General features: G+C 37.6%; 1 pseudogene; it reads right to left on the bottom strand.

Annotated features, from left to right (window-relative positions):
- Window positions 1-176,927: 176,927 nt before the first annotated feature.
- Window positions 176,928-178,827, bottom strand: LOC149157720 (aldehyde oxidase GLOX pseudogene; annotated as a pseudogene).
- Window positions 178,828-288,358: the final 109,531 nt, after the last annotated feature.

Raw genomic sequence — 288,358 nt, forward strand, 5'->3', positions numbered from 1 at the left:
GACTTATTTAGTCGTAAAATGTTGTTATGTTCTTCTGGTTGTGCTAGAAGGAAATATAATATGTGTTAAATTTCTTTCAAATTTAAATTTTGCTTGTGTTTGTGTTGGAAGAAAATGTAACACAAGCCAGATTTCTTATACTCTATAATGTTGTTGTTGGCAACGTGCTTGTATTTTTGGTAGACATAAATCTAGCACTTGCTAGATTTCTCAATCTACAATGTTTCTATGTTCTTGACTTTGCGCTAAAAGGAAATCTAACACATGTTGGATTTTATTTTACATTGCAATGTTGTTAAACTAGCACACATTAGACTTATTTAGTCCTAAAATGTTGTTATGTTCTTGTGTTTGTGCTAGAACAAAATATAGCATGTGTTAGATTTATTTCAAATTTAAATGTGCTTGTGTTTGTGTTTGAATAAAATTTAACACAACTTAGATTTCTTATACTCTACAATGTTGTTGGCAAAGTGCTTCTATTTGTAGTAGACATAAATCTAACACTTGCTAGAATTTTCAATCTACAATGTTCCTATGTGCTTGACTTTGCGCTAAAAGGAAATCTAACACATGTTAGATTTTCTTTTACATTGCAATGTTGTTAATCTAGCACACATTAGACTTATTTAGTCCTACAATGTTGTTATTTTCTTGTGTTTGTGCTAGAAGGAAATATAGCATGTATTAGATTTCTTTCAAATTAAAATGTGCTTTTGTTTGTGCTGGAAGAAAATTTAACACCTTCTAGAATTCTTATACTCTACAATGTTGTTGTTGGCAACATGCTTGTGTTTGTGGTAGACATAAATCTAGTAGTTGCTAAATTTCTCACTCTAGAATGTTTCTATGTGCTTGAGTTTGCGCTAAAAGGAAATCTAACACATATTATATTTTCTTTTACATTGCAATGTTGTTAATCTAGCACACATCAGACTTATTTAGCCCTAAAATGTTGTTATGTTCTTGTGTTTTTGGTAGAAGGAAATATAACATGTGTTATATTTCTTTCAAATTTAAATTTGCTTGTGTTTGTGTTGGAAGAAAATTTAACACAAGCCAGATTTCTTATACTCTACAATGTAGTTGTTGGCAACGTGCTTGTATTTGTGGTAGACATAAATGTAGCACTTGCTAGATTTCTCACTCTACAATGTTTCTATGTGCTTGAGTTTGTGCTAAAAAGGAATCTAACACATTTTAGATTTTCTTTTACATTGCAATGTTGTTAATCTAGCACACATTAGACTTATTTAGTCCTAAAATGTTGTTATGTTCTTGTGTTTGTGCTAGAAGGAAATATAGCATCTGTTAGATTTCTTTCAAATTTAAATGTTCTTGTGTTTGTGTTGGAAGAAAATTTAACACAAGCTAGATTTCTTATACTCTACAATGTTGTTGTCGGGAATGTGCTTGTATTTGTGGTAGACATAAATCTTGCACTTGCTATATTTCTCACTCTACAATGTTTCTATGTGCTCAAGTTTGCACTAAAAGGAAATCTAACACATGTTAGATTTTATTTTAAATTTAAATGTTGTTAATCTAGCACACTTTAAACTTATTTAGTCCTACAATGTTGTTATGTTCTTGTGTTTGTGCTCAAAGGAAATATAACATGTGTTAGATTTCTTTCAAATTAAAATGTTCTTGTGTTTGTGTTGGAAGAAAATTTAACGTAATCTAGAATTCTTATACTCTACAATGTTGTTGTTGGAAATGTGCTTGTATTTGTGGTAGACATAAATCTAGCACTTGATATACTTGTCACTCTACAATGTTTCTATGTGCTCAAATTTGCGCTAAAAGGAAATCTAACACATGTTAGATTTTATTTTACAGTGCAATGTTGTTAATACTAACTTGATTCTGTTTAGGCTAAAAGGAAATCTAGCTTGTGCTAGATTCTTTTTGTCGTGTAATGTTGTCTTTGGAAATATTTATATGTTTGTGTTAGAAGTAAATGTAACGCAGACAAAATTTTTCTCACCCTACAATGTTTTTATGTGATTATGTTCGGATTAGAAGGAAATATAGTATGCATTATATTTCTTTCACATTGTAATGTTGTTATTTTCAACGTTCTTGTGTTTTTTATAGGAGGAAATCTTTGTACACTATCCCATTCTTAGACCACATATTCCATATGAAGGGCCTTCTAATCATTTCAGGGTTTAACATTTTTTATATTGTAACAATAGTCTATGTAGGCATGGACTAAAACCTCATAGTCTCTAAAAGGCAAGGTCAAATGTCATAAGCATGGAGATGTCCCAGGAAATATTATTATTGCAATGTTTTTATTAACATTGTGTTTATGTTTTTGCTAGAAGGAAATTTAGCATCCACTAGATTTTCTTTAAAATACGATGTTGTTGTTGGCAATCTTCTTGTATGCAATAGAATATAGTCTACCATGGGTTACAATTCCTTTTCCTTGCAATATTTTTAATGACAATGTGTTTGTGTTTGTGGTAGAAGGAAATCTAGCTTGTGCTAGATTTATTTTGTTTTGCAATTTTTTTCTTGGAAATACGAATATGTTCGTGCTGAAAATAATTCTAGCACGTGCTAGATTTCTTTCACCTTACAATGTTTTTTTTGACAATATCTATGCATTTGTAATAGAAATAAATCTAGGATGCGAATATTTCTTTCGCTTTGCAAGATTCTTGTTGGCAATATGCTTTTGTTTGTGTTACAAGTAATTCTATCACATTCTATATTTCTTTCACCTTGCAAAGTTTTTATGTGTTTGTCTTTGTGCTAGACGAAGATCTAGAAGAAAATCTAATGATCGCCATAGTTAATGTTCTTTCATTGTGTTTTGATTTTATTTTTTCTAAATCAAACTAAGAATATACATGACTATAAGAGATAAATTTTGTGTATATATGATGTTGTTGTAGTCTCTACAATTGTTTTTATTTATTCACAATGTAATGTATTTTGGAAATGTTCTAATGCTCGTGTTAGAAGGAAACCTAGTAGATGTTTGCTTTCCTATATTCACGATTAAAAGAACATAATAAATTATTTGGTAGTGCCATTTTTCTAACCTTGATTAGCTATTATTGTGAGATCTACACTTGTTATTGTTCTTGTTCATTTTGTTACACATATAATGATGTGAGTAGTTATAGTATTTATAAATTCATATTTTCTTCAATAATTCGAAACTGTGATAACAATTTTTTACTTTATTTTCAGATACCATGGACTATGAAGCTAGTGAGAATTCAAAGGAAGCATGCAAGGAAAAAGGAATTTCAAGAAACACGACACCAAATTCTTTAAATGGTATGACAATCTTATTTTGTACTTTGTTACAATTGTTAGACATTGTGTTAATAACTAGTTGTTGATTAATAAAACCCATGGAAATAGCCTTAGGAGTGGGGTTTTGATGAGGACAACCCATACTAACATGGGTATTTTTTTCTAAGCAATTTTAACTAGGTGATAACTTTTGGTGTCATATACTAAACTTGCATAACATATGTACTCATTTATTATTGTGCATGTAAATGGAAATCATGTATTATAAGGTTGTTTAATACTATTTGTTATTTCATGTCTTCCATATTTTTCTTTCTAGAAACTGTGGAAACTGGTGTGCGTGAAATTCGAAGTAAAGTAGTGAAGAGAAAAAGAAAAACAACTGATATACAAATGATGCCCCCTTCAACTGGTATGGTGGTTTTATATTTTATGTACTCTTTTAGAAATGGTTCAATTAGGTGGTTTCTTTTCATAGCAATTTTACCCAGGTGATAACTTTTGGTGTCATATAGTAAACTTGCATAGCATATGTACTCATTTATTATTGTGCATGTAAATGGAAATCGTGTCTTATAAGGTTGTTAATAATATTTGGGATTTCATGTATTCCATAATTTTTTTTTCTATAAATTGCGGAATCTAGTGTGCCTGAAATTTGAAGTAAAGTAGTGAAGAAGAAACAAAAAAAAAGTGATATACAAATAATGCCTCCTTCAACTGGTATGGTGGTTTTATATTTTATGTACACTCTCTTAGAAATGGTTAGATTAGGTGGTTTTTCAATATTTATAAGAACATTATGTGACAATATTTGAAATTATATTTTCATTTTGATTAATGAAAATATTTTTTTGTTGTTATTTGCAGAATTGGTTGGCCCAAAAGCAAATGAAATGTTACAACCATCACTTAATAAAAAGAAAATTTATTCAACTCAACAGGCATTATCAATAACACCTTCTACTTCTACTTTTGAAATGATTAAAAAATACAATACATATAATAAATATGAGTTTGTGCAAGATTGGCACATCCAAATAGAAGCTCCCATGAACGTGTTTCCTGATATGTATTTATTTGGATCAATAGATGGAAACGAACCAGAGATATTAGGAATAATAATTATTTCTATGCTTACAATGAAAATGACATTGACTTTCAAGTGGAAATGATTAAAGAAAATGAGGTAAAATTAATTTCATGTCAAGTGGAGTATACAAATTTTAGACTAGATTTGATTGAAGCTTCAAGTACTGATTCAAAAAATACAATAAAGAATTCAATGTTCAAGTTGGATAATTATGAGAGCTTCTCTAAATCTGGACTAAATAGTTGTGTAGATCTTTTAAAACACATCGCCACCGTTCTGAGATATAGCTATGTAAGAAGTAAAAAAACATCATTTGTTCTTCTTCATTTACAACAAAAAGGTAAATTTCTTGATAAAATACCAGATGATAAAATTGATTCTCAATTACTTGCTTTAAGAAGAGTATATTTATCTGATTTGGAGGAGAACATAATAGAAAGTGATTTCAAGCCCACTACAGAATTTCAAAAAACATGGAAAGTTGAATTTGAGACAACAAACCTTGCAAATCAATGTGATGAGATTCATGAAGCCTTCAAGCATTGCTATCTATTTTCAAACTCCTTTAATAGAAAAGCGGTTGTTGATAGATGTAAATAAGCCCCCAAAGTGTTCAAATTAAGATCACGAGATGATTTAAATGTTCAAGTATTAGTTAAACCATTCCTAGAAAAATTTCAACCCTCATTACCTGATGCTCTTTTGATTCCATTTGACATCAATGAGCTTGATCCATTAGTCAACTCTATCAAAATTATAAATGAGACAGATCTAAATTCTACGAATATCAATTTTTGGATAGTTGATGGTCAACATACCATTCAAGCAGCGAAAGAAATTTTAACAAATCCTAAAAATAATGTATTGACAGAAGCGAAAAAAATATAAAAAACGTAATGCTCGATTCTTGCATCCATCAGTTGAACCCACTGAGGTGATCCACATTTTTTGTCAATTAAATTCTGCAGATAAAGTATTCTTCAAAACTCCATTTATTGATTGTGTGCGCTCGGCAAGACATTTCTTAATTGTCAATTCCAAATTAAAGAAAAAAAGGATTGGATGTTCTAAGACGGCTAAAGATAAGGTATGTAATTCTAATTATTTTTACATTTAACATTTTATTATTATATCTATTTTTATTATAGATAAATGACTAAAGATGATAATATAAGTCATATTTTCTGATATTTATAATGATTTCTCATTAGATTATAACACCTTATTTAGTTTCATTTTTACATTGAATTCTTATTAGTTTATATTTATTATTTTATCAGGTTGATGATGAAATGTTGTGCTCATTCTTCGACTGTCCAATTACAAATTTTTTCTGATAAAAAAATTCTCTTATATCTTGATGAACCTATTTGGGATAAATGGGACACTATTTTTAACTGTTACCAACTAGGAACATTAAAGTGTTCTCCAAGTCAACCTGATTTTGAGAACTACAAGAGAAATAGTCTACACAGTTTGATAGCAGCTACTCTTCGGCCCCTTCAGGGATTAACCATGGAAGAAATTGCTTCAGTAGTAGATAAGCTAATGGATGGAACCATTTGGTTTTCTATTCCACTTAATCATCCAACAAATGCCATAAATTTAAATGATTATTGTTCTAAATTGAAAACCAATAGAACAATATTGGACGCAATGGTTACATATTGTCAAAGTCACGATCAAAACTTGAATGAGATGACTCTTACCACATTCAACATTCTTGAGCATTATGAAATTAATGATATCATATTTACCAATTTTTGCAACACAATGGAGGGGTCTACTTATGTCAAAGGAACACGTAATGCAAGGATAGAGTCCCTTTCTCAGCAAGCATGTGGAGTCCTTGACAGAATGATAAATGGATCAACAAGTGTTCAACAGGTTGATAACAATTTTGAATTTGGTTGTCATTTTGGGAGCCCTGATCTTTTGTCAACACTTTTTCACTCTTTCCCATGTCAGTTACAACCAGTTTTACATACTGGCCTTGTTGTTTTAGATACGCTCGCTTTGAGAAAAGAACAATTACACAAGGGATATTATATTGAATTTTTTTGATTTCTTATTAAAAAAATGAGTTGAATGACTTTACTACAGTTCTCTTAGTATAACTTTGGTTTTTTAATGATTTATGCCAGTCTTTAGAAATTTCCATAAAGAACTACAAGTTCAACTATAAAATGACTAGTGGCATTTATGAATATATGTCCCAAAACAATTATAGTTATGATATAGTTCTTACTATACATTTCTATACTTCAGAATTAAAAAATTTGGAGGCTATAAAATACTCTCACACATTTGAAGACACATTTGATGAAAATCAGAGAGATTATGATTTCTGGATGGATTTAGTGGAAAAACACCAACAATGTAGTGATGCAAAAGTGGTTATTTCTCTTTATGTAGGGAAAAATTTAATCAAGGCCTGTTGTACATATGGAAGAAGAATTTCATGTGTTGTGCAAACAGAGTTGCAAAGGATGATCATGTTAAATAATTACAGATCTTTTCAACTATCAAATCTGGGATCCATTGACTTCTTGGAAAATGGAGGTACTACAATTCATTTTTTTATTATTATAATACTTTGGATACTATTTTTTTCATATTTATTAATTGTAAAAGTGTTTACTGAAATGACTAATGATGTAGATTCTAAAATAGAGAATGATGAAAGTGGGAAGAATAAAAATAATCAACATAGTGCTTATGTTGTTGAAAAAAGTATGGAGATGGAAACAGGAGGAGAAGGAGGAGAGGAAGAAGTTATCATACCAGGTACATAATTTGTTTGGTTTTTTCTCTTGATGATTTTTCAATTTATTTAATTTCCATATTCATAACATTTTTGGATGACTATTATAGGGAATTATGAGATGAATGAAATTAATCAAGACAATGACCATGGAACGATGGAGATAGAAATGGGTATTAACAATTGTAACTCTATCTTTTATTATTATTATTATTATTATTATTATTATTCTAAATTATTATTTTTATTATTGTGATTCATATGATTTCATATGTTGATTATAGTTGGAAATAAAGAGAATGAATATAATGACCAGGGGACTGTCCCACAAAACTACAATCAAGACCAAAATATTATTATGGACAATTATAGATGATTCTTTTTTTGTATAGTTGTTTAATGAATTTTGTTCATTGTCACAATTTATAACATTTTTTTTATGTTTATTATAGTGACAAGCAAGGAGAACCAAGACATTGATCAAATGAAAGTTAAACAAAACTTTAATCAAGAACAAAATATAACATCAGGTACTTATAATTTGTCCACTTATTTTCCTTGTTATTTAATGATTCTATTCATTTTCACAATTCAAAATATTTTATATGTTTAATTTGGAGACAAATAAAGGTAACCAAGATGATGATGAGGTGCAACATTACAAATATGAAGATAATTTCATATCGGATACTTATAACTTTTCTTCTTGTTTATCTTATTATTCTTCAAACTCTAATGCTTGTATCTACCATAACGTTGTATATTTTTATTATAGAAACAAATAAAAAGGATAAAATTAACAATCAAAATAATGTTAAAGGTGTGTGTGTGTGTGTGTAAGTTTCTTTTTAAAGATTGCATTACTAATGTTTTTCTTGGTATTGGTATTTGATTGAAGGTTTAATAAGAAGTACAATTGGTATTTGATTGAAGGTTTAATATGTTTACTCTAGGTCCTATCAAGATGATAAAAGAAATTAGTGTTTCATCTATAAATAGTGCAAAAGCCACTCAAGGTAAGTGTATCGTTTCAACATTTTTTTTAGTAATTTTTTTAACATGAATAAAATGGTTTGACTATATTATTTTTCGTTGTGTTGCAGCGAAAATAACTGAAAATAATATAGTTATTTTTGAACTAAATGACATTTTTTATCATAGCATCGATGATGAAGCAACAAACAAAGGGCATATTGAGAAAATGGGAGCTAATGTTGATTACACAATAGAGAAAAAATTATTTTGGACTCATCCTCATGAAAAATCATTTTTTGAAATGTGTTTCAAAAATGAATCTGTTGACATTGCAATTTGGACGACAAATTTGAAACAAAGCACAACAAGATTTCTAAAAAAGTTGGTTTCAGAAACATTACAAGATAAACTTGTGTTTAAGTGGACTGCTTCATACTTTAAACCCAAAAGTGACATAAGGTCATTGACAATCCAACGAAAGTTATACACACTAAATCATTGAAAAAAGTGTGGGAAATGCATACCCAATATGATGCAACCAATACTATTATAGTTGATTGTTTAATTGAGAGAGTGAAAGAGAATCCAAAAGAAAATGTGATTCTTGCCCCTCCATTCATTGGAGCAAATCAAGGGGATAGTTGGTTGATCAATGAGCTATGGGGAATATTGCATAAACTCTACAAGGCTACATATGTGCGAGCCATTTTGAAGGATGTTCAATTACATTTAGAAGTACCTTAAGATTACAAATGTCTATATCATGCAGTTATATGTATGGCATCATGAATTATTACTTTTATTTCACAACACTAATAAAAGAATTGTTGATTTGGTTTGTCATTACTAAGAATAAAATATTTTTATTTTCTTTATTTTTGGTGAGATGAATGGTCATTTAATGTTTTCATATCAAATTTCCCATCCTATATTATTTTTACAATGGATCACATTGTATGTAAAATTAATAGATAACTGGTCTATTTTTTTTAATTAGATCATTACAACTGTTGGCTTTAAATGTGGTTTAATTTATCATTATATCTCTTAAGAATTAATAATGTAAAGGATGACCCATTTCATTCTTATAACCCTTTTTATTCCATATAAGTTGAAAAACTGTATTAAGTTGTATGTAGCACCAACAATAAACATACAATTTGTACTAAAAGAAGCACCAAAAAAAACTACAGTAGAAACTCTATAAATTAACATATAATTAATTAGGTTTGAAATTTAAAAATTGTATTATATTGTATGTGAAAATTAATATATAATTAGTTTGTTTACTTGCACTAGACCATTGTAATTATATTTTTCAATTGAAATTAAATAAATCATTATAAGTCTTAAAATCAATGATTTAAATGGTGGGTCAATGCATTCTTATAAGACTTTTATTCCATACAAATTAAATAAATGTATTAGGTTGTATATATAAAGTAAACATATTATTTGTTTATTCATTTTAATGGGGCAATTGTATTTGTATTTGTGATACTTTGAACTCATTGTAAAATTACCTTTGCATACAAATGGAAATAATTCATAATAAATATTAACATCATTTATGAAATGATAGGTTTTTATGTCCTTAAGAAATGAAGTGTTGAAGTGGAGATATGTTAATATCATACATGTGGTTGCAGTGCAGATGTAGATGGGAATTACTACAAGTCAAAAGATGTTGTTGATATTTGAAATGGAAGGAGTATTATTCCAATCATACACCAAAGGTGAACAAAATTTTCATATTCAAAGAGAACCAGATTGGCAGTTTGGTGATAGGTCCTATTTTTTAAGGCCTTTTTTGTCAAAAGTATTAAAATATTGCTTAAGAAATTATGATATCGCAATATGAACATTAAATGTCATTGACAAGTACATCCAAAAAGTACTTGAAAAAACAAATATTGATATAGAGGACTTTAAATTTTCATGGGACAGGTCTCATTCTCATTTGAAAACGAAATTGGAAGTAGGGAGAACGAGACAATCTTATGAGAAAAACTTGATTGATGTGTGGTCCCAATATGGAGATAATTATGAAGAATCAAATGTATTACTAATAGATACAGAAAAGCATACTTCTCAATTCATCGGATATCAATCAAACCACATCTTGATAAAATCATATACAGGAAAAGAGCAAGATACGTGTCTTATGCAAGTTTTATTCCCCTTTCTTAAGACACTTCATCGTATAAAAAAAAACATGAGTACATTTGAATGTTCAATAGAACATGTACTTCATTGTAGTTCATGGAGATAATTTCTTTTATAAATTCCAATTTTTCAATACATTTTGGACATAGTTTTTGTTGAATCAATTTGTATGATTATATATTTTTTGAAATATATAGGAATTGCCAATTATATTAATATGTATATTTCTTATTATTTATAAATGTTTTTTCAATGACTTTGTTGTATCGATTTTTTTCTAAGATGTGTATGTGTGCGTGCGTGTGTTCTTATATGAATTGTTTGCCATTCAAATTATCTTACATGAACCATCGAGGCATGTTATTTTTAATGACTTATGTTTACTTATATGTATCAATAATCATATATAAATGTGAAATATAAGTTTTGAAATAGAACTCCTTGCAAACAAAGGTGTTATTCTTACGAAAGAAATTATAATAATTTACTTGATAAATGTTATGTGCATTATTCACTATTAAGGCTAATGAGAAATGTGTCATAGGTAAATGATTTGATCTTTTTGAATCATAAGATATGTGATTTCTCAATCAATAGTTTTCATAAATTTATATGCTTAAATCAATTAATGGTTTTAACTGCAATCATATCTTATTGAAAATCAACAAGGCACAAAATCAGTTATTCATTGTTTACATATAAAATGCGCTAATATGAGTGCATAAATGTGATATGTAATTTTTGAGATAAAAATATATTGTAAATAATTTTTCATTTCTTAAAAAAACATATATATGATGATAATGATTGATAAGTGGATTATCAAGGTTTGATTAGATACTATCATGGATGAATTATGTCATTGAACTTTTTGAACTGTAAGACATCTAATTTCATTATTTAAAGACTTTTTTTTTGTCAATTTGTATTTTAAATAAACTGAAATCATATCACTTGAGCTATAATTATATTATTGACTTGTACTTAGTTATGTCCATTAATATGAGTGTATAAATGTGATTTATAATAGCCATATACTATGATGCATTTTTTCGAAAAATAAGTCTTTTAATTTCTTGATAATAAGTATTAAGTGGACTATTTAGGCTAACAGGTGATGGCTCATAAGTGAATACTACTCGTTAAATTGTAGGGCATTCAATTTTTAACCCATATTTTTTTTCTTCATATATTCTTGAATCAACTATTTGTATATGCAATCATCTCATCTCATTTAATTTAATAAGGAATCCATTTATTGACTTTTATTTGTCTATCATGTAATCTATTAAGACTGTATTAATCTCATATTGTATTGTTTTGAAACAAAACTCTATGAAAAACAAAATTCTCTTCTTAATAAACATGGAATAATTAATTAACAATGTGTTAAGTGGACCATCTAGACTCATTAAAGAGATGGGTAAAAAATGGTTGTATTTAAACTTTTTGCACCATAAGACATTGATTTTCCAATCCATATTAGCATTTTGTCATTTTCAATTCTTAAATAGTTTATTTGTGGTTTAAATAATTTCATAGAATCCAATATGACTTGAAGAATTCTATTTGGCTATATGCATTGATAGAAGTTCATAAATGTGATGCATTTTTTAAATGTAACTCTTAATGTAAGTAAATATATATATTTTACAAAACAAATTATAATTAATTGATAATGAGTTTTAAGTGGTCTATATAAAGCCATTTATCGACTTTTATTTTCATATCATGACGTTTAATCTAAGTGTGTAAATGTGGCACTTATTTTTTTTTAAATAAAATTCCATGTAATATGAAATGTTTTTCCTAACAACACATGGAATAATTAATTGGTAATGAATGTTAAGTAGATTGTTAAAGTTATTTCAAGGTACGGGTCATAAATAAATGTATTTAAACTTTATGCAACATATGGCATTTGATTTTCCCACCTTTATTAACATTTGGTAAATTTCAATTCTTAAATAAATTATTTGTAATTGAAATAATCTCATAGAAACCAACAAGACAAGTATGTATTAAATTATATTTAGAATGTATGTATGTATAAATGGAATTTATTTTTGAAATAAAGATCTCAATGTAAGTAAAAATATATTTTTTAAAACATTAATAATTTAAAATTCAATTATTGATGAGTTCTAACTGGTTTATTCTGTTTTGAATTGACAACTCTTTCTAACTATGCATTATTAATTCAATTATTCCTATATGTAATCATGTCATATAAGTCAATAAGTCAAGAAAGCATTAATTGATTTTTATTTAACTATCATGTGGTTTAATATGAATGTATAAATGTGAAATTGCTATTTCTAGAATAAAAAACCATGTAAGGAAAATGAATTTTCTAATAAAACATGGATTAATGAAATCACCATGAGTATTAAGAAAACTATTTAAGCTCATTCAAGAGATGGGCCATAAATGGATGCCTTTAAACTTTTTACACCATATGACATGCTTTTCTCATCAATATTAACATTTTGTAAATTTCAATTCTTAAATAAACTATTTGCAGTTAAAATAATCTCATAGAATCCAACAAGACTCAGAAGTTATTTATTGAATTTCATTTAGTTATATGTATTCAGATAAGTTTATAAATGTAATTTATTTTTGAAATAAAGCTATTAATGTAAGTAAAGATATATCTTATACAAAACTATTTAAAATTAATTGATAATCAGCTTTAAGTGGTTTATTCAAACTACTTGAAAAATCAAGTGTCATACATGAATGCCATTTAATACATATTTAATCTTCAAAATAAATATCTTAATGATAATTTATTTGTATTTGCATTAAGTATTTAATAATTAAAGAACACGGGGACTTATATAAATTTCAACTAAAATACATGAGTTATGTTTCACATTTATTTCTTCCCCATTAAAAATGCTTATCATTCTCTCTTCTTAGTGAAAGTAATGGTCAATCATGGTTTTCCATACAATTGGTTGACACTAAATTTACATCGAGAATATTATTAGTTTTGACAATGTTGACAAGGAGAGATCAATATCCACACTACCATCAACTGTGCTAATATTTGAAAACCCTTGCCTCCACTACTTACAAGAAGTCACCACTAAAGTTTCTTGTTTACTTCAATCTGTGACACTGTCCATCATAATGGAACGACTTGAATACCCATTTAAGAACTCTCATTTGATGTACTTGGATTTGAGTGGAGATAGATAAATGGTGCCTAACCTTCTTGAAATACCTAGATCAACAATGTATAACTTTTATAGTGGATGCTTGCATGCTATGAAGATGAATTATGACCCCCTCATTAGTGCTTCATAAAGGCACAAAGGGACCATAGGAAATTGAGCACAAGAACATTTTACTAAGGTTTTAGTAGACTAGTTTCAATGCAACGCAAGGGACACCTATCCTTTTCATTTACAATAAGATCCTAACATCACCATCATTCAATCGACAAATCCTCCGTAGGTTGGGGGAAAGGGGGTTAGAGTTGCCAAACATAAAATTTAAACATCGAGGAATCTAGCATGTTATCCATCACTATAATATCTTTATTGGATGTTTTACATACTAATATGATTTATCTTAAATCAATTTCTTCTAAGATTTTGATTTCACACTCGTATTGTGCATTAATACTCTTGTACATAACAACCCCATGTTTGACCTACTCAGGATCTCTAATTGGTTTGAAATTACTTGCAAATTATTTCAATGTTGAATCAAGTTAATATGGCAATTTACAAAAGAATGAATGTTGTTGAAGGCCTTGTAACAAAATACTTCCAAATTTAATGAAAAATGTGTTACTTGAGTTATTTGAGGATTGGCACCCCATATGATTCCCCCTTAAATCAAGGGATTTGGTCCCCCGGACCATTTTAGCATGTTTTAAAGTTTCCTTCCTTGCGAAATGTGCCCCTCATCATGCTTTCCTCGTGGATGATAGTTGGCATAGGTTGTCTTGAGTCATTGTTGCTATTTTAGGCCTCCCTTTAGTTTTTCTTACCTTTTCTAGTTTTTTACTAGTTTTTTCCTAGTTTTCTAGACTCGGCAATTTCTATATAACCACCTCCCTTCGGGATTAGAGGTTTGGTTGCCCATGTATTACTATTGTTCATTAATTTAATACATTGATATTATGGAGCAAATTCTTTCTCTCCTCTATTGAATATCAACAAATTACTAGTGTTTAATTTAACTAGAATTCTAGATCTATCGGAGTTTCTGCAGGAATTCTACATGGTATTAGGGCTAGTTTGAATCTAGTGGATTGTACATGGTTTTATTTGCAGGTATAGATCATCAGGAGGCACAACAAGCAACAATGGATCATATCTCTTAGCCCACAAAACTCGTTCTAAATCCTTTCGATTACTTCGAATGGAGGACAGAGATTATTCTACTCCTCTGAAGCAAAGGGCTTTACAGGGTAACAATGGCAACGGAGACTGAACTGATTTCTGCAATGGAGAAGATCAAGTATTTCAATAAATTAGTTGAAGCAATTGGGCTGATATGCCTATCAATTTCCAAAGAACTTCTCTTTCATATCAGCAGAGCCACTACTCCTAATGTGGTCTGGACCACATAGGAAGGACTATTTGGCAAGTAGGATGAAATGAGAGTGCATCAACTGGAGAATGAACTCATATCCCTCATTACAACTAATTTCAAAAACTTGAAAGAATACTTCACCAATTTTAAATCCCTCCTCTTTGAACTTGATGCATGTGGAGTCAAGAAAGAGGAAGATCAACTCACCCTTTCGATTCTCTCGAAATTAGGCCCTGAATATTCCATATTTGTATTGTCTTTTCAAGCATTTAAATTGACTCAGGAAAAATGGAAAATGCCTCCATTGAATGACTTCATTGCAGCATTGACTCAAGAGTAAGCTAAGTTAGTCCAAATGGGTGCCATCAAGATTTCAAAGAACCAAGCGCTTCCGCCTACTAATGCTCCAAAGAGCAATGGAAGAGACAAGCAAAAAGGGAAGGGTAAATTTAATGAATCAAAGAAGGAGAGACTTGTACAATCTTCAAAGAGCTCTTCTTTGCCTAAGGGTAAGAAGAAGAAGGAAAGAAAACTTTGCAGCTACTGTTCCAAATGTTTTCATCCCGAAGAAAATTGCATGAGGAAAACAATCGATGACATGGCTAAGCAATTGCAGCAGCACAATTCCACCATGCCCAAGAATGCAATGAAGAAGGATGATAACAGAATGGGAGATGGGAGAGGGAGAGCACGAGATGGTCATGCTTTAATTTCTATCACATCCACTCCATTGGCTTGGATACTTGATTCAGGTGCATCGAACCATATGGCTGCATCAAAAGATGAATTTTCCTCCGTCAAAGAAAGCACCAGATCCCCAATTTACTTGGGAGATGCCACACCCGCAAAGGTCTATGGTGAAGGAATTCTAGAACTTGAAGGGGGTTGCTTCAAAAATGTGCTTCATGTTCCCTCGCTTTCCGCAAATCTTCTCTCAATATATCAGATCACTCATTTCGGCTCTGGAAGGAAGGTGGAGTTCACTCTGGACTCCGCAGTGATTATCGACATTTCCACGGGCTCACAACTTGCACATGGAATTGCAGATCACAATTCTCATTTGTATTTCTTCTCCCACTTTGTTTCTAAATCTATTAGCACTATATTTCTGTCATAATCTAATGATATCAGTAGGTTATGGCATGAAATATTTGGCCATCTAAACTATAAGTACTTGCGTCAGCTCAGCAAGGAAAACATGGTAGAAGGATTGCCTTCTATTAAATTCACAAGTGGTGTATGTCAACGATGCATTCTTGGCAACCATTAGAAGCAAAAGTTTGACAAAAGGAAGGTACAAAAAGCTTCTTCACCTCTTGGTCTGATTCACAGTGACATCACAGGTCCATTCCCACAGCCTTCAATCAATAAGGCTCGATATGTACTCACCTTCATAGACAATTTCTCTCGCTTTACTTGGGTATTTTTTCTGAAATTAAAATTGGAAGTATTTGAATGACTTATAGAATTTAAAGCACTTGCTGGGAATGAGTTTGGGTGTAAGATTCAGATACTCCGTACTGATAATAGGGGGGAGTATGTCAACAAGATGTGTAGCAACTTTGTATTGATGCAGGTATATAGCTACAACACACAGTGCCATATACACCACAGCATAATGGTGTCACGGAGAGGAAAAATAGGTCATTAAAAGAGATGGCCAATTGTATGCTACAGTCCAAATCATTAGCTCCTAAGTTATGGGCTAAAGCTATTAATTTTGCAGCATACATTTAGAACCACATTCCTCACAAAGCACTCAAAGGCACCACTCCATTTGAATGTTGGACTGGTAAGAAACCGAAAGTGTCGCACTTTCGCATTTTTGGTTCACGAGCATGGGCTTACATTCCAATAGATAAGAGGAAGGCTTTGGAGCCTCTAAGTGTTGAATGTATCTTTGTTGGATATCCTGATAGTGTCGAAGGATATAGATTGTTGGACTCTCACACTGAAAATTTCCTTGTAGCTCGAAGTGTGAAGTTTCAAGAAGAATCACTGCATGATTTTTCAGCAGACCCTGCCGAGGAACCGCTTGTTGCCACTAATGAGGAGGAGTCCGAAACTTATTCAACCACTTCATAATAGCCGTAAGAGAAGCCTCTTGGGTCTCATTCATAGCATGAGGAGTAGGTCATGGCTGCTCCAAATCAACTGCCAACTTGGGTAGAGAAAACCTGTAACAACACTAAAACCCTTAACAATGAAAATCTGACTCTTCTGGCGGTAGAATTCAACCTTTCACAATAAAATTCCCGGTAAATCTTAAACATTTCAGGGAACTGTTGGCAAATCAAGTGAAAACACCCGATCTTGAGGCATTTCGGATAAATCCAACGCCAATTTAGCTATTTTTATGCAACTTAACGATTATTGTGCCCTTTTAACAGATTTTCTCTATTCGTGTGCCTTTTATCAGCTAAATTCTAACAAATTCCTACAACTTCCAGTTTTAAATGCAAAAATTTTGAAGCTTCATTTGGCACACAATTTTTTTCCGACAAATTCTGCGGTCCATTGAAATTTAAATAACTCATCATCACACGCCTCCATTGCATCGTAGTGGCATTGAAAACTCGTGGAAAACCAGCGGTTTGAAAGGCCGAGCACACGGAATATCCGTATCTAGGTGAAATCGAGATTTATGAAAATCCTATCCCCGGTTTCAAAAACAACTGGAGAATGAAGAATTTGGATCCGGTTTTTTTTATCATAAATAGTTCTATTTTGGGAGAGGAGATTGAAGAATTTGGATTTATAGTTCATTTAAATATAAACCTTAGACATCTGACTGATACATTTACAAAAGTTGTTGGGCCACTTACGGCTAAAGGTTTATTGTGAAGGTCCACATAAGTTGTTAGTCACGTCAAGCAGCATTACGATGGAAATTATAGAGTGGAAATTGCCGGCTTTTGAAGTCCTCGAGAATTGAGCGAGCGGTTAGTTTTAGGATAACAATTTTAATCGCTATAATTACAAAACAGGTTTAAAACAACAGGAAATGTATAAGTTATTCAAAAACCATTATGGTCATTGTAACGTTTCATTGAATAACAAAAAAGCAACGCAACTATACTATCCATTTCTTCATTAATTTTTATCCTAAATGTTTTTTTTTTTTTTACAGGTTCTGAAAACGCATAAGAGTCGAAGTTGCGGAGAAAGGTAAAAGGAGTTGAGCAACCCAAAATAATCCCAAAAAAATAATTTTTTTTTTTTTTTTTCTGAAGATGCCCATAGGCCCTAAGGGTTGAGCCAAAGCTCTGATACCATATGTAACAACCCAAAATAAACATGTAATTAATCAGGTAATATATATTCAACATGCGATTCAACTAATTAACTTCAAGTTCAAAACTATGATTAGAACACTCACCTGTTATTCCAGTTGAAGTCTGCTATCTAAATAATAAATAGTAAATATAATAAATAATAATAAATAATACAAAAATAATAATTAATAATAAAAATAATGAATAATAATAAATAATAAAAATAATAAATCATAACTGTTAAATAATAAATGATATTAAAAATTCTATAAAAAGAAATCAATAGAAAAAAAAAAAAAAAAAAATATATAGTAATAACCATATTAAAGCTCTAAATAAGAATAAATAGAAATAAAACAAGAAAACTAGAAAAAAGAAGGAAGTAAAACAAGAAAGCTAAAAATAAAAAATAAAAGTAAAGAAATAAAACAAGAAAAAAGTTGCATGCAGACACATGGAGTGTGTGCATGTGGTTCCCCTTCCAATGTTTTGTTCTATTTAATAGATGGTGAGGAGGATGGGAGGTATTCTATCATTCCGAGATTCTATCTTCATTCTCTTGGGAGAATGGTATACTAAGACTTAGGAGCACTAGCAGTAGTACGTTGATTGAGGGCTCGGGGGTGGCCAGTTGTAGCAGAATCCTTGCACAATTGAGCCTACGGTTGGGTGGAGAGTCGTCCCCAAAACCTTGTTGCAGATAGCAGACTTCAACCAGAATAACAGGTAAGTGTTCTAATCATAGTTTTGAACTTGAAGTTAATTAGTTGAATTTCATGTTGAATATATATTACCTGATTAATTACATGTTTACTTTGGGCTGTTACAAAACCCTGCAAGATGCAGGTTAACTAGTCAGTGATCTTGTGGATGCGAGAAGGACTAGATCACAGTTTTTTGGGGCTCCTCAAGCCCTGGCTACCACCGAACCATTACTTCCCACACATTGCTATATGAAACTTGGTTCATATCGACAATCACACTCTGAGGTTGCTGGAAGCCCGCTTTGGGAGGTTGCCATGGATGAAAAGTACTCTGCTCTCATGGAAAACAACACATGGGACTTGGTTCCACTTTCGAAAGGAAGAAAGCTTGTTCGATGCCGATGGATATATCGAACAAATATTTCTGCATATGGTGATATCAGCAAGTACAAAGCTTGACTTGTTGCAAAAGGATACTCACAAGTACATGGCATAGACTACACAGTGACATTTTCACCTGTTGCAAAAATGTACTCCATTCGACTAGTTTTAGTCATTGCTACTTCTCGTAGATGGGAAGTTCATCACATGGATGTGAAGAGTGCATTTATTCATGGAGATCTCAAGGAGGAGATATATATGGAGCAACCACAGGGATATATTCAGAACTCTTCCCTCATTTGCAGATTAAAGAAATATTTTTATGGCCTAAAACAAGCTCCTAGAGCCTAGTATGCAAAGATGGATTCTTTCTTACTTTCCATTGGATTCATTCGACGCAAATCTGATCCAAATGTTCATTTGCTGCAACATGATGATTACCTTTTGCTGATAGTACTTTATATAGAAGATTTACTGATGACAGGGAACCTTACCTCAGCTATTGATTTGGCAAAATCAACATTGCATGATCGATTTTCCATGACAGATTTGGGACTCTTTCACTACTTTCTTTGTCTTGAAGTTTCTCAATCTACTTCAGGGATCAGGATGGCACAATCTAAGTATGCATCAGATCTAGTTGTCCGATTTTAGATGACAGAATGCAAGCCAACATCATCTCCCTTTCTTTCAGGGATCAGATTTGAGGATGCGGGTACTACTCCTTTGGTGGACAGTACACTGTATCGACAGTTGGTTGGGAGTTTGTTGTATCTTACTTACACCCGACCTGATATATCTTTTACAGTACGAGTTTGTTCCAAATATATGCAGGAGCCCCATGAGCTTCACTGGAAAGCTGCAAAGAGAATCCTTAGATATGTGAAAGGTACTTCCAATTTTGGTATCTTTTATGCTACAGATTGCCCACTTTCACCGATTGGGCACACAAATTCTGATTGGGATGGTGATGGTACAAAACGCATTTCCACCTATGGTTATGTTTTTAGCTTTGGTTTAGGGCCTTTTTATTGGTCTATCAAGAATCAATCCACGATTGTTTTATCTACAGCTGAGGCAGAGTATAGAGGTGCAATGAATGTAGCGACACAGGTTGTTTGGTTGTAGCGGCTTCTCTCTGAGTTTGGTATTCAGTATCCACTTCCAACTGTCATGTTTTGTGACAATCAGGGATCCACTCAGATATCGATTGATCCATTTTAGAGGCAGAGGACCAAGCACATCGAGATTCACATGCATTACATCTGTGAGTTGATCTGTGACCGAGTCATATCACTGCAGTATTTCCCCACTGAGTAACAGGTTGTAAACATCTTCACCAAGTCTTTCACTGAAAAGAAATTTTCAGAACTGAGAGCTATGCTTGGAGTGGTGGAGACAGCTGAATAGGCCCTTCAGGCCACATAGCCCTTTTCCCCTCTTTTTTTTTTCGGGGGGGGGGGTTGGGTTTCCCACAAGGTTTTCCCTCTTTCTTCATTTTATGAGGATTTTTTATTTATTGTACCTAAGTACCTAACATGGCATCTTGGCTTGGACTCAGTTTAGATAAGTGATTTACGATGAAGGGGGTGGGGGGTTTTGGAATATAATAACATCTACATTTATTTTTTAGCCTAAGCATCCTTGACTTAGCCACATGCACTAAAAATCATGTTCACACTTGGTTTTTGGTAAACTAGATTAGTGGACCAACTTTCCCTTGTTTTTTTGCCTTTAAAGGCTTAATATTATGGAAATATTGGTCCAACCACTTTCCTAAACCATTTATACATTTAAGTGCATGTTCACACCTAACCACACCTCATCCACTTGAGTTATTTGAGGATTGGCGCCCCACATGAAGATCCCCCCTTAAATCAAGGGATTTGGTCCCCTTGACCATTTTAGCATGTTTTAAAGTTGCCTTCCTTGGGAAATGCGTGCCTCCTCATGCTTTCCTCATGGCTAATAGTTTGCACAGGTTTTCTTGAATCATTTTTTCTATTTTAAGCCTCCCTTTAGCTTTTCTTAGCCTTTTCTAGTTTTTTACTAGTTTTTTCCTAGTTTTCTAGATTCGACAATTTCTATATAACCACCTCCCTTTGGGATTAGAGGTTTGGTTGATCATGTATTACTATTTTTCATTAATTTAATACATTTATTTCATGGAGAAAATTCTTTCTCTCCTCTCTTGAATATCAGAAAATTACTTGTGTTTAATTTAACTAGAATTCTAGATCTATCGGAGTTTCTGCAAGAATTCTACATAATGTTACCAAATGAAATTGTAATCTGAATATGAAATATGATGAAATATGCAAAAATTTTATGATATGAAATAATAGTAGTGAGTGATTCAATTTATTCGATTCATGGCACATTACATAGTTTGAGATGAAAAGGAACCCATCGAACGAGATTGATTATGTTTTCATGTGAACACCTGAAGACATTGAGACACATATGTCACTTACAAACATATTTATTTAGCTTGTAACTTATTATTGAACAACTTCTAATTCCCCATTTTTGGATTGGACTATCCTCATAGCCAGGAGGTCACTAATAGACAATCTCACATTGCTGAGAAACAATTGTCATTGTTAAAAGGTACATTTCTTGCTAGAAGGTATAATTCTTGCTAGAAGGTATGGTTAGTATTATCACTTTGTAATTCGCTTTAGGTTGAGGAAAGGGCCATAGGGGTAACCACAAACTTCCTTGAGCTAGAAACTAGTCATTTCTAGCCAGAGGGGGCTCCCTCACTCTTAAATGTAATGACTGGATAGCACAAATTTAAAACAGAGACCAGTTCTGAATAAGGAATTTTGAAAATCTTTGGTCGAAGTGTGAATGGAATGATAGGTGGTAATACATGATCAATTTAGCCTTTAACTCTTTTACTTATGCAAGTAAATTGATAACTTTTTAAAGGGCTTGTAAGCATGACTCTGAAACACAAATGTTGGTTATAGTATAGATAAGGTAAACTAAAACAAACAAATTCTTCCTCAAAGAAAGAAAAACTGAACAAAGAAGATAACATGTATGAGCATATATCATTTCATTTATGTTTGAAATGTGAAAAAAAAATGAAAAAGAGAAGTTACACTGAATTCTGAATCAACTGACATCAAATACTCATAACACAGAGAAGAAATAAAACAACCGACAATAAACAAAGTGAATCCCATGCATCATACTGTAAGAATCCTTGGAAAGTAAGACCGATGACACTCAATACATAAGCAACATGTATCATTGATTGATCACACAAGCATGAATCTCTGAAAATTTAGTACTAACACATCTCTCGACCAGAAACAACCATTTATGTATTCATTCATCAGAATATATAATAGATACATATGATCAAAACATGTTTAGGTTCACTGTACCTTCGATCCTTCAAAGGATCGATTCAAAACTGGGGAAAAAAATAAATTGTTGTTTTTTCCATGATTTTCATCCAAACATAAAGTATAAAGCATACTTTTGTCTTCTTGAAAGAAAAAAAACTTAATTAAATACAAATTATCTTTAAAAAAGTCTTCGAACTAAAAAAACTGACTGAAATAGGAAAATTCTAAAAGTTGCTTTTGTGTCTACTGAAAAGCCCGTGGATCAAGTGCGCAACGCCCAAATATTCATGATTCTAGAAATCACATGTGGCAAGAAAATTGAGGGGTGATCTAGACACCCTACATTCTCCACGCCAGCACCTTAAAAACCAGATAGCTGGCCATCATATTGTGTACATGAAATGGTTAGACCATGGGTTGTGTAGCGAGTGCACAACATGTGTGCAAGACCTGCATAGCAAAATTGTTGCAACTATTTCCTGAATGTTCTTCATTGCTTTTGAACACTGTCATGACACTATTAAGCTGATCATATCAACCTTAACATATTTATATATCACAAAATTAAACAAAAATTGAGAATTAAAAGGGAAACTTGATCATTTTTTTTTCCTCTTTCTTGATAATTTGCTGCTAGAAACCTCACTGCTAGGAGTCTTAGATTTAGAATATGGAGTGATGAGGTATTATTGCTTCACAGGTGGTGATAGAGCAAGTGGTTTTTTAGATTTAGGATCAAACTTAGGCATTTTCATGGGTGGAGGTATGACAACAGCCCCCTCATACCTCTTCATCAATTTATGTGCCTCCTCTAAATCCTATCTCATAGTTTGCAGATGTGCATTCAAGACTAAATTCCTTACATACAAATTTCTAAACTATTTCTTGACTGGTTGTGACCACTTGACAAAATTATTACTCCTGTCAAGAGCTTTGGATGCCTCTTTGACCTCATGGTCATAGTTTTCTAAAATGCGTTGAAGAGAAATATTATACTCCTGGTTTTGTTTCTTGAATTGATTGACCCAGCCTTTACTCTCTTCTAACTCCTCTAGGCACCTTTGATATTCTTTCCATTGATTGAATGGGGGTGTACTAGGGGCTTTATCTATTTGTTACATTATTTTCACATATTTGAACTTTGACTTAGACACCTTTATTGTTGGCTCATCAGACCTCACTATCAAATTTCTAGCTTGTTTAGTAAAGGTAACATGTTTCTTCTTCCCTTTGGCACTTGTTGAGGGTGACTCTATCTTATTCTCTGTTAGTTTAATGGCCTATTTTATGTCTCTATTCTGCTTCTCCAGAAATATTATCCTCGTCTGATTTTTAAACAGTGCCTCTCTCATCTTTATTATTTTAGGAGCCTCTTCCTTGTATTGTACATCATTTGTTTCTAATGGTGTTATTTCTTCCTCAAAATCTAATTGTACCATTTCTGGTCCCATGACCTCATCCACGTTTTCATCTACCTGTACATATATCTTCTTATCTTTAGATATTTCTACAACTACTTGAGGGGTTTCCTATTCCTGGGTTTTCTTAACTCTATACCTTGTTTTAGGTCTTATCAAAAATTCATCTTGGACTATTTCTTCAATTTTGACCTTAAGTCTGGCTTGTGTAGTTGATGTTTTTTGTTCCTCTATTCCTTTGTCTGCCCTATCATCCTCTACCCCTTGCAACTTAGTTTTCTTGCTCAGCTTTCCTGCCAATTTCTTACTTGGCTTGGCACCTTCCTTATTTATAGTTTTCATTTTCATAACTGGATGAGTGCTCTCCTTCATTAGATGTTCCTTCTTAGATTCTTCTTTATCTGCCTTGATTGAAGTTGACCTAGTTTGTGGCAAGAGGTCAATACTAGCAAGAAAATCAGACCAAGTTATTTTATTTATTTCAACAGCATACTTAACCAATATTTTGATCAAAGATAAATGAAACAGAATTGAAGCATGGTTAACATTTTGACTCTGTACCTTAGTGGCCATTCTTTCTAGACTCTTAAGCAAGATGTAAGGTAGGTTCATGGGTTTTCTTTCAGTTAAATTCCATAGAAACCTGAGATGATGCTGGTATATTCTACTGAAACTACCTTCACAAGTGAAATACCTTTGGATGACCTTTAGAAGGTCAACATAATAATCTTGGAGATAAGTGCGAGTGAAGGTGGAGGCAAACTCATCAAGATACTCTAGTTTTACAAACTGCTTATAGGAAAATATGTGTAACTCATCGCCCTTGAACCATTTCTCCCCTATTGTTGGGAGATTGGCTACATTAGCTATGAACTCTTAAAACAATATGATCTCCAGGTCACCTAGCTTCACTCTGCCATCTTGAAAATTTAGAGCAAATAAACTGGCTAGTTTGACATCATGACTTGCTTTCTTAATCTTTTGGCAGAAAGGAATGCATCTTGTGTTCCCAAAAGCCACTCTAATGGCAGGGGATGAATTGAGCACATACAAAGTACTGAGTTCAGTGAGAACCAGGTAACCTCCTTTTCTGCTACCAACAGGGGCCATCCTATCTCTAAACTTGGATGATGGATTTGAACTTTGGAGTTATGACTACATGTGCAGACCCTAAGGAATGAGAGAAGGGCCATATGACAGCAAAAAAAATCCACTCAAGCAGTTGTGACACTAAGGTGGTGAAAGAATTGATTATGCGATGAAATACAAGAATGAGGCTTCAAACATAAAAAGGTATTTCATATCAAATCTTCAAGAAGCATTCATCATTTAGAATTTAGGCTTTAAGCAGTGAAATAACGCTTTTGGAAGTAATATTGTGTTTTCTAACAAGATAGGGTGTGTGCAGCACACGTTTTCTAACAGTGATAGAAACATTCTTAAACAATGCGACTAGGATAATTATGAATAATAATTCACACGAAGGATGACTATCTTCCTACCTCTACAATTTTTTCATTTCAGTCTGTATGTTGAGAACTAGATTGAGATGAGTTATTTTTCTATATAAGAAGAATGTCATGCTATGCCCAAATGGTATGCAACTTGTAAGCCTGCCTTCAGCTCCTGATCCTCTTTCTGCCTTTTGAACTTTGTTAAGACCCTTGCTATGGAAATAAATAACTCGTCTCATCCTTTGCATACCACCTGTGAGCAGTCACATAGAAAATTGGTGGCCTACATAATGATTTTAAATATTGGTCCTGATGTAAGAAAGATGGACGTGCAACCCTCGTTTCTTATCAAAATTTGCATGCATGAAAGTTGTTGTTCAAATGTTATAAGGTGGCAGAGTATTTGGTTATGATAGCTTAGATAATCAAAGTGTGTTGGAGCAAACAGGATGATAACGAATCAAAGTGGGTAGTGATGTTTGGGGAAGGGAATAGTTTAGGCCTAGGGAAATGTGGTTTAGATGATAATGATGATAAAAGCTTTAGGCCTAAAGTAAATCAATAGGATTAAGGTAGCATTAGGGAATGAGGGGAAGGAGTGAAATGTGAGAAAAGGAGATATGTGGAAGGATTTATAAAATGCTTAAGAAAGTTGTAGGTTAAGGCATTAATGACTGGGGTCTTTTTGAGATCCTTTCCTTAGTAACTGACACTCAGACCATGTTACCCCGCATATCATCACCTAATACCTTGACTTAATAAGAAAACATTGACAAATATTAGACGCTCTTTCCCAATGACTATCCAATTTAAGCAATAATCTGACTAAAGATGACTCCTTTGAGCAATGACAGGTCAAAACATAACAGTGAGAATTTTTTATGATTTTAACCTTCTTCTAAACAAAAACTAATTAAATCGAGGTACTTTTCAACTGACCATTTAACCCACCCTAACATGGGCTCCATTGGGGATGGAATCCTCCCTGTGAGGTGCCAAGAATGACACCATAGACTAGTAGCCTTCCCATTGGGAAACACAGTCATAAAAAATAAAGTAAAAGACTGATATACGGACTTTCAATTATAAAAACTTTACTGACTAGACTGACTGAAAATGTTATAAAAACTAATTGAAAGACTCTAATATTTATTGAAGTGACCATTTAAGATCTCATGGCCTTCACTTCGAGCTTCAAATCTTAACTATGACTACTCACACTTTCATTATTCGAAACAAAAGTGTTATAAAAATGAGACGATCTTTCAACATCCAACGTAAGAGAGGAAATGTTTGAGCACTCTTCCATTCACAGGCCCTGCTCCAACTGGCTGATCTGACAAATCTTCAAGTAAATATGCATTTTGTCCTCTAAAAGAAGCAACTTTAAAAGGCCCCTTCCACAAATTCTCAAATTTCCCATGCTTGCCCTTATCCTCATTCTGGGCGTACCATTTCAGCACCAAATCTCCATTCTAAAAATCTACTTCCTTCGTTCTTCTATCATAGATATTCTTTATCCAGTTTTGTAACAACTGTGTGTTCCTAAATACTTCTTCTCTTCACTGCTGGAGTTGGATCATTTGACCAATTCTTCACTACATGTCATTTTTCTCTGCTTATGCTTCTTGTAACAATCTCATGACTGACACTCTGAGGGATGAAGGAAACGGTGCCTCTGTTCCATACACCAATTCAAATGGAGACATACCTATAGATCTTTTAGTATTAACCTGATCTGCCCATAATGCATGGATTAGCTTTTTGTGCTAGTTCTTTTTATTCTCCTGCAACAATTTTCTAATAATCTTGACCTGAATCTTGTTGGATGACTCTACCAAGCCATTTCTTTAAGAGTAATAGGTTATGGAATCTACCAAACTAATATTATACTTGCATAAGAATTCAATCATCCTTTTTTACTTGAATGCAACAACGCTGTCCGTGATAATATTTTGCGGACAACAAAAATAGGACAGAATGTTGTTTTCCAGAAATTGGAGGATAGTTTCATATGTGCCCTACCTAGTAGGGATGCTTCATTCCATTTTGTAAATTAATTTGTTCCTGTTAAAATCCACTTATGTTGTCCAGAACATGAAGGATGAACTTCTCCAATAAAATCAAGTCCCTGTTGTTGAAATGGTGACCCAAATACTATAGGTTTTAGAGGCAGGGGAAGTAACTTTTTTCTACCTTCGAACATCTCACATTCCTTACACCTGGCCACCTTCTTATAAACATCTTCAAATAGACTAGGCCAATAAAGGCCGGCTCTGAGAATCTTATTTGTTGTAGTTTTCCAATATAAGTGACCACCACAATCACCCTTACGAAAATATTCTATTGTTATCTGAGCTTCATCCTCCAATAGAAAATTAAGCAACGTCTGACCAGGATCTTTCCAATATAAAAATTGGCTAATAACAAAAAAATTTACTGCTTTTAATTTTAAAAACTAGACTTTAGTTTTGGACTAGTCTGGAAATGCTTCCAAATGTTGCAAAACATATAAGATATCTGCATACCATGGTGAAGCGGTGAATTTTTCTGGCATTTGTTGAACAATATTTGAGATTTATTCCTCTATTAGGACAACAAGAAAATTAATCTAAAGGGACCGTAAATTTGACAACGCTAACATCCGAGCCAAACCCTGACCTTTAATCAAATTTGTTCGTTTGATTTCTATATCATATTCAATAATTGTTGCGATCCACTTACCTCTCCTTCCATCTAGGTCACTTTGAGTCAAAATATTTTTAACTATAGCACTTGGCACATAAGCCACAACATGAGAATGTAAATTGTGCATTCGAAAATATTTTATGGTTTTAACAAGCGGAAATGCTTGTTTTTCCATTATGTCATACTTAAGTGCAGCATCTCTAAGCACCCTACTGAAAAATGCAATGGGCTTCTCAACTCCCTGCTGATTTTTCTGCAAAAGAACCACAGCGATACTGTGTTTAGATGCGAAATAAAACACTATGAATTCCTTTTTATAATTTGGGCTAGCCAAAGTAGGAGCACGAGACAGAGCTACTTTAACTTCACTAAATGATTTTTTACTGTATTCATTCCACTTTACCTTGTTGCCCTGCTTCAACATGTTTGTAACTTTCCTAGAAATCTTAGCCACATTGGGAATGAACCTTCTCAAAAAATTAATTCTGCCAAAAAATGACTGAATTCCCTTCTTTCTCCTAGGAGTATCCATTTTCTGAATAGATGCAATTATGTTAGGATATATTTTTATGCCATATTTTGAAATAATATGGCCCAACAGTTTGCATTCCTCCAAGCCAAACAAGGACTTTTTGGGATTTAATGAGATGCCATGCAACCACCACTTCTCCAAACTACTCTTAAGTGTTGCAAATATTCCTCATAAAATTATGAGTAAACAGTAATGTCATCCAAATATATGACAAGAAACTTATTCCTTTCTTCTGCAAAAGCTATGTCCATCGCTCGCTAAAATGTTTCCCCCGCATTCATCAAACCAAATGGCACCTTAGCATACTTAAAAGTACCACAAGGAATTGTAAGTTTAGTTTTGTCTTGGTCCTCTGGGTGAACCAAAATCTGGTTATACCCAGAGAATCCATCCAACAGTGACATTCTTCTTGTACCCACTACTTTCTGGAGAACATGGTCCATTTTTGGCAATGGATATTTTTCCTTGAGGGACACCCTTTTTACGTTCCTGAAATCCACACACAATCTAGTCTCACCCATTTTCTTTCTGACAGGTGGAAAATTGGACAGCCAATCTGAAAAACAGAGAGGAACTATAATACCAACATGAAAAAATTTCTTTACTTCTTTTTCGATTAACGACAGCAATACTGGTTTGGTCCTCCACAACTTTTGCTTGAATGGTTTTTGATCCTTTTTTATCAGTATTATGTGCTCAATGAACTCTTTTTCATACACCTTCAGATCTTCATACCCCCAAGCAAAAACATCAGAGTATTTAGTAAACAGTCCTAAATATCTTCTTTTCATATCAGGGCTCAAGGTTTTGTACAAATTTATCATCTTGGGGTGTTCTCCTGTATCTATATTGCATTCTTCAATTCCTTCTCCAACTAGTGCTAGTTTCAGTCTTTTGGCCAGATCAATTTGGTCAAAAGACTCTTCTAAAGGTACCAGACCCCTTGGAAGAATGTTGTCTTTAAGTTGCAATACCTTCAGTTCATAACATTGTTGATCCAATTTCTCCTTCATCTTATTTATGAATCTTTCCTTATGTGCATCACCCCACTCACTGTCTCTTCCCCATCTCATTCTAGCAAACTCTTCTTTCATCAGCAAAAAAATATCTACCAGATTGTCATTTTCAAACACTTTCTAATGACCATTTTTATCAGGAACATTGGGTCTATGTGTTACCTCTACCCTATAATTTCCTTTAACATTACTAGGGATGTCAAAATCAGAGGCTGAAGTAGCCAATGCATCCGCAACAACATTGTCTTTCCTTAGGACCACCGAAAAATTGTAGTAAGCAAAATTCTGCAAATAATAAAGAAAGGCATTCCAATAAGCTCACATGCAAGAATTATTGGTCTGGTATTCACCTTTAACTTGTCTAACCAACAACTCAGAATCACCAAAAAAAAGACCTCTTAGCCCCTAATTTCTTCAAATTCCTCAAACCCAAAATCAGAGCTTTGTATTCCTCAATATTGTTGGTACAATCAAACTCTAGTTTATATGAACACAACTTGGACTTACCAATTTACGGACTAAAAATCCACACCCCTACTCCATCTCCTTCTCTACTTACTACCCCATCAAAATGCATGGTCCAAACTTGATGTTTCTTCACTACTTTTCCATCTATTTCAACCTTGGAATTTGCCTATTTTTTGAGGGAAGAATGGCTGATCTGTCTCTCTTTTTCGTTGTTGTCCTGCCCTTCTTTTTTAAGGTTGTCTTCTTCAAAAATATGTTTTACATCTATCTCTTTATCTTCCCTCAAAACATCAAATTTTATTTCTATGGCTTTCTTCTTTTGGACATCTAATTTACTCTGGTTCTCCTACCGTGAATTCTCATGTGACATTTCTTTGTCTGGAGTGTTGTTACGTTCTTTTTCAAACTCTAAAAAAAGATTTTCATCAACGGGATAGCTTGAATTAAACAAAACAAATGAATCTACGTCAGAATGCGTTGGAAATAATACTGAGAGGGGGGGTGAATCAGTGTTATCAAGCAATTTACCAAATCTTCCTTATTTGATCTTTTGAATTATTCTTGCATATCAGTACCATAAAATAATGAGCATGAATAAAGAAAATAGACAGTCACACCAAAGAACACAAGATGTAAGGTGGAAACCCAATGCGGGAGAAAACCACCTGCTGCAATATGTCTCTATCTTCTTTCAAGAAATTCTTTTTACAATGATTTTGTACTGGTGCAGTCCTTTACCAGCACGCAGGCTGCAACCTGCAGAGAGCTACAACTCTCTCTCGTTTTCCAGTCTCTCCTGGAAGGGAGCTACAACCCCCTACTTATTTTTATGAAGAATCAAATGATCAACAAGAATACAACAGATACAGTCCACTACAGATATCAGATCAGTAATTACAGAAATAACCCAGAACACCTTATGAACAGAAATATACAGTCAACAGATCATCTTAAGACAGGGACGCATATTTTCTTTCTGTGACCTGCGACTGGACGCAGTCTACCTTCCACTGTTCTGCGTGCCGATGCACTATTCCTCTATGCTTTGCTGCGACCGGCGCACCCAGAAACACTATCGCGCCGCGTCTTTTGCTTCAGAGACGCACCCAATAACACAGTCGCGTCGCGTCCTTTGCCTCAGAGACGCACCGGAGCCTTTACTGTACTGCGTCCCGGCGCACTTTCCCTTCACTGAACCTGCGTCCCTTCAGATATAAAAGATATGAGGACTTCAGAACCAACCCAAACACTCAGATCCACAGATCTGATCATGCGCCATAGAGATCACAGTCCATTAGAAGATTCGCCTTCATAGATCTGGACTAGATCTCACCAAAAGATATTCAACCAAGATGATGCATAATCCAAATGAACTCCTTTGCTTTATATAGGCAAGCTTCTCCCCAAAACATGGAACAAAACCACGAGCCGACACCATAGAAACACAAAACCGTCGGCTAGATACCACACAAGAAACCCCCACGTGCTTTTCTCTGCCTTGAAATGTGTGCACTGGGCGGACGCACCTCCTGAACGGCTGGCCTGCGTCCCTGGACGCGGGTTCTGTATGGTATACCTGCGGGGACGCACTTGCTGAACATATTTCCTGCGTCCTTCTTGATTTATCACCTGAATGGGTTTGCCATCAAGGACAACACCTGAATCATAATGCCAACAATCTCCCCCTTTGGACTTGATGGCAACCACATAATCTTCAGCTTCATTCTCCCCCTTTGACATCAAGGGCAAAGGGTATGCTCCCCCTATGCTCATGCATCTCCAGATCTGTAACCAGAAATCCATCATGAAGGAGATAGAGACATATTGCAGCTATTTCCAAGATCTCCTTCTCCATAATGCCAACAATGCATTATGTGCTTCCCCTGAGCCTATACCACCAATAGGAAGATGATCAACAGTAAGATGATGCATCAACAACCCCCAGCTTTTGCCTGAGGTATTCAAAAGTGTCCCTGGGCAACGGTTTGGTGAAAATATCAGCAACTTGTTCCTTAGAAGGAACATACTCCAACTTGACCTTCTGTTCAAGTACTTGTTCCCGGAGAAAATGGTACTTGATTGGTATGTGCTTGGTTTTTGAATGCATAACCGGATTCTTTGAGATGCTGATTGCACTTGTGTTGTCACATAAGATAGGGATTGGAGGAGTACAAGTGATTTGATAATCCTGCAAATTCTGCATCATCCAAAGGAGTTGGGTGCAACAAGATGCAGCAGCAACATATTCTGCTTCAGCTGTAGACAGGGCAATTGAACTCTGTTTCTTGCTGAACCAAGAGACCAGTCTGGGACCCATAAAGAATGCACCACCACTTGTGCTTTTCCTGTCATCCACGCTTCCGGCCCAATCTGCATCTGTATAGGCATGAAGAGTAAGATTTGTATCTCTAGGATACCATAAGCCATAATTTTGAGTCCCTTGAAGATATTTGAAAATTCTCTTCACTGCTTGAAGATGAGTCTCCTTTGGATTTGCCTGAAATCTTCCAACTATTCCAACTGCATGCATGATGTCTGGTCGGGTACCTGTCAAATATAGTAAACTTCCAATCATAGATCTGTAGGTTGGTTGATGTACTGCTGTAGATTCATCATTTGCACTGAGACTACATCCTGTGACCATGGGTGTACATACTGGTTTTGCATCTTCCATGCCATATTTCTTCAAAATCTGCTTGAGATACTTGGTTTGAGATAAAAAGATTCCTCCTTCCTTCTGTTGGATTTGCAAACCAAGGAAATATGTCAGTTCTCCTAGCAAGGACATTTCAAATTCTTTCTGCATGACTGAGGCAAAGCTTTGACTCATAGCTTCTTCATTGCTGCCAAAAATAATGTCATCTACATACACAACAAGTATTAGCAATTTGTCATTTTCAACTTTTATATACAGATTGCTATCTGCTGAACCTTTTAAGAAACCTTGTTGATGAAGATATTTGTCCAACCGGTAGTACCAAGCCCTTGGAGCTTGTTTGAGACCATAGAGAGCCTTTTTCAATCGGCATACAAGATTTGGATCATTTCCAAGAATGAACCCATCTAGCTGTTCAATGTACACTTCTTCTTCCAAGTCTCCATTCAAAAAGGCTGATTTCACATCCATTTGAAATACTTTGAAGTTCTGAAAACTTGAGAGAGCAAGGAACATTCGGATGGCCTCAAGTCTTGCAACAGGAGCAAAAGTTTCTTCAAAGTCTATTCCTTCTTGCTGTGCATACCCTTTACAGACGAGTCTGGCTTTGTTTCTAATTACTTCTCCATTTTCATTCAATTTATTTTTGAAGACCCATTTTGTTCCAATAACATTCTTATCTTTTGGTCTAGGAACCAACTCCCAAGTGTTGTTCTTTTCGATTTGCTCAAGTTCTTCATCCATTGCTTTCACCCAACATTCATCTTTGCATGCCTCTTTCACATTTTGTGGTTCGGTGGAGGAAAGTAATGCCAAATAGCTTGAAGCTTCTGCAACTGTTCTTCTAGTTTGTATACCTGCTTCTTTTTGTCCCATGATCTGAGATTCTGGATGGTTCTTCTGAACATATCTGGATGGAGTCTTTTCTTCTATTCTTGTCCGTTCTTCTGCTTCTTCGTGAGGTTCTTCTTGAGATTCTTCTTGAGGTTCTTCTTCTTCATCATTCTGTCTTTGAGGGTAGCTCTCATCTTCTTCGATGTCTTCACGATGTATTTGCCTAGGAATATATCCCTTTTCATCAACCACTACATCAATGCTGTCAACAATTCTGCCAAGTCTTTTATTGTAGCATTTGTATGCTTTGCTATGTGGAGAATAGCCAAGAAGAATGCCTTCATCTGCTCTAGGATCAAGTTTGCCAAGCTGCTCCTCAGTATTCTTGATATAGCATTTGCTCCCAAATATTTTGAAGTGCTTTACCGAAGGAGTTTTACCACTCCAGAGCTCATGAGGGGTTTGAGTGCTGTTCACCCGGACATTTGTCTTGTTGAGAATAATAACCGCAGTATGTGCAGCCTCACCCCAGAAGGTTGCGGGGGTTCCTGATTCATCAAGCATAGCACGAGCCATTTGTTGGATTGTTCTGTTCATTCTTTCAACAACTCCATTTTGTTGAGGCGTTCTAGCTGTAGAGAATTCTCTCCTTATCCCATGTTCATCACAGAAATCGAAAAATTCATTTGAAGTAAATTCCCCACCTCTGTCAGATCTGAGGCACTTAATTTTGTGACCTGATTCATTTTCAGCCAAGGCTTTGAAGGTTTTGAATTTTTCGAATGCTTCATCTTTGTGCTTCATAAGACCTAACCAAACAAACCTGGAGAAATCGTCAATAAATAATATCAAGTATTCCTCTCCTCTAGGTGTTCTTTTTCTGAAAGGTCCACATACATCTGTATGTACTAGCTCAAGAGGCATGCTGGCTGATCCTTCTTTCTCTGGAAAGTTAGTTCTGGTTTGTTTTCCAAACTGACATGATCTGCATATGGTGTTGTCAGGAATTTTGATATCTGGAAGATCGCGAACTGCCTGATATTTGCAAGCTTTCCTTATTTGTGAGAAGCTTAGATGTCCCAACCTTCGATGCCATAACCAGTGTTCTTCATTCTTGCTTAGATAGCATTGTTGTTGTCCTTCATCAAATATGTATAGATTATTTGGAGTTCTCTTTCCTTTGAGAACTGTTTTACCTGTATCAAGATCACGAACAAGGCATCCATTTGATCTGAATATAACCTCGGTTCTTTGATCACACATCTGGCTGACACTTAGTAGATTATGCTTCAATCCATCAACAAACAAAACATTTCCAGCCTTAACATCTTCTTTTAAAGGAGCAATACCTTTTCCTTTTATAGTTGCAGGAGTATCGTTTCCAAAAGAGACTTTCTTTCCCTTTTCTAAATTAGAATAAGACTCAAGTTTTTCTTTATCACCTGTCATATGCTTCGAACATCCACTGTCAATGTACCATAGATTTTCTTGTCCTTCTGCATAAAATGCTATCCCACATCTTTCTGTTTGAGGTTCCTTTATTCTCCATGTTTTGGCGCCTGAGGCTTGTTCCTTTTTCTGCTCTTGTACCTTTCTTTCCGGAAACCTGCTTCTGCATTCAAAGTCTTTATGTCCAAAATTATTGCAAATAGAACATTCAACTTCATTTTCAAGAGCTGAAAAGTTGTTATAGGTCCTTTTTGTAATCCCTGTCATACTTCTTTGTTTTTGAGCTTCCCTAGTCATGATTGTTTTATACGCAACACATTGAGCTGCTTTGTGACCAAAGTTATGGCAAGAAAAGCATTGTCCATTGAAGAAGCTTCTGCGATTATTGGATCTACCAGCCAACTGATTGTAATTTCTATTTTCATCTATTCTTGAACCAAATTGAGAAGATTTTACCTATGGCTGGTTGTGGCTTTTGTTCACCCTTAAGCTGGATTGCCCCTGATAGTTTCTGCTTGACATTTGTCCCTGCTTTACCTGATGTTCTTCCTTGTGCTCTTGCTCATTTCTTCTTGCTGCATCAAGATAACTTTTTGAAGTGGATGCTTGAGAAGTTTCTCCATTATAGCCCAAACCTGTCTTATTTAGTGGAGACCGCTGCACACTGATAATCTCATCCAAAGTTTCAGATCCTTTGACAAACTTGAGATTAATAGTTTTTGTTTTCTCAATTTCTTTTCTAAGACCAACAATTTCACCTTCTAATTTTTCAAGATGTTTTTCCTTTTCATCAATTTGGAATTGTAGAGTATCAATAATCATGTTCTTTTCTTCTATGCATCTCTTGAGTCTAGTAATTTCATCATAAAGGTTATCCACATCTACAGCATCCTCATAATCATCATCTTCAAATGCCATTAACAACCTATATTTATTACCTTGTTCATCTTCATCACTGTTTGATAAGCCATCACTATCTTCATGGGTGTAGTAGCTTTTCTTATTTGCGCTTTGTTTCTTGTTCCATCTAACTGGTTCCTTTCCTTTATCCTTATAAGAGCATTTTGCAGCATAATGACCTACTCTTCCACAAGCAAAGCATTTGAAAGGTAGCTTACCTCTGAACCTTCCAGAACCTCTTTGAAGATTTCTGACAAAATTTGATTCTTCTTCCTCTTCTTCTGGATCATGGCTTGCTTCATAGTAATCTTATTTGCCTGATGCTTTAAAAGCAGCCTCCCTTCTGTCTGATGGTCCTCCCTTTCTCATTTCATAAGCAGTTAGAATTCCATGTAGCTGAGACATAGTAAGAACACGGAGATTTTCCTTTTCTTCTATAGCAGATACTTTGGATTCAAACTTGGGGGATAATGATCTTAGAATCTTTTGAACTACTAGAGACTCCTTTACTTCTTCACCCAAATTTTTCATACAATTTACAATCTCATCTACCCGAAGAAAATAATTAGCCACACTTTCATCATTATACATCTTGAGAGTCTCATATTGAATTCTGAGAGTTTGAAGTTTGGCTTGTTTTACCTGTTCATCTCCTTCATAGCTTGTGATCATTTTGTCCCATATTTCTTTTGCTGATTTGAAGTGCATTACCTTCATGAATTCTGTTTGGGATATACTTCCTAATAGAGTACTGACTGCTTTTGCATTTGTTTCATACTTCTTTTTCTCAGCTGGATCTGTAGGAGTAGCTGAAGGAAAAGCATAGCCTGTTTCTACAATGTCCCAAACTTCAGTACCAAGAGATTGAAGATATGCAGTAACTCTTACCTTCCAATAATTGAAGTTTGTCCCATCAAAAACTGGTGGCCTGATTGATGCTTCTCTCTCGTAGTTGCTCATGATGAACGATCTACCTTCAAGCGATCAAGCTTTTCTGAAGGACCTGCTCTGATACCAATTGTTGGAAATAATACTGAGAGGGGGGGTGAATCAGTATTATCAAGCAATTTACCAAATCTTCCTTATTTGATCTTTTGAATTATTCTTGCATATCAGTACCATAAAATAATGAGCATGAATAAAGAAAATAGACAGTCACACCAAAGAACACAAGATGTAAGGTGGAAACCCAATGCGGGAGAAAACCACCTGCTGCAATATGTCTCTATCTTCTTTCAAGAAATTCTTTTTACAATGATTTTGTACTGGTGCAGTCCTTTACCAGCACGCAGGCTGCAACCTGCAGAGAGCTACAACTCTCTCTCGTTTTCCAGTCTCTCCTGGAAGGGAGCTACAACCCCCTACTTATTTTTATGAAGAATCAAATGATCAACAAGAATACAACAGATACAGTCCACTACAGATATCAGATCAGTAATTACAGAAATAAACCAGAACACCTTATGAACAGAAATATACAGTCAACAGATCATCTTAAGACAGGGACGCATATTTTCTTTCTGTGACCTGCGACTGGACGCAGTCTACCTTCCACTGTTCTGCGTGCCGACGCACTATTCCTCTATGCTTTGCTGCGACCGGCGCACCCAGAAACACTATCGCGCCGCGTCTTTTGCTTCAGAGACGCACCCAATAACACAGCCGCGTCGCGTCCTTTGCCTCAGAGACGCACCGGAGCCTTTACTATACTGCGTCCCGGCGCACTTTCCCTTCACTGAACCTGCGTCCCTTCAGATATAAAAGATATGAGGACTTCAGAACCAACCCAAACACTCAGATCCACAGATCTGATCATGCGCCATAGAGATCACAGTCCATTAGAAGATTCGCCTTCATAGATCTGGACTAGATCTCACCAAAAGATATTCAACCAAGATGATGCATAATCCAAATGAACTCCTTTGCTTTATATAGGCAAGCTTCTCCCCAAAACATGGAACAAAACCACGAGCCAACACCATAGAAACACAAAACCGTCGGCTAGATACCACACAAGAAACCCCCACGTGCTTTTCTCTGCCTTGAAATGTGTGCACTGGGCGGACGCACCTCCTGAACGGCTGGCCTGCGTCCCTGGACGCGGGTTCTGTATGGTATACCTGCGGGGACGCACTTGCTGAACATATTTCCTGCGTCCTTCTTGATTTATCACCTGAATGGGTTTGCCATCAAGGACAACACCTGAATCATAATGCCAACAATAACATAGATCGGATGATTAACATGCTTATCCTTACTGTTGATCATATTCTGCATGAGAGGCTCTCTGTATAACCTTCTCATATGTCCTCCACAAACTGGAATTGTAATGAATGACATGCCAATCTATAATGCTCCATTTAGTTTTTCCATCCAAGATCTAGACAATAGAATACCATGCCTGGGAGGTATGTTTGCCACCATGATGTCCATCACCATGCATTTAGAAGGAATCTGAGTCAAGGATATTTCTAAGTCTTTAATTAAGCCTAGACATTTCACCTTACTGGAATCAAATGAATATAGGTCCTTGTATGGTCATTTAATGTCTAATCCCAACCTCTCCATGATCACCTTAGGCATCAAATTATGTGATGCCCCAGAGTCCAACATAGCATTGTGTAAGATTTTTTCACGTACATTCAAACTAACATAAAAGGGAGGAACATCACCATCTTGTGTTTTATCCTCAATTTTTAGCCCAAAGATGATAGTTATATGATCATCCACTATATTTGCTGTATGAAAGGTTTTATCTACTTTAAGTGCCTTTAAAATCTGAAATCTATATTGATCATTTCTCACTAATTCACAAAGAGGGATAGAAATCTTCAACTTAGCAACTTCAGCTTCAAGATTGAATAGATTTGTTTCCTTTTCTATCCCCTTGTGAGCAATATCTTTCTTTTTTGCAACTTCTTTGTCTTTGGACATGTTGTCTTTCCACTGCAAAATGGTGACAAAAGGCTCATTCATTTGAGCACTTGTGCTAGGAATATCTTTCTTATGAGCACTTGTACTGGGGAGGATATTTTTAACACTGCTGGCAGACACTTCTTTTCTTGCTGCATTGCTAATTGATGTATCCTTCTTTGTTGCATTACCTCCCATAATCCTATTTTTCAAATTATATTGTCGCTGAACTTCCATTATATCATTTTGAAAACCCTTTCTATACTCCTCTGATTCAATCATGAATGCATCATTTTGGGATTGGGAAAACAATAATTCTTCCTCTTCCACTTCAAAATTTTCAATATGTTCATATTCTTGATCCTCTTTGGTCAAATACACCTCCTACTACCCATCACCAAAAAATAAAATCCGATATTCAGGAGTTTTCTCATCTTCCTCATCTTGATATTGAGAAAAATTTTGTTGGAATGGTTGTCTTATTTGTTGTTGCGATTGTTCTGGACCTTTCTGCTCCTGAGGTTTATTAGGAAACTGTGGCTTCCTTTGGAAACCAAAATTTTTTATTTGTGGACCAATTTGGGTCTCTCAAATTGTTGTTCAGTCAGCGAGGGAGATCTTCTCCATCATCTTCTCCATTGTCCTAACCAATGTTTAGAATTTAACATTTTAGGAAGTGGCATTATCCTCTTTAATGATTATTTTGCATGTCCTCCAATGTTGCTAGATTTCTTTCTCTGAGTTGATAAGCCACTTCAGGGTCAAAAGAATCTGGATAATGCAGTAAGGCCAACTGAGGAGGAGGCTTGATCTCTAAAGTAATTGAATTGTATAGCTTTTTGAACCTTGTAGAAAAGTCTTGAACAAATTCTCGGGGCTGTGTTTTCAAATTATTATACTTAGTCAAGATCAGCAAAGGTTTCTTCTTTTCACCCCACCTAGAAAGGAAAGCATCTTCTAACTCTTAATAATTTTCAAAGGCTCCTGAGTGAGAACTCTTGAACCATTTCTTGACATCACCGAAAAAAATTTGGGCAAATAATATAATTTTAACATCATCATAATATACTTCCTCCAAATCCACAAAATCATTGACCTTGTCTACATGCTCCCTAGCAGTAATATCTCCTCTACCATCATACTGCGAGAGCCTCTGCCTATAATTGGGAGGAAAATCGCAAAGTTGAGAAGGAAACACCAAAGGAGCATACCTTGCTTTCATAACTACTATTTGAGTAGTTTGGTGACTAGCAGGTGGTGTAACAACAACAGTAGAAGATGGAAGAACTGGATGAATGAAAGTTGAAATTGAGGATGAAGGCCTTTGAACTAGAGCCAAAACAAAGCCAATGGTGGCAATAGATGGAACAAGGATATTACTCCAAGATAGGACTATGTTTTCAACAGTTTTCTGAATTTTGTCAACTAAGCCTCTGAGTTTACTAAATTGTTGGATGATATTTTGACAGAACTCATTTCTTGAGGATGATACACAAGGACTCAAATTATTTGAAACTTCTATAATTTCAGGGATACGAGAACAAGACCTCATCCTAAACAATGAGATTTCATAAGAAACTTTGCGTGAAGAAGAAGATTTCCTAATAGGACGGTAGCTAGCTTGACTTTCCAGCACCACTCTCCCCTTCCTGAGAAGCTTTTTGGGATCAGAAACCACTACAGGATGGTTTGGGTCAGGGTTCTGCCTAATGAACCTCCTAGAAGCCAGATCTTCTTGAACAAGGATGCATGCAACAAAATTTTTCTAACAATCAAAATAAATTTACAATTCAGCCTATGATGTACATTTTAGATGTGAAACTTCCTGGGATAATTTTAAATTTCAAGTCCTCAGCTAAGGCACCACTATGTTATCACTCTGTAATTCCCTTTAGGCTGAGGAAAGGGCCACAGAGTTAACCACAAACTTCTTTGAGATAGAAACTGGTCCTTTCTAGCCAAAGGGGGCTCCGTCACTCTTAAATGTAAACACTTGAAAGCAAAATTTTAAAATAGAGACCAGTTCTGACTAAGGAATTTTTAAAATCATTGGTCGAAGTGTGAATGGCCTGATAGGTTGTAATACATGATCAATTTAGCCTTTAACTCTTTTACTTATGCAAGTAAATCGATAACTATTTCAAGGGCTTGTATAGATGACTCTGGGGCACAAAGGTTGGTTGTAGTATAGATAAGGTAAACTGAAACAAACAATTTTTTCCTCAGAGAAAGAAAAATTGAACATAGAAGATAACATGTATGAGCATATATCATTTCATTTGAGTTTGAAATGTGAAAGCAGATGAAAAAGATAAGATACATTTAATTCTAAATCAATTGACATCAAATACTCATAACACAAAGAAGAAATAAAACAAATCACAGCAAAAAAAAAATTCCATGCACCATACTGTAAGAATCCTTAGATAGTAATACCGATGACCCTCAATACATAAGCAACATGTATCATTGATTTATCACACAAGCATGAAACCTCTGAAAATTTAGTACTAACACATCTCTCGACCAACAACAACCATTTCTGTATTCATTCATCATAATATATATATGATACATATGATCAAAACATGTTCAGGTTCATTGTACCTTCGATCCTTCATAGGATCGATTCAGAACTAGGAAAAATAGTAAATTGTTGATTTTTCCATGATTTTCATCCAAACATAAAGTATAAAGAATACTTTTTTTCTTCTTGAAAGAAAAACCAACTTAATTAAATACAAATTATCTCTAAAAAAGTCTTCAAACTGAGAAAAATAAAAATAAAAAAATTGAATGAAATAGGAAAAGTCTAAAAGTTTCTTTTGTGTCTACTGAAAAGCCTGCGTGGCAAGTGCACAAGACCCAAATCTTCATGCTTCTCGAACTCACATGTGGCAAGTAGTTGGAGGGGTGATCTAGACACCATATGTACTCCATGTTAGCACCTTCAAAACCTAAGAGCGGCTCATCATATTGTGTACATGAAATGGTCAAACCATGGGTTGCGTAGCGAGTGCACAGTGTGTGTACAGTGACTGTGTAGCACCTGCATAGCAATATTGTTGCAACTATTTCATGAATGTTCTTAATTTATTTTGAACAATGTCATGACACTATTAGGTTGATCATATCAACCTTAACATATTTATATACTAGAAAATTAAACAAAATTTGAGAATTAAAAGGAAAACTTGATCATTTTCATTTCCTCTTGCTTGATAATTTGCTACTAGAAACCTCACTACTAGGAGTCTTATATTTAGGATCTAGAGTGATGAGGTCTTGTTTCTTCACAGGTGGTGATAGAGAAGGTGTTGTTTTGGATTTAGGATCAAACTTATGCATTTTCATGAGTGGAGGTATGACACAAGCCCCCTCATACCTCTTCAGCAATTTATGTACCTCCTCTAAATCATGTCTCATAGTTCTCAGTTGTGCATTTAGGACTAAATTCCTTACATAAAATAATTTTCACTTTATCCTGACTCGCTGTGACCACTTGAAAAAATTCTTACTCCTATCAAGAGCTTTGGATACTTCTTTGACCTCATGGTCACAGTTTTCTAAAATGTGCTGAATAGAATTCTTATGCTCATGGTTTTGTTGCCTGAATTGATTAACCTAGTCTTTGCTCTCTTCTAACTCCTCTAGGCACCTCTAATATTATTTCCATTGATTGAATGGGGATGTACCATGGGCTTTAGATATTTTTTTCATTTGTTTCACATATTTGAACTTTGAACACCTTGACTGTTGGCTCATCGGACCTCACTACCACATTTTTAGCTTGTTCAGCAAAGGTAACATGTTTCTTCTTCCTTTTGGCACTTGTTGAGGGTGAATCTATCTTATCCTCTGTGGGTTTATTGGCCTATATTATGTCTCTATTCCACTTCTTCAGAAATGTTATCCTCATCTGAGTTTTAAACAGTGCCTCTCTCATCTTTATTATTTTAGGATCCTCTTCCTTGTACTGTACAACATATGTTTCTAATGGTGATATTTTTTCCTCAAAATCTGATTGTACCATTTATGGTCCCTTGACCTCATCCACTTTTTCATATACCTGTTCATCTTTCTTCTTATCTTCAGATATTTCTACAACTACTTGAGGGGCTGCCTCTTCTTGGGTTTTCTTAACTCTAGACCTTGTTTTAGGTCTTATGACAAATTCATCTTGGATTTTTCCTTCAATTTTGACCTTATGTATGGATTCTTTAGCTGATGTTTCTTGTTCCTCTGTTCCTCTCTCATCAATGTCATCTTCTATGCCTTGCAACTTAATTTTCTTGCTCAACTTGCCTGCAAATTCTGTGCTTGGCTTGGCACCTTCCTTCTTTATAGATTTCATTTTCATAACTGGATGAGTGCTCTCCTTCATTAGATGTTCCTGCTTGGATTCTTCTTTATCTGCATTGATTGAAGGTGACCAAATTTGTGGCAAGAGGTCAATACTAGCAAGAAAATCAAACCAACGTATTTTCTTTCTTTCAATAGCATACTTAACCAAGATTTTAATTAAAGAGAAATGAAACAGACATGAACCATGGTTATCCTTTTAATTCTGTAGTTTAGTGGCCATTCTTTCTATACTCTTAAGTAAGAAGTAAGGTATGTTCATGGGTTTGCTTTCGGTGAAATTCCATAGAAACTTGAGATAATACCAGTATATTATATTGAACCTACCTTTGCAAGTGAAATACCTTTGGATGACCTTCAGAAGTTTTACATACTTCTCTTGGAGATAAGTGCTAGGGAAGGTGGAGGGAAGCTTGTCAAGATACTCTAGTTTTACAAACCGCTTGTAGGCTGAAATGTGTAACTCATCGCCCTTGAACCATTTATCCCCTGCTATTGGGAGATTGGTTGCATCAACTATGAACTTTTCAGACAATATGATCTCTAGGTCACCTAGCTTCACTCTGTTGTCTTGACAATTTAGAGTAAATAAACTAGATAGTTTGACATCATGACCTACTTTATGAATCTTTTGGTAGAAAGGAATGCATCATGTGTTCTCAAAAGCCACTCTAATGGTAAGGGATGAATTGAACAGACCCAAAATATCGAGTTCAGTGTGAACAAGATCACCTCCTTTTCTGCTAGTAGTAGGGGCATCCTATCGACTCTACACCTGGATGATGGATTTGAACTTTGGAGTTATGAATATGTGTGTAGATCCTAAGGAATGGGAGTAGGGTCGTATCACAGCAAAAAAATATCCACTCTGGCAATTGTGACACTAAGGTCGTGACAACACATATTACATGATGCTTCAAACATTAAAAGGTATTTCAAATCAAATCTTCATGAACAATTCATCATTTATAATTTAGGCTTTGAGAAGTCAAAAAACACTTTTTGAAGTAATAATTTGTTTTCTAACAAGATAGGGTGTGTGTAGCACATGCTTTCTAATAGTGATAGACAAATTCTTAAACATTGCGACTAGGATAATTATGAATAATAATTCACAGGAAGGAGTAATAGTGAAGCATGCCTTCAACTTCTGAGCCTCTCTCCACCTTTTCAACTCTGTTGTGACGCTTGCTCTTGAAAGAAAGCACTCATCTCATCCTTTGCATACCACCTACGAGCAATCACATGAAAAATTGTTGGCCTGTGTAATGATTTGAAATATTGGTGTTGATGTAAGAAAGATGGATGTGAAACCCACATTTGTTATCAAACTTCACATGCCTGAAAGTTGTTGTTGACATTTTATAAGGTGGTGGAGTATTTGGTTATGATAACATTGATAATCAAAGTGTGTCGGAGCAGATAGAATGATAAGGAGTCAAAGCGGGTAATGATGTTTAGGGAAGGGAATATTTTTGGTCCTAGGGAAATGTGGTTTAGATGATAACAATGATAAAAAATTTAGGCCTAAAGTAAATCAATAGGATTAAGGCAGCATTAGGGAATGAGGGGAAGGATTGAAATGAGGGGAAAAGGAGATAGGTGGAAGGATTTATAAAATTATTAGGAAAGGTGTAGTTTAAATCTATTAATCATTTGGGTTGTTTTGAGATCCTTTCCTCAGTAACTGACACTCAGACCATGTTACCCCACCTATCATCACCTAATACCCAGAATTAACAATAAAACATTGACAAACATTAGACACTCTTTCCCAATGACCGTCTAAAACAATAATCTGACTAAAGATGACTCCTATGAGAAATGATAGGTCAAAACATAATATTGAGAAAATTTTATGATTTTGACCTTCTTCTAAACAGAAAATAATTGACTCGAGGTAGTTTTTGACTGACCAACTAACCCACCCTAACAGTTAGAGGGGCAGTAACATTAGTTGTAGCAGTCGATATTCAATCACATTTACTAATGATAGCCTTTTCTCATTTCTCATTACCGATAGATGCTATTTAATCCAGAAGTCGATCTACTCCATGCTAGGTCTCGATCCAAGAAATATTCAATGGTCTTAGTCGACGTTGATACTCGATCCAAGTGCCATATGACGGAAGCTCGTCTGATAGGCTTTCTTTGTAAGCTTGAACTCCACAGAACTAAGTGCATAGACTAATTGGAACAAAATCACTCGCATATCTAAATTAGAATCGCATCCCAACATTTCACTTTTCCATTGTAAGTAATTTGAACAGGTTCCAATGCACTACCAGGGCTCTTTTCCATGTGTTGATTATTTGAACTACGAGTTGCACTAATTAGAACTATAGCAGCACAACATGCTAGTTTCCATATGGCTAGTACTTACGGGACTAAGCAAGAAAGTTGTCTTTAGAGCTAGTAGTTACTACTAGTAGTAAGGAGCCTTACTCTACAACTATATAATGAATTTTATTATTAATAATAGTTGATCATTGCCTATTTAAAATAAGTCCCATGGAAACCTTGTTTTTTGTTGACAAGTTGACACAACTTCTAATTTGATGTTGTTGCACAATGAAACTTCCTTTTTAGGGGATTGGATGACATCCAAATTGGGTAAATAAAATTATTTTCTTTTTTATTTTGTAAAAATTCCCCATTTCCAAAAGTTTCTCTATACTTGGAAGGGTTGAATTGATTTCCTTTTAGATTTACCAGAAACCTCACTGCTTCTTTATTGATTGTGGGCAAAAGTAAAAAAGGGCACTGCAGAAGGAAATCTCTCTTAATCAGATACCTGGCAGAGGAGAGTAAAAGGATACCCTAAACACTTGACCTGAGAAAGGAAATATAAGAAACCCATGTTCTCTACACTCAACCCTCCACCTAGATCCTCGAACACCATGAACTTTCTTTATGATTGGAAAGATGGTTTCAATTGATTAAGGAAACCACATATGCCAAGAACTTCCAAGTGAGGCACAACTCACATCTTTGGGGTTGGATACAATGGACAAGAATATCCGTTTCTCTTTCCCACGTGCCCAGGAAGTTAGTGAGTGAGGTTTGTTAGTTAGTAAGGGTCATTCCAAATAGCCCCACCAAGCCCAGTTCATTCAACATGAATTGTTCTCTCTTAATACACTATCCCCGAGAAGATTATTTATTCCCCACCAATGAATGGATACTTAGCTCTCTTCTAGCTTCTTTTCTTATGCTTAGGGGGCTTATTATTCGCTTTAGCTCTTAGAAGTACTTTTTTCTCTCTCTTTATTTTGACAATAATGGAGAAGATGGTAAAGATATTATACTTAAAGCTAGTTGCCTTTATTCCCAAGACCAATGTTTGCTAAAATATCTTAGTGAGTATACATATCTTCCCTTGATAACAACCTTTGGGAAAAGCCAAGCAATTTGTCTTATATTGTTGCATGTCTCAATTTATATGTTTTCTTGTCAATTTTGCAATACTTTAGGTCTCATTTATTTAGACTCTTGCAATTTTCATCTAGACATTATCACTTTATATATTTGTTCATTTTTATTAAATTATTATTTGTTGCATTGTACTTAAACTCATTGTATTTTTACAAAACTAAGTTATTTATCTCGGTGGCCTAGTGTTCATGTGTGACTTTTGTCTACTTGGAAAGATCCTTCAAGGAAAAATTTATGCAAAGGATTCTCATTAATATGAAATAAAATGTAGGAATATTGTTTACGGATTCTATGTTTATTTAATTTCATTCAGTTCTACATTACATGTTTCTGAACTAATGTTTGACCTTTTCCAGGATACCATGATGAAGGTTTTTAATGGATAAGTTGAGATGATCAGGTGTATAAAATATTTTCAATTTATAAAATCCCTACCAATGTTTGTGTTTAGGATGCTTTGGAGGACTGAGGATCAAATGTTGTTCTCAAATCATCCATAACAACTAAAATGGTTAAGAGTGTGCAATTATTACTTAAGTGCATGAAGGTGATGGAAAATGCTACTTTCTTAAGTGAGCATAATCAAGTAAAACTTTTATGATGAGTGTGGTGTATTGAGATTTTCTTGTTAAAATGGAACCAATGTCTTTCATAGAAGTTAATAGCTTAAGTAAAGAACTAGTGCAATTCGAGCCAATTTACTTATTCTATAAGATAGCTTCTATTCCTTCTTATTAACATAAACAGTTGTTGGATAAAGTTAAAATGTGAAGGACTAGAACTCTCCTGTATTACCCTTGTGATTAAGTTTATCAAGACTCTTAACTCTCTCTAGTAAGTGGGTATTTTCTCTACATTTCTTTTGTGAATAGTGTCAATAAAATGTCCTAAAAAGTTCGTCTATATGAGTAGTTATTTCATTTTGAAGACTTCAACCTTGTATTGAAATAGTTTCTTATTTTCAAATTTTTGTTATGAAAGCTTCTTAAGACCTTGAGAGTGATTTATTTTTTAGGATTTCTTTTGAGGCATCACTCAAATGGTTTAGATTCTGGGAGATGTCAAAAAGGTTGCATGAAGTTGGAGCCCTTGATTAACATCCACAACCAGTTACTAGATAATTGTTAGAAGAGGAAGAAATAATAAACTAAGAAGGGAAACAGAGCACCAATGCAAGTATAGTTTTATTCAAGCATCAAATTAAGTAGTTTTCTAGTTTACTTGCAATGCATCAGACACATGAAAATTCCATTACCATATCATTGTAGATTAAAATTAGTGTGAAATGAGATTCTTCTTTACAACTAGTATGGTAAGGTAATGACATTGCAATAAAATTGTGATGCCTCGTACAAAGTTTAACAAGAATTGAATGACACTATATATATTCACCCAAAGTATCCAAACTAGAAAAATCCAAAACAAGAGAGTAACCAATGTTTTCATCATCTGCATTTTCTTCCTCTGAGTCACTTGGAACTATTACTTTAGATTCCTTTTGAAGTTCAAAACAAACATGCTTGGAAGTATTTGTTGAAAGGGAGAGTAAAAATGTGACATATTTATTTGTTAAAAACTTGAGGTTGATACTTGGATCTTCCACATCTCTATTTGTATCAGTCACACTATGATTTCCAGATGACACAAATTTTAATAAGCTCATGTGCCTTTTCTACATTGCAATGATTCCTCCTTATGGTATCTAGTACTTTCTAATTAGATGCCCTAATGAATCCATAGTGTATATATTCTCCATGGACCTTATCATTGACATGCTTAGAAACATTATTTTCATATTTCTATGGCCATTGACTTCCTATTGGTTTTCCTAGCCAACTAGAACTTTATTCTCCAAAAGTGTATGCTTTTGTGTGTAAACACCAATAAAGTTATTTTTCATTGTTTAATTCAAACTACCAGCATTTGAGGAGGTATAAGAATCAACACCATCTTTTATTTGAACCTAATTTGTCTTATTATCTCCGAGTATTTGCATAATCACAATGACCAGTAGATGCTCCTCGTGGATTATTTTCGTCATTCTATCTATTAGTAAAATCCACAAAATGTATCCCTACATTTGAATCTTGAGAGAGAAATATGCTTGTTATCATTTAAATAATCCACATCTATTGGAACCCAAAAATCCATTTTATTTGGATAACATTTATCTATAACCTAAAAGGAAACCCTACTATAAGTTCAAGGACCATTATGTCTTCTTGAGTCTTGACAAAGTTGACGGGATGAAACTGGGTGAGGACAAAATCCAAGTTTACCATGTCAAAACCTAGGTTCATTAAGATGATGAACTTGGTTTGAAGATATCCACCATACAAACTAGGACCACCCATACTTATCATTTCCATCTCTCTTTAATCATCAAGGCTAACATACTAAGAACCTGTAACATGTGGAGACCCACATTTCAATGCAATTTTTTAGAATACATGCCATGTCTACAAGTTTTTATATTTAATATCTACATCCAATGTGGCCATTTATTATTATGATATTTAAAACATCCAAAATGGCATCATTAAAAGAATTTTGAAGAAGTCTACAAAGGTCAACATAATTATTTTCACATTTACAAATTCCCTCACATTTGTTGGTTCTTGAAGCTCGAGCACTTTCATAACAAAAACAACAAAGTCAAGCAGCAAAAATGGTCCACTGTCTTTTCATCTGTTGATATTAGAATGCAGTTTTATTAGAGGAATTGTTTATTTATTTTGGTTAGAAAAGGGTTTTCTCTTGGTTTTATGTGACTTTCGATTTATCATATGTAGCATGTTCAAAAATGGAAAAGAATAATGTGTGACATTTACCTTGTAGAATTTGATTCTAAATTAAAGGAGACAAAGTTTAACCAAGCTACAGTTCGCTTTGGTAAAGGTGGAGGAACATCTTAAAAATATGCCTAAGAATACACCATATACAAAGTTTGAACATAAGTAATATATGGATTTTTCTTTTGCATATATGTTCTTTTTTCTACACAAGAGATCACAACAAGAAAATTATTGATTTGTAAAAATTGTTTGAGGACCTCATTGAGGTTGATTTTTCTAATCTCCTACTTGATTGATACCTTCTCATATGTCAGTAAGGCTTTAAATATGAATTAATATGTTCCTGAAACAGATCATATTCAAATGTTATAGATATAAAAGATAAAAACAAATGCCAATGCCTTCATTTGATTGTTACTTGACTCTGATGTGGGTAGGTTACATGAAATGTGAATGGAAAAGGATGGGGAGACAATACTGCAGAGCATGTCTTGGATATGATTCATTTGCTATTAGAGATCCTTCAAAAACTTGAGCCATTAAATTTGGAAATTTTTCTAGTAGGGATTCCTATGTTTTTAATGTTGTGATTTTTTCACCTCATGGTTATTTTTGGCAAGTAAATGTTTTAGGAATGCTAGACAAGACATTGGTGGACAGGTAAACAAATTTTTATAATTGCAATTTCAATTCCATGATATCCTCTCTTTATTGTTTGATTGCATTTTGAACATTTATTTTGATTTTGTTTTGTCTTTTAACTATGAAATTGAAAATACCTTGTATCATGTCCATTTAAACAACAAAAAAAGCTTGAAGGTGAAATTAGTATTACATGATATTGATTAGAATCCTTTTAGCTATTTTTTGTTAAAAGGTTTTCATGACTGTCATAAAAGTTTACTTTCATGTTGTTATTTAAGCACATGTTGTTTATATACTTGATCAATTTCATGTGTTATAAAATGAAATGTTGTTGCGAATAAAATGACAAGGATTAAACATCACACCTCATATTATTTGTTTTCACAAGTTATCTATAGCTTGAGCTTTTTAGCATATAACTTAGTTGGCATGATTGTGCCTAATATTTCCCTGAAGGTTGAATACTAAGTTACTAAGGTGTTCTTTTCTATGGTGACATTTTATTTGCTTTGTTTATACAGGTCATCTGGTCACTATCACCCAACTGAAGAAAACTTGTTCGAGCTTCTTGTTTGTATGGGGAAAAATGGCTTTGACATTGCCGATGTTGAGGTACATGTCATATAAATTCTTTAGAGTCTACTGTAGTTTATATTCTAGTGTTCACTTTATTTCATGTCTTACACTCTGCATTATATCTTCTTTTGTTTTCAGAAAAGGAACTCAGTGTTGATGGTAAGAAGCAAGAAATGAAGAGAAGAGCAATAACACTGGAGTGACAAATGCAAAAAGAGAGAGAGAAGATAATCGGTCTAGTGATACCCTTAGAGCCAATATCCCACATAAGAAACACACATACAGATTGATGTTCAAGTCTTTGGTGGGCTCCAGTATTGTAGCAATAATGCTACAACTCCTGGAGCTTCCTATCTCTAATTTTATCAACCCGGTAGTTCGTAACAAACTTGGAAGCGACGGTGCTGTATGCACAAGTACTAGCTCTTGTCGCAGCTGTCACTTGGTCAGCTGGCACAAGTCCGCTAGGGCTCAAGCCAACTTCTATATGCTCTCAGAAGAAGCTTTCTAAATGATGGATGAAGACTATCTCAAAGGAAATTGACCTACTTTGCAATAATGAACTGAAAGCCAACAAAACAGGGAAACCCTAGTAAACCCTAATCTGACTAGTCTATCCTCTATGACGCAATGGTGGGTGTACAAACTTCTAGAAATGATGCCATTACTTCTAGTGATATGAGATGCGTGAAACTAAGCTACTTCTACTGAAAAGAACATTGTTTTTGTATTTTTGCTTAAGTGGTTTGGAGTTATTATGATTTTGTTTCTTATTAGGGTTTGACTGCACAGGAGTAGTTCGAAGGGAAAGAAAGCTTGGGAAAGGTCAGGAAGGCTAGGAGAGGTTCCAGAGGATCCAAAACATCATTCCATAGAAGTCCACAACGTTCAGGTTCTCGGCAACCGAGGTTACAGGTTTCTACAGGATGTCTGCAGGGGATCCTACAGGAAGCTTGGGATTTCTACAGGAAGTCTGCTAACTTCTACAGGATGTTCTGTGGTTGGAGTTTTGGGTGATGGAGGAGTGGAGGAGTTGTACGGGTGGATAGGTAGGATGGAAAGGGGGGCTTATGATGGCTCAGGGACAGAGATATGAGCTGAGGAAAGAGTGCTTGCAGCTAGTTGGTGAATGGAAGGGTGAAAGCAATGAAAAGTCCAAAAAGATGGAGCTACGTGAACAATGGAAGTGTTGGAAGGCAAACGATCTGAACAGAGGTTGGGTAGGTGGCTTAAGACGCGGTTGAGAAGAAGAAGAAGATAACAGAGTGATGCAACGCAATGTAAAGGAAACAAATCTGCACAAAACCGAGAATTCATCAACTTATCCTAACTGTGTGATTAAATCAACGAACAACAATGTATACTTCAGAGAAAAATCATGCATGGAGTTGGAATGAGGAAATACTACTCAAGATTAGAATGCATGGATGGATCTATAATGGAAATGACTGTGCTGCAGCTTGAATGAAAGTGTATGACTGCGTTTTTGGTGGCTGGTACGGTCTACATCCCCCAATCTCTAAACAGAGATGGCAGTGAGTGCACTATCAGCCTTTTCTTGGAGCTCTAATGAATACTGATCCTTCTACCCTAATCTAAGCAACTAAAAGCACTTGAACCATAAACTAATCCTACTCAATCACATAAAAGAAATCAAATCAGCAAACTATAATTTCTAAATGCATGTCAAAACAGAGGAATAAAGTGCTGGAAAGAAAGACAAGTAACTATACAAGGAAGAGGAGGTATATTGCTCTCAGGTTGGGCCCTAACCTGAGAGCTATAGCTCCCTTAGAAACTCAGAATTGAATCAAAAGCTGCCTGTCTTTATTGAAAAATCATGAGTCTAATGACATGCCAAAACTGGATTACAAAGAGCAAAAAACCCGAGCTGTAGCTCGTGCTTAGAAATTGCAACAGTAGTTCAAAAGTTCAAAAAGCCCCTATCAAAGGCCACGGCCTTAATATTTATACATGATGAGGATCAAGATGGCTTCCTCAATTAATGGAGCTCGGCTGTCCAACTAAAAGTTAAACTGCTGTAAACTACTGTTCCTGTAGAACCTGTTGGCTGCCTTTAAGCTCGGTGGGGAGAGCTGTTGGAGCTCGGAGTTAGGGTGGAGATCACGAGGGAGGTCATTAAGGCTGTAGAAAACCTCCCTATAAACCTGTAATGCCACCTTTGTTGTCTCCTTGTCTCCTTCTGCGTGGTCTTTTCTCCCTTTAATGCCAAAAAACCTGAAATCATCATGTATTAGCCACATAGATATAATGCCTGCCCTTCTTCCTACAAATAACACGAATATACCAAGAAATGAATGCATAAGTGATAAAAGATGAAGGGTTGAGCAAGGTAAGTAGGCCAAATGAGCCCAATTTGTTACCAAAAATTGGGGCTCATCATCACCCCCCAACTAAAATATTTGCTCATCCTTGAGCAACTTAGTCCAAATCTTCATCCTTCATTGCTTTTACTGCTTCCCTTACATCCCAAGCCTCTGTGGTAGTGTCCTCCTTGCTGATATGAAACCCAGCTTTCCTGTTCACCTCTTCCCATTGTTCACTGTTATCCTCCTCCGTGCTGCCTTCAGTCAATCCTAACAGCAGTGGTGGACTGAGTTTAAGGCCAATCCAGCTGGCCTAGAGGCTTTGCATGGATTTCTTGTAAAGGTCTACCCTTTCCAAAGCTTCCCTCATCCGAGTTGGGGTATGGTACTCTCGGATTTTCAGACTGTGTGCCAAGGTATTCCATCTGCGTGTGCATGCTTGTGCAGCATTTTCTCCTAATAGTCTTTCCATGTCTTCAAAATGAGCTATGGCTTGGGCCTGTTGGTCCATAAATCTCAAGGAAGCTGTGGGATCAGTAGACAAGTGTTGGTGTGCTGAGATGAGTGCAACTGGATCCTCTGGTTCTGCTCGAATGAACAATGGCTCGTTCAATTCTCGGTTCATGACCGATTTTGCTTCAGCTGCTCTTTGATCCTCATGGTTCAACCATGAAGCGAACGCCATCAATTGCATATCACCCAAGGCAGTATTGGGATCCCAGGAAACTTCATTAGGCAAGGCCAAATTGTGGAGGTAGAACTCTGCTAATTTGGCTTTATCTTCTGACGAACTAGTACTGCACAACTCAGAAAATTGTTGTGGGCTTTGGATCTGAGAAATACCTCTTTGTGCCAAGGTATTTATTTGGAACTGCAGCCATTGGTCTTTCAAGTACAAACCATAGGATTTTTCAGGTTGTCTGCACTGTATTGCCTCCATGGCCCAACTGGCCATGCAGGCCAATTGTGCTTCCTTTTGCTGCAGCTGTTCTTTTAGAGCTTGCACTTCAAGTTGTGCTTGCTGTTCTGCTTCCTGTAGAAGTGTCATTGGCTCCTCAAGACCGGTGGTCAGCTCCTTTTTGCCTTGTTGTTCTTCTGTGGTGTCTTTGGAGGATGTACCTGCCCCTACCCTCAGCTCCTGTAGCTGCAATCTTAACTTCTGGTTTTCTTCCTGTAGGTACACTCTTAGGCAATTAGCCACATGTTTAGCCATGGCGAATTCACTCCTGACCTCCTTGAGCTGCTCTTGTAAGGGACCTATGTCCGCCACACCCTTTGATTTGGCGATCTTCATCCATGTGTGGGTACGGACTCTTTCTTCCTCTAATGCAAAAAACAGGGGTATAGTAAATTTCTACGATATGATTTTGCCCGCCTCTAAAAAGGTGTAGTATGAACTCAGACTAGGCTGAGGGCTGGGCTCTGGTATGTGTTCTTTTTCTGCCTCTTTAGGTGGCTCGATCTCACCCTCCCTTGGTGGTGATGAGGGTCCTTCTCCTTCCCTCTTTTCTGTTTCCTGTAGCTGGGCCAAAGTGTCCTGTAGAACATTTTCAGCCTCCTGTAGCCGAGCTTTTTCAGTGAACAGGTCTAACCTTTCTTGCCACGTATTTTTCTTTGGGCTCCCCTTCTCATATGTGACGGTTATCCTTGAGGGGGACTTTTCCTTGGGAGAAGCAGGGGTATCTTCAATGACAATCGGGCTGCTGGACGAAGGTTGTGGCTTGCCCGTCTTTATCCTAACACTTCTTCGAGCTTTAAAGTATAGAGGGGTCTCCCTCTTTCTCTTTTCTTTTGGCTTAGGTGGCGTGCTGAGGCCAGCTAGTACAGCTGCTGCCTCCCTTGCTAGAATGCCCGCCTTCTTCTCCTTGGGTTTCACTTTTCCGGGGCTTCCTATAGAAGACCCTCGTTTAGCCAATTTCGGGCTTCCTGTAGAAGCCCCTGTTTTGGTAATTTTCGGGCTTCCTGTAGAAGACCCTTTTTCTGTTTTCGAGCTTCCTGTAGAAGCCTGTTTCTGCTTTCCTATAGACACAGGTGTCGCCACCTTGGCTTGCTTTGCTGCATGGGTTTTTCTTTTTGATTTGGTTGTGGGTGCTGATGAGGTACTTGTGCTGATGTGGACCTTCTCAGCTTTGTCCGTTCTGCTCTGCAACCTTTTCTCTCTTGCTGACAAAATGGGTGTGTCACCTTTTTCCTCAGCATCCTTTTTCTCGTGCTTCCTCCTTTGTTCTTTCTTCTGCACTGTGGTCGGGGTCTTCTGGCCTGTTTCTTTCTTTTCCGCGGCCACTGCTTCTTTTTCCTCACTGCTGGAGGAGCCACTTTCCTCGGTCAACATCCTTATGTCTCCATCTCTTGTCAAATTCCTGAATGATTCCCATGAGAGGGGAACCTTATATGAATGAAGCGCATCCTCCACAAGAAGTTTGATTAATCCATGGTGGGCTACCTGATCTGGTATGCCTTCTTTTAACTTTGTGGCACACTCAATTAGAGACTGTAGCAGGAAATAAGGAATGCTCAGTTTATTTTCTACAGGAAGATCAATCTGGTGTCTCAATTCAGTGAGCAACCTGAAGTGATACGCGTACACGATGCTAAAACGGCCTTCACAGGTTATATACTTCATGATTTGCAAGCTAACTTCATTCCATGGTGGCAACAAGCTGGTTCTTCGCACCCCATTTTTGTCCTCCGTGAATTCCTCCTCAGGTGGAAAGAATTCTTTCTTTGCCTGCTGGCTCAACTTCCTTTCTTCCTTATCCCATGGCAAACCCATGGAAAGTTCAGTAATTCGACTGATATACTGCGGGGTGAGCTTGAGGCTTAGGCCCCTGAAGTTCACGGTGGCCAGTGTTTTGGATTTCGGCCTCAAGGCTTGTAAAAATTCTTCTGCCACTTCGTCGTCATGACCCTGCAACTTATCACAAAAGGATATCCATTGTGCCCATGTGAAGAGCTCCACCACCTCCTGGTTTTCTCTTAATTTTGATGAACCAGTGGGTTCCCGTCTAATAAACCCACCCGGCATGATAAAAATTGTTGCTAGAGGTGGCGAATGCGAAAGAAGTTTAGCTTATTGGGACAGAGCGTAGAATTACGCCTCCGTCGTGCAAATAATCCACAAAACTTATCCCTAAGGACCTTAACACAGTTTAATTCACTGACATCCTGCAAAACGACAGTCTATGCACAGCAGACAATACTTTCAACCATTTCCTACAACCAGATTGTAGATGAGGATTCTACCACCTTTAAAAAACAATTGCATGGAAGGTTCAGGGTTACCTTTTTATCTGCCACCTTTTTACGTAAGGAACCCGCCTTCCTGTAGAAGCAGCTTTCCTGTAGGAGCAGTTTTCCTGTAGAAGCAGCGCGTGATTCCTGGGGAAGACTGCAGTTGGTCTACGCTCTCGGTGGTGCTTCTCAGCCATTTTGATAGCCAAAGGCTCGGAGTTTCGAACTGCAGAGAGATCTGAATGTTCACTCAAGGTTCCAACGGCGAATGATAAATGCATGCGGCCAATCTAGCCGATTAGATTTGAATCGGCGAAATCCGTGGCGCGGAGGTGAGCTGTCCCCGCTGGACCGTTGGATGACGTCGTTCCATCATTTGACTGCGCGTTCACTTACTACCGCATCATCTCTCCAGCAGATCCGCCGCTGTTTCTTCTGCAAAATCCATTTTTTCCGACGGGGATTGTTCTCACGTGTGTGCTGATCATGCCTTTTCTCACGGCCGCCACCCAAACATCTGACTGGACCATTAACCGGTCGACGTGGCCAGTCAACTGGCCATACAACCGCTCAACCTATTCACCTTACACTTTGCAAACAATTCAAAGTAAAATTCATGATATCTGACGGAAGAGAGGGTCGAGACACTTACCTGCGCGGCTGCAACATGATTTTTTGGGTTTTGGACGATGATGAATGGATCTATCTGCTACTGTTGAATTTGCACAGGCCCGGAGGTTCACGTTTACAGGCTGCCGACGATGGAGTTGATGCTTGGCTGCATGCGTCCGCGTTCATTGCATATGGCCAGCGCTGTGAATAGTATACACTCTAGCGGGCTTAACTGTTACAGGACTCCCGCGGGATGTCTTGTAATAGTTCTTCCTCCTTGGGTGCATGCTGCACGACGAAGGATTTGGCCTCCCGATCATGCTCCCAGGGCTTCTGGATGACTAGGACGGATATGGTATGAGATCTCAGAGTTTTTTTTCCATTTAAAAATTGCTTTTTCTTGAGAACTCATCGATCTTCTTTGCTGGTGCAGGTAACTTCGTTGCATGTCGACAAGGATGGCAGGACGAGTTGACAATAATGTGCAAGGGAGATAACAATAGCTTGCATGCGTCCAAACCGATCCTTAGTCGTTAGATCTCCTCATAAAATGGATTCTAGGCCGTCCTGAACTTCTACAGGAAGCTTCCTGTAGAAATACAGAGCTTCCTGTAGAAAGGTTGCGTTTCCTGTAGAGAGTCTACACCTTCCTGTAGAAAATCCGCATCTTCCTATAGAAGATCTGCGTCTTCCTATAGAAGATCTGCACCTTCCTGTAGAAAATCTGTGTCTTCCTGTAGAAGACTCAAGCTGTAATAAAATTGCACATACCTTAGAGAAAATGAGTATTCTTGGAGGAGGTGCTGGTGAGGTCTCCTGACAGCATGATAGGGACCCTTAGCTTTGAGAAGCTTCCTCTCCTCCATAGAACACCTACAACCTGCATGCAATTTTACATTATGAATCTGCTGACCTTGTTTTTTTCTTTTTTCTTTTTTTTCTCTCTCTTTTTTTTTTTTTTTTTTTTTTTTTTTTTAAGATAACAGGACGCCTCAATGAGGTTTTCACCCTTGCCATCTGCCCTGAGCGCCTCAGAGAGGTTTTCACTCAAGGATCTTTTTTCAAATCTCTTTTTTTTTTTTTTTTTTGAAAGACAATAGGGGCGCCTCAATGAGATTTTCACCCCTACCGCCTGCCTTGGGCGCCTCAAAAAGGTTTTCACCCAAGGATCTTTATTATTTTTTTCTTTTTTTTTTTTTAGATCTTTCAGGGTATGCCCAAAGGAGAGGCAGAACCCTTCTCTATGACCAACACTGATTTCTCCATAGTTTTGATGAACTCTTGTCTTGAGAGAGGCTTCCTGTAGATCTTCAATCGATGCCCATTGACAAGCATGGGGATGGCTTCCTCATCAATGGTCCGAATAAGAACAGATCCATTGTCATGACATTTTTCCACTGCATATGGTCCTAGCCATCTGGTTCTCAGCTTCCCCTTGAAGTCTTTTTATCTGGAGTCATACAACAAAGCCCAATCTCCCGGTTGGAATTGCTTGTCATGGAGATGTTGGTCATGCCACACCTTTCTCTAAAGTTGAACCACTTCTGAGTGAAGGAGGGCCTGCATTCGGTGCTCATCCAGTCCATTCAGCTGCAATAACCTTTCTTTTTGTGCATGGCTGAGATCTAGATCTAGTTGAGCTGCCATCCTCAAAGTGTTGTATTCGAACTCAATGGACAGCAAAGCTTTCTTCCCATAGACCAGCTCATAAGGTGTGAAGCCAGTGGTGGTCTTCCAGGTTGTGTTGTAAGCCCATGTGGCCTCAACCAGGTGATCTGCCCAGTCCTTTCTGCTGCTGCTCACCACCTTAGTCAAGATCCCTTCTAATGCTCTATTGGTGACTTCCACCTGCCCATTTGCTTGAGGGTGATAGGGGGTGGAAGTCCTATGCTTGATCTTGTGGTGAGCTAGTAAGTCTTCAACCAGGTTGGATGTGAACTGGCTCCCTTGATCGGTGACCAGCTCTATTGGGTAGCCAAACTTGTAGAAGATGTTTTCTCTTAAGAACTCGGCCACCTTTTCTTCTGTTGCTGCTTTGATTGCTTTAGTCTCTGCCCACTTTGTCAGGTAGTCAGTACACACAATGATGTAAGACCTTTGCCTCGAAGGAGGGTTGATTGGACCCACAAAGTCCATGCCCCACTTCTCAAATGGCTCAAGAGTCACTTGAGGTTGGAGAGGCATCTCATCCCTTTGAGTCGGTTTCCCCATTCTTTGGCATTGGTCACATTGGCTGATATATCTTCTGACATCTTGATGAAGTGTGGGCCAATAGTAGCCTGCCTGCAGGATCTTGAAGGCAGTCCTCTTTGATGCAAAATGTCCTCCACAAGGCCCATCATGACAGGTGAGGAGGATATCAAGGACTTCCTCCTCCCTTACACAACGCCTTAAGATCTGATCGGGGCCAAGCTTGAATAGATTGCCCCCGATCCAAGTAAATGAGGCACTTTTTCTGATGATTCTGCTCTTCTCTCTTGAAGATAGGTGCAGAGGGCACTGTGCTGAAACAAGGTAGTTTGCTATATCAGCAAACCATGGAGAGAGTGCTGAGATAACAAACAGATGTTCATCAGGCATTTGGTCATCCACTGTTCCATCCTCATCTGCAGACAAATCCAATCTAGATAAAAAGTCAACAACAACATTTTCTTTACCTGGTTTGTCAACAATGGTCAAATCAAACTGCTGCAACAAAAGTAACCATCTAATAATACGAGCATTCACATCTGGTTTATTCATTAAATATCTAATTGCAGCATGGTCTGTATGTACAAATGTTTGATAGCCAGTGATATAGTGTCGGAACTTGTTCAGTGCATGGACCACAGCCAAAAACTCTTTCTCAGTTACAGTGTAATTCAGCTCAGCTTTGGACAAGTTTTTACTAACAAAGTAAATGGCATATGGAAGTTTTTGTTCGACTTATCCTAAAGCTGCACCTATGGCTTTGTTCGAGGCATCAGTGTGGATGTGGAAAGGTAGGGCCCAGTTTGGACTTCTCAGGATTGGGGCGGACACCAACTTGTCCTTTAATTCATTCAAAGCCCTCTGACAATCATTAGTCCACTTAAACTCCACATCTTTTGCCAACAGGCCAAACAATGGCGAGGCTAGCTTGCTGAAGTCCTTAATGAATCTCCTGTAATACCCTGCTAATCCTAAGAAACTCTGAACATCCCTTACCTTTTGAGGAGGTGGAACCTTCTTGATGAGAGCAATTTTGTTAGGATCCACCTGTAACCCTTGGCAAGAAATGGTATGACCTAGCACGGTTCCTTCAGTCATCAGGAATTCACATTTTTCAGGACTAAGGGACAGGTTCATCTCAATGCATTTGGTTAGGACTTTTCCCAGATTGGACAATGCTTCCTGGAAGTTGGCCCCATAAGGAGTGAAGTCATCCATATAGATTTCCACTGCATCATGGACCAGCTCCGAGAAGATGCTCAAGACAACTCTCTGGAAGGTAGCAGGAGCATTGCATAGCCCAAAGGGAAGAACTCGGTAGGCAAAGGTACCCCAAGGGCAAGTGAAGGTGGTCTTATCTTGGTCTTCCGGGCTGATTTGGATCTGGTTGTACCCACTAAACCCATCCAGGAAAGAGAAGAACTTCTTTCCTGCCAGTCCATCCAACACTTGATCTATGAAAGGTAGAGGGAAATGGTCTTTCTTGGTAGCTTTGTTCAGTTCTCGGTAGTCCACACAGATTCTCCACTTCCCATTCTTCTTGGGAACCAACACCAGAGGGGACACCTAGTCACTATCTGAGATGGGGTAAATGAATTCGGCATCCAACAGTTTTTGCAATTCTTCCTTGACAATGTCCTTAAGGGCTAGATTCATTCTCCTCTGAGGTTGCCTAACCAGTTTACAACCCTCTTTGATGTATATGTGATGGGTACAGACCGAGGGATGGACTCCTTTCATCTCCTTATAGATCCAAGCAAAAGCATCTAGGTGACTGGCCAACAGGCTACACAGCTCCTTTTCCTGGGAATGAGATAGGGAGGAGCTGATCTTTAACGTTCTCTCAGGGCCAAACTCCACATTTTTGACTCTGGGAGTGACAGGGTTGGTCGTACAAAGATCCACTAAGGTGCTGGCTTGGGCATCCTCCACCAATTTCTCTAAGGATAGTGCACTGGAAGGTGGATTCTGGATCAAGGTCTCAATCAAGTCATCCTCGGTTGGGGGGTCTCTTCTGGTGGTATCTAGGGTACACAAAGGTGCTGAGTACACTTCATCCTCTTCTCCTTCCTCCAACCAAAGTGGTAAGTCATGCTCTAAGGAAGGTTGGGCAGGAGGATATAGGACTAGCTGCTTGGACATAGGACCATTTTTGATAGTCATATTTCCTGCACGACAACTTATGTAAGCATCTGCAGTGGCTAACCAAGGCCTTCCCAAAATAAGAGGATATCCAGTAAGCTTTGTCGTGGGTTGCAAAACCAAGAAATCTGCAGGGTATTCCCAAGAGTCGACAGAGACCAAGACATCCTCCACAATCCCTTCGGGAGTCACAGTGGAGCGATCTGCAAGTTGCAGAATTGTCGAGGTCTTCCTCAAGGAACCCTGAATATTGAGTTTGAGCATGGTATCCCTGGTCATCACATTAATGGCGGCCCCCAAATCAATCAAAGTGTGAGGTATGATGATGCCATTGATGTGGACATCTACTACAGGACTCCCAGGATCTAGATACTTTGGGCAAATGACTTGTCCTAACATAAGGTCAGACAGTTGTCCCAAGCCATTGATGGTTGAAGCATCTCTCTTTCGCCTACCTGGGTGTTTGAAACACTTTTCCTTAACCAGTTTGTTGTATATTGGCACATCCTTGATGGCTTGGAGAAGTGGTATTTTTACACACAACTGCTTGAGCTCACCCAGAAGCTCATCCTCCTCTGGGTTGGGTTGTGTGGTGGCTGTTAGTCTCTCAGGAAAGGGTGGAATAGCCTTTGGTTCACTTTCCTGTTTATCTTCCTCATCCTCTGGGGGAGGAGGTTGTCGATCTGGAAGAGTCTTGCCAGATCGAAGATTGATCTCCTGGATCTCCACAGCATAAGTAGGGCATGATGTTTCCCCAGTGTACACCTGCTGGGCCTATCTATGGTTGGGGTTCGGGTTCGGTTGGGCAGGTATTTGAGGTTGCCTTGGAGGAGCAGGAGGTAATGGTTGAGGTTGAACGGGTGGTGGAGGAAAAATGACAGGAGGAGTGTTGTGTTGGGGCCTCCACCCCGACTGCGACGCACTCCACTGAGGTTGTGGCTGGGCCTGTGAGTGATAAGAATGAGTAGTGGGTTGAGTAGGGTACTGAGGTGGATAAGACCATGGAGGAGGCATAGACCAGGAAGGATGAGCAGGGGGACCCCAGGAAGGCATAGGAGTCGATTGGTTGGGGCTATAATAAGCTTGAGGTGCCCCTTTCATCCCCTGCTAGTAAGGTCTGGCTCCTTGTGGCCTCCTTTGGTTGAGGTAATAGAGAGGTTCAGTGGGAGCTTCTATCCCTTGGTACATGGCTTTAAATCTAGGTAAGGTTGGACATTGGTTTGTGGGATGGTCCTCCTCACAAACGAAACACACTTCAACCGAATGCAATGGACATTTGTTCTTAGGGTGTCTCCTAGTACATCTAGGACAGAAGATAGCCAAGGCTCTCTCAGCTTCTTCCTTCTTCTGTTGGATCCTGAATGTGTCTAGCTGCATGGCAATGGTCTATCTCACCTCACTCTTAAGATCTTCCAATTGATTTGCAAACTCATGTTTGGAGAAAGGGAAACCAGTTGAGAGGAGGTTTCCTCTACCTCGTTTCCGAGCTGCCCTGGAGTGGTTTCTAAACACAGTCTTGATGTCCTCATAAGGCAGTTGGTAAATGTCCCCCCCAGCTAACATGTGAAGGGTATCTAAGAGGTCTTCAGGGACTCCTCGGAGCAGGACCAACTTGAGGGATTCAGGGTCAAGTGTGCACCTGGCCCGCTTATAGCTAAGTTGGAACCTCTCCTCATAATCCTCTAAGGACTCATCATTTCCCATGGTCATCCGAAAGATTTCTCCCTTGGTTTCCTTGGACCTACAGTAATCCCTGTACTTGGTATTGAAAGCTTGCTGCATCTGAGCCCAGGTGGTGATACTATTCCCAGGTAAGCCCATGAACCAGCGTAATGCTGCATCCTTAAGAGTGGAAGGAAAGAGTTTCAGCTTCTGCTCATCTTCAGTATAGTCATAAGTTCTACAAAGGATAGCAAACTCAAACAGGAAGGTATTAGGATCTTCAGTAGTCAGTCCATGGAAGTGAGGTAAAGCGGAGGGGCTAATGTTCTTCATTTTCATCTCTCCATTGGTCTCTCGGATGGGGAAGGCACCTTATATTCTCTCATCTTCTCTTCTATTGTCAGCCATAGCTTCAGATGGGATGGTCTCTAATTCTTCTTCTGCTATAGGATCTTCGTATATCTCAGGAGGTTCACCTATAGGTTCTTCTGGATCACTAGCACCGAAGAAGAGAGAAGGGTGACTCAGTGATGTGGTGGGGGTGTTGGGTAAGAATTTGCCTGTTTTATCTCGATTCCTATGAGGCATGAAATGGAAAGACTTTTTTGATTGCTTTTGTTTTTTTTTTGTGGTACCTGTAAAACTGAAACAGATTGATCTACAACTAACTATAAAGATGCAGAATTAAACTGAAAGCAGGAAAGAACTAATCTACTTTTCTCAAATAAAATTGCAGAAATGAAATGCTAGCCTACGCTTGCAGAATTGAAACACTAATCTACGCTTGCAGAAATGAAATTGCAGAATTGAAATGCTAATATATGAAAGCAGGAAATGCTAATCTATGAAAGCAGGAAATGCTAATCTATGAAAGTAGGAAAGGCTAACCTATGAAAGTAGGAAATGCTAATCTATGAAAGCAGGAAATGCTAATCTATGAAAGCAGGAAATGTCTATGCTACTTTTGCAGAATGGAAATGAAATAAACTACTTAGAAGAAGGCAAGAGTAAGAAAATAGAAGAAAAGCAACAATTACTAATACTCTGACGCTTCCCCGGCAACGACGCCAAAAAGATGGTGGGCTCCAGTATTGTCGCAATAATGCTACAACTCCTGGAGCTTCCTATCTCTAATTTTATCAACCCGGTAGTTCGTAACAAACTTGGAAGCGACGGTGTTGTATGCACAAGTACTAGCTCTTGTCGCAGCTGTCACTTGGTCAGCTGGCACAAGTCCGCTAGGGCTCAAGCCAACTTCTATATGCTCTCAGAAGAAGCTTTCTAAATGATGGATGAAGACTATCTCAAAGGAAATTGACCTACTTTGCAATAATGAACTGAAAGCCAACAAAACAGGGAAACCCTAGTAAACCCTAATTTGACTAGTCTATCCTCTATGATGCAATGGTGGGTGTGCAAACTTCTAGAAATGATGCCATTACTTCTAGTGATATGAGATGCGTGAAACTAAGCTACTTCTACTGAAAAGAACATTGTTTTTGTATTTTTGCTTAAGTAGTTTGGAGTTATTATGATTTTGTTTCTTATTAGGGTTTGACTGCGCAGGAGTAGTTCGAAGGGAAAGAAAGCTTGGGAAAGGTCAGGAGGGCTAGGAGAGGTTCCAGAGGATCCAAAACATCATTCCATAGAAGTCCACAACGTTCAGGTGCTTTGCAACCGAGGTTACAGGTTTCTACAGGATGTCTGCAGGGGATCCTACAGGAAGCTTGGGATTTCTACAGGAAGTCTGCTAACTTCTACAGGATGTTCTGTGGTTGGAGTTTTGGGTGATGGAGGAGTGGAGGAGTTGTATGGGTGGATAGGTAGGATGGAAAGGGGGGCTTATGATGGCTCAGGGACATAGATATGAGCTGAGGAAAGAGTGCTTGCAGCTAGTTGGTGAATGGAAGGGTGAAAGCAATGAAAAGTCCAAAAAGATGGAGCTACGTAAACAGTGGAAGTGTTGGAAGGCAAACGATCTGAACAGAGGTTGGGTAGGTGGCTTTAGACGCGGTTGAGAAGAAGAAGAAGATAACAGAGTGATGCAACGCAGTGTAAAGGAAACAAATCTGCACAAAACCGAGAATTCATCAACTTATCCTAACTGTGTGATTAAATCAACGAACAGCAATGTATACTTCAGAGAAAAATCGTGCATGGAGTTGGAATGAGGAAATACTGCTCAAGATTAGAATGCATGGATGGATCTATAATGGAAATGACTGTGTTGCAGCTTGAATGAAAGTGTATGACTGCGTTTTTGGTGGCTGGTACGGTCTACACCCCCAATCTCTAAACAGAGATGGCAGTGAGTGCACTATCAGCCTTTTCTTGGAGCTCTAACGAATACTGATCCTTCTACCCTAATCTAAGCAACTAAAAGCACTTGAACCATAAACTAATCCTACTCAATTACATAAAAGAAATCAAATCAGCAAACTGTAATTTCTAAATGCATGTCAAAACAGAGGAATAAAGTGCTGGAAAGAAAGACAAGCAACAATACAAGGAAGAGGAGGTCTATTGCTCTCAGGTTGGGCCCTAACCTGAGAGCTATAGCTCCCTTAGAAACTCAGAATTGAATCAAAAGCTGCCTGTCTTTATTGAATAATCATGAGTCTAATGACATGCCAAAACTGGCTTACAAAGAGCAAAAAACCCGAGCTGTAGCTCGTGCTTAGAAATTGCAACAGTAGTTCAAAAGTTCAAAAAGCCCCTATCAAAGGCCACAGCCTTAATATTTATACATGATGAGGATCAAGCTGGCTTCCTCAATTAATGGAGCTCGGCTGTCCAACTAAAAGTTAAACTGTTGTAAACTATTGTTCCTGTAGAACCTGTTGGCTACCTTTAAGCTCGGTGGGGAGAGCTGTTGGAGCTCGGAGTTAGGGTGGAGATCACGAGGGAGGTCATTAGGGCTGTAGACAACCTCCCTATAAACCTGCAATGCCACCTTTGTTGTCTCCTTGTCTCCTTCTGCGTGGTCTTTGCTCCCTTTAATGCCAAAAAACCTGAAATCATCATGTATTAGCCACATAGATATAATGTCTGCCCTTCTTCCTACAAATAACACGAATATACCAAGAAATGAATGCATAAGTGATAAAAGATGAAGGGTTGAGCAAGGTAAGTAGGCCAAATGAGCCCAATTTGTTACCAAAAATTGGGGCTCATCAGTCTTCAAAGATGGCGAATTCACCTGCAATGCCTTGAAAAACAAATGATAATGCTTTGAAGTGATGAAACATCATTTCATGTGTAAATTGTAGTCCAACCAATATTAAGTTGGAAACTCATATTGTAATACTTTAACATTTCATATAATATAATTTATGTGGTTGAAATTATTTATACTTTCACTTGATATTGTTTAGTATTGTAATTAACATATGCAAGTGTTTTCATATTAGATGAACATGCACACTGTATAACCATATTTAAATTTAGTCGCAAAATTATACTAATTAATTTATGTTGATTAATAATGAACATAAATAAAATCAATATATGACTAAATTATTCATAGTGATTATTAATGAAAGTAAATAAAATGAATATAAACTACTAAATTAATAATTTATATAATGAATATGAAACTACCAAAAAAAGATAAATTACTACTGCAAATGATACAAAATTTATTACAAATTACGACTAAATTTTGTACATATACGATTATTAATAGCCAATTTAAAGTATCTTATAACACGACCAAAATTTAGTCATATTTCTTTGGTCATTAATTGGTTTCAAACAATGCCAAAAATTTGCATATATATGACTATTAGTAGCTAATTTACAGTATCGTATAACACAACCAACATTTTGGTCATATTTCTTTGGTCATTAATTGGTTTTCTCGGGAGATCATATACTAATATATTTTGTTGTATATTTGGTCATTAATTGTGGAAATTAATGACATAATTAATGACTAAATATACTACTAGATGATAAAATTGAGACAACCAATTAATGACTAAACGTTAGTCACATTATAAGATACTATAAATTAACTAATATTGGTCACCGACTAAAAAATGGTAGTTTATATGCAAATTTTAGTCATTGTTTAGTAACTAATTAGCCATTTTATACTAGTGCATCTACTCTAGGTGACTCTAGGTAAGCTCTTGTTGTTACCTTCCAAAAAATTAGATTGGTTATGTTGAACAATGGTGGCCTGATAGATTCTCTTCCCTCTTGATTGCTCATCTTTATGAATCTCCTTCAAGCGATCAAGCTTCTTCCAAAAGGACCTTCTCTGATACCAATTGTTGGGAAAAATACTAAGCGGCGGGGGGGGGGGGGTGATCGGTATTTTAAAACTCACTTAAACTTTTCTTTTCTTACTCATGCATATGTGCATGACTTTACTGAAAGAAACATGCATATGTATGCGACTTTAATGTACAGAACTAGAGTATATCTAGTGAACTTAGTTTTTCAATCGACAGTTTATCTCAAACCAGTATGTTAGTACTTCATCAACATTATATATACAATAATAATTTGCAGTAAGAATAAAATAAATCATCACACATAAGAAACACATATGAACATCATAATTTTTAGGTGGAAACCCAATGTGGGAGAAAACCACCACTATTGTTGTTTCTATTTTATTTTATTATTAAGAAAAAATTCTTACAATCTTGTACTGGTGCAGACTTATACTAGCATGTAGGCACTTCCCTACAGAAGGCTACAACCTTATGTCATTCTCCATCACCCACTAGAAGGAAGATCCAACCCCCTAACCTCGTTTACCAACACCCACTAGAAGGGAGCTCCAACCCCCTGATCTCGTTTACTAGCACAAACCAAAAGGGAGCTCCAACCCCCTGATCTCATTTACCAACTACCACTAGAAGGAAGCTTTGACTTCCTCACCGAAGTCTTAAACCCTCAACAGTTTTTTAGACCACGTTTCATAAATTTTCACGCTAGATCTACCTAATACAAAACATCACAACTTGTAGGCCACTTTTCATCAAATTTTCATACTAGACCCACTACCATCATCTAAGCCCAATACCAAATATCAAAACTAAAACTAATGACTTCAACAAATCAACCAATCGATGAATCAACTAATACCCAAATCAATCAACTTATTCTCAAACAACCAAATCAGTCAGATCATTATAACCAGAATTCCAATACTGAACCAAAACATTGCATCAACTCATTGAACCAATCTAAAAACCTTGACCAATAAAATATCATAATATATACGCTACTTTAATTTATAAAAATCACGTGTATACGCGACTTTATTGAAACATACCCGCGTATAGATCTCAAAGCACTGAACCTTGAAATTGAATCACTGCCATTCTCAAATAGACACTAAGTTACACCTTGAACCACTGAATTATTCTGAAATAATCTCAGAACCATCATAGATCTTCAATTACATATAGCTAGCAGCATCATCATTCTTAAATCAATCAATTCAACTTCAAACATCACAATTAAACCCAGATCATCAAGTAAGACTTCATTGACAAACAACGAAAACTCAACAAGGCTAATTAAATAGATCAAACATTATTTTAAGAAAAAGCCTAGCATATATATGTGCTTTCCACAAAGCATTTCCATGTGTATACATGATTTGTAGGAATGAAAATCGTGTACATATCTGTCCAGATATGCGACTTACTAGCGTTAAGCCTACATATCTACGCACCTTTCAGGTTATCAAACCCACATATAGATCTACAATTATTGACTTAAGACTTCCCTACACATCAGATCTTCAAAGAAAACCCATCTCTCGGCATACATAACAATACACACGTCAGACATAAATATTATAGATCAAATCAATCCATTATTAATGTAGTCATTTCAGATCTATAGGATCTAATCCATTGCCAACTTCTCAAGTGCATACTTAGTTTCAGATTAAACAATTCATTAATAGCCCAATACATGCACACTTTCTTCAAATATAACTATTCACCAAATATTCATTACTTACACACCACAAACACTTTGATCTTCATCTCCTTATATAGTTTAGCCCTTATCTAATACCACAGGTCAAAACCACACTAATGTCGATGGTATTCTTTGGTGGGATAAGATATTTGTTGTTGGGCTCAATACCATGGGTCAATACTACAGTAAAGACCCTTGGTATTTAGAATACCATGGTGCAGAAATTGTATGTGCATTTTCTTCTCCATACCTACCTATATACGTGGCTTTGCTTCACAGAATGCGTGTATACTTCTCAAAACATTCCCTTTATCATTCCTTTGTCATTGAACTTCTATGCCTTTGACCAAACTCTCTGTCACACGTAGACACATCCTGTTGACATCTTCATCAATTATATTGTCATCAAAAGACAACTTATCAAGTAGGATTCCATCGAGGACAACACATTAGTCATAATGCCAACACCCTAATGTGTTGATTTCAACTATTTTCTAGTAGATAAATTGGGTATTGGATAATTGAGAGTGATGTGAGAGAGGGGAGGGCTCATAAGAGCTTCCACCTTCATGTACTTGATTGTACTTAGTAGAGAATAAAATAGTATTCGAATAATCTTGGAGAAAACCTCCCTCAATTCGATAGAGAAACAACAAAGTAAATGTTGACCTTGTTGTTACTCCATCAAATCGAGGGACATTTTCTCCAATATTAGACTACTATGATCAATTATTCTCGAAACCAAGAGGATATCACTCACGTATTCATGAACTCAGTTATGCCTTATTAATATTTAGTCACAAAAATGTTTGTTAATTTATTTTAATATTTTGATGGTTCTTTATCTACCTTTAGCTCAATTTATGTGAATTGTTAGTATTTTTATTCTCAAATTATCTATTGTCATCCCATGTTTGACATCAAATTAGTTGATATGGAGCTTTATTGGTGCATTTCATGTATGTTATAGAAATCAAGTCATAAGTTTTTGTGTTTTTTCATCTAACTTGTCTAGAATGACTCTCCATATATCAATTATGATATTCAAATCAACTTAATTGGTAAAACAAATTGAATCATTGCTTACTTTTTTTTTCCATTGAAAACCTTGTGGGTAAATCCAACAAATGTTTTCGCATATTTTTGGACAACACTTAGCTCCAAATAATTGTACTCCTTCCTTGTCATCCCAATTTTGACATCAAATCAGCTGAGAAAGATGTAATCCTTTGAGTAATAGATGTAATAGTTGTATAATTGCATTATTTACATAGATATACATATGTAAAAGGTTTCCTATCATATTTATATCTCAAAGGATTCTTAGGGTAAAGAAATATGTTTTGACTTCCAACTCTACACATATCATATCTATAGGGAGATATTTCCTTATAGATAGCCATCATGAAAAATGCCAACAATAAATTATTTGTCCATACATGTTAACATGTTCATGTGAGAAATTGTGCATAAATGTTACTTTCAATTATGGTTGATGATGTTCATCTTGAAATATAAAAAGTTCATATTTGTCCTAATTATTATCTATATTATTTATCCTCCATGTATTAATAAATTAAATTTTATTAATGAAGAGACCATATACAACAATGAGCATATCATAGATACATAAAATAAAATTATGTACAACAATATTGATATATTTTAGTGTGATGTTAAGAGTATTGTAAATTTTTCTAAATATGAATTAAATATGAAATCCACCACATTTCTATTACCAGAAACATATCTACTTATAATGGAAACAAATTTGATCCAAAAGGAACGAAAAAGGGGAAGAATTCAGTATGGAACTGAGATTCCCTGATTTCAAAATATTTTGGTGCAAGTGCATGGTGCCATAAGGTGTATCTGATACCAATGATAATTGTTAAATGAGGCACACATAAGATAAATATTAACTCAATAATATCACTTGAAGCTATTTGGAAATGATAGAAACATTTAATCCCTGAGAACCTTTCCAATAATGTTGGAGTTGAGGTGCTCTTAATAGAATTTGAGTGTCTCATCATTCTGGCATCATGGAGACCAACTATTTGATTGGGATTCAAATCCCTTCATCAGATATGCAATATCATCACCTAAATCCACATGTGTTTTTCTCTCTTACTCTTTAAGCATATTGAAAATCTTTCTATTGTAAGACATATCTCTTGAAGCTACATTATTTACTTACATATTGGCACTAGAAACTATTTATGGTAAGACAAGACACCATGAAAAGGTAATATCTATATTGTTAGTTAACTCATCCATGCTTGAAGATTTTATATTACTTACAAAATCTTGCTACTATGGACTATAGGATTTCTTCCTCTAAGGACAACTAAGATGCATAGTTGTCCATCTGGTCACATTTGAATCTCTTAATACAATTCAAGCCTTTCACTAGCTTATACATTTCTCTCTCCTTTATTTTTGACCCCTTATTAGTCTTCTTTTATTTCCTCTTTCTCTCATATTCGTGATAAGAGTTAGGTCCAATACATCATTCTCAAATTGTTTGATACTTGTTGTAGTGTCAACTCCTCTCTGTTGAAGTCATCCAATAGTGAACTTAGGTAACTTCTTCAAGCCATAGATAACTTGAATGAAGTTGTGCAAATACGAATTGAAGCTATTTAGAGAAGCTTGACCTAACTTATCATCTTTGACTTTGTCACTAACTACAAAAACTTAGTTTCATAGCTCTAATATCTTCTCCAGATATCCTACTACTATATATATCTTCCTTGTGTGGTTAGTGGTGAACTTGGTCCTTGAGAGCATCCTCCTAGATACATTCACATCCTATTTCATAATGCCCAAGGAACCATACATCTCCTTGGGAGTGTTCTTCTTGGCGATATGAGGGATTAGACGATCCTTCATCTTTTCATTTGTTCTCTTTTAGTTACATTTATTCATAAATAAAAGGGATTTTTTTCTCTCTTTCAATTACTTATTGCATTTTTAGAAGTGCATTTCATATGCATTTCTCATTAAATTTGTTTGAGTGGTAAGATCTTACTATTTTTATTTTGAAAAGGATATAAAATATAAGTGGTGTATTTGTTGCATAATATGCTTAGTCCTTGAAAAGAGTTTTCTCATGCATGTTGTTTGGATGAGGCCTAATCTATTGAGGGATAAATGTGCAATTATTGATTTTCAAATGCTATTAAATTTCCCATTTTAAGCATCTAAAAACATCATCAACTACACTCTTCCATAAATATTTTATACAAACCACTCTTATCTATTCCCCTAAAAATTGTACCTTCAAAATGGCAGAAGATGCACATGGAATCTCCATATTTCCTTTGTTTTCCTCTTCTTGACAATTAGAAAATTCAATCATTATAGGATCTCCACAATCCATTAGTGGTTTAAACAAAATGATAGACGTTAATAAAAATTTGAACTAATCTTCAAAACATTAAAAAGGAAACATTTACCACAATATTAAAACAAAAAGGCACAATTATACAAATACTTCTCACACAAAGAATTGGTATTGGTTAAGACATCCAATATTTCCTCCCATCTTCACCAATAACATCTAGGGAATCTATGCATGAATGTTGTTTGGAATCCCTAGATTCCCTAGGCACTATTGGTAAAGATGAGAGGCAATATTGAATTTTTTTACCAATATCGATGTGTTGTTTGAGAAGTATTTGTAGAATTTCACTTTTCTATCTTGATATTGTGGTAATTCTTCCCTTTTTTTAAGTTTTGAAGATAAGTTCTAGGTTTTATTAACATCTGTAATTTTTTTAAATGAGAATCACTAATGGATTGTGGAGATGCTACAATGGTTGAATGTAGTACCTTTCAAGAAGAATACAATAAAGAAAATATGGATATACCCTGTGCATTTTCTAGAATTTTCGAGGTACATGATTTAGGGGAAGAGATAATTGGGTTTGTATCAAATATTTAGGGTTGTTTAATTTATTGTGTTGATTTCAACTATTTTCTACTAGATAGATTGGGTACTAGGGAATTGAGAGATGTGGGGTGGGGGGGGGGGGGGGGGAAGGGTCATAAAAGCATACACCTTCACATGGTTGGGCCTATTAAGTCGAGAATAAATTAGGATTTGGATAATATTGGAGCAAACCTCCCTCAATCCAAGATAGCAACAATAAAGTCAATGTTGACTTCATTGTTTCTTCATCAAATCAAGGGATGTTTTCTCCAATCTTAGGCTACTTAGATAAATTATTCTCAAAACCAATAGGAGCTCACTTGGGTATTCATGCACTTGAGTTTTTTTAATTAATATTTAGTCATAAAAATGTTTTTTAATTTATTTTATTATTTTGATGATTCTTTATCTACCTTTAACTCAATTTATGTGAATTGTAGGTATTTTTATTCTCAATTTATCTATTTTCATCCCAAGTTTGACATCAAATTAGTTGATGTGGAGCATTACTAGTGCATCACGGTTATGTTATGGAAAGAAAGTCAAACTTTTACTATTTTTTCATCTAACTTGTCAGAATCACTCTACCTATATTATATATGATCTTCAAATCAACTTAATTAGTATATTGTTTTTGAATTGTCGCCTAGTATTTTTTTCCATTGAAAACCTTGTGGGTAAATTAAATAAATGTTTCCCCATATTTATGGATGTAATCCCTAATAAACATGTCAAGATAAGCTATTGCATTGAACCCAAGGACATTCTAACTAGGCACCGGTTGGCATGGAACTAACCAAATGCCCAACAGAATTGGTAAAAAATGGTTAAGCTAACCCCTCGTGCTCAAATCACTACTTATTGTTGTCAACTTGGTTTAGGTACATTGATATAGCTTGATATGGACCTTATATCCTTTCCAAACTCTATAAATCATCCAATTCCTAATACGTGGAAATGTTGAGACAAAGGATTTCAAATCCATCTATAGATACTACCATTCTCTCAGAGATTTATATTGTTTCCTTTGTAGTTAATGCTAGATCCAATATAACTTCTTATGTGTTTGATCATGTGGATCCACATGGACTAATGTACAATTTCATGTAGATCCATCTTGACTAGTTTCTAGTTTCCATGTATTATGGATCCTCGACCTATATGGCTTGTCCAATATGGCTTGCTCAGGTTGTGGGGTTCAATTATTTATTATTATTTTCATATCGGTTTATGAGAGTATATTTCTTGGGAGGGCTATAAGTGAGGAAAAATTGATATATCAAGGAGGGGGCTCCAAAATAGGTATACAATTTTAACATACGACTTGGGACCCCTCCACCTTTCGTTAACCATTGTGTACATTAGAAAGGAAGAAATAATTTTTAACCACTGATCTACCTCCATTGATGGTGCGCCCAACAAATAAGCTTGCATTTTAATCTATCACAAAAAGTTCCAAAACCCACCAATTCTAGTTTTATTTAATATAAAAATAATTGTTGTGTTGTTCATGGCCAAAAATTACTTCATCAACATTTGGGAAGACCATTTAGTCAAATTCCTAAATCATACTCTTATGCATTTAAATGATGATTCTAGCCAGTTCTATTGGGTCCAATTACCCCCTCTCTCTCCTCGTTGATTTTTGATATTTCTATTACTTACCAAACAAGAAGAGAGATATCGAAATTACTCCCTTGCTATGCACAACCAAGAAAACAACCCTTAAGCTAAATTAATGGTTCATCCAAGCCACACTGTAGTTTCCCCCTCATGTAAAGGGACTTTTAAAAGGCAATGATTAAAACTAAATGCAAACTTACCCTGCGATCTATATGTTATAACCCTATTTTCCACTCCATTATAGTGATAAAAAACCAATATCAACTTACCTCACTTATTGGCTAAAATGCATCCCCTTTCACCTTTTATTTTACTTATGTGAGAATCATCCCATGATAAAAGGGTTGAATTACAAGATTGATTAATTTATCATAATTATTTTTCGGAAATATTATAACTATTAGATTTATTTCATAATTGAGATAATTGAGAAAAAAATCATAATTGTGAAAAGGGTTTCTAAAGTTTTCCATTCCCAAGGAGATCAACTTGACCCACTTGTGTATGAGTTGACTAGGGGTCCATTATTGTATAATTTTCCTAACTTCTCAAGCCCCTAAGTGTGTATAAACATTTTCCCAAAGGAAAAAATGAGCCTATATAATCTCACCAAGAGGAAGGGGGGTTAGATCTAGGATCCACACTATAGCGTGAGAGCTCTGCTATATCAGGAGAGGAGAGAATGATACAAGCTTGAGGAGAGGATATTATGTGTTCAAGGTATAAATGTACCATTTTTTATGATTAATGAAATTACATGTTCCATTTCCTATAAATCTATGCATCAAGTTGATTGTAAATGTTAATTTTTATTTGAGCTAACAATCTTCTGCGGAAGGCTACCTATGGTCTATGTTTGGTGATGCATTTGCGTAGATAGTAGATCTATTGCATCAAGGAATATCTCTTGGTTGGAGTGAAGACTTTCTGCAGCGAACCCAATACCCTTCACTGATCTGCGAGAGCTGTAGGTGTGAGCTCAAACCCTTAGTGTAGGGGCTACATGCATGATTGTCTGCTTAGGCATGTCGATTAGGACTTATATATGTAATTGAATTGGTCATCTATTTTATTTTCTAGTAACCTTGCTAAGTCCATAGGGTTATGGAGCAATATCTCCTTGTGTGTGAAATTTTCCACAACAGTAAGTGACATAAAAATAAGTTTGGCTTGATTAGGAAGATGTAGATATACCCCCAACAAAGATAAAGATGATTAAAATGAATAGGGATTTAAAATTCCCCTTTTATGATGAATATCGGAATGTAGGAAATGTTCCAATACATGATATAGTGAGCCCATGATATGCTTTATGTGGAGATTTTAAAATAATTTTGACGTGCCATAAAGACTAGGAAATAGTTCACTTAACTCTTACAATTAAATCGATTTAAATGACATATTTATGAGTAAATAGTTACTCATAAATATGATTTAATCACATGAGAAAAGTCAAAATTAACGACATATTGATGATACTCATGAATTAGATATCTAATCCAGAAGACAACCATCTTCATATCAAACAAAAGTGCACAGTATGAGATAACTGGCATAGATCTACAATTAAAATAATGTGATTTGCATTAACAAATAAAAATACTTGAAAATACAATCAATAAAAATTGATTCCTTTGCTCTATTTCTACATAGATCTCCAAAAATCCTTTCAAAATGATCAACTTAGCTAGCATGAAGAATAATTACAAAAGTGCATACTCTCTCCCTCCAAGACGAAGACCGATTTTAAAAGGAAAATCCCCAAATAACTCATATCCGATTTTCCCCCTTCATCTACAGCTAAAACCCTTAACAAAAGTGCTTAGAGCATTTAAACTGCATAGAAGTGGAACCCCTCCCTCCTTCAGATTGCTATTTATAATTTATGAACAAAATTTACAAATAGAGAGCTATTGAAGGTGGTTTTTTAGATCCTTGATTGAATCTACAAAGCCTCCATTTTCTTCTTTGTTGGTCTCATTCTATTGCTCCAAATCCTTTGGGATTGATTTCTTTGCAACAACTCTCCTGCTAATACCAATAAAAAATGAAATAAAATTAATTAATTTTCACATCAAAATCAAAATTCCAAAATTTGGGAAAGCAAACTCTAAAATTAAAATCAAATTAAAGAAATAAATTAAGATAAAATAATGCTTCCCTTTGATCACTAGCAATATTTATATGGCTTAAGAGGGTTGTCGTCAAACAAATTTGTGACAACATAAGTTTTGGAAGATGAAAATGTTTCAAAACAAATTTCCCAAATTAATTTTTGTTACAATTTTGCAACTCTACCTTGTGTTAATTTTTAGGCATAGTTAAATACCATATATGGTTGGCTTATACTTCGATATTGGTCTTCGTGACTCTAGTTGTAGAAATTCCTTGTAGATTCAAACTGCAGATTGTAATATGCTAAAACAATTGACTTTAATCTACTCTACTCATCAACGGAAACAATAAATTATCGATGAATTCATGAGGCATAAAAGAGAAAGAATTCAATCACACATAACACTAATTTTTTATGGAAATACATAGCTAAAAACCCATGCTATCTGTATATTGCATTAATCATAAAATATGAGAATATTACAATGCATTTCTCAAGCATGAGAAATCTCTCCACTATATCCATCTATCTCACTGCTTCTCAAACAAGCTGAAGCCAATACTTAGCCAATTTTACTGCATGCCAAGATCCTATTTCCTTGTGAAGTTTCCTAGGGAATTATTCCATATTTAATTGGGAAATTCCACAAATATGAATTGCACAATCCTCATAGGCCTTCCTCTTATTGCATGCACCACCTGTACAATTCACATGATTATACAACTGAGCATACACTATCCCTAAACTCCAATCTCAACTGGGTCTTTCTCTGATCTGACATGCATGAGTTAGTTATGAGTGAATCTTCAGTTTATTGGTTGAGAAGTGTTGGTTACACCCCACTACTACAAGTTACACCCCACTACTATATCTCCCACTAATTCCTCCATCCATTGGAACTAGTTTAACTAAATTTAACTTAGTTAAACTGAATTAAATAATTACAACTCAAAATAAAATCAACCTATCCCCCTAAAACTTATGAACCACTCTACATGACTCTAGATAGACTCCCAACTCGAATCAATGGAGTCACTAAGTAAAATTAACTTATTTGAATATTACAAGTTGCTATGAGAATTAGAATTACAATTTAATTTTTAATTTAAGTCAAGGACAAAATTAAATTAGGGTTTTCTTGTTGCATTTTCAACACTCTCTCTCAATAAGAAAGGGATTATCTACTACCCCAACCTTGCCTCTATGAAACTTGAATTTGCATCTTGATAATGCCTTTGTCAAAATATCTGCATCCTACTCCTCTGTAGGAATTTACTCCAGAAACATGATTCTCCTTTGCACACAATCTTGTAGATGGTGATACTAGATGTCAATGTGCTTGGAACGATCATGAAAAACTAGATTCTCAGAGACATTGATACAACTCTGATTGTCAAAGTAAATCACTCTAGGATCTATCTACTAACAAAATAACCCAACAAGGATCTTCCTCATCAAGATAGTCTCACAAGCTACTTGACTAGCAGCCATGTACTCTGATTCTGTTGAACTGAGTGTAACTGGTCTTTGCTTCCTATTGTATCAAGAAACTATTGTTGACCCAATACTAAAGATTCCCCTTGATGTGCCCTTCCTATTGGATGGTCTCCCTGCCTAATCTGCATCTATGAATCCTTTAAGCTTCACTTTCTCTTCCCATTTGTACCAAAGACCAAACTAAGTGGTGCCTCTGAGGTATCTCAACACATGTTTAGCTACATTCCAATAAAGTTTGGTTGGCTTAACCATGGCTTGACTAAGTTGTTTAACTAGAAAACACATGTCCGAGCATGTGTTCACCAAATACATAAGTGAACCCACAAGCTATCTATAAATAGTAGCATCCACTAGTTCACCTGAAGTAGCATCCTCCTTCCTCTAGTTACATGCTAGAGGAGTCTCCATGGGTTTGTTGCTCTCCATGTTGAAATTATTTAATATATCGTTGTCATACTTTCCCTGAGAGATAAACAGTTCCTCATCTCCTTGCCATACTTCCATTCTAAGAAAGTAATGCATGGGCCCCAACTCCTTCATCTCGCATTCTCTTGGAAGATCCTCTTTACAAGATTTTTTCAGTTTCTCATCACCTGTTAGAATCAAATCATCAACATATAATACTATAATAAAAAATGTACCTTCAACCACAATATGGTAAAGGTTCACCTTTTCTTCACTTTTGGTGAAGCCCAACCTAGTGAAATAGCTGTCAATCCTGGTGTACCAAGCACGGGGTGCTTGTTTTAGTCCATACAATGCTTGCTTGAGTCTGCACACATGTGACTCTCTATTGAAGATCTAAAATCCTTCCATATGCTCAATATAAACCTCTTCCTCAATCATACCTTTGAGGAATGCTATCTTCACATCCATATGATGTATCTTCCATCACATATGTGCTTATAGTGCTAGAATAGATTTGATTGATGAGTACCTTGCTACTGGAGAAAAAGTCTCATCATAATCAATTCCCTCCACCCGAGAGAACCCTCTAGCCACAAATTTGGCCTTGTGTTTCTCCACACTCCCATCTACTACTTGATTTACCTTGTAAAGCCATCTAGAACTCACCACTAACTTTTCTACTGGTCTTGGGACCAATTCCCAAACACTGTTTCTAATAACAGAGTCATAATCCTCAACCATGGCATCAACCCATACTGGTTGTTGCACTTCTTCCTCGAATAAGGATGGCTCAATATCTACACTATATCTCATCAAAGCCATGTAGTTAGTGTACCAATATTGTGACCTTCTCTATCTTCGTTGTTATGTGGGTGTTCCCATATTCTCTCTATCATCATGCATCAATTTGTTAGCCTCTTTGATTAACTTCCTTGCATATTTGGAAGTCTCTACATGAGTGGGTGCTTCCACTCTCTGCTCCTCTACATGTGGCTGCTCCACATCATCTTGAGGTTCCTCCTTTAGAGCTAAAATATCCTCATCTACATGTAACTGAAGCTCCCTCTCAAGGGAACATCTCATGGCCTTCTCTTCATTGAACTTCACATCTCTACGAACCGTTGTCATCCTGTTAGATGGAAGGTACACCTGATAGTTGTGAGGTGTATCAGTGTACCCCACAAATATGTTGAGCTCAGCTACTAGCTCTAGATTTTTTCATGCATCCTTGGTAACATGATAGTATATTGATGAACCAAATATTCTGAAGTGTACCACATATGGCTTCTTATATGAAAAATCTTCTTCTGGTGTACTCATCCCAAGGATTCGATGAGGGATTTTGTTCTTCAAATAAACAATTGTGTTACATGCTTCATCCCACAAGTGCAATGGTAGGCCCTAACCATATAACATCACTCGTGTCGGTCCCAAAATACCTATGTTCCTCCTTTCAGTGACACCATTCTGTTGTGGGTTATAAGGTGTTATTAATTTATGTAAAATTCCTTCTGATGCATAGAAGTTATTGAATTCATTTGATACATATTATCCACAGTTATCGCTTCTGATAGCTTTAACTTTCTTACCAATATCTTTCTCGATAAGTGTTTTAAATTCACAAAATTTAGCGAATGTTTGATATTTCTTATGCATGAAGAAAATCAAGAACTTACAGTAAAAAATCATCAAAAAATATTATGTAAGAACTCTGCTTGGCCATGGATGTTGTCAAGAATGGTCCACTCACATCTAACTGAACTCTATCAAGGATCTCTTGTGCTCAACTTTCTTTATCATGAAAGGAAGCTTTGGTGAACTTCCCTAATGTACACCCTTTGCATGTGTCTCTATGCTCTATTGTACCCTTGGGAATTCCTATAGAAATTTGTTGCATGATTGTCAAAGCTTCGTGGTGCAAGTGACCCAATATTCTATTCCACAACTCACTGATGTCTCAGCTTTGTACCTTATCTTCTTTAGTGCTCAAAGCAGTGAAATATTCTACATCCAATTTGTAGAGGTTCTTCACCCAAACACCGATCAACTTCACCTGTCTTGAGGCTATGTGATGAAGGAAAGACTTTCCCTTCCTAAAGATCACATCGTAGCCACAGTGCTCCAACATGGAAACTCAAACCAAATTCTTCTTCAAACCTACAACATACTTGACATCTTTTAATGTGAGAGGAGAACCATACTCCCTCTGAAAGGTAACAATATTGATGTTGGTTGTGCTATATCTCCGATCATCTCCCATCTCAATGTGCATCTAAAGGTCCTTCTCCTCCAAGTCACTCAAGAACTCTTTATTATCGGTCATGTTAGCACCCCAAGAAACTCTCCTACGTTGTATATCAGAGATGCTTGGGAACATTACAAACTCTACAAAATGTTGTAAAATGGTGGATGAATGAAAGAAATGCTGCATATTCAAGCCGGATAACCACTTCTACTATGCTTAATCCCAGACATGGGTGAACACCCCAAAATACAAGGATTTAGACCACCAATTACTCATAGTTTTAATAAAATGTGATGATGGAGAATACTGATCACACCAGCAAATGCACAGGACCCTGTTATGGCCAGCTGCAACCAGCTAAAAGGTCTTTAAATCTATTTCCTAATAAACAAAAAGGATGACAGCTCTCTGGCATTAAAACAACAAAAACCTGCATAACAGGCACAATGATACTAACTAGATTCTAACAGAGAGGTGGGATGACAGCCCCTCTACTGCTAAACATCAAGAGAAAGTGAAAAATGCATACAGACACAGCCTGGAACAAAGAAGAAGAAGTGGAAAGTGAGAAATTGACAGCAAAAGAAGCTTGTATTAGTTGAAAATGAAGACCAGAAACTACAGGTTACACAGTAGTTACAGTCTCCAGAAGTTGAACCTTACATCAGAATAACACTCATAAACTTGATTACATCTTTCTTTTTGGTATATATAGAGTTTTTTCAGAAAAAAATCTCTGCTAACCTATGTGTGGAGGGGTCATAACTGACCACCAACCGCATTTACAATTAGATATGGGTTTCTGCTGCAAGCTGAGTGTTTAAATGAACAAAATTGGCCTTTTTGGTACTTTGATGTCCTTCCTGAATAGGTGAAGTATTATTTGAATGAATTTTAATAACTGCTCATTGAGCTACTCGAGGATCGTCCTTCTCGTCCTTGGCCATGTTGTTCTTTGAATGTATTTTCTGAGGATTCAACGCACTGAGTACCGGACCATCTCTTCCTTCTTCATGCACACAAAACAGGCCGAAAACATTGAAAAATACATTGAAAATGGATGATGGACTAGGCATGAATATCAATTGCCGGATAGCTTGGACGGACGGCAGATATTGGATCTGAGAGGGCTATCAGGAGTAAATGGGAATGGATGAACGACGGCCGTTGGATCGCAGTGGGAATGATCCAATGGCTGATAGGAGCGGAAGGTGTGCACAGGTTAACGAGCAAGGAGCCGTACAGGAAGGGCGGTAAACGGTTTCCCCGCACCGCTTCAGGAGTTGCGGTGGTTTTCATATGAGGTAGCGCGATGCAATTAGGATGGGACACGTGGTTGATGGGATGGCGGGGAAGCTGCTTTCCCCGCTGACTAACGGACGTGTGGTTTGTAGGGTGAGGGCTAGCGAAAAGCGTCGGATCCCGCGGGAGAAAGATCGGACGGCGGAGGGTGAACACGCACGTTTTTGGGGTTGATGTGATAGGTAAGGTCCCACCAACAGTATTTTCATATGCATGCGGTTATAAGTGTTAATACTTAAGCACCCGGGGACTAAACGCATAATGGTTTATACAGGGTTTTAAACGGGTTATGAGGGTTTTTAGTGTTTAATCAAAAAATGCCCGGGAGATGGTAAAAAATGGTTTAGGCAGGGTTTTGCAGTGTTTAAACAAAAAATTTGTGGGTGCCAGGGAAAAGGGTTTAAAGGAGAGTAAAGAGGATATAAGGGGATGGAGGAAATGGAGGTGTGGGATTTATAAGGAGAAAAGGGAAAATGAAGGAGAAAGCATGAAAAACAGCTGCCAGCCTTGTACAACCAAACCAGCACTGCTCAACACCTATTTTGATCCATCAAGTATCAAAGAACATAGCAGAGCTAACACTGGCTCCTTCTGGGGATGAGATCCTCCCTGTGAGGTCTCAAGAACCTGTAGATCAATGCCTTTCTAGCTGAAAACAAATTAGCCAAAACTCCTAGTGTTCCATTGGGCATGGAGTCTTCTGCATCTATACTAAAACTGATAAAAACACAATATTTACAACTTTTAAGGCCAAAGACCTTAAACAACATAAACTTTCAAAAACTGCCCATTGACTGTGCCATAAAAAATTGTCTCTCCCCCCATACTTTTCAGTATGAAGGTGTTGTTCCCTTGAATCTGTGAAATGATGAAAGGCCATGTCCAGAAAGCATCAAATTTTCCATGATTGCCTTTCTTTTCTTTTAATGCATCCCACTTCAAAACCAAGTCACCAACCTAAAAATTATATGTTTTTGCCTTCTTGTCAAAGGCTTCCTTAATCCTTTTCTGATGTGCTGTAGCCTTTTCAACCAGTTGTTCTCTAATGTGATGTACCTCTGATAAATCAATTATCCATTTTGCCATATCTTCTTCCTCGTCCTGCTCTTTTTGAAGGAATTTTGCCACAGTGAGAGTTAGTTGAATTGGAAATACAGCTCCAGTGCCATATACCAGCTTGAAGGGAGAATTCCCTGTGGATTTCTTAATAGTCACTCTGTCAGCCCATAGTGCATACTCGAGCTTTGAATCCAAATTCCTTTTATTTTCCTCTAACAACTTCTTAATTATCCTTATCAAGCTTTTATTAGAGGATTCTGCTAGACCATTTCCTTGAGGATAATATGATGTGGAATGAACAAGTTTGATACCCATTGAATCACACATTTCCACCAGCTCTTTTTCTCTAAAGGCTGCTGCATTATCTGTTATTAATCTATGTGGACAACCAAATATGTTGAAGATATTCTCTGTCCAAAACTTCATGACCACATTATGATCAGCCTTTCTGGTAGGGGCTGCTTCAATCCACTTAGTGAAATAATCAGTAGCTACTAATATCTATCTATGCTGGCCACCGGAATGTGGATTGTTTTCTCCAATGAAATCCAAGCCCCACTTCTGAAAAGGTCCTTTTGCCTAAATTGGTTTTAGGGGCAGGGATTTCAACTGTTGTTTTTCTTCAAATCTTTGGCACCTATCACAAGATTTAACAAAAACAAATACATCAGAAAATAAAGTGGGCCAATAGTACCCAGCTCTGAGAATTTTATGGGTTGTGGTTTTCCAATAATTGTGTCCTCCACACATGTTGGAATGAAACTGTTGCATAACTTCTTTTGACTGTTCCTTGTCCAGACACCTTAAAAATATTCCAGATGGATCCCTCCAGTAGAGCAGATTTTCAATGATACAATATTTTGCTGCGCTAAGTTTTAAAATTATAGCTTGACTTTGAGTAAATCATGAAGGGATTTCTAGCTTCAACAAGAAATTAATTATTTCAACATACGAGTTACAAGAAGCTAGATTCTCGGCCATTAACTGCCTTCTCTGTGGTTTAGCTATTTTTTCTTCTTCTGCCTGACCATGTTCTGCAATTGTGCACAAAAAATCAATATCTAAAGACCTGTAATTTTCTTCAGCCAATAACTTGGCAAGCCCCTAACCTCTGACTAGCTTGGTGGGCTTCAACTCTATATTAAATCCTATCATTTTTGCAATCCATTTTGCCCTTCTTCCATTAGCATCAGGTTGTGTTAGGACATCTTTTATTGCAGCAAAGGGTACATATGCAATTATCTTTGAATGCAAGATATAAACTCTGAAATCTTTCAAGGATTTAATAAGAGCATATGCCTGTTTTTCAATAATATCATACCTCAGTTCAACATCCCTCAAATTCTTGCTGAAAAATGCTACTGGATGTTCTGAACCTTCCTCGCCTGCCTTCAATAAAACTGCTGCAATAGTATTTTCAGAGGCAAATGAAAATATTTGAAACTCCTTGCTGTAATCAAGACTTATTAAAGTGGGAGCCTCCATAATAGCTTTTTTGATGGAATCAAATGATTTTCTTGCTGCATCAATCCATTTAACCTCTGCTTTTCTCTTCAACATGGAGGTAATATGTTTCACTAATTCTGCAAAATTTGGAATAAACCTCCTTACAAAATTTATTTTGCCCAAAAAGGATTGGATATCCTTCTTTGATCTAGGGACAGACAAAGTTTGTATTGCTGACTCTTTCTAGATCAATCTGAACACCTGCAGCAGACACAATATGTCCTAACAACTTGCCTTCATTTAAAGCAAATTGAGATTTTCTGTGATTGACTGAAATTGCAAACCTCCTGCACTTCAGAAACACTTTTTTCAAATGTTGCAAATGATTTTGATGGCTGCTGGAGTAAACTGTAATATTATCAAGGTAGATAAGCACAATTTGTCCTTCTCTCCCACATATGCTATATCCATAGCTCTCTGAAAGGTGGGTCTAGCATTCATCAATCCAAAAGGCATTTTGGCATACATAAAAGTGCCCCAAGGAGTGGTGAATGCAGTCTTTTCTTGATCATCTGGATGCATAGCAATTTGATTAAAGCCTGAAAAACCATCCAAGAAAGACATTACTTTGGCTCCTGAGACCTTCTGCAACAAATGCTCCATCTTGGGCATAGGATAGTTGTCCTTCTTGGAGCATTTGTTTAAATTTCTAAAATCAACACACAGTTTGATTTCTCCACTTTTCTTCCTTACAACCACCAAATTGGCTACCCATTTGGAATATCTAAGAGGAACTATAATCTTGGCAGCTAGCAATTTTTAATTTCTTTTTCAATCAAAGGAAGAAGCATAGGATTTATCGGTCTCAACTTCTATTTGAAAGAAATGGTGTCTTTCTCCAGAGGGATTTTATGCTGAATTATGTTCTTATCATATGTTTTCACATCACTATAATCCCAGGCAAACACACCAGCAAATTACCTCATTAAATTGCAATATTCAAAACTTTGATCAGCTAACAAATGAGTGGACAAATTTACATATCTAAGCTGACCTAGAATTCCTATATCATGCTTATAGACTGCAGATTGGTCTTCTTTTTGGGCAGCTTTGTAAGGCACATCATTCTGGTCAAACAGTCTTTCTAGAGTAATTAGACCCTTAGGAATATGGTTAGTAGGACGTTGGACAATGCTGTCTTTACCAATTTTATTTCTAAGTTGGGACTGGGGTTTTTCTTCGAAGACATCATTTCTTGGTCAATTTGCATTTCAGAAAACTCATCAATGACTTGAAGAAACCTATTTATCTCATCATCATCTTCAAAAACTCTCCAATGGTGGACATTATCAGGCAAGGATGGTCTATACTTCATTTGGACTTCATAAACTAGTCTGGGAGGCATGGGAGGTATAAATAGACTAGCAGAGACAACAAGGGAATCAGCAAGCTGATTTTGGGCTCTAGGAATATATGAAATACAGAAATAATAAAAAGAATCTCTGATTCTCCATACCTCATCTCTATATGCTTTCAGCCTTGGGTGCTTTGCTTGAAATGTTTTATTTACTTGCTGGATAATCAGATCAGCATCTCCAAATACCTTTATACTCTTGATTCCTCTGTCTTTTGCTGCATTAAGGCCCAACAACAGAGCCTCATATTCTGCTATGTTATTAGTAACTTGGAAAACAAGGTTAAAAGACAGTTGAATACTTTCTTGTTGTGGAGATACTAGCACCACTCCTGCCCCTGCAGTCTCTCTGGAACATGCTCCATCAAAGAACATTTCCCAAACCTGACTTCCTTGCTCTTCTTCAGCCTGAACTGTTGGTTTCCTGATCTGCATTGAGGCCTTCTGAGACTCTTCTATTTGGAGAATACAAGCTCCAAAATCAGTGTTCGCTGCATATATGGGATGATTTGTAGGATTCTTCTCATCACTGATTATGTATGCCAGCTGTGCTTCTCTATACAATCTCTTGCTTTCTCCTCCAAACACTGGGACAGTGGCATAAGATAAATCATTCTGTAATGTCCCACCTAGTCTCTTAATCCACCTTCTAGACAGGAGCATGCCAAACTTAGGAGGGACATCTGCTACCATAGTATCCATCATCATACTCTTCATGGGCGGCTGAGTTAGGGTAATTGCAAAATCTTTGATCAATCCCAGGCATTTCACTTTCCTTGAATCAAAAGAGAATAAATCATGATAAGGTCTGGTGATGTCAAGGCCTAACTCTTCCATGATAGCTTTAGGCATTAAATTGTGGCTGGCCCCTGTGTCTAGGAGGCATTTGTGGAGGATTTTGTCAAGAATGGTCAATGAGACATAAAAGATGGAGAATTATTATCAATAGGTTCAATCTTAGGGTTGAGCACAATGGCAGGCTTGTCATCTTGCAAATTAACAGAGCCAGTGGAGGTTTGTGTGGTTTCTAGCTCAAGGGCTTTAAGGATAGGCTTTCTAAATACTTCACTCTTCACCAACTCTACCAGAGGCACAAATATTTTCAATTTCTGGACTTCTGACTCAAAGCTGAAAGAAGAAGATAACTTATCAGAACCTTTTACCTCATGAACTAGAGCTTTGAGGATAACTGGATTAGTTGTTGGTCTTCTCTGCCTGCTATTCTGTGACTCTGTTTGGACAGTAGCTCTTTGGGCAGAATTTTCTTTGACATTCTTTACATTCGACCTGAGGTTATATCTTTGCTCTTGTTCAGCTTATAGGAAAGCTTCTCTATCCCATTCTTGACTGTCTTGTTTCTGCAACAAAGACTCTTCATAAGCAGCCAAAGTAAAAAATGCAGCGCTGCCTTTATCTTCCATACAGTGAATTTCATCCTCATCTTCTTCAAATTGTTCCTCATCCATGACTACATTTTAGAAAGGAGCTTTAACTTTTTGTTCTTCTTTTGATTCTTCACCCCTCTACATTATTTGCAACTGCTCATTTGCTCTTTTGAATGGATTGGGGTTTCTTGGAGCAAATGTGTTCTATTGCCTTGTTTTTCCTAAATTCTGCTCAACCTTTAGCTTAGAAATTTCAGCAGCCAATGACTCTATCATCTTAGTCATTTTGTCTAATTTATGCTCTGAAGATGATGCAGAAGAAGTAGAAGCTTGATCTCTCTGCCTCCTTCTATCAGCTTGACTTTTGAGATTTTCTACAGCCATGATGTTAGACTCTACTTCGAGGGCTACATCCTGCATGTCTGCCAGAGTGGCACATCTTCTTTCTCTCAATAACAAGAAAAAATCAAAGTCAAAAGCATTGGCATAAGTGAGTTTGGAAGAGGTGGGGGTAGGTTTTACCTCAGTTGGTTTCTTATTATACATTTGATTAAATCTTTTATTAAAATTAGGCAAAGATTCACCATTTTTCCTCTTCAAGTTACCAAACTCAGTATGATAATACAGCAAGTCCTTTTTATCTCCCCAATGCTTCAAAAATGCATCATCTAATGCTTCAATATCAGTTAAATATCTATGGGGTAATTCTCTGAACCACTTCCTAACCTCTCCATCAAGGCTCTGGACAAAAACTCTCATCCACACACCATTTTCACTTATATATAAATTATCAGCATAACTGTAAAAAGCTTCTAGGTGCTCTTCTATTGTTACTCCCTCTATTCCAGTGAATTTAGGCATATATTTTTGATATTCTCCCACAGGCATAGGATTTAAAGGAACAGGCAAGACTAAAGGTCCATATCTAGCAGCAATAATTCTTTCTATCTTCGTAGGTGCTTGCTATCCTACCATGATTGGGATATGTGGAGGAACACTAGCAGATTGAATGGTAGGAAGTAATGTGATGGATGGCAGAGATAAAGGGATGTTTTGGACTAAATGGGAACCTTTCTTTGGACTGAGATTCAAAGGGGAACTAACTGAATAAGGGGCTGAATTAATCTCTGAAAGAATTTCCTGATTAACAATGCTGGGCTCTAAATCTTCAAACTATATGTCTTCAGCAATAAATTTATCTTTCAGAGATGAATGAGATTTCTTAGGCTTACCTGATCCTGATGCCCCTTTCTGTGATGCTTTCTTCGATTTGATAGTCTTCTCAGGTTCAGGCACTGATTCAGCAGGTGATTTCTGAGGATTTCTTCGAGTATTTCTCACAAACTGAGCCAGAACTTCAATGTGGAGTCACCAAAGGATGGTCTTCCTCCAATGGAGTCGCCAGATAGATGATTACAACCAGAAACTGTGTTCAAACCTTGTCTATCATCAAAGCTTGAAGCTATGTCATTCTCCAGGGAAGCTGAGCTTCAATTCTCCTCTCCCCGGCAACACCGCCAATTAATGTTATCACCCCAAGAAACTCTCCTAGGTTGTATATTAGAGATGCTCGGGAACATTACAAACTCAAAAAAATGTTGGAAAATGGTGGATGAATGAAAGAAATGCTGCATATTCAAGGCAGATAACCACTTCTACTATGCTTAACCCCAGACATGGGTGAACACCACCAGACTACAAGGCTTTAGACCACCAATTACTCACAGTTTTAAGAAAATGTGATGATGGAGAATACTGATCACACCAGCAGATGCACAGGATGTTGTGATGGCCAGCTACAACCAGCTAAAAGGTCTGTAAATCTGTTTCCTAATACACAAACAGGATGATAGCTCTCTGGCATTAAAACAATAGAAACCTGCATAACAAGCACAATGATACTAACTAGATTCTAACAGAGAGGTGGGATGACAACCCCTCTACTGCTAAACATCAAGAGCAAGTGAAAAATGCGTACAGACATAGCCTGGAACAAAGAAGAAGAAGTGGAAAGTGATCAATTGACAGCAAAAGAAGCTTGTATTAGCTGAAAATGAAGACCAAAAGCTACAGGTTACACTGTAGTTACACTCTCCAGAAGTTGAACCTTACATTAGAATAACATTCATCAACCTGATTACATCTTGCTTTTTGGTATATATAGAGTTTGTTCACAAAAAAATCTGCTAACCTATGCGTGGAGGGGTCATAACTGACCACCACCCTGATTTACAATTAGATATGGGTTTCTACTGCAAGCTAAGTGTTTAAATGAACAAAATCGGCCTTTTTGGTACTTTGATGTCCTTTCTGAACAGGTGAAGTATTATTTGAATGAATTTCAATAACTGTTGTAGTCATTGAGTTGCTCAAGGATCGTCCCTCTCGTCCTTAGCCGTGCTGTTCTTTGAATGTAGTTGCTGAGGATTCAATGCACTGAGTACCGAATCATCTCTTCCTTCTTCGCACGCACAAAACAGGCCGAAAACACTGAAAAATACATTGAAATTGGACAATGGACTGGGCATGAATATCAGCCGTCAAATAGCTTGGACGGACAGCAGAGATTGGATTTGGGAGGGCTATCAGGGGTAAATGGGAATGGATGAATGATGGTCATTGGATCGTAGAGGGAACGATCCAACGACTAAAGGGAGCAGAAGGTGCACACAGGTTAACGAGCAGGGAGCCGTACAAGAAGGGCGGTGAACGGTTTCCCCGCACCGCTTCGGGAGCTGCGGTGGTTTTCGTATGAGGTAGCGCAATGCAACCAGGATGGGACACGTGGCTAACATGACAGTGGGGAAACCGCTTTCCCCTCTGACTAACGGACGTGCGGTTTGTGGGGCGAGGGCTAGCGAAAAGCATCGGATCCCGCGGGTAAAAGCACAGACGGCGGAGGGTGAACGTGCATGTTTTCGGGGTTGATGTGACAGGTAAGGTCCCGCCAACAGTGTTTTCATATGCTCGTGGTTATAAGTGTTAAGACTTAAGCGCCCAGGAACTAAACGTAGAATGGTTTATACAGGGTTTTGAACAGGTTTTGAGGGATTTTAATGTTTAATCAAAAAAAGCCCGGGAGACGGTAAAAAAGGGTTTAGGCGGGGTTTTGCTGTGTTTAAACAAAAATCGCATGGGTGCCAAGGAAAAGGGTTTAAACGAGAGTAAAGAGGATATAAGGGGATGGAGGAAACGGAGGTGTGGGAGTTATAAGGAGAAAAGGGAAAATGAATGAGAAAGCATGAAAAACTGCTGCCAGCCTTGTACAACCAAACCAACACTGCTCAACACCTATTTTGATCCATCAAGTATCAAAGAACATAGCAGAGCTAACAGGTCATATGGAATGAGGCTCCACTATCTAGGTACCACACATTACCCATCACCGATATCACCATGAAAGCAATGACAATGAAATCTAGTTTGAATTATGAAGCAAGAGCTTCACCTGCCACTCATACTAGGGCCTTCTTACGAGCCTTCTTGCGTGGACACTTTGTAGCATAATGTCCGAGCTTGTAACATTGAAAAAACTTAATCTTCGATATTTTCTTCTTCTTACTGCCATATCTGGAATATGATTTGGAATGGGATGACTTCCCCTTCCCTTTCTTCACCTTCCCAGATAAGGTACAATTTTCCTCATCATCATGCTTGGATGAGGTTCCATCTCTGGTGTTTTATCGAATCTCTTCTTGTACCAGGTCAAACCACAATCACGCTCACTCTGGTCGCATCTCCCTCCCATTAACTAAGTCCTAGTAGTTGTGCCAACTCTTGGGAACTCCTAGAAGTTCTAGGCTCACTAGATAATCTTCAACAACTATAACACCAACACTTCCAAGACCATCTCGACATTAGGTGAACTTGGTCAAGTACTTGGTATTGTGTCACCCTTCTCGATCTCGCCTTTTCTAAGATTTTCCTTCAGTGTAAACTTCATGTGGTCACTGTTGTTTTGAAATAGGTTTGTCAAAGCCTTCCACATTGCAAATGGAGTTTCCTTACCATGGAGATTCAAGACAATATGATCTCAAACTCCTTCTAGAATAATCGTTCTTGCCTTTGCCACGCACTTTCTCCACTCTACTAAATCCTAAGCATAAACTGGATTAGGAATATCTTTGTCTATGAATTTCTTAAGCTCATTGTCTTCCAACATTGCCTCCATCCTTTCCTTCCAAGCAGTATAGTTCGAACTAACCTCAAGGGCATATTTGAGACTCAATCCATAGAATGACATCATGTTGGATCTAAAGTATGATACTGCAAATTCGATTTCTCCTACAAAAGGAAAACTTGTATTCTCCTCTTCTATAGTGATTTCAATTTCGATACCATGTAGAAATTCCTTGTAGATTCAAACTTTAGATTGTAATATGCTAAAACAATTAACTTGAATCTACCCTACTCATCGGCAGAAACAATAAACAATCGATGAATTCACAAACCATAAAAGAGAAAGAATTCAATCACACATAACATAATAATTTTCTGGTAAAATCCACAGCTAAAAACCCCTGTTATCTGTATATTGCATTAATCATAAAATATGAGAAGATTACAATGCTTTTCTCAAGCCCGACTAATCTGTGCACTATCTCAATCTATCTCACTATTTCCCAAACAATCTCAAGCCAATACTTAGCCAATTATGCTGCTTGCCAAGCTCTTATTTCCTTGTGCAGTTTCCTAGGGAATTAGCCCATATTTAATTGGGAAATTCAAAAATGTGAATTACACAATCCTCATAGGCCTTCCTCTGATTGCATGCACCACCTATACAATTCAGATGATTATACAACTGATAGTACACTATACCTAAACTCCAATCTCAACTGGGCCTTTCTCTAATATGACATGAATGAGTTAATTATGAGTGAATCTTTAATTTACTAGTTGATAAGTGTTGGTCACACCCCACAGCTACAGGTTACACCTCACTACGATATCTCCCACTAATTCCTTCATCAGTTGGAACTAGTTTAACTGAATTTAACTCAATTAAACTGAATTAAATAATTACAACTCAAAATAAACTCAACCTGGGCCCCTAAAATTTAGGAACCACTCTATATAGACTCCCAACTCGAATTAACTGAGCCAACTAAGTCAAATTAACTTAGTTAACTAATAACAAGTTGCTATGACAATTAGAATTACAATTTAATTCCTAATTTAATTCAAGGACAAAATTAAATTAGAATTTTCTAGTTGCATTGTCAATACTAGTTTTCCAATGAGTCATTTTGTGCCTTATTTGGCCAAATAGAACTCAAGATAGAGCTCTTCAAAGTTAACGTGTCAAAATCGTTAATTTGTTGGAAAATATATTCCTTAAAAAATATCTGATATTTTTATTATTATTTACAAATTAAAATTAACATACAAATTATTAATAAAAAATTAGTTAAATTTTCAATTTTAACCCATAATTTAAATTAAATAATAATTAAACAAAGTAGTTAATATATACAAATTATAAATAAATTTTAAAATTAATTAAATAAAATATATTAGAAATTAAATCGTTTAATTAAAATAATAATAAATAAAAAATTAATAAAAAATTTAAAAACAAAATGCCTTTTAGACAACTCATTAAGCGTTTCGTAAGTGTTACGAGGGAGGCATAAGTGAAGCGAAGAGTGGGATTTATAAGGGAAGAAGGGAGAGGAGAGAGCCCACAGGAATAAGGATGGAGGGATGAGAGAATGATAAGGGGAAAGAGGCCCGAAAGCGCAGATGGTTGGAATATGGTAGTAGGAGAAGAGGGAAGAAGAGGGCCATGTGGGACTGGGACCCTCCATCTTCATATTATATTATTTAAAAACACTACAACCACTCGATGTTAAGGGGAGGTAGAGACCTCGAGACCCGGATGCCCATAAGCTTTGAAAAAATGAACTTAAATGAGGGTTCAGGCTCCAGGGAAATGAAATTTCATTATCTTATAAAAATAAAATAATTGCTTATATATTATACACATATGTTCTTGCACTCGGTGGTTTTTTAGAGTATGTAAGAATAATAATTAAAAATTAATTAAAATGGTTAAAAATCAATTATTTACAAATTATATTAAACTAATTACAATTAACTAGTTAATAAAGGTTAATTAAATAATATTATTTATAAATTGTAAAATTTATTAAGTATATAAAAATAAAATACATAAAACACATTTCGTACATTTTTAAGCTTAGGTGGGGAAAATCATTGAAACTTTGAATAAGCACCATTTACAAACCATAAGTCCAAACCCAACAAAATTAGAATCCTTGGGAATATGGTAAGAAATTGCACTCGATAAAGCAAGCAAAATAGAAAACTAAGAAAAAAATCCCACAAAAATTCAAAAATCAAAGAATAAAAATGTTGATATGACTAAAATTTATATAGAGGATCCCCATTATTATTATAAAGATAATAAAGTAAAAATGGGGGGTTATTTTTGTCACAACAATGGTGACACACGACGTAGAAGTAATTATCTCTGGTTAAAAATAATGGGACAAAATTTACCAACAGATCGAAAAGGTAGTTTTCAAAATTTTCCCGTACATAACACCATTCTTCAAGGATCCCAAATAAGACAAAATCAAGGTAAATAAACTCTAAAAGATGAAAATACTTGAATTCTCCAATCCCAAGACATTGAATCCAAATATAGTGAAAATTATTATGCTTTAATCCACTCTATTATTGGATAGAAAAGAGTTTAACCATGTCGTTTTAGATTACCATACATCTATCGAGTATAAATTACCTCTCTTTCTATATATTGCTTCGCTGTGAGCGAGCATCCATTGTCCCAACAAAGTTGTCTCGGTACCATACAATCATGGCCCCGCTACTAGGGAGCATCCATAGCCCCGACGGGTTTACTTGTACTACCCACACGTATGTGCTTTCAACTCTCTTATGCACCACCCTTTTAGCTAGCTTTGAAATAGAGAATTTATCTTTTCAATTGGATGAAGAGAGAAGGGTGATACAAGAGGTGTTGTATTTAAAGATAATAGATGCAATACTAGCTAAGGTTGGCCCCATTAGTTTTCTCTTGGTCTACCCAAGTAGAGGATTTTAAAGTGTGGAGGGGTGCGGGGGGATTCAAAGGAAAAAGATGGAGACAACTCATTTATTTATAAAGATGAGTTTATTCCACTTGAATCATAACTCAACGTTACCCATGATAATGGTTAATACACAAGAAAATAAAAAACTGAGTATGCATGAATTTTGGGTAAATAAAAATCCCATTGTATAGAGAAATGGAATATTTCCCCATGTATTATGACCAATGTTGGCTGAGAAAAATTATCCATATAAACCTTTGCAATATCATTATAATCAATCTGAATAAAAGGTGAAATCAATGCAGAAGAAAAACATTGCAAATAAGAAATAAAAATTCAAATCATAAAGGAAAGATAAAAGCAAAAGCCATAATGAAGAAAACCTCAACAAGACTATTTAAAATATCTCAACAAAAGAAGTATGAAGAGGAGAATACATACTTTTTTAAGTTGATATTTTGATTCATTAAGTCTCATAGAGTTATAGATAATTACGCCTATATTCAAACAAAAGCTAAATAACTCTATATAGTAGTTATGACAGAAACTGAAGCCAAATAAGAAGTTTTGCCTCTTTATTTTTTTTTTGTTCAAACAATAAGCCTGAACGAAAACATCGTAACAATTTTATAATAAAAATAAGGCTTGTGAAACAAATTAGAGTTTCACAAACTCCCCTATTTAGCTATTTGCAATTTGATCAACTTTATAACTACTTTTCAAAGCTTGAAAGAAAGCAAAGAGAGAAGAGATAATTTCAAATATGAGTAAGAAGGGGTGCAAAGTTTGCAAGACAATCCTTGAAAACCTATAGAAAAAGAGCTTGAGATCAAGAAATACTAAAAACAAAGTTGAAACAAAAAGTGTAAAGAAAATGGAGACAAATGAAAATTGGCATATGAGACTTACCTTGAAGAATTTCCCTAAGTTTTACCTAAAAGATGTTGAATTTCTCCAAAAGGGTAACTTCTTATTTTGATTAAGATGAGAAGTATGAAGAAGTTGCATTCTATGAAGTTTTTATTTTCCCAAAAATCATCACTTATTGAATCTAACTAGACCGAGCCCTAAGCTATAAGGATAATCACTCATGTTCAAAGAACTAAAAACAAACAAACCATCATAAATAAAAATGAAATTGTCCTTAGGTATGAATTAAAGGAACAATTATTCGTCTTATTACTTTTAATTTAATATCATCCCCAAGATATTCATAAAAACCATTGGAATCAAATCCATAGTCCCGACCAATGTAAAGATTCATATAAATATAGAGAGAGGACTTTATTCTTATGTGATCATTAAAATTAAGTGATATCATAATATGAATGAAAAATAAATATAAATTGACCATGACCCAAATTACTTTTATATATTCTCGATGTGTTTACCAATCTGTCACATTCACACAGTAGTTTCTCAAGAGTGTTCCAAAAGATGAAGGATGCACATTAGAAAGATGGTCACAATGATGAGATCTGGGATGGAGAGAAAAGGAGGAAAAGGATGGGCATCCAATAGTAAAGTGAGGACAAAAACAAAAATAATCCATTAAGTTATCATGGCCCAGAAGGTTGGGGACTAGGAGGTAAAGCAATCTTATTAGAAGGATCCAAATAGAAAATACCAAAGGAAGTTATGCTTGACTTACTCACAAAGGTGAATTAGAAATATTTATGGGCTTGAGGTGGCTAGGCTAAATGATAAGATAAGGAAGGGCCTATTTTATTGTTATAACATAGTAGCGTCTGAAGCTTAGATTTTGATAAAATACATTTTTGAAATCTTCTAGGCTAACAGGAATCCGAGTAAGAGGGCATGAGCGGAGTCAAAATCCCATAGGTATGTGCAATGTGATATCACATCATCATATAGGTCGGGTGCCTAGGAGTTTAAATTAATTCTAATTGAGAAGGTTTGAGCTCTCGAGGTTTGTGTAGTAAAAGAGTGAGCTTACATGAAGTATCCTGGATAAGAAAGCCCAAATGTAATTAAAATAAGGTTCAGGGTATTAGCGTAGCGGGCTTAGTAGAGAGGAGAGAGGAGAACCTGGAGCCTGGATGCCTAAAAGATACTAATAATTTGAATTTGGAAAGGGTTACGTGCTTCTGGGTTCGCAAACTATTAAAGCGAAACGGGATCACTACTCGTGAGATAGTGAAGAATTATGCAAGAGTGAGGGCCAAAAATTTTGTGCGCTTAAATTGAAACTTGTGATGTCATGGAGCCCAGAGCCTGTGGGCCCAAAATATTTTAGAATTATATTTTAAGAGGTTATGAGCTTCCGAGGTTCTGGGTTAGAAGTGTGTGAAAGAATGGAGTAAAGGTGAAGGGATCATCTATTCATATCATCCTGGAAGAAATGCTCCAAAGATAGCCAGTTTGAGGTGGTTCTGGGCTCAAATGGAAAACAAATAATGAATGCCCAGTAAAGGCACATCAATAAAGACCCATGTACACACACCATGTAGAACAGATAATCTTAAAGGCACTTAATCATCCAGGGATTTGTTAAAAAGAGCTCAACTAAAAGTGAATACAAGAGATGAATAGAAGGTTTAGCACAACCTTAATGAATGAGGACTTTATAAAACACAATAGCATGCTAATGAACAAGAGTAATTTTGCAACTACGATGGAATTTTTGGTGACCTTTTTTTTAGGACATTTTTTAATTTGTCACTGAAATGTGAGAAGCTACAAGATCGCGGAACATTTAAACAAGAAGGAGACAAGTGTTTTGTTTTAGGTGCATCAATCAGCAACAAAAAATGATCATGACTTATCTCAGACATCTAGAAAAAATAGAAAAGCACCTATACAAAGCACAAAAATATAAATTCTAATGAGAAAATAAATACTTCCATGAACATTTTTGTGAATTTGGAAAGGAAAATTGCTCTCTTTATTCCTCTACCTGCATTATTAAAAGGTAAACAGGCTGAAAAAAAAACAAACTAAACTAGTTCTATTCCTATCCTAACTACATGAACAGACTAAAACTAGGTAAAATCGTACTTCCAATCTAACCGTTCTCTCAGTTTATTTCTTCACATACAAAAATATCAAAAAATGGAAACAAAAATAAAATTGTAGCTAGATTATTAAAAGAAAAATTCAGCCTAATATGTACATCTAATAAGTTCAGTCAAATAAATTTATTCATAAATTTATTACCTTGGAATTCTTCCAAACATATGCCTATGGGATCATGACAATCAAGAAGTATTTCTATTAATGATTGGAAGAAGTTCAAAGAAAGAGAGAATATAAGGCCAAACTTAGATGGTATATCTTTAAATGTTGTAGCGTGTTGAAAATTGTTAGTATTATGTTCAAAAGTGAAAACCTCAAAAATATTTTGTGCAACTAATATTTCCAAATACTCCTGAAATGGATCAATTAATTTAAATAAATAACTCGGAAGACTTTTTAATGAATCAAATTACTGGCTAAATTCTAATGTACTCCCAAATGTCATAAGTTGTGAAGAATTATTTTGAAAACAATACATGAATTGGCTAGACACAAACAAAAAATAAGATTGTAGAATAAGGAGTTTTTGATGATCATGCTTAAAGTCATGGAATTGGTTTCCATGTATGCCCATTAATTCATTTGATGAGTATTGAGTGCCCAAATGCTCAAAGTGCCAACATAATGTATTCAAAAATTCAACAATAAAATTAGAAAAAACAATAAACTCAAACCGAGGAAAATGAAAAACAAAATTATAATTTATATTAATGTCCCAAATAATAGTACAACATAGATGGGGATTGTTTACAAATATTTTCTTTCCACAAGTGTCAACCAAGAGATAATGAGATTAAAATTATTATTAGCATCCACTCATGTAAATGGAAATTGTTCATGCTCATAATCAAAACAATGAACTTCATCATCGTAAGAATCATAAATAGGATTTGATTTTTGAATAATGAAATCATCACAATGTTGTGAGATTTGAAAATGAGAAACAAGTGGAACAATTTCTGTAATGGTGTTTTTCTCATTTTCAAAGATAGATGGACTTGGAGAATTGAAAATATGAGAATCTGACAAAATCATTACCAAAGGATGAAGAGACTCAACATTCTCAACCTTCAAATCATCATTATAAATAATTTCATTAGTGTTTTCTTCCTCTTCATAAAATAAATTGCTATCAGGCAGAAAATTAAATGCATGGTTAAGAGAATTTCTAGGACTGCTAAAAGTATTGATAACTAAATTTTCTCTATCTCGTTTAGGATTAACCAATAATTCATTACTAATTAAATTTGTGATAAGTCCTCTATTTTCTAAAATTAAATTGGTGTCCAAAGAGACTCGTAACTGATTAACAATTGAATTATTGCTACTGAAAAGAGCATGATAGAGGAAGAAATAAGAAGTTAAAGATATATACCTGAAATTTTCCCTATTTGAAGATTCTTGCTCATTTTTTACAATGTGCATTTCAAATTCCTCCATATTTGCATTATTGCAAATCTAGAAATTGTTGTTAGGTTGCACTATAACTAGTGATTGATCATTCATTTCAACAAAAGTAGATTCGACATTACTTGCAACAGTTTAGACATCACTGTAATTTTGTAATTGCATTTTTTATTCTTTATTTGTTTGTTGTTGACTACTTGTTGAGATTATTTCTTACTTTTTGTTGCTAATTGAGTCTGCGGATTCTTTATTTCCATATTCGGTAGAATTATTAAGATTGGGGCAGCAAACCATTTTGATTTATAGTAGCTTTGAAATCAGCATTTATAATTGCAGCAACATTTTCAAGATCAATGTTATTTGTTTTAGCAACATCAATTTCTAGCTGAAATTATTCATTAGATGCATCGGCATTTTCAATTTTTCACAAAACTTCATTGTTATTTTGAGCTATTGGCTCTTAAGAAAAACTCATATCTTTTGTTTCCATATAATTGTTAGAATTACATGAAAGAGACATTAAATGTTTAAACCATCCAACTAATTGAAACTCAGGAGGCAAATCTTGGGATCGAAATTGAAAACAAACTAATTTAAAGCTAATGATAAAATCATCTAAAGACTCATCTTCCCATCTATGTAATGATTCTAATTGATCACAAACCTTTTTGCAATTATATTCCTGAAAAGAGTGAAGGAAATTGTTTTAAAACTGATCAAAATTATGTACAGAGGAAACTGGTAATGATCAACACGATTATTCAACTTTACATGTCAAAGTAAGAGTGAATATTCTGCAATTGACACCTTTATCAATATCAAAATTATTACAATCTAAAATAAATTGAAGAAGATGATCAAAAGAAGAAGTCTTAACATCATATTTTATTTTTGACAAGAGCCTTACTACTTTTATTGGAGTGGTGGCTGGTATAGGTATGGTAAAACAACTCCAAATAGGTAATTTTGAAGGAGCCATCGAAAATAAATAAACCTTAAAACCATAATGTTTAAAAAGTCAACTTAATGTTGGCCCTCCTTCTAGTGTAAAAAATGTTGATGGCTAAAAATAATCTCATCAACATTTGGGAAGGTCATTCAGTCAGAGTCCCAAATCAGACTCTTATATATTTAGATGATGGCTCTAACTATGTCTATTGGGTCGAGTCGCCCCCTTCTCTCTCCTCATTAACTTGTGATATTTTTATTACTTACCAAACAAGGAGAGGTATATCAGAATTACTCCCTTGTTGTACATGAGCAGGAAGCCAACCCTTAAGCTGAATTAATGCCTCATCAAAGCCACACCATAGTTTTCCCCTTGTGTAAGGGGAATTCTAAATTGCAAATATTAAATCTAAATGCAAATCTAATCTACGATGCAAGTGACAAAAAAATAAATCTATCCCGATTAGGAAGATGTATATCTAGTCCCAATCGAGAGCAAGGTAATTAAAATTAATGGGGATTTAATATGTCCCTTTTTTAATGAATACCAGATTGTAGAAAAAGTTCCAACAACTGAGGTAGTGAGTTCATGACATGCTTTGTGTTGATATTTTAAAATAAAATTGATGTGCCACCAAAACTAAGAAATAGTTCACTTAATTCCGATTACAATTAAATCAATTTAAATGACAAATTTCTAAGTAAATAGCTACTCATAAATATGATTTAAGCACATGAGAAAAGTAAAAATTAAAATAGATCCATGATACTAATAAATTATATAGCTAATCCAAAATACAACCAATTTAATATCTAACAAAAGTGCATACTATGAGATAATTGGCACAAATCTAGAGTTAAAAGAATGTGATTTGCATTAACAAATAAAAATACTTGAAAATACAATTAATAAAACTTGATTCCTTTCTTTTATTTGTCCATAGATCTCCAACAATCATTTCAAAATGATTAGCTATGTTAGCAGGAAGAAGAATTACAAAAGTGCATACTCTCTGCCTTTAAGAAAAAGATCAGATTTCGAAAGGAAAATCCCCAAACAACCCAGATTTGAGTTTTCCCCCTTCATCTATAGCTAAAAACCCTTAACAAAAGTGCTCAAATCATTAAAATTACAAATAAGAGGAACCCCTCCCTCCTTCAAATTTCTATTTATAATTTATGAACAAAATTTACAAATAGAGAGTTGTTAAAGGCGGTTTTTTAGATCCTTGATTGAAGTTACAAATCCTCAATTTTCTTCTTTGTTGGTCTCATTCTATTGATCCAAAACCTTTGGGTTTGATCTCTTTGCAACAACTCTCCTTCCAATTACAATAAAAAATGAAATAAAATAAATTAATTTGCACATCAAAATCAAAATTCCAAAATTTGGGAAGCAAACTCTCAAATTAAAAACAAAATAAATAGATTAATTAATAAATTAAGATAAAATCATGCTTCCCCTTCATCACTGTCAAAATTTATATGGCTCAAGTGGGTTTTCATGAAACCAATTTGTAATAAAAAATTTGGTAGATGAAATTGTTTCAAAACAAATTTCCTAAATTAATTTTTTTTACAATTTCGTAGCTTCATCTTCTACTAACTTTTATACACAATTATTTACCAAATTTGTTTAGTTTGATGCTGCCAAATTGTTCTTCACAATTCTAGATTTTCAATGAGCCATCTTGGGCCTCATTTGGCCAAGTAGGTGCAAGATAGAGCTCTTCAAAGTTGAGGTGTCAAAATTGTTAATGTGTTGGAAAATACATGCTTGGGAAATATCTGGTATTTTTATACATATTTACAAATTAAATTTAATATAAAAACTATCAGTATAAAATTAAATAAATTTATAATTTTAAGCAATAATTTAATTTAAATATTTATTAAACAAATTAATTAATATATACAAATTCTAAATAAAATTTACAAATTAAATAAAATATAAACCAATTAGGGTTTCAGGTTTTTAAAAAATATTTTTTGATATTTTTATCATTATCTATTTTAGTATCTAGATAATTATATGATTTTAAAATTATTAAAATTAAAATTAATTTATTAAAATTATTAAAATTAAAATTAATTTATTAAAATTAAAATCAATAAATAAAAGTAAAATCTATTTTAGTATCTAGATAATTATATGATTTTAAAAATTATTAAAATTAAAATTAATTTATTAAAATTATTAAAATTAAAATTAATTTATTAAAAGTAAAATCTATTTTAGTATCTAGATAATTATATGATTTTAAATTTATTAAAATTAAAATTAATTTATTAAAATTATTAAAATTAAAATTAATTTATTAAAAGTAAAATCTATTTTAGTATCTAGATAATTATATGATTTTAAAATTATTAAAATTATTAAAATTAAAATTAATTTATTAAAATTAAAATCTATTTTAGTATCTAGATAATTATATGATTTTAAAATTATTAAAATTATTAAAATTAAAATTAATTTATTAAAAATTATTAAAATTAAAATTAATTTATTAAAAGTAAAATCTATTTTAGTATCTAGATAATTATATGATTTTAAAATTATTAAAATTATTAAAATTAAAATTAATTTATTAAAATTATTAAAATTAAAATTAATTTATTAAAATTAAAATCAATAAATAAAAGTAAAATTAAAAATTAAAATTAAAATTAGGTTTCATTATTTTTCCAGCCGACCTGTGCTTTACCTCTATCATTCTGCCCTCATAAGTATATATTCCCTCCATCTGGCTCTTCGTTTTATCATCTTTCTCTTCATCTTTCTCTTTTCCCTGATGATGGATCCCATTTGGGATTCGAAACGTTGGTGTAAAAACTCCATTACTGTGGGTTAAAACTCCATTACTGTGGGTTCTCCGATCAGAAATTCAAATAAACCAATTAAATAAAATATATTAAAAAAGAAATTATTTAATTAAAATAATTAAAAAACTAAATTAATAAAAATTTAAAAACAAAGTGCCTTTTGGGAAACTCATTAAGAGTCTGGTGAAGTGTTAAGAGGGGGGCATAAGTGAAGTGAAGAGTAAGATTTACAGGGGAAGAAGGGAGTGGAGAGGGCCCAAGTGGATGCCCCGAGGAATAAGGAGGAGCCAGAGATGGAAGGATGAGGGAGTGATAAGGGGAAAGAGGCTCAGAAGCTCGGATGGCTGGAGAAACGCACAAGGAATTCAAAATAGGAGTAGGGTATGGTAGTAGGAGAGGAGGGACATGTGGGAGTGGGATCTTCCCTCTTGTTGTTGTTAGAAAAACTACAACTCCTCCATGTTAATGAGAGTGAGAGACCCGGAGACATGGATGACCATAAGATTTTAAGAAATAAATTTAAACGAGGGTCCATGCTCTAAGTAAACGAAATTTTGCTATTATATAAAAATAAAATTCTTGGTTATATATTATATACACATATGTTTTTGCACTCATTGGTTTTATAGAGTAGGTAAGAATAATAATTATTTAATAAATAATTATAATAGTTAAAAACAAATTATTTACAAATTAAATTAAATCGATTACAATTAACTAAATAATTAAGGTTAATTAAATAAATTGTATTATTTATAAACTGTAAAAATAATTAAATATTCAAAAATAAAATACATTTTGTACATTTTTAAGTCCAGGAACGGAAAATCACTAAAATTTTGAATAAGCACCATTTACAAATCTTAAGTCCAAACTCGAAAAAATTAGAGTTGTTGGGAAGTTGGTAAGAAACCATAATTGATGAAGCAATCAAAACAGAGAAAACTGAGAAAAATGAAAATCACTCAATAATTCAAAATCAAAACATAAAAAGGTGATATGACTAAAAGGTATATAGAGGGTCCCCATTATTATTATGAAGATAATAAAGTAAAAATGGGGTTTTTTTTTTCCACAACATGTGCATAATAAATTTCCCAAATAGAAATAGTGCACACTAAAAAGCTAAAATATTCTGAGCTACAACATGATCCATGTTATAACTCTGCCAACAAGGTGTACCACTGTCTTTCATTGTACATTTCTATAATTGTCCACATGACTCAATTTATCAAATCCACATATGGGTAAGTGACTAAGGTACTTTTTTCTCATACATGAAGCTATTTTCACTACTTGACATGATTTTTATTACACTTTAATTAACCACTGATTTCGTTTATCATTCATAACCATGAGTTACCTTAAGTTTAGTTGGTGGGGAAGGTTATTATTCCGTAAAACCTATCTTCCTTTGAAATATATCTTGTACCTTAATCATGATTTCATGTTAGTCCATAGAATTAATTCCATTCTTGGTATTAACCACCTTCGTTATCTTGTTTCCCTTTCATTTTGAATTTGGTGTAGAAAATCTTGTAGATTCACAAGCTCATGCAACGTACTAAGCACTAGACAAGAATCTACTTCTACTTTCAACTAGTGGAAGCCAATAGATCGATAAAAACAATATGAACAAGAAGAAGATAAATCAATGGCACATAACACAAGATGTATCTGGGGAAACCCACTACTCAAAACCCTACTATCTGTATTGCATATATCAAAAATATGAGTGAATATACAAAGCGTGTTCTCACTAGAAAAATTCCGCACAAGTATGCTCAACTTTCTCAGCTCACAAGCAAGCTCTTGGCCAACACTTAGTCAAATTTGTAGCTCTCCAAGCCCCTAATCTCTTGCATAATTCCTAGGATGAATAGCCTGTATTTAAACAGAATTCATGCTTCCAAAATTGCAATCCAAACATAAAATCAATCGTTGATGCAGGCATGATATTTACAACTCAGTAAATCACACAACTGATAGTACATTGTCCCTACACTCTAGTCTCAACTGGATATTTCTCATAATCGACATGCACGAGTTTTTGATGAGGTAATATTCAATTAACTAGAGTGACACTTGTGGATGCACTAGTGCACCAACTGACTGTTAACTCTCTATTAGTTCCAAAAATAGCTTGGAACTAATTTAACTGAACTTAACTCAGTAAACTAAGCGATCTAATTTCCAACTCATTTTAAACTCATACTGGACCCCTAAAACTTAGAGAGAATATATACATGACTACAAAAAGACTTCCAACTTGAAATTCCTAAGCTAATTAAGTTAATTAAACCTAAATAACTATTTACACGTTGTTATGAGAATAGAATTCGATTTTAATTCTTAGTTTAAATCAAGGAAAAATTAAACTGGAATTTCTTGTTGTCATTTCTCAACACTCCCTCTCAACAAAAAATGGATTATCAGCTACCCCAATCTTGTCTCTATAAAACTCAAATTTACATATTAATAATTCCTCTGTCGAAATGTCAACATCTTTCTCCTCTGTGAGAATGTACTCTAACAACATAATCCACCTCAATACATAATCTTTGAGATGATGATATCGAATATCAATATGCTTGGACTGATCATGAAAAACTGGATTTTTAGAGAGTTTGATACAACTCTGATTATCATAGTAAATCACAGTTGGATCCATCTGTTGACCAAACAAGCTAACCAGGATCTTCCTCATCTTGATGGCCTCACATGTTGCCCGACTTGCAGCCATGTACTCTGCCTCTATTGAACTGAGTGCAATTGATCTCTGCTTGTTGTTGTATCAAGAAAATGTCATTCATCCAATACTGAAGATCCCTCTTGATTTGCTCTTCCAGCCAAATGGACTCCCTGCCCAGTCTACATCGGTGAAGCCTTGAAGCTTCACCCCCTATATCCGTATGTACCATAATCCATACTAAGAAGTGCCCTTGAGGTATCTCAACACAATCTTTGTTTCATTCCAATACAGTGTAGTAGGCCTAACCATTGCTTGACTAAGATGGTTAACTGCATAGCACATATCCGATCATGTGTTCACCAAGTACATGAGTGAACCCACAAGCTTCCTATAAACAATATCTTCCACTACATCCCCTAAAGTAGCATCCTCCTTCCTCTAGTTACCTGTTAAAGAAGTTTCCATGGGTTTGTTGTTGTCCATGTGGAATCTCCTGAGTATCTCGTTGGCATACTTTCCCTTAGACAGAAACAAGTCCCCATCTCCATGCCATACCTCCATGCTAAGAAAGTTAGCATGAGTTGCATGTCTTTCATCTCAAACTCTCTTGCAAGGTCCTCCTTACAAGACTTGATCAGCTAATCATCACCTGTCAATATGAGATCATCAACATAAAGTACAATGATCAACAGTTTACCTTCCACCACTATGTGGTACAAGTTTGCATCTACTTCACTCTTCATGAAGACCAACCTAGTGAAGTAGCTATCTATCCTGGTGTACCAAGCATGGGGTGTTTTCTTCAGGCCATACAATTCTCTCTTGAGCCGGCACACATGCAACTCACGGTCAAAGGTCCCAAAACCTTCAGGTTGCTCTATGTACACCTCTTACTCAATCATTCCATTAAGGAAGGTTGTATTTACATCCTTATGATGTATCTTCCAACCCATCTGTGCTGATAGTGCCAATATAGATATGATTAATGAGTACCTTGCAACAGGAGCAAAGGTCTCATAATATATGTAGAAAATATGATGGTAGGTTAACCGATAATGCAATATAAATCAAAGCAGAATACTGTAACCTACTTCTACTATAAATTTGCGGAAGCTTAAATATCGAGCTGAACAATATAACCAGAAGAAGAAGAATCAATGGCACAATACACATGAAAATATTTTTGGGAAAGCCTAAGCTAAAAACCCCATGCTATTGTATTATCATACATGGTGGAAATACATAGAAATTATACAAATCCTTAGCTCTCACAGCTAGCCATACCTTAGTACAATCCTCACAGATGTTCACAGGAAATCTTGGTTTGTCTCTAGCCTTCCTCTCTGCCCTCTAGGCTCCTATTTCCTTGCATTGTTCCTTGTGGATGATTCTCTTGTTACCAAGTGGATGATCTCCTCTCAAAACTACGCAATCCTCAATGATTTATCCTTGATTGCATGCATGAGTTTTCTCTTTGAGAAAACACATGCAACTAATAGTACATTGTCCTTGACTTTAATCTCAACTGGGTCTTTCGCATAATAGACATGCATGAGTTTCTGATGAGGGAATCTTCAGTTAACTGGAGTAGCATTAGTTGAGTGCATGCATGCATCAACTAACTATTAACTCTCTATTAGTTCCTCAAACAGTTTGGAACTAATTTAACTGGACTCAACTTAGTAAACTTAGTTAACTAATTACAACTCAAATATAACTCAATCTTATCTCCTTAATTTAAGGGATAACTCTTACATGACTTCAGAAAGACTTCTAACTTGAATTTCTCTAACTAATTAATTTAAAATAAATTAATTAATTATTTCCAACTAGCTATTAAGACTAAATTCGATATTAATTCACAATTTAATTCAAGGACAAATTAAATGGGAATATTATTGTTTCCATATTTCAACACTCCCTCTCAACAAGAAAGGGATTATTTCCACCCCGATCCTATCTCTATGGAACTCGAATTTACACTTTGAAAATGCCTTTGTCAAAATGTTAGCATCTTGCTCCTTTGTCAAAATATATTGCAAGAACATGATCCTCTCAACCTATGAAAAGCCACGAGCAACAAATCTTTCCTTATGCTTCTCCACACTACCATGAGTAGCTTTCTTTACCTTGTAAAGCCAACAAGAAGTCACAACTGACTTGTCCCATGGTCTCGGAACCACGTCCCAAACACTGTTACGAACTATGGAGCCATACTCCTCCACCATACCATCAACCCAAATTGGCTGTTGAATTGCTTCCTTAAAGAAGTATGGCTCGGTCTCAACACATTCCCCAGCAAGGGCCATGTATCCAGTGTATCTCTCAGGTGACCTCCTCTGTCTGCGCTGAGAAGATGGTGCTCCCACATTCTCTCTTCCATCCTCCAACAATCTGTCATCTTCTCTTGTGCTCTTCCGTCCATCTCTGGAAGACTCTGCTTGAGTGGATGTCTCCACTCTTGGAACCTCTGCATGTGACTGTGCCACATCAATCTGAGGCTCCTCCTCCTTAGGAACCAACAGTTCCTCCACAGCTTGTAGCTAGAGATCCCTCTCAAGGGAAACTCGCATGGCCTTCTACTCATCAAACTTGAGATCTCTGTGAACCACTATCCTCCGACTGGTAGGAAAGTACACCTGATAGTTATGAGCTGTATCAGTCTACCCCACAAATATCCCCAACTCTATTGTCGTCTCAAGCTTCTTCCATGCATCCTTTGTCACATGGCAATATACTGATGATCCAAATATCCTCAAGTGACCCACATCTGGTCTCGTACGGGAGAAAGCTTGCTATGGTGTCTTCATCCCAAGTATGTGATGTGGGCTTCTATTCTACAAATAGGTCACTGTGTTGCATGTCTCATCCCACAAGTGAAGTGGTAGGCCTTGGTCATGCAACATTGCCCATGCTGCCCCTACAATAGTTATGTTCTTCTTCTCGACCAACCCATTCTAATGTGGGTTATGAGGTGTCGTCAACTCTTGTTTAATTCCTTCCGCTGCACAGAAGTCCTTAAACTCTTGAGAGACATATTCTCCACCGTTGTCACTTCTCAAGGCCTTGATCTTCTTCCCTAACTCTTTCTCGACCAAAGCTTTAAACTCACAAAACTTTGTGAAGGTTTGGTCCTTCTTCTGCATGAAATAAATCCAGCATTTAAGAGAATAGTCATTAATGAAAATCACATAATACCTTTGCTTCACTGTGGATTTCATCAAGAATGGTCCACACAAATCAATAGGAACTTGCTCTAAGATAGCCTCTGCTCGGCTGACTTGATCATGAAAGGAAGGCTTGGTGTACTTTCCCAAGGTACAACCTTTGCATGTGTCAACTTGCTCAAGTTTACCATTGGGAAGTCGTGTAGATATCTACTGCATTATATTCAAAGCCCCATGATGCAAATGGCCTAACCGCCTGTGCCACAACTCGCCAATGTCTTACCTTTGCACCAATTTGTCTTTCGTACTCAATGCTAAACAATCATCTACCTCTAGTTTATAGAGATTCTTCACCCGAATCCCTATCCTCTTGGTCTGACCAATGGCTATGTGTCTTAGGAATTACTTTCTTTTATTGAAGACAACATCGTAGCCTTTGTCCTCCAACATCACAGCTGATACCAAGTTATTCCTCAATCCAGGAACATACATCACATCTATCAAGGTGAGAGGAGCTCCATGCTCCCTTTGAAAAGCAATCGTGCCAACTCTTGAAATACTATACCTTCTGTCGTCACCCATCTCTATGCGCATCTTGAGGTCTTTCTCCTCCAAGGAACTGAATAAATTTTTATCACTGGTCATGTGGAATGAGGCTCCACTTTCAAGATACCAGACACAACCCATCATCGATGACACCATGCATGTGATGAGGGTAAAGTCCATTTCGAACTAAGAGGCTAATGCCTCACCTTCCGATCCTTCTGAGGATCCCTTCTTGGACTTCTTCGATGGCAAATTAGTCGCATATTGTCCCATATTGTGACAATTAAAGCATCTTACTTTATACATGTCACCCTTCTTCCATCCATGAGAATAATTCGATTTGAAATGGGAAGCCTTCCCCTTCCCTTTCCTTGCCTTACTTGCTAAGGCCAGATCTTCTTCATCACCATTCTTGGATGAAGAACCATCTCGTGTGCTCCTCCTAATCTCCTCCTGCATAAGATCTGACCACAGTCATTCCCAATCCGGCAGTTTCTCCCTTCCATTCACAGAGTCCTGGTAGCTATTCCAACTCTTTGGAAGGCCAAGGAGAGCGAGGCTCACCATATCATCATCGGCAGTAGTTATTCCCACACTGCCAAGCTCATCTCTTCAGGTGGTGAGCTTGTTCAGATATGTGGAAATAATATCACCCTTCTCCATCTTGATTCTTTGAAGCTTATCCTTGAGCGCCAATTTCCTCTGGTTGCTACTCTTTTGGTAGAGGTCCTTCAATGTCTTCCACATTGAAAATGGAGTATCCTTCCCATGTATACTCGAGACAATATTCTCTCGAACTCCCTCAAGGATGATCCATCTCACCTTTTCCACGCACTTCTTCCACTCAGCCAACTCTTGTGCATTAGTTGAAGCTAGCTTTGGGATTTCTTGATCAATGAATTCCTTCAAGCCATTGTCTTCTAATACAACCTCCATTCTATCGTTCCATGCTATGTAATTCGAGCTACCTTCCAAGGCATACTCGAGTCTCAAGCCATAGAATGCCATTGGCTAACCTTGAAGTATGATATGAATTCGATTTGCACGTGCAACCCCAAACTTCAAACTTCGAATTCTATTCTCAGTATACTGTTCACAGCTCTGATACCATGTAGAAAATCTGATGGTTGGTTAACCCGATAATGCAATATAAGTCAAAGTAGAATATTGTAACCTACTACTACTATCAATTTGCAGAAGCTTAAAGATCGAGCTGAAAATTATAACTAGAAGAAGAAGAATAAATCGCACAATACACATGAAAATACTTTGGGGAAAGCCTTAGCTAAAAACCCCACAATATTGTATTATCATACATGGTGGAAATACATAGGAGTTATACAAAGCCTTAGCTCTCGCAGCTAGCCAGCTCCCAGTACAATCCTCACAGATGCTCATAGGCAATTTTGGCTTCTCTCCAACCTTCCTCTCTACCCTCCAAGCTCCTATTTCCTTGCGTTGTTCCTTGTGGATGATTCTCCTGTTACCAAGTGGATGATCTCCTCTCAAAACTACGCAATCCTCAAGGATTTATCCTTGACTGCATGCATGAGTTTTCTCTTTGAGAAAACACATGCAAATGATAGTACACTTTCCTTGACTTTAATCTCAACTGGGTCTTTCTCAGAATAGACATGCATTAGTTTATGATGAGAGAATCTTCAGTTAACTAGAGTAGCACTAATTGAGTGCATGCATGCATCAACTAACTGTTAATTCTCTATTAGTTCCTCTAACAGTTTGGAACTAATTTAAACTGAGTTAACTAATTACAACTCAAATATAACTCAATCTTATCTCCTTAATTTAAGGGATAACTCTTGCATGACTTCAGAAAGACTTCTAACTTCAATTTCTCCAACTAATTAATTTAAAATAAATTAATTAATTATTTCCAAGTAGCTGTAAAGACTAAATTCGACTTTAATTCAAAATTTAATTCAAGGACAAATTAAATTGGAATATTCTTGTTGCCGTATTTCAACAACCTACTTCTACTATCAATTTGTGGAAGCTTAAAGATTGAGCTGAACAATATCACTAGAAGAAGAAGAATCAATGTACAATACACATGAAAATACTTTGGGGAAAGCCTCAACTAAAAACCTCGCTATCTGTATTATCATACAAGGTGGAAATACATTGGAATTATACAAAGCCTTATCTCTCACAGCTAGCCAGCTCTCAGTACAATCCTCACAGATGCTCATAGGCAGTCTTGGTTGCTCTCCAACCTTCCTCTCTGCCCTCAAAACTCCTATTTCCTTGTGTTGTTCCTTGTGGATGATCTTCTCTTACCAAGTGGAAAACCTATCTCACACAAAACTGCACAATCTTCAAGGATGACGCCTTGAATGCATTCATGATTTTTCTTTATAAGAAAACACATGCAACTGATAGTACATTGTCCTTGAACATTTACCTCAACTGAGTCTTTCTAAAAATAGACATGCATGAGTTTCTGATGAGGGAATCTTCAGTTAACTAGAGTAGTACTAGTTAAGTGCATGCATGCATCAACTGACTGTTAACTCACCATTAGTTCCTCAAATAGATTTGAACTAATTTAACTGGAATTAACTCAGTAAATTGAGTTAACTAATTACAACTCAAAGATAACGCAATCTTATCTCCTTAATTTAAGGGATAACTCTTGCATGGCTTCAGAAATACTTCTAACTTGAATTTCTCCATCTAATTAATTTAAAATAAATTAATTAATTATTTCCAAGTAGCTGTTAAGACTAAATTCGATTTTAATTCACAATTTAATTCAAGGAAAAATTAAATTTGAATATTCATGTTGCCATATTTCAACAATAGACAATTCCCTCTACTTGTGAAAAGCCACAACCCACAATGTAGCCTTATTCTTCTCCACACTACCATCTGCAACTTGATTTACCTTGTAAAGCCAATGGGAGCTCACCACTGACTTGTCCTATGGTCTTGGGACCACATACCAAACATTTTTATGAACTATGGAGTGATACTCCCCCACCATGGCATCAACCCAAACCGGCTATTGCACTGCTTCCTTAAAGGAAGATGGATCTGTCACAACACATTCACCAATAAGATCCATGTATCCAGTGTACCTCTCAGGTGACCTACTCTGCCTACAATGAGAAGTGGGTGCTCCCACATTCTCCCATGCATCATACAAGAATTTTTCAGCCTCTCTGGTGTGCTTTCTTTCCTCTCTGGAAGACTCTATCTGAGTCGATGTCTCCATTCCTAGATTCTTTGCATGTGGCTACTCCACATCAATCCGAGGCTCCTCAACCTTAGGAGCTAAAATCTCCTCATCTGAATGCAGCTCAAGCTCCCTCTCAAGGGAAATAGGCATGGCCTTCTCCTCATCGAATCAGACATCCCTGCAAACCATTGTCATCTTGTTGGTCGAAAATTACACCCAATAGTTGTGAGGTGTATCAGTCTACCCGAAAAAATCCCCAACTTTGTTATCAGCTCAATCTTCTTTTATGGATCTTTTCTCACATGGAAATATACCGATGATCCAAAAATCCTGAAGTAACCAACATCTGGCCTCTTACCATAATAAGCCTCCTCTGGTGTCTTCATCTCAAGTATTCGATGTGGGTTATGGTTCTGAACATAAACCATTGTGTTGCATGCCTCAACCCACAAGTGTAGTGGTAGGCCCTGATCATGCAACATCGCCCTCGCTGCCCCTACTATGTTTTTGTTCTTCCTCTCGGCCACCCCATTTTCCTGAGGGTTATGGGGTGTCGTCAACTCCCATTTGATCCCTTCTGATACAGAGAAGTTCTTAAACTCATTTGAGACATACTCACCAGAATTATCACTCTTTAGAGCTTTAATCTTCTTTCTCGACTCTTTCTCCACCAATGCTTTAAACTCACAAAAATTTGTGAAAGTTTGATCCTTTTTTTGCATGAAAAGTTTCCATCATTTACGAGAATAGTCATAAACAAATATAACCTCATACATGTGTTTGGTCATGGATGTTGTCGATAATGGTCCACACACATCAAAATGGACTTGCTCTAGAATAGCATCTGCTCGATTATCTCTATCGTGAAAGGAAGACTTGGTGTATTTTCCCAAAGTACACCTCTTGCATGTATCAACTTGATCAAGTGCACCTTTGGGAAGGTCAGTAGAGATCTATTGCAAGATCTTCAAAGCCTCATGATGTGAGTGGCCCAGTCACCTATGCCACAACTCACCAACATCTTATCTCTACACCCTCTCTTCTTTTGTGCTCAAAGAAGCACACTCTTCTACCTCCAGCTTATAGATATTCTTCACTTGAATCCCTATCTTCCTTACTTGACCTGTGGCTATGTGTCAATTAAGGAATGCCTTTCCTTTTGAGAAGATCACATCATAGCCTCTATCCTCAAGCATGGCAACAGATACCAAGTTCTTCTTTACCCTGGGTACATATGTAACATTGTTCAAGGTGAGTGAGCCCCATTCTCCCTATGAAAATTAATCATGCCCAATACAGTAACACTATACTTCCCGTCGTCACCCATCTCCATATGAATCTAGAGATCTTTCTCCTCTAGGTCACTGAATAACCTTTTGTCACCAGTCATGTGGAATGAAGCTCCACTATCTAAGTACCATAGACTTCCCATCATTTATGAAACCATGCATGCAATGAGGTAAAATTCCATTTAAAATTGAGAGGCCAAAGCCTAACCCACTGCTCCTCCTCAAGACTTCTTCTTGGAATTCTTGAGTGGAAAATTTGTAGCAAAATGGCCCAACTCATGACAATGAGAGGAAATAACTTTTTTCATGTCTTTCTTCTTACCTCCATGATAAGAATTTGATTTGGAATGTGAAGCTTTCTCTTTCCCCTTCTTCGCCCTAATTGCTAAGGCATAGTTCCCTTCAAGATCAGTCTTTGATGAAGAGCCATCCCTGGTGTTCCTCCTTATCTCCTCCTGCATCAAATACGACCACAGTCATTCCCAATTCGGTAGCGTCTCCTGACCATTGACAGAGTCCTGATAACTATTCCAACTCTTTGGGAGTCATAGAAGAGCAAGACTCACCATATCATCCTCAGCAACTGTGATTCCAACACTTCCAAGTTAATCACAACATTGAGTGAACTTGGTCAAGTATTTTGGAATCGTCTCGCCTTTCTCCACTTTTATTTTTCAAAGTTTGTGCTTCAGTTCCAATTTCCTTTGGTCACTGTTGTTCTGATACAAGTGTGTCAATTTTTTCCACATAGCATATAGAGTTTCCTTTCCATGGAGACTTGAAACAATTTGGTCTCGAACTTCCTAAAGGATTATCTGCCTCACCTTCGCCACACACTTCTTCCATTTGGCTAAACTTTGTGCATCTAATGCTGTTGGATTAGGAATTTCTTGATCAATGAATTCCTTCAAGCCATTATCCTCTAGCACATCCTCCAGCCTATCCCTTAGAGCTATAAAATTTGATCTGCCTTCCAAGGCATACTCAAGCTGCAAACCATAGAATGCCATCTACTAATCCTGAAGTATGTATTGCAAATTCGAATTTCACCTGTAACCCAAAACTCAAAACTTCGAAATCTACTCTAGTATATTGTTCTTAGCTGCGATACCGTGTAGAAAATCTTGTAGATTCATAAGATCATTCAATGTACTAAATCACAGGACAAGAATATACTTCTACTTTTAACCAACAGAAGCCAATAGATCAATGAAAATAATATGAACAAGAAGAAGATAAATCAATGGCACATAACATAAGATGTATCTAGGGAAGGCCACTGCTCAAAACCTTGCTATCTGTATTTCATATATCATAAATATGAGTGAAGATACAAAGCTTCTTTTCACTAGAACAATTCTACACAAGTATGCTCAACTCTCTCAGCTCACAAGTGAGCTCTTGGCCAACACTTAGCCAATTCTACATCTATCCAATCCCCTTATCTCTTGTGTAATTCCTAGGATGAATAACTTGTATTTAAAGGGAATTCATGTTTTGAAAACTACACAATCCAAACATACGATCAATCTCTAATGCATGCATGATATTTACAACTCAGTAAATCACACAACTTATAGTACATTGTCCCTGCAATCTAGTCTCAACCAGGTCTTTCTCATAATCGACCTGCATGAGTTTCTGATGAGGGAATCTTCAGTTAACTAGAGTGACACTTGTGGATGCACTAGTGCACCAACTGACTATTAACTCTCTATTAGTTCCACAAATAGTTTGGAACTAATTTAACTGAACTTAACTTAGTAAACTAAGTGATATAATTTCCAACTCATTTTAAACTCATACTAGACCCCTAAAACTTAGGGAGAACATATACATGATTACAGAAAGACTTCCAACTCTAAATTCCTAAGATAATTAATTTAATTAAACTTAATAAACTATTTACAAGTTGCTATGATAATAAAATTTGATTTTAATTCTCAATTTAATTCAAGGACAAATTAAACTGGAATTTCTTGTTGTCATTTCTCAACATTTGGTAAGTCAGGTTACTTCTACTTCCCTACAACTCAAATTTTAGTGTATCTTCCATTGCAACCAAAATGATCACAATGCTTTCCCTCGCATAACGCAACCATGGGAGCCTCTCTCACCCACCATGAACTTACACAATTAATGTTGTTAGAGGCACATGATGAGGTGTGGCGTATTTTCCAAGCTACAAGATGGTTGACATATTTTCAAAATATATAGGGATTTGATGAAGAAATTGAATTATAATCTACATAGATTCTATAGGATACCTCTAGACAAAGGAAAGGGGGTTGCAAATTACAATGAATGAATTTTTGATGGCCAAATTCACATGGTTGCTACAAGTTGGGGAACCGATGGTTTAGTTCCTCCAATGTCTTGTGATCTCATGGCCTCCTTTGTTTCTAGGAAGGTTTATTTTTCCATGTCCCTTAAATCATACCATCGGATCGTGTGTTCTAGTGTGGAAAACTATCAAGTGGATAAGTCCATTATGGGTTAGTGATTTTTATGTTCCTTCCTTCACCTTACCGCTCATTCATTCAATAGTTGTAGCAAAAAGTATGTTATTTGAGAGATTCTATAGGTTGTGGGTGAGATTGATGTCTTAGATGGTAGAGAAGCCTAAATTGATACTAATAAAACACACTTGGTCTACCTTCACAAGAAATATACTTTAGATATGGTATGCCACTTCATTTTAGGATGAAGGCCAACTCTCGATTCTTACTCCATTTTTATCCTCCAAACATTACTCATGTTTAAGGAAGAAACTATTCTTGTCAATAGTGACCTCATTCCTCTCCTCTTTATCCGAAGAAATCCCTAATGTGAATCCATACACCCTGCTAATGATATATTAATTTAAAAATATTTCTAAGCCTCTTACAATAGTGACGTATGCCTTTTTTCTAATATTCTAGAAATTCATAACAAATTATTTAGAAACTTCATCATCATTACGCTTAGCTTATTAAAGTAGTTTATCAAGTAGCTCCTTTCATAAGTCTCAACCTCCTCTCGGTTTTGGAAAACCATAGTGTTATGTAGGTTCCTTTTGATTAAACTTTGTTACTATTTTTTAGAAACTTTTATAATGCTTTATACTATAGGAAATATGATATTATGTTGGATTCATGTAGATAGGGTAATATGGAGAGTTTTCAAAGGTTTTTTCTTTTTATTACAGCCAAGAATAGATTTAACATCAAAAGTGGATGGAGGGGAAACAAAAAATTTCTATAGAAGCTCAATGATGGTTAACTAGTTTACCACAAAGGCACAAGAAACCTAAATTTTGAGACTAAATTGGGAGACCAACCTATTTCCCCATTTTTTCATCACATGCTATGTTCATTGTTGTTCGCTCTATTTTTGATCCTATAATGCATGATTCTTGTAGGAGAGGGAATAAAATTGTTGAGTGTTCTTTTGTGAGCAAAGAGCCAGTTGAGCGATTCTTTTTGCATGGAATATTGTTGTTTTAGCAATGGATCCCTCCAAAGGTGGTGATTTTGAATTTTTACTTGGCACACCATATATCATGATTGTTGTTTTAGTCTAATAGCCTACTATCATCAAGTTTTCTACAATGACCTATCCTTTCCTAATTTATTTGTTACCCTACATCGATCATTAAGCGAAATGACACTTATTCACTAATTATGAGGCCATTACATTCATTCTTACCATCTCTCTACTGACATGTGTGTTGATCGAGCTGCTCTTTGGTACTATCAAGTGGGAGAGTTGTGATTTTTATTTCTTTTTGTTATTACCTTTGTTATTGATCTTGGAGACATGCATAGTGATTTTTACATACAAATTAGAGAAGAGTAATCAAACCAAGTATGCCATACTTGTGGGTGATTAATTGTAATTGAGCCACTTGAGTGAATATCAAAACCAATGATAATGAACAATGTTGTTGTTATGAAATTTCTTGTTTACAAGGGACCTTATAAAATTAGAGAGGATCCTATAGAAGATTAGTATCTTGATTTATTTTGTTATTAAGGTTCCCTCTAACCATGCTAACACTTTTTATTGATGAAGAAATTGCTTTTAGTGAAAAATTTTCCCTTTTGTATCATTTGTGTACACTTGTTAGTTTATCATATTTTCTTATAGGAAAACTATCTAAGTGTAGTTTCCCTTTTTTTTATTTCTTGATTTTGAGCCTTGAATTGTTCATAGTGACTAAGTAAAGGACAAAATAGTTATAGAAGCAGTACATGATATGGTATTGGTGATGTAGGGTGAGGGTATGGATAGAAATAGAAAGTGATGGATTGCAACATAGTAAGAATCAAGCATAGCTACAAACCAATAACCACCTTATTGCTTTACCAAGATATTACCGAATTAGAGTATCCAAAACATGTAAGTTCTTTAATTCCAAAGAAGCAATAAATAAGAAGGCTTAAATTGCTATAAATTCTACCTTCTTATTATAACCTTACCTAGGAGCACATCTCACTTGCAAAAAATGAGTTTTGGAAAGAAAACAAAAGCACACCCATTTCACATATATGTAGATGGCCCTATTGCACCATCGAAAAATCCCAGGGAATGTCCTAAAGAAGAAAAGGCATAATAAAGACTCTTATAATTTTGAACTTCAGTGCAACTTTGAATTCAATACAAATTTTAACAATTAGATCAACAATGATTTCTACTGGGATGTTTTGTAAGAAGAAAATACATGTATGTCATGCCCGTCATATAATATTGAACATATGCTCGTGGATATAAAATTTAAATTCTTTTTTTAATATTCCAAAGGACATTAGATTTCCAATGCCCTATCTGTAGGATATTATGCATAGTGACATTGTTAGATATGGGTTTCCTCCATCATATTTTCGATGCATACTAGTTGGATGTCTCTCGTTGGATGTAAATAGGCTTCGTCGGGTATGGTTTCCCCTCGTCATATTTCTAATGCATATTGGTTGGACATCTCTCAATGGATTTTTTACATGTTTGTTAAAACTTCGATGCAACATGTCAAATAGCCCTTGTTAAATTCTATAACTGTATATCATAGTTTCAACTCCAAATTTTCGAACAAATCTCATTTTTCACTTTCCCGTTGGGTCTCAAATGTTGTTTCATCAGAGAACTCTCATCAAATTTTGTAATTATGTAACAAATATCTAATGTTGTATCATCGAGTGACATGTTGGATATTTGGAATTGTAAATATTGATGATATGGCATTGGAAATTTGACTACACTGTATGGCAATTATTCAATGATGGAGGTGTCGAAATTTTTACTAATTATTTGTCTCCAATCTATTAGTTATCCAATGATGAATTGTGTTGGATATCTAGAAGTCATTTTTTATCGTCAGATTGTTTGATTGAGTTTGACCGACAAGCCTGGGAAGCAAGTTAGATCAGGGTGATGACACAAGGCCATATAATAATTGATGAATGGTCATTTCATTTTAGTGCACTATGAAGTAGTGAACCTCATACGTACTCTTGTTTCCACTACCACATCACGCATTGGAAGATTACACTCTAATTCTTTCCCAACTTTCCAATGAGGTTATAGATGGATAGCTCATAGGGCTAGGCTCATTTATTCTATGACCAATCATTTTAACTAATGGCTTAACATATCATACATCTAGAGTACTAAGTTGCAATTACTTTATGAATCACTAGTTTGTTAAGGCCCAAAGCCCTTATGGACTACACCTTTACCTCCATAAGACCTGGAATTATGAACGTTGGTTATTCCTGATCAAATATTAATAGATCAGGTTTTTTCCTCACTTGTTACATGTCAATATGGTAATGTATTTAGACTGAAGTTTAGAGGCGTAAATTACTTAGGAACTATCTCCTAGCACCTTAAAATCTAGGGAAATGACCTAGAGTTAGACCTTATCAAATGTTGAAGGAACCTAAAATCTTTTCAAGAACTATAATATCTTGCGGCCCAACAAGGCCCGCCTTCATCTAATTTTTCCAATTAGGAATTTCCATGTAACACTTTCCGTTAGTCAAATTAGGCATTCAAATATGTAAAAAACACCTGCCATGTTTCATCCTCCATTGTTTCCACATTACGATCTTCTCCACGTGTCCTTTAATTAGATCCATTTCAAACCACTTCCACATCGTACTTGACCAAGTGCATTCCTTGGGTTATTTACAATGCATGTGTGAGCTTGATGTGGATATGGGATGTTGGATCTTAACAATCTCAACTATTAGATCCATTGCACACAAGACCATCCATATATTGTGTGCATGTTGTGAAACTAATGTAATATAGATTGTTAATCTCATGTTTTATCCGATGTTTGATATGCCACATTCACAAGCATGTTTTATCTTCCATGTGAATTGTGCACTTGATATCAACCAGATCCATAAATGTTTTGTTTAGTTCCTATGCCATTTTACCTACACTCCTATTACTCAAATGCATTTTTCTTATATTTAAGCTTCTCAAACTCACTATGTTAGGTCATATGATACTTTTTTATACTTTTTCGACATTTATCACACTCTACCATTTTCACACTTTGTTACTTGATTTGTTGTTTGGCCTTGGAAATTAATAATATAGTTGACATCAATGACAACTTGGGTTCAACATATTCATCATATTTTCTCAACTTGCATCCTATGACCATAGATGTCCAGACAGGTGCACAATTTATGATGCTAATTTTCTTTACATTCCCTTTAGATAAAAAATTGGAAATGAATATACCTTTGGCTAATTGAGTCACCTATAATCCTAGGAAGAATGACAGTTTTCCCAGCATGGACATCTCAAACTACTTCTACATTCATGCTACAAAATTTTGACTCATTAAATCAATATCTCTTCCAAAAATGATATCATCTATATATACCACAATACTTATCAATTTATCATTATCTATTTTGATAAAGATTATTGTTTTTTTCCTCTTTTGATAAGTTGTTGTTGTAGATACTTGTCAAGGTTTAAATACCAAGCTTCGGGATCTTTCATTAGACCATACATTTCTTTCGACTATTTTCACACTTTCATAACAATTGAAATCATTTTAGTTGTTCAACATACACTTCTTACTTTAAACCACCATTCAAGAAAGATTATTTGACATCTATTCAGTAGATTTTGAACTTTCTCAAATAGGAAATGCCAAAAACATTCTAATGACTTGAATTTTGGCTACATGAGAAAAGGTTCCTTCAAAATCAACACCTTAAACTCATTCATACACTTTGCAGCATAATATAGTCTTATTCCTCACTACTTGTTCATCCTCATTTACCATGTTCATAAATACCCATTTCGTCCCAACTACAATCTTATCTTTTCGTCTACGAACAATTTCCAATGCATGTTTTTTTCAATCTAATGAAGCTCTTCATCCATAACATTAACCCACTTCTTATACTCATAGGCTTTAGAAAAGTTCATTGGTTTTTATTTTGGACAATAAAGAAAGGTTGGCATGCCTTGGTGTGTTTATCAATTTCGTTCTATTTTAAACCCCTGACTCATTATCCCCAACGATTTGATTTTCTAGATGAACCTTTTAAGAATACCTTGAGAGAGTCTTCTTTCTCATCCTCTTCATGTTATTTACTAATTATCTATACTAACTCTTGATTTCCTTTTTGATTTCCTCATAAGGTAATGCTTCATTTATTCTCACATAAATGCTTTCAACTATCCTACGTAATCTTTTGTTGTAGCATTTGTAGCCCTTTCTCCTACATGAGTAACCACGAAATATTCGTTTAGTTGCTTTAGAATCAAATTTCCCCATATTGTCTTCATTTATCTTATTATACCATTGTCTTCCAAATAAGTTAAAATGTTTCAATGAAGCATTCCTACTTTTCCATAATTCGTAAGGGAGTCTTAATGGTATTTACTCTAATGTGAGTCTTTTTTAGTATATTAACTATTGTATGAATAACTTCTTGCCATTTCTTGCACAGTCTTATTTTGTCTTTCAACAACTCCATTATATTGAGGGGTTCTTTCTATTGAGAAATTTCATATGATCCCATGTTTTTCACAAAACTTAATGGATTCATTAGAAATAGATTATCCTCCTCTATCAAACCTTAAGCACTTGATCTTTAAAGAACTTCATTCTCAACTTGGCCATTAGATATTTTTGAACTTGTCAAAGGATATAGATTTTTATCTGGGTAAACCAACCCATGTCATTTTAGTAAAATCATCTATTATTAATATGGAATATCTTTCACCCCTTAGGGTTTTTGTTCTTGTGTACCCACAAACATCTTTATGAACAATTTCCAATGGAATTTTTGATGAGTTCTCTTTTTTCATGAAGTTGACTTGGGTTTGCTTCCCACACTAACAAGACTTGCAAATAATATTACTTTCCTTTTAAATCTTAGACATGTCTCTTAATACCACATATTTGCTAAGTTTAGAAAGATGACCAAAGCTGATATGACCCAACCTTTTATGCCATAACCAAATTTCATCCAATATCGCCATGTAACAATTTTTTTTTTCTCCATCTAATATGCATATATTACTTGAGGTTCTAGTTGCATTTTCCACCACTTTTCTAGAATCCTCTTTCTTGATTTCACATCCTTTAGAATGAAATGCAACATCATATTCTTCAGCACGAATTTGGTTAAAACATAAGATATTTTTTATACCATCAATATAAAAAAACATTTTGAGCTTTAGTTTTTCCATTATTAAGGATAATTGTCCCTTTACCCATTATTCTAGTTGGTGCATTTTTTCCAACATTTATACTTCCTCCTTTATCTTCCTTTAGAGATATAAATTTTCTCTTATCTCTAGTCATATGATTTGAGAATCCACTAAGAATGTACCATTGCTTTCCTTTGCTTTGATCATATAGTACAAATCCACACTATTTTTGTCTTTCTTGTTTCCTTGTCCAAATCTATATGAATTATTCTTAATTTTTTTGCATGCGAGACCTTATTGAGATGCTTATATACTCACTTGCTTTGTGTTGATATTTATTGTATTTGTAGCATTCAACATAATCCAATACAGGAGAAAATGAGTTGTAACCACCTTCATAAGTATTTCTAGATTTCTTTCTTTCATAGTAATTCATTCAAGTCTTCTATCCTCCTCTTCCATTTATAATATAGTCATGTTTTACATAGGATCTACAATTTATTCCCTTGTGAGTAAATACTATTGCATGAAAAGAAACCGCCATAAAATATTTTTTTATACTTGGATATGAACAATATTCTTGGTGGAGTAATTTTTTTGAATCCATTCCTTGTTATTGGTTGGCCTTCACTTTCTTTCCTACTATTGTTTGTGTTTCTATTAGGGTCATGTCTCTATTGATCCTAATATTCATTTTTTAATTTGTTTACATTGTTGTTAGATCATTTGAGTAAATTGGAATATTAACTTTTATATTCTTGTTCTTCTAGTGTCTTTGAGCTTGATTCTGTTTTGAAATTCTCATGATCCTCTTTATACCTAAGATTTGTTTCAATAGATGGAGGTCTCTGGTAGTTAACACTAGTACAAAACGCCTAATTAATTACTAAAAAAATGACTAAAATTTGCATATAAATGACCATTTTTCAGCGAGTGACCAATAGTAGTTAATTTATAGTATCTTATAACGCAACCAACTTTTAGTCGTATTTAGCTTAGTCATTAACTGGTTGTCTTAATATTATCGTTTAGTAGTATATTTAGTCATAAATTTGGTCATTAATTTAGTCATTGATTTAGTCGTTAATTTCCACAATTAATGACCAAATACACAACAAAATATACTACTACATTATCACTCGAGAAAACCAATTAATGACCAAAATGTTGGTCTTGTTATAAGATACTATAAATTAATTACTAATAGTTATATATATATATATATATATATATAGATATATATCTATATCTATATCTATATCTATATCTATATATATATATATATATATATATATATATATATATATATATATATATATATATGCAAAATTTAGTCATCGTTTTTAATCACAAATTTATCATTTACAGTATTCATTTTTCTTTTTTTGGTAATTTCATATTCATTATATAAACAATTGATTTAGCAGTTTATATTCATTTCATTTTCTTTCATTAATAATCGTTGTAAACGCCTAATTTAATTGTTGTATACTCATTTTATTTGTGTTCATCATTAATCAATATAAACTACTAATTTAGAGTTTTAGTTTTATATTGATTTTATGTGTTCATTATTAATGAACATAAATTAATTACTATGATTTTTCGACTAACTAAAAAAAACAATGTCATAAAATGTGCATTTTCACCTAATATGAAAACACAAAGTTACATATGTTAATAACAATACTAAATAATGTCAAGTACAACTATAAATAACTTCAACCACATAAATTATATTATATGAGATAAAAAGTATTGCAATATGAGTTTCCAACTTAATATTGGTTGGGCTACAATTTACACGTGAAATATTGTTTTATCACTTCAAACCATTATTATTGTGTTGTCAAGGCATTGCAGGGGAAGTCACCAACTCTAAAGACTTCACTATCTATATGCACGATATTGGCTTTAAAGGAATCATTGGACTGGTTCTTTTCTCTCTCTTTCTACATTTGTCATTCCAGTGTTATTGTTCTCCTTCTTTAATTCATGTTTCTTACCATCAATATTGAGTTTCTCTTCTAAAAATGAAAGAATTCTAAAAATGAAAGAAGATACAATGTAAAGTATAAGACATGAAAGATGATAAGCACTAAGATATAAACTAAATTAGACTATAAAATATTTATATGACATATACCTGAACATCAACAATGTCAATGTAATTTTTCCCCAGAAAAGCAAGAAACTCAAACAAGTTTTCTTTAGTTGGGTGATAGTGGCCACTATGTGGCCAGATGGCCTATATAAACAAAGAAAATAAAATGTCGCCATAGAAAAGAATACATTATAAACATAGCATTCAACCTTTAAGAAAAGCTTAGGCACAATCATGCCAACTAAATTACATGCTAAAAAGCTCAAATTATAGATAACTTGTAAAGAACTTGTGGAGCGTTTTGTAGTTGACTTAGTAATACAATCTTTGAAATTTATTTTGATTGGCTTTCTAGTTTTCCCAATGTAGGAATTCACAAAAGTTATATACTTAAATATTTCGCAAGGTTTGAAAAAAATTGTATTATTCCTATTACAAATATTCTAAATATGATAATGAGTATACAATGGATATACATAAGGGAAATTAGTGCTAGGAGTGGGATAGTGGAAGGAAATAGTATTGATTTCAAATAGAGGGATAAGTGAAAGTCATTGTCAATTTGAGGGATGGATTAGCTATTGGTTACGAAGGAGTTAGTGATATGACTTTTTTCTCTTTTAAATCTTTGAATGACTTGAGTAATAAAGACTTTAGAATAGATTTTAGTTGGGTAGCAATGAGAATGATATATATATATATATATAATCAAAATAATTATAGACAAAAACATAAAAATAAAAAAACCAAATCCTTTTCATTACTTTGATTTATATTTTAATAGTAATAAAATACCAATAAGTTCCGAGTGTAACTCAATTGAAAAGTACCAACCCAATTTAATTTCCTATTTTTCTAAATACAAATATATATGTAGATATAAACTTAACATTTAAAAACTACTTCTTAACTTAATATTCAAAAAAGGAAAATTCAATTATTAAAAAATTATACTTACAAAGTGAGCATTTGATTTTTATGAATATAGAAAATACAAAAAAGGAGTTTTTTTTAATGAAAATACATGTATTTATATTAGGTCATGCAACCAACAAAAACGAAAATGAGCATTGAACATGATGAAGGTAACTTCATTAACAATTATTCAGGAGAAACCCTCATAAGGTGGGCACTTCAATTTGTATGTCAAATTGTTTGCCAACGTAATGGAGGTGATTGTTAGCCAAAGATCGACCACATTAAACAGTTGGTCAGAATGTGTGGATTAGATATGCCTTCTATCAAATTTATGTTTATAGTATCAAGCGTGTGTTCTACACCGCGTGCACCGAGTTCATAACTAGTTTTCAAAAGTGAAATGAATCCTCACGCAAATTAATTAAAAGCGATTAAAAGGGAGTATAGGATAGTTACTGTTAGACCACAAATTGGGAGTATATAATCAGTGGAAATGTTGCCGTATTTTCATAGTTCATTGCAATCCCCAAAAGCAAGTATTTATTTTTTAATTCTTTCAACATCACTTATTTCAGATCATATTCAACTCCTGGGGTCTTTAAAACATGCTACCTTATCTTCCTTACTAGCAATAAAATAGAACTCCATTACAAGCCTCAAGAATATATCAAACTACACTCCCAAAGGCTCTCCATTCACTCTAAATTTGGTGAAGAACCCTTCACAAAAGAGGTTAGTTTGGTTTAAATGACTGGAAATCACATCCCTAATTGAAAGGGGCTTATTCTGGTCTTGGAGTCAATGTTAAACCTTATGAAGCAGACATAAAATCTAGGGCTTGAATATGGAATTTACCATATTTGGTTCATGCAATCCATACAAACTTGAAACAACAATTTTAAGTCATGCATAACAGTTCTATTCAAATTTTATTATTTATATTTCTCTGAAATGAAAAAAATAAAACCCCAAAGCAACAGTGTTATGAATGCTAACCATCCTACAAAGTCTATTAGACCATCGAAGCGAAGCACTTTTCATCCCAAAGAGAAACTCAAAAAGAAAAATTTTAAATTTAAAGATAATAATAATAGCACAGTCATGACCAACTTAAACCAATGGATTCAACAATAAGCTAAGCAAGAGAAAGGATAATCCTGTTAGAGCAAGACTTCAACTACCTCTAATAGGTGGAAAATGTGAAAGAATGTTTGACATCAAATGGGGCATCCTCAAAATAGTGCATATTTTAAAATCAAAATTAGAAAATAGGTTATGAATAAGCCATTGACAACTTGGACAACCAACATAAATTATCAAAGAGCCATTGAGATTTCATTTGATGGTTAAATTGCATCTTTTTCACTTTTCCACTATATTGTATTGACATTGCCAATACTTAGCAGATAGAAGACCAGAATGGCTCTAGTGAAGTGACCTAGTTCTTTCCATCAAAGTCAAAAAAATTACCATCCAAAGGTGTTATTGTGTCCCTATGAATTCAACCCCCTCTTAAAAACAATACAGAGTTTCTCTAATGAGCATCCTACTATTAGTAGCTGGTCGAAACATTTTGACCTGCTAAAATATACAGTTACTAGTTATAAATAAAATTTGAATGAAAAGCATTGACAAATATGCCCATTTGTAAGTACCATATTTCTTGCCTCTAAAATTATTCTCCTTTATTATGACTAACTGTAGATATGCACTTGAATGGTTTGAATTATAAATATGTTGGGACTCTTATTGTCCACCCAAAGTACACTTGGCATCATTAGTACTTGGCCTCTCTTATGAGGATACCATGATGAGAGTTTTTTACTCAAGTCTAAATGGAATTACAAAGGGCTAGCTTGAGAACCTTGGCAAGGGAAGATTATGAAGGAAGTGATGTCCCCCCATGTTGAAAAAAATAAAATTTTCACCATGTTAAAGAAGGCCCTGGACCTTAAAGTTGATGAACGAGTCAAGAAGAAAGTGGTTTTGGTCCTCAATTTGAAAGTGATGAAGAAGCAATTGAAGAAAAAATTCCATGTTCAATGGAAGGTCAAGAAGAAAGCATTTTTGGTTCTCCATTTGAAAGTGATGAAGAAGCAATCAAAAAAAAAATTCCAAATTCAATGCAAGTCCAAATTTTGGTTCGAGCCATAGATCTTGAAATACTCTCAGGAAAGGTAGATGTTGCACAGCCTATGTCCATGTCTAGCCCCAATACAAGCCCTCTTTTGTTCAAGGAGTAGACCCAAGCTTTAGTTTTCATAAAGGAATTGAGTAATTTTGGTACAAATTTGAGAATTTATGATAACATTTTGTCACATGATGGTTTTGGTACAGATTTGGGAATTTCCGATAAGAATTTGTCACATGATGGTTTTGTCCCCTCTGAAAATCGGTTTTGGTCCAGAAATTGTAAAGAATGCAAGGTGAAACCTCCACGAGTAGACTTGAGCCTATTCAAGATGCATTATACATTAACATAACAAACACGTCATCCCTATTCATGGATATGAAAACATATTGATTATTTTAATATTTTTTAAGTGGGGGTAAAAGGTGACGCAAGCCATAAGGTGGAAAAACATTTTCTTATTGACCAGATTTTGCAAATCATGAAATCAACAATTTCTCACACATGCATTATCCTATGCCTCATTATTTGATGGTATGTTGGTCTTTGACACTAAGTGTGATAGTGAACAAAAAATTAATTTCATTACAATCATATTCTAGGGTACCAGTCAAATATAGACCAAAAACTTTGTGGTAGATATTCACCTTGAAAAAAATGAGCTTACATCCGATTTAGTTCTAAATTGGCGTCCTATAAATTAACCCTAAATTTTATTTATTTATTAACCGTACATTTCCCATTATATCCTTGTTGCTTCTTTGAGGGAGAGAAATCTGGTCCTACTTAACATGCAACAAATTCTTTCAGAACGAGGTTTCCTTTCAATTTTGTTGACTTGAAGTAGGTCTTGTAACCTTTGTTAAAGTTATTTATGAATGTCTAAACCTGCGAACTACCATTAAGTACAAGTGAGTGGGATGAAAAGCATCCCCAGAACATGACAGTGCAAACCAAGGAATAATACAAACTATAGTTGTAACACTTGTGGCCAACCATTTGAGGAAGTACTTCATTATGGAACATGAGCAATAAAATAGGGCTTGTAAGCGTAATTACCATGATGATTGTTCGAAGTTTGCCTCTCCATATATTTAGTTTGGTTGATATTTGAGCAGTCTCAAGGACAACAAAAATGTAATTAGTTTTTCAATAGCCGTAACTAGCAGCACCACTCTAATTTACTTCTCGATTAAGAATATTTTAACCTATTGAAAGATCCTTCTCCCTTTTTCAAAATTGCAACACTAATGTTGCCATGGTAACATTACAAATATGTTTCAAGTAATATAGATCAGTTTCCTGTCACTGGCTTCTCACCAAGCGTTCCATTCGTGTCCGAATTTGTCCATCTATTACTAATTTGTTGCTGACTCCAACGAGCCAAGTTAGATGGATCATGTTGGCTAATTACAAAAGTAGGCCTATCACTATTTCCTTTTTGTAAAACAGATATGTTAAGCTCACTAGTTAATTTTGTAGGTGTCAGTGGTCTTGAAGTTGTCTAAGATATCACAGGCTACAGCTCCATAAGAAATCATACTTTCGGGATTATTTCCTGGCAAACATAGAGATGAAGTAGCAGGCAAAGAACTATTTGTTGCAATACTAAATGAAGTAGGAGTTGGCAGCTTTTTTTGTTGTTGCTAAAGTTTAAGGGTCTGCTGCTTCATTTTACCGAGATGTCGAGGCTAAGAAGAAATATGTCCAGATTTTTAGTTTATTTGTTGCGTCTTTTTTTGTAGATACATCATGCATGGTTGAGACGGAGCCTGTTCATGTATATAGGACTGCAATTGTAAATATTGTGGGTTTTGTTGTGTGAGGAGATGGGGTCGAAACTGGAATTTCGGGTGTTGTGCCAAAGATTGGTCCTGTACCTGAATTTCTTGTTGTTGATTACAAGGCAAAGGGTAGGGTTGTTGTGCCAAAGACTGGTTTTGTAAATGAACTGCTTGCTGCTAATTATAAGACAAAGGGCAGTGTGGTTTTTCCAGGAGGAATTGTTGCTTCTGAGAAGAGTCCATAGGTTGTACTTTTTGGTGAAATATGAGGTAGTTTAGATGCTCGTGAAAATGTGACTGTGAAGGATTTAATGGCAAGTTTTGAGCTAGAGGACCAGAACTAAAAAATGATGTCGTGTTTGGTGTAAATGAACAAGTATTATCACATTAATAAAGCAACATTGATCGGTTGGTGGCATAAGAATCCAATGGAAAATGTTGTGGAGGAACGTTGTTGACAGAGATCCATGGGATGCAAAATATGGAGACGATCTGGTAACAAACCCAATCAGTAGGCATATTGAAACAGAGGTCTCCTCTTGTTTCACCAGTGACACTTTCCATCTTTAAAACCTAGAAAATCCATGACATTGATCTATGACTTCTAATCTCTGTGATCAGGGTGACAACATTATGAATTATTTGATGCATATGAAATAATCTAATTCCATGATGAATCACTACCCTGAGAAACCAATGGCCCCTGTTGTTAGAGAAATTCAGAGGGGATGATGTTTGCTTTAGTTTTCCTGACCAGAGTGCCTATATGCAAAAAAAAATAATGATGAGAGAAAGCGCTTGCTCTTGTATTTTCACCTAGGTGCATATATTCGATTAGGTCATGATGTAGTATCACATTAATAAAGCAACATTGGTTGGCTGGTGGCATGAGCATCTACTGGAAAATGATGCGGAGGTAAACACAAACACCCATTCTCATGGCCCTCGTGATTAGTCATGTAGAGGTGAAAATGATGTGTTATCTATATCTAAATCAAGTACAAGTAGATTTATACACCAAGCCCAAAATGATGTTAAACACTCATTCAAACCTGCAATTGATGACTTTGTTTCTACAGACCAATCTTTCCCTAGGGAAATAGTTCAAATATGTGAATAAAGGTGTATATGGAATACAGTTCATATAAATTTGAGCAATAATGTTGAGATAATAAATGGTCTCCTCTTTTCCATATCTTCGTGGAAACCTATGAAAAAACTTGAGGATACCTAAGGCACTATGGTATATCCTTGGTTTCACTTTTAGTCTTCAACGCACTTATTTTCTGAGTTTGATACAACAGTATATATACTTATATGACAACATAGTTGCATATCTACTTTGGATAAATTATTATTATACTAGATCAGTCCTCAAGATAGAGTTGGAATCAACGCACGAAAATATTTTATGGTTTGATTAACATAGCCCAATGCAAGAGTGGATCAAAAAATCCTCTATCATTTCATGTCAACATTTGACATAATAGAATATGTTTTTGATTAGCAGATACACGGGTATTCACAACAAAGTAGTGACAAAAATTCCAACTTGCAACCATGCATATTTTGACATCTCACTATGTCACTTCCTAATGAAGCACATACGAAATGGATATTGGATTAATTAAGTATTTAAGTAGCTTCAATGGCTACCTGACTTCACATAGCAGCTTAATAGAGCACCAATAATGGTTTTCTCAATCTATTGGTGCTCTCTTACCAGTTTGGCAGAAAAAACTAGGACTTAGATGGGTTTCCACATATATCCAAGAGGATAAACCTTTTACACAATAATATGAACCTTTAACAAAACATATAGATAAATTTTGTTTCTTCAACATCTTATATATGGATATGGATGCTTAACCAAATGACCAATCTAATCAACTGGGGTCTTCAACAAAATACCCACTATCATTATTTTTTTCATCATTCCAATAGCTTGCGAGATATACTTTCTATGATGTAGGAATGCCAAGGGAGTTTTCTTGAAGGGTTCCAATCGAATATTTATATATAGCTATAGTAAATTGCTCCAAAAAATGTTCATGGTGTAGAAACAATTAACAAGTTGACCTCAGCTAAATCAAATTTCAGTAATCCGAAGTTTTTTAATGTAGGAAGAAAAGTATGATGCAGGAACAAGTATGTCCAAAAATTAGTACATGGTTAAACCATTTCCTATCCAACCATGTAGAAAATCAATGTTGAGTCTCCATCATATATTCAAACCAAAAGACTGCTTAGCTATCATAAATCCAACCAGTGATGGAAGAAACAACTACTAATCTTATATAAAACTTGGTAGTAACTTGACATTGAGTACTTATGCTAGCACATAATACATGTATGTTGGTGATTCAAAGGAGAAAGAGAATAGCCTAAGGACGAGATATGAACATCAAAATATAGGACAGAGACAACTAATGGTAGAAATATGAATTACTAACATCTATAACCAAAGCAAAAATATATGACATGAATGGTGTGTAGTCATAGACACATTTTCATATAATCTTGTTTTCAAATAAAAAATATGTGCCTACAATTCATTGAACTCCCTAGGTCATATGAATTTTGTCTCTCTGTAGGTCGTTGATATCTAAAGAAGCACATCATTAATGGTTAGACACCATTGCAACAATTGTATATAGACAATGTCATTTCTCATTTAACTAGTCCACATATCGCACAAAATTAGAATGGACATGGTAATCTTTTTCCACTAGAGTAGTAAATGTTATCAATATCATATAATAAGAACAAACCAACATATGGTCAATAATACCTACCCTATTTAAGATCTCAACGGTCAATTCGAGAATTTTGGGACAAGTAACATGACACAGGCATGGCCTTAGCTTGTTTCTCAAAAAACATATTGGAATGCCTACTTTCCTTCACAAAAGCCAAGGCCTTCTTACATATTTTTCTCCCAAGTGGTTCAAGCAAGTCTTTAGCATCTTGTCTCATAAAATTCTTCACTTTCCTCATATATCCATTTCTATTGAGAGTTCCAGTACTGGACACTGGGCACATCATCTGAAACAAATAAAGTGTATTGATTCACATTAATTATGTTAAACTTGACCATGGATGATGAGGCTTTTTGTTCAGTTGAATTAGGATGCTCAACATGCTTATTTCCACCAAATCCATCTGCAAGAGTGAAAGAACCTAATGGATTAGAGAGATAATTTGAATTACTACACAAATTTGCATTTGGCTTCACTTGAGGTAACAAATAATTTTTAAGGACATCTTGAAGGACCAAATCATCATCTACAAGAGGAATTTCTTCTGTCAAATTTTTTACAGCAAATTCCAAACAAGGATCTCACCACAAATATCCATAAGATGAGACAATTGGTGAGTCATCCCTTTTTTTGTTCAAATCAATTTCTCCCTCAACAATTTCTTTCGTTGGTCCTTTAGAAGGACAAACATTCTCAAAAAGAGCAGTTTTCAATTTCAGAATACCATGGTTCATCGGCAACAACATTTGGATGGTTGAATATCTTTACAACATTTTCTCGCTTGTTAGTAGGTATAGGTTCTTTATCTAGGGTGTATGCATCACAAATCACCTGAAACCCAACAAGTTGACCTATGAATACATGTCAAAAAATCATCAAGGCTAAATGCAAACATCCATGACTAACAGTTTAAATATTTTATTGGGATAACCACTTTAAATATTTTATTAGGTTTTAGACTCACCAAGATGTTTTCCCCCTGCGGAATGGATCCCTGAAGATAGCTCGAGGGCTGATATCAAAGAAAATGAATGATACTTAGCTTTATTATCCAAGCTAACATATGAAACACATTTGTTTGGGTGAAAGGAACTTATTGAATGATAACCTCACTGTCATTTCTAGTGGCCTATCTAGTATTGGATCCATCATAATTCCTCTTGGTCAGATCTTTGGGATCTATAAATTTATCAGATAAGGTCTGAAAATAAAATTTAGATCAGGCATGAAACCCAATAGTAAATGGAAGACTTTTTGCATTCATTGTTTTTCTCAATCCTTTATGTTTTGTGAGTTTCCTGCATGCACCTTGCTCCAAACTAAATATAACAACATTCCAATCTATGATCCTATAGCATGTTTTGCTACAATATTCATGCAACAACCTTCTATTAGATTTTCTTCAAGTAAGGTCTAACAACTTTGTTCCTGGATTTTATGCCACAGATATCACAAAGAGATCTTTCATGATGGTCCCCATCAGATGTCACCGACCCTATTGCATGCCTTGATCAAACTAAGACAACTTGTTATTATGCTTCTTTACATGATAGCTTCCTAAAGATACCACAACATTGTGTATATCAACATGACTCACCTTCTCATGCCCACAAAAAGACACATTGACTCCTAGTGCTACAATACCTTCATGTAGCTGCTTAAGGACTGAAGCTCCATGAACATGGATCATACCAAAAAAATACATAAATATATAGATTGCAACAATCAGAATCACATCTATGTATTTCATGAGACTTACCTTTCCCTTACTGTGGATATCCACGCTAGAGCCTCCAATCCTCCACAAACATCTCCCTAGTCACCAAATCAAAACAAAACCCAAAAACAGGGGAATGCAATCAATGAACCAAAATCCATCACCTCCATGACTAGAAAATTCCCCAGTTACCAAATAAAAACAAAACCCACAAACAGGGGGAATGCAATCAAAGAACCAAAATTCCATCAGGACCATGACTAGAAAAACCCAAAAGAAAAGCAAGACCTACCATATATACTCCCCAATGATCTTATCAGTGACATTAGAGAGATCCAAGTTGATCAAATTTTTCAACAGAGACATCTTAGAGATATAGCAGAATCACAAACACCAGCACAAGTATAACCCTTCAAGTAGGGGAAGCCTCTAATCTGCAGCAAACTTCCAATAAAAGTCACTCAAAACAAGAATCTGTGGAAGCTTATGAGAAAGTCTACCCTGACCATAAATAGAATTTATAGAAAATGATCAAACTTGAATATTCAAATCAAAATTGGTAAGGAGATTGAGTTTGGCGGAGTCCAAGGTGGTGTTTAATGGTTTAAAAATGGAAACAATAGTATATTATATTGAGATTTGAACGATTTCCATAGTTATCAAATTTTCAATTGTTCTTCACCACTTGCAAGTCAAAGTATTCAACAAGGAAAATGGCATAAACTAAAACTGTTGAAAGGAATTAAACAAGACATAAGAAAAATAAAAATGACAACAATGTTGTTGCTAGTAAAATTCCTCCCTAAAAATATTTAAGGATATCAATACAAGAAGATTTAACTATTAAAAGGAGTGTAATGGATGTCTACAACAAATTACATTTACATCAGTATGTGATCTGCAAGGCTATGTGAGAAAGAAAATGGTGAGAGAGAGGATGACCTCTATCAAAGATGAGGGCATCTAGTGTGAAGGCCCTTGAGAAGATATTAATCAAAACGATGGTGTCAAAATTGGATTTGGAAGGGCATATAAATCAAATGCAGATGGAACCACAAACCAACCCAATGACCATACTCCTTCACTTGGTGACAATTGAATGATATCTCTAGGATATGGAAGATGGATAGATCGATCAGGTAATAACCTCAATCAATAGGAATATGGTCTCCTCTAGTTTCACCAATTACACTTTCCAGATTTCAAACCTAAAAATTCCATGCCCTTGATCTGTGACTTCTAATCTTTGTGATCTGGCTGATAACATTATGACTAATTTGATCCATATGATTTGATCTAATTCCACGATGAATCACTAACCTAGGAAATAAATGGCCCCTATTTTTAGAGAAATCAGAGGGGATGATGTTTTCATTAGCTTTCCTAACCACATGTTCTTGGATGTAGAAAAAACAATGATGAGAGAAATGGCTTTCTCTTGTATTTTCACCAAGATTCATATATTCGATTAGTTCATAATGTACTATCACATTAAGAAAGAAAAATTTATCGGTTATTGGCATAAGCATCTAATGGAAAATGTTGTGGAGGAATGTTGTTGACAAAGATATTGGGATATAAAAGATGGAGAGATCGATAAGGTAACAACCTCAATCAGTAGGCATATTGAAACAAACGTTTCCTCTTGTTTCAACAATGAAACTTTCTTGCTTTCAAACCTAGAAAATCCATGCCATTGATCTGTGACTTCTAATCTCTATGATTAGGGTGATAACATTATGACTAATTTTATTCATATGAAAGAATCTAAATCCATGATGAATCACTGCCTTGAGAAACCAATGGTCCTTGTATTTAGAGCAATCAGATGCAATGATGTTTGCTTCAGTTTTCTTGACCACATTTTCCTAGATGCAGAAAAAATGATGAAGAGAGAAAGGGATTTCTCTTGTATTTTAACCTAGGTGCATATATTTGATTAGGTCATCATGTAGTATCACATTAATAAATCAATATTGATTGGCCGGTGGCGTAAGTATCTACTGGAAAATGTTATGGAGGTAAACACTACCACCCATTCTGGTGGTCCTCGTGTTTATGATGTTAGAAAATTATATATTACGGAGCAATAGAACACATATAATATTGCAGAAATATAAACACAGAAAACGCACAAAACAAGAGAGACACAGATATACGTGGTTCACCCAGTTTGGGCTACGTCCACCCCGAACAGCCAGTCCTTCCTTTCTATTATCCAGCAAAATGAAGAGATACAACCTACAGCAAAACCGCTGTAATATCCTCTGTTTTCTCTCACAGTCTCACCTCTATGTTTCTCGCTCACCGAATACACATCTATCTCACAGCCTCAAATACAATGCCCTCATATAAAGAGAGGGGTTGTCTTCTAGGGCAAAAAACCCTAAACTAAACATAAGTTCTACCGTCAGATCATCCGCCTAATGAACGGCCCAGATTGACTAGAAATTACTATAATTTTACAAGGCAATTTTACAGTTGTTTTTAGCTTCGGGGGCGCTGCCCCCGAAACCCCCTGCCAGGGGGGGGCTCGACCCCCCACGGCAGCGATTATTTTACGAGCGGCGTTGCCGCCCCATTTTGAACTGGGGTCCAATATGCCGGTACTATAGAAGATAATCAGGCTCCACACCCAACAATCTCCCACTTGGAGACTGATTGTAGCAACTCCACCGCTGCTCCATTTGCTGGACAATGACTCCTCTTTGGACCTGGCTGTTTCTCATCTTCATCGTCATCCTTGAAGACCAACTGAAACTGAGCATATTCTCAGTTTCTCCCTGGTTACAACTTTTGTTAGCATATCTGCAGGGTTCTGGCTAGTGTGTATCTTTTCCAACTTCAACTCTCCATCTTCCAACACTGATCGTATGAAATGGTACTTGAGCTGTATGTGTTTTGTCCTGGAATGAAATGTTGAGTTCTTTGCAAGATGAATGGCACTTTGACTATCACTGTATAACGTGCCCATATCATGCTCCTTACCCAATTCACCCATAAACCTTTGTAACCAAATCATTTCTTTACTAGCCTCTGTAGCAGCAACATACTCTACTTCTGTTGTTGAAAGTGCAACAACACTTTGGATTTTTGAAACCCAACTGACAGCTATTCCTCCGACAGTAAATACATATCCTGTAGTGCTCCCACTATTATCTCTGTTACCTGCCATATCGGCATCAACATATCCTTGTAGGGATATGTTTGAACCACCAAAGCATAATGCCTGATTTGTGGTACCTCTCAAATATCTGAGAATCCATTTCACTGCCATCCAATGTTCCTTTCCTGGATTGTTCATGTACCTGCTTACAACTCCCACTGCATGTGCAATATCAGGCCTTGTGCAGACCATTGCATACATTAAACTTCCAACTGCTGATGCATATGGAACTTTAGACATATAATCCATGTCTTCTTGGGTCTTTGGGCACATTTCTTTGCTAAGTTTGAAATGGCTAGCAAAAGGTGTACTAACTGGTTTTGCATTTTGCATGTTAAATCTTTTCAACACCTTTTGTATGTACTCATTCTGAGACAATGTTAATTTTCTATTTTTCCTGTCTCTAGTTATTCTCATACCAAGGATTTGTTTTGCAGCACCCAAATCCTTCATTGCAAATGAATTTTCCAATTTTCTTTTGAGCACATTTATTTCCTGCATGTTAGATCCTGCAACAAGCATGTCATCTACATACAATAACAATATAATATAGCTGCCATCATTTTGCTTTTTCAGATAAACACAATGATCAGAGTGACATCTAGTATAACCTTGTTCAGACATAAACTTGTCAAATTTTAGATACCACTGCCTTGGAGCCTGTTTTAAACCATACAAGCTCTTCTTCAACCTGCACACAAGTTTCTCCTTCCCTTTCACCTCATATCCTTGTGGCTACTGCATATATATCTCTTCCTCCAAATCCCCATGGAGAAAGGCTGTCTTTACATCTAACTGCTCAAGATGCAAATCTTCAGTTGCTACAAGACTTAAAATGGTTCTGATTGAAGTCATTTTAACAACAGGAGAAAATATTTCATCAAAATCAATACCTTTCTTCTGTGCAAACCCCTTCACCACAAGTCTAGCTTTGTACCTTTGCTTTCCTCCATCTTCTTCCTTCATCCTGTAAACCCATTTATTCTTCAATGTAGTTTTTCCTGCAGGCAACCTGACTAAATCCCAAGTCTGGTTATGCATTAAGGAGTCCATCTCTTCTTCCATGGCTACCTCCCACTTCTTCTTGCTTTCAACCTGCATTGCTTCTTCATAACATTCAGGTTCGCCAGAATCAGTCAACAATAAATAATATAATGAAGGAGAGTATCGTTCAGGAGGTCTACTTGTCCTGGTAGATATTCTAACACCACTTTCAGGTGTTTGGGGTGCCTGTTGTTGTTGTGATGGTTGCTGATGTTGTGGTTGTTGATTATTATTATTTTCAGGCACCTTTACTTTTTCAGTAATTTCATCAAGAACTGCGTATTCCTTGTTTTCTTTTTCTTGTTTCTTTTCCTACAACTGATTCTTATACAAGACCTTTTCATTGAATATTACATCTCTGCTCCTAATGATTTTGTGATTTTCATAATCATATAAGCGATAACCAAAATCATTAACACCATATCCAATAAAGGTACATTTCTTTGACTTTGCCTCAAGCTTTGTTCTATTTTCTTTATCAATATGGACAAAGGCCTCACAACCAAAAGGTTTTAAAATAGAGTAGTTTACCTTTTTCCCTGTCCATGCTTCATCTGGAACACCACCATCCAAGGAACTTGAAGGTCCTCTATTTATTAAATAAACAGCAGTATCTACAGCATCTGCCCAAAACTGTAAAGGCAATCCTGCATGCAATCTCATGCACCTTGCACGCTCCATGATTGTTCTGTTCATCCTTTCTGACACACCATTTTCTTGTGGTGTTCTTGGAACTGTCTTCTCTCTGTGAATTCCATGCTCTGAACAGTACCTATCAAACTCTTTGCTGCAATATTCACCTCCATTGTCTGATCTAAGACACTTCAATTTCTTTCCTGTCTCAATCTCAACCAAAGCTTTCCATTTCTTGAAAGTATCAAAGACATCAGATTTATTCTTAATACAATAAATCCAAGTTTTTCTAGTTGCATCATCAATAAAGGTAACATAATAACGAGAGCCACCGAGAGATGATACCTGAGCAGGTCCCCATACGTCTGTATGCACAAGCTCTAATTTTTTGTTCTTCTTTTCTTTCCCAACTCTGAGAAATCTGACTCTCTTCTGTTTTCCATAAATGCAGTTCTCACAGAAATCCAAATCAACATTCTTCAAACCTGGCAACAAATTCCTTGAGTGAAGAATCTTCATCCCTTTTTCACTCATGTGTCCGAGCCTATGATGCCATAATGTTGCATCTACTCCTTTGGAAGTCAAAGCATTAACAGAGTTAGAAATACCATTGCATAAATACAATGTACCAACCTTTTCACCTTTTGCTATTACCAGGGCTCCTTTTGTGACCTTCCAAGCTTTATCTATGAAAGTTGTCACACAACCTTCACTGCCTAACTGCCCTGTTGAAATCGGATTTTTCTTTAGATCTGGAACATGCCTTACCTCCTTTAGTAGCCATTGGTTTCCATTCTGTTGTTTTACAAGAACCTTACCCATTCCAACAATTTTACAGGGTTTGTCATCACCCAGACGAACTTGTCCAAAATCTCCTTGAACATAGTCATAAAAGTATTTCTTTTCAGGTGTGGCATGGAATGAGGCCCCTGAATCTACCACCCAGGAATCAGTAATATTTTCGAAAGAAAGAATCAAAGCATCTTGTAACACCTCACCTGTCACATTTGCTTCATGATTGTTTTCTTGCTGTGCATCTCCTTCTTTTCCCTTCCGAGATCTACAGTCTTTCTTTAGGTGTCCTTTCTTTCCACATTTCCAGCACACTATCCCCGATCTGGACTTGGATCTGCCTTTCCTTGATTTACTACGATATCCTGAGCTCTTTCCTCTTTCCATTTTTCTCCCTCTAGACTCTGCACTCAAAGCATTTCCTGATGTCTTACCGGAGCTTTTCCGTCGCATTTCCTCGCTAAGGATAGCACCAACAACATCATCAAACTTTAAAGTACTAGATCCAGAAACGGAGTTACTAATGGCCATTACCAAACCATTCCAACTTTCTGGTAATGAGCACAAGAATAACAGAGCTCTAACTTCATCATCAAAGTTTACCCCTACAGAACTTAACTGACTTGTAACTGTATTAAAATCATTTAAATGGTTTTCAACAGATCCACCTTCCGACATATTCATATTAAATAACCGTTTCATAAGAAATACCTTGTTTGAGGCCGAGGGTTTTTCATATAGTTTCGACAATGTCTGCATCAAACCCTCTGTCGTGGTTTCCTTCGAAATGTTGAAGGCGACTGACGCAGCAAGGCACAACCGTATTGTTTCGAGTGCCTTTCTATCGAGAAGGTTCCATTCTTCGTCTTTCATACCCGTCGGCATCTTTGTTTTTCCGCCCAATGGTAGGTATAGATATTTCTGATACAGATAATCTTCCATCTGCATCTTCCACAGCGAGAAGTTTTGGACGTTAAATTTCTCGACCCTAAACTTACCATCTTCCGCCATTTCTCCCACTCGAACCAGGAACCCTTCTTTCCTGCGAGTTTATCAGCCAAATAGACCTTCGGCTCTGATACCAGTTGTTAGAAAATTATATATTACGGAGCAATGGAACACATATAATATTGCAGAAATATAAACACAGAAAACGCACAAAACAAGAGAGACACAGATATACGTGGTTCACCCAGTTTGGGCTACGTCCACCCCGAACAGCCAGTCCTTCCTTTCTATTATCCAGCAAAATGAAGAGATACAACCTACAGCAAAACCGCTGTAATATCCTCTGTTTTCTCTCACAGTCTCACCTCTATGTTTCTCGCTCACCGAATACACATCTATCTCACAGCCTCAAATACAATGCCCTCATATAAAGAGAGGGGTTGCCTTCTAGGGCAAAAAACCCTAAACTAAACATAAGTTCTACCGTCAGATCATCCGCCTAATGAACGGCCCAGATTGACTAGAAATTACTATACTTTTACAAGGCAATTTTATAGTTGTCCCTGGACCCCCCACGACAGCGATTATTTTACGGGCGGTGTTGCCGCCCCATTTTGAACTGGGGTCCAATATGCCGGTACTATAGAAGATAATCAGGCTCCACACCCAACATATGATTAGTCATGTAGAGGTGAAAAAGAGGTGTTATCTATATCTAAATTAAATACAAGTGGCTTTATACACCAAGACAAAAATGATGTTAACAATTTAGATATTGAGCAGAAACACTCATTCAAGCCTGCAATTAATGAAATTGTTTCTACAGACCAATCTTTCCTTAGGGAAATAGTTCAAATATGTGAAGAAAGGTTTATATGGAATACAGTTCATATAAATTCGAGCAAGAATGTTGAGATAATAAATGGTCTCCTCCTTTCCAGATCTTCGTGGAAACCTATGAAAAAACTTGAGGATACCTAGGACACTATGGTATATCCTTGGTTTCAATTTTAGTCTTCAACACACTTATTTTCTGAGTTTGGCATGATATTATATATACTTATATGACAACATAGTTGCATATCTACTTGGGATAAATTATTAGTATACTAGATCAGTCCTATAGATAGAGTTGGAAGCAAAGAAGGGAAATATTTTTCAGTTTTGAGTAGCATAGCCCAATGCAAGGGTGGATCAAGAAATACTCTATCATTTCATGTCAACATTTGACATAATAGAATATGTTTTTGATTGGCAGATACACAGGCTTATTCACAACAGAGTAGTGACAAAAATTCCAAGTTGAAACCATCCATATTTTGGCATCTCACTGTTTCACTTGTTGATGAAGCACATACAAAAGGGATAGTGGATTGATGAGGTATTGAATTCACTACAATGGCTACCTAACTTCACCTAGCATCTTAATAGAGAATAGTGGTTTTCTCAATCTATTGGTTCTCTCTTACCAGTTTGGCAAAATAAAATAGGAATTAGATGGGTTTCTACGTATATCCAAGAGGATAAACATTTTACATGGTAATATGAATCTTTAAGAAAATATATAGACAAATATGGTTTTTACAACATCTTACATACGGATATGGATACTTATCCAAATGATAAATCTAAGGTCATCAACTGGGTTCTTCAACAAAATACCCATCACCATTAGTTTTGTTTTCATTCTAATCGCTTGCAAGATATACTTTCTATGGTGTAGGAATGCCAAGGGAGGTAAAACTTGAAGAGTTCGAATCGAATATTTAGATATGTCTATAGTAAATTACTCCACAAAATGTTCATGGTGCAGAAAAATTTAACAAGTTGACCTTAGTTAAATCAAATTTTAGTAATTTGAAGAATTTTTTTAATGTAGAAAGAAAAATATGATGCAGGAACAAGCATGTCCAAATATTAGTACATGGTTAAACCATTTCCTATCCAACCATGTAGACAATCAGTGTTGAGCCTCCATCATATATTCATACCAAAAGACTGCTTATCTATCATACATCCAACCAGTGATGGAAGAAACAACTACTAATCTTCCATAAAACTTGGTAGTAACTTGACATTGACTACTTATGCTGGCACAAAATACATGTATGATGGTGATTCAAAGGAGAAAGAGAATAGCTTGAGGATGAGATATGAACATCAAAATATAGGACATATACAACTAATGGAAGCAGCATGAAATACTAGCATCTATAACCAAATCAGAAATATATGACACGAATGGTGTGTAGTCATAGACACATTTTAATATAACCTTGTTTTCAAATAAAAAATGTGTGCCTGCAATTGATTGAACTCCCTAGGTCATATTAAATTTGTCTCTTTGTAGGTTGTTGATATCTAAATCAACACATCATTAATGGTTAGACACCAATGCAACAATTGTACACAAACAATGCCATTTATCATTTAACTGGGCCACATATCACACAAAAATGGAATGGACATGGTAATCATTTTCCATCACAGTAGTAAATTCTATTATTACCATATAATAAGCACAACCAACATATGGTCAGTAAAAGATCTCAACAGTCAATTCAAAAATTTTGGTACAAGTAACATGACACGGGCATGGCCTTTTCTTGTTTCTCAAAAAACATACTAGAATGCCTACTTTCCTTCACAATAGCCAAGGCTTGATTACAAAGTTTTCTCCCAAGAGGTTCAAGCAAGTCTTTAACATCTTGCCTCATAAATGTCTTCACTTTCCTCATATATCCATTTATATTGAGAGTTCCAGTACCAGGAAAACCATCTGAAATAGATAAAGTGTGTTGATTCACATTACTTATGTTAAACTCCACCATGGATGGTGAGGCTCTTTCTTTAGTTGAATTAGGATGCTCATAATGCTTATTACTGCTAGAGCCATCTGTAAGAGCGATAGAACCTAATGGATCAAAGAAATTTGAATTACATCACAGATTTTAGTTTGCCTTCACTTGAGGTAAAAAATAATTCTGAAGGACATCCTGAAGGACCAAATCATCATCTACAATAGGAATTGATCTTGTCAAAATTCCAGAAAAGGATCTCGCCAGAAATCTCCAAAGGATGAGATAACTGGTGAGTCATCCCTTTTTTTGTTCAAAACAATTTCTCCTTCAATGCTTTCTTTTATTTGTCCTTTAAAAGGACACATATTCTCAAAAAGAGAATTTTTCAATTGTTCTTCACCACCCGCAAGTCAAAGTATTTAGCAAGGAAAGCAACATAAACTAAAATGGTTGAAAGGAATTAAACAAGACATAAGAAACAAAAAAATGACAACAATGTTGCCGCTAGCAAAATTCCTTCCTAAAAATTCTTAAGGATATCAATACAAGAAGCTTTAACTATTAAAAGGAGTGTAATGGATGGCTGTGACAAATGAAATTTACATCAGTAAGTGGTATGCAAGGCTATGTGAGAAATAAAATGGTGAGATAGAGAGGATGACATCTAGCAAAGATGAGGGCATCTAGTGTGAAGGCACTCAAGAAAATATTAATTAGGATGATGGTGTCAAAATTGGGTATGGAAGGGCATATAAATCAAATGTAGATGGACACAAAAATCAACCCAATGACCATAATACTTCACTTGGTGACAATCGAATGAGATCTCTGGGATATGGAAGATGGATAGATTGATCAGGTAACAACCTCAATCAATAGGTATATTGAAACATAGGTCTCCTCGTGTTTCACTAATGACACTTTCCAGCTTTCAAACCTAAAAATGTCTTAAACTTGATGTTATCAAGGTTCTGTTGTAGTGGCTACAACGACCCTCCAATATTTTGCCTTAGCTTCGTTTTGGAACCACCCTACCAACCATCCTTAGCAGCATGTCTTGCATTGTTAAGTAGATAGGTTTCAGCTAAGTTTTAGTGGCCTGCCAGCCTGTGCATGTCAACTTGTTTGTCTCCCATCCACAGGCTGTCATTCCAGACTCAGGCAATTTTCTCGCTGAGATGCTCCCTTTGAAAATTGCGTAATTCTAGAGGGGAACCATCCTTCCCTCTTGAAATTGTGAAATCTTGGTGAGCTCCAGAATTGCGCAATCCAGCCAGGCATCCCTCCCTTAGAAAATTGTGCAATCCAGCTCAACACTGGGCTTTATTCCAAAATTTATGTAATTCTGGGAGACATTGACCTGCTGACCCCAGAAATTGCAGAATGCTTGAGGAATAACCAGTCTTGATTATCCCAGAAACTGCTCAAATTTCATCCCTGGGATTGCAGACTGTTGCATGTGCTATCAAGTTGACTGGTTCCCTCCGGTATTTAGAAATCCTAATTTTCATGCATGGGTATCTTTTCCTGAAAAAGAAAAAGGAAAAGCATCCCTAGATTTAAGGGATATATTTTTAGCAGCTGGAGATTACATGCAATGATCGTTTTAGAAACCTCCTGCTAAGTGTTGCTTTTTCCTAGATTTGTGGCATGCATGTCATAACCTTGATCTTATAAAAACTCATTTTCTAGACACTAGAGAGCTCATTCCTCACATCAATATTGCAGCTCTAACATCCCACATCGCATCTAAGAGCCTTCAGCACATTCAACTCAACTTTTTCAAGGTAAGTCTACTTTTCATGCCTTGTGCTGTGTTTCTGTCATTTTTTGTATTTCTCTTTGTGTAAGTGTTGTCTTCTTGATTTCAATGAACCCTTGTTGTCTTTTTGATGCATGTTAGCTTATAGAAGCATTGTTTCAGTTTTTCTTTGCATCTCATTGTTGCCACATGCATGACATTATTTATGAACTGACGGTCATCGTCATGGAAACTCACTTCACACACATGCTTGCTTTCTTGTTTTCTGAATCATGTACTCACTATTTTCATGTATGATCATTCACTCTTGTTTTCACTTAGCTTCGCCATGCATTCAAACTTCCCATGTTTCCAGTCACCCCATCGGCAACCCTGCCTTGCCTAGCTAGCAAATGAACATTTCGGGAAGTGAAGGCTCTGCCTTCCCTCCTAAAACTGTTCAAATTTTGCCCAACACTAGCCTCTAGGCTTGCATTACGTAATTCTGGGAGGCAGTGCCTTGTTGGCCCCAAAAACTACGAAATGCAATTCGCTGGTTTGAAAGTCACTACTAACTGAAATTGCACATTACGCAGTTTCAGTCCTCAGTAAGCCATGCTAGACTATGCATTGCACAGCTCCAGAAGTCAATTAGCCTCTTGACAACTCGGACTATGCCTTGCACAGTTTTGGCAGTTAGTCTCCCAACCTCCCGGTGAAAATTATGCAATCTTCACAGGCAATCACATAGGTATGTTACATGTCAATCCTCCATTTCGTGTTTGTTTTCAACTGAAAAATTACTTTCCATCAGTGTTTTTATGTCTTCAGATATCATAGGTGTTCACTTGCCTCTCAATAGTACAAGTACATTGGTCTCCCAAAGAGCAGGGTCAAAGGACACTGTTGAGAGCACAACTGGAGATGTAGTTGAGCGAGTGTCTATGATCTTTCCTATCCATGAAGACACCAAGTTTTTCATAGACAAGGATATCAAGATGAAATGGTAGTGGCATCGCAACGAGCAACACCATCAACAGCAATAGAAGGTAGTAGACCAACGCACGGCAAAGGCAAGAGGAAGGTTGTTGATAGCGCAGAGGCAGAGCAAAACGATAAGTTCAAAGCAAATCCACTTGTGATGAAAGCATCTTTGGAGGTTGATACTAAGAGCCGATGATGTGACAAGAGGATCACGCAAAGGAAAAGAGAGAAATAGAGGATGGAGGAAAAAGAGAATGTGTTACAAGAGTTGAAGTGACAACTCAGGGAAGAACAAGAGTTGCACAGAAGAGAGAAGGAAGCGTAACAAGAAAAAATACAGCAGGAGGCGTAACATGCATAGATTGATTAAACTATGCCCATACAGGTTATAGACCCATCCTAACAGCTGACATAGAGCAGAGAGGGTGATCGGTGTTGTCGATCACATGCACAGGTGTTCAAGAGCATGTCATTGTGCGCACGCATGTGCTCCCATCCATTGACACACTCACTGAGGCGAAGACAAAGAACCAAGTCTAACTAGAGCTGGACATGTACTTCAATGATTTGATGCACATAGCCACTAGCACATACTTGGAGATAAGCGCAGACACTATGCATCAGTATATTACTGGTCCAACTTCACTCAAGACTCTCATGTGCATGCTATCAAACGAGTTGGAAAGAGGAGCCATATTAGTGTACCTGGATGAAATGGAGGCAAGAGTTCGCTTTCAGCAGGATGTCACCATTGAGCATGTGGACACAATCATGGACTACCAAGCTTGGCATCGGTTCCCCATAGTCAACCATCGCAAGGATGTCAAAGATTTGGTATTCCCACAATTGTCTGTGTCTTAGTGATGTCTTGCATGACTTATTCAAGCCTAATTTATCTCACATGGGTACATGTGCAAATTGTAATGTAACATCTTGTAAAAGTGAAAGAACAAGTGCCGATAGTAGAATGTAACAGTCATGTAGTAGTTGAAGAGTCATGAGGGTAGGTGAAGAGTCACAAAGGGGAATGTCAGGGGTCACCGGGCACCCTTTTCTATTTATATAACCTCACAACTCATTGTACAAGATTTTGGGAGCCCAGCTTCCTATAGGTATATCTGAGATAAAGTTTGGAGTGTATTGTAACGAGCCTTGGCTTCTCCACAGTGAAGATCTAGTATATCTCTTTGGAGGAGCAGGTAGAAGTGACTATAACATTCTGTTGTCGAGACTAGTATTTGGACATGGTTTCGTTGTATGATTGGATCTTTCAATCTTAATATAACAGAGCCAACACGTTTAATGCATATGTTGTTATTGTATTTCATCTATCTTGGTTACTCTATTAATATATGTAGTTGTTTACTTACGCATGTATGTATGGAGTTTATATATATATGTTTGTATGAATCTTACTGAGATGTGTTTTTGGTTTAACCATCACTTTGGATCGTTGGTTTCCTTGCCTTCCAGCTTGTGATGTATCTTTGCTCGTGTGTTCCCTTTCAAGCTCCATGTTTCCATAGGTTTCTAAGGGGTGTACTCATTCCTCTTTCTGTGTGTTAGAACCCTTCATGCACCTTCCTTGCTTGGTTGCACTGGTCACACCCTTTCTACCAACAAGGACATCCTTCTTTCCTCTACGCATAATCACGGTCAAGGTGATATCGTACGATCCACTGTTGGGACTCCTACACCAAATGCCCTGAGGTCTAGTTGGGACTTCTTGCTAGGAGATCCCCTGACATGTTGGCAGGTCCAACACCATCAACAGGTTCAAAACTCCTGGGGTTATATGATTAAAAATATAAAAGGCATAAAAAATAGGGCACATACACAAAATCAAACCGTGAGCATGGTCAAGGTTTACAATGTACTTACAAGGTTCTCACCCTTAGAAAATAGATTTGACATCTGAAGTAACAAATAGACATGATTCTTTGAAGCGAAAATATGCATGGTGAAGTACCATAAGATGGCCATTGTCAAAACCCCAAACATCATCTACCTCAAGCCACTCTGTTTTTATTGTTTCCTTCCACCATGTGCAACGAATTACTTGCCTCTTGCAGATGATGCCATGATTCTTAATAAGATTAATGAATACCACTCCTAAAAGAATTATTAGATTGACTCACAGATTGAAATCACTGCAAACACTAAAAAAACAATCAGTGGGGTTTTGGGCAAAAAGAGAAAAACTGAAAAAACAATTAATGGGGTTTTGGGCAAAAAGAGGAAAATTGAACTCAAAGGGAACCATTTTCCAAGTGCGAGTGGAAACTTAACATGGATTTTTTGTACTTTCCACTTGCCACAAAATCTAGCTCAAATTTAATGTGTTTGGAAATATCACTCAAATTTAAGGTTCTTGGAGGGGTTATATTTTCCCTAATTTAATAACAATATGATGCATTTATGTTGTCATTAAAATTAAAATGGTGTAAAATATTTTTTATCTATTAACAATGGTCTAGGTATAAATTTTTATTTATTTATTTTGAAACATGTAATCTTACAATTTGATTTCCATTTTCAATTTAATTTTAATAAAAATTAAGTCGCATGCAAATTGATTAATTTATACTGTTTTAATAACTAGAAACCCTATTATAACTCAGTTTTTAAACTAGAAGTGAGGACATCCATCTCCAGCTTCTATCTATTAATGCGTCGTAACTCACCACTGATATTTAAGGAAAACCACATAACGTGGAATGACCCATTGGTGGTTCGTAAAGGGCTGGGATTTCATCCCTACTAGATGCCTCTATGTCTTGGCCCATTAACATGTTTCCTTATTTTAAACAAAGATGATCTCTTAGCCAAGAAAATTCATTTTTAGGGCATACGTCAAGCTTAATCGATTAATTTATATTTCAAAGAATATATTAAAATTATTAGTTTAAATTTTTTTATTTATTGAATTCTATATTAAGTTTTTTAGTGCAGGATTAGCTAGTCTTACATTGATGAAGACAACCCCTCATTCTCTTGTTATTTCCTTTTCAAGTAATGTTTTCTAGTTCCAGAAGGGTCATACACCAAAACACCTGAGGACTGAGGAACTTGCACTGCCCAAACAAATTAGGCCTCTATAATGGAAGAATAAGTAGCTCATAAAGTTCCTATTTAACCTATTATAACACTCCAATTGAGTCAAAGGTTACCTCAATATCATCTATATTTATAACATAACAAGCTATCACAACATGTAAGAGAAAGGAATCACAATCCAAAAAACACAGTGCACAATTAAAATGACTAACATAAATGACTAATTTGTATTATTGTAGTACTTTTTAAGTAGTCGTATTTTTGTTCCTAAACTAAATTAGTCATTCACATTAGTCATTTTTAGTTGCATTACTTATTATCTACTCATATATTTTAACCTGAGACTAAATTAGCCATTTAGGTTAGTCGTTTTTAGTTGGGTCATTTAAGATTGCTCATTTTTTGTAGTATTTCACTTGGAAATTTTTTGGTGACTAACGTTTCTAGTCACTTAGCCACTAATTTCATCATTTTCTACTAGTGTAAGAATGTTATTTAATGATTTACTCCTTTTTTCAAACATTAAGTTTATATTCAACTGAGCATTTTCCTTCTCTAGATCCTTTCTTAAAGATACAACCTATGGTTCTAGCTTCTCACAATTTCTTTCCTTTACTTTTAGTTGACTTATTAGTGTATGCTCTATTTTCTTGGACTCTTCTAGTTCTAATTTTAGGAGGATGAATAATTATTCATCAAATTCATGACCCTTATTTTCATATTTATATAAAATATCCTTCAACTCTTTATTCTTTCTTTTAATTCTTTTTTTGCAGACACTAATAAGTTCTCCCTCAATATCCACATCCCCATCAACGTCTTCTTCTTTGAAATCTGATATCAAATTCTCTAAGGACATGAGTAGGCATTCTTCTTGATCATCATAATATTCATCATCATCACTATATTTTAATGAGTTACGATGTTCCTTAGAATATGAAACTTTCTTCTTAAGATATCTTCCTTTCTTATTTTTATGATATTTTCCTCTATTTCTATGTTCTCTTTCATCATCACTCTATTTGAATTTTGTATACGGACATTTAGAAGCATAATGACATATTATATCACATTGAAATTATTTGAATGTTAACTCACCTTTATATTTTCTAGATCCTCTTTTAAGATTTCTCACAAATTGAGCTTCTTCTTCATCTAATTCAAAGATGGAATGATTATGGTCCCTGTGTCCTTTTTTTAATGCTTTGATGAAAGCTTACTTTAATCCTAAATTCTCTTTTCCTATTCTCATCGCATAAACAGTGAGGATTCCATGTAATTCATCCATATTCATGTTTTCTAGTTCTTTCATTTCTTCAATAGCTAAAAATTTTGGATTAAACCTTACTGGAAGAGATCTCAACACTTTCTAAACAATTACTAGTTCTTCAATATTTTCACCTAATTATCTAATATCGTTCACAACTTCATCTACTTAAAGGAAAAACCTGCAATGTCTTCTTCTTCATTCGTCTTTAAACTTTAAAATTGCATTCTATATGTTCAAATTTTATCTCTCTTTACCTTTCAATATCCTTTATAAATGTTTTGAAGCTTGTTCCAAATTTCTTTAACAGATACACATTGTGTTACCTTGACAAGTACTAAATCGTCAAGACCAATTAGAATGGAATTTTTTTCTTTGGAATTATTTACAAAATATTTTCTCATTTTCATCTATTAGAGGAATTTTTTAAAGCTTATAGTGATCTACCACAAAATCCATACACCAACACCAAAAGACATTAGATATGCCCTCATCCTTATCTTACATAAACCATAATTTTTTCCATAAAAGAGTGAGACTCTATTTTAGAATGAAATATCCTTGTTAGTAATTTGTCCCTCTAATATTTACCTTACAGTGGTTAGACTACTTCTGAAGGAACCTGACCTAATACTAGTTAAATTGACAATGAAAGGGGGGTGAATCAATATATATGTAAATCCAACAATTTTCATATATTCAAACATTATAACATCATAAAACATCAATCTCATAAATTAAACCAGTAATGCATGATATATGTTGAAACCATTATGGGATAAACCACCAAACTTCTTTATAAGAAATATTTTAGGGCGATTTATTTAAAATAAGCCACCTCACTTCTATTTCCACGATTTAATGGCCAGGAAAAATGTGACTGCTGTGAAGGTGGCCTCAACTCCCACCACAAACTCTTCGGCTACTATGTTCCGCTTGGTGATGGATGACTGGCTTATGGAAGGGCTGAAGAACCACTGTCGCATTTGAAGATTTGAAGGGTGGATTATGAATTCCACTTGATTTCTTTACAAAACTTCACATTTTGTGAATTTGTCACATCGACCTCCAATTCCTTCGATCTGTGAACTTGTAAACAATCTTGAAATCACCTAAATTGACTGGATATCATAGCTTCTATCATTTCGAAAGGTTTTTATTATTTCTATAGAAAGTTAGGGTATTTATTAGTGCGTGCTATGTTTCCAAGGTAGTAGAAGAATTAGAAGAAGAGCCAGGAGATCCTACTCGAAGTGCAAGAGTCAGTAAAAAATTAGAGGAAAGGAGATCTGACTCCAGCTTTGAGCATAGAAGAGTCATCTCAACGGCTCTCTGAAGATGAGGCGTGGATTCTGTTAGAAAGAATAGCTTTCAAAGACAATGGTTCTCCTGTGGATATAAAGGGGCGTGCCAGGAATATTGCAGAGGAGTGTAAGGGTTTCTGTTTGGAAATAATGTTAGTTGCTGCAGTAATGAGGGGAAAAAGCACACTAGATGAATGGAACAATTCTTTATCTTCCATAAAAAATGAAAGGCAAGCATCTTTATCTTATCCAGATACTGTGCATCCACAACTTATCAACTATTGAGATGGTGTTATGATGCTTTGCCCAATTCAGGCATCAAGAAGATGATGTAAGCACAATATCCCAAAGATGATGTAATCAATGTGCAGGAATTAGTGCGACTGTGGATTGCAGAGGGTCTCGTCAGGAGCAAACAGGAGAAGCATTCAATGGACATGGCCATTGGCTGGAGGTACGTAAATCTTCTTCTGGATCGTTGGTTCTTCCAAAATGCTTCTCGTGAGATAGAAATATATATCGGTTAATCGGCAGGTTTCAATCCATAATCATGTTTGTTGACGTCGTTTTCACTCTGGATTTTTTTAAATCTCAGGGTAATGGTCGCAGAAACTTCATAGAACTCGATGTGCACAAAAGAAATGCTTACTCAAGTGTTTCCATTGGTTCAGGTCATATGCACCATTGTGACAGTTTGGATTTCATTGTAATTGCTTGATTGTTGATTGACTTTAAATTGCGCCCATTGAATTGCGCAAGATTTAATTCGATTTCATTTTATATAACCTACAGTACAATATTTATAATATATATATATATAGATTTATATATTGATTTATATATTGCAACAATATCTTCACTGCAGCTACAGTTGGGTCTATTAGTGGCAGATTAAAGAGAACAGGATTGGGTGGATCCTCACATTTGATAATTTGGTTTCTTTGGTTTTGGTATGAAGAGGAGGATGTCGGACTACTACAACAGTTGAATACCCATAATACGATTATACAATAGAACACTGACTCTGTAACTCAAATTCATTATATTACTTAAGCATATACTATTAAATAGACCCAAAATTTTATTGCCAATTGTTTAAAATGATTATGAAAGATCTTCTATATGAATTTGTCAAACGTACAAACCGTAATGATAACCATGGTAACATACTCATACATTACGAGTATAGTTTGGCATACATTTTGGCCCTAATCATTAAATCTTTTGTTGTAGCCTTTGTCTCTGAATTAAATGGTTTGAAGAAATTTTTATCATATTTTGTTTCATTTTTATTTAAATTAATATTTATTAATAATGTTTTAAATAAATAGTCATTAATAATGTTTTATTAATATAAATATTGTTATTTAAATAATAAAAATATTGTTATTTAAATAGATATTTATTAGTATAAATATTGTTAATTAAATATAAATATTATTAATTAAATATTGGTAATTAATTAAATAAATATTTATAAAATATTTCTTCACCATAAAATAGTTGATCATCAATCATGGTCAACCATAGTCAACCATGATCAGCGATTGTCAACGATGGTTAACCATGATTAACCATGGTTGAATTTCATCAACCATGATCAACCTCGATTCAAATATCTTTCATCGTGATCAACTATGATGGTCAACCAAGGACAATCATGGTAAGTCATGGTCAGCCATGGTCAGCCATGGTCAACATGTTTTATAAAATAAAACATGGTCAACCATGATCAATCATGGTCAACTATGGTTGAACGTCGTATTGTGACAAAGGTTGCCTCAATATGAAAATCAACCATGGTCCAATGTCGCATTGTGGCAAAGATTGTCTCGATATGAAAACCAATCATAATCACGCATGGTCAAGAGTGGTCCAACATCCCATTGTGATAAGGATTTTCTCAATATGGAAATCAACCATGGTCAACCATGTTTGTTTTAGGGTTTACAATATTTATTTTAGGATTTAAATACCTTGGGTTTATAATTTTTATCCCTTGGTTTTATTAATCTAAGGATTCATATTCCTAAGGTTTAATATTTTGTTCTTTAATTTTTATTTGATATTTTCATTAAAAAATAATAATAAGATAATCAAAATTTAATACATTCTAAAACCTCATATGTCATCGAATTAGTGTGTTGATGGTGTTCAAATTATTGTAAAAATAAGATTAGGACTTACACCAAACCAAATTGAAAGTTTTCTTTAATGGTTTTTGGTTGGATTGTAGATATTTTTCTAATCACTAGTAACAAAGACATAATATGACATAATTTATAGCCACTATTCCACTTACCAAAACAAAAAGACACATTTAATTCACAAATCTTTACTATTAATTATTAATATTTATTTATAAAGATTGGATCAATTATTATTATTATTTATCATAAAGATTGGATCAATTATTTTATTATTATTATTATTATTATTTATTAGACCTTTCAATTTATAATATCAATCCCTTGGGTTTATTAATCTAAAGGTTCATATTCTTAGGGAATAATATTATTCATAGGCTTTATAATATTAATCATAGGGTTTAATATAAATCCCTTGGGTTTACAATCATGGTCAACCATGGTCTAATGTCACATTGTGAAAAATATTTTCTCAATATCAAAATCAACCATGGTCAATCATGGTCCAACATCGTCCAACATCACATTGTGACAAACATTGTCTCAATGTTAAAATCAATCAGGTCAATATGAAATTCAACCATGGTCAATCATGGCTAGACATGGTCACCCATGGTCAACCATGGTCCTATGCCACATTGTAACAAATATTGTCTCAATATGAACATCAGCCACATGTGAACCATGGTCAATGATGATCAACCATCATCAACTATTGTCAAACATGGTGCAACTTTGCATTGTGACAAAGATTATCTCAATATGAAAATCAACCATGGTTAGTAACCCTGATTACATTATGTAAAAGATTGTCTCATGGCCCAACGTCACATTGTTACAACCATGGTCAACCGTGATCCAACGTCGCATTGTGACAAATATTATCTCAATATGGAAATCAACCATGGTTAACCATCATCAATCATAGTCAACCATGGTCAACCATCATCAATCATGGTAAAACATGGTCAACCAGGGGTCAATGTCACATTATGATAAAGGTTCTCTCAATATAAAAATCAATCATGGTTAACCATGGTCCAACGTTGCATTATGACAAAGGTTGTCTCAATATGAAAATCAATCATGGTCAACTGTTGCCAACCATGTTTGTTTTAGGGTTTATAATATTTATCTTAGGGTTTATATAGCTTGGGTTTACAATATTAATCCCTTGGGTTTAATATTATTCCCTTGGGTTTTTAGTATTAATCCCTTGGGTTTATTAGTGCCTTGGGTTTATAATATCAATCCCTTGGGTTTATTAATCTAAGGGTTCATATTCCTAGGGTATAATATTATTGATAGGGTTTATAATATTATTCCTAAGGTTTAATATAAATCCCTTGGGTTTATAATCCATTGGGTTTGTAATATAAATTCTTTCATTTATTAATCCCTTAGGTTTATAATACTACCAATATGGGTTTCTAACAAACTTTCTCAATATGGAAAGCAATCATGGTTAACCAAGGCCAACTAAGGTCAATCATGAACAACCATGGTCAATCAAGGTCCACATTAGCCAAAGATGGTCGACCATAGTTAATTATGGTGTACCATGGTCCAATGTCACATTGTGATAGAGATTGTTTCAACATGAATATCAACCATGGTCAATCAAGGTCCAACGTTGAATTGTGAGAGAGATTTTCTCAATATGAAAATCAATCATGGTCAACCATCGTTAGTAAGCATGGTCACATTGTGACAAAGATTGTCTCATGATCCGACGTCACATTTCGACAACCATGGTCAACTATGGTCAACCATGGTTAAATGTCGCATTGTGAAAAATATTGTCTCAATATGAAAATCGACCATACTCAAGCATGTTAAACCATGTTCACTCATGGTCAACCATGTTCCAACATCACATTGTGACAAAGATTGTCTCAATATGAAAATCAGTCATGGTTAATCATGGTCTATTGTCGAAAAACCCTAGACGTCACGAGTGTAGATCTCGTGAGAGAAAACCCTGTTGTTGCTGTGGACCGTGTTGTCGATATGAAAGTTTCTGATCCCTCTGAACAAAGATTGAGCGGATCTGCACTGACGGCAAGAAAAGGACTCGATCCCTTGCCTTTCACTCGTTACTGCAAGATAATCCTGAGGCCCAGGGTTCGATTCATCATACGATGGGGCCAGATTCCGATGCACCATGGGCTGGATCCTATGCAGGGAGCGTTGGAAAAGAAGCAGAGTATGAATATGATGCCTTGTCTGCTCGCAGTGGAGGTTCACCTCATTGTGATGCACGATTTCTTCTGCAGGGGAAGAAGAGAAGGAACGAGGGGAGATCAAAGAGTGTGTCGGGATGTGGTAGGGTTTGGGCCTGTAGTTTTTCACAATGATTCGGTAGTTGCAATCAAAGAGGGGGGACTCCATGTTGCAGATCTGCTCCCTCTCAAAATGGATTGGGCCAAATCTTGCAGATCTGGAATGGATCTATCCGATCTGACCAATTTTCGAGAACACTCAAAACCTAGAACCCTGAACTCAGAAACTAGGCAGCAGATCAGTGGAATTTTGCATCGACCGAGCGGAGGGGAAGCAGATCTTGACATGCAAAGGGAAGAAAGGTCCAATAAGAGGTTAGATCTGGAAGAGAGCCTACAGCCAGAGCACTTGGCAATCAGCAGCGACACTGGTTTAGGCAGATCAGGAACTCAGCGAAAACCCAGCCTTCAGGTAACAACAACTCATTTTCAGATTTTTATTAAAACCCCTGAGGGGAAATCCTGGTTAGTATGGGTACATGCAGGAAGCACTATCAAGCAGCTGAAACAACAAATATGGGCACTGACCGGATATCCTGTTCAGACTCAACATTTGGTCAGTGGCAGGTGGTCTCTCCAGGACAGTAGAACTTTGGGAAGTTATGAGATCAGTCCAGAAGAAACTATTGTTTTAAACCTTAGGCTGAGAGGAGGGGCTATGCCCCAGGGACATCCAAGCTTCTCAGGAGGAGACAAGGGGAAAAAGACAGCACCTCAGCATCAACCCAAAGGAGTTTCATCCTACAAAAACATTCTTCAAGGCAACAGAGATCCAGGGTCCTCCCCAGATCAAGGCGGATATATACCCAGGCCATACATAGTAGATCAGCTAGGGCAAACTCCAACCCTCAATTTTGATTCTTCAGGGATTGATGATTTCGTAAAGGACTATGAAACGCAGGCCCTAATCTGTCGCTTCAACAGTTTTTGGCCAAAACCTACGGATCTATTTCACTGGATATTCAACAGTTGGACCATGGAATGTGATATACATTTATGCTCCAAGGGGTTTTTCATTGTTAGATTTGCATCCAGGGAAGTCAAGGATACAATCATCAGTGCTGGACCTTGGTTCTGGGGAACGGCGGGACTGTTCATGACTCCATGGTTTCCAGATTTTGATCCAAACAAAATGACTGTATCCAAAGTTCCGGTCTAGGTCCATTTATACAACCTTCCCCTCCACTTCTGGAGTGAACAAGTTTTGGAAGGAATTGGGAACAGCATAGGGAAATACATCAAAACAGATTTGGAAAGGATTGATGAAAGGGTCTACACATTCGCATGCATTTGTGTGGAAGTAGATCTAAGCAAAGGGCTGCCAGAAAACATAAGGCTGATCTACAAACAACAAAATTGGTTTCAAGCACTAGACTATGAAAACACAGCTTTCAGATGTAGGTTCGGCAGGCAAACGAGACATCTGCAAAGCACATGCCCAGAAGCCAAGAAAGCAAACGGCAAAAGAAAGCAGAAAGGGAAGCAGAGGAAAGGATGGCAATTTTCTCCCCCTAACTCAGAAGATGAAGAATCAGAAGCAGAAGAAGAAGATACCCCCGCAGAGAATGTTGAGTCATCCCAAGAAATGGAGACCCAGAAGGGAACCACATTAGACAACAAGGTCTCACAGCTTCACCCAAATCAGGTAGAGAAGGCAAACGAGGATCAAAGCATGGGAGGGATCAAACGACATCACCAGTCAGATACTTCAGATTCAGACAAGGAAGCAGGTTCTCAGAAAGCAGAAACACAGTTAGTCATAGCTTCGATCGAGCCCACCCAAGGAGAGTGGCGCAAGGTCGAAAAGAAAAAGGGAAGAAAAACTTGATGTGTAAAACCGAAACTCAGTTTTTCTTGCCCTCTCTTTTTTTCTCTATCTGCACGTTAGTTTTTTAACCCTGCGTGGGGTGCGAAAGCACTCGAGCCCAATGGGCAGTTTACGGAAATGCTTCAATGCATCTGCTAGTGTAACTTTTCATTTTTTAATAAAAAGTTACCGAATTTTCCACTGGAAAAAAAATCATGGTCCAATGTCACATTGTGACAAAGATTTTCTCAATATGAACATGAACCATGGTCAACCATAGTTAACAATGGTAAATCATGATCAACCATGGTCAACCATCGTCTTGAACCATGGTAAATCATGATCAACCATGGTCCAATGTCAGGTTGTGACAAAGATTGTCTCAATATGAAAATCTACCATGGTTAACCATGGTAAATCATGGTCATCCATGGTCAATAACCATGGTCATCCATGGTCAACCATGATCCAATGTCGCATTGTGACAAAGATTATCTCAATATGAAAATCAACCATGGTCAATCATAGTCAATGATGGTCAATGAGGGTCCAATATTGCATTTTGACAAAGATTTTCAACCATCATCAAATATCATCAACCATCGTTAACCACTGTCAACCACAGTCCAACGTGGAATTGTGAAAAAGATTGTCTCAATATGAAAATCAACTATGGTCAACCATGGTCAATAACCATGGTCACATTGTGTCAAAGATTGTTTAATGGTCCAATATCACATTGTGACAATGATGGTCAACCATGGTCCAACCTCACATTGTGACAAAGATTGGCTAATATGAAAATCAAACATGGTTAATCATGGTCAAACATCAAGGGACATTATCAACACCATCTGTAACTAGGTCCCCGCTCCCTACAACAACAAGATACTAAATTGTCTACAGAAAATCCTTCCGGGTCTGCTTCTTTGGACAATTTGGAAGGAAAGAAATAAGCCAATCTTTAAGAATCAATGCACTCCCCTGGACATCATTTGGAGCAATTTATGCCAGAATATTCAAGAAACCTTGGCTCTCCAGAAATGGTAGGCAGATGATCTTCCCACTCAAGCACAGGAACGAAATATTTGGGAGAATTGGAATATCTAGATTCCGCCTCTTCAAGATGATCTCAACATCTCTACCACCACTTGTAGCCCTTCCACTCAATGGAATCCCCCTCCAACAATTATGATCAAGTTAAACTTTGATGGTGCCTCAAAAGGCACCCGGGCAAGGAAAGCTATGGAGGCATATTTAGGAATCATGAAGGCACCCCTCGTTTAATTTATTTTGGATCAATTGGATGGGATACGAATAACTCAGCAGAACTGGAAGGACTATGGCAGGGACTTTGTTTGGCTCATCAACACAATTTTCACCCTGTTTTAATCTAAGGGCATTCCCAAATCCTCATCAACATCGTTAATCAAATACAACTCGAGACCCCGAATTCTAAAGTGGCTACTAGTTGGAGACTGGAGGCTCGTTTAGAACTCATTGAGCAATGGTTAGAAAACATAAGAGATATCACCTTCAATCATGTCATGAGGGAAGGCAACAAGGTTTCTGACCTTTTGTCAAATACAGGGGTAGACAATGATCAAATACTTAGATCAAGATCCCTCACCATCCTTAATGATAGCACTCAATTATAAGAATGCACTACCGTGGTGCACAAAGAAGAAAAACTCTCGGATGAAGGTATTCATAAGGGATGATGTGATGGTAGAGAAAAGGGCCAGCAAGTGGCATAGCCACATGGCCACCCGTAAGCTCACACACAACGTAATAAAACTGTCTTACAACCTTCATAAATACCTTTCAATGTGGCACTCAAATCAACTTACCAATGCCATCCCGCCTCGGCTCTGCATCATGGAAACCTCAGGTGCTACTCCGCCCACTTCCTTGTCTATTTCTGCTCCTCTGCCTCTGAACTGCAAGTGCCCCCAGGCCGTCGTGGAGCCAAGCACCCACACAACAACAGGCAAGTGATGCAATATTCTCTGTTGTATAGAATTTGGAAAGGGCAACCACTATTCCCAGAGCCTGGAATGTAACCTGACCCTCGCTTTTGAACCTCCTGTCTCTAATAACACCACCCAAAGTGACCATTTCCACTGAGCGCCTACTTCTCACAGTCAATTCCTTTCTCCTTATGCAATTATGCCTCGATTGCACCAACGAATGCGTAGCAGGAGGGGCAGTAGTAGAGGCAGAATGCCCCATTATTCTCCCCCAACAGTCTCTGACTCCTCCTCCCCCTCGTCAAATTACTTCTCGAATCGTTATCCTGATACATGCAGTGGTAGAGGTCACACTCGCGTTGTTCGCTCCCAGCCTTCGCAAACCTGTCCATCAGCTACTACTCTCCCTTCTAGCTCTCAGCACTCCAACTATACAGCTCAATTCACATACCAATGCTCTTTGGATCGACCTCTTATCAAGGCCACCATTATAGTCATGTTTCAGGAGGAGCCTTCCATTGCTGAAGGACGTCCCATTCGTGCAACGGAGAAGAATGAGACAGTCACGTTTCAGGGCGAGCCTTCTGCAGCAGAGAAGAATCGAGAAAATTTGGCGAAGGAAGACATGGGTGAACTGCCGAAAAACGAGGATGACCTCGATGCATACAGATGTCTAATTCTTGAAGAACATTCGTCGACACCAAATGACAACTAAACCAACATGTGTCTTCAGGGTTCACGTTCCCCGCACCTAGTCCTATGGGTTTATTTTTGCATTTTTGAGCAAAATAATTAGTTTTGAAGCTGCTTTCAATAGAATATCGTTCTATGTTCACATGTTGGTTTCCCCTACAATGGTAGCAAATCTATTTTAGACTGGACTACTTTCCCTCTTCTGGGCAGTCTTCATTTTGTTTTTGTTGCAATATGCCATGAACCTTGGCTAAGACCTGCAGAGGCCAGAGCCTCCATGTATAATTTTGTTACAATAATAGATTTTAGACATATTTAGAAAAAAAAAAAATCATGGTCAAACATGGTCAACCATAGTCCAACGTCACATTGTGGAAAATATTGTTTCAATATGAACATCAACCATGGTCAATTATGGTCAACTATGTTTGTTTTAGGGTTTATAATATTTATCTTAGGTTTTATATACCTTGGGTTTACAATATTAATCCCTTGGGCTTTTAGTATTAATCCCTTGGGTTTATTAGTGCCTTGGGTTTATAATATCAATCCCTTAGGTTTATTAATCCAAGGGTTCATATTCTTAGGGTTTAATATTATTGATAGGGTTTATAATATTATTCCTAGGGTTTAATATAAATTCCTTGGCTTTATAATATAAACTCCTTGGGTTTTTAGTATTAATCCCTTGGGCTTAGTAATCTCTTAGATTTATAATAATCCAAATATGTGTTTGTGACAAAGATTTTCTCAATATGGAAAGAAATCATGGTCAACTATGGTCAACCATGGTCAACCATGGTTAACCATGGTCAACATTGGTCAAACATAGTCAACCATGGCCAATTATTGTGTAAAAGGGATCAACCATCATCAATCATGTTCAACCATGACCAACTAGGGGTCAGTGTCACATTGTGATAAAGATTCTCTCAATATGAAAATCAATCATGGTCAACCATAGTCCAATGTCGCATTGTAACAAAGATTGTCTCAATATGAAAATCAATCATGGCCAATCGTGGTAAACCATGTTTGTTTTAGGGTTTATAATATTTATCATAGAGTTTCTATAGCTTGGGTTTACAGTATTAATCCCTTGGGTTTATTAGTGCCTTGGGTTTATTAATCTAAGGGTTCATATTCCTGGGGTATAATATTATTGATAGGGTTTATAATATTATTCCTAGGGTTTAATATAAATCCCTTGGGTTTATAATATAAATTCTTGGGTTTATTAATCCCTTAGGTTTATAATACTGCCAATATGGGTTTGTGAGAAATTTTCTCAATATAGAAAGCAATCATCGTTAACCAAGATCAATCATGAACAACCATGGTCAATCATCGTCCATATTATTCAAACATGGTTGACCATGGTTAATTATGGTGTACCATGGTCCAATGTCACATTGTGATATAGATTGTTTCAATATGAATATCAACCATGGTCAACCAAAGTCCAACATCATATTGTGAGAGATTTTCTCAATATGAAAATCAATCATGTCCAACCATGGTTAATAAGCATGGTCACATTGTGAAAAAGTTTTCCACATGGCTCGACGTCACATTTCAACAACCATGGTCAACTATGGTCAACCATGGTCCAACATTGCATTGTGAAAAAATTGTCTCAATATGAAAACCGACCATAGTTAGCAATGTTCACTCATGGTTAATCATGTTCAATCATGGTCAACCATGTTCACTCATGGTCAACCATGGTCAATCATGGTCCAACATCACATTGTGACAAATATTGCCTTAATATGTAAATCAAACATGGTCAATCATCGTCCAATGTCACATTGTGACAAATATTGTCTCAATATAAACATGAACCATGGACAACCATAGTTAACCATGGTCAGTCATGATCAACCATGGTATATCATGATCAACCATAGTTAGCCATGGTAAACAATGGTCCAATGTCAGATTGTGACAAATATTATCTCAATATGAAATCTACCATTGTTAACCATGGTCAATCATGGTCATCCATGGTCAATAACCATGGTCATCCATGGTCAACCATGATCTAATGTCGCATTGTGACAAAGATTATCTCAAGATGAAAATTAACCATGGGCAATCGTGGTCAATCATGGTCAACCAGGGCCCAACGTTGCATTGTGACCAAGATTTTCAACCATCATCAAATGTCATCAACCATCGTTAACCATTATTAACCACAGTCCAGCGTGGCATTATGATAAAGATTGTCTCAATATGAAAATAAAATATGGTCAACCATGGTCACATTGTGTCAAAGATTGTCTAATGGTCCAACGTCACATTGTGATAATGATGGTCAACCATGGTCCAACCTCACATTGTGACAAAGATTGGCTCAATATGAAAATCAACCACAGTCAACCATGGTCAATAATGGTTAAACATGCTTAATCATGGTCAAACATGGTCAACCATGGTCTACCATAGTCCAACGTTGCATTGTAGCAAGGAATGTTTCAATATGAAAATCAACCATGGTCAACCGTGGTCAACTATGTTTATTTTAGGGTTTATAATATTTATCATAGCTTTTATATACATTGGGTTTACAAGATTAATCCCTTAGGTTTAATATTATTCCCTTGGGTTTTTAGTATTAATCCCTTGGTTTTATTAGTGCCTTGGGCTTATAATATCAATCCCTTGGGTTTATTATTCTAAGGGTTCATATTCCTGGGGTATAATATTATTGATAGGGTTTATAATATTATTCCTAGGGTTTAAAATAAATCCCTTGGGTTTATAATATAAATTCTTGGGTTTATTAATCCCTTAGGTTTATAATACTGCCAATATGGGTTTGTGACAAAGTTTCACAGTATGGAAAGCAATCATGGTCAACCAGGACCAACTAAGGTCAATCATGAACGACCATGGTCAATCATGGTCCACATTAATCAAACATGGTCGACCATGGTCAATTATTGTGTACTATGTGATGGGCCTCTAAATTAGACATAAATTAAGGTTGATACCTCTAAATTAGACATAAATTGAGGCCCATTGGACCATCCTTCAGCACATTAAACCTCTCCTTTTGCATTAGATAATGTATTTTTAACTTTAACGTTTTCATTAGGAAGGTTTATGAATAATTGTATATTTGTGCCTAATATTATTTATTTTTGTGGAATATTATGAGAATATTGGGCAAATTATGGAGATTTGGAGGAGGAGATAATTTAGGGACTTGCTCCATACTACAAGAAGATTAATATTAAATAATAAATCAACAAGATATTTTGGAATTATGGCATAGATTGTGGAGCTCCAATGGTTGAGAAAATCTACGAATGTGTTCCCTGCCATTTAATGCAGATTCCTAGTATTGGGACCCACATCCACTAATCAAGGGATTTTGGTGGGGAAAACTTCCTCCTTTGATGGGGAATGATTCCTAATCATTTTTTATAAATAACAAGTCGAATTTTCCTCTAAGGGTGGATTTTTATTAGTCTTCAAATCCTAATTTCCTTTCAGTTTTTAGTATTAAACCCTTGGGTTGATTAGTGTCTTAGGTTTATAATAATAATCCCTTGGGTTTATTCATCTAAGGGTTCATATTCATAGGATATAATATTAATGATAGGGTTTATAATATTAATCTAAAGGGTTTATAATATTAATCTCTTGGGTTCTCTATATTAATCCCTTGGGTTTATTAATTAGTTAGGTTTATAACAATAATATCTTTGGCTTATTATTATTGTATTTTTTTTTTGATTCAGTAAGAGTAGAGCTTTCCACTAATCTAGTAAAAAAAATTAAAAAATACATATTGTACACTTTGCAGATTGGAGCCAAGAGCCCCATACCTGACTCAGACACAACCCCGTACCTGACTTAGACAAACCACAAAAGGGTAGATGCAAACATTACCAAAGCACTAGAAAACCTGCCTTTCTTCCTCACCCTAAAGAGAAATGAAAAGAACTAAGGTTCTTTCGGGTTTGCTAAACCTCGAACCTCCCTTAGTGACAAGGGCCCACAACAACCAATGGCCCGCATAAACCAAAGGCCCACAATAAACCAAAGGCCCACATTAAACCAAAGGCCCAAATAAACATACGTGTGCATAAACTGAAGGCCCACAAAACCTATAGTGAGTGACTTGGTAGTCCTCAGAGATCCAATGGTTTAAACAGATTTCAGGTGAGCCAACAAGCTCACCATTTAAAAGCCTTTCAAACCCGATGAGTAAATAAAACAATCTACTATTAAATTTTGGGTTTGAGATGTGCATTAACCCACAGGGAGTTTCATGGCCTGACTCCCGTGCGATTCGGCTCTCGTTGATCCAATGGTTCAGAGTCGATATCAGGCCCACAACAAACGCACACGTTATAATCCCAACCGGACCCAATGGGTGGCCTAAACTACCATTCTATAACTTTTTGGGTCCGATTTATGTGATATCCATCGTGCAACTTTCCACTTGAAATCCGTTGGATTCTGGTGCTCGCTGCCATCGATGGTTATCTGCCTTTCAACCTGCTCACTGATTACCCCCTGCTTCCTCATTGTCTTTGGTTCGCTGCCTATTGAATCCATTGGTCCATTCACTGCTTATTTTTCATCCTTTGAAAATTCTCCCTATTTGCAATCGCCTGCCTCTGACAGTCCTCGCACAAATTTCCTGAGGGTGTCATCTCTGATACATAGCTGTCGTTATTTTTTGTACAGAGCACACCCTCATTCGCTAGTCAATCCGCTAATCTATTGGCATTTTTGTGCACATGAACAAATCTAAGTGTCCTTAGGGTTCTCAGGTGGGATTGTATGCGTTGGTAAACCTGCAATAACCACCAGTGGTTTGAAACTTTCTCTGGTGTTGTGCCATTGCCTATCTTTTTGACCGAATTAATTGTCAGTTCAGAGTCTACCTCTATGATGGTATTGTGTAAATTGTGTTCAATCAAGATTTCTAGGCATTTCTCTAAGGCCATGAGTTCCACCATGTTATTAGTGGCATTCCCCAAATGACTATGAAAGATGACTTTTATGTTTCTCTACTCATCTCTTATGACTCCTCCATAACTAGCAACCCAAGGGTTTCCCTTAGAGGCTCCATCGATATTAAATTTCAAGAAACCATGGGGGGGTGATTGCCAGAAGTCCTTCCCCTCTGTTGTATGCCTTACAATCTTGCTGATTCCCTGGGGGATAGTTGATTGGAGACCCAAATGCACAAGAATCTAAGCATCCTAGTTTCGAGGAGGGTTCTTGGGGAGTTGATTCATAAGGGTGCTCATAGTTTCTTTAAGTTGTCTTAAAATCTGAGTTATGATGCTTTGAGTTGATCTAATTTTTTTCTTGAAAATACTATTGTTGCGTTCTTTCCATACATCCCAGATTAGAAAACCTAGTATTAGAGTCCATGCTTTTTTGACTATTTCATTATCTGAGAAATCTTTCCTCCACTTCATCAAAGTTCCAGTGATACTGTTTTCATCCCTGTCAGTTTTCCTGAAGATTGAGGCTACCCAATTCCATAAGGTAGAGGTGAAAGTGCAGAGATTGAGTAGATGATCCAACATTTTCTCTTCTAGACCACATAACTGGCATCTAGAAGGATCAAATAAACTTCTTTTTCTTAGATTCTCCCAAGTCAGAACTTTTTTATGTTGTACCAACCATATGAACAGTTTGATTTTCATCTAGTGTGGGTTCTACCATAGATTCTTCCATATCATATCAGGGTTGGGAAAGTCAAGCCCATTGGCAATTCTTTTGGCTTCTTTGAGGTTGAAGTTGCCTGTGTTGTTTCTTCCCCATCTTAGTTGGTCAGATGAAGTTGAAGTCAAAATATTTCTCTGTTCCAGTACCACTGCAAGAGCTTCAGCCTGGGCCTTCAAAGGGGTTTCTTCACTGTATACTAGGTCTTTCCATTTCCTCCATTTGCCATTGTCTCTTGTCTGATCCCAAAAGTCACTTACCTTGAGCAACCCTTTATTGTCAGTGTCATTTTTGAGAATGTCTAGTCCTTCTTTACATAGGTTAGGCTCCTGCTGCCAGTTATCCTCCCAAAACCAGGCTAGGTTTCCATCTCTGATCTCCCAGAAACTGTGCTTCTGAACAATAGCTCTATTCTCCCAAGCATTGTTCCAAATGTGGGAGCCCTTGATGATCCCTGTCATTCGAATATGATCCCTATCTTGCCAGTTCTTTGCATACTTCTGTTTCCAGAGCTTTTCCCAGGGGTTTCTTGTTTCCTTTAGCCATCTCCACCAAAGTTTTTCCCCCAAAACTTTGCTTATGGTTTCTGGGTCATGAAGTCCCAAACCTCCATAGGTCTTGGGTTTGCAGAGCTTTTCCCAAGCTACCAGAGCCCATTTCTTTTTCTCTTCTCCTTTACCCCAAAGAAAATCTCTTTGGATGTTCCTGATGTGTTGAAAAACTCCTTTTGGGGCAGGAAGAGCTGAAAGCATGAAGGTGGGTATGGTTTGCAGGACAGCCTTTGTAAGCACTAACTGTCTTGCTAAGTTCAAAGATCTACTTGTCCATTTTCTGATTTTGTCCTACATTTTATTAGTCACTGGCTCCCAAACCTCCTTACTCAGAGGTTTGTCAGTGAGAGGTATTCCCAAATATTTGGAGGGTAGTTGATCTCTTTGAAAGCCAAGAATTTTGGTGATATTTCTATGAATAGCAATGTTAGTATTGAAAAAGAAAATTTATGATTTTGTGAGGTTTACCTCTGTACCAGCAGCCATAACAAAATCATTCAGGATTTGTTTGAAGGATTTAGCTTCCTTGACTGCGGGTGTGCCCTGCAGCATGGTGTCATCCACAAATTGTTGGTGAGTCAAGGTATCCCCATTCAGGGTAAGTTTGAGACCCTAGATTCTTCCCTCCTCTTTGGCTGTTGTGATCACTTTACCTAATCCTTCCATCATGAGAATGAATAGGAAGGGGGAGAGTAGATCTCCTTTGATCCAGGTGGATATTGGTGGCCACCTGCCAAGTCCACCTAGACCCCCACCATTGTCTTTCTCATCATTTTCAGTTTCCTAAATTGTAGCACAGTTTACTATTTTTAGCAGTTTTTCGGGTCGTGAACTTCCGGACCCGTTTTGAGGCCCTAAACGACGTTTTTTTGGGAATTTGGGGCAACATGGGTCCATGGACCGATGTTGCCTCCCAAAGTGGTAGTACTTAGATAGATCTTTCTAACGAGCTATCATGCGCGTTAAACGGAGATCGTATGCCAAAGTTACGACCCCGGGAAATTGATGTACCAATTTACCCAAATGGGGCCCACAATTTGGCATTTCATCTTCTAGGGTTAGGTTTTGGAATGTGAAGGGTTTTCCATTGTTTCTCAACAATAAATAGGCCTTCGAGCCTCATTGTAACTCAGTTCAGAACAGTTCAGAGGCATGTAGCCATCACATCTCTTCTCAGAGATAAGCTACCATCGCCCTAGCTGGTTTATTTCCATTTCTGGTTGTAAGCATATTTCAGTATTTTTCCATTAATGAAATGAAGTATTATTTCCGCTGCATCTTTGTGTATATGGTTATCTCTGTAATTTGTTGCGTTCCTGTTTAAATCCGGATCAGTGGTATCAGAGCAGTCTGCTTTTTCTCTGTTTTTCTTTGCATCTCCCCAACAAGGTCGGGATATAAGGAGTTAGGGCTTGAACTGGTTGAACCTTTGCAAGACCAGCCTCGCAAATCCCGACGACCTCCCATGGCGGACGAGAAGAAAGACGAGGGAGCAGGAGATCCCATCAAAATCTTGCTCGAAGAAGCCCTCGAGCGACAACGGAACGCGATGATGGACAGCTTTACCCAGATCCTTCAGCGGCTACCCAGAAGCAACGCATCGGCTTCCAGCAGCTACTCTGGAAACGCCACACCCTTTAAGGTACAAGTTAATTTTGAAATCCCCATATTCGAGGGTCAGATAGACGCAGATGCCGTAGATAAATGGTTAAATCTGCTAGAGGGTTATTTTTCTGTTCATGAATTTTCGAGTCGGGAAAAGATTGTTTTTGCTCTTCTCAAAGCAGCCCCCCATGTCAAGGACTGGTGGGAAACCTACTGCGAGCAGAAGGATGAAAGTACTCGCTCACTATTTTCAGCCGCACCCACCTGGGATTCGTTCCGAGATGCCATTAAGGAGCAGTACTACCCTGCCGGAAGCTATGAGGATGAATACATAAAGTGGACCACGCTGCAGCAAGGAAGGGACCAAGACGTGTCGGAGTTCACCAATCTTTTCCATACCCTTCGCACAAAGTTGGGTATCAAGGATTCGGAGCAACATTTGATACTCAAATACCGTGGCTGCCTGCACAAGTACATCCAGGAAGAAATACAATTCCTAAACATCCCCTCGCTCGGCGCAGCATACCGATATGCCGTCAAGGTCGAGCAGAAGTTTAAACAAAAGAAGCGAGACTTTGGGTCTGCGAATCCAGAGCAGGGGAAAGATGCCCCTAAACCACAGAACAAAGGACAAAGCCAAGGCGGGACAGCCCAAGACAACCAGCCGAAGCTGCAAGAAAAGAACAGCGCCGCGAAGCCGACAAAAGGACACTGGAAAATGGTGCGAGTTCCATAACAGCTCCACTCACAACACAAGTGAGTGTCGGGCCAAGCAGTCACTGGTGGCTGAGCTAAAGGTTTCAGAATCAGATGCATGTTCCGACTCTGAGTCAGAACCCGATAAGGGGTATGAAAAAGGGAAGCAGATCATTGATGCAGATCCCAGCGCCACTGTTGCTACCGCAAAGGTCCAGAAAAATGAACCCGAAGATCCAGAGGAGGAGGAGCGTCTCTTCCACTCCCAGATGTGGGTAAAGGGCTCCCCGATACAGTTCATTGTTGATAGCGGGAGTCAGAAGAACCTCATTTCGGCAGAGGTCGTGAAGCGGTTGGGCTTACCGACCATAGCACATCCACAACCATACACCATTGGGTGGCTTCACCAAGGACGAGATCTTCGCGTGAGCCAGTAGTGTCGCCTTCCATACAACATCAAGCCCTTCACGGATGAGTTATTGTGTGACATTGCTCCCCTTGAAGTTTGTGATGTATTACTAGGACAACCATACTTGTGGAAGTGACATGCTGTGTATGAATCAAGGCCCCGTGCTGTTATTATTACATTGGGAAATAAGTTGTTCAGGATACCAGAGGTAGCACCACCTGCCGCCATCTCTTTGATTACTGCAAAACAATGCAGTAAGATCATTTCCAAAACCAGGAAATTTGTTTTCCTGATGATACGCCCTCAAGGAAAGAAGAAGACAGTGGCCGCAGCCTCCAAACGGGGTCCCTCTGCACGACAACTACAGATGGACAAGGTTGTGGAGGAGTACGAGGACATCTTCACCTCCCCGGCAGGGGTTCCTCTGCACTGTCAGGTCAAGCACTCCATCGATCTGACCCCAAGTGCGCCGCTACCCAATGGACCGATTTATCGACGCTCCGTTCTGGAGAACGATGAAATCAAGAGGCAGATTCAGGAGCTCCTGCAGAAAGGTCACATCCGTCCGAGTTCATCGCCCTGTGGGAGCCCAATCGTGTTGGTACAGAAGAAGGATGGGACGTGGAGACTCTGTATTGACTATCGGGCGCTGAACAAGATCACTGTCCGTAATAGGTACCCGATCCCGCGGATTGGTGACCTCCTAGACCAACTAAAGGGGGCGAAATATTTCAGCAAGATCGATCTGAAGTCAGGATATCACCAGGTACCAATCAAACCCTCCGATGTGTGGAAGACTGCCTTCAAATCCAAGGAGGGCCTCTTCGAATGGTTGGTCATGCCTTTCGGATTAACGAATGCTCCTGCAACCTTTATGAGGCTAATGGATGACATCTTGCGGCCATTCACCAACTCCTTTGTAGTACTATACTTGGATGACATTCTGATCTTCAACCAGAGTTGGGAAGTACATCCGATCATGTACTGCCTGTGCCATTGCCAAACCGACCATTAAGAAGCACAACCTCTATACCCCGTTGCCTACCCCTAGCCGACCTTGGGAATCCATCTCCATGGATTACATGTCAGGCCTTCCTTCCACTAAGCATGGAAATGACTGTGTTTTTGTGGTCGTCGACAGGTTCTCGAAGATGGCCATTATGGTGGCCTGCAAGAAGAATATCATAGCAGAAGCCACTGCTAAACTCTTCTTTGAACGAGTGTGGGTGCACTTTGGGATCCCACAATCTATCATCTCAAATCGGGACAGTCGGTTTCTCAGCACATTTTGGCCCAGTCTCTGGTCAATGCTAGACACCAAACTCACGAAGTCCACAACCTTCCATCCTCAAACTGATGGCCAAACAGAGGTGGTCAACAGGATGATTGTGCACATTCTGCGCATGTATAACTCAAAGCATCCACGCACATGGGACAAGAGCCTCCCCTATGTTCAGCACAGCTACAACCGAGCTCTTCACAGCTCCACTGGCCATAGCCCTTTTCAGGTGGGTTTGGGATTCCAGCCACTATGCCCCATTGATGTGGCCATGCCACTTGCAGCTACTCACATGAATTCAGCTCATGTCCAGTCCGAAACAGATAAGGCCACCAGCTTCATTGAGCGCATCCAACATATTCGCCAGCAGGTCCATGACATTCTTGAGAAATCAAATGCCAAGTACAAGCAGCGACATGATCAACACCGGGTGCCACACAAGTTTCAGGTGGGCGACAAAGTCTGGTTGCATTTGCAAAAGGAATGCCTTAGTGGAGCCTATCGGAAATTGAGACCACTCCGATATGGTCCTTACACCATTACTAAGGCTATGGGAGACAATTCATTTGAGCTCAGCATTCCCCCATTCCTTGGCCTGTACCCAGTGTTCAATGTGGACCGCCTTCGGCCATACTTTCCACCCTTGCTAGACACATCCGACATTGCAGAACAGCTCAAACCTACAGAATTAAATCCAGATTGCATGGAACAAGCTGCAACTGATCGGATCATGGACACACAGATCAAGAACACTCGCCAACAGAATATCCAACTGTATCGAGTTGTCAAAGCAGGCCAACTCCTTCAGCAGGGCAAGTGGCTCAACAGGGAACAAGTTCAGCAGAAGTTTCCTCATCTCATGGAGGAGCTCAACACAATGGGGACCATTGCTTCCTAAGGGGGGAGGAATGATCCAGGTGGATATTGGTGGCCACCTGCCAAGTCCACCTGGACCCCCACCATTGTCTTTCTTAGCATTTTCAGTTTCCTAAATTGTAGCACAGTTTACTATTTTTAGCAGTTTTTCGGGTCCTGAACTTCCGGAGCCGTTTTGAGGCCCTAAACGACGTTTTTTTGGGAATCTGGGGCAACATGGGTCCATTGACCGATGTTTCCTCCCAAAGTGGTAGTACTCAGATAGATCTTTCTAACGAGCTATCATGCGCGTCAAACAGATATCGTATGCCAAAGTTACGACCCCGGGAAATTGATGTACCAATTTACCCAAACGGGGCCCACAATTTGGCGTTTCATCTTCTAGGGTTAGGTTTTGGAATGTGAAGGGTTTTCCATTGTTTCTCAACAATAAATAGGCCTTCGAGCCTCATTGTAACTCAGTTCAGAACAGTTCAGAGGCATGTAGCCATCACATCTCTTCTCAGAGATAAGCTACCATCGCCCTAGCTGGTTTATTTCCATTTCTTGTTGTAAGCATATTTTAGTATTTTTCCATTAATGAAATGAAGTATTATTTTCGCTGCATCTTTGTGTATATGGTTATCTCTGTAATTTGTTGCGTTCCTGTTTAAATCCGGATCATCCTTGTCTAAGGCCTCTCGAAGGCCTATAAGTTCTGGATGGAGAGCCATTAAGTAGGATTGAAAAAAATAGCTGTGGTGACAAGGGCCATCACCCATCTTATCCAGTTGTGGTCGAAGCCATATGCTCTTAGTAGATCCCTGATATACGACCAACTTAGCTTATCATAAGCTTTTGCAAGGTCAAGTTGTATGATCATACCCAACTACTTAGTGTTCTTGAGAGAATGAACCACCTTGTGAGCTTGAATGATGTTATTGAGAATTTGCTTTTCCTTTTACATAACCAATTTGCTCCTCAGACACAAGAGTTGGAAGAAGAGGCTTGAGTCTATTTGCAATTATTTAGAAATAATTTGTACACCACATTGCAAAGGGCTATGGGTTTGAATCTATTTGGTGTCATATCTTTTTCCTTCTTTGGAATTAAGGCTATGAAATATGCATTGAGCACCCTTAATACTATTTTTGATTCCCTTGAGTCCTCCACAACATCAAGGATATCTTGTTTGACGATTTCCCAACATGTTTTGAAGAAGTCCATATTGAACCCATCTGGGCGAGGAGCTTTCCCATTTTTCATCTCTTTGATGACTTCATTGACCTCCTCTTCAGTCACTGGCCTGTTGAGATTGTAATTGTCTTCCCGGGTTACTAGTTTTGGAATGCACTGTGTGAATCTGTTGATAAATTGTGATCTGTCTAAGAGAGGCTCCTCTGCTATGCTTTGGAAATGTTGTATCAGAATAGATTCCATTTCTTTGTGGGTACTTAGCTCTTTCCCTTGAGGATCTCTGAGTTTTACAATCCTGTTATGAGCCCTGTGATCCATGGTTGATTTGTGGAAAAACCTTGTATTTCTTTCCCCTTCTTTAATCCATTGCACTCTCGATTTCTGTCTCCAGAAGATCTCTTCTTGCTGGCATCTGTTGTCCCATTCCTGTTGAAGAGAGTCAGCTTGCATTTTCCTTTCCTCAGTGAAGCCATCTATAATGAGGATTTGGTTAATTTTCTATAGTTTCTATTCCACTTCTCTTTTGGCTTTGAAAATATTGCCAAACTCATTTTTGTTCCATTCTTTAAGCCTGAGTTTGATGTGTTTCAGTCTCTGTTGCAGTAGGAACATCTTCGTGCCTTGAACAGGTATGTCTTCCACCCACCACTTGCCAATATTAGTGATGAAGTCAGGGTGTGTGAGCCAGACATTTTCAAACCTGAAAGGTCTGTTTCTCGGAGTGCCTATAAAAGAAGCTTCAAGCTGAATAGGCCAGTGGTTCAAGCCTCCAAAAGGAAGGATTAAAGCAGTCAAGTCAAGGCCATTGAGAAAGAGGTCCTCCGAGATTAAGAATCTGTCTAGTTTAGAGGCAACTTGAGAAGCCCCTCCCCTCTTATTGTTCCAGGTGAAGGTGCCATTTATTGTCTCCATATCCACCAGCCTCATGTCGTTTAGGAAGTTCTAGAAGGCGATGGAGTCTCTGCCTAGTGTTCTGGTCCCACCTTTCTTCTCTGTAAGAGATCAGATCATGTTGAAGTCCCCTCCTAGAATCCAGGGCATAGCAAGATGTCTTTCTCTCAGCTTCTCCAATGAGTTGAGAAGCCAGAGTTTGTCTTCAAGTTTTTGCGGACCATAGACATTAGTGATCATATAGATTTCCTTGTCACCCAAAGGTTGTATAACCATTGAAAGGTAGTTCCTAGATGCTTCAGCATCCAGGATTCCAAGTTTCTGGGGATTCCACAGAGTGAGAATCCCTCCTGCTTTGTTGTTTGCTTTAACTTCTAGATACTCATACTTAATAAGCCATTTGCTATGTATCTCTCTTATTTTGTCTATTGAACATTTTGTTTCCTGTATAAACACCATTTCTGGTTTTTCTTCTTTTATTCTATTACTGAGATTTCTTTATTTTCTTTTACTTCCTAGACCCCTAATGTTCCAGGCTGTGAGCTTCATTATGAAAGGTTTGTAAATGAGTAATTAGTAAGATATTTCATCTTACCTGAGTTAAGCAAGAGTTTCCCACACTCTGTCACCAACTCATTTTGTTTCTTCCTTCCTCTTTTCCTACCTGGGTTCTTGAACAAGTGTCCTGATGTTACCTCCATTACTTTTATCCCTTTGTTTTCCTGGTTGTCATGGTTTCTTTTGACTCCAGTAGCCTTTGCTTGAGATCTCCATAGGAAGAGCTGTTACACTCTGTCAAACTCCTCTTGTGGTAGAGAATCAACACCCTTGGTGGTTCCCTACTTTAGGAACTTTTCTAGATCAAGATTCTCCCTCTCCAGAATCTCCTGTAGCTCCTGGTCCTCCATGCCAATTTCACTTGGGGTCATCTCATGGTCCCTACCAAGTTCCATTGTGCTCTGCGTATCCTCCTTTAGTTTGTTGTTCTCATGTGTGACCTCCATGCTGTCATCTTTTTCCTTTTCTGCAGGATTATCCTCTGGTGCCTTGTCTGATCCATTGTTCCCCCCTTCTTCTTCTAAAATTTTGAAACTATTATGACTTTGTTGCTTATCCTCGCTAGTTTTCTTTTGGTTCTTTTCCCCCCCTCCTTTTCCTCTGCCTCCCACCTTGGTAAAGCCTTCCAGGTCTTTGCTTGTGTTGGTTTTTATATTGTCCTCTATTTTGTTGCTTAGGAAATCTCTAAATAGGTGCCCATGTTCATGACATTTATGGCATCTGAATGGGACATGTTCATAGTCCACGGCCTACACCCATTCTTCATCGTATATTTCTAGAATAATTTTGTTCGAAAGTGCTCCCGATAGGTCCATTTCTACACATATGCGAGCAAAGGAGGTATATTTGCCTCATAGAGTCGCATCTGATATCTTTAAAAGATGACTTAGTTTATTGCCTATGGCTTTTAATGATTCAGGCAACCAATAATCTAAAGGTAAGGAGTAGATTTTAATCCATACCGGTACCGATGTAAATGTTTCTCACTCCAGGATAAAATTCATCATCCATGGTCGCATGTAGAGTCCTGCAGTAGCATAGAAATATGGTCCTCCTTCGAACACTCTATATTTATCTTCTAGGTTCATGAAAACCACTATGAAGAAACCCTTGGACCCAAGATGAAGGGTTATTTCTCCCTTTGGTTTCCAGTGGTTTCTTATCCACGTGTACAATGCCTTCTCTGTTGGCCATAGTCCCATAAATTTGCATATGACCGCGTAAGTCGCCATGTGATCCCTATGCACCTGTAGCACTGGATCATTTAAGACAACCCAGGGTTTAATGGTTGACCTAGGTTTGCAGAGTCCTGTCACAGTCTTGTGTTCAGTTCTCTGACTGTTGTCTCCTGTTCTCTTCTCTCTTTTGACTTCCTCGAGATTCCCTTCCTGTTCATGGGATTTGATGCTTTTCGGTTTTTTGGTACTTATCTTCTCCGTCTCTACCTCCACTGGTTTCTTGAATCGATTTGAACCCACCTCCTTGTTTTTGTCTGCTACTACATGACTGTAGGAGGGAGTGGAGCTCCCCCTCCTTGCCCCTCCATTGTTACCAGCTCCCTGTACAAAACCCTAGCTTTGCTTTCGTGCCTCCTTACTGTCGATCAGTAGCTCGACCATTCACTAACTCTTCTCGATATGAATCATTATTATTGTATTATTATTATATAATTTATTAATATCAATGTTAGTATTAATATTGTATTCATATCCATTAAGGCCTATCGGTTTAAACCACATTTACTAATGTGATTGATATATGTCTGTCGGCATATATTAACCACATTTATTAATACTAAAAACCCAAGGGATTATAAACCCAAAAGGAATAATATTAAACACAATGGAATAATATTAAAACCTAGCCTTAGATTAATAAACCCAAGGGAATAATATTAAACCCCATGAATATTTATGCTTGGGTTTTTAATATTAATAATTTCGTGGGGTCTTAATTTTAATCCCAAGGGTTTTTAATATTAATGTGTTGGGTTTATTGATTTCTTAGGTATGTAATATTAATAATCCATTGGGTTTATGATTCCTTGACTTTATAATCTTAGATTTTTTTTATATTAATTTTAGATTTGATGCATTAATATATTAATATAGCAAATTAAAATTAAAATATAACACATATTAAGTTGACCCCTACTGTTTATATTAACCACATTTATTAATGTCATTGTGCTAGTTTTAAATTTTATTTTTATTTTAAATTAAGTATTTTCACTTTTAAATGTTAATTTAGATATTTCATCTAAATTCTATTCTATATTTAAAAACATAATATTATATTTTAATGTTCCATTTTAATATAAATAAATAAAAAACATTTATGAAATTTCAAATTTGATATATTAAATTCAATATATAATTCAGTGTTTATAAATAATAATAAAATTAATTAAAAATTTATTTTATATTATGTATCATGCATGAAAGGGAGGGACATGAAAGGGAGGGAAATATTAGATTTAAGATTATGATATTTTATTATAAAAATCAAAATTATAATATTTTAATACGAGTATAGATGTGAAAGAAAATATTGGATAAAAAATTAAATGGAAATAAAGGTAAAACATTATAATGTTTCCATAGATATCTTTCCCTCAATATTTTTAACTGCTTGAAAAAATTGCCGATAAGTAAAAATATTATAAAAGTATTCGTTTTTGTTTTGTTTTTTCTTCACTGGAGATGGAGTGCATAATACTGCCAATTGAACTGACCCTGAGCTATATTATATAATTTACAAATTAACCAACAAAACCAACTACTAATACAATTTATTTTTGCAAATATTCATACTTTTTGCATGATTTTTCACCGCTCATATTTAGGAGCAAACTATTCATTTTGAATATTGGCAAAAGGTTTTCTATATAATCAGGAAACTTTGCATCTGATCATACATTCAATATGTCATCACCCGAACGTTATATTGTCCTGTTCATTCATTTTCAAACGGTGAAAGTGACCAGGCACGGGAAGATTAAGACTTTGGCTTTTTCCGATAACCAATGAAGAATAACATGAGGGTTATAAAAATATCATTCCTTTCCATTTAATACAATCTTCTGTGTTGTACAATTTTAAAAAACATGGTGACGGCTGTGTATCGCATTTGAATCGACGCGTTGATTATAAGATGCAGTATTTCTTCAACGAGTATGACATATTATTAACCCTAGACGATGACACGATCAAGAAAAATTAATCCATTTTCCCACGCTTGGAATTCCATCGTTGACGACGAATAGCATGTAGTATCCCCGCGGTGCTGCAATGGAGTTTGGAGGTGCTGTTACTTTAGCAACATATATTCCTTTTACTCTTTTCGTGCTTCTTGATGCCAGCATGAGCAGTCTCTGATTCATGGAAGTCGAGTGAGTCGTGAAGGATGGAGCGTAAATGTTGAACTGAATTTTGCTGGGAGAATAATTTGAAACATAGAACCTAACCCTGAATTCTTGACCGTAACGCATGGAATCTGTAGATGTGATGGTAGGTCTCAAGGTGCTGTAGGATTTGTCAAGATAATAAGGGCTGTATGCCTCTAAACGAAGCTCGGTTGGAAACGGGACTCCAGAGAAAACGTAACCATAATTAGGGTTGGAGCCTCCCACAAAAATCCTACCATCAGGCAATACATTTGCAGTGGAATGATACATTCTGGGAATGGTGGAGCCTCCCAGTACTGTGAACCGCTTCCCCGACGATGCATTAGGTCTGTATAAATAAGGAGCAAGAGCTGGACTCGTTCCATAGCCCCAGCCTGCAGTCCCCTTCTGCGCTCCGTTGATAATCAGAATTTCCCCGTTGGGAAGAATGAGCATATCTCCCATAACCCTAGGTGCAGGCATAGTCTCCATCGCCCAACTAGGGTTGGGATCTGTAATAACAATTCTTCCACAGCTTTGAAGAGCATTGACGAAATTACTAGCCTGAGCTGCGGCGTAACCGTTTTCTGGAGCACCACCACAGATGAGAATTTCTATCCTCTGAAATCCATCAGATGCCGATAGTGGCAACATGACAGACGAACCAGTGGAAGGGTAATTTCTTGGTCCATCTGGAATTGTAGGAAATGTCTTTACAACACGATTGTTTGTGTAATCAAATAAGATGGAATCCCTATTGGCGAAGATGAATAGATTGCCATCAGAGGAGAGATGAAGAAAAGGATACAGATTGTTCTGCACACCGGGAGTATTTGTCTGTGAAAGAAAGGGCAACGCATATGCTTGTACTCCAGGCACGAACTCGTAGGAGAATGATCCCGTGCCTCCCACAACAATAATTCTATTATCCGGAAGAATCTGATTGGATGCATACCATCGATAACCCTTAAGTCCATATGGGTCAGAATCATACCAATCACATGCAGAATCTGCACATGGTACGAAATAACGGATTGCGTTGCCTCCATCGTTGTATCCACCGGTGCTAATCAATGTACCGTTTGCTGCAAAGGCGCCAGATGAACACCAAGTATCAGTCATGACCATCAACGCCCTCAGATTGCTTGTATCGATGTTGTATTCAATGGAGTGAGCCCAGCAGTCGTGGGTGAGTTTTAAATCCTTTGGATCGTCTCTGCAACGACCATTTGGCAGCCTCAGTTGCGAAGCCCCGAAGTCCGTGCGATCATACATGACCACAGTGTTTTTATAAGTGGTGGCCATATGCATAGCAGAAACACCTCCATTTTTAACAACAAGCTCCCATGATCCAGGATACACTGTCTGAGAACTCACGCTTGACAGGACAGCAAGCAGCAGGACAAACACAAGTAGTCGAATCATTGCGCAATGAACAAAATTGAAGTTACTAATACCCAGACTTCTCTATTGGTTATAATGCTCTCCTTGTGATCAGAAAGTTCAGAACACAGGAAAATAATGGCAGAAAGGACAATGAACTCGAAGAGCTCGATAGCATTTGTAGTTGCACGCCATAGAAGTATTCCTATACGCAACACGAAGAAAGAATCAAAGCTCACGTATGCAAAAGTTGGCCCAATGGAATGGTCAATTCCTGCACATAAATTTCCAGTTAATTACTTCATTAAAATATTGTAATCATGATGTTTGAGGAATTGATGAAATTATTCTGATGTGCTCTCTAGCAATTCTACTGTGTATCGCTATTTTAAATCTACAAGTTGCTGTGTACAGAACGACTGTCTCAATCCCGTGTACGCAACTCTAACACGCATGCGTCGAGCTCAACGCGTATTTAGGTACTGGCGACGCTGTATGCTGATGTAATTCGTGCGACCTCCGTTTTGTGATCACATTGAGAGCCATAATCATGAATTGACCCTGCCTCCTCCCGAATTTAAAATAGTTAGGCTACTCTATTAGCCAAATCTATATTACGCGTCTAAGAAAAAAGAAGCACATCTCGATCGCCTTTAAGTTGAGTTTACCGATGCGGAGGATATTCTCCATAGTTTGATTTATGTGGTATGAAAATTGATTTATTTCTTCATGATTCATGCTAATTAGGCTGGATGTTCTTTTTCAACCTCACGCTTTATAAGTTAGTCAAACGTTTTATATTTTAATATTAGAAATAAAGAATCGTTCTTTCAATAGACATCTAAATTTAAAACTTAACAAAATTCATATCATAATTTTTATTTTTTCTTAACGATTTTATTAGTAGTTAAAATTTTATAAAAGGAGTTTTTGAAAATATATATACACACAATTTTATATCAAAACTAATTAAATTAACTCTTCAAACTCGATATTTTTAATTTTAATTATATGTTTTATAAGTTAGTCAAACGTTTTATATTTTAATATTAGACATAAAGAATCGTTCTTTCAATAGACATCTAAATTTAAAACTTAACAAAATTCAAATCATAATTTTTATTTTTTCTTAACGATTTTATTAGTAGTTAAAATTTTATAAAAGGAGTTTTTGAAAATATATATACACACAATTTTATATCAAAACTAATTAAATTAACTCTTCAAACTCGATATTTTTAATTTTAATTATATGTTTTATAAGTTAGTCAAACGTTTTATATTTTAATATTAGACATAAAGAATCGTTCTTTCAATAGACATCTAAACTTAAAACTTAACAAAATTCATATCATAATTTTTATTTTTTTAACGATTTTATTAGTAGTTAAAATTTTATAAAAGGAGTTTTTGAAAATATATATACACACAATTTTATATCAAAACTAATTAAATTAACTCTTCAAACTCGATATTTTTAATTTTAATTATATGTTTTATAATTATAATTTTATTGGTTTTAATTAAATATATAAAATTTCAAAAACAAAAATCATAAAATGATTTATTAAATTGATTCTTAAAACTATACATATTTTGATTGATCTATTAAATTGATTCTTAAAACTATACATATTTTGATTGAGTATAGTATTTATTTTGAAATATTTAATTTAAGGAATACAAACAAAGTTCAAGGAATAAGGAAAGTTGGAATCGTATATTATTATTATTCTTTTGCATTTTAATTTGAAAGGGGAAAAAATGGATAATAGTGGCTATACTTATTCGCAACATATTATTTAAAACTTTAAATTTATAAATAAATATTTTAGAAAATTATTTTTTTTAAATAAATAAATATTTTTAAAGTAACTATTACATAATTTAATATTAATAAATATATTAAAATGTGGTATTCTAAGGGTTAATAAATATATTAAAATGTGGTATTCTAAGGGTTTTATATGAGTATTTTTTTAATTATTATACATTTATAATTATTATACATTTATAATTATTATACATTTATATTTTGTAATAGCAAAGTAACTTGTATTTTAAGAAATATATTTAAATGTTAATTAATAAAAGAGGAGTTATATCATTTATGTTGAATTTATAAATAAATAAATAAATAAATATTTTAAAGTTTTGAATTTTTTTTTTAAATAATTATTATATAATTTAATACTAATAAATATATTAATATATTTTTAAATGTGGTATTTTAACGGGTTTATATGAGTAATTTTCCAATTATTATACATGTATCTTTTGTAATAACAAGTAACTTGTACTTTAAGAAATATATTTAAATGTTAATTAATAAAAAAGGAGTAAATATTTATATCATTTTATGTTATGCATTGAAGATATTTTAATTTGTATTAGTAGAGTAAGTAAGACTATGGAAGAGAAAATTAAAGATACTTTGATATCTAATTTTAAGATTGATAAGATAATAGTTCGAAAATTAATTTACATTAAAAACTACCTTTTACTATAATTCTGTCAATTATCATATAGATAAACTTCATAATTTATTAGAAATTAGTTTTTCATTCAATCTAAACAAATCATATTCCTAATTTACTAAAGCAGAGATCCACTTACAACTCAATTATAAAATAAGTAAGCAAAAACTTAACAAAACAATTATTGAAAGGAAACTTTCACTTAAAAATACATTTTATTCTTACCTATCCATCAACATTAGTTTGTTGATACTCAACACTAACTACTTGAAATTTGCATTTTATGTTGCAACACTTATCTCCTTTTTGCTTCCACCAAATAGGAAATTTAAAGGTTGTAAGTCATCTTTCTTCAAAATTACTTAAAAATTTTGAAAAAAATGTTGATATGTAAAAAGCACAATAGAAAATGGTGAAAATTGTTTGATTTGTTGAGGAATAAACAATAGCTTAAATATTATATATTATTCACCTTTAATAAATCATGACCTTTAAACTGTCTTATACAAAAATCACTAGAAAATTATGATCTTGGTTTCCAAAAATTAGTAATTCCCAATCCATGTATTGTGAGTTCTATTTAATAATATTTATGCTTATTTTGGGATGTAGAATTGACATTCTCTTTGTACCTATTTTCTCTATCTTTTTCTACTATTTTAACCCTAAAAATTCATACCTTATCACTTCTTTAGTCATTATTGGCCAAAGTGTGTTTCCTTTGCATGTCACCTATGTTATTTAGTTTTGCTTGTAATTTGATACAAAAGCTAACAACTTTAGGCTATTTTATTAGTAAACTTACCAAGGGTTGTTTAAGATGGTATGGCTTGTCCAGATGCTATTACAAAATGATATCTTCCTAGTTTTTCTTTTTTAAATATGTCATGAAGGCTCCACTGATGCTACTACTATAACATCAAATCCTATTTTGGATACTTTGTTCTTCCATAAGTAGCGACAAAGATTGACATGGAAAGACACGCATTCAAAGTCAGTTTGACCATTGAAGCGAGGAACTCATGGACAACACAACCACCTTAGTTGGAATAGTTGAGATTTTCAAATGATAATCCATTGTAATTTAGAAAGCTATTACAACTTTATTTCAATTAAGATAATTTGTTACAAGGAAATTTTCAAAAAAATAATGTAATCAGAAACTATACAATAGTGTATTCCCTTCCCATGTGGCATGCATAAATAGAGATCAGAGGTAGAGCACCAACATTATAAACAATCATGTATTGCAACTTTTATCATTGCAACTCCTTACTATCTGTGGCTTCGTATCCCTTTTATGATTAGCTTTTGTGCTATGTAAATCACCAACCCTTGCTAAGGAGGAAGGGCCCTCCTTCTTAGCATGGATCAATAGTAAGAGAGGTATTGTAGTTGTATCTTTTTTTCCTCTTAGTTGTGAGTTCGATTTATTGTTACAATTACAGGTCTTATTCATGTATTGAATAGTTGATAGATTATAAACTCTATCATTGTGTAATAGTGTAGGTCCTCAACCAATCACTTTATTAGGTATGGTGGTTTTTTGATTATTGTTACAATTATTTGGTATATTTAATTGATCGAATGATTTTAACAATAATTGTTATTTTATTGTTCGACTATTGAATGGTTTCCAAGAGTGTTGTTGCTCTCGAATAAGAGTGATTGACAAAGTGTAATTTATTCTACAACATGTGTCATTTATTTCTAAAGTGTGAGTAAGATTTAGAGCAAGTGCATTTGGAGTGTTGAAAGTTATATACCATGATTGGTTTTGAGTTTCTATTAGCACTAGTTGCCATTTGTTCTTCCATATATTTTTAACAAAAACCTTGAAACAAAAAGGCCTACCCAAATATATAATTTATGTGGGAGTAGGATAGGTTACTCTGAATTAAAAGGAAAATTGATCTGAGTAATATTTTGGGATCGTTTCCTGGGAGGCTATTAGAGGCGCATACGTGTGACTAGCATTGTTTTCACGCATTGATTGAAAATGTGTTAGATGTGTTCCTAGCTCTAAGTTGTCCAAGAAGTAAGATGAGAGGTAAGAACCTGCACATTATTTCGACATATTGAAGTGGGGTCGACCTTGTAAGGAGCCAAGACACATAGGATTTCAATGCATGAATAGTGAAGAAAAATTTTGGTGCTCCCAAAGAAACTAACCATGCAAGTAGAAGAGGATGTGTGAGAAAGAATATGAATCAATTTAGGAAGAGTAACATGCATATAAAAAACCGTTTCAAAAGCTGAAGCATAATCATCCACTGGGGAAGCAACATCTAAGAAGAAAGGATAAGGTAAAGCTACCCAACAGAGGCCATAATCTCCTAAGTCATCTGTTTTGGGTGAGCATATCCGGGAGGTGCAATTTTTTGAACCCTTAATATCAAATACAAGCCCAAGACTTTCTATTCCATCTGTATCAGTAGAGGAAGGATATCAAGGCTTGTTATAAGGATAAGAAGACATGGATGAATGTGATTTAGAACCAAGTTCAAAAGAATGATCACTTGATCATTACATCTTGGATTTAGGTAGTGTTGTGAAACAACCTATTGAGAACTTTTTTGTAGAGGGTGTTGTTGAACCATTGGGATAACTTCGACAACCTAAATAGTTTTAACACCCTGAACATCTTGAACAACCTAACAAATCTTCACCATAAAAAATAGATCAATCTCCTCCATTAATGGGGCCACCTGTAATAGTTGTACAAAACACTCAAGATTCTAACCATAACCAAATGGCACATAGCTCAGTTACCACCTTTGATTTCCCCATAGTAAATCTCCAAGGGAATGCCCTAATGAAAAACATCCCTTTGTCTATACTTCCCACTTTTTACGGTATAATTATTGAATATCTATATACATTTCTCTTTGAATTTGATGTACACTATAGGAGTTATGAATACACCGTTAATGAATATAAATTAAAATTGTTCCCAACTACTTTAAAGGGAGTCACATTAAGATGGTTTAAGAGGCTCGGTGGGGCATCCATTACCTCCTAGGATGGAATGAAGAAGACCTTTTTGGAGAAGTATCAAGATTTTTTTCGTTCTAGAGATTAGAGGAAAAATCTATTTAGGATAACTTAGGCAAAAAATGAAAACTTGGAAGAGTATATTGAGCACCTTCAATACAATCTGCAACTATCTCATCATAATAATATGAACAAGGAAATAGTTATAAAAGTATGATAAAAGGAATGTAAGATGATTTCCTTAATATGCTAAATGTTATGGGGAAAAGAGATATATCCAAGGAACCATATGACAAAATTGTTCAACTTTGTCTAAGAAGTTCTGCAGGATCAACAAGAAATAGGACAATGACACATGATGCTTCTACCAAGATCTCAAAATCAGCCAATAGTGGGGCAACACGAGCAGAAATTGGGAAACTGCTAAAGAATTTCAAAACTGACATTATTATATTTTTATGCTCCTAGTTTAATGTGTTGTCGGTGAGGAAAAAATAGATTGAAGTAGGACAAGCTTTGGCTATATTATATTCTTAGTGTATGAAGAAACATCCTCTATTGGAGTGCCCACTTATTAGCTACAACATATGTGAGCAAGGTCATTCTACAGAATAGTGCCCATAAGTCCCCAATCAAAAGCAATTTATAAGGAAATAGGGGACTACATTGAAGAAATATATTTCATTGGGACCAATAAGCCTCGAAAACCTTCGCCATTAGGTATGGTGCAGGAACCCTTCTCTTCTTTTAATTCTTGGTCTGGCATGTATAGTCCTCAGTAAATTCCCCAACAAATTCAATTCAAATAGACCCATAGAAACCTTCTAATCCCCCTCTGGTCCAATATCCCACACCTTATCCCTAGTGGCCTTTGCCCCCATGACCTCAACCACAACGATGGACTACTCTCCCTAACCAAATTCTTGTTCAAATTTTGATGCAATAAAAATAGCTACATTCCCTCCAATGTGCCTATAAGTGGTCATCCATTACGCCCCCAACTACTTGTACAACCTAACCTTAACCCCAATAATAAGGTAGTGTGGAAAGTTGAAATACCAATTCTCCCTACTTACTATATCTCACTTATGTAATGCAATAAAATACAATTGTTCTCAAGAAGGATATTAAACTCCAATATTTCTCCTATCGTTATAGAAAATGAGGAAGATAATTTAGTAAGAGACTAAAATTTAATTCTAGGGTCTTTAGAGAAACAACAATTTGTTACAGTTGATGTTACTATTGGCACTGGAATAGTTGATGGAACTGATGAAGCAGTAATAGTTAGTAATACTATTAATAACATTGTAACAACTAATTATATCTTTGATGACATTGTAACATTTGATGTTACCCTGGCTATGAGACCTATAATAGCTACTAGTAATGAGACTTCTTTGCACCCCTCTTATCCTTAAAGATTAACTAAAGTCAAAACTACTCGTCATTTTGAATCTAATTTCTTGAAGGAGTTGGAAAATTTGCATGTTGGAATTCCCTTACTTCAAGTGATTTGAGATGTTCCAATTTACGCTAAAAAAATTAGAGAATTATGTATCAAAAATCCATGTAGGAAACCATGGGATTCACTTATTATACATGTAATTGGAAAATTATTAGAGCTAATGTTAGGCGATAACAAACCTACCAAATATGGATATCCTGGGAATCCAATAGTAGTTGTTCATATTGGAGGAAAAAATCTTCCTAATACCCTAATTTATTTAGGATAAATAATTAATATAATAACTAGGGAAATTGTTGAACTACTTGAGCTTACCAACTTGAGACAAACCCCTACTATTTTAGAATTAGGAGATATGTCCATGATTCAAATTGAATGAGTATTGGTCAATGTTATCGATTCAATAGATTCTTGGAAGTATACAATAGATTTTTTAGTGTTATAGCAAACGACATGCCTATGGGGACATCCTCTAATTTTAGGTATGTCATGGATGGCCACTAATAATGCCTTTATAGGATGTATATTTGGGTATATGACCATATCTTATGGTAATACAAACAATGATATTGTTATTTATCCTCCAACTAAGATGAGTTTGGAATATGAGAATCTTTTATTTTCTGAGTTTGAACCAGAGGAAGCCAGTACACGTCCACTACTTACTATAGGAAAAGATTTACATTCTAAAAGTGATACTGAGGATGATACTAATAACAACTTCATCGGTGAGCCTTCTATTGTTACACCATGAACATCTCAACTATTAGGTTATGTAGTAGATAAGTACAGTGAGGAGGATACATTTTATGATCCTATCATAGAAGAAATACCTGCAACCCCTAGTCTTAAGGGTGTTCCAGTGGAGATCAAGCCAAGAAATACCTTAAATATTAATCTTAATTTATCCCCTCAATAGAAAGAAAGGTTAATGTAGTTATGGAGAAAGGATAAAGAAGCCTTCGCGTGGGATTATAACGACATGAAGGGTATCCATACTACTTTGTTTACTCGTCATATTTATTTAAAGGAGGGACCTCGGGTTGTCCAATAACCTCAACTAATAATGAATCCATCCTTAAAGAATTTTGTCAAGGAATACTTCAAAATCTCTTAAATGAAAACTTCATTTAGCTAATCTATAACATTCAATGGGTATCTCCACTTGTTATTTTCCCCAAAAAGAATGGAAAGTGAAGTATGTGTTGGCTATAGGGAGCTTTATAAAGGCACCAAAAAGGACCATTTCCCACTACCTTTGAATGATTAGGTCATATATACATTTTGTGGTAAAATGTTTTTTCTTTTGTCAATGGGTTCAATGGCTATAATTAGATTCATATCGTCATTGAGGACTAGGACAAGACTACATTCGCTTTCCCTTGGGGTACATTTGCTCATATGGTCCTTCCTTTTGGACTTTGTAATTCACCAACAATCTTTTGGCGAGAAATATTAGGAATATTTTCTTATTTGGTCAACAATTATCTAGAAATATTTATGGATGACTTTACACCCTACGGGATTGAGTTTGATGAAGTCTTGCACATCCCTGAAAATATTCTTGAGCATTGTATGTAGACCCATCTCTATCATAGTACTGAAAAGTGTCACATGATAATGAATGACGATATTGTTTTTGGAAATTATCTTTCTGTTGCAAGTACAAAAGTTGATGCAGCAAAAGTTGAGGGAATTTTAAGAATCCCTACCTAAGACATAGAAGTAGGTACATAACGTTTTGGGGCAAACAGGTTATTACAGATGAATTATAGAAATATTGCTAAGATTCTATTTCCATTGTTTACCCTATTAACAAAAGATAAAGATTTTGTATGGACTAAAAGGTGTAGCAATGATTTTGCAGAGTGAAAAATATGTCTAATGACAACTCCCATTCTATGAAGACGAAATTGGATTTTATTGTTTCACATCCCAACTGATGGTTTCGATACACCCATCAGGGTTTTGCTGGGATAGTAGGAGGAAAATAAACCTTATGCCATCTACTATATCAGTAGGAACTTAAGTCTTGCATAGGTAAATTATACAGTGACAAAAAAAGAGTTTCGTGTTGTTATTCATTCTATCAATAACTTTAGGAATTATATTATTGGCTATCAAACTTTTGTGCACATTGACCACTTTGCTATCTTATTTTTAATGAATAAACTAGTCACTAATTCTAGGGACACTAGGTGGTTGTTACTACTCCAAGAATTTGATATTTCTATTGTAGATAAACCTGGGAAAGATAACGTTGTTCCATATTTTCTTTCAAGATTGACTAACACTACTGATAATATTCCTATTGAAGACTCTTTCCAAGATGAATATCTCTTTTTAGTATCCACCTATTCACCTTGGTAAGAAGACATTTCTAATTACCTTGATGCAAGAAAGCTTCCTCATCACCTTTCTTCCACAGAAAAGCGAAAAATCATTCAACAAAGTGCCCAGTATTTTTGGTTAGATGGCTACATCTTTCACACTCGTTTTGATTATAAAATTATAAGGTGTGTGAGGGACGACGAAATCCATTATATTCTCAAGTCCTGTCATGATGAGCCTTGTGTAGGACATTTTACAGAAAAGAAAACAGGTCAAAAGGTGCTTTATATGGGCTATTTTTTGCTACTATATTTCAAGATGCAAGGAAATATGTGGAGGGGTGTGACAAATTTTAGAGGATGGGTGAACCTACTCAATTAAATGAAATTTTATTACAAAATACATCCTCTACTGGGTATGGAGCCATTCGATAGATGGCCTTTAGATTTTGTGGGACCAATTAATTTGTAACCTTAGCAAAAGACTTATATTTTGGTATGCACAAAGTATGTTACTAGGTAAGTCGAGGTAAGAGCACTCACTAGGGCTACTGAGCATGTTGTTTCAGATTTTTTATTTGAAATTTTTTTGCTAGGTATGTAGAGCCAAAGGACAGTTACAAATGGAGGAGCACATTTTACATCTCGGTTGATATAGGACCTTGTCAGGAAGTATAGGATTCATCATCGAGTCACTTCACCTTACCATCCATAGGAAAGTGGGAAAGTGGAAAGAATAAATAAGGTGTTTGAATCTATTCTCATGAATATTGTGGAATGCCACCAAAGAGGCTAGGTTGAGAGACTTCCAGAAGTGTTGTGGGTCTATAGAACTACTTGGAGGAATACTATAGGATTCTCTCCCCATGAGTTGGTATTTGGTAAGAGTCATATCTTTCCAATAAAAATTGAGATAAAGACACTGAGAATTGCTTTGGATGTGAATTTAGATTTGACTGCATCTCATAAATATCAACTAGAATAGTTGAACAAATTAGAGGAGAAGCATTTGACTCTTTTGAAATGAATATATATTATTCAACAACAATGTGCCAAGTGGAATGATAAAGTTATTAAGAAGAATGTGTTTTAAAAGGGTGATTGGGCTTTGTTATATGATTCTATATTTAAAGATTTCAAAGGAAAATTGTGCACTAGGTGGCTAGGTCTTTTTGAAGTAGATACAATCTTTGAAAATGGAGGTGTGAAATTAAGAAACATTGATGGGTCTCGAACATCCCTGCTTACCAATGGATACCATGTGAGATTGTATCATAAGCCTACTTTTAAGGATTCTTTTGTCAACATTGTCTCATATGTAGATTCAAACCTTGATGTTTTTGGGGAAAGGAAAACTTTTCTTGCATTGCCAGCCACTTAGTTCCTTCATATTACTAAAAGGTAAAAATAAAAATAAAAATGTCTACTAGTGAAAACCTCTCTTGGGCACTGTTGGACAAATTTGGTGGCTGAAAACTAGCTTGCTCGTGGCCAAAATATCTTTTTATTCCTCTATAATAACATTTTGATATCTTTTCTTCAGTCTGTAATTAGTTTATTGTTTAAATTTTTTTATTTTAGAGACTCGATACTTATCAAACTTCAAGCTTGCAATTAATGAGAGATATTAAAGTATTCAAACAAATTCTTACTGATACAACTATGTAAAATTGCAAGCAACTTTTACAACTTTACAAAGTTCTGCTAGTAAGATCAAAAAAAATTTCATTTACTCACCACCACAAGATGACACACTATGTGCACTTGCATTTTTATGGTTGACAGTTGTATTTTTGTGTTGATACACTTGATTTTTCTAACTCATACACCCCTGTCACCGCATTATTGTAATGGAAGGCTTCTGTAATAAACACATGCCACGAATCAGTTGTTGCACAATGTTTATCAAGTTAGCATCACTTGTATAGTTTCCACGTCAGCATAATGGTAAGTTGACAACAGGTATCTTGTGCTCCCACAACAATAATCCTATTATCCATAAGAATCTGGTTGGAAGCATACCATCGATAACCCTTAAGTCTGTATGGGTTAGAATCATCCCAATCACATGTAGAATTTGCACATGGTACAAAATAATGGATTTCATTGCCTCCATTGTTGTATCCACTTGTTCTAATCAAAATATCATTTGCTGCAAATACGCCAAATGAACACCAAGTATTAGTCATGACCATCAACACCCTCAGGTTGTTTGTATCGATGTTGTATTCAATGGAGTGAGCTCGGTAGTCATGGGTGAGCACTAAATCCTTTGGATTGTCTCTGCAGCAACTTATTGGCAGCCTAAGTTTTGAAGCCCCAAAGTCTGTGCGATCATACACGACCACAATGTTTTTGTAAGTGGTGGTCATATGCATAGTAGAAACACCTCCATTCTTAACAAAAATCTTCTATGATCCAGGATACATATTCCAGGCACTCACGCTAGATAAGACAACAAACATGAGGACAAACACAAGCTACAGGGCACTGTGGCACATTTTTGAGACCCAAACTTTCAACACGACATCTACTGTAGGTGAGTGGACTATGGTGAAACCAGTGATGACATACACATAAGATTCAGAGGATGCTTCGAAAGAAAACTACATATACCTATAATTACATATTGTACCGCCTTTTTATAAATATGCTTGTGATGCTCCCCTTTTCTCACTTGAGGTAGTGGCTCTTATTATAGAAACTGGTGCTAGTTATGCTAGAGTAGACTCTTGAGTTTTATCCAGAAGTTTCAATCATTTTTGCGATAGATTCCAGTATTTCTAGACCAAATAACATTGGATGGCTTTTTGTTGTTATAAAAGAATTTATTGTAGTAGTGATTTTTACCATTGTTGCGGCCGTAATGAGTTATTCAAAGTCTATATCTTAGAGTCGCGCTAGATTATCAGACTTATGCAAAGCCAAGGAGTAAAGGGCCTCCCCCGATTTTTATGGTTGGAAATATTATGGCCATTGCTAACCTTTGTGAAAAGGAGACTGCGAATGATATGGAATGCTTGCTCCACGACTTTGTCGACAAGGTTTTTCTTCATTATGTTAAATATTCCAGTATTTTTGGTAAGTTAATCCCATTCTCCACTGCAGGGAAGAAATTTGAGATGCCATTATAGCCACAAAAAACTATCCTCGTTAGTTTTGATAGATATTTAGTTACTTAATCTCTCGGTTGACTTTTCTATGCCATGATTTAATTTTAATAATGTCCACAACTTCTATAAATGCATTTACTCGTAACAAAGAAAACATGTCTACCTTGGCAGTTCTTTTAGTCATATTGATTAGTGTTTATGCATATCCAAATAGAATTCAAAATAATTTGTTTATATCATGTGACTAAGTTGCATTCACACGCATGATAAAATGTGTACCAGGAGGAAATTTCCACTGTGGTGAGGCATGGAGCCGCTACTGTCCATATTTCAACTAGAACTTATAAAGGAAATGCTTTCATCCAGGTATAGTTGTAGCTATGGGAAGTCCCGTTACCGAAAATGAGGAATAAAGACTTCATTAATGAAGGACTACTCATGGACAATGGGGAGTCATGGGCTTACCAGCACCACATCGTTGCCTCCGCTTTCAACACCAAATATCTTAGGGTGATACACACACTCTTGACAAATCCTCATTATCAATGTTAAATGAATCCTCATTCACTATCTGCTCAACTTATTTCTACCTAAATCTAGTAGGTGATATGGTGAATATTTACTGGGGGCATTGGAACCTAATATTTCCATTGGATCCTTTGATATGTATCCCTTATAGAGTGTTTCTCTCTCATCTGATGAGAACCTCTTAGAAGCCATGGCCTATTGGCGATCATGATCAAGGTCTTTTGGGCAGAGTTCATTTTCTTGTGTTAAGCTCAATACAAAATGAAACAAAGTATCAAAGCAAAGTTCCTTTTCTTGTGTCAATCTCGTTGAAAAATGAAGCAAGGTCCTGTTGTAGCGGCTACAACCACCCTCCAAATTTTTGCCTTTGCTTCATTTTGGAGCCTCCCTCATAAAATCACAACAACTCATCTTACAATGACCCAGGTACTTGTGATTTAATTGAGCTTTATCATTTTCATGTTGGCTTGTGTTTTCTTACTTTACTTACTATCAAACCCACAAGCCGATATCTTGGCTTGGTCAAAGTGATCAAAAGAAACAAAAGATGGAGGTCGAAGAGATGAGTCCATGAGATAACCATCAAGCTTGCAGTCCAAATCTGCATAGAAATCTAGAGCATGTGGGGTGGGAGGAGGTGGCTATTGGATAGGTGGATTCAAAACTTATCACCCTTGTCTTGTGGAGCTAGAGTTGTTTGATGAGAAGAGGATGGAGAGTCACTTGTGACAACAACCTTTCCCATCTCATATTTAGAAGCTCTAACACCGAGGTATGTTGGTAGGGGCTCGAAATATTCCAACTCATGTGGATTGTTAGATATGTGAAGAAGATACTTAAATCTTTCGGTGAGAAATTCCCAATCAACTTCATCTTCCAGAAAATAAAAACAAAGATGATGGAAGCGTTGATAAAACTACACAATATATTCATCAGGGGCTTTTCGTAATTTAAAATTTTTGTGATTAACTGCTTTATGATCATAATGAAATAAATCATAGCCTAACTCTCTGATAATGTGATTGAAAGAGTGAATAGAGGTTGCGAGAAATGTGGGACACCATTTCTTAACATGCCTTTCGAATGTGTAAGTGAACAACCCACAAACAATGTCGTCTAAGGGGACTTCTTCCTGTCACAAAAACCCAAAAAGGAAACTTTGTGTCTTAACAAGGTTATTCTACCTTCACCATCATATTTAAGTTGTGAAAAGTCATCTATGACATTTATAAGAAGGGTTTCAGAGAAAATCACATGAAGAAAACCTTTGTCGATGCGTTTCGAACCAACCAGTGTGGTTCATCATCAGGACAAGTTGAGGAGTCAGATCATGGCTGCAAAATAAATAGGGAGAGCAGAACTTCAAACAGCTAGGTTTACCATCAACGGCTATATAACGGATATAATTTTGTAATTATTAAAATATTTTCAATTATTTAATTGCTTTTTGATTTTTAATTTTTAATATATTTATTCAAATGAAGCGTGAAGGGTATTTTTATTTTTATTCTAATTATATATTAGAGTGTTACAATATTATTTTTATTAATATTATAACACTCTAATATATAATTAGAATAAAAATAAAAATACCCTTCACGCTTCTATTTGATAAAATATATTAAAAATTAAAAATTAAAAAGCAATTAAATAATTTAATATCCCAATGAAAATATTTTAATAATTATAACATTATATCCGTTATATAGCCATTGATGGTAAACCTAGCCGTTTGAAGTTATGCTCTCCCTATTTATTTTGCAGCCATGATCTGACTCCTCAACTTATCCTGACGATGAACCACACTGGTTGGTTCGAAACGTGTCTACAAAGGTTTTCTTGATGTGATTTTCGCCAAAACCCTTCTTATAATTGATATGGATCACAAAAGCCTCAATTCAATCATCTATGACATCCTCTGAAACTTTGAAATTATGAGCGTGACAAAAACATGTCAGGGTTGGGATTGTGATGTAAGTCATCAATGATGTGTAGAGATTCAAAATGGATTTTGAGGGATAAACTTGTCATCTGACCCTCCTTCTAGTGCCATAAATGTTGACGATGCTAGACCTGCCAACATTCAAGGGGATCTTCCTGGTGAGAATTCCCAACTAGACCTCAGACTGTTTGGAGTAGGAGTCCCAGCATTGGGTGGTAATGTAGTGCCTTAACTGCAGTAGCACGCAGAGATACGTATAATGACTCTCGTCGAAAGCAAGTGTGTGACCTTGCAGTGAGTCAATTTTAATGCATGGGGGTTCTAATACATGGAGGGGAAAAGGAAGTGTGTCCCTTAGAAGCCTATAATAGTACTCATCCTGAAAGGAACGCATGAGTGGAATGACATCACAAGTTCGAAGCGGAATAGTCCACAAACCAAAGTGACAGGTTCATCCAACAACACACCTTCAACAAGATTCATACAATTGTATACAAAATAGTTCATAAGAAAATGTGTAAGTTAAACAACATACATTGCTAGAGAAACCAAAATAGTCCAACTACAGTAACAACATATGCATGAAAACATGTTGGCTTAGTTATATTATTATTAATTGAAAGTTTCATCCATTCATACACCATTGACAGCCACTAGCCCTAATAGTGGAAAATTATAGCCAACACCCCTACTCTTCCAAAGAAGTATACTCGCTCTACGTTGTGGAGAAGCCAAGGCTCGTCACAATACTCCCAAGCCTTCTATAAGCCTAAGCTAGCCAAAATATTGGCTCCCAAAATCCCCTTCTATGAGTTATGAGGTTCTATTTATAAAAAGGGTGGGGTGACCCTTGACTTTCCCCTTTGTTACCCTCTGACTACCCTCATGACTCTTCAACTTCCTTTACAAATAAATCATTACATTACATAGTGACTGTTCGCATTCCACTAATGACACTTGGAATTTCAATTACAAAATATTTGCAAATAATATACATTTTCCACATGTACCCATGTAAGAAAAAATAGGCTAGAGACATCCTAACAAGACAAAACACAATGACTCCGAAGTTTGGGGAAAGACCAACTCAAAAACCTCCACTTGGTGCTTTTCAGTCACATGCTGAGCTTGGAACTACATGATGGTGTCCCCAAACTGCTTGATGTTGTCTTCATGAAGGCGGACTCTTGCCTCCATGGCATCCAGGTGTTGGGAACATGATCCCCCAAGGACAGTTTTGGTGCTAAAAGCCCATGTTTTGGGTAAAATTTTTGTAATAAAGTTGTAAAGTCTCTGCATTTTGTGGTCACGGAGCATGAAGATGTCATGAGTCATAAAGGGTTGTCCGCTCTAAGTAGTGGAGATGAGTCATAGTGGTAGAAGAAGTCTTGAGTGATAAGGAGAGAAGTCTAAGTTTCGGGTCTTAGTGTAGGTAGAGGCTCTACAACTGAGTGCGCAAAGGCCTAGGGTAGAAGTTTGTAGCTGAGTGCGCAGACCCCTACAGCATGTGCGCAGGGCAGATAGAGTCTGTAATCATTTGAATATATCAATAAAGAAAAGAATTCTACAAATTTTGTGGCTTATTTCCTGTTAATGCATCTTGTCATATTGTGTATGAATTTCATTTATAATGTTTATGAGATGCGTGAATGTATGTAATTACATTGGATAATTGAACGCAATTAAGGATATATATTTACACGGCGCTAACTGTGGTTGTTTAATAAGATAAGTAACACACTTAAGGCTAACTTGGAAACCTAGTCTATACGCTGCTTTAGCAGCGCAAAAGTACCTGAACTGTAGGTTAGGGCTACACGAAGGGCAATCATACCCCTTCGCGGAAGTACTGAAGGGCGGAATAAAGGGTTAGGCAGATAGAGCCCTAGAACTTAACAACCTGCATGGAAGCAGGAATAGGAGGAATAAACAGACATCACAACCATCTTAGGGTGTGGAAACTTGGTTCAAGAATCACCCTATACTGCTTCGGGTGTGACTTCGGTCCGTGCTTTGTGGGATGATGCCGAAAGGGCCAATAGTGTAGGGATATTTTTTGTTAACTAACGCTGAACCTAGGTCAGGCCCCCACCAAGCCAACAAATGGTTCCGTTGCCAGAACCGGAATCTGCATAAGAGATCTGTGATGTCATATCACTGGAATCCAACTAAGAAAGAGATCAGAGTCTGGTTGGATAGGAAGATCCATGAATTCACGGCGCGGGAGAACATAAATTCGTGATTGACAAAGGAACAATGGCTAGACAGGTAGCTATATACAAAGATACACTAGATATTTTTATGTTCCTTTCCGGTTGAGCTATACGAGTGGATTGCAAAGCTAGCAGATAGCTAAGGAAGGTGGAGACTTGACGGTCCTATTGTCTGGACCCCGGAGTTAGTACAGAGATTGGAAGCCTCTGAGGATAAGATCGCCCACGCTATCGATCATTATCTTGATCACATCATAGGAGGATTTGTGCTAAATTCACGGTCGATACCTCAGTCAGCTACAGCAAAGCAGAGCAACGCTTTTTCAAAGGTTGACGAAGTAAGTACTTGAGATCTTTGAATGCCTCGATTAAAATGTTATTGTGTGAAAAGCAGGTTATGTAGATACCTTGATGTTTGGAGCTACGTGAAGCGGAAAAACTTACAGGAACGAAGGAAGAAAGGGTCTTGAATATAGTCCATTAATTTCACCTCCATGAGGTGACGAAGAGGAAGTAGTGCAGGCTTCTCCACGAAGTGCTATTCAGTTAATAAGACAAGGATTTCCGCGACTGCCACCTCCACCCATACCACCTCCAACTTCACCACCATCACCTACGACTTCACCCGTACCACCTCCACCTCCATCGTAGTTCAACATGGCGAATTCTGTGAAGATTCCTTTGTTCAAAGGCTTGGGAAATGAGGACTCAGACCAGTTTTGGTTCATTGTGAAATCTGTGTGGGAAGCTCAAGGCGTTATAGATGATCACATGAAGAAGGAAACACTGGTTAATGCTCTGCAGGATAGCGTGCTAACCTAGTACATTAAATACTCTAATGATAACCTAAATGTTGGAGTAGCAAACATCCAAACTCCACTGAAAAAATAATTCAGTAGGCCTAAATCTGAGGCACAATCAATTGTAGGGTTTAAGGAAATTGTGATGAAACTAGGCAAGACACCTTGGGAATTAGATCAGAGATTGAAGTGTAAAATCCACGAAGCTAATATGAACTTAACAGATCGACAACACCGTGAATGGTTCGTGGCTTCTCTCCCGCCACACCTGAGGGTTGCACTGTCCCAACAGAAGATAACGACTCAGGTAGAGGCCTTGGAGATTGCGATGAGACTGCATGAAACGCCGATGCAAGATCCGAAGCTGGGGGTTCAGCAGATCCATGCGCAGTTGCAAAATCTTTGGATTGAAATGCAAAGCTTGAAGCATGATAGGACAGTTCGACTGAAGGTGCACGAAGAGGTATGATCCCTGAAATGCAAGGGCTAGGGGCATGACAAAGACCATCGCTCAGTCTTTTCAAACTACATTGCAGGAGGAGGACCGATGCCTTTGATGCCGGATTCCTAAGCAGGATCGAGCGTGGGGCTTTCATTGTGGTGCGCTATATGTCAGGTAGCAGGAAAACATACGACGGATAACTGTCATTTGCTGCAGAAGTTTGTACAAACCCCACAACAACTATTCTGCAACTTCTGTAGGTCGATAGGGCATGATGAGCGCAACTACAGAAGTTATGAATTGATGATGGATAGAACACCCGCCTATAGGGTTCACGTAGAAACATGTCCCCCTGACCAGAGTGTAGGGATGGCACGAATAGGCTTTCATGGGCGCAGATGAGGCCAAGGTGGAGGATGACCTGACAGAGGTCGGGTACAGCTAATTCGCTACAATTGCAGAGGACCAGGACACTATGCCTGCGATTACACTAACCCAACGCGTCTGTTGTGCAAATATTTCACTCTGTTTGATCATGAGATAGAGGACTATCCTACGGTAATAGCAAGGATATGCGACAAAGGGGCGCTACCACCTCAACCGACTCAGAACCTGTAGATGATGAGGTCTGAGCCTCGCGAATAGGATCCGAATGTGAATATAGTACTCTAAAGTGGAATTGCTATAGGGGATGATAAGGGAAAACAACTCGAAGATAGCACATGGGTTTACAAAGCTCCGGAAAAGGAGGCTAAATTCGATTTGGAGTGCGCACGCAAAACATTCATGGAAGCATAGAAGAGCTTCACTAAGGCCTCCACCTCAAAAAGCAAGGATAAGCTTGATCAAGAGATGGACCCTTCTATGCTTACAACCTTCCTAGAGACCTACATGAAGTTGCTACGCAATAGCAAGGTAGTGAAGGGATTACAGGAGCTTATAAATAGATGTGTCGAAAACACTCCGAGTGAACCGCGCGTGGTACGAAAAAATGGTAAGCATAAAACAAGGACGGGACGAGAAATGAGACTGACTACGCAGATAGGAGAGTATGAAATGGATCAGGTTATTTTGTACCTGGGGTCAGACGCAAACATCCTACTGAAGCAGACTTGGGAATAGATGAGGAGTCTCACACTGCAATGGTCTCCGATTTAGTTAAGGATGGCAAATCAACAAAATATCATCCCCATGGGGTAGCTGCAAGGGGTGACTGTAGATATTGAAGGCGCAAGCGCACTGGCTGACTTTGAAGTAATAGAAATCGTGGATGATAAAAACCCCTACCCCGCGCTCCTTGGCATTGATTGGGCTACTGATATGAATGGGATAATCATCGTAAAGAAACGAAAAATGATATTTGAGAATAAATCGCTCCACGTAATAGTGCCCCTATATCCTGCTGAAGGATCATGCTATACTAAACCAGTCTGCAATTAGAGAGCAACGACGATGTGGACTATATCTATAAGGTAATATCGCAAGACCAAGATTGAGTGAATCCAACAGCGGATGGACAAATTACATGGGATCATGAGAGTTCCTACACCTTGGACTCTAATGAAGAACTAGAGTGATGGAAGAATTGGTTACATGAAGTAACTACGCTAAGCTATAACATGATGACCTGGTCGCTACGCTTTGTTTTGTCTAAGGTAATAAATGTGCCCACTTATGATCGCTTGAATGCTGTAGATATATTTTTGGATGCATTTGAGAGGGAGGTATCAGAAAAGTAGCACTTCCAGGCTTTGGACTAGGCACTGTGCGCTACACTCGCAAGATGGTGGGGTACACACAAGGGTATCTTTGATGATTGGCGCAAATGTAGGAGGATGATGAGAACACACTTTGGGAAGCCAAAGGTACGAATGACAGAAAAATATGATGGGCAGGATGATCTGGGTGTGCACTTGGCCAAATGGGCTGAGGCTTATGGAGAGAAGCCCCAACCTGAATGGGTGCACTTGTTTTGTCACACCCTGGATGTCATCCCAATGAACTGGTACTTAGAAACATTGTTTCGCCATGGTACAGGTGAATGGGATATTCTACGTGCAGGATTCATAATGACATTTAGCTTTGAAGATGAGTTTGACGATATTGACGAAGTGCTACAAGAAGTGAAAGCAATGATCTTTAGGATACCGTAGGATCCTTTGGACCTGACTCAACCTGATTGGACCACTCAGCTGAGTCATGTGTTGGAATGCTATAACGTGATCGTTGAAGATAAAGATGAGGATCTGCGAAAGATTATCTTCCCCGAAATAAAAGGTCACCACAAGGTTGAAGGACCACTGATTGAGAATCCTGATACAACTACGCCACTAAAAATGAAACAAGGAAATATTGGTATGGAGGCAGAGCCCAAATTCGTGAATATTGGAGACTACTGGGATGATGAGACAGTGGATAAGGTCACTGAATTTGCTCCATGAATACCAGGATTTGTTCCCTTCCAAGTTTACGTATCTAAAAGGTATAATCGGGGACCTAGGTGTTATGAAGATCACGTTAAAGCCTGACGTGAAACCGGTTAAGAAAATACCTTACCGTCTTAATCTGAAGTATAAGGAGAAGGCCCACTTAGAGCTAAATAAGATGCTCGCGGCAGGCATCACTAAGCCTACGGAAGAATCTAATTGGGTAAGCCCAATGGTGGTACAGGAGAAGAAGCAGAAGGATGAAAGAAGGATATGCATAGATCTCAGGAAGTTGAATGATGCTTGTGTACATGATCCTTTCCTAACTTCGTTCATTGATGAAGTGTTGGACAATGTAGATGGCCAAGAAGCTTATTCCTTCACTGATGGGTTCTCTAGGTACCATCAGATCGAAATCGCACCGGAGGATAGGAGCAAGACAACCATTGCGACTGAGTGGGGGTCTTTTCAATACACTATAATGCCTTTTGGATTGAAGAATGCGCCTGTGATTTTCTCGCGCGTAGTCATTGCGGAATTCAAGGAGTTTATTCATAAGTTCTTTGAAGTTTACTTTGATGACTAGATTATGTTTGGGCTGGTGAAACACCATGTCGCTAGTTTACACTTTATGCTAGATACTTGTCGAAGATACCAGATCACGCTAAATCTAAAGAAGTGCCTGTTTTGTGTTCCTTTTGGGACCCTGCTGGGTCATGTGGTTTGTAGATAGGGACTGATGGTAGATCTCGCGAAGATTGTAGTGATACTTAACTTAGAAGCACCGAGGAGTGTGAAACAGTTGTGCACTACCCTAGGGCATACTGGATATTACAGAAAGTTTATCAAAGGCTATGCCCAGATCACCGTGCCTATGGAGAAGTTGTTGAAAAAGGATGTCAAATTTAGCTGGAATGAGAACTGTAAGAAAATATTGGATGTATTGAAGGACAAGATGGTCATTGCACCAATTTTAGTTTTCCTGGATTGGAAGAAGGAGTTTCATGTACATGTCGACGCGTCATGTATAGTGCTGGGAGTAGTATTGACATAGGCTAGCATAGGAGACTTGGACCATCCTATAGCATTCACAAGCAGAAGGTTATCCAAGGTGGAGAAGAACTATTCCACCACTGAGCATGAAGGGTTAACCATGGTATACATGCTCCAGAACTTTAGACATTACTTGTTGGGTGGCCAATTTAAGATGTATACAGATCATTCCACGCTAAAATACATGGTCAATAAGCATGTGTTGGGGGGGAGAATCTACAGGTGTTTGTTATTATTCCATGAGTATGATTTTGAAGTTATTATGAAACCTGGACGACTGAACGCAGGACCAAACCATCTGTCGTGCATCAAAATAGGGGAAGAGCCCACTAATTTGGAAAAAGGATTACCTGACACGCATCTATTTGCAGTGCACGTCGCTGATGGTTATTTTGAAGATATCATACACTTCCTAACAACAAGAACTCCCCCAGAAGGATACATTGTTCAACAAAAGAAGGAGTTAGTGGTGCACGCAGCAGATTTTTTTGTCATTGCTGGGCATTTGTACAAAATGGGGTCTGACAAAATATTGTGTACCAGAGTTTGAAAGGAGCAGTATCATCGTGGATGCTCATGGGGGTGCCTGGGAGGGAATTATGTAGGGAGAGCGACTGTGCAGAAGATTCTATGTGCAAGGTTATGGTGGACAACCCTCCATCAAGATTCAAAAGCTTACTGCGAAGCGTGTGATGTGTGTCAAAGGACTAGCATGCCATTGTGGAGGGATGAGCTGCCTTTGAATCCACAGATGACATTACAACCCTTTGAGAAATGGGCAATAGATTTTGTGGGACCCATCCAACCCCAAGGAAAGACAGGAGCAAGGTACATTATCACCGCGATGGAGTATTTGACTCGATGGGCGAAGGCACAACCGGTGAAGGAATGCATGGGTGTGACTACTGCAAAGTTCCTATTTGAGTACGTACTGATGCGCTTTGGGTGTCCAAATATTTTTATGAGTGATCATGGTACGAACTTTCTTAATGAGATGATCAACATGTTGATGGAGGAATTTTAGGTACATCACCAGAAGAAGACACCTTATCACCCGCAAGCTAACGAGATGGTGGAAGCATTTAATAATGTGTTAGAGAATGCACTAACCAAGGTTTTCAATGCTCAACAAAGTGATTGGGACCTGCACATACCCTCAGTACTATGGGCCTATCAGACAACATGTAAGAAGTTGACTGGAAAAACACCCTTTAGGCTTGTATATGGTGTTGAAGCAGTACTGCCCATGGAATACATTGTGCCTAGTCTGCACTTAGAGGCACTCACAGGTACGACGGATCACAAAGCCCTAGAAGAGAGGCTCGTGCAACTATATGAGCTTGAGGAAGAAATATATTAGTTGGATTTCACCAACAGGTCCAAAAGCAACACGAAAAAGCATGGCATGATCGGCACATTAAGTTGCACACCTTTAAAGTAAATGACCTAGTTTTGTTATATGATAGCAAGTTTGATAAATTTCGAGGGAAATTCAGAATGCATTGGTTAGGGCCCTCTGTAATTAAGGAGATTACAGACGGAGGAGCGGTGCAGCTGGTCAAATTGAATGGAGATCCCTTCCCAAGAAAGGTGAATGGCAGTCACTTGAAGCCATACACCAGTGGTTCGGCCATGTGACTATATGAAGGTAGCGTAGTATTAGCACTCCAGGAAGCTGACTGGAGGTGCACGACTATAAACTACACTGCCTGGGTTGGGGAGCTGCGCGATTGGAAGATTCTGTGAAGCAAGGAAGTTTCACAGGGTTCACGGCAACGCAAAGGGAGCTACGCTACCAAGGGAGAAATCGCACAGGTTAGCTGGAAAGTGATCTTTAAAGTCATTGTTCATGATTTTACGGTAGAAATGTGGCCAAATGTAGTCGGCGGTCGGCATTTAAGACAAAATTTATGGGTCAAATCCTTGAAAATCTGCTGCCAGTCTGGCAATAATGAACCGAATTTGGGGGGAACTGATGGATTTGAATTAAAAATGCCTTATAAATCACAAGTGGCTATCCAACAAAAAACACTTGGCATTTCGAGAATTAAGTTGTTGAGCTCTCAAGCACACATGAATCGCGAGCACTACAAACTTATGATAGCCAGTTAAGTATTTGAGACTTTGCTGAAGGAGACACAGGAGTTCTTGCAGAACATCATGTCGACACCCACAAAAGCTATAGATACCAAAGCAGAGGAGTTGGTGCTAGAAATTGAGATGGAGGCCTAAGAAGCTGATCCTGAGGTTACCGAAGTATTAGTTGATGTCCCCAAATCACCAAGGACACCGAGACCAAAGTCGACCCCAACCAAGGAGAGTGCGAAGGATAAAAAGGGCAAGCAACCTGCAATACCAGTGCACGCATTACCAAGAAGAAACCCACCAAAGCCTACTGCACAGGAGAAGGGAAAAACCATTAGTCTAGAGCCGGAGGAGGAAGAAATCGAAGGCATCTCAATGGATGATGAGGATGTGGGAGTAGACGTGGAGGAAGTTGAAGCCTAGGGTGTTATGCTCTTAACCTGCAAAGCGATACCCAAATTCATGCGGACGTGTGAGAACCGTCAAATTTATGCATATCCAACTTGGGAGGTCTCTGATTGGGTGGGGGATGGGTGTGCCAGACGTGAGGAGAGTGGCTAGACTCCCCCTCATGGTATTCATGACCCTTATACGCCTCCTCGTGGGTTGGCTCCTTGCCCTTGTCCTGTAGTAGGCAATCTAATCCTTTAAGATGATTTTCGATCCTTTCCACCGCAGAGTGGAGGGAGTGCACATCTTCTTCTATTTTTTCTATCCTTTCATTGGCCATTGCTTGAGCGCGAGTTTCTACCATACACACGTCTGACGAAAATTTGGAACCGCCGAATTTTTTTTTATTAAGAATTGAATGGTACCACCTTGCTCAGCTCGTCGTCCTGATTCTGATGGGCTAGGTCACCAATAAGCGCCCTGGGAGGTTTTTTTTTTTAGAAAACTCCTAACGGAGTTTTACTCCTTTCTGATCAATACTGCAGTCACCAAATCCTCAAAATGTCAATGCCACCAAAAGTCCTGCGAAAATTATATCCAGGTACAGGAACCATTTCCAACTATTCCGATCTGGTGAATCTGGGAGATCTGAATGGTGGAACAACTGCTGCTGCTGATCCAGAATAGATGATGTGTGATCCCTTGAGAGAAAGGGAACTATGGTCTTGGGGAGTGTCAGGTGCTACAGATCGCAATATACATAAGGGTCTGATAGTAGTACTCGGCCCAATGTTTCAGGGCTCTAACTAAGGAGGATCGACCGTACCCTTAGCCGTACAACCTGACTACCCTATTGTACGGGTGAGTAATCTCTCCGAGTGTTGTTCTCGGTGTACTGTAGCCACAAGACGGCCGAAGTTTTATCTATGGCGAGGTTTCAAGGGAGCTAGGGGGCTTCCTATATACCCAGAGGGTACGTGGAAGACAGTCCGTGCGCGGTTCTGTCTAATGCGCTACTACTCGAAGGGGTACCCACAGGGGTTACAAGGGAGTCCAACAGACGTGACCACCTCTTGTATTTCCTGCGTGCATGCCTCCCCAAATCCGCAGGTTTATGCGCTTAACGACAGATCCCGTGGTTTAAAGACGCCGAAACACGTCTCTAGCCTAAAAAAAATTTTGCTAAAATTTGGAGATCCCACCGAGCCCTGGAAAGTGCTCTGATACCACTTGTTATGCTCTTAACCTGCAAAGTGATACCCAAACATAGAATTTGCGAAGAAAAGATACCGAGAACACAAAATATGCGAAGAAAATATACCCAGGGCACAGAATAGCAATGATTTTATTATCCAGAGAGAAATGTTCACAGGCCTCTTCGAGGGGGCAACCTCCAATAGAGCAGAGCTCGATTACAAAACAAGACACAATACTCCTCGCAGGGAGTCTCTATCCTTTATATATGACTCATACATGCAATACCACGAGCCAATATTGTGGATTTTATTAATACCATCTATCTAATACTACCGCCCATTTACCATCTAACTAATACTACCGCCCATTTGCAACTAACTGTGGTCCCGTCATTAATTGTGGGTTAACCACTTACAATTATTAATATGGGCTTTATTGACTCTTGACTATGACGTGATCCCATGACATAAATAAGGGGGTTAGGGTGGGACCCTAACACAGGGTGCTGACCCTATCACTCAATTGCCTGAGTACGTCCCTCTGTTCAAGGGCAAGGCCAAGGTACCAAAGGATATCGATGAAAGCAAGGTCCCCTTGCAAACCCCTCTAATGCCAAATGAAATTGTTTTTGAAGGACCACGCTTGGCACAGGTTCCTCTGCTAAAACTTGAAGACTAGGACTTGGATGACCATGAGAAGTTCCCACAGCTGGCGACCAAGTAGCTGATGTGTTGCATTATCAACACAACCACCAGAATGACCGCATTGGACCTGCGGAAGTGGCTCAGAGGAGTAGACAAGGTAGGGTTTCTCAACTTGCTTTGGGTGTCGCACTACAACCACACCCCGGTTATAGTATTGGTCATCAATCAGTTGCTATGCTTGGTGCATGATGGGTTTTGTGGCTGGAGGAGCTGATACCCATCACTGACAAGTTGATCCATAGGATCACGTGATTGCCCTACACAAGAGAAAATCCAGCCATGATATTTGGTGAAAAAGGTGGTGAGAAGGCCATCACAGACACCATGAAGAAGAAGTTTAAGATGGTAAAGAAGTCACACGGGTATGCCATATCTAGCATCTGTGACCTTACTGTAAAGGTGGCTACATAGATCTTAGCAGGGAAGGTGATGAGAAAGTGTCGCGTTGATGAGGTGCCGACGCTTGTTTTCGCACTAGCACCACAATGCACTGAAGGAGTTCAGTTCAATTGGGCATACTATCTCCATGGTGAGTTCCTTGCAAACAGCCGCGAAGCACAGGAGCTCAGCAAGACGTTACACTACCTATGGCTCTTGTTGTCCATTGTGTTGGTAGCATGGGAGTTGTCAAAGGATAGCTAATTCCCTTCGGTCACGCAAGACCTACTAGAAGCAGCGAAGTACGCTTCACTGTGGGCAACCAAGGATGCACAACGCATCAAGGATAACAACATCTTCTAGATCTTGATGAAGATGAACATCCACATGGCCATCAATCTCAAAACGTGGTTGTCACCTACAATGTTTGCCAACCTGCAGGGTGACGCAGAGTTTAAAGCATATTTTCACCATGTGGCCATCAAGGCGCGGAAGGACCCTGTGCAGAAATGGTATGAATTGCCTTACATGGCAATGGATGATGCCATTGATGCAGTACTTGATTGATGTCTGGCGGAGTGGCGCACTACAACAGACTTGGCAGTGGGAGGGAGCAAGTCCACCGTGCAGAGAAAGAAGGAGGAGGCCAAGCTAAAGATGATGCAGCTGGCCGAGAAGAGAAAGAAGGAGGCCGCTGATAAGACCCAGGCAAAGCACAATGCCTCTCAGTAGGTAGAAAATAAAACAGGAGGAACATAGTGAGGCTCTAATAAAGGTGCAAGTTCGCCTTCACCTAAGAGAGAGGAGGAGACGAACGAGCAAACAGACCAGCACGACGCAGACCCACTGGTGACTTCTGCCTGCATCAAGCATCTAAGGAGTAGGAGAAAGGAGGGTCTAGGAAGAAATCAAAGGCTACTAAAACATCATTGGACCCAATCACCCTCACAGAGGGTGATTTGCATGACATCGGTAACACGGTGCAAGATGTCACCGCAGAGGCCCTACAACATTTTGATCAGTAGCAACAAATAATTTTGGGGGCTATCTAGACAGGTTTGCAGGAGCTGCAGTCCCACGCATCACAAGATGGCATGATGTCTACCATCCTTGCTATCAGCACTTCAAAAGCTATTGAGATGTTGTGAGTGAAGGCCTCCAACGTGATAGTGCTACCTGATGGAGCACTAACCATGGAGAATGAAGCTGACAGGCCCACTATCAGTGCCCTCAAGGGAGTAGGGTTGAATCTGGTAGCGCTCCCTGGTGAAGTGCTCCACCTATTGCAGGATGGGGTGATTGTAGAATTGAGGGCCTGTGAGCACCGTGCCCTCTAGGTGATTAGTGAACAATGGATTAACAATGAGCATATGGCACTACAGCGAGAATTTTCCATCGCCACTGTGACCAAGGAAACCAATCAGAAAAAGTGTATAATGCAAGTCGTCAAGAAGGCATGCCAAATGGTCCCAGAGTTGGCCATTCCTGAGGAAGAACCAGTCGAGGTGCATGTCCGCAAGCTGGCTATGGGGGTGTGCGACGCACATACAGAAATGGTGAGGGTTGAGTTGGATTTGAACTTGTAGATCACCAAGTTATAGTTGAAGGCCCAACCTTCAACTCTGCTAGAGATAAAGGAGCAACGTGCAACCGTTGTCACAAAAGCAATAGCAGTAGTCGATAGTGCAGTAGCGGACTGTACCCAACTTTTTGAGCAGTCGTTCGAGGTCCTGATGAGCTTCCAGGAGGACCCCAATATACAACAACTAGAGATAGAAGTGTGCAAGCTACAACAACACTATGATGAGGTTAAAGGCACAACACGAATTGTCGCACTCACGTAGAGACTAGCGAAGCTGTAGGAGGCCAAGCAGTTGAAGGAATAGGTGGATGCAGAGCTGCACAAGGAAGCAGTGTTGAAGGCATGATTGAAGCCCTAGCTGGATGAGGCTTACACGGTGACAACCTCTATTGAAGGAAAGCTTGCGACTCTACAAGTAACTCAACAAAAGCTTCAGGCTGACAATTCAGGAGCAGTGACTGAGCAAATGGTTAAAGACGCAAAGCAGGCGGCTGCACAGTGCACTATCGAGGTTGTGTTCATAAGGGTTGAGCTGGGAGGTCTTTGCACTAAGATCTCCATGCCTGCTAGGAACGAGATCCCCCAAGGATAGTTTTGGGGCTAAAATCCCATGTTTTGGGTCAAAATTTTGTAATAAAGTTGTAAAGTCTCTGCATTTTGTGGTCGCGGAGCCCAGAGGTGTCATGAGTCATAAAGGGTTGTCTGCCCTTATTTTTGTAAAGTAAAGTTGGTTGTATAGATCTACCCATGGTTCGCAGACCATGGGATTGTATAAAAAGAGCCAAGTAAGTAAGCTCTAGGTAGTGGAGATGAGTCATAATGGCAGAAGAAGTCTTGAGCGATAAGGAGAGAAGTCTAATTTTCGAGTCTTAGTGTAGGTAGAGGCTCTACAGCTGAGTGTGCAGAGGCCTAGGGTAGAAATCCGCAGCTAAGTGCACCGAACCCTGCAGCTGTGTGCACAGGGCAGATAGAGTCTGTAATCATTTGAAGATATCAATAAAGAAAAGCATTCTACAAATTTTGTGTCTTATTTCCTGTTAATGCATCTTCCTCATATTGTGAATGAATTTCATTTATAATGTCTATGTGATGCGTGAATGTATGTAATTACGTTGGATAATTGAACGCAATTAAGGATATTTGTTTACGTGGTGCTAACTGTGGTTGTTTAATAAGGTAAGTAAGACAGTTAAGGCTAACTTGGAAAGCGAAAGTACCTGAACCATAGGTTAGGGCTGTACAAAGGCCAATTGTACCCCTTCGCGGAGGTATTGAAGGGCGAAATAAAAGGCTAGGAAAGCAGAGCCCTGGAACTTAATGACCTGCTCAAAAGCAAGAATAGGAGGAATAAACCGACATCACAACCATCTCAGGGCAGAAAAAATTGGTTCCAACATCCCCCCATACTGCTTTGGGTGAGACTTCGGTCCGTGCTCTGCAGACTAATGCCAAAAGGGCCAATAGTGTAGGGATTTGTTTGGCTAACTAATTTTGAACCTAGGTCAGGCCCCACAGAGTCAACACCAGGTGTATGGTCTCATAACCTATATTGAACTCATTCTGAAGCATGAGTAGCATGATATTGACCTTGACAGGACCACCGATGTACTTCTACATGTTGTGTGCATTCAGCTCAAAGTCATCCTTGGTGCGTCTCGCCTTAGTTGCTCCATATACCTATGGATATCTAGTCAGACTTGGTTCTCGTGCTTAGCTTCCGTGAAGGAACCAATTGACGCGATCTTGTGCGTTTTCACCATGACATCCAAACTCTTGTGCAACTGTGCATATGAATCTTGTATACTGCTGATGAACGGGGCATGCTTCTCCTAGTTCTGGATCAACATCTAGACCTTTTCTTTGTCTAGTTCTTCATGTGGCTTCATCATCTTAGGCAAGTAAATCAAAGATCCTTTGTATTGCATTTTCCACTCTTTCACATGGGCAATGGCAGCATGCATGTTTGTGAGAATTTGGAAAAATCTTTTTCTCCAATGCTGAAAGCCATGCAGATGGACAACCGCCTTATGCATTGTGAAGAATATGTCATAGAGCTTCTGCATGGTAGCCTCTAGTGTTGATACTTCAACAAGTATCACTTTCCTCATCTCTACTATTGCGGAACCCATGCTTTTCTCTTTCGATTATTTTTCCTCTTGCCTGGCTACTTGCAAGTTCTTTCCCATCTATTCATTCTCGGCCAACAAGTTTTTGACATTGGAGCTTGTTGCTCTAGAATAGGCTAAGGAGGCTTCAACAAGGGTGGTTGGATGCTTCCTGGTGTCTAGAACTATTACCCTTTCCTTCATGAATGAAGGTGGTGCGTGATGATCCGGAAAGTGATTCCTTTGCACTTAAACAATATTCTTCTATAACTCAGAAAATGAAAAATTGTACACATCCATGACTGGATCATCATCAAGGAGGAAAACATCTCCTTGTTTGCTCAAGACTAGTTCTAACACTTGATGTGGTGGAGACTCAGAGGTGGCCTCAGGTGCTCTTGACATGAGGTTAGTGTCTTCATCCCGCAGTTCCTGCTTTAATTCCATGTTTGTCTACTCAATAACTTGCTCAATCTACTGAGCCATTTCTTGATCCTACATCTGTTCACTGTCTACCTTAACTGCTGGTTGTTCTGACTCCTCAACCTCTCTGGGTGTTGTTTGCTCTGTCATTGCACCTTGCCTTTCTTCTTCCTCATGTTTTTGATTTTCTTCTCTTTCTTTTCTTCTTATCTCTTGTTCCTCCTTCAACTTCTTCTCCATCTCCTATAGCTTTAGTTCTTCTACCTGCAAGATTTTCTTTTCTCTTCCTCAACTCTGCTATCAATGTCCTCTTCTTCCTTTCGCTTCCATTGCCAAAGCTCTCTCCATGAAGATTGAATACACTTTTACTCTACAACTTTGTTCTCTTGGTATTATGTTAGAAACTTACTCTTTCTGTGATCTTGTATTATATTACTTCCTTCGGCCACTGTTTCTGAACCTGCTTCCATGTTAGTGTTCACTCCTTTTCTATGGACAATTGAGTGTCTGCATATATTGGCAAGTTAACTGGAACTTGCTCAACTACTTCCCAATATTGCTTCGAGTGGTCTCTCTTGAAGCAACTCCCTTTGGTTCCATGGTATAATGACTGCTAGAGAGAAGTGCTTCATGAGTGTGGTACCTATGGGACATAAAGGACACTCATTGAAAACAAACATTAGATCTTATAAATCTAACTTCACAACATGATGAAGTAGCAATCAGGGCATCTAATGAGAGGTATTAAGTAGTTTTGACCAACAAGGGTGACTGGCTGAACATGGGAACTGCGTGTTGTGTAGTCTCAGCAACCATTGTGAAAGCTTGATGACTGGAGCTGCATAATGTGCAGCTTAGGTTGGGGAAGAGCCTAGGAGAGACTACACATTGCGCATTCTTAGTGTCCAAACTGAGCGACTGGCTCCTGGAATTGTGCAGTGTGCAGTTGGAGCCAAGCCAGGACAACCGCTGCATAATTCCAAAAGCCAAGGTAGAGGCCTTGAGCTGCCAGATTGCACAATGCATGCAAGTGAATGTGAGATTCGGGCAAGGGGAGCCCAAATCCTCCCAAGGGGAGTGTGAAATCATGAATATCTAAAGGATGGTGTGATGTTGAGTTCATATCTGATTGAGAGATGATGCATGAAAGTAAAACAAGTGCAGGGATCAATCAAACAAAAGGAGAATGAAGCATGTGGAGAGAGTCGCCGCAACGACGACTGTTAGTGCAAAAACAGGGTAATGCATGCGACACTTGGGAAAGGCAATGAAAAAATTGAAACAACACTTCTACAAGCTAAAACAAGTTAAAACTCTAGTAGTCTCTCAACAAAAAAAGTGAAACAACACTCTCACAAGCTAAACAAGAAAAAAACGACATAAAAGGTGGCAAAAGATGATAAAAGCAAAACTCACCCAGAAAAGTGACAACGATGCTCCGAAGGTTCCTTGATCTCCTCAAGCATGCTAGAGATTGATGATCGAGTATACAAATAAGCTATAGATGCATCTATTACATATAATTGAGCCAATTGGAATTTATGACGCGTATGCCTGAGATCAAGGACAAAAGTGAAACTTGGAAAAAATCTTCTAAAGATAGCAATGTGCCACCTTAGGGAAACTAATAATAGATCCCTACTTCCTAGGGATGCTTTTTGATTTTCTGGGGAAAAGATACCATCCATTTCCCAGAGAGATTGTGCAGTTCTCAGAAGGACTACGTAACGCTCTCGTTTATGCACTGAGCAGCTTTTGAGTAGAAAGACTTATGTGCAATTTCTAGGCTGAGTGACTCAACGTTGCCTCTCATGCTTGTAGGTTTTAACCCCGTACAGAAATTACCTACATACGAATTCTAAAAAACACAAAAAATAAACAATAGAGAGAGCATAACACACAAAAGACATATACACAGAGATTTTGCCCTAGATCCCAAAACTAGGACTACTAGAATGATTTTTCATTATGTTCCTTTCAATGTTACAATACATATTTATACATGCCGAAGAATCCAATACCATGGACCGAAAACCATTGTGTCCAAAACCATGTGCGAAAACCATTCACAAAAGCATAGGTAGGTCCACCCAACCTAATATAGGGTCTTTTTTTTTTTCCCTAGGGCGCTACCCTGGACTCTGTAAAGGGGGGCTACCCACCCCCCTCAAACCCTTTGGACAGGGGGGCTGCCTCCCCCCTGTGACCCCCTCGTTGTGCAATTGGTGCAACGAAGGGGGGGCTCTGCCCCCCCTTTAACCCCCCGATTAACTAGGGGAGGTAGTCATGGAAAGAATATAACACAACCCAAAAATGCTCTGAATATTTTCCCAGCTGAAGGCTGGCTGTCAACTAGATCTGTGTAATTCTTGAGCTGAAGGCTGATTACTGGCTTGGACTGCACAATTCCTAAGAGCAAGGTTGGTTTTCCCCAAGTATTGCATAGTTAACTAAGGTAAGCCTGGAAACGAGTTGAAACCAAGTCAAGAGATTGGCTTATGGGTTTGATAGTAAGTAAAGTAAGAAAACACAAGGAAACATGCAAAAAATAAAGCTCAATTAAAGCACAAGTACATGGGTCAGTGTAAGATGAGTTACTGTGATTTTAGGAGGGAGGCTTAAAAACAAAGCAACAGAAAAAAATTTGGAGGGTGGTTGTAGCCGCTACAACAGGACCTTGTTTCATTTTTTAACGAGTTTGACACATGAAAAGGAACTCTGCTGTGGCACCTTGTTTCATTTTTTAATGAGCTTAACACAAGAAAATGAACTCTGCCCAAAAGACCTTGATCATGACTACCAAGAGGCCATGGCTTCCAAGAATTTCTCATCAGATAGGAGAGCAAGGCTCTAGAAGGGATACATATCAAAGGATCGAATGGAAAGATCAGGCTCCAATGCCCCTAGAAATGACTAACCATATCACTTACTGGATCTAGGTCGAAATAAGTTGAGAAGAAAGTGAAAATCTCATATTCATCAGTAGGTATGTGAATGGGATACGTTTCCACATAATTAACCTGTGGTGGGGAAGATACCACTTGCGTATAAGGATGATTTAGGGAAACTAGTTTATTGGGAATCAAATTAGGACCAACGAACGAAAGTTTCTTAGTAGTCACAATTATTCCTTCACACGGGAAGCACATCACACGAAAGAGTGAAGACACAATATCTCTCGTGGCATAAAAATAGTCATTCTCAAGGAGTAAATTAAAATCAAAAGGGCCTTGGACTATGGGAATGGGAGGATTTCCCCTTTGTGTCATGGGAACAAGATAATTCCCCCCCCCCCCCCTTCCAGTTCATTGGTGTAATAGCCCTAGTTCAAAATCCATGTAAAATATACATAAGACCACGGTCATGGGACACATAATCCAAGCCTAATGGTGGGAAAAACATCCTAGTGGGTGTTCATTTCAGTTATTATGGGTAAGGAAATTGGAAAAGGCAACGGCGAAGTCTTTGGAAAGGCATGAGGCATTTATTGGCATTTTATTTATGAAAACAATGGAAAATAGGAGAAAAGGAAGGTGAATGGTCATAGGTTGCATGTGAGGAGGAAAATGGAGGAAAATGATGGAAAATGAAGAAAATAGAGGCCTCATTAATAAAAAGGTTTCTAAGGATCAGTGGGCAAGCTTGGTTAGTGTAAAATTTTTTCAGTTCAGTTTTTGAGCTCTCTCTCTCTCATACTCTTGGACACTTAGAGTTTTCTTGGATAACTCTTGGAGAGTGTGGAATACATGGAGTTTTGGAGCAAGAAGGAAAAGGAAGAGTAGGAAATTGCAAGATGACATCGAGATCAATAACTACAATAGGTTTTTCTTAGAGGTACCAAGTTTCATGTATGTTTCCCTCACTAGTTTTGGCATGAGTGACATATGCATGTGGTTTATTAGTCATAATCTGTCATTGTCATGGAGGATTTCCTTGATTGATAGTGGATTTTCCTAGCCTTTCCATTTGCTGGATAGCCATGGTGTTGTGGGTTTATTTATTTGTTTTTCTGGTTGGTTCTCATGTTTCCTTTAGCTTGGGTTGAGTTACTAATTCCAAGAGCCTTTGTTGGAAAAATACTTTAGAGCCATGTAATAGCTTGGGTTGAGTTACTAGTCCTGGAGCCTTGGTTGGACAAACACTCTAGAGCCCTTGGTGGGTTGAGTTACTGATCCTAGAGCCTTGGTTGTAAAAATGCTCTGGAACCCTGTATAAGTTATGGGTTGAGTTACTAGTACAAGAAGCCTTGGTTGGAACAAATTATTTGGAGCCTTGGAAGGCTTGGGTAGAGATAGATCTGGTGGTGGTTTTGTGATGTTTGACCATGAGGTGGAATCACTGTTTGATGGGGCGAGGTGGTTTATCCTCTGGAAGCTCTGGATGGTTTCAATTGATGTGTTTTATGAGATCCCGCATTCATACTTGGAATATGGCACGGGGGTGATGAGCTGAAGAGAGATTTGGCTCAACCATGTCCATCGTCAGGTGGTACATAGAAGTACCATACCTAGTTGCATTTTGCATATGTTAAAAAGAGCTCTTTCCTCTTGATGGGTAAGTTTACTTGTTATTATGTGATCTTGATGGTTTCATTATCATTGTTATGATGTTGGTCATATGTTGGCTATGGGCATATTTTATGATAATGATGATGTATGGCTCTCATCATGTTTTGTTTGTAAATGAATGAACAATGTATCTATGGTCTAATAGATGAAATTGTAGTTAATGATATAAGGGAAAAATGCTTCATAGTGTTTCTTAGATAAGTATGAGACCCCTATGCTTATATATTTTGTTTACACCTTTAGATTATATATTTGTGATATGTTTGACGAAATTCTTGTCATGGCCAGTAGGGTTCCATTCAATTCCTTATTTAAGTAATTGCATTTGTATCTATCATTCCATTGTTATCCTTCTGTTATGAAGGTGTCATTTAGTTCTAGGAAGTGACCTGGGCTCTGAGCCTGAAAAAGTGGCTCAAATCCTAGGGACGCAAGCATAAAACTGGGCAGAAAAGTCCCTGGACATTGGCATACCATGTTGTGGTAGCATCGAGAGCCCTCTAGACACGTGCATTCCCATATCAAGGGAGTTCCCAGGAGTGTAATGGTTTAAAAACTGAGTGGGACCCAGGGTCTGGTTACCTGAGAGGTTGGGATGGTTCCTGTGAGTCCTGTTTCTAATGTGGAAGGCCTGTACGATGTGTTTCTGCCAGTTCCACTTCCTTAACATGACTTAGGAGGTCAAACCATATCATAGTAACTTCATGTCACATGTTTACCCTAGTTGGTCGGTTACTTTGGTAGATGTGAGAGGAGGGTGTTACAGAGTCGTATCAGCACATGGTTCACCCCTTGGATTGGATGGGTGTTGTGTTGGTCATGCACTCATGTCGATTTCATATGTGTTCCTTATGCTTGTAATCCATGTTATTTTTGCATTTGCATGGTCTTGATCATGGTTGTAGTGACATTTCCATGTGAAGGTTGATGGTGTTCTTGTGGGATGTGTCGTCATGGGTGTATGGTTGTATATGCATTTTTTATCTATGTTAATGTCTATATGTTGTTAGGTATGCATTTTCGTGGTTGTGGTTATGCATGTATGGTAGGTCGAACATGCATTGTGAGGTCGTTGTATGCAATTAGTGCTATAGGGATTAATGCACGGGTGGTTGTGGCTAGAATACCCTCAAGGATCTTCATGGGATCCAAGGCAGATTATTTAGATTAACTACAACTGACACAAAGAAGCATATACATATCTATATCAATGCATGATATTCAAAGAAGAAAAGGAGAGATTACCTCAGATCTTGATGTAGTCTTGCTGGAGAACCCAATGTAGCAGAGTGGAAGACCCCTTTGCTAGCTCCTAGATCAACACCTGCATATAAACAAGACAAAGAGTAATACTACAACATATAAAATCTGAAAATAAAAGAATTAATACATAAATATATGGAAATTACATGCATCTAAGCTACTCATAAAATATGGTACTAAATCAACATGTAAACAATCACGACATTGGCACCATCGAGTAGACAACACAACAACAAGTCTATATTATTAGATAGGAAATAATGATTACAACCATCTGGTGAATCAAGCTTCCCTTAATTCTCCATCTCCTTTCTCTCTCTCTTCTTAACCTCTTGGTAGCAAAGCAACTATCTCTCATACAAAGTTTCGATAATTAGTTGACAATCCTTTGACCCCTTCCACCATGTCGAAGCCTCCAATATATAGATGAGAGGCTTATCCTTACCAATTATCTCATGAATTCCCTTTGGAAAAAGATAGTACTTTTCCTTTCTTTATTTCTCTTTCCCCTTCCATTAGACTCCATTAGAAATGGAAATATTCTTAGACAGATCAAAGGTAGATGTTTCCTGCTTTTCAAGCTAGCATTTGAGTAAAAAGTGGAATACTAGTCATTCAAGCCGCTCATTTGACCTCCAGAATCTCACAAAACTTGGGTAACATTGTCCCTTAGGTAATAAAATGAGTTACCCTAGGGACTAACACCCTTGGCTCATGCATAGGGAGCATTCTAACTCTTCTTTCTAGTTCCAAGGAACCGTTACCTTGTCAAATAGGCCTGTGAACTAGGTCATGTCTTTAGTAAAACTGTATTTCTCCTCTGAGATGATGAGGAGGTCATTTTACTGTATAATAGATACCCCCTAAAGTGTGAGGTCAGAGATGAAAACGATGGCCAAATTACTCTATAAATTTCTGGAAAAATAAGAGAGAGGATCGAAGCTTCGAGACTACAGGAAACCTGATACAAACCACATATGTTAAAAATCTAAAATCATGTCTTGAGTTGGGCATTCCCATGCTCAGTGGCTCTGTCAAAGTGATTTCTCAAAAGAGATATTACGATTATGTCCATAGATAAGCACAATGTGGAACTGTGTCATAATATGATCATCTTGACGAGTTGTCTTTGAAAAAAAATATGCAACTTGGGAGAGGAAACAAGGCCGAGAGATGTAAGCATATACCCAAGGCCTTGGTCACTGCTTTATCTCAACAACATATTTATACACATGTGAATAAAGGAGTTGATGTCAAACATGTGAGAAATCATCTGATTACCAGTCAATAATGAAAACTATTAACATACGTGAGGATGACCACTGATAATGATGATGGTCTCCAAGATGCGTAGTACAATCTAATGAGTGTGAATAATGATGTTGTCATCGAACACTCATAGAATCATTCAATTGGGAGACAATGAAAAAACCCTCGAATTAAACACAAGGTAACCTGCCACTAATGATTGCAAGTTCTAGGGTACTGATATGTTTTTGGATCTACTTCCTAGATAGAGTGTTGAAGTCGATAGGAAGAGACCTGTCAAAAGGTAGGAAATAATGTGTCCTACATCCGTTGAAACGAAATGAGACAAGAATGATTGTTTTTGAAGATAAATTTTTAGCAATGGGTCAAATTGATGGAGGGAATAATGGAAGTATATGAGTGATGGTTGATACAGGAAGTAGAGGATAAAGGAATCCCTAGAAAAATAGAAGGCATGACATAAAGGTTTACCAGACATCTTTGGACTCATGAACAACAAAAAGTGTTAGGGTATAGGGATGCAGGAACATCAGAGTATGTAGGAAAAACTCATAGGATGGTAAGGTTCATCTGAGAGGATGAAAAAAGGAGGTTTGCTAAGGAGTGCCATGTTCAAGGGAGCGACTTCTGCCAAAAAAGCATTCTGAATATAGACATAGAGCCACTGTGTTGTCTATTTTTTCCCCATATGATTAAGTTTAATGAGTCTAGATGGGTAAACTCAGTGGTCTTTTCATATTTAGAGAGTCTTAACATATCTTAATGAGCAACTCTAGGGGGGTCCCTTTGTTATAGTTGATAACTGGGTGTGACAAATGTTTAATAGTATACCCGACACAATTCCTTTTCATAAGTTAGTCTATTGAGTCTGGATAAAGTGATAAACCTATGCTCAATAGACATTTACCTCATCTTGTTATGAGTACAAGGGGATGGAGTACACTTGATGTTCTTCATGAAATTTTAATGAGTTAAATGAAGAAAACTCTATAGATCTTCATCAAATTTTAACGAGTCAAATGAGGAAAACTTGATATGTATTTTTTAGTTTAATGAGTGAGGAAAAAGTTAAAAGAACTGCTCATGCCTTCTTCATAAAATGTTTATGAGTTCGAAGGAGATAGCTCGGGAATTTTCAGTTCAAGAGCGAGAAAAGGTCCCATAAAAGAAAGCGCTCATATCATCTTCATAGGAGTTTTATGAGCCTAAAGACAGTAACTGGGGGATTTTTCATTTCAACAGAGAAAAAGGGTCCCAAAAAATATCATGCTCATATGGAGTCAAACGTGGTCAATTATGTATTTCAACCCTAAAATGTCATCAGGGCATCAACAAAATTTAACAACATATCAAAACGGTATATGATTAACAATCTAGGAATGAAAATCTTTAATCTGAATGACTATAAGGTGAGTCATACCTTAGAGTGATTATAAGAAGGGAAAAGAGCCTTCATTTTCACTGTTTTGAGTTCTGTGAGAGTGTTCTGGAGTATAAAGGGGCAGATATTCCACAAGAAATTGCGAGCAATATGAGAAACCATTCAACGCTTAATCTATTCTAGGTAGATGACCTAACCTTTATCTTGCATTTCATTACATTTTTTAGTTTAGTTTGGGGTTAAAAATTAGTTTTTAGGTAGGCCCTAGATAGCTATCATGACTAATGATATCTCCCAGGTCTGGGGGAGCGTTAAACACTCTACTCGTTCAAATGGGGTGTGTTATCATGCCTTGTGGGCCTTAGAGGGTAGTGTTAAGCATGCTAGGCACAATTTTGAAACCCCGAGTGTTGGTTGCTAAAAGGTGTCTTTTAAAACTCCTAATTGCCTCACATTAATTATCAACCCGGGAGAGTCCTTTTATTCCAAGAGTGTACACAATATGTGCAAGCTATGAATCCAAAGAGTAATGCTTTTTTAAAATGAAGTATAAACCTTTGATACAAGAGTAAACGGATGCATTTATAAAACTCAACTTGAAACTTTTAAAGGAAATACTACATCTAAGCATCAAGACTTAATCCTCAACGAAAATCATAATCAAATCTCAAACAAGCAATTCAATTGACAATAGCATCAACTGAGAGCGTAGTATCATTAACCAATATCTTCTAGTTGATTCTATCTAAATCACACTCAATCTTAATTAAGCAATTCAAATGGAAATGATGTCAACTAAGAGTTCAGTAGTATTAACCAATCTCTTTCAGCTGATTCTATAATAACCACACTCTTATCATGATCAACAGGATTCAATGCTTTAACTGATAATCAATTTAATCTACAGTAAGCATAAATGGAATCAAATGACAAGGTTGCGAATCACATAAGGAAAGTAAACTAACCTCAATACAGGAAATCGGCAAATAGAAAATGAGATAAACTCACAGAGAATGGAAAAACATCAAACCAATCAAACTTGCATGAATTAGAAAAATATAACACAAAGGATAGCAGTTTGATCCACCAGAGGTTAGGCCCTTAGCCACCAATGAATACTACTGAGCTACTTCAAAGAATACGAATGAACAGAAACATAAATTATGTATTAACCATTGAAGTCAATCCTCATTACAATATGGTCGTGTTCCTCAAAAGTACGAGTCTATAAATTACAATTTGAAATAAAGAAGAGCTTGATTGATTTCCCCTTTCCTCCTACAGTTTTCACTTTTATAGTCAAAAAGGGTAAAAGATAAATGTGATCCCTCAGGATCAGGAGATCCTGAGGGATTCACAACTGAATGCTATCTTCTGACATTCTTCTTATTTAGCATTGATCCTCCTGATTCGTCCTTTGGCCTGACCGCAACCGACGCACCTTATTCCTCCTTTGTTAGTTTACGTTGTTCTGTATCTAGGGAACAACAGTTGTTCCTTTCGTCATTTTTCTGCATAAAAAGGATTAAGAGTTAGTTATGGTGGCTAAATCTTAATCAAGAGTAGTTCATTCATTTCTTATCATAATCCATCAATATGTTAGCGTATCAAGGTACGAAAGAGATAAGAAAAGAGGAAAAAGGCACTGTAATTGAGAGTAAATACATACCCATTGCATAACTCAACATACTCCCCTACTTACCCTGTTTCATGTCCTCATGAAAAGTAAATAGTTCTTATGCAATGCAGTTAAAGAGTAGGCTAGAGAGAAAGCTTCAAAAATTGGCCTAAAGCCATGATGTTGAGCCAGGAGCGCAAAGGCAGGCCTTTCTTTTCCTTCAGGCAACTTGTAGTCAGCCCGCTACCCTTCAGGAGGATACCATGCGGGCCGCAGCAGCTTTAAAATTCTTATAATTAAATGGTTCCCCTTCTTTCACACTATTAGTGGAGATCACCCATCTAAGCTTAGATGCAGTCAGGGATCTTTCTTGAATGGAGAGGAAATATGTTATTCCTTTCTGCACAATCTCCTTATGTATGGGCCCTAAAGTTTTAATCATGCCCTCTTATGTCATCAGCTTTTTATGGTTGGCAAACATTTGTAAAGGGTTTTTAGGTTCACTCCTCACCCAAAGATCCAATCCATGTTCCTGTCTTTGAAATGCATTATAAGCTTTAAACCATTTGAGTTGGTTAACTGCAAATGAGATAAAAGCCTGGAATTGAACGTCTCCAACAAAAGGATTAGGGTTCTTTTCCACCTCGTTTTCTAATATGAAATTGTGTAGATAGAACTCACAAAGAAGCCTCTGGACCTTTGCACCATGTTGCTTGTAGCAATTTATAAAATCTTCAATTGTCCCTAATTCAATTAGTTTACCAACTCTTACGGTTTTGATTTTCAATAATAGACACCATTCTAATAGGAACAAGGCATAATTGGTGGCGGGAGACCTACATGTCAGGACATCTAAATACAGTGAGCAGATGGTGTTTGTCTGATTCATGACTTTGTCTAGCTTGAATTTTAGCTTCTCTAGCTTTTCTTCCACCTTCCTATACCTGTCAAAGGTCTCAATCTCCATTATAGTTATTTCCCTAAGCTGTTTCTATAGCTCTTTATATCTCTGTAGGGAAAATATCTCTTGTTCATATCGTTCCAAAACGATTTGGGCTTGTGCCAATTCCTTCTAAAGATTTAGTAAAATAGGGTCATGGTACATCAGAATTTCTTTCGCTTGTGTGTCTGTCTGAGTGCCTATGCTACAAGAGGGGATATCCTCTATTTGAGTGCTTGTGCTACAAGAGGGGATATCCTCTGTCTGCACTTCTTTATTGTGGGAGGTCCAAGCCTTCATCTAAGCAACTACATCTACTAAATCTGCATGCAATCCTACTTGAGTGGCGATTGTTCGAGTAGGTATGAGCTTAGTTTGAGTCATTGTAGCCCTACCTTCACATAATTCCATTTGCACATTCACATTGGTTACCTCAGCGATATTGTTCAGAGATTTTCCCATTGTAATTTCCTTTATTTTTCATCGGAGCCTCTTGACCGTCTTACGAAGCTTTTGGTGTTCTTTTCTTAGCTTTTTCAATTTCGTTCTGGGTCTATGCCTCTTCTGAGGAGTAACTGGTCTGCGAATAGTCTTGTTAATAGCCTCTATCTCTAAAGAGCCTAGTTGTTCACCCTGGATTTGCTCCAATAAGACCATGTCTCCAAATTGATTATCAGACTCCTGAATAACCTTTTTCTCTACTTCCTCTTCTTAGCCTATGACTTATGTGTCTAGACCTTCTTGTTGTTGATCATGACTGTTTTCCACTGGGAGCGTGTCACTAGATTGGTTCTCTGATTCCTGAATAGCCTCTATATCTGCTTCCTCTTCTTGGTTTGTATCTTTTGGGGAAGGAAAAATTTCGGTATGGCCAGAATTCCTTGGAGATTGGGCTTCTCCTAAGTTAGGATTAAGTGGTTCTTCAGGCTGCATGTAGATGTTCATATTGGCCAAGACCTAGGCCATCCCTACCTCGAAATCCTTCAAAAGATCATCTTGAGAACTCATATTCGGTGTTGGAGGAGGCCCCCCTTCATTTTCTCGTTCATCATTGGAATACCCTGCTCCATCTTGCACTGAGTCGGGTCTATCTCCTCCCTTAGGTTCTGATTCAGGCTTATCTTTTCTTTTTGACTCTAGTTGCAAGTCCTGTACATTTACTAGCTAGATGATTCTGTTGGTTGATTAGTGTTGCCTTGAGGATTTTTAGACGTTCCCTAGTCTAAACTCAGCCTTGTAGATCATCTACGCTTGTGAGGTCTGCTTCTTGATGGGGTAGTCCTTTTTCTTTTTGGAACAGGGTTAGATGCTGGTAGGTCTCCACCTCTTTCGAGGGTCGATATGAGATCATCCCATGTTGATTGTTGTTGGGCAAGGTTGTGACTAACTATTAACTTGATCAGGTAATGGTGGCTAACTACTGTCTCTGGGTATTGAGACCATCTCAACCTCTCAGTAGTGTCATGCAATAATGAATTCAACAGTGCAAGCAAATTAATAGAGCATTTTTGTTTTAAGACTGCTAAAAGTTTGAGTTTCCGCGACCTTACCGCATCTCAACACCCATCGTAGGTAATATAATTATGGACAATTAGTGCCAATTCTCCCCATGGCTCTCTGACAGAAGATGGCTGAATACCTTTTCCCTTCTCGATTAGCTCTTGTCCTTCGCCCTAAAAATCTCCATAGCATCGTGCAGCTTTAGTTGCTTGTCAACCCATACTGGTCCTTCTGTCGGCAGCCCAGACACTTCTGCTATCACAACATCTGTTACGATGATTTTTCTACCTCTCACCAAGGATTGTCCATTCTATAGATGCTATAGAAATTCAATGGCGATTTCCTCATTGGGAGGTTGAAAACTTGTAAAATATGTTGCCCATCCTGTGTGAACTAGAATTTCCCTAGCTCCATAGGAGACAGCTAGTATTAAAGGTTCTCGTCGCACTATTTTACCTCCCATGATGCTTGAGTTCTTCCTACTCCTGCAAATGATTAGTGTAGTGGAGAAAACACAACAATGAGCAGAGCCGAGAGATGGAACAACAAGTAGTTGTAACAACTCTATTAGGTGATGTTTTATAAAAATAAATATCGTTAAATCGAGGACTGTTATAATGCCACACGCTCTATGATTATGGGATGTCATATTATTCTACAAAATCAAATAAAACAATGACAGCGCATGCATGAGTGTACTGGAGGTCCCTGCCCCCTCTCGAAATTAAAGGTCGCCTACGACTGAATGGATGACAATATGACATTCTAGCGACGAAGCACATGGTGATGGATTGGGCAGTAAAAGCGGCAGAGTATGTATATTAATGAAAGGATCGTAAAATGATATTGGAGTAATGAAGACAAGGCATGTAAAAATAATTATTAATAAGTGATAAGATGTCGTGAGGTGTTGCGATAAGTAAAATGGACAACATTCGTAAGAGATGAGACCTTACTGCCGTTATTCCACTTGAAAATGATGTGATTGATTTTAGAAAAGATTAACTCATGCATAAAGGTTCAAGGTAAGGTAAGTTAGGGAAATAATCTCTCTGTAGAAAAATATAAAAATAAGAAGAGGGCATTGTAATAATTATTGATGTAGGAAATAAAACTTCAATACCATAAGCAGAGCTTCTGCTGCCTGCAGGGGTCCATAGCCTCAACGGAGTTTCTTTCTAACCCTTAGGAGCCAGGATCCTCTATGTATAGTTGGAGAAGTGCATTATGATGTCCACAATAGAGATCAATGTACTAGCATGGTGACCAAATGAACACATTGCCATTCACTGGGAAGTAGCGAAAGTGGTCAGGCTGGCTCGTGATGAGACCCCCTATCCTCCATCTATAGATCAAAAACCATAAAATTGTTAGTGATATATATATATATATATATATATATATATATATAGATAGATAGATAGATAGATAGAAAGCTATAGATATATATATTTTGTTTCTTTTACACTCCCCATTTTATATATAGAGGGTGGCTTAGTACTCCTTAAGAGTAGGGATGGTGGAAGAAGTTTAAACATATCAATAGAAAAAAGTATACCCATAATCTTATTGATAATAAGTAGAGAGAATTATACTAGAGGGAGTAGAACTAGCATGGTGAAGATAATCAATCAGTATCATTTATAGCATAAATGAGGATAGTAAAGTGATATAGATAATTGTGTCCTTTCTCTTTCGATCATCACAAAGCAATCTTGTTAAAGATAATAATGTTAAGGATATTCGCCTGCTTCAATAGACTCCATACTTGTTGTCCTCATATATGTATTGTACTCTATGCCATAAAGAGGGAAAAAAATGAGTTGGGATGGGCTAGGAATGATCATGCAAGGGGAAGAAAGGGTTTTTCTAAAAAATAGTCACAAAGTGTTGTTCCCTTAGGGAAACAACAAAAACACTCAAAAAAGTGTTGTTCCCTGGAGGGAACAACAAAAATCACTTGGAAAAAGTGATTTTCCCTAAAGGGAACAGTAGCTGTTCCCTGGAGGGAACAACAAAAAAAATACTCGCAGAAAGTGTTGTTCCTTGTAGGGAACAACAACTGTTCCCTGTAGGGAACAACAACTATTCCGTATAGGGAACAGCAAAAACACACGGAAAAAGTGTTGTTCCCTTTAGGGAATAGCAGTTGTTCCCTGTAGGGAATAACAAATAAACACACACAAAAAAGTGATATTCCCTTTAGGGAACAATAGCTGTTCCCTGTAGGGAACAACAATTAAACTCACACAAAAAAGTGTTGTTCTCTTTAGGGAACAATAGTTGTTCCCTGTAGGGAACAGAAAATGAACACACACGAAAAAGTGTTGTTCCCTTTAGGGAACAACAATTGTTCCCTGTAGGGAACAACAAATGAACACACACGAAAAAGTGTTGTTCCCTGTAGGGAACAGTAGAAGAAAACACACAAAAAAGTGTTGTTCCCTTTAGGGAACAACAACTATTCCCTGTAGGGAACAACAAAAGAAAACACATGAAAAAGTGATGTTCCCTTTAGGGAACAACAGCTGTTCCCTGTAGGGAACAACAAAAGAAAACAGGGAGAAAAAAAAACACAGACAAGCAATCATCCCTACTGCTCTAAACAACAGAAGGGCTATGATACAGAAGAAAGAAAAACAATAGAAAAAACAAAAAAATCAATTGTATTTACAAGTCTCAAAAATAACCTTTTTACAGGACTGGTGCTGCCGAAGAGTTGCCTTCTACAGCAAGAATTTGTATCATAGAATCTTTGCGTATCTGTTGGCAAAAGGATTCCCTTGTAAGCGGTTTGTGGTAGAGGCGTACCCGATGCCCATTTGCTTTAAAGGAGTAGCCAGACCCATCAATGGTGGCCAATGTAAGGGTGCCATTATCGTGTACTTCTTTTATCTCGTAGGGACCTAACCACCTAGTCTGGAGTTTTCCCAGGAAGTCTTGGAACCTGGAATCGTAGAGAAGCGCCCAGTCGCCCTCATGGAATGTCTTTTTCTTGATGAGGGCATCATGCCATTTTTCTCTTTATTGTTGAATAATTGCAGTATGTTGAAGAGCCAATAGCCAGATTTCATCTAATTCATTTATTTGTTGTAATCTGTTAGTCTATGCTTCATTCAAATCCAACCCCCCTTCTTGGGCTATCCTTAATGTCTGAATTTCAAATTCTATGTGGAAGATAGGTTCCTTATGAAACACCAGCTAATATGGGGAGTATCCTGTTTTATTCCTCCAAGTCATGAGATATGCCCATAGGGCTTCTGGCAATCAGGTAGTCCAGTCGCATCTATGCGAGGTGATTGTCTTTGTTAGAATGGTCTTGATTACCTTGTTGGTACTCTCTACCTAGACATTTTCCTGTGGGTGGTATGGAGAGGTGATTATGTGCAAAATGTGATGATTTTTTAGTGTAGAAGCAATCTTATGGCCTACAAATTGTGGCCCTCCATCTGTAATCATTTCTTTGGGCAAACCATACTGCACGGAAATTTCAAAGAGAAAACTGATTGCGATTTCCTTTGATGCTCTTGGTAACGCTACTACCTCCACCCATTTAGTCACATATTCCGTTGCAACCAGTATATATGGTTTTTGATTAGATGGTGGATTTATTGGGCCGATGAAGTCTAGCACCCGGCGTTCAAAGGGTTCGATGACTAGCTATGGGTGTAGGGGCATCTCGTCAGACTGGCCACGGCAGCCCATTCTTTGGTAGCTATCGCATGCCTCGAAAAATTTCTTAGCGTCCTTAAAAATAGTTGGCCAAAAATAGCCCATCTGTAAAATTTTATGTCCAGTCCTGCGGTCTGCAAAATGTCCACTGCAAGGTCCATCGTGGTAGGCTTTTAGGATATCATAAATTTCGTCTTCTCTGACACGCTCGCAGATATGCATATCGGCTCCTATGTGAAAGAGGTATCCCCTGATCTGGGAGAACCGAGCATTGCGTTTCACTATCAATTTCCTTTCTCTAGGTGTTAGGTGTTTGAGTAGTGTTATCACTTAAGAATTCTAATGCCAAAATTTCTCATACTAGCTTGATGATAAAGGTCGGTGTTAGTCTAAGTTTGATTTTGTTTTTCCTAAGAGTCTGAGTCTTAGGGGGTCTTGAGTCAAGTATGCATTCTCATTCATCACTGTTCATTCTCATTCATCACCGGTCTCATAGCCATGTGTCAGTTTGGTTTAAAAAATTACTATGTACCACAAAGTCTTTTAGGTGATCTCGTAGCGCATGTAACCATCTTGAAGTGTTTTCGCAGCGCAAAAGTCCATTAGGTGATTTCGCAGCGCGAAAGTCCATTAGGTGATTTCGCAGCGCGATACGTTATTAGGTGATTTCGCAGCGCATAATTCAAAATTTACACTGACCGCGCTGCGAAATCGAAGATTCGTGCATTCCGCAGTGAATCTTTCCCAACTGTCAAATCTGTCAAGTTAATCTATGGCTGCATCATTCATTGTCAGTTTGTGCACTCCACATATCACGTCCAACCGCTTATCTCCATTATTACAACCACCAGGTACGTTGGTACACACGGAATACAAGTTCCAACGAAAGCCAGGTATGCACAGTTTTAATGATGATTGTAAGCCTTGCATGAGAAACAAATCTGCAAGATTTCAATTTGAAAAACATTGTCATCAAGCGAGGCAGCTATCAGGCAAGGCAGCAATTCAAGCGAGGCAGCTATCAGGCGAGGCAGCAATTCAAGTGAGGCAGAGTTTGGAGTTTGAGTAGCGCTAGCATTTCCAACCTCCATTACACTGAACCTTCATGGAGGGATCGGCAGAAAGGAACCTGAAGGTTTAGACATAACCTTGAAGAACAGAGAAGTCGATCATGCATTTAAACAAGCTGGATGTTCAAATTTTTGCAAGAAGCTTCAGGGAGGTCATGCACAAGTTACTAAGGAAATTTCACTGAATTTCACAGGACTAAACTCAAAGGTTGGCATGGTGGAATTGCAGGTATCACCAGACATGATATCCACAGTTACAGAGATTCCAAGAGGACAAGAAAATTGGTTCAAGAATTTCAAATTTGACATGAACCCATGCAAAGAATTTCTAAAGCAGGATTTCATTAACTCAGATTTGAGCAAGTCTGTTCCTAGAAGTTATGTCAAAGAATCATATGCCCATTTGCTTACTTGTATATAGAAGTACCTGACCTGTGAAGGGAGATATAACAAAGTGTATTCATACCATTTTAAACTTCTGTTGCATTTCACAGGGAGGACATCTATTGATCTACCTTTTTACTTATTCTGTAGCTTAAGAAAAATGTGTGACAAGGTACAACTAAGAAAAGAAGCCTATGAGACTTCATTGTTCCACCATGGCTTGGTTAAGTTGATTGTTCTGCATGAACTCCAGAGGGTAGGCAGAGACTGGGACACATTCATATTCATGTCCGGTTTCAAGAGCAAGATCAGTCTCAGCCCTCAAGCTGCAAAATAACCTTCAACAACAACCGGTCCTCAAGCAGAAACAAGAGCCAAGAGGTTTTCAAAGTTAAAGGCAAAGAAACAAGTAAGAGAATCTACCAGGCCACTGACTATTCAAGATACACCCCAGCAGTCAATTAAAGAGAAAACTCAGGTCAAAGAAACTGCACATGAATCAAGCACAGATGGAGGAGTTCAAAGAAGAAGGCCTAGGAGCTAGGTGGCTAAAGAAAAAGGTAAGTCAGTGAGTATTGAAGAAAGCCTTGTTTCAAAGGGAGACTTAAATGATTTATTGCAAGCAATTGACATTGAAGAGTCCTCACTAGTTCAAGCTGAGTTGATACAGTCAGGAAAAGAGGAGGCTAAGAGGGTCAAGGCCTCAAAGAAACTCAAGTTTGATGATCAAGTTGATCAATTTGTTTTTAAATCCAGGATACCAATAACGAGGAAGTTCAAACAAGTACAGGAGGTGCCGCCAAGAGCAGATGAAACAGGAGAGATGACACGACCTCATGAAAGAAAGGATAAAGGCAAAACAGTTACCACTCAAGAAGAAGGTAGTGTGGAAGACTTGAAAAGGAGATTGGAATCTGACAACTTTGAAATTGCTAGATTGAAGAACGCTGCCAGGAAATTTGCAGTTAAGGAGGCTTATTTCAACCAAATGCAAGCTCGGTGGGAAGACCAAACATTTCAAATTCCCGAGGTGGTTGATTTTAGTGTTCAATTTCGTAGCTGGACTACTCCTGCAATAAAGGAAGCTCAATTTATAAGAAAGGTCAATACTAACCTCAGATCTGGAATCAAGGTCATGAAGAAACAAATTGAAGACTTCAAAATACAGTTAAGCCAACTAAAGGAATCTCCTTAAAGAAATCCCACTTCAAGTAAGGCTATGTTTCAAATTTTGATGATTTTGCTTGGTGTAATCTTTCTTGAAGAATCCTACATTTCCATTTAGTTTTGGAAGATCTTGGAATAGTTGAAAGGATGTTTAAATAGAAAAGTGCTCAAATAGCAAAGTTTTGGGTTGAAACTGTGATTTTTGAAACAACTCAGCAGTTTTGTAGCGCGCTACGAAACTGCTGAAGGTGATGACTAGAGCTCAGCAGTTTCGTAGCGCGCTACGAAACTGCTGAAGCTAAACAATCTAATATCAATCAACTGGTTTTGAAAAATAAGCAGGATTTTTGAAAGGGGAATATATACAAGGCATCGTCTGAAGCTATCAACATTCAACTAGGTCAAGACAAGTGGAGAAAATATGGATTCGAATCCAACTTTAAATTTTTTGTCATAAAGTGAGCACATTTACCACAGTTCAAGATATGTCAAAACGGCTTGAAAGAGTTTTTGCCTTTACACATAAAAGAGGTGGATAGCACATCAAGGATGTGACCAGCTGTTACATTTTGGATAATCAAAGATAAAGTACATGCTTCTTTGGATTCGAAAATTTTGAGGCAAACTAAAGATCGATGAGCAAGGGTAGTTTCCTATGTTTCAGGGAAATGGAGAAGATGTGACATTGAAGACTAGCATGGAGTTTTGACATTCATCACAGTCAAACTAAAAAGGGACCAGATGTCAAAGAACGAGAATGTTTGTAATCAAGGCTATTATTAGCATATAATTAGGAGTTAGACTCCTACTTGATTTAAATCTCTAGAAAGTCTAGTTACTGTTTTTTATATTTAATAGGCAGTTAAAAGTTGAACAGGTGTCATTAGAAATAGATTTCGAGTTCCCCTCAGGTTTGAGGAGGAACCTCAGTCAGGTAGAATAACTTTATAAATAAGAGAAATGGAAATGTAATCAGGGTTGGAATTTTATGTAAAAAAGCTCTGTTGTTAACCTTATGTAAAGACTCTGTTTCTTTTGGTAATACAGTATTGGCTTCTGCTGCTCAAGAATCATAGAGATTTCAATGTATAAATTCACCTTGTTGTCTTTTCATGTTGTATACAGTATTATGAGTCTTTGATTACATAGAAATCACTTGCAGTGTTCTAATTTCCTTCATATACTCATAGATTGTCCTTTTGTGTTTGTTGTACTCTATCTACATTGAAATCTGAATGCCTTGATTTTATTGCAAAGCCAATTCACTGTTAATGCTAAATGACATATGACTCCATGAGCCCAATGGATGCTTGTTAATTTAGATTTTACCAGCCTCATTCGTATTTGTTTCATAAAGAGTTAGCCATCTCAATCATAATCACAAACCTTAAATCCTTTGAGAGAGCCCTCTCAGGCTAAGGAGGCTAAGCCTTAGCTAAAAGATTGGTCTAAAACAGTTACTTGAAGTCTTCCTGGTCTGCAGCCTTCCAGGCCCTGATTTTGAGATAACATTTTGGTGCATCTGCCGGGAGTCTGAAGATTATTTATTCCCGAAAGCAAGAGACTGAACTTTTGAAGGTAGCAGGAGCTCAGAAGACTATTCGAGGCTGCATTCTACCTTGGTGACTCCATACAATTTCAAAGTTTAAAAGGTGGTTTCGAGAGGGAGATATACACGGAGCAATCCTGACCTAGATCCACCTACTCCTGTGGACAATCCAAACACCATTTCAAGGAGAAGACAAAGATTTACTGAAACACCAGGTACTCCATCTTTTTCAAAATCTTTTCTCTCTAAATTTTCAAGAAGTCCTGAGGATAAAATTGTTGATGATAAAATTCATGAGGTGTTGTTGAGGTCTGAGAACGAAGGAGAACTTATTGGAATTATTTTAGATTTACAAAAAAGAGGTATTGATACTTCATCCTTAGTGTCACAAAAAGATAAGGAAGAATTTTGGGAGGTTGTTACTTCAGAATTATTGTTAGAAGAGGTTTGGAAGTTTATGTAAAAAAGCTCTGTTATTAAGCTTATGTAAAGACTCTGTTTCTTTTGGTAATACAGTATTAGCTTCTGTTGCTCAAGAATCATAGAGATTTCAATGTATAAATTCCTCTTGTTGTCTTTTTGTGTTGTGTATAGTATTATGAGTCTTTGATTACTTAGAAATCACTTGCAGTGTTCTAATTTCCTTCATATACTCATAGACTGTCATTTTCTGTTTGTTGTACTCTATCTATATTGAAATCTGAATGCCTTGATTTTATTGCAAAGCCAATTCACTGTTAATGCTAAATGACATATGACTCCATGAGCCCAATGGATGGTTGCTAATTTAGATTTTACCAGCCTCATTCCTATTTGTTTCATAAAGAGTTAGCCGTCTCAATCATAATCACAAACCTTAAATCCTTTGAGGGAACCCTCTCAGCCTAAGGAGGCTAAGCCTTAGCTAAAATATTGGTCTGAAACAGTTACTTGAAGTCTTCCTGGTCTGCAGCCTTCCAGGCCCTAATTTTGAGATAACAGGTAGTTTCCCCACTGCTAAGTAATTTGCCACTTCCATGTACCACGGTGTTTTCACGGTCACAACGAATAGGTGCTCATTGGGGAACTAGTATTCTACCGCTACTGCATCATCTATTCTTGGCACTCGGGAGAGGAAGTCTACCACTAGATTTTCCTTTCCTGGTCGATCCTTGATTGTTATGTCAAATTCCCGCAAAAGGATTAACCATCGTGTCACTCTTCCATTCGTAATAGGTTTATTAGCTAAATATTTGATGGTAGAGTGATCAGTATACAGGACTACAGGGTATCCTGCTATATAGTATCTGAATTTATTAATAGCGTAGATTACAGCTAGAAACTCCTTCTCTTTTACTGTGTAATTTAACTCAGCAGGAATTAAATTTTTGCTGATGTAGTATATTGCATAGGGTTTCTTGTCTTCTTCTTGGCCAAGAACTACTCCAATGGCTGTATCTGATGCGTCTGATGAAATCTGGAATGGTATATCCCAGTTTGGGCCTCGTAATACTGGTGTTGTTGATACTAGCCCTTTTAATTCTATAAAGGCAATGTCACATTTGTTAGTCCATATAAAATCAATATTTCCTGTCAAACCATATAATGGTGCAACAATTTGTGAAAAGTTTTTTATAAATCTTTGATAATATCCAAAAAATCCCAAAAAACTACGTACCTCTGTTTGAGTGCAGGGGTACCTAGTAAGAGGATTACCTGTATTTTTGCTGGATCTACTTGAATTCCAACTGCTGACACGTAATGGCCCAGGATCAGGCCCTATGTCATCATCATATGGCATTTCTTGTGGCTCAAGCAGAGCCTAGTAGCAATGCATCTTTCCAGGACTTTCTCCAATGTCTGTAATGCCTGCTCGAAGTCATCTCCATAGGGTGTGAAATCATCCATGTATACCTCTAATCCCTCGTTTATCAAGTCTGCAAAAATACTGAGTATGGCTCTTTGGAATGTAGCAGGTGCGTTGCATAGTCCAAAAGGTAATACCCTGTAAGCAAACGTCCCCCAGGGGCAGGTGAAGGTAGTCTTATCTTGGTCTTCGGGGGAAATTTGGATTTGGTTGTAGCCACTGAAGCCATCCAAAAAAGAGAAGAATTTTTTACCTGCCAATGTGTCTAGAACTTGGTCGATAAACGGAAGGGGAAAATGGTCTTTTTGTGTTGCTTTGTTAAGATCTTTGTAATCGACACATATACACCATTTCCCATTCTTTTTGGGAACCACAACTAATGGAGAGACCCATTTACTATCAGATATAGGATAGATAAAATTCACATCTAACAGTTTCTGCAGTTCATCTTTAACGATATCCTTTAGGTGAGGGTTCAATCTATGCTGAGGTTGTCGAATGGGTCTTGCATCTTTTTCAGTGTAGATGTGGTGCATACATAGTTGAGGGTCAATCCCTTTCATATCTGGGTAATCCCAAGCGAAAGCCCCTTTATATTTCCTAAGGATTTGAATAAGCTTCTGCTGCTGGTCATCACTCAAGTTTTTGTTAATGTTAAGGATTTTCCCTGGCTCAATTTCAATAGGTTTGCTATTATAGATAGTTGTTGTTGGTATTATTTGGTCATTGATATCTTTTAAAGGATCTTCTTCAATCTCATTATCAAGGACTGCTTCAATCATGTGACATTTCAGATTAGATACGGCAGTAGGGTGGTTAATGTAAGTGTTAATAGTATCATCTTATGTTTGGTTTTTAAATTCAAGAGCATCTTCTATAGTTAATGGTGATCGAATATTTTCGGTTAAATATGTTACAGGATGCTTCCTAGTTTTTATTATGGTTAGGTTTGGCTGAGTTGGAGGGTATAAAGCTAGGTTCTTCACATCATTCCCTCTAGTTATAGTTATACTGCTTGTTCGACAGCTTATATAAGCATCTGCAGTCATTAGACAAGGTATTCCTAATATTAGAGGATGTCCATCTAGCTGGTTTCTAGGATTAATAATCAAAAAAATCTGTCGGGTATTCCCAAGAATCTACAGACACCATCACATCCTGTAATGTCCCTTCTGGTTTAATAACTGAATGGTCAGCAAGTTCTAGCAAGGTCATAGTTGGATCTAAGGCTGTGATGCCAAGTCTCTCATAGGTTGTTGTTGTGAGAATATTAATGGCTGCCCCTAAATCAACTAATGCATTGGGAAAGGAGCATCCATTTATTTGTACTGTGACAATAGGGTTTCCTGGATCTTCATATTTCACCAGTTCCTCTTTGCCTAATAATAGATCAGACAAAGTTTTGACTACATGGACAATTGGTGTTAGCTTTATTTTCCTCGTAACCTTTTTGGCACACAATTCCTTAATGGTTTTTGCATAGATTGGAATGTCTTGAATATCCTGGAGGAGGGGTATTTTTATGCAAAGATTTTTTAGTTCTCCCAGGAGATCGAAGTCGGGATATTCAATTGGGCGAGGTATAATCAATCTTTCTGGGAATGGCGGAGAAGAGGTAATGATCTGTTCGTGACTTTTCTGCTTGACTGTATTTTCCCTTTGAGGTGTTTTTTCTACTGTCAATGGCTTATTTGGGTATGGTTCTTCAAGTTGCAAATTTTTATCATCCTCTGGCGCGATTATTTCTCTCAACTCAATTTTCGGATCCGGATCTTCAATGATTTGTACCGATTGGACTGGTTTGTTGTTAGGATTTGGGTTGGGCTAGGCTGGGAGTTGCGGTTGTAGATTGGATTGAGGATTGTGCTACAACGTATAAGGTTCTGGTAGCGTGGGTTGATGTAGGGGGACTATCCCTATTGGCTGGTTCGTGGGTCTTTGCCAGCTTGATTTCCAGTTTTGGTTTTGTGAAGTGGAGGGGGACCATTGAGATGGATATGGGTTGTTTTGCCAGAATGATGGAAGGTAAGAGGGATTTGGCCAACTATTGTTTGGATTTGACTGATTGGACCAAGGTGGCATGGAGAATGCTTGCGGTGGCCAATTAAGAAAAGGTGGCTGATTCTGCCATGTAGCTCATGTATATTGCTGGGAATTATATTGTGAAGGATGACAGAATGAAGATGGGTCGGTAGGCATACCTGTTTACTATGCTTTCCATTGGCGACGATGGTTTAACAGGTATACTGGTTCTGCTTCTTCCTCTGCCTCCTTGAAGACCACTTTTAATCATAAGAGAGATGGGAAACTTTCTATGGCATGTTCCTTAGTGCATATGGCACAGGTCTGTAACATATCCAGTGGGCATTCTTTATGACTATGTTTCTTTCTACATCGATGGCAAAAAATAACCAGGTTCTGCTCTGCTTCGACCTGCTTCTGTTTGGCTCACATGATGTCTAACTATGTTGTCAAGGTTCTCAGGATATCTATTTTGAAATCTTCCAGCAGGTTGTCGATTTCAGCACGAGTAACACTTCCCCCAAAGACTTTGTTGTCCCTGGTGATTACATCGCGTCCAGCTGGTTTTAGTTTTGTACTGCCCCTCGAGCACCTGATGGACAAATCAATAGTATTAGCATAGTCTTCTTGATAAATATCACCTTTACCCATGATATTTAGTGTATCTATCCACTGGTCTTTCATCCCTTTAATCATCATGGTTTTTAGAACATTATCAAGTAGGTTTGCATAAGGAGAGCTTTGGAGGTTATATTGGAAACGCTCCACATATTCTTCCAATGTTTCACTAGGCCTTGCTACTGTTAGCCTCCTATACCAATAGGTTTTCATTTCTCATGATTGACAGTGGAAGTGCCAAAAATGGTCATCCTCTGTGGCACTAAGATTCCATTTTTGTGAAAGAAATAGACAGTTAAAAAATGTAAAGAGGGTATGCCTTAAAAGAATAATCAAAAGGCAAGAAAATGAATTGGTCAAAGAAAAAATAAAGGAGATGAACCCCAAATAAAGACCATGAAAGTGGCTAATCCAAAATGCCACTGCTACTTTGATGGGTGATCCAACAGCTCAAGTTGGGCCTCACCATGTTTTAAATTGCATATTGTAGACTAGAAAGGAAGTACCTGCTCAAACAGTTCAAGCTTGACAGATGACTAGGTGGATAGAGAAAGGAAGGAGCCCAACTACTTAATCTGGGCCCTTGGAAGTTATAAGGGTAGACTTAGATAGGAGGACTGCAAAAAGAAAAGAGAATTATCAGGGTTTGCAAGGCTAAGTGCACCCATCCAAAGGAAGAAAGAATGTTAGGCATATTAGGCAGGGTAGGCAGTGGAAGGTTGCAGAATACAAGATCTAAGCATATGACATGAAAAAAATCACATCTAATCTCATCAGTAGGAGAAAAGCAAGAGCAATGGCCTATTTGGAAAACTACCAAACCATCACTAATTTCCCTCATCCCCTTCAAAAGTTTATTACTAACATCCCCTTGAGGACTGTAGGATCTGCCTGAACAGTCCTCCTCACATTTCTCATTTGTAAATTTCATGTCAAGTGGTGGCATCTACCTCCGAAAAGAAGCCACATTTCCTGTGTAAAATCATTCTTCACTCCCATTTGCTTCTTAAGCTAAGTTTACTCATTAAAAACTTAGCTCTCCATTCCTCTCTCACATCCTCAATCCATATTAATTTCTAATTTTACTATATAAATCCCTAAGTGCTACCCCTCCCCCTACTATTATAGCATTCTATGCAAAAAACCCAAAAAATATATAAATATCCCCCCCCTTTAGCATTATAGCTAATTAGCACTTATATGGGAGACATTGGTCCATCAGGGACTATAGTCAACCCTTACTTGGGAATTACTCTAACCCCTGGTTAGAATAATAGCCTACACTAAACCCTCTCCTACCCTTTTTTCCGAAAATACCTATGAAAACCCCTTCCCCCCGCTCAAACCTAATGATAAATATTTGGTTGAACCCCGACATATTAACCTTTATGTGTTCAAAACCCATTAAAACCCTCTAACCAAAGTTTTTGACCCCACCATATTAAATATTATTTAATTGTCTGGCGGTCCCCACCCAAACTTGCACGTTGGGTCGGGGCACCTGCCAGCCGCCGATCTGCTGCTGCCCCCAATCCAAAGGTGGGCAGTCATTCTACCCTGTGGACCCGCCGCGCTTTAGCGTCCAGGGAGCGGGTGGTTTTGCTCCCGTACGCTAGACGCGTGGCGGCCACCGGCGTTGTTCGGAGCCCCTCTCCCCATTACCGCCTTTCCCCAATAGTGGTGCGGGGAGACCAGAAACCGCTCTCCTGAAAACCGCCTCCCCTGTCATGTCCCTCCCGCGTCATGATGACGTCAGGCCCAAGGCCCCCGCCACCTCGCCATGTCACCCTCCACGCCATCTTGTCGCCCCCACGCCCCTCCACCGTGTCCTACCATGCTGGCCTCTGACTCAGCACCCACGTCATCATCCGTACCCAGGCCGCGCCAATGACGTCATGCTGACGTCATTAGAGGAAAAGCGCCAAAAACCCATTTTTGCCAAATTTGCCATTATAAACGCAAAAATCAATTGTTTTTGTCATTTTCGCTGGAAAGAAAGAGAGTCGTTTGAATCGTTCGCTCCAAAAATTTTCCTCCACTCTGCGAATTCGAAGCTTGAGACGCCGCCACTCACCAATTCAGCTATGTTCTTCGTCCATTGCTCAACCCAGCAGCGTCTCGGTGTTAATTATCCAGGTATTTGCTGAAATTTACCCATTTGCCCGTGTTCTTGCCATTTTTCTGCAAAATTCTCCACTAAATACCTGGTAAATCCTAAATTAAACTCTGTCATTCACTAAATCCTGGCCCAAAGCAACCCACATTGTCACCTTGTTCAAAATTCACTGTTGAACAATCATTTTCGGCCTTAATTTGCAATCTACCCTCCAACTGCCCGGCATTGTTCCCTTTTGCCGAATTCATAATTGAAAAACTGCATTTTACCAGCTTATAGTCCTGCCCTCCCTCTGCAATTCATCCTCACTATTCACAATCCTTGTGAATTTACCAGAGCAGAACAGAGGCAAGCCTGCTTAATCCACCTACTCCTCTTTGAAGATATATCTGGCACCACCTGCATTCAATCTGCCACCTGACCTCTAAAAAGATTTACAAGCTATTACACTCACATTGTTACATTCAGAAACTGTATTCTAAAGACAGCACCCAAAAGCTATACAATGGCTGCACCCACAGCTCTCAGTGTTGCCCCCATGAATCCACCCAACAAAGAGCTTGAGGCCCTGCCTCTTGCTGACAGAGATTACCTCATCCAAGACCTTGTGGGTGACAGGAACCATTTACAGACCTTCCGGGAATTGAGGGATAACTATTTGAGCAACAATGACACATATGGGATATGGGAATCCAATCTGCCTCATTACTTTCTCCCATCTGTTAACATTTTTCCAGAAATCATCCGCTTATGTGCTGAGAATTATGATCCAAATCACAGAGCTGTCAAGTCTCCATCTGGGAGCATACTCTTCCACATCAATGCTGAATCCATCAACCAGATTCTCAACTTCAAAAAAACTCAGCTGATGTATCCCTTCTCCATGAACTATTTACTGGATACAGGTGCCAAGCTTTCCACTGCTGACATTCAGAAGATCACCAAGACATTTATGAGAGCTGACCGCCAGCCCACAGGGCCACCTCCTTTCTTGCATGTCCATTTTACTGATGTGGGCCAACTTCTGGTTGACATGATTTCTTATGTGTTGGGCTATAAAACTAGTGAGCACGTTGATGAGACAGTGCTGGTGTTATTAGCTGCTTACAGCCCAGGCCAACCTCCTGCTTACAAGTATAACTTTGCTAAATTCATAGCCAACAAGATACATGACCAACTCTTCAAAGTGGACAGGGAGGGTATATTCAAATATTCATCATATATCTACCACTTGTTCATGTATTATCAGTCTGAGGCTTTTCAATGCCCTATCAAAACGCTGGATTCTAGGGGAGAAAGAAGGTCTGTCATCTTCTGGTCATCAGTTTTCCACCAAGTCCAAGATTCACCATATTCATATTGTGAATTTATTGATCAATTTGTCTACCCGGTCTCCTGCCTATTGATGAGATCCCCTCCTCCTAGAGTGTCATTGGAAATCCAGAAAACTCTGCAGCTGTCCAAAAATTATAAAATAGGTGATTGGTACCTATACCAAAATCATACAGTCATCAGAATTTATGGCTGCGAGCTCTGTCCATACAGGCTCCCAAGATATGTACCAATGAGACTGTTCGCCTTGGAGTACTATAGGCAGCTTATTAACTCTGACCTCACCCACTTTCATAGTGCCAAGAAGAAAGCTCACCTCAAATTCAAACACCACCTGGGCCCCTTTATCATGAACAAAAAAGAGGGATGGCAAGAGGCTGAGCAAATCCTCAGAGATAAATATAAGCTATCAAGAAGCTTCTGGTGGGTCCCTTATGACCCTGAAGGCTTCATCAGTGCTAGAAGAGTCAAGTACAGGCTACTAGGCTATGAGCACTGTAAAATTCCACAATTTGAGCAGTATGCTAATCAACAAGAATGGCTGCAAGACACATTAGTTGAGGAACTAACTCAAGAAGAAATAATGCAAAGAAATGTCAAGGATTTGGAAAAAACTCTTGACTTAGATTCTGTGCAGTAGGTAATTTTCAAGCAGCCGCATCCAGTTGGAGAAGGAACCTCAACTACTGCAACTGCACCAGCCACCCAGGCGCCATCTACAACAGCATCAGGCACAGACAAGGGCAAGGGAATAATGGGTGCTGAAGAAGAGATAGTAAAAGAAAAGCCTGCCTCCTCAATTGGGCAGCAACAGAGCAAACCCCTCCACCACAAACAGAACCACTAGCGGTGCCTGCATTGCAGACCCCTGCACATGAGGAAAGGGGCAAGAAACGAGATAGAGATGTTGTGGGGAAAAATGCCTATGCAGGACGATCCTATCCACCTAAGGTGTGACAGTGCCTTAGCAACAAACGAATACAGCTATTCTGGTTTCTTCCTTTATGAAATGTGAAAGAGGGGAGATCGATAGACTTACCGTTGTCTTCCATTTGTCCCTCGATCTAGATCCTCTTCTCTTTGGGTGTTCACAGCTACTTGCCTCCTCGCTTGCTCAAGAGAACAGGTACTTGATTCCCACGAGATCACAAGAGAACAGCTACCTGTGACAAGAGAACAACTACTTGCGACAAGAGAAGAACACAACACAAAGGCAGATATTCATATTCACAAATGATTCAGGATTAGAAGTAAATCAAATACACTAATGCAATCATATAAATACACCAGTATATAGGAGAAAACCAAGATAGCTTTATTGATTGATAACAAGGTTCAGGAAGAGATACAACCCAGAGGGCTCCAATCCAGCATCTCCTTCCCAGCAGAATGGAATTCCTTCTTCAGCTCCCTTCAAAGCATTAAGCACCCAATGTTTCCAGTCTCAAACCAACAGCAATTCTTTGCAATAACAAAATTCCAGCCTCTAGATCTCATGGAGGAGAGATCTATATATAGTTATTTTGGAGAGAGGATGAGTCAGCTTGAGATCTGACTAGTGTCCTCTCCCTCTCTCAGTTCTTGAGTCCACTTGGAGGTTCTTGCTTCCACTTGGAGATTTGGAACCTCTTACTCATCACCAGTCGAATTCCATGAGGCAAGTGCCATTTTGGAAGCTTCCTGAGCATTGACACATTGAGGAATGAGCCTGCCACTTGTCCAAACTCGCTCAGCGCAGGTAGCTAGTGTTGGAGTTGACATTCAACGCAGGTAGCCAGTGTAGCAGTTGACATTCAGCGCAGATGCTCAGTGGAGCAGTTGACATGATCCTGAATTGACTTGTTTTTGAGTGGTTTTAGGTGGAGAACTTCTGTGAATTGCTGTGGTTAGTTAGCCTTGTTCCTCTAGGGGTAGGAACAACATGTTTAGGGACTTTGGATCCCTTAGATTATGGAAATTTCATGCTCAATGTTGTAAGGCACAAAAATGTCTATAACAGTTGCCCCCTAAAGTATGAGGCCGTTTATCGGGTGAAATGCTTTATCCAGGAGGGTCCGAAGTTCATCCATTTGCTGGGAGGAGACCTGTAATAAGATACAATACAATACATTATGATTCATACTGCTTTCATGATCTAGCTGAGGCGGGCATTCCCATGCTCAGCTTTATAAATTCATTTTTGTACATAGAACAGACGATCGTCTGATGGTAGACTGATAATTTTGGCGAAATTATCATCCTTTGAGTAGGATGATCATCTGCTGCAATGATGTACATGTCAAATGTCTTTATCTTTCCTGAATATATATCGCAGCCCGGATGGATGAAACTAGATCCAGGGTCTTCAAACTCGTTCGATCTTCACTCTAAGTACAAGTCGATCCATGTGAGAATTGCGCTGAAGTCGAACATGGAAAGACATCGCTTGATTACCGGTCAATGATGTAAACCGTTAACAAGCGCGAGAGGAATCACCGATAATGATAATGACCCTCAAGGTACTACAGTACAATTCACGTGGTGTGAATAAAGGACTTGGCGTCGAACACCACACAAAATCTTCTGGTCGAAGGTCATTGATGTATACCTGTCGCCGGAAGTGAGAAACTTGCCATTGAGGCATGCAAGCTTCAAAGTACTGAAGGGGTTGTTCCTAGATCAACTTCTTGGATAATGAGCTGATGTCGACAAGAAGCGATCCGTCAAAGGAGGGCCTTGATGAATCCCACATCAGTGACATGGAATGGAGCTAATGATTTTAATGGAGGTGAAAACGATCTGTGACATATGATTCAGGGTGGCGGTCATGAATGGATGAAGGATAATGTATGGCAGTGGATGGGACCCGGTTGACTCTTTCTGAACGACTTCTCTTGAACATATGGCAACACTGATGCGATGGATCGGTAGCATTACCCCAAATATGGATGGTATGGCGAGACCATGGTGATGTGACCGGTGAATGAGACAACCCAACCCGATTGTGGTACGGAGGAAAGGTGTCATGTTCAAGAGCGACCTGCTACCATCAAAGTTTTCTCGATTTTCTCCCAATTTTTCCCCAGTCATTGCTGACCAGTACCTCTTTATTTTTGTCAAGCTTGAGGAGGATAACATATGCTTGTTCTATAACCTGCCCTTCGGGCAAGCCCATCGCTATGTTTTAACGAGTCTAGCGATAGTGAAACTCGTTCTCGTCTAAAGACAAGTTTGTCGCTATTTAGTGGTTTAACGAGTCTAACGACAAGGATAACTCGGTCCTTTTCATTTTTAGAGAGTCTGAAAAGGTACGTAAAGTTAACTCCAAAAGTCCTTTTTCGTCATCTAATCCCTTAAGTCCGAAAAAGTATAAAACAATACAGAAGGGATGAGTTTTCGATAATTTTAACGAGCCGAACAAAACAAGCGCTCGATCTTTTTTTGCAATAATCCCTCAGGTCCAAAAAGATTAAAATCTAGAGGAGGGATAGCTCTTCCTGTCCTTTAGCGAGCTGGAAGGCCAAAACTCGGCAATCTTTTCATATTTTACGAGTCAGTTGAAAAGAGCTTAAAGAAGACTCATCTTTTGAGGAACGAGTGATAAACAGGGGTAGCAGCAGATTCCAGGTACAGGTTGGAATTTTCCAATCACGGCAGTGTCACAAGGATGGCTAGGTGAAATCACTCTTCGCAGCTGTTCCTCAAAATGGGTAAACAATCATATGGAGGTGAACGATCAGCCAAATGAAAAGTGGAGGTGGCAGGTGCAAACACGACCAAGGCTTTAATGGCTGATGATATTACATTCACGGTGGTTATTTACCGGGTAGGTTCATTTTTTATTTTAAAATGAGCTTAAACACTGGAGGAAACTCTTGCTCACTGCTTATATTTATTTTTTAACGAGCATGAAGTCCGCGTTAAAACTGCTCGGATCTTGCGTTTATTTTTTAACGAGCATGAACTTTATGCTAAAACTGCTCGATTACCCAGTCATTTGATAAGAGTGTCTCATCAAGATTCTATTTTTTATGGAGCTTCATCTCACTAAGCTTTGCTCCGCATCCTCTCTTTATGCAAGTTAGGAAACGGCTAACCCAAAAAACAGATAAATAACCGCTCTTTGCTTGCACTCCAAAAGGTTTGCATGCCCCCAGGTATAAAGTACGATTTCAAAGTTACCTCTACTTCAATTCCATCGAAACTTTCGTTTCACCGGGAGAGGCCTACCTCTTTCAGGTTACCCAAAGATTGTCTCGTTAATCTTTCAAACAAAACACTTCCTCGGCAATGTCTACCGAAATAGACAGAGGTGAGTGACGATACCCGCCCTCTCACATAACTTTGACAAGAGAATCTTATTCCAGAACAACCCCTCTTCCAACCACGGACGGGGTACGGACTAGTCATATTCTCCCGCGGAAACCTACCTTATACCCAAAGTTCTCCTGCCGAAGCAGGCCAGGACGCATGCACCCTGGGTTCCAGTCATATCCTCCCAGATTACTCGCGCTCATCAGGAGGATGGACCGTGGGTTGAGACACTTCTTGCGTGTATAGACCATTTAGGGATGGTACATGACTATTTGTGATGCGTGATCTGGGAAATGAAAGTTGGTCCACGAGCTTGACCATTCTTCCTTCATGCGGAAAACACATTACTCTAAAGAGTGAGGAGACAATAGCTCCCATGCAATATATATAGTCTCGTCCAAGGAGTAGGTTATAATCCAAGGGTCCTTGAACGACCATCACGTTCATTTGAACGGTCTTCCCTTTCAATGTTATAGGCACATTGGGGAGGATCCCTAAAGGTCGACTGGTTCCTTTATCAAAACCTGATAGATTTCTCATTTCAGGTAAAAGCGCTGGCGAACCAAGCGCTTTCCAAGCAATAGAGGAAAGGATACTCACAGATGCCCCCTCATCAATGATAGTGCCAACCATCACCATTCTGTATATTTGAACGATAATTCTGAATGGTATGCTTGCTGGCAACCGAGGTCTACCTAGTTGGTTCCAATCAAAGGATACAACCAGGTTGCTTGGTGGTGGGACTGAGTATACGGCCAGATAGCACTCTGATGAACTTCCTTCCTGCGATAAAGGAATGGTGGCATTGCCCCCTTGATCATCAGAGTCAGTGCTGATGAAGAGAATCTGGACGGTGTCGTCTTTATTCTCCTCTGTGATGGTGTCATTCGAAGATAGATCCTCTGAAGGCAAAACCGGGTCAACTGTCGTTTCAACCTTTAGACTTTCGTCAGGTATGGATTCAGACGGTTCATCTTCAATGACAGGTGCTTCGGCTGACCACCTGGGCGGGTCAGCCGGGTTTTCAACTAGTGAGGGACTTGGCAGGAGTCTTTGATATCCAGGAGGGAGATGCGCTCGTAAAATCGGGCGATCTTCCAGAACTCTTTTTGCCTCATCTAAGAAGGGACAACGTTGGATGGCGTGATCGCCTTCGCACAGTCTGCAGGGAAATTTAGCTTTCCCGCTCTGTCCTGGGGCTTCACTCCCACTAGTTGACGGTGAGCAGTCGACATGGCTACCAGAGGTCGATGCTACTGAATTGTGCAAACGGGGGGACCAGTCCCTTAGTATCCGGGGAATACAGGGACAATCTCTATGGAGGTGATCTCCCTTGCATATGACGCATGGCGATTTAGGCCTTACGAGTGTTGTGTGTGGATTTTTGTTAGATGACACTTGTTTGCCCCCAGTCGCCTTAGGCTCCTTCTTCTTCTTAGGAACCCGATTTTTTGTTCGACCAGTTCCGTCAAGCGAAGAGGAAGGAGGGGAGGAAGATGAAGTGGAAGGCTGGGAGGAAACTCTTGTCTGATCTAACTGTTGACTCGACTGTTCAGGAATGGTGGTATTCTGAACGACATTGGTTGAAAAGAGCCAGACTGGTAGGCCAATTGTCAGTCCTGGAAGCGACAATGTGGCCATGTGGGGCGCACCAACATCTCCCCAAGAGGAGAAGGGACTAGGATTTCCACCAAGAGGAATTCCTTGGTTGGTGTGCTCCATCTTTTCAACCTAAAGATCAACGCAGGATTAAAGGGTGATTGTTCCGTTTAAAATAAATTGTTAACGACGCTTTAGACACAACTTGCTTTTTCACTTTTAAAGAGTCGAGAAAAAGCTAAAGATGACTCTAGTCTCCTTCGATGTTTTAACGAGCCCGAAGTGACAAATGCTCGGATGGACTTTTTCTGTTATAAAGTCTGAAAAAGGCCAAAAGAAACTGCTCTGGAGTTCTAGGCAGAGGGTGTGCCAAACCTTTCGCAAAACCGCAGAATACTTTTTAGGGTACGGGCAGTCGATCTTCGTGACTGCTGTGTTCACTGCATTGCGATCAGTAGGGCGGCCGACACGGCTTCCTAAGGATAAAGGATATATGCCTATAGGGGTCTCCCAATATATACGCGACGGTACGTGGGAGCACAATCCGTACTAGCGCTATCGTCCCTCAGGAGGAATCACCCACCTTCCACGAGATCGACAGTCACTAGGCTTAACGACGCTGGAACACGTCTCTAGCCTAGACCTCTATGTTGTGCGTTATGTTACAAAGCGTTGTTAGGTTCATTCAATTTATTTTAGGTTGATCTTTTTAAAGTTTGCCTTTCAAGGTTCACCACGAGATGTATGATACAAATTCCTAAATGCAGTCTAAAGATGATAAGCAAGCTTTATTATCTTTTCAACTTTGAAAATCCTAGCTACTAAGGGAAAAGAAGACACCATCTTTTCTCAAAGAGCAATCAGCACACTCTAATGCACTTTTCCTAAATCCAACATGCAAACTATCAAATGCAAAATGCACAATGCAAGCGTTTGTTTTCCAATTTCTTAGTATTAATGCCTACAAAGAAAGCTTTTTGTACAACTTTGAATTTGCTTTTAAATGATCAATACAAACAAGTTCACTTTTTCGAAATCAGAGAGGGTAGAAGAGATTACACTACTTAACGATTTTCGAAATAAAGACTTGTTTTGACACTTAAAAGAGATAAATTCAAACCAATAAGCAAAAGTAAATCTATAATCAATCTGCAAACAACCAATGAACTCTCTTCCAAGATCACAATCAATCAGATCTGAATAAAAGGCTACAGGATGACTACTTTACTCATGCAAAGGAAAACTGTAAATGATGCCACAAACACATAAAAACATTCACAGTCTTTTTGTACAAAAGGAGGGGGAATCTAAACAAAGAAAAGGAGTTATCAGACTGGTACCTATGCTGGTTAAAGGCTGCAAAAAACAGAGATCAAAACAGGGCAACAGACAATAGAGAACCCCAGCTGCACAAGGCTAAACTGGTTCAGCGCAAGTCCAACACTTTGGAGTTGACATTCAGCACAGGTAGCCTTCACGGGACTGCGTTGAAATGCAGACTGCCTTCACAGTGTTTGCGCTGAAGGAGAAACTCTCGTTTCCCCTGGGTTCTGGGTCATAAAATGCTCAAAAATCAACTGTTCAGGCCAAATCATAAACACAAGCAAGGTATAATCAAAGGGATGCTTTGAGAGGGTACTAAAGACTATCACAAAGGATCATCAAGTCATTTGTGAGTCCATTGTTCAGATCATAGACAAAATCCAGTGAAGGATCAAAGCAGCAACTTTCTACTTTGCATCTGGGAAAGATGCAGTTCGATTGTTGCTGTCAAGTCTATGAAGTAAACAAATGACAGAAACACAAATGAAATGAATAAACAAATTCTCCCCAGCGGAGTCGCCAATTTGTTGGGGGGAAAAATGCCTATGCAGGACGATCCTATCCACCTAAGGTGTGACAGTGCCTTAGCAACAAACAGATACAGCTATTCTGGTTTCTTCCTTTATGAAATGTGAAAGAGGGGAGATTGATAGACTTACCGTTGTCTTCTGTTTGTCCCTCGATCTAGATCCTCTTCTCTTTGGGTGTCCACAGCTACTTGCCTCATCGCTTGCTCAAGAGAACAGCTACTTGATTCCCATGAGATCACAAGAGAACAACTACCTGTGACAAGAGAACAACTACTTGCGACAAGAGAAGAACACAACACAAAGGCAGATATTCATATTCACAAATGATTCAGGATTAGAAGTAAATCAAATACACTAATGCAATCATATAAATACACCAGTATATAGGAGAAAACCAAGATAGCTTTATTGATTGATAACAAGGTTCAGGAAGAGATACAACCCAGAGGGCTCCAATCCAGCATCTCCTTCCCAGCAGAATGGAATTCCTTCTTCAGCTCCCTTCAAAGCATTAAGCACCCAATGTTTCCAGTCTCAAACCAACAACAATTCTTTGCAATCACAAAATTCCAGCCTCTAGATCTCATGGAGAAGAGATCTATATATAGTTATTTTGGAGAGAGGATGAGTCAGCTTGAGATCTGACTAGTGTCCTCTCCCTCTCTCAGTTCTTGAGTCCACTTGGAGATTCTTGCTTCCACTTGGAGATTTGGAACCTCTTACTCATCACCAGTCGAATTCCCTGAGGCAAGTGTCATTTTGGAAGCTTCCTGAGCATTGACACATTGAGGAATGAGCCTGCCACTTGTCCAAACTCGCTCAGCGTAGGTAGCTAGTGTTGGAGTTGACATTCAACGCAGGTAGCCAGTGTAGCAGTTGACATTCAGCGCAGATGCTCAGTGGAGCAGTTGACATGATCATGAATTGACTTGTTTTTGAGTGGTTTCAGGTGGAGAACTTCTGTGAATTACTGTGGTTAATTAGCCTTGTTCCTCTAGGGGTAGGAACAACATGTTTAGGGACTTTGGATCCCTTAGATTATGGACATTTCATGCTCAATACTATAAGGCACAAAAATGTCTATAACAAGAGAAGAGTCCACTCCTGCTAGTGGATCCTCCCAGCAACCTGAGGCCAAGAGGAAAAAGGTTGACTCCCCAGTTATAGAAGAAATAAGCGAGGAAGTCCTTGAAAGTCCAAGGAAAGGAGGAGGAGACAGTCAGCAAACGGCTACAAGCTCTTTTCAACAAGAGCAGGGATTACAGCTTGGCATGGAGGTATCCTCCTCCACTCAGCAGAGCAAGAAGCCTTCAAGCACCAAGGCTTCCTTCAAAGAGATAAAGGCACAAAATGAGCTGTTGAGAATAGAGGTGTACAAGCAATTCCTCAAAGCAACACCAGCTAAGCAAGAGAGATTGATGTCAGTGTATGACATACAAGAGGAAAAGATAATCCTCAGTCACTTCAAACCCAAGGTACCGCAGCCTCACTCAGCTGCAGATTTTGTAAAAACAAAGCTGGAAGTCATGGCAAAGGACATTCACCCCATGGACCAGATAGAGCTGCACAAAAAAACGGGGGAAATGGTCTATGCCACCTTGGTAGACAGGGCCAAAATGGCCCATGAATTGAAAGAATCGCTGAAGAACACCAACATTCAGTTAGATTTCAAGAGAATGTCCTCCACGGCCAAGGACAACAGGATTAAGACATTGGAGGACATCATCGTGGACCTAGGACATGATCCTAAGGACCCAAAGAGCGTGAGGGCCCTCATGAAAAAGAAGGAAGATGATATTGCTGCATTGAAGAAAAGGCTGAAACTGCTTCCCACTGAGCACCCCCAAACAACAGAATTGAAAAAGGAAAAAGAGTCTGAAGATCAGCTTGATCTAATAATGCAGCTGAATCAAAAAGTCATTGATCTAGAGAAGGAGCTAGAAGAGGCACTGCAAGACAAACAGGGAGAATCAACCTCCCAACCTCCTCAAACTACATCAACCACTGCCACCACTACAGAGGCAGCAGTAGTCCCTGCAACAACTACAGCAACAACAAAAGCAGCAGCGACAACAACAGCTCCTGAGTCCAGCTTAAACATGGATGAATTGACAAAGGCTATCAAAGAGCTGGAACTTCAGGCAACCGAGATCAAGCAGGCCAAGGAAAAATTGGCAGAACTGGAAGCCAAATATGACAAATCAAAGATGACTGTAGCAGAGCAGACTAGAGAAATTAAGGCCCTCAAAGACAAAATAAAGGCCTTAGAGAAAGAACTCAAACTTGAAAATACTCTGGCAGAAATAAAGAGGATTTTGTGGGCTCGGATTGACTACTCCCTTACTAGACAATGGAAGTCAATCAAGACAGTGCATGAACAAATGGAATTGATTGGCCAAGCACAAATTGAGATCCAGAAAGCCAGAACAGTACTAGGGAACAGGCCTGAGCAGGGCAACAGAATGATAAATTTTCTCAACAATCAGACTAAGGAGGAGTTGGTAGCCCTGAACATCATTAACAGAATAGATGCTGTCCTTACAGCTAAAAAAGTGCTCACCCTCAGAAATTTTGCACAAACTATAGAAAGAAAATGTCATGAAATGTAGGCTGAGGTGGATGAGTACAAGCTCAAAATGGGAGCACTGCAAGAAAAGGGATTGCCCAGCCTATTAACGAGCACAGGAAGACTGCTCCCCCGTGAGAAATATGCTACCAGGATGACAAATTTTATTGAAAATCAAATCACTGCATCCGTCAGTACTTCTGAGGAAACAGGGCCTCCAACAGGGCAGGGCCTCTATGACAAGCTTGAAAATCTATTTTTTATCGAACATGAGGTCAATCACCTATTTGAGGTTCCTCCAAATTTTTATAGATATACAGAGGCAGATGAAACCTTGGTAAAAATTCAGAGACACCAACTGCCCAAAGAGGATTGGTGGCAGGAAATGCTGCAAATTTTGCCTCAGTAATCTCAGTTGATCAATCCTAGTCAGCTCCCACTCAGCCAAAAGCAAAAAACAAAATCTGGATAGCATACAAGCCAGCCGAAAAGGGTGACTCAGCATGAAGACAGTGACTGCAGGCCAAAACATAGGAAACGCGCAAATTTTGGGCAGCACGGCTTCAGCCGACTCCATCGGTCACAAAGTCAACATTCTCTTACCATTTTGGACAGCTAATAGACTAAGAAGTTACTACAACATTTATTTTCTCATCTGCAATGCTCTAGGAGTTGGCACAATATTAATGAGCCATTAACTCACCAGCTAGATATTTTCTGATGTAAATTTTGTATATATACCTCCCCTGGCAGCGTATTTGGGGTTGGTGATTTTCACTCTAAGGCAAATGTATTGTATATTTTCAGATAATCTAATGCAAAAGGCTTGAAAAGCTTAGTGTTTCTGGGATGCTTGATGTCTCAATGATGCTCTGCGTGCTGTTGCAGAATTCCTGTGCTGTCTAATGGAACAATAAGTCTTCTTAATCTATGTTTTATATTCCTATGTTTGTTTGAATCATATGCATGTTTCACCAATCTAATAATAGAGAAAAAGAATAGTACAGGATATGTTTGTATACACCCTGTATTCAATCTCTGTTGTTGAAATGTTTTCTTCAGAATTAATCATGAACATGAATTCTTAATTTCTCATGTTTGTATCAATTCTATATATATGAATGTTATGCAGGAATTCTTCAGTGCTCCTAAGTAATATTCCCACTGTTCTCCATATCAGCTTACTGAAAGATCCTTAGTTGCCTTTCACGCCCTGATTCCATCACATCCATTTACAGATTTAAAAAATTGTTCCTTGGACACTTATCTGGCTCTGTAGCATCACTGTTGTATCAACACAGACATATCAAGCAATTAAACATCACTGACTCCATGCCCAATGGCCTAGATCACCCTGTAGACATATATCTATTCTGACTGAAATCATCATCTAGCAAAATTCAAAACAAGACCTTGAGCATCATAACTAGCCTAAGATATTATACAAACAAAGTTAAATCATAAAGAGAGAGCCCTCTCTGGTCATAGGTAGGCTAGAACCTGTGACCCAAAGATTGGTTAGTGGTTACCTCGGCCGTATTCCCTTGGGAGTCAAAGGGAACAACTTGAGTGTTAACATAAATGGCGACTCCACTGGGGACCAGAGCGTATTTTGCAACACCTGTCTATCTTTAGACAGTGGTTCCAAAAACTTGAACGGTTCCTTAAAAAACAAGTTCTGAAAATATTCTCAAAAATACCAAAAGCAGGTTCAGAAGCTGGCTCCTAAAAAGAGAACTAGGCACACCAGGTCAAATCCTGACCCAAATCCCCCATCTTCTTTCGATAATCCAAATTTGATCCATAAAACTTTTAGGAACCAGAAGGAACTAGAAAAATCTCCTGAATCTAGCCCTGAGGCAGTTCAGCAAAGTTTTATTCCAACCCCTGCTAAACCATCAGTCCACCTTCATACAACTCATTCTTCCCCCTCTTCATCATCCACTTCACAAAACATATTGTCTACACCCAACACACAAACTGCTATTGCTGTCCCCATTGTTCCAGTTGTTCCCTTTCTACCAGTTGTACCACTTATCCCCCCAAATATGGCTAATCGTTATGCTCCCCTTCAGTTACCTGGTAATCCTGGGGCCATGCCTCAGGACTACCAAAGTAAGATTACTTATTTTGATGGAACCAATATATACACTGCCTTACAACATACCAAGAAAATGCAAGATTACTTTGAAAATTATGAGATAGATGATGATGATGTTAGAATGAAGATTTTTGTGCAAAGTCTGACAGGTGAAGTAAGAACTTGGTTCAGGGCACTGGCTGCAAATTCTACTTTCGTTCATTCGCACGCAGGCTTGCCTCTCGATGCTCGGAGTGTAGGCCTTCCCTTAGTGGACTAAACCACTAGAACGAAGATCTGCTACTTAAGGTGCCTCTACTCTAGTATTATTTGTTATTACCCCTATCAGTCATTATATACGTAATTATGCTTTAGCAGATAATGCATATATGGGCATATGTCATTATGCATGAATGACTCGATATATGTCATTTCGCAAGCAATTAGATCGATCTCGCGAACCTCTGCCATGCCTTCCATTCATTCATTATAGCTACTATTATATATGTCATTACACTTTAAGGCTCAACCATCCGTACGATAGCTGATTCGGGTGCCCTTTATCAGTCCTTCCTGAACAGATGGGAAAAGAAAAAGGACCCTCTACACATTTTATCTGAGTATGACACCCTAAGGAGAGGCCCACAAGAAACTGTCTTGGACTATTGCACTAGATTCAACACTATCTATAATGCCATTCCTCAAAATCTTAGGCCTCCACCTGATTTAGCATTGATTAAGTTCCCTGATGGGTTTGATGCTGATATGGCATATCAACTAAGAGAACAAGCCCCTGCAGCCCTAGCAGACATGCAAAAAATAGCTGTAAGTGTAGAGGCAAATATGATTGCTAAGAGAAACCAGGCAAGGACTGAAAGAAGAACTACTTTCAAAGAAGAACCCTCATCATTTGAGCAAAAGCTAGATGCAATCATCAAAGGGATGGACAGACTTGGAGACAGGGTGGAAACCATAGAAAGAGAATCATCATGGGAAGGTCAAACAAGCAATATTAGAAACCCAAACTTTAGAAAGAATCAAAATCCCAACGTTGGAAGGACTGATCCTGACCAACATGTTAGACCTCCTTTCCAAGAAAACTATGCTGAGGCTTCCACATCTAGTGAACCTAATGAGGATCCTCACATCAACCTAATGGGTTTGGACAGTGAACATAAAGTCTTCTTAACACAAGAAGATCAAGAAATTTACAATGACAACCAATGCCACCCTAAGTCAGGAGAATCATTTGATTTCAAAGAGGGTTATGATGCAGCTGTGTATGAGGTACACAAATAGTACAAACTAAGGACTAGAACGATAGATGTACCTGCATCCCTCAAACCAAAGGACAATAAGCAGTCAAAAAAGATCAATGATAGTACCACTTTCCCACAATCAACGGGCAGCTTAAACCCACCTGCCACAGAGGTGACTGTGGAGGACATTTCGGAACAACAGCCCTCTGAAAACCAGCCAGCTCCACTCCATCCGTCAAAGACAAGGGCAGATCCCCCCCCAGGAAACAAACATGGTGTCAGTTTCACTCAAAATCAAGCCAACTATGAGCAAAAGACCACTGACAACCCAGCTGAAAGGGAAAAATCTGTTGCACTAAATGCCAAAATTCAAATGGAAAAACCGTTTAACTTGGAAACAGAAATAAGTAAGCTAAAGATATCAGTTCCTCTCTCGGAATTAGCCAAACATGAAATATACAGACAGCAGATCAACAAGTCACTCCAGGTTTCGGACAACAAAGATGCCGTGAATGTCCTAGATGACCAACCTGAGTTGCTATTCGGACCTGAGGTTAATGGAAAAATAGAAAATGGAGGGGTTCCACCCTTTTATGTCAGTCTAAACATTCATGACAAGGTCCTACATAACGCAATGTTCGATTCTGGGGCCTCACACAACTTAATGCCCAAATCTGTAATGGAAAAACTCGACCTAGACATCACAAGACCTTATAAAGATCTATTCTCATTTGATTCAAGCTAGGTCAGGTGCTTAGGATTGATTAAAGACTTATGTGTTTCTCTGGTTCAATACCCAACCAAAACTATCTTGATGGATGTAGTAGTAGCTGACATACCCCCTAAGTATGGCATGCTCTTGTCCAGATCCTGGGGGGCCAAACTCCAAGGATCTTTGCAATTGGATATGTCCTATGCGACTATCTCAGTCTTTGGGCAGCCAAAGAGATTATACCGTGAAACTTTGATGAAATATGTGGTAAGCAGTCAAGAGAAGCCCCAAAACTTCCCAATCTATTCAATGCACTCTGACATGGATTCATTTATTCTCTACAATGCCGATATCTGCAACAAATCTTATTCTGAACTATTAATGACAGTAGAGACAGAGGAGTTAGATCAGCAACGTACTTTCAAAGACCGAGGGACCGTGGTTATAGCTGATAAGACAAAGGAACATGATGCATCAAGTAACTTGCAAGAAACCAACCTACCCATGATCCAACTTTCCAGTTATCTCAATCCAAACCTTGATCATGAAACCCTATGGTATTTAGAATTTGATGGTTCTGTAAACAGGTTAGGAGCTGGGGCAGGAGTCTGGATCCATAATATGCACAATGACCAAGCTGAGGGCCATGCATATAGACTAAACTTTCGATGCAAAAAAAACATGGCTGAATATGAATCCCTTCTGTTAGGTTTGAAACTCATAAAAAATCTAGGTGCAACCAAAGTCTCAATCTTAGGAGATTCAGATCTGATCATGCAACAGATGAAAGGAAACTTTACCACAAATGATCTAAGGTTGAGAGCATACAAGGGAGTAGCTATTCAGGTACTTGAGAGCTTCTCACAATCACAGTTGACTAAAATTTCCAGAGAACTCAATCTACATGCTCACAGCTTGGCAACTTTTGCCAGCACTTGTAAGTTGCCTTTCAAAACCAATCATACATTTACTACTGAAATCAAACATAGACCTTCAGTTCCGGATAACATCAAGAAATGGCAAGTCTTCGAGAGTAACACTCAGATAAATAACTTCCTCACTTTAAAGGAAGAATTTTCCGGCATGAACATTGACACTAGCACTAAAGATGATCAACCACAGGCATGCACAATTACACAGGAAATATCAGCTAAAACAGCTGATCTAGTTTTACATCCTACCACTTTTGACAAGGAAACTATACGGGAGTTAAAACAACCAGATGGAGAGGAAATCGCTGAAACAGAAGCAGAGGTAATTGAGCTAAAGGATAATTTTCTGCCCACAGGCTTAACCCCTTTAGAGGATCTGTTCGATTCAAATGATATCTCAAGAAAACCAAAAATGCAACCATTGAATGCCGAAATAGAAGATTGTAACATTGGGACTCCTGAAAATCCCAAAATGGTTAAGTTGTCCAAGGCATTACCACCTGAGCAGAAACTGAAATACATTGAGTTATTCAAAGAGTTTCAAGATGTCTTTGCCTGGAGCTATGAGGACCTTAAATCTTATGATACATCAGTTATCCAGCACACTATACCTTTAAAAGAAAATCAAAAGCCTTTCAAACAAAAACTCAGAAGAGTGAACCCTGTGCTCCTCCCCCTCATTGAAAAAGAGGTTAAATGTATGTATGAAGCAAGGATCATTGCCCCAATCAGATTCTCAGAGTGGATTTCAAACCTAGTGCCTACTAGGAAAAAGACAGGGGAAATCAGACTATGTGTTGACCTAAGAAATTTGAACAAAGTCTCTCTCAAGGACCATTACCCCTTACCAAAAATGGATCATATCTTGCAAAGGGTAGTGGGGGCCGCTAGGATCTCTTTACTAGATGGTTTCTCAGGATTCAATCAGATTCTAGTGCACCCGGATGATCAAGACAAAACTGCCTTCACAACACCTTGGGGAACATTCAAGTATGTCAAAATGCCTTTTGGGCTTAAAAATGCAGGGGCTACATTCCAAAGAGCAATGGATATTGCCTTCGCCAAGGAAATTCATGATTTCCTAGTTGTCTATCTTGATGATCTCACTGCCTTTTCAAAATCAGATCAATAACACTTAGAACACTTGAGGCAGGTTTTCACAATTTGTAGAAAATATGGCATATCTTTGAACCCAAAGAAGTCACTGTTTGGGCTGGAAGAAGGTAAACTCCTGGGGCATATAATCTCAAAAGATGGTATTAGGATTGATCCTGACAGAATTCAAGCTATCCTACAAGTACCACATCCGAGAAACATCAAAGAACTACAAAGCTTTCTAGGAAAAATTAACTTCTTGAGGAGGTTCATTCCCAATTTGGCTGAACTCGTAAGATTGTTAAACAATATGCTGAAAAAGGATTCCAAGGTCAAATGGACCATGGAAGCTAGACAAGCCTTTGAGGATATCAAAAGGGCATTGACAAACACACCAGTCCTAACAAGCCCTAGATTTGATCAAGATTTTATCATTTTTTCTTTTGCATCTGAACATACAATTGCTGCTGTTCTGCTACAAAACGATGACCAGGGCTGTGAAAAACCCATTGCATTTTTTAGCCGAGCCCTTAGGGATGCTCCCTTGAAGTATTAGATCATGGAAAAACAAGCCTATGCATTGGTAAAAGCCATCAAGGACTTCAGAATCTATATCCTGTACTCTCATATAATTGCCTATGTTCCTAATGCAGTAGTCAAAGACATTCTAACCCAAGAAGGAATTGAAGGCAAGAGGGGCAAGTGGATTGCCAATATCTTAGAATATGAAATTGAGATTAAACCTACCAAACTAATAAAAGTACAAGGCCTAGCCAAACTAATGACTGAAACCAATTTTCAAGCCCTTGACATTAATGAACTAGACGACGAACAAGAGATGGCGACTCCACAGATCAATCAAGCCTTTATGCAATCTCCATGGTATGCTGATATATGTTTTGTATTATTAAACCTGCAAGCTCCTCCAGGGTTGTCCAGAACCAAGAAAAGATTCTTGAAAATGAAAGCCTCAAAGTTTTGTATTATTGACAATGTTTTGTTTTGGAGAAATCATGAAGGGATCTTACTCAATTGCTTAACATTAGAAGAAACTGACAATGTCCTCAAAGAATTTCATGCAGGTGACTGTGGAGGACACTTATACTGGAAGTCCACAGCTGATAAGATCCTAAGGGATGGATTTTATTGGCCCTCCTTGTTTGTTGATATAAAGAAATTTGTAATGTCTTGTCACAAATGCCAAATTTTTTAGGGCAAAAGAAAGCTGCTGCCTTTACAACTCAAACCAATTTCAACTGAGAGACCATTCCAGCAATGGGGTTTAGACTTCATTGGTGAAATTCACCCTCCATCCTCTAGCCAGCATAGGTGGATTCTCACTACCACAGACTATTTTACCAAATGGATAGAAGCCATCCCTTGTAGGCCAGCCAATGACTCCACTATTATACAATTCCTAGAAACCAACATCTTGTCCAGGTTTGGATGTCCAGATAAAATTATTACAGACAATGCTGCTGCTTTCAAATCCAAAAAAATAATCAACTTTTGTCACAAGTATCACATGACCCTAGGTCATTCCACTGCCTACTATCCTCAAGGTAATGGCCTAGCTGAGTGTTCCAACAAAAGTCTCATCAATATCGTTAAGAAAGTTTTGGAAGAAAACAAAAAGAATTGGCATAAGAATTTGGTCAATGCACTATGGGCAGGCAGACTAACCACCAAGAGATCAATTGGCATAAGTCCATATGAACTGGTCTATGGGCTAGAAGCAAAGTTTCCTTCATCTTTATGAATTCCTGTGATCAAGTTGCTGCAAGAAATACAAGCTGAGCCCAATGATATTCAAAGAAGAAAAAATCAGACAATTCACCTGCAGCAAACGAGAGAGGAAGTCTATCAAAGAACCCAAGTACTGCAAGAAAAGCTCAAAAGAATATTTGACAAAAGAACCAAAGCTGAAGATTTCTTTAAGGAAACAAAGTGTTAAGATGGGATTCCATGAGGGAGGAAAAAGGCAAACATGGTAAGTTTTATTTCTTATGGAAGGGACCTTATGTCATTTATGCTATACAAGGTAACAACACCTATTTTCTAAGGAGTTTGGATGGCTCAAACACTGAGGAAGGCCCAGTCAATGGGAGAATGCTCGGGCATTATTTTGACTCCCTTTGATCAAACACTCAACAAACATATATTGTACATAAATATTTGTGTTTTCAAGTATTTTCATTTACAGCAGATAAATAAAGCACTAAGTGGAGCATATTTTGAGAAAGACCAGGATGCTGCACTATTTTATTTTTGGAATATGTTTTGATCCTAGCATGGGAAAGCAAGGAAAAACACAGAGGAACTATCAAGGTGATGAGAAAAATTTCAGAAACAGGTAAAAAACAGATCTGCAACTTCACAGCAAATCAGCTCAGTGGGTACTGCCTGTAAGTATCTAAGATCCTGGTCAATAGTCTCCAACAACAGAAAAATTCAGACTGCAGCAGGAAGGGAGAAATTAGGCAATCTGACCTGCTGTTCTTGGCTTCTCATCTGGAAAAGCCATCCCCAAGTGGAGCCACTGTTAGCCTCCTATACCAATAGGTTTTCATTTCTCATGATTGACAGTGGAAGTGCCGAAAATGGTCATCCTCCGTGGCACTAAGATTCCATTTTTGTGAAAGAAATAGACAGTTAAAAAATGTAAAGAGGGTATGCCTTAAAGGAATAATCAAAAGGAAAGAAAATGAATTGATCAAAGAAAAAATAAAGGAGATGAACCCCAAATAAAGACCATGAAAGTGGCTAATCCAAAATGCCACTGCTACTTTGATGGGTGGTCCAACAGCGCAAGCTGGGCCTCACCATGTTTTAAATTGCATGTTGTCGACTAGAAAGGAAGTACCTGCTCAAACAGTTCAAGCTTGACAGATGACTAGGTGGATAGAGAAAGGAAGGAGCCCAACTGCTTAATCTGGGCCCTTGGAAGTTATAAGGGTAGACTTAGATAGGAGGACTGCAAAAAGAAAAGAGAATTATCAGGGTTTGCAAGGCTAAGTGCACCCATCCAAAGGAAGAAAGAATGTTAGGCATATTAGGCAGGGTAGGCAGTGGAAGGTTGCAGAATACAAGATCTAAGCATATGACATGAAAAAACTCACATCTGATCTCATCAGTAGGAGAAAAGCAAGAGCAATGGCCTATTTGGCAAACTACCAAACCATCACTAATTTCCCTCATCCCCTTCAAAAGTTTATTACTAACATCCCCTTGAGGACTGTAGGATCTGCCTGAAAAATCCTCCTCACATTTCTCATTTGTAAATTTCATGTCAAGTGGTGGCATCTCCCTCCGAAAAGAAGCCACATTTCCTGTGTAAAATCATTCTTCACTCCCATCTGCTTCTTAAGCTAAGTTTACTCATTAAAAACCTAGCTCTCCATTCCTCTCTCACATCCTCAATCCATATTAATTTCTAATTTTACTATATAAATCCCTAAGTGCTACCCCTCCCCCTACTATTATAGCATTCTATGCAAAAAACCCAAAAAATATATAAATATCCCCCCTTTTAGCATTATAGCTAATTAGCACTTATATGGGAGACATTAGTCCATCAGGGACTATAGTCAACCCTTACTTGGGAATTACTCTAACCCCTGGTTAGAATAATAGCCTACACTAAACCCTCTCCTACCCTTTTTTCTGAAAATACCTATGAAAACCCCTTCCCCCCGCTCAAACCTAATGATAAATATTTGGTTGAACCCCGACATATTAACCTATATGTGTTTAAAACCCATTAAAACCCTCTAACCAAAGTTTTTGACCCCGCCATATTAAATATTATTTAATTGTCTGGCGGTCCCCACCCAAACTTGCACGTTGGGTCGGGGCACCCGCCAGCCGCCGATCTGCTGCTGCCCCCAATCCAAAGGTGGGCGGTCATTCTACCCTGTGGACCTGCCGCGCTTTAGCGTCCGGGGAGCGGGTGGTTTTGCTCCCGTACGCTGGACGCGTGGCGGCCACCGGGGTTGTTCGGAGCCCCTCTCCCCATTACCGCCTTTCCCCAATAGCGGTGCGGGGAGACCAGAAACCGCTCTCCTGAAAACCGCCTCCCCTGTCGTGTCACTCCCGCGTCATGATGACGTCAGGCCCAAGGCCCCCGCCACCTCGCCACGTCACCCTCCACGCCATCTTGTTGCCCCCGCGCCCCTCCACCGTGTCCCGCCACGCTGGCCTCTGACTCAGCACCCACGTCATCATCCGTACCTGGGCCCCGCCAATGACTTCATTGGCGGAAAAGTGCCAAAAACCCATATTTGCCAAATTTGCCGTTATAAACGCAAAAATCAACTGTTTTTGTCATTTTCGCTGGAAAGAAAGAGAGCCGTTTGACTCGTTCGCTCCAAAAAATTGCCTCCACGCTGCGAATTCGAAGCTTGAGACGCCGCCACTCACCAATTCAGCTACGTTCTTCGTCCATTGCTCAACCCGGCAGCATCTCGGCGTTAATTATCCAGGTATTTGCCGAAATTTACCCATTTGCCCATGTTCTTGCCATTTTTCTGCAAAATTCTCCACTAAATACCTGGTAAATCCTAAATTAAACTCTGTCATTCACTAAATCCTGGCCCAAAGCAACCCACATTGTCACCCTGTTCAAAATTCACTGTTGAACAATCATTTTTGGCCTTAATTTGCAATCTACCCTCCAACTGCCCGGCATTGTTCCCTTTTGCCGAATTCATAATTGAAAAACTGCATTTTACCAGCTTATAGTCCTGCCCTCCCTCTGCAATTCATCCTCACCATTCACAATCCTTGTGAATTTACGAGAGCAGAACAGAGGCAAGCCTGCTTAATCCACCTACTCCTCTTTGAAGATATATCTGGCACCACCTGCATTCAATCTGCCACCTGACCTCTAAAAGGATTTACAAGCTATTACACTCACATTGTTACATTCAGAAACTGTATTCTAAAGACAGCACCCAAAAGCTATACAATGGCTGCACCCACAGCTCTCAGTGTTTCCCCCATGAATCCACCCAACAAAGAGCTTGAGGCCCTCCCTCTTGCTGACAGAGATTACCTCATCCAAGACCTTGTGGGTGACAGGAACCATTTACAGACCTTCCGGGAATTGAGGGATAACTATTTGAGCAACAATGACACATATGGGATATGGGAATCCAATCTGCCTCATTACTTTCTCCCATCTGTTAACATTTTTCCAGAAATCATCTGCTTATGTGCTGAGAATTATGATCCAAATCACAGAGCTGTCAAGTCTCCATCTGGGAGCATACTCTTCCACATCAATGCTGAATCCATCAACCAGATGCTCAACTTCAAACAAACTCAGCTGTTGTATCCCTTCTCCATGAATTATTTACTGGATACAGGTGCCAAGCTTTCCACTGCTGACATTCAAAAGATCACCAAGACATTTATGGGAGTTGACCGCCAGCCCACAGGGCCACCTCCTTTCCTGCATGTCCATTTTACTGATGTGGGCCAACTTCTTGTTGACATGATTTCTTATGTGTTGGGCTATAAAACCAGTGAGCACATTGATGAGACAGTGCTGGTGTTATTAGCTGCTTACAGCCCAGGCCAACCTCCTGCTTACAAGTATAACTTTGCTAAATTCATAGCCAACAAGATACACGACCAACTCTTCAAAGTGGACAGGGAGGGTATATTCAAATATTCATCATATATCTACCACTTGTTCATGTATTATCAGTCCGAGGCTTTTCAATGCCCTATCAAAAAGCTGGATTCTAGGGGAGAAAGAAGGTCTGTCATCTTCTGGTCATCAGTTTTCCACCAAGTCCAAGATTCACCATATTCATATTGTGAATTTATTGATCAATTTGTCTACCCGGTCTCCTACCTATTGATGAGATCCCCTCCTCCTAGAGTGTCATTGGAAATCCAGAAAACTCTGCAGCTGTCCAAAAATTATAAAATAGGTGATTGGTACCTATACTAAAATCATACAATCATCAGAATTTATGGCTGCGAGCTCTGTCGATACAGGCTCCCAAGATATGTACCAATGAGATTGTTCGCCTTGGTGTACTATAGGCAGCTTATTAACTCTAACCTCACCCACTTTCATAGTGCCAAGAAGAAATCTCACCTCAAATTCAAACACCACCTGGGCCCCTTTATCATGAACAGAAAAGAGGGATGGCAAGAGGCTGAGCAAATCCTCAGAGATAAATATAAGCTATCAAGAAGCTTCTGGTGGGTCCCTTATGACCCTGAAGGCTTCATCAGTGCTAGAAGAGTCAAGTACAGGCTACTAGGCTATGAGCACTGTAAAATTCCACAATTTGAGCATATACTAATCAGTAAGAATGGCTGCAAGACACATTAGTTGAGGAACTAACTCAAGAACAAATAATGCAAAGAAATGTCAAGGATTTGGAAAAAACTCTTGACTTAGATTCTGTGCAGCAGGTAATTTTCAAGCAGCCGCATCCAGTTGGAGAAGGAACCTCAACTACTGCAACTGCACCAGCCACCCAGGCGCCATCTATAGTAGCATCAGGCATAGACAAGGGCAAGGGAATAATGGGTGCTGAAGAAGAGATAAGAAAAGAAAAGCCTTCCTCCTCAATTGGGCAGCAACAAGAGCAAACCCCTCCACCACAAACAGAACCACCAGCAGTGCCTGCATTGCAGACCCCTGCACATGAGGAAAGGGGCAAGAAACGAGACAGAGAAGAGTCCACTCCTGCTAGTGGATCCTCCCAACAACCTAAGGCCAAGAGGCAAAAGGTTGACTCCCCAGTTATAGAAGAAATAAGCGAGGAAGTCCTTGAAAGTCCAAGGAAAGAGGGAGGAGACAGTCAGAAAACGGCTACAAGCTCTTTTCAACAAGAGCAGGGATTACAGCTTGGCATGGAGGTATCCTCCTCCACTCAGCAGAGCAAGAAGCCTTCAAGCACCAAGGCTTCCTTCAAAGAGATAAAGGCACAAAATGAGCTGTTGAGAATAGAGGTGTACAAGCAATTCCTCAAAGCAACACCAGCTAAGCAAGAGAGATTGATGTCAGTGTATGACATACAAGAGGAAAAGATAATCCTCAGTCACTTCAAACCCAAGGTACCGCAGCCTCACTCAGCTCCAGATTTTGTAAAAACAAAGCTGGAAGTCATGGCAAAGGACATTCACCCCATGGACCAGATATAGCTGCACAAACAAACGGGGGAAATGGTCTATGCCACCTTGGTAGACAGGGCCACAATGGCCCATGAATTGAAAGAATCGCTGAAGAACACCAACATTCAGTTAGATTTCGAGAGAATGTCCTCCACGGCCAAGGACAACAGGATTAAGACACTGGAGGACATCATCGTGGACCTAGGACATGATCCTAAGGACCCAAAGGGCGTGAGGGCCCTCATGAAAAAGAAGGAAGATGATATTGTTGCATTGAAGAAAAGGCTGAAACTGCTTCCCACTGAGCACCCCCAAACAACAGAATTGCAAAAGGAAAAAGAGTCTGAAGATCAGCTTGATCTAATAATGCAGCTGAATCAAAAAGTCATTGATCTAGAGAAGGAGCTAGAAGAGGCACTGCAAGACAAACAAAGAGAATCAACCTCCCAACCTCCTCAAACTACCTCAACCATAGCCACCACTACAGAGGCAGTAGTAGCCCCTGCAACAACTACAGCAGCAACAGAAGCAGCAGTGACAACAACAACTCCTGAGTCCAGCTTAAACATGGATGAATTGACAAAGGCTATCAAAGAGCTGGAACTTCAGGCAACCGAGATCAAGCAGGCCAAGGAAAAATTGGCAGAACTGGAAGCCAAATATGAAAAATCAAAGATGACTGTAGCAGAGCAGACTAGAGAAATTAAGGCCCTCAAAGACAAAATAAAGGCCTTAGAGAAAGAGCTCAAACTTGAAAATACTTTGGCAGAAATAAAGAGGATTTTGTGGGCCCGGATTGACTACTCCCTTACTAGACAATGGAAGTCAATCAAGACATTGCATGAACAAATGGAATTGATTGGCCAAGCACAAATTGAGATCCAGAAAGCCAGAACAGTACTAGGGAACAGGCCTGAGCAGGCCAACAGAATGATAAATTTTCTCAACAATCAGACTAAGGAGGAGCTGGTAGCGCTAAAAATCATTAACAGAACAGATGCTATCCTTACAGCTAAAAAAGTGCTCACCCTCAGAAATTTTGCACAAACTGTAGAAAGAAAATGTCATGAAATGCAGGTTGAGGTGGATGAGTACAAGCTCAAAATGGGAGCACTGCAAGAAAAGGGATTGCCCAGCCTATTAACCAGCACAGGAAGACTGCTCCCCTGTGAGCAATATGCTACTAGGATGACAAATTTTATTGAAAATCAAATCACTGCATCCGCTAGTACTTCTGAGGAAACAGGGCCTCCAACAGGGCAGGGCCTCTATGACAAGCCTGAAAATCTATTTTTTATCGAACATGAGATCAATCACCTATTTGAGGTTCCTCCAAATTTTTATAGATATACAAAGGCAGATGAAACCTTGGTAAAAATTCGAAGACACCAACTGCCCAAAGAGGATTGGTGGCAGGCAATGCTGCAAATTTTGCCTCAGTAATCTCAGTTTATCAATCCTAGTCAGCTCCCACTCAGCCAAAAGCAAAAAACAGAATCTGGACAGCATACAAGGCAGCCGAAAAGGGTGACTTAGCATGAAGACAGCGACAGCAGGCCAAAACATAGGAAACGCGCAAATTTTGGGCAGCACGGCTTTAGCCGACTCCATCGATCACAAAGTCAACATTCTCTGACCATTTTGGACAGCTAATAGACTAAGAAGTTACTACAACATTTATTTTCTCATCTGCAATGCTCCAGGAGTTGGCACAATATTAATGAGCCATTAACTCACCAGCTAGATATTTTATGATGTAAATTTTGTATATATACCTCCCCTGGCAGCGTATTTGGGGTTGGTGATTTTCACTCTAAGGCAAATGTATTGTATATTTTCAGATAATCTAATGCAAAAGGCTGGAAAAGCTCAGTGTTTCTTGGATGCTTGATGTCTCAATGATGCTCTGCGTGCTGTTGCAGAATTCCTGTTTTGTCTAATCGAACAATAAGTCTTCTTAATCTATGTTTTATATTCTTATGTTTGTTTGAATCATATGCATGTTTCACCAATCTAATAATAGAGAAAAAGAATAGTACAGGATATGTTTGTATACACCCTGTATTCAATCTCTGTTGTTGAAATGTTTTCTTCAGAATTAATCATGAACATGAATTCTTAATTGCTCATGTTTGTATCAATTCTATATATATGAATGTTATGCAGGAATTCTTCAGTGCTCCTAAGTAATATTCCCACTGTTCTCCATATCAGCTTACTGAAAGATCCTTAGCTGCCTTTCACGCCCTGATTCCATCACATCCATTTACAGATTTAAAAAATTGTTCCTTGGACACTTATCTGGCTCTGTAGCATCACTGTTGTATCAACACAGACATATCAAGCAATTAAACATCACTGACTCCATGCCCAATGGCCTAGATCACCCTGTAGACATATATCTATTCTGACTGAAATCATCATCCAGCAAAATTCAAAACAAAACCTTGAGGATCATAACTAGCCTAAGATATTATACAAACAAAGTTAAATCATAAAGAGAGAGCCCTCTCTGGTCATAGGTAGGCTAGAACCTGTGACCCAAAGATTGGTTAGTGGTTACCTCGACCGTATTCCCTTGGGAGTCAAAGGGAACAACCTGAGTGTTAACAGCTACCATTTGGAATATCTCATCTTTTAGTTCTCTAGATCTCCAATAATATTGATATTTTTTAAGGAAGGCACCTTCATTTCGTCCCAATTGTTGATGGTGCCTCCACCTAGTCCCGTAAACCAACGCAGGGCTGCTCCTTTTAAATTGGAGGGAAACAATTTCATCTTCTAGGGGTCGGTGGTGTAATCATAACCCCTACATAGGACATTGAATTCAAACAGGAATGCATTCAGATCTTCTGAAGTGAGTCCATGAAAGGTGGGAATATTTTGTAATGGGATAGTTTTCATGGGGGCATTGATAGCTATGTCAACAATAGGATACTGTAGTGTAGATGTTTGGGGTGGTTCTGTATTATTGGCCATTTGGTCAAAAATATGCTAGTATCCTTCTAGGATCTCAGGAGCTAGAGAGTTGTTTCTACAATGTCTAGAAGAGGCGGGAATGATTTTAACAACACTCCCTTGATCTGGGACACTTGGTGTCCTCTGCTCAATTACTGCCTTAGGAGATCTTGGTTCTACTGATCTAACCTCAGATTTACCTATTTCTCCTTCTCCTTCACAGAGGTTGCAAGAATTCCCTTCTTGTGAGGGAATTGATTGTGAATTTTCAATATCTTGAAAACTCTGTTCAGTCCCTTCAGTTTTACTGTGAACCTCAGTGTAGGCTACAGATGGTGATCCTGTGGCCTGAAGGGAGACAGTAGGGTGTCTAGAAGCAACAGTTCGGGGTCCTACTAATGGCTAAGACTCAGCTTTCCTTATGATTTCATCGATAAAAGTTTATCATCCAAGGGTCACTGGTCCCTTAGATTTTTGAGGTTTGGGATGTTGGATTATATCGTTTTCTAGTCTTTTCTTCTTAGTCATTCATGCAAAAATTCAAACGTTTATTTCTACCTTAAATTCCTAGCAATTCTGCTGGAAAGCGGGTGGGGGAGTAGGCATTTTACTTGCTCCTTATGTAGGTTCTTACCTTCCGTTTTTAATACCCAGTTCTCCCTTAGCAGACAAACATCAAACACCTACTTCACTTCTATGTAATTGCGCTGAAAAGTGGGTGGAGGAGCAAGCACTTTACTTGCTCGTTACGTAGGTTCTTACCTCCCGTTTTCAATACCCAATAATTTCCCAGCAACAATTATCAAATAGACATCACACTTTGTAAAATGGCAACACTCTCCCCGGAAACGTCGCCAAAATGTTGGTTGCTAAAAGGTGTCTTTAAAACTCCTAATTGCCTCACATTAATTATCAACCCAGGCAAGTCCTTTTATTCCAAGTGTGTGCACAATATGTGCAAGATATGAATCCAAAGAGTAATGCTTTTTTAAAATGAAGTATAAACCTTTGATACAAGAGTAAACAGATGCATTTATAAAACTAAACTTGCAAATGTTAAAGGAAATACTACATCTAAGCATGAAGACTTAATCCTCAACAGAAATTGTAATCAAATCTCAAACAAGCAATTCAATTGACAATAACATCAACTGAGAGTGTAGTAACATTAACCAATCTCTTCTAGCTGATTCTATCTAAATCACACTCAATCTTAATTAAGCGATTCAAATGGAAACAATGTCAACCCGAGAGTTTAGTAGTATTAACTAATCTCTTTCAGTTGATTCTATAATAACCGCACTCTTATCATGATCAACAAGATTCAGTGCTTTAACTGATAATCAATTTAATATACAATAAGCATAAATGAAATAAAATGACAAGGTTGTGAATCACATAAGGAAAGTAAACTAAATTCAATACAAGAAATCGACAAATAGCAAATGAGATAAACTCACAGAGAACGGAAAAACATCAAACCAATCAAACTTGCTTGAATTAGAAAAATATAACACAAAGGATAGCAGTTTGATCCACCAGAGGCCGGGCCCTTAGCCACCAGCGAATACTGCTGAGCTACTTCAGAGAATATGAATGAACAACAATGTAAATTATGTATTAACCATTGAACTCAATCGTAATTAAAATACGGCCGTGTTCCTCAAAAGTACGAGTTTGTAAATTACAATTTGAAATAAAATAGAGCTTAATTGATTCTCTATTTCCTACTACAGTTTTCACTTTTATAGTAAAAAAGGGTAAAAGATAAATGTGATCCCTCAGGATCAAGAGATCCTGAGGGATTCACAACTGAATGCTATCTTCTGACATTCTTCTTATTTAGCATTGATCCTCCTGATTCGTCCTCTGGCCTGACCACAACCGACGCGCCTTATTCCTCCTTTGTTAGTTTACATTGTTCCGTATCTAGGGAACAACAACTGTTCCTTTCGTCGTTTTTCTACATAAAAAGGATTAAGAGTTAGTTATGGTGGCTAAATCTTAATCAAGAGTAGTTCATTCATTTCTTATCATAATCCATCAATATGTTAGCATATCAAGGTATAAAAGAGATAAGAAAAGAGGAAAAAGGCACTGTAATTGAGAGTAAATACATACCCATTGCATAACTCAACACCCAGCTTGATTTTTGATGAATTTAAATGGCTGAAAGACTGATTTATGGGTGTTTTTATGCAGGTTAGGGGCCAGTAGCATGAGTCTATGGCAGGAAAGAGCCCATGACATTGATGAATTTCAAATTCTAAATGATCCGATAAGTTTAGCAGCTTTGTGAAGACGCGGTTTGCTAAAATATGCCAGACTTGACCTGATGAAGGGTCATGGGGATCTTATTAGCTGGATTATTGAGCAGTGGGATGAAAAACAGGGTGTGTTTAGGATTGGGGATCATGAGCTCTTTATTGAAAGAGACGGCATTTACTTCCTCATTGGTTTATCACACAGAGGTGCCCGAGAAAACATAACAAGAGGGAGATTTGATCCTAGGACCACTGTGGATTTGATCTGATACATTTTAGACTGTGCAGTGCACTAGTGAGTAACCGAGTTCCTATTTAGCAGATCAAAACTATGGCAATGAGGGAAATTATATGGATGATTGTACGCTTGGCAAGGTCCAAGATCTAACATGTTGCTTCAAAGGCTCAGTTGTTACTAGAAATATACTTCTTATAGCCACATGTATTCAATTGGTGTGAGGGAGTCCTTTGCCAGGTGAAAGAAGAATTGACAGCTTGCAAGACTCAGGCCCAAAGAGAGTTTGGGTATGGTACTCTGATAGTGTCTTTTTTCCTTGAGAGAGTGCCCATGCTGAGGCCTCGCATGAGTTTGGACATAGCCGGTCCCAGGGAGCCAAGACAGGAGCGATGGGCTTCCCTAGCACCTCGTACTAGAGGGGGGACGACTAGACACTTTTTCGAGGATGAATTCTTCGAGTGGCTCAGTGGCCAGATCATCATGATAGATGATTATGCCTATGTAGGTATGGATTACACAGGATATACAAAACTAATTTTTCCACCTGACACTCAATGGGGGCCACAAGGTAAGAGGTTTAATCATAGTACAAAAAGTATTTTTTAACTTTTGAAATTTATGTAATGTTTTTTGATTATGGGTGAACAATTACAGACATGAAGCATTTTCTTGACACGGATGTGGCACTAGTACATCCTCCAAGCATGCCCCACCATGCTAGGCGTGGTGATCAGCCACCTGGGGCTAGAGCAGGTGCAGCTGCTGCCGAAGAGGTAGATGACACACAGAGTCTCTACGAAGTTTCTAGGAACCTTGAGCATTTGAACATGGGTGTGTCGCCTCTTCGCATGAGGGAGATACCGCCTCATATGCAACGACACACTACGGGTGTTCCAGAGCGGTTTCTGGTTCCTCTTAGGAGGTTGGCCAGAGATGTTCTGAATTATCATGAACAACAAGCTTAACAGTAGTATGGTATAGCCAGTGGATGTCATAACGAGGCTTAGTAAAGCCATTTTGTACTTACAAACATCCATGTTTTGGGAATTTTTGATGTAAAAAGGACTGGACTCGATCTATATATATATATATATATATTGGCAATTCATGATGTAAATGTTTGTTTTTTTTTTTAACTATGTAAAATTTTACTTTCATGCATGTATCTATAATGTTCAGATGCCAATCTAATTCATAATTTTCTAATGAGTCAACTACTACATTAAATTGTTGAGGAATGTGTTCATATGTAATAAACTCAAATTGACATTCAAAGAGTTGTACATTTAAATAATGACGTAACAATATTGGATTGTGAATGTGATAATGATTTGTTAATTGCATAATGACTAGCTGAGAGTCTAACCTGACCACCAGATTGGAGATGTCTCGAGATGATGCTTCAGTAAGAAGTGAAATTACAAACATATACTCAACAATATTGTTGGTGGCAGTGCCAAGAAAAACTCCCTCGAAACTAAGCAGTTGTGACTCAGGCGTGTAAATGACCCAAGCAGTTGATGAAATGTGCCATGTGTGATGACTGGCACCATCTATGTATCCTACATATGGTAAGGGTAATGAATACATCTACAAAACAAGAGACATGCATGAGACAAATACTCATAAAAATCCAAAAAATCTAGTCACAACAAAATAAGAAAAACTTATAAATACATAAAATTACAAAGAAAATGCCCAGTGCAATACTAGGCATAATACTTTTTCAGATAGAGCCCATTACGGGGCTCCGTGAGCAGGATTCTGTCATAGTCCTGAAGTTCATAGGCACCTTTTGAGAGGACCTTGGTAACGACATATGGACCGATCCATAATGGTTGAAGCATACCTGCCCCCAAGAGGTCGTGTTTTTTATCATAAAGTAGAACAAGATCACCTTCTTGGTAAGAACAAGGCTTGACATTTTTGTCATATTGGGCCTTGAATCAATGCTTGTGGGCTTCAAGAGCTAGTGCAACATCTCGACGAGTCTTGTCCAGCTGATTGAGGGATAGCAAGCACTCTTCTTTAGCGGTGGTGTTGGGAAAGAGTTCAACAACTAGTTTTAGTGAAGGAATCTGGCACTCGATAGGTAGCACTGCTTCTAGGCCATAAGCAAGTTGGAATGGTGTAAATCCTGTAGCAGTTTTGATTGAGGTTTAGTATGCCCACAATGCAGGATATAAAATGCGATGCTAGTGGGTTTTATGATATCCTACTAACCAATGAATCATGGTTTTTAGGATGTCGTTGATGACTTCCACTTGGCCATTAGCCTAGGGGTAGTAGGAGGAAGAATGTTCTTGCCTCAAACCTAGCAATGATGTTAAGTCAGACATCACATGGTTATGAAAGTGAGAACCATGATCTATAATGATCGTGTGAGGCATGCTGAAACAACTAATCACCTGATTAAACAAGAATAATGTTGTGGTTTCTCCATTGTCCTGGAAAGTGGGAATTGCTTATGCCCATTTTGTAAAGTAGTCCACATCCACCATAATGTAGTTATGTCCATCAGAGGAAGTGGGGTTGCATGTGACGAAGTCAATGCCCCATTTGGCAAAGGGGCTAGTGGAGATAACTGGGTGTAGGGGGGCCGAGGGTGCGCACATTTTCTTGGTAAATATTTGGCAAGGATGACACTACTGAACTGCCTTAATACAATCTTTAAACAACGTCAGACAATATTATCCTGCGCATAGAATTTTATAGGCAATAGCCATGCCAGAAAGATGACCGCCACATGCCCCAACATGGCAGTCATTTAAAACATGTTTTCCCTCTTCATGAGTAAGGTAATGTTGAATAACTGTATCAGTTCCATGATGATATGAAGAATCATTCAACACTAAATAGTGCCGAGCTTGGTGGCAGATGAGATGACAGTCGCTTGATGAGAGATCAAGGTGGTATCATTGTGCTCAGAGGTAGACTAGAATGTCTCCATACCAAGGGTTAGTTGAGTCGAACAGATAGACAGATTCATCTGAAAGAGGATCATGGGCTATCTCATTTGGATTTACTATGGGAAGGTCCAAAAATAATTCAACGAAGACTAAGGATTTTTCGCCTTGGCAATGGCGAAAATTATATCAAATTGTTGGAGGATAACATTCCATTTGGAATATTTTCCTCCAATGACTTGACAAGACAAAATGTGTCTCATGGGATTCTCCAAGTGATGACGGTAGTCTGTTGCAATAGTATATGGTGGTAGAAGTGATTGAAAACAAAGACAATTGGTAAGGATAGCTTTTCCACATGTGAATATAGGAGTTCGGGCCCATCCAGGACTTATGAGAGATAATAGATCACATGCTCACTAAGATCATCGTGGGTTTCAACCAACACCATACCAATGGAGGATGTTGAGGCTGTCAGGTATAGGATAAAGTTGGGAGAATAGTTGGGAGCACTAAGCACTAGGGTAGATGTAAGTGCCTCTTTCAAGGCATCAAATGATCATTGGGTTGATCATCCCCCAAGTATGGTACTCCCTTCTTTAGTAGGCACATAAATCCTTTCATCAGCTCGACATAGTTCATGATGAATCCTCGTAAGAATTTTGCCTTCCCCTGCAAATGTTGGAGCTATAAAATAGATTGTGGCACGGGCAATTGAGTAATTGTCTTTACCTTATCGGGATCAACCCTAATCCCATGTTTGGAGACAATGAAACCAAGTAGGCATCCAGACTCGAAAAAAATATGAATTTTCTTGGAAGTTGGCATATGTTATAGAACTTGCACCTAAGAAAAATTGCTCGAAGATGAACTAGGTGGTAGGTTCACTTCTTGGAATGGGCTAGGAGCTTGTCAAAGTAAGCTTGAACAATGTGTCTGATATCATGGAATGTGTATTCCATGGCCCATTGAAAGGTTTATCCAACATTCTTTTGACTGAATGGGAATATTCTATATGCAAATATTCCCCAAGGGAAAATCAAGTCGATTTTTTGCTGATCCACAGGTTTTATGCTGATCTGTAGGTTTTATGGAAATCTGGTTATAGCTTGAGAAACCATACATAAAGGAAAAGGATACACAACTAACACAATCTTCAATTATCAGATCAATGAATGGGGTCATATAATTATCTTTTGGACACACAATGTTTAAATCCTGATAGTCAACATAGACCCAAATGGTACCCTACTTTTTATCTACAGGAACCAGATTGGAAATCCATTCCGTTAAAGGAATGGGGTAGAAGAAACTAGCACATAATAATTTTTCCACCTTAGTCTTGATGGTTGTAGTTTTACGGGGGTGGACTGGTCAAATTCTTTGGCAGATAGGCTTGGAATTTTCATAGACCTTGATCTCATGCTAGATGATAGATGGATCTATACCAAGAATTTCCTCATAAGACCAAGCGAATACATCGCAGAATTCCTTGAAAATGCAGGTGAAGCTTGGAATTTCCTCAAGATTGCAATTGGCTCCAATCTGTATATTTTCCACATTGTTTGTCTTGATTGAGATATCAATGAGAATTGTCTTTGAAATATTTCCCATGTTCCCTTCCGAAACCAAAGTTTGGACAATTATATAACTTGAGGTAACAACCTCAGGTGGTTCAAAGGACATGATTTGTATAGGGGTCGCGTCTAAATTAGATATCGAAATGCGATGGTGAGAGTTTTCCCAAGGTCGCTCCTCTAAACACATGATCTCTCGAATAGCTTCGTCTAAAGGTAGGACTTGATTGAGGAGATTGTTAGAGGGAGCAGTTGTGGGAGAGGAGATGGTATCGTTGGTTGTGACCAAAGTGACAGGAGAATCTAATGCACATTGACTGGCTTGATAGGCCAATTCGACTGGTGACAACAACATTTATTCTCCATAAGGGTCCATTTCTGAAAGGGTCGGGAGGATCTAGGAATTTGTTGGGTCATGAGGACTAGTGGAGACAATAGAAACTGTCTCTAGAACCTCAGGTGGTAGGAGAGGAAAGCAACCTATCAGGAAAGAACCCTTCAAAATACAGGTACCAATATTGACATAAGAGTCAGGTATGCCACCCAATAAAGTTACGATGTTGCTAAGCAACGGGGAGTAATCTAGGGTGAAGAATCCACCGTGACTATTCTCCCATCCAATGGAAAGAGGATGAGGCAGAAAACTGAAGACACAATGGCAGTCATGGAATAAGTCCAACTGCGGCACAAAATCATATTATAGTCAAGTTTTTGATCTACGACTTCAATGTCCACCATTACCATTTTCCCACTCAGAGTGATGGGGTATTTGGAAAGGTAACCTTTTGGGATGAATGTATGGCCATCGAATGCTTTAAGAGAATTCGACGAAATAGAAAGGGTTTGAGAACCCAAGGAGAGCCAACATGAAGTAGACATGATGGAGGCCGAAATTCCTTCGTTAATGACTATTCTATGTACACCTCGGCCTTTTGAAAAAAATTTCACCTGAAATGCAAGTTGATAGGAAAGGTGGGGTTTACATTTCTCCATGTCGAATATTGCTAGCATGGAATCCTGAGGGTCAACCACACCAAAGTGAAGCTTTCTGTTGTGTTGGACAAGTTTGCAATACTTTGAATGTAGACATAGTTGATGGTGCTTGCGCCAAGTCTTCTAAGATATTGTAGTTTTGCACAACACGTGCAGATGTATTATGTGTTGTGCGACAAAGTGCCCCTTTTGGGGGGGAAATTACAATATCAGAAATAGGCCTTTCGATATGAAGATCATTAGGCAATTGTGGGTTTGAACTTGAGGTAGAATCTTGAGCATTAGCAACTGGAGCTCCATAATTTTTGGCTCACATTTGAATATAAACCGTTTCAAAGGTGTAAATAGTCGATGGTCCTTCACTAGAGGAAGGATGATTTGAACTGTCATTTCCCCCTTGCGGGGGTTGAGGCGGGTTCGCAATAAGATGTTGCTGCTGCTGAGTAGGGAAAGGGTTGTGTAGGACCACATGGGTCTGGCTAGTATCCTTTTCAGCGAGAAGATTTGTGCATTATTAGAGATGTGGACATCGATGTGTCATATGGTATTTCACACATATTTTGCAAGGGAAATTGATAACTTTTTCCTTTCCACTGTCAGGTGGTGCAACATTTTTCTACTTGGGGTTGGATTGCTTGGCTGGCTACTCTTTAGAAGGAGAGGTATTTTTCTTATTCTTCTTGTTCTTTCCGCTGGGTTTTTGCATAAACTGCACAAAGTTTACCACAACAGTAGGAAGAGTAGTTGATTGGGTAGAAGTAGTAGGATTAGCAGACAACTAGGACATGTGCTCACTATGTTGTTCTATAGTAGACTGAGATATACTGTCAGCATGCACGCTAGCTTGCTAAGTAGTGGGAGCATTGGAAGTTTTTGGGGCATTGGGGATTACATCGTATAATGTGCCAAACTGCAAAGAAATAAAAAATAAGTGTTCGGCACGACGGATGGATTAGTTGTCAGTGACCACACCACCTAAGACAACATCCTTGGTGATTTGGGGACGAAGAGATTTATAGAACCAATCTGCTAATAGGTAATTTGGAATGGGGCTTTGACTAGCCTCTACCTATGTATCCGTTCATGAATGTGATCAGAAATGTGGGTGGAGGTGTCTTGGAACAAGGTAATAAGAAGTCCTATCTTGGTTTCGTAGCAGATGGGTGAGTGAAAGTTCTTTAAAAATTCCATCACCAAGGCGCCAAAGGTATTAGCTGACGCACGTGGTAACTCAATGTAGCACTTGGCGGAATTGCTAGTAAGGTACGGGGGAAGAACCGGAGGTAGATACTGTCATCCACCATGGAGTTTGATATGCACCATAGATTATAGGCGGTGACATGTGTACCCGGATCATCCCCTTGTTTTCCTTCAAACTTCTATATGTCTACAGTATTTTGTGCAGGATTGGGGGCCAATGTAAGTTATGGTAGATGGGGTCATTAGTTAGTTTGTATAGATCAAGGATGTTGAGTGTTGCCAAAAAAGGAAAATTATTTGGTGCTTTCGAGTCTGACTAGGGTGATGACGAATGACTTGAGGGACCTTGGGGTCCACCCATCATATTGTTCCCAATATGATACATAGGGTTTGTTGGATAATAGTTTCCTTGCGGTGGTGGAATAGTCATATAGGGTGGTTTTCCATATGGGATGTTAGGTTGGGGGATATAAGCTTGATTTCCCCCAGGATAAAAATTTCCCCCTTGACTCAATTGAGGTTGAGAAGGGGGTGCCCAAATGGATTGAGTGGGACCGGGTTGAGGGATCCCGCCAGCCACGTAGTTGGCCATAGGCACATGACTGACACTGGGGTAGTGTCCACTTGGAGGATTTATGTCAATTAATGATAGTAAAACTTGTCCTATAGGTGGAGGGGGTATGGTAATGCACCCTACTGGTATGTGAATGTTGGTAACATTTCCCCCTGGCATTTGAACCTATGGGTTTGAACTTAACATAGGATTCCAACCAAAGGGATAATTGAAGGGACCCATGCTAACAACACTATTTAGAGCGACATCCGAAGGTCTAGGAGTAGACATAAAAGGGGAAGAAACCGGTATGTATTGGGTTCCACTCATAGTAGGTGTAACTAAGTTGCTCAAACTTGGCATAGTTTGGATAGTGGGGTAACCAATTAGTTGTGTATTACTGACTATCAGCTAGGGAAGTGAGGGTGGACCAAAGTTGTCCAAAAAATCCCACGACCCATTAGTCACCAGGGGAATGGTGGATGTAGGTATAGTCGAAGACATGGTAGGTATAGGTGCTACCTGAATCAATATTGGTCCCAAAGGATCAGTGAGGGGAGGATTATAAGGAGGTACAAATCCTTCAGTGAAAAATTCCTCTGATAGTATAGTGTCTTGGGATGTATTGCTTGATTCAGTGTTAGATACTAGAGATTAATTACCCGAAAAGGGGCAATCCGGATCATTGAGGCTTGACGAATCCTCTGCTGTCAGCGGAGGAAGACCTTGATATCACCGAGATTGACAACGAGGGTCATATGTAGCCACGGTGACCAATATATTTTATAAAAAAAAATTAAAATGATATTGATTATAGTCTTAGTGATAGAAAACCAACAACTAAAAATAAAAAATACTCTAAAATTCAATCAGTAAGCAGTCAAGGGATATGACTCTATCTGATAACCACTATTTGTTGGAGATGAAACCCAGTATCACAATGTCTAAAAGAGAGATCTGGCCAAATGTATAGTTATGATTACTCTTGAGCTTCACCTGAACCTCATATTAAAGGGCCAAGTACTCTCATGAAGATGAGCACCCTCCAAGAAACCAAAGATAGAGTAGGTTCATCTATTTAGGTAGTAGGGCAGCCCACCCCAGTCACCTTATGTTTGTCCCTAAAAAATTCTGTCCACTATGGTTACCTTAAATCACTGACACTACCGGGGGGGGACATGGTTGTAGATAGTACACTGTGTGGGTAAGATACCTCAGTCCTTGACTCAGCTCCAATATCCCTGAAGGGATCCTCGATACACATAATACAAAATGGATATGCAATCGCAGGCAGACTACCTTCTCTCACATTCCAATGTGGACTTTCATTTAACTCCTCTTTCATTGGAGCGATCTCAGATAGTATGAGTGTAGCAGGATTTTACCCTCTTTAAGGATAGTAGTCTCAGTTTTATGATCTTGGGCAGTTGATTCACAACTCCCTAGCCCAATATCCTAGCCTAGACTAATATGTGTGTATACTAAAAAAAGCGTTGCTGATTGTTTTTGTTACGAGATATATTTTAGAGGTACTTTATTAATGTCTTCAAAAGGGGTGTTGAGGTATGGTGTTTTGTGAGACTCTAACACAAACCATGTAGAAAATTATTTTCAATTTTAATTTGATGAATGAATTATTTCTACAAGGAGAGAATCATCTATACATCAATCAAAACCATGTATCAAATGCAGTAAACACAAGCACAACTTGTAGACATGTAATTCTCTCTAAAAGCTAACCCAATATACATATGGAGAATATAACTAACTAAAACATAAAAAAAATAAAATAGAATAAAAATAATAATAATAAATAAAATAAAAAATAAAAATAAAAATGAAAAAAATTAAAGAATTTTTTATTTTATTTTCTTGAAAAAACATAAGTAGTTCAATTATTTTCCTAAAAATAAATAATGCTCAGGAAACAGGCAATCAAACATGGTGCACAACTACAGATCCTTAAATAGACTATAGGCAACTTCCCCAACCCAGGAATTCACAGAATAGACTATTGACCAAGATATTCGCTCGCTAATGAACTTTAGGGGATTCACTATCTACTCAACTTCTTTTTACCTAGATCCAGTAGGTGATATGGTGAATCATTTACTAGGGGCATTGGAGCCTGATATTTTCATTGGATCTTTTGATATGTATCCCTTTTAGAGCATTTCTCTACCATCTAATGAGAACCTCTTGGAATCCATGGCCTCTCGGCAGTCAATATCAAGGTCTTTTCGGAAGAGTTCATTTTCTTGTGTCAAGCTGATTACAAAATGAAACAAGGTGTCAGAGCATATTTCCTTTTCTTGTGTCAAGCTCGTTAAAAAATGAAACAAGCTCTTGTTGTAACGGCTACAACCACCCTCCAAAATTTTTCCTTTGCTTCATTTTGGAGCCTCCCTCCTAAAATCACAACAACTCATCTTACACTGACCTAGGTACTTGTGCTTTAATTGAGATTTATTTTTTGCATGTTGGCTTTTGTTTTCTTACTTGACTTGCTATCAAACCCACAAGCTAATCTCTTGACTTTGTTTCAACCTGTTACCGGGCTTGCCTTAGGGAACTGTGCAATCCTTGAGGGAAACCAACCTTGCTCTTAGGAATTGCACAATCTAAGCCATCAGTAAGCCTTCAGCTCTAGAATTATGTAGAGCTAGTTGACATCCAACCTTCAGCTGGGAAACTATGCAGAGCATGAGAGGCAGCCTTGAATCACTCAGCCTAGAAATTGTGAAGAAGTCTTTCTACTCAGAAGTTGCTCAATGCATAAGTGAGAGGGTTACGTAGTCCTTCCCAGAACTGCACAATCTCTCTCACAAATTCATGGTAGATTTTCCCCAAAAAATAAAAAAGCATCCCTAGGAAGTAGGGATCTATTAGTAGTTTCCAGAAGGTGGCACATTAATATCTTTAGAAGTTTCTACTAAGAGTCGCTTTTGTCCTTGATCTCAGGCATACACACCATAAATTCCAATTGGCTCAATTCTGTATAACAGATGCCTCTAGAGATCATTTGTATACTCGATCATCAAGCTCTAGCATGCTTGAGGAGAGCAAGGAACCTTTGAAGCATCGTTGTCACTTTTCTGGGTGAGTTTTTCTTTTATCATCTTTTACCACATTTTCTGTCCTTTTTTTCTTGTTTATATTGTGAGAGTTTTTATTCACTTGTTCTTTTGAGTGACTACTATTATTTTAACTTGTTTAATCTTATAGAAGTATTGTTTCAAGTTTTGCATTACCTTTCCCAAGTGTCACATGCATTACCATGCTTTTGCACTAACAGTGGTCCTTGTAGCAAAACCCTCCACATGCTTCATTCTCCTTCTGTTTGATTGATCCATACACTTTTTTTACTTGCATGCATCATCACTCAATCAGATATGAACTCAACATCACACCATCCTTAAAATATGCTTGTTTTCACACTCCCCTTGGGAAGATCTAAGCGCCCCTTACCCGGATATCACATTCATTTGCATGCACTGTGCAATGTAGCAGCTCAAGGCCTTTGCCTTAGCTTCTAGAATTTAGAAGAGGTTGTCTTGGCCTGGATCCAACTGCACATTATGCAGTTCTAGGAGTCAGTCTCCAAGCTTGGTCACTAAGACTAAACATTGCGCAGTCTCTCCCAGGCTCTGTCCCAGACTGAACTATGCATTATGTAGTTCTATTCATCAAGCTTTCACACTGGCTACTGGGACTACATAGTGCGTAATTCCCACATTCAATCAGTAACCCATATTCATCAAAATTGTGTAATACCTCTCATTAGATGCCCTTATTGTTTCTTGATCATGTTGTGAAGTTATATTTATAACAATTAATGTTTACTTTCCATGAATTTCCTTTCTGTCCCACATGTAACACACTTGTGAAGCACATATCTCCAATAATCATTGTACCATGGAACCAAAGAGAGTTGCTTCAAGAGAGGCCGCTAGAAGCAATACTGGGGAAGTAGTTGAGTGAGTGCCAGTTAACGTACCAATATATGCAGAAACTCAATTGTTCATAGAAAAGGACTCAACATTAACAAGAAAGTAGGTCCAGCAACAATAGCAGAAGGAAGTAATATACTACAAGACCACAAAAGGAGGAAGTTGTTGACATAATACTAGGAGAACAAAGTTGAAGAGTAAAATTGTATTCAATCTTCATGGATGGAGCTTTGGCAATGGAAGCAAAAAGAAAAAGAGGACACTGACAACAGAGTGGAGGAAGAGAAAAGCAGAGCTTGTAGATAGCAAAACTAAAGTTGCATGAGACGAAGAATAAGTTGAAGGAGGAACAATAGCTGAGAAGAAAAGAAAGATAAGAAAAGAAGAATCAAGAGGAAGAATAAAGGCAAGGTGCAATGACAGAGCAAACAAAACCCATAGAGGTTGAGGAATCAGAATAACCAACAACTGAGGTAAATAGTGAACAGATGCAAGGTCAAAAAATGGCTCAATAGATTGAGAAGACAGACATGGAGTTAAATTAGGAGCCATGGGATGAAGACACTAACCTCATGTTGAGAGCACCGGAGGCCACCTCTCAATCTCCACCAACTCTAGTGTTAGAACCAGTCCTGAGCGAACAAGGAGATGTTTTCCTACATGATGATGATCCAGTCATGGATGTGTACAATCTATCATTTGATGAGTTGAAAAAGAATATTGTACAGGAATGAAGGAAGCACTTTCTAGATTATCACACATCACCTGCATTCATGATGGAAATGGTGAAATTTCTAGACACGAGGATGCATCTAACCACCCTTGTTGAAGCCACCTTAGCCTATATCGGAGAAACAAGCTCCAATGTCAAAAACTTGTTGGCCAAGAATGAACAGATGGAAAAGAACTTGCAGGAAGCCAGGCAAGAGGAAAAGTAATCCAGAGAGCAACGCATGGGTTACGCAATGGCAGATATGAGGAAATCGATACTTGTTGAAGTATCAACACTAGAGGTTTTACGATAGATTCGTCACCATGCATAAGGCGGTTTTCCATCTACATGGTTTTCAGCAGCGGAGGAAAAGGTTGTCCAAACTCTCACAGACATATATTCTGCCATCACCCATGAGCAAGAGTGGACATCACGGTACAAAGGGCCCCTCTTTACTTTCCCAAGATGATGAAGTAGCAGGAAGAGCTAGACAAACCAAAGGTCTAGATGTTGATCCAGAAGTAGGAGAAGCACATCCCATTCGCTAGCAACATACATGATTCATATGCACGGTTGCACAAGAGTTTGGATGTCATGGTGAAAATGCACAAGATCCCGTCAATCGGTTCCCTCATCAAAGCTAAGCATGAGAGCCAAGTCTGACTAGATATCCATAGGTACATGGAGCAGCTAAGGTGAGAGGCCACTAGGGATGACTTTGAGCCGAATGTACACAACATGTAGAAGTACATTGGTGGTCTTGTTTAGGTCAATACCATGCTACTCATGCTTCAAAATGAGTTGGATGTAGGTTTTGAGACCATACATCCAAATGCCATGGAAGCAAGAGACTGCCTTCAAGAAGACACCATCAGGTAGTTTGGGGACACCATCATGCAATATCAAGCTTGGCACATGACCGAAAATGACCAATTGGAGGTTTTTGAGTTCGTCTTTCCCCAAAATTTGGAGTCATAGTGTTTTGTCTTGTTAGGATGTCTCTAGCCTATTTTGTCTTACATGGGTACATGTGGAAAATGTATATTATTTGTAAGTATATTGTAAGTGAAACTCCAAGTGTTATTAGTGGAATGTGAATGATCACTATGTAATGTAATGATTTATTTGTAAAGAAAGTTGAAGAGTGATGAGGGTAGTCAAAGGGTCACAAAGGGGAATGTCAAGGGTCACCCCACCCTTTTTTGTAAATAGAACCTCATAAATCATAGTAGGGGATTTTGGGAGCCAAAGTTTTGGCTAGGCTTAGGCTTATAGAAAGCTTGGGAGTATTTTGATGAACCTTGGATTCTCCACAATGTAGAGCGAGTATACTTCTTTGGAGGAGTAGGTGGTGTTGGTTATAATGTTCCACTATTAGGGATAGTGGTTGTCAATGGTGTATGTATGGATGGAACTTTCAATTAATAATAGTATAACTGAGCCAACACATTTTCATGCATATGTTGTTACTGCAGTTAGACTATTCTGGTTGCTCTAGTAATGTATTGTGTTTAAGTTACACATTTTCTTATGAACTATTTTGTATGAAATTGTATGAATCTTGTTGAAGGTGTGTTGTTGGATTAACTCATCACTTTGGTTTGTGGAATATTCTGCTTCCAACTTGTGATGTCATCCACTCATGTGTTCCTTTCAGACTGTGTACTATTACAGGCTTCTAAGGGACACACTTTCTTTTCCCCTACGTGTGTTAGAACCCCCATGCATCGATCTTGACTCACTGCAAGGTCACACACTTGCTTATGACTAGAGTCATTATACGTATCTCTACGTGCTACCATGGTCAAGGCACTAAATTACCACTCACTACTAGGAATCTTACTCCAAACGGTCTGAGGTTTAGTTGAGACTTATTACAGGGGAGATCCCCTTGAATGTTGGCAGGTCTAGCATCATCAACATTTTTGGCGCTAGAAGGACGGCCAGCTTACAATATGAGCCCTCAAAGTCTGTTTTAAATCTCTTCACGTAATTCATCACTTACATCACAATCTCAACCCCGACATGTTTTTCTCATGCTCAAGATTTGATGACGATTCTAATTCACATACTGTTGATATTTCTAAGTGACCCCCTTTGACGATCCATCTTATGATGCGGTGGAAACCCCTCAAGATGTCAAGGCACTTTAGCCTGAGCTGATGGTTATGTCAAGTTCTCATAGCCTTGAGGACAGTTCCACTTCCTATCAGAAATTTGTTGAATCACCCCAGGCTCCTCATCACTCTCTTGTTCACATTGAAAATCAATCTGATCTACATCACAATCTCAACCCCGACATGTTTTTCTCACACTCATGATTCGATGACGATTCTAATTCACATACTATTGATATTTCTAAGTGACTGCCTTTGACGATCCATCTTCTGATGTGGTGGAAACCCCTTAAGGTGTCGTGGCACTTTAGCCTGAGATGATGGTTATGTCAGGTTCTCATAGCCTTGAGGACAGTTCCACTTCCGATGAGAAATTTTTTGAATCACCCGAGGCTCCTCATCACTCTCTTGTTCACATTAAAAATCAATCTGATCTACAGTTTTCACATCCTCCACTAGAACCACACAATCCTATCGCTCATGCATTGGAGGAGTCATACATATCGAGCACTTTTTTGAAAAGAAAATTTTCATCCTTCTTCATGTTTTCTCTTTTGTAACGTTCAAAAGAGTGTACATCTTTGTCATCCATGTGCAATGTGACACAACACCATGATATGTCTGCAGGGTGCCTTTAATGTGCTTTCAATATTTTATTTTCTGCAGATGCATTCAAACTTCGAATGGTCTGGTTCATATTGTTTTAGCTTTCTTGTTTATTGATTAGCTTGAATATGTTTCTTGTGAGTCATGCCGTCACTCACATGGGTCAACCAATGTGTTGGTGGTTGCATTGGAAATATCACTTCATGTGAGTAGGCCCATGTTCTTCTTAGCTTAGGAGTAGGAGTAGTGTTTTCTTTCTTGTTTGTTTTTTCTTACTTGTTTTCATTCTACTTCTTCCCTTTGGTTGTGTGTTTGTTTATGCACCCTTAGGATTAGTTTCCCCATGAAACCTTCTTTGGCTTCTAGAGACAAGTAGGGTGAAATACAAGAGGACTTGTAAAACTATCCACATTTGGTTATCTATATATTCCCTCTCTTTATGAATATCATACGTTTCTTTTAGTTGATGATACCCTAATGGAAAATATGTTCCTTTTAGAGTGAGTTATTAGTGAAATCGCAAAGCTTGCACTTTTAACTAGTACTGCCTACTCTAATCATTTTTCTATATTCAGTTAACCCTTGTAAACTCAGTTAAATAGAGTAACGTGAAGGGGGAAAACCTTAACAAGTATGTCAGAGGTATATATAAACATACTCCTTTGAAGGGACAACCTCTTTTTCTCTCAATAAGTCAAGATCCCTCTTCCGCCTCATGAAATAAATAAGTGCTTATGCATAGTTATTTGAAAAATGAAAAAATGAAATGAAAAATAATAAAGGAAAAAGAAGAGAAATGCTTCCTAGTAGAGAGGTGAAGCAAGTAATTTTTTTGGGGTATTTTCCAGGCTCACTAACAGCGGAGAAATGCTTGTGTTCCTGAAGTGTCTCCATTGGGGTATTGTCTAGGCCTGTTGGCACCAGAGCAACACCAGCGATGAAACTAAAACTCTGATGGTCTATAGTACTTGTGCATTAATATACCCCTCATCCCCAATCGAAACAAATCAGTTCACTTGGCTTGGTATGTGTGATGTCGATAAAGATGGTGGGGACTACATCTTTAACTCAATCTAGTGAAGAAGCTGTTGAGAGATTAAATTGACAAATTAAACCTCTTAATATTAATTGTTAGCCTGGGGTTCGTAAGCACGAGTTGCCTTGTGCTTTCTTTGTTCAAGGCTAGATTAGAGTTTTAACATTTCCTTATAATAATTAGTGGAGTGATAAACACATTAATACTTGCAAACTTGAAAGAAGTCAAACATCTAGCTGCCATAAGCAGACCCAATAATCAAATTTAACCTAGAGATTTCAGAAATCTTTATGAACTCTGCCTAGAATTCAAATCTGAACTTAACAGGCTACTAAACTATTTACTACTGATCTCAAGTGATGAAAATGAAATCCTAATCACATAAGACTCAATCAATCAAACACTCAAACGCTGGTTCTAGCTCTTCTAGTTTACACTCAAAAGGAATAAAGATCTTCTACTTGTAATAGCATTTCAATCCTCCAGCAATTTGTACTAGTAGCAATCTATACCTAATGTCTTGTTACCCTACTAACAAGGATTTTGAAGTTAAGTACTGAACTGAACAATCACTCTATTTCACTCTGTCACTCACTAACTCAATTTTGTATTTGCAATTAAACCACTTACAAGTCCTAATTAATCATAATGATGAGAACAACTTCAAGCATCTAGTCTACTTAATACATAGCAATCAAATCAAAAAATTTCAGAGAAACTATATTGCAAATCACTCTGTAATCACACCAATCCTCACTTGCAAATAACCTTATTTGGAATCAATGTGTTGTTGTTAAAATCCAATTGATATCTAACTATGGGAAATGTAATCAAGCACTCCACGAAATAGGGGAAATCAATTATCCAATTGAACTAATGAAGTCAATCATCACATGAAATAGGGGAAATAATTTATCTAACTAAACTAGTGAGTTTGCATTAACAACTAATCACACAAAGAATTCTTTTTTATTCTGCATTCAATCCACACAATCCATTAATCAATCCAAGAGTCTATTTTCCAAATGAAACATGACTAAAGTGATAAAAAATCATCCAACACTTCTGAAAGCAATGTATGTACGCTTATGTAGATAACTTAATCATCAATCCAATCATCTTAAAATAAAACCGAGGTTATACCAATTACAGTGTTCAAACAATCAATGAGTATTTCCTTATGTTGCATTGTCTGCAAAATAATTCAACAGGGAGTCAATTTGATCCAGTTCTTAGAGGAAACGAAGAACGATTTGGTGGATAGACTAATCTCACTCTAATTAACTTGAATCCCATTCATCCTTGATCACTAAAGATATTTAAATATTAAAGTAATTTCGGCACTATCAATGGATAAAAAAATTTGTTTCATTCATCAATGACCATGTAGCACACCTATGTCAATTACAAATCAATATGATGGCAAGGTTTATGAGCAAATCATAATGATATTCTGAAATCAAAATGAGGGTCACACAGGAATTCAATTGTGGATTATGGAAACAAAGGGTTTGAAAAGCATCAATGCATCTGCATACTCTAAGCAACCAAACTAATATAATTCTCATGCAGCATACCAAACCAAAACTAATTCATAGTGAAAGAAGAATTGACTGTAACTAATCACACAATGTCACTGTTATGCAATATATAAAGCGAAACCCAGATGGGTGGGCCCGGCTGCACCTGGGAGCTAGCTAACTTACAATAAAGGAGAGATTTCAAATTAAATCAACTTGTCATCATCAACAATTCATCAAAACACTTAATATGAATTTTAGGCAGAACCATTGTCAATATCTTCGATTAAAAACAAGTCATGAAATACATAGAAATTACTTCAACGTTTGAGCGCTAGCTTAACATATTACATCACAACCTTTTATAGGAATTTAATTAAGTTTAAAAATTGAACTAAAGATGGTAAATCATAACAGTCCAACTAATCTACTCCTTCAGAGTGGATAGCTTTGAACAACTAGTCCAAATTGGTTCAACAACCTGTAACTGATCCCAAACTTAGTGTATGCTCCAGGCAGAGAGAAGATAACGAGGATCTTGGGACCGAACACGTTCCTTGCATGGCTAGAGGCAGCCTGCCATCCAGAAGCACACAGATTCTTATCCACTGCGTTGTTTGAGTACCGAATCCAAAGGTGGCTCTTGAGTACAGAAGTGGGGAACCATGGTTCACTAGCTGCTTCTTCCTGCTATCATCCTGCACATCTGCTAGGAGGTCTACACCTTGATCATAATAATTAGTTAGTTTAGGAATCAGCTACTCATATCTACTTAAATCCACCAATAAATAGAAAAATGTAATCATAAAAGACTTTACCTCAAAATGGAGATTGGGACAGTGATTAGGATAGTAGAATAGCAAATAAGTAGGTTTAGGAGTGCCAAAAAGAGGTCAAAATGGGGATTGAAAATGGTAGTAATGGGAACAAAACAGGGGATCAACAGAAGCCACGACAATCAAAGAATTGAACAATACTTCTGGAAGAGTTAGACTCGCTTTACACGAGACAAGGTCCATACAGAGAGATAAAGTTCTACAAGTGTGTCACCAATGTTGTGGTGGTTACAACCATCTTCCAAATTTTTTCCTTTGCTTTTTTTTGGAGCCTCTCTCCTAAAATCACAACAACTCATCTTACATTGAGCCAAGTACTTGTGATTTAATTGAGCTTTATCTTTTGCATGTTGGCTTGTGTTTTCTTACTTGAATTACTATCTAACCCACAAGCCAATCTCTTGACTTGATTTCAACCCATTTTTTGGATTCACTTAGTGAACTGTGCAATCCCGAAGGGTAACCAACCATGCTCTCAAGAATTATGCAGTCAAAGCCAACAATGAGCTTTAAGATCCATAATTACGCAGAGCTATTTGAAATCCATCCTTCAGTTGCGAAACTGCATAGAGCATGAGAAGCAGCCCAAAGGCACTCGACCCAGAAATTGAGCAAAAGTCTTTCTACTCAGAAGTTGCTCAGTGCATAAGTGAGAGGGTTGCACAGTCCTTCCCAAAAATGCGCAATCTCTCCAAGAAATGCATGGCATATTTTCTTGAGAAAAGAAAAAAGCATCCCTAGGAAGTAGGGATCTATTAGTAGTTTCCCAAATGTGGCACATTACTATCTTTAGAAATTTTTGCCAAGTGTCTCTTTTTCCCTTGATCTCAAGAATACACATCATAAATTCCATTTGGCTCAATTATATGTAATAGATGCCTCTAGAGCTCATTTTTATACTTGATCATCAAACTCTAGCATGCCTAAGGAGATCAAGGAACCTTTAGAGCATCATTGTCAATTTTTCGGGTGAGTTTTCTTTTCTCATATTTTGCCACCTTTTTATTGCTTTTTTCTTCAATAGCTTGTGAGAGTGTTGTTTCACTTGGTCTCTTGAGTGACTACAGGAATTTTAACTTGTTTTAGGTAGTAGAATTTTTGTTTCAAGTTTTCCATTACCTTTCCCAAGTCTCACATGCATTACCCTATTTTTGCACTAACGGTCACCGTTGTGGTGACTTTCTCCACATGCTTTGTTCTCCTTCTATTTGATAAATTCACTTTTTTTACTTGCATGCATCATCACTCAATCAGATCTACACTCATCATTACACCATCCTTCAGATTTTATTTATTGCACACTCCCCTTGGGAATATCTGGGCTTGCCTTGCCCAAATCTCACATTCACTTTCATGCACTGCACAATATAGATGCTCAAGGCCTTTGCATTGGCTTCTCAAACTATGTATAGGTTGTCTTGGCCTAGATCCAACTATGCACTGTGAAGTTCCAAGAGCCAATCTCCGAGCTTGGTCACTGATACTACGCAATGTGCAGTCTCTCCCAGGCTCTACCCTAGAATGAACTACACATTTCACAGTCCCAATCATCAATATTTCACTCTGGTTGCTGGGACTGCACAATGCGTGGATCCCATAGTTAGCTAGCCACCCCTTTTGGTCAAAATTACAAAATCCCTCTCATTAGATGCCTGGATTGCTTCTTGATCATGCTATGAAGTTAGATTTGTAAGAGCTAATGTTTGCTTGCCATGAGTGTCCTTTATGTCCCACAGGTAGCACACTCGTGAAGCATTTCTCTCCAGCAATCATTGTACCATGGCACTAAAGAGAGATGCTTCAAGAGAGACCAATGGATGCAGTACAAGGGAAGTAGTTGAGAAAGTGCCAGTTGACTTGCCAATATATGCATACACTCAATGGATTCGTCACTATGAATAAGGTGGTTGTCCATCAGCATGGCTTTCAAAAGTCGAGAATTTTTTTGTTCCAAAATCTCACTGACATACATGCTGCCATCGCCCATGTGCAAGAGTGGAAAATTTGGTACAAAGGGACCCCGCTTTACTTTCCCAAGATGATGAAGCTCCAGGCATAGCTAAACAAAGTAAAGGTCTGGATGTTGATCCAGAACTATGAGTATCACTCCCCATTCGTCAACAACATACAAGCTTCATATGCATGGTTTCACAAGAGCTTGGATGTCATGGTGAAAATGAAGAGGATCCTATCAATAAGTTCCCTCACCGAAGCTAAGAACAAGAACCAAGTATGGCTAGAGATTGATAGGTACATGGAGAATCTAAGGTGAGAGGCCACTAGGGATGACTTGGAGCCAGACACACACAACATGCAGAAGTACATCAATGGTCCTATCAAGGTCAACATCATGCTACGCATGCTTCAGAATGAGTTGGATACAGGTTCCAAGACCATACACCCGAATGGCATGGAGGAAAGAGTCGACCTTCAAGAAGACAACATCAGGTAGTTTTGGGACACCATCATGCAGTACCAAACTTGAAATGTGACCGAAAAGCACCAAGTGGAGGTTTTCGAGTTGGTCTTTCCCCAAACTTTGGAGTCATAGTTTTTTGTCTTGTTAGGCTGCCTCTAGCCTATTTTGTCTTACATGGGTACATGTGAAAAATGTATATTATTTATAAATATGTTGTAAGTTAAATTCCAAGTGTCATTAGTGTTATGCAAACAGTCACTATGTAATGTAATGAGTTATTTGTAAAGGAAGTTGAAGTGTGATGAGGGTAGTCAAAGGTTCACAAAGGGGAATATCAAGGGTCAACTGAGCCTTTGTTATAAATAAAACCTCATAACTCATAGAAGGGGCTTTGGGAGCCAAGATTTTTGTGAGGCTTAGGCTTAGAGAATGCTTGGGAGTATTGTGACGAGCCTTGGCTTCTCCACAACATAGAGCATGTATACTTATTTGGAGGAGCAAGTGGTGTTGGTTGTAATGTTCCACTATTGGGGCTAGTGGTTGTCAATGGTGTATGTATGGAGGGATCCTTCACTTAAATAATATAACTGAGCAATCACATTTTCATGCATATGTTGTTACTATAGTTGGATTATTTTGGTTGCTCTAGAAATGTATGTTGTTTAACTTACACATTTTCATATGAACTATTTTGTGTCCAATTGCATGAATCTTGTTGAAGGTGTGTAGTTGGATTAACTCGTCACTTTGGTTTTTAGACTATTCCACTTCTATCTTATGATGTCATTCTGCTGGTGTGTTCCTTTCAGGTTGCATACTATTATAGGCTTCTAAGGGACACACTTACATTTCCCCTCCATGTGTTATAAAGCCCATGCATATCACTTGAATCTCTACAAGGTCACACAATTACTTCCTATCAGAGTCATTATATGTATCTTTGCGCACTACCCCGGTCAATGCACTACATTACCGCCCACTACCGGGACTCCTACTCCAAACGGTTTGAGGTCTAGGTCAGACTTCTTACCTTTGAGATCCCCTTGAATGTTGGTAGGTCCAACACCATCAATAGGTCCTTCAAGAAAAGTTTTTTTTCTTGTGTCAAGCTTGTTAAAAAATGAAACAAGGTGTCACGAGGATAGTTCTTTTCCTATGTCGAGCTCATTAAAAGATGAAAGAAATCCCCTTCGAATTTGAGTCTCTGATTAGATCTCATAAATTCCCAGTCAAGTCTTTCACTTGATCTTGTAAATGAACTTTCATTCCATCCACATGTTGGTAACAAATAGCTTACTTAGGTGAATGAAATGAAGTTTTGGGGGCATG

Source organism: Pinus tabuliformis, chromosome 5_2 (genome assembly GCF_031772625.1).
Source record: "Pinus tabuliformis cultivar Carrire ecotype Pingquan chromosome 5_2, CPIR1, whole genome shotgun sequence".
Classification (NCBI taxonomy): Eukaryota; Viridiplantae; Streptophyta; class Pinopsida; order Pinales; family Pinaceae; genus Pinus; species Pinus tabuliformis.